Raw genomic sequence first — 288,358 nt, 5'->3', positions numbered from 1 at the left:
GAAGTGAAGAGTGATGTGGTGTAGATGTGGATGTGATAGGGAGCGTTAAGAGAAATACATTGAGATGGTGTGGTCATGTGAAGAGGATGGAAAACGAGAGATTAACGAGGAGAGAGTATATGAGTGAGGTGGAGGGGAGGAGAGGGAGAGGGAGGCCGGGGATGAGGTGGAGGGATGAAGTGGAGAGGTATATGAGAGGGGTGGTGGTGAGCTGGGGGGAGGGCAGTGAAATGGCGGGGGACAGGGCGACGTGGAGGCGATTCGTTTGTGGCCACCTCTTACGAGATTAAGGCGTCTGGCAGAAGATAGACAGATATACTTATGACATTTGTGATGATTATGAAACACTGGTAAGTGAGTATGAACTGGAAAATGTCCTAAAAAATGGGAAGAGCACGTCACCAGGTGAAGATGGTATAATTTATCAGGTACTGACAGAACTAGCTGAGGGTGAAGGGAGCCCCATTCTCGCACTCTACAACATGAGTCTCAGGGAGGAGATTCCCCCTTTCTCATAGACAAAAATTATTTTACCCATCTCCAACCCAAATAATGATAAATACAGGCCTGTCTCTTCAGCAAGATGTGTGTGTAAAGTACTTGAAAGAATAATCTTGAGAAGAGTTCTGTTTAGATTTAAGGACAAGCAGACGTCTCTTAATGGTTTCTCTAAAAAAAGAAGAGGAGAATATCAGTGACATCCTTGCCACGTTGCCAACCTGACCGCAAATTGTGAAACAGGTTCAATGATCTAAAGGCGGCATTTGACTGTGTCAACAGGGAAATCACTCGTGATGAGCTAATAAAACTGGTAATAAATGGAAGAGTATTGACCTGGCTTGAAGGTCACTTCAACAGTAGGTAGTCTAAAGTTTCTTTTTCAGGGATGTGTTAGTGATGAAAGGTTCAATTCAGTGTTGCTCTGGCAAAGGATTCCAGTACAGAAAGACGAGCATATTCTAAGTTATGATTCGGACCAGTAGTGCTAGTTGGGTGCAGACTGTCCTAAATGAGTTCTAGAAAGCCACTGTCAAGTGTGGCTTTATCATCTCTGCTGAAAAGTCAATGGTGGTATTAGTAGTAGTACAGTAGTTTTTCTCTAGGCAGTGTGGCTGAACAGCCCCGAGTCCCTAAGGAAGGCCACGGTCGAGACTGAGCTTTTCCACAAAGCTCTCAAGGAGTGTATGTTGTGTTGTTGCTCAGACGATTTTATGCAATTCCATAATGTACTTAATAGCATAAGGTGCTGTGTTGCATCCTGGACGGGCATCAGCGACGGAGTCATCCAGCCTCTTCTGATAACTCAAGAAGACTGGATGATGCCCACATCTCAGCCTGGCCAGGTGTACCCTGTCCTCACGAGGGAGGTAGGATTCAGAAGGATGGATATCAGAAGGCCATGCATGCAGCTGCGTGTTGTCTCTGAGTGACTGAACGGAGCGGTGAGTAATTTGAGCATGGATATACTTCTGAAAGCTGGTTTGAGTCGGGCGAGGGAGAAGAAATGACAGTGTTTGTGTATGATATCGCGTGGTGGGTGTTGTTTTGATGTTCCTTGGTGTGTGGATGTGCAACCATGCAGTGTAGTGGATAGTGTGGGTTTGTGGAGGCGCAGCAAGAATTTGAGTGCCTTTCAAGTCTAGATGATCCTTGACTTTGAGAACTTTGGTTTCTTGGTGTAGGTGGTCTGTAGCTGTGCAGTCCGTGATTATTTTTAGGTCCTTGTTCTGTATGGTCTGTAGAGTGTTGTAGTGTGTTTCAGTGAGGTTAGAAGCCCAAGCAGGGCTTGCATAATTCATCAGTGAATGTATATATTGTTTGTAACTGTGGTGGTTTCTTTGTTGTGTCTGAATGTTGTATGGGCAAGTGGCCTTAGGGCGTTGAGTCTTGGTGTTAATTTATTTTTAATGTTTGTGATGTATTGTATAAATGGCAGTGATGTATTGTATGTTACACTAAGGATTTTGTGTGTGTGTGTGTGTGTGTGTGTGTGTGTGTGTGTGTGTGTGTGTGTGTGTGTGTGCGTGCGGTAGTGGAGTGTTATTTATGGTGAGGTGTTGCCTTCGTCGTGGGTTCACCCCCCAGAGGCTGTCGGAGCGAAGGAGGAGGACAACATAGGGGCCAATCCACCGCAAACCCCCCCGTCCCCTCACGGGACCCGAGAACCTGGGAATTCTTGGCGTACGTAGTCTGACACACTGTCAAAAGTAGTTGGAAAACCTACCTGATAACAAATACCTGGGGCTGAATACTGCTGGTATAGTTGAGATAGTCAAGAACATCTGAAAATCTCGCGTAGCACCAGTGAGAGCTCTTGCCGCCAATACACATGGAACCAACATTAGAATATTAAAAACATTCTGTGTTGTTTACCTCTGTTCTGTTATTGACTCTGCTTCCCTTTGTCTTGTACCATGCCTTGAGAAACATAGAGAACTTCCAGGGAAAGTGGAGAATGCTGCAGTGAGAATAATTTTAGGATGCCCAGTGAATTGTTAATAAGCACCAAGAGCTCGGATTGCCCACAGTGTATGAGAGACTTCACACAAATAAAACATTGGTGATGCTGTGAACGTGCTGCGAGAAAACAGGAAGTCTCTCCTGCAGATCAAGCTCCGGAATGTTGTGTCAGTGGGTGACTCTGACAATAGGGCACGTCTTTCCAGATGGCTGTACAGTATATGATATGCAGGTACCGAGGACAGCCTGAACAACATCATCTCTCAGTGGATTATACCCAAGTTGAGCCATGTCCCTCACTCAGCATTCATACTGCAAAACTTTCCAAAAAGGAAACAAAATCCACGTATCCTACAACAAGGAGCCTTAGAAATCATGCACACACGCATTGAAATACCTGCGCGTTTGATCCATGTTTTGAATCTGTACAGGCCAACACCAGCCGATCGGGATGTGGTATTGTTGTCGAGGACATAGGTGGCAATACTGTCCCGGAGAAAACTCTTCGATTGCATTACTTGGTTGGTAGTACCGAAGCCTAGATTGCTGCAGCAACTCTTGTCTTGCAAAATGCTCATCCTCTGAACAATAGTCCACCGATAGTTTGCACTTGACAGGCAGTACTCCAAATATTGTGCAACCATAGACCTAAAGAAAAGCAGTGTTGTTTTGTTGCCAAACGATGGCATAATTTGATTTTGGAGAGGGGGGTGGTGGTGTGCAGTTTCTATGGATCCCATCACAGACTGGTGGCAAGGCACATGACTGAGCTGATGCTCTTTCAAAGGAAGTCTGCGACAAGCCTACAACTGAGTATTATATAGGCAGTCCGGAGCAAGTTTTCAAGAAAATTATGGTAAAAGATTCCGGAGAAGAGTTACAGGCCGCTAGGCAAGCACTTCGGTGCAGTAGTCAATCAGTGCGGCATTATGACCGTGTAGCTGTGAATAAAGTACAATATGGAAAGAACAGATCTAATACAAGACTTTGTGATCTGGTAACAACACGTATTCGACTTTAGTATAAGTATCTCAGGGAGGTTGTCGATCCAGAAAGTTTACGTTTCTCACCCGATGCAGTTCAATGTAAAGTTTGTAAATTGCCTGCGAGACACAGTCAGTCATATTATATATTAGAAAGTGTAAAATTAAGGTGTAGAATGGATGCTCAGAGAGAATGTTATTCTGGTAATTACGACATCTTCTGATGCTATGTGGGAATGGGAATAATTGAAGTTGTCAAAGGCGTTCCCTGGATTTTGTTTTCAACTGTAACTTATTTTAGCTATCGTGGATGACAAAATACTCGGGTATCTCCAATATTTAATAACGTTACCATTATCAGGTGCATTATTATAGGCTGCCATTATTAAGTGTATATCTTTTTGCACAGGCCTGTGTTGAGGTCTGTGTAAGTAGATATGCATTTTGGGCATATCACTGCAGGTTTATTTAACTGTAGGATGTTTGTTTGCGAAGACACATATTTTGTATCAAGTGAAACAATCTCATCTGCATACTTGGGCAACCAGTAGAGATAAATGTGATGTTACCAGACATGGCGTAATCAGTTCTCGAATACATCTACCTTTTTTTTTTTTTGTCCGACTCTGGACACAGGCTTCAGAACCTGTTTGCAAGGCCCAGTAGTCCTCCTACATACCATACACCTCCCCATGTCACCACTTTGGCGTTAACACCCACCATCCATGTTGAATACATGCTAGGGCTGTCTCATACAGGACTTGTGTACTGGTATTAGCGGGGGTATTTTTACGACCTGTCGGCGGGTCTTCTGGTAGATCAGGAGTCTGCTTTATGAACTTCAAATCCTTAAACTGTTCCCTGCCCCAGCCGGGATTCGAACCTGGGTCCATTAGGACTGCAGGCCGCCTCTCAACCTATTCATCCACCGCCTCCCCCTAGTTATATCCATATTAGATAAAGTATGGGTTATTTTTTTCTTTATCGTAATACATTTGCTTTCCAACTATTAATGTTACCCATTGTATATGCTAGACTATATTTTTTCTCTTTCCTCGTTAATCGAATTTCAAACATATTATTATAAATATCTTGCATGCATTTATTTGTAAGTTTATCTTATGCTAGCTTATTCAATGACATATATTTTGGTTTATGTTTAGTTACAGTTAAGCTAAATTAAAATATTGTTTAAAGTAAGAGTTGATTAACTGCTATGTAACTACCAGAGTCAGAATTATATAGATTCAGACATACTACATTTTTTGCTATCAGTGTTTCCAGTTGCTGCACCTGTATCGTACTGACGTGTCCAAATATACTAGCGTCGGAGTGAGGCAAAATAAAACAAAATAAAAAAGATAAGTGTATGGAAGAAAGAAAAAAAAAATGAAGGAAGAAGAAAGGCACTGAGCAAATACGGTAGTGTTTTCACCATAAAGCGAAGACTATAATAACAATTTATTGGCCAACTCAGACAATTCAGGGATTACCACATCCACTCCTTTTCGTCATATCAGCCCTGTTCCGTCAGTTCGCGTCCATTCATATCAGTTTAGGTTCATTAAGGTCATTTCAGGCTACTTGGCCGCAGTTACTTTCAGTCACGCTATGTAATGTTACCTCAAGTCCTTCACATGCGTCCGGCTCAGTCAGATCAGTACAGTCAGTCAGGGTCACTCGCCGCCACTTCAGTCCATTTAGGTTCACTCAGGCCACCTTAGAGCCTATCCACCTATCACATCCATCTCGCCTTAGTCATCTCAGATTGATTAGGGCAGTTCCAGTCCAGTTAGGTTCATTCAGGTCCAATTAGGTCCATTCAGGTCCAATTAGGTCCATTCAGGTCCAATTAGGTCCATTCAGGTCCAATTAGGTCCATCCAGGTCCAGTTAGACTCATTCAGGTCCAGTTAGACCCATTCAGGTCCAGTTAGACCCATTCACGTCCAGTTAGGTCCATTCAGGTCCAATTAGGTCCATTCAGGTCCAGTTAGACGCATTGGATGGGTTGGATGGGTCAAGACAGTGGTGGTTTGCAGACCACTGGGTGGGGGGGGAGGGCAAATACTCGTATATGTTGGGAACAGACATTGTATATCTGGTGGTAGTCGAAGCAGTAATTATTCTGTTTTTCAACACATCAGAGAAAAAATCAGTGAGATGGATGGACTGTGACAAATCCAGAGGGCGGCAGATGGGGCTGCCCCCTTTCACTGGCTCTCATTTAAGCCTTTCATGTTAGACTACTGTGCTTTTGTGAGCAAGTTTCTGCTCAAAAATAGGGATTGATGTGGAAGAAGAATATTTCCAGTTAACATTATTATTTAAAGAGCGATTGTCCCTTTTTACTCGTACACGTAAAAATATTTTGTTTCCATTAAATCAAAATATACTGTAATGCCAAAAACATAATTATATTTACTGTAAGAGATACCTGCAGCATACATACCTAGCTACACGGTTTTCCTAAAGATCTCTGATCGGAAAGGAAACACTTTCTCTTGCGCACCTCCTCCTCTTGTTGTAACATCTCCCGTTTGCTAACTTCTGCAATGATCCACCACTGTCGGTGGAAGAGGGTGGGAGTATGGGCAGGGATAGTAAAAGGGTGATGGGGCATGCCTCTGAGAGTACTGTATAAATTATGTTATGAAGATGTGTGTTGTAGACAGGCTAGTCAGGTGTAAGTCATGGGTAAGGGGGCAAAATACTGGATGGGTTGGGCAGTAAAGTGTAAGTGGGATTGATGAGATGATGGGTGGTGAGGCAGGGTGGGACTAATAAACTAAGTGAAGAATGGTTATTGTGTAAGGGGTAACATTAGTGGTGGGAAGGTGTAAGTCACAGATTCCACTTTTAACATTTATTGTGGGAAACGGGAGAAAAAGGATGGGGCTGGTGATAAGGAGTGGGCAGAAGAGGCTGAAATGGTTGTGGGTGGCACCATAGGTTTGTTAGTAAGGGCATGACAATAGATTATTTCCAAAGGTTCTCCAGGCAGAACAAGAACTGCATCAGCAACAACAATAGCTAGTGATCAGATAGTAGTGTAAATGACTGCAGATTGAAAGGACACAAAGTTGATCCCAGGCTAGGACATGTTATATGGTAAAGCAGTGGACTGCTGACTGAAAGAACAAAGTCGATCCTAGGCTGGGACCGGGGACACATTGAGGATATAATATTTTTTAAACAGTTTCACCAAAATACTGCCTGGAGTTGCTGTACGTGAAGGTATTTGGTGTACAGGATCCTACTGCTCCTCGTCTACTGTCAGATAGGTTCAAAGTTTGAGTTCCTCTCCTAAATAGGCCCCACTTTCGCTCGTTATCGTCCTCTGCGGTAGACACTGCACACTGAAATGTTAACAGATAAGACCATAAGACCCATCGACGTGTTATAAAACGGCCACATTATCACACCAGTTCTGGATGAAACAGCCCTAACGTACTATATTGCACGGTGGGTTTTAATGCCTACCGGTACGTGTTGATATTTGCAGGAATGTTACACATTCTGCTGTGCGTATGACCAGTAAAGTGCACTTTGTGAGTGCGTGACGAGCGAGCGAGCGTTTGTACGTAAGCCTATCATCATATTTTCACATTGGTGTAAACTTTCAACATTTCTGGTGAGGTAGTTGAACAATAACAGAAGAACAATTAAGCTAAAATATTTACTTTCTCGCGTTTTCTCTCTCACACGTTTTCTCTCAGGATGTGCATATAGAGAGGTGCCGTAGCATTTAACACATGCGCAATGATCAGTTCTCTGCTCTCGACTTGCCGTGTTAACAGATTGCGTTGGTAAACGCTTGGCTACTGATCGAATGATAAAACCCAGAATTGGGGCGATTACCCTTGCTGATTTCACTCCCTAAACACAGAAAAAACGTTAATGTAAAATTATGAGAGTAATATCAGATTATTTAATTGTTAGAATTCATGCAAGAAAACATAGTGTTACAACAGGAAATCTTTCTGAATTCGATTGAATCTCTCGGTACATTTCCTTGGAAAGCTGTAATTTCAAGGGACTTCTTTGGTCTCATGAGTCAATATATTGCTAAAATAAAAATTGTCGAATGTATCTACTAGCTGCTGAAAGAATCTTTTCCCTATCTCACATAGTAGGAATGTTATCAGCCTCCAAAAACCATCGTGGTCGGGCAATGTCGTGTCGGGCCACTCATTTCTCAGCTGAACATCACTTCTCAGCGTTTGCTCCCTTCGCACCCTCGTAATAAATGACAGGCTTTAGGAAGACTGCCTTTTCGGTGAGTTGAATCTGATACACACAAAAATGAGCAGCTCTAATATATATGGAGTTTCACGATGCAGGTAATAATAAATTAATCATATGTATGACAAAGTGCAGTAGGCGTGATATGCAAAACCGTTCAAAAATGAGGTGACAGCCTCCTAAGCAGGCGAAAATCCGCCCACAGATCACCGGACACTTAACAGTCTCCATAGAGTATCATTTAACGCTCTTTCCGCTCATATATCTGCTGGCCTCGCTTTGAACTCCTTGAGTACTTCAGCTGAATAATCAGTGCTAAAGAACACATCCCTCTCTTGCATATATATTTATACTAAAAGGATAAATTTCTTCGCCACCTTCACACAATCATGCACTACTACCCTCATAAAAGGATTTCATTGATTTCAACACACTCCCTTCCACACCAGAGACGTCTAACACACTTCATATGCCCTTCCTAATAACTTACCGGAATCCTCCCAGTTCATAAATGCTACATACGACACCTTATTCTTTTTAGTATGAAAGTAACTGTGCACTGGATAAAGCAATGACATGAAGTAATAAAGTTTGGGCGATGTTTGTTGTGCATAAGGTGAGAATTACTGCTGCTGAAACAGGACACATCAGAAGTGTCTGTGGAGTGAGAGGATTATTAAATCTGACAGCGTGACGGTTTGTACAAACCACCAGTTTTTGTTGATTCCGAAGCATGTGCAGGCGATAGAACAAATCCGACCTTTCCGCCAAGCTGTTGGCCATATTCTGTAATGTGGGATGCAGACTGATTACATCTAACAGCTAAAGGTGTTCCATGAATGGCAGTCAAAAACTGAAGTCTTGCTTACAGCTACGTGCTGGTAGTTTTAATAATACGGGCCTGTGAGGTGAATGAATGGGCTCGTATGGGATGCGGTGTCGAGCCAGTAATGGGATATCGAGAAATACACGGAGGTGGTGTGACTATATGAAGCGAACGGAGAACGCAGGATTAGCTAAAGCTCACAGGCTTCCATGGCTCACTCTCAGTTGAACAAAATAGTCTGGCGTTAGATGGCATGAAAGTGAAGTGGTTGGGAGACAGTAAGGCAGAACACGAAGTATGTGGTTGAACATGTGTAAAAATACGTTAGAAATTGTGGAGTGTCGTGGGAGGAGGAATCGTTACTAAGCAAGGACAGAAATGCCTGGAAGCATTTTTGCCGAGGAAATTTCTCTCAGGACACTGCAACAAACATTTTATTTCAATACGGTGATTGCAAAAAAGAGAAGATTTGGTGAAGATAATTAAGTGTATGGTGTAGGCTACATGATTTCGGTAGTGGTAGGGTTAAGATTTTTGGTTTTATTGTTTTCATTCCATAACCGCCAGCCTACCTTATTTGTTATTACCGGTATTATTATTATTATTATTATTATTATTATGGGAGAGTGTGTAAGAAACGGAATCTAAAGGTGAATGTAGGGAAGGGTAAAGTGATGGTCTTTGAGAGAGGTGAAGTCAGTGAATGTACAGCGAGGTTGGATGGTGAGGAATTGGAAAATGTGAGTACGTTTAAGTAATTGGGTAGTGTAATGAGTAAGGATGGAGGTTTGGAGGGTGAAGTGCTGGAAAGGGTACAGCAGGGAAGAAAGGTTGCTGGTTCTTTGAAAGCAGTGATACGAAACAGGGAAGTGAGCATGGAAGTGAAAAAGTTACTACATGACAGTATTGTGATACCAACTCTAACGTATGGAAGTGAAGCTTGGACGTTGTTGGAAGGACACAAGTCAAGAGTGAGAGCAGTGGAAATGAGTTATTTAAGAGGAGCCTGTGGAGTCACATGGAGAGACAGGCTGACGAATGAGGATATAAAGGAGCGTTGTGGTGTGGATGTGGATGTGATAGGAAGCGTTATGAGGAACACACTGAGGTGGTTTGGCCATGTGGAGAGGATGGAGGGTGAAAGACTGACGAAGAGAGTGTATGTGAGTGAGGTGGAGGGGGGAAGAGGGAGGGGGAGGCCGAGGATGAGATGGAGGGATGGGGTGGAGAGGTATGTGAGAGAGGGGTGTGTGAGTTGGGAGCAGGGTAGTGAAATGGCGGGGGACAGGGCGACTTGGAGGCGATTTCTTTGTGGCCACCCCAAACGGGATTGAGGCGTCTGGCAATAGATAGATAGATTATTATTATCTTAAATGTCGGGACCAACTGCCTAGCCCCGTGCTCCTACGCTTCTGATGAGGGGAAAAAAAAAAGTAGTTGTAGTAGTAGCAGTAGCATCATCATCATCAATACTATTATTATTACTTAGATTCGCCATATTAATGTCGACGTTTATTGTTTTAGCATTATTATTTTTCTTTGATTTTCTTTCTTTTTTTTTTTATCTTGATTTTATATACAGTAGGAAGGTACCCTAGGGTAACCCAAGTATTTGTGCCATACATAAATGAGAGTGACCTATTTTTGAAGGTCATATACTCATATTTGGTGCAAGAAATTGCATATCTGAAAATGCAATATTTCAGATACTAATTGAGATACAGTTATTTGGTTGAAAATCCTATAATAAAAAAAGTTTGATGAGAATTTTGGCTGAATATTTTGCCATTTAGAGTATTGGAATGTACAGAATTAAAATCTGCTCAGTGTTTTTTTGTCGCACATTTTAGAGAAAACCACAAAGGCAATAAAAATGTAACTTCACAGAAGAATAGGTGAGGTCCCTCTTTTTATCTGAAAGGAATATGATGACAGTTAAGCATACAGTTAGCCAATTATTGAGACAAATGTAAAATGTACCCATGCAGTCTTCCACACCTTTGTCTGCAGATCTTGTTGATGTTACATGAGAAGTTACTTTAGGTCAATCTAAGTACGTGTTCCAAGTATGAAAGACCTTGAACTATTTTTACAGGTCACAGACTTGTTTATGATGCCAAAATTTCTGCCTTATATACCATTCCTTACTGTGACTACACAAGAAGTAAATAGGTAACTAGTTTTTATTATTATTTATTATTATTATTAATATTCTATTATTATTATTATTATTATTATTATTATTATTATTATTATTATTATTATTATTACTGCTGCTACTACTACTACTACTACTACCATTTTTTTTTTTTTTTAATGCTCACCTCCATCCATTGGTGAATTATATTGTGAAGATCAAAACCAACCTTCCTAATACAGTTCACCATTTGGAGTTGTAATGTGAAGGTTAACACTAACCCTCATATTACAATCCTTTGGCCCCAAGCACGCCAATGGCTGTGGTTACCAACCATCTACTATTACTATTATTATTTTATTTTTTTATATATTGATATTACAGTGTAAATAAAGACATTAAACTATTGGAGTCGCTGGTCTATGTGACTCTCGACCACTGTAGCTTCGTAATCCATACCCGCCAGAGAGACAGGCCTGAGGGCTGATGATCTTGTGCCCCTGAGACATAGCAGAGCAGACCTCACGAGGGAGAATTAGAGTCGACATCTCATCCAGGCCACAACAGAACTCTGCGGTTGACGTTTCTTCTCAGAAAGAACCTCTGCCAGTCTCGAATAGAATCTCACTGCCTTTGGACCCATCCCACCTGATGTCGTGAACACAAGGGGAGTGAATCGTCCGTGGTCCACATGTCGGATCCTTTCTTGATAATTTCTATTTTTTTCCTTGTTCATTCCTCTTGTGTTCAGCTTCGAGAGACAGTTCACGATGACATGCTGCCATGGGATCGAATATTCTGATGAAGAACGCCCTCTGCCCACGTGTCCAGAAACCTTGAGCACTGACATCCACTCTTGCATCATTTGATGTGTTTGCCGTTCTGTGGGTGAAGTGCTCGCCGTCCAGGGGTAGCAGAGCTGGCTCAATCGTGACATCATGGCATATTTCCTGCAGCATTTTGGCAGTGAGGTCGCATACTTCATCGTGTCGGGTGCAAACAAAGCCTCCCTTCTTGCATACCATTGCATGGTTTGCATCAAAGGCAGTGCCACAGGCACAGTGTTGAGGTAGGTTCTCTATTGGCCACCCATATCTCAAGGCTATGGCGTCAATAAATTCTTGTTTGTTGAAGTGGAAGCCTTTTGCCTTGAGAGGCAGGGTTGTGAGCCAGTTCAGTGCCCCAACCTAATGTGCAATTTCAATTCTTCTGCACTGGTCTGGTGTTAGATGTTCGATTATGTGCTGCAGCTGGTCTTTTTGTCTTGCTTCACGCTCCTTGCTTATCTGTATCTTCATGTCTTTCTGCCTTTGGTGGTCTATTTCACTCGTCTCAACCTGGGCGCAGATCTTCTGTGACAAGGATTCGGTGAGCCTGAGTGAATTTCTGTGTTCATAGCTTGCCATGGCTACTGGATTTATAATGCCAAGGCCTCCCATCCTGGGTGGTAGTGCTAGAAGGTCCCTCTCTTCTGGTGTGGGGTTGTGGCCATTGGTTAGAGATGGGAGGAATGAATCCCTGATTGCATCCTCCAGTGGTTGTAGCAGTAACTCGATGTCTAATATGGTCCTCATCACGAAGGTCCACTTGTGCTGTACACCATAGGTAAATGCACTGTATGCTGCATGGGGTTCTGTTTTTACGTGGCTGGATAGTGTATGAATTTCTTCTACCCATGTCTTTACCTTATCACTCACATATTTGTCTTTGAATTCCTTAGTTTCACTCACAGCCCCTAGATGCCTCTGACCTTCCTTGGTCACTAACACGTTTGTGCCTCTTGTGCATCTTGATAGTAAGATGGTTTCACGATCAAGATGGACTTACTTGCATTAGGATAGTAACCTATTTCAGGGCCATGAGATGTTACAAGGTCCCACCATTTCCTCACATCCTCAACCTTGCCAGCACCCGTGAGATCATCTGCATAGGCTACCTGTTTTACATTGGTGGCCTCGTATTTGATCTGTTGTTGCAGCACTGTCATCACCAGGGCGTACATAGCCATGGCTATTACTACTACTACTACTACTACTGCTACTACTACTACTACTACTACTACTACTACTACTACTACTACTACTACTACTACTACTACTACTACTACTACTGCTACTACTACTACTGCTACTACTACTACTACTATTTTGTGACGCAAACGATATCTTTCAGTGATTCACACCTCTCCTACGCCTCTTCCCCCCCATTATATCACGAGTGCCACTTGCTACCCCACACAGGAGACCTAACTAAATGTCATGTCTTGTAGCACTTGACAGCAGCAGAATAGTCAAGATAACCCACACTGTACTACGAAGAAAATAGTTTATTACTGTTACGCCAGGCAATTTTCTTTAACTCGGGAGGGACCCCTTGTAATGAAGAGGATTGAGCCCGAGGAGCACCTCGTGGTAAAGTTAGTACCCATACCAGTGGTGGGAGATGCCACGCCCATTATCACAAACAGAATAATAATTATTCACTCAAACTTCAAAACATTATGAAGATTGGACGATGGAAAAAGGTCATTTCTATCCCTTGATGCTGATGCAAGGTGTCGTACTGAGAGAAGCGGTCTTTCTGTCTGAAAGGACACATACTCCATATCAGGCTTAGGCAGAAAATTGGTCTCCCACAAGACCAGCCGACATGACGTCAAACAACCACTCTAATATCATCACACCGATCATGAGTGAGACAGCTCGATCTTAGGATGTATTCAGTTGGACAGTGGGTATTATCCCGAAAAGGTAACATGCGTAGGTGTGTGGTGCAAAGGACTGCTGCGTCTTAGGGATTTGGCTGTTAAGTATCTGTCAGAGTCAGACATGCAATGAAAAAATGAAAACACTTCTCCTGGTACCATTGTATTAATTCTTAAGCCTGCCTTCTTCGTTTTTCCTCACAAGGCCCTGGGAACGGGTTGTTGACATTAACTTACCAAAGGCAGCGGTCTTATTGACTGGCGTACTCTGGTGAAACGTGCAAGACATTCGCTGGTTATATTCTTATTCGTATGCCAGTGTCTGCGTGCCGTTTGTATCCTGATATTACACAATGAACACGATTTCAGTATGTGGGTTTAACCCCTTTAAATCCTGTGGATTTTTCCTTGTTTTATATTTGCTAATCGAGACAATATTATTCACCTTAAATGTGTTATATTCAGGTGATGTAAAATATAACCTTCAAAAACCACGTCAATACCAGTGTGTTCTGCTAAGCCGAATACAGCCGCATGGGACACCAAAATATTATAAAAATAGCTGATGGGGTTAATCTTCCCTTGTGCCTTTCATTAATACTGATTCCCTTGTGGTTTGTCTACTCCTGAATGTCCTGTACAAAGGAAGCCAAGCATTTTATACAACAGTGTCATTACTAACATCCTAATCCAAAAATAGGGTTGACATGTTATAAGTTGTCCAACATAAATAACTTGGAGGAAATTTTCGTCCTTTTGCAGTTTACTTCGCGTAGTTAAAAGGCAGACTAAAACATTACCAATATTTTACAAGCTTTCCATAGCACCTCTTCGTGACTAGCACCATAACCTAATGGTAACCTCATATTCGCAGTACAGTTCAAAATGGAAAAGGTAATTTTGAACCATGTTAAGGTGGACAGTAAGGCAATATTACCTGCACCCGTCTATTTCTCTGCGTACAGGCTCACTACAGTACAATATGCGTCAGTGTAAAAAGACTGATATCAAGCCAACACACAACATATTCGAGAGAAGAAACAATAAAACTGTGGACGGGAGTTAGGGATACCAAATCCTAAACTTTTTCAAAACTCCCGAGCAAACAGTTTGTGGCGCGACCAAACACACCTCGCCCCCTGGGATAACACTTCTCTCTTCTTAATCTTCTTTTTCACCGCTCTTCCCTCTTCCCGCGTTTCCTCCCTGGCGCGCCGTTCGTTTACTTTCCGCAGTCTTTCACTATACACACTCTCAGGTTCATATCGTCACTGTTCGTTGTATGAAGTATTCTTCTGATGAACATGATGATAATTATAAAAATAACTACTGTAACTTGCTAACAACAAAAACAGCAGCAGCAGCAACAACAACAACAACAACACTAACAGCAGGTGACAAAAACAGCAGCAACAACAATAACAATAATAACGACAATAATGAAACAAAAACATTCGGGGGCCGAATGCTAAACGCCCGCCAGAATATGTTGTTGGTTATGGTACAAGCGACCGTACCCACAAACCAAATTTGAAGACGAGATATTGTGGCAACACACACACACACACACACACACACACACACACACACACACACACACACACACACACACACTATATCGCCTTGTCTTGCTAAAGGCAGGCAATAAAAATTCGCAAAACGCTACGGAATTCAGTCACCGCCTTTCACAAAAAAAACAATCCATACGAGTTTTGAATAAAACAAAAGCATTAGAAGATCGAATGCTAATCGCCCGCCAAAATATGTTGGTTAAGGTGTAAGTTACCGTCAAATCAAATTTGAAAATAAATCGCAAAACTCTACGGATTTCAGTTGCCGCATTTCACAAAAAAGTCCATACATATTAACAAATAAATTGCGGCTGGCATTCGGTCATCTTCGATAAAATCCTCACCAAAAGTAATAGACTTCTGTACATCCATATAGTTACTAATTCCCAAGGGTTTGGTGAAAATTAGTCCACAACTTTTCGAAATATTTTGGCAACACACACACACACACACACACACACACACACACACACACACACACACACACACACACACACACACACACACACAAAAACTGTATCACCTCGCCTTGCTAAAGGCGGACGATAATAATAATAATAATAATAATAATAATAATAATAATAATAATAATAATGTGTTAAGTGAAGATAGTGGTAGGTGGTGGCGACCATCATCCACTTCACTTGATGTAGTGCTGCCTACTTCTTCCTTAGCCTTTATCATTCTTTTTCTGTGCCTGTCCTCCTCTCTTCCTATTTCTCCCATCTTTCCTGTCACTACTTAATGCTTTTCTTTCCGTTACAGGTGGCTTTACATTGAGTGACAAGCCAAATGGTTTCCTGTAAGCCAAGAAACCATTTACAACGCTGGGTGGTAACCATATAACCAAACCATACGTGCTCCCTACGTGTCAAGTGGGTTGGTGGAGGGTTAGTGCCCCTCCCTGTAAAACAAATAACTCAGAGTCAAATGGCCACCCCGTACAGGATTATGGCGTCTGGCAATAGACAGATAGATAGATAGTTAAGTGAAGGCGCGCATCATCCAATCACTCGATGTAGTGCTTTCTTCAGGTGACGCTACACTGAATGACAAACTAAACTGTATCATATATCCCAGATTTAAAAAAAAAAAAAAGTACAACTGTGGGTGGCAGTTATTTAAGGAAATGGACACCCGGTAGTTTTCTGGGATACGGCGGCCCAACCAAGTGTGTGCCATCAAGGTTTACATCCGATGAACAGGGTCATGTAAATGGTCACTCTCGCCTTACGTGTCGGGAATGAGTAACCTAGCCACGGGGCCCTACGCCAATGATGGGACAAAAGAAAAATATTGAATAGTAGACAGATCATCATCATCATCATCATCATCAATTTAACACTACTTCCCAATAATGTTTGAGGTGGGAGGGATCCAGAAATGTCCCGTAACCGGATGGAAGAGAAACTAAGTGAGCCATCAACAGTGAAATAGGTCACACATCCACTGAATAATTCTTTAAGCTCTTGGAATTTTCTGCTTCACTTCACAGGCAGAGTGACGCACGTGAAAATATACTGTACAATGTCTACGGGATGAAGTTTTTTCCGACGACTACGAAGTTTTTTAAAAAAAGGTGCAACCCTGGTCATATGCACCTCTATACAGTACATACCTGATTATCGATCCAGCTTCTACCTTTCACCAGTTCTTTTGCTTCTTCAACCTTCGTGGATCAGTTATTCACACATTCAGTTACCATACGCACCGATCTTCTTGTTTGTCTTCTGCCTCTCCTTTTGCCATCAAACGCATTCAGATATTCACCTTTCGTCACCGAATTCAAATTAATTCTGTTATATGTGGTCATACTATTCAAACTCGTCCTCAACTACCATTTGTTCTATATCTTTCATTACTCCACATCTTTCACGATATAATTATATTTCTTTTCCTGTCCAGCTTAAGTAGCTTACATGCACCCCTCAACTGCCCCATTTTCTGTGCATTCACCCTTCATTGTTGATGATCATGTCATACCTAAATATCAAACCCATACACCTAGGTGGACACTAACACCTTCATGCAGTCCTTTACTCACATCTCTCCCCTATATCATGACCTTCACAACTCCGGCCACTTCACTTCCTTAGGCCACTTTCTGCTTCCTTTTCACCTATGCTCCTTTTTTCCCACTTCACATGGGCATTTGAGTTCTTCCACGAATTCAAGGCTGCCCATTCATTGACACATCACACTGTGAGTCACCTTATCTTTCGACAACCATCGTTTATTCTTGCCAACATGTACTTCCAGATCTCACCACTAACAAACGTTCGTAACACTAAACCAGCCTGCAAAGATCCTGTTCACTATTAGATAGTAACACAACACCGTCTGCATGCACAGAATTGAAAATATTCCTTCTCTCACAATTTATGATGGCGATTTAATAATAATAGTAATAATAATAATAATAATAATAATAATAATAATAATAATAATAACAATAATAATAAGGATAATAAGGATAATATTAATAATAGTCATGATGATGATGATGATGATGATGATGATTTTTTTTTTTTTTTTTATGCGAGGAAGAAGGAACCAAAGGCCATGGCCCGCAGTAACAGTTCCCTCCAAGAGAAAAACAAAATACAATAGAGAGCCAAATTCAAGATCCGATCATTTTGAGATGCCTGGACACACTGCGTTTGAAAGACTGGAGATCATAGGCAGCAGGAAATACAGACAGAGGGAGACAGTTCCAGAGTTGACCTGTTGCATAAATGAAAGACTGGGAGTAACGGTTAACTCTTGCATTAGAGAGTTGGACAGAAAAGGGATGAGAGTTTGCTGCCAGACGGGTGCTACGCGCCCGTCGTAGAGGTGGAGGAATGCAAGCAGACAGTTCAGAGGAGCAGTGACCATTAAAGTAGCGATAGAAAAGAGAAAAAGATGCAACAGTGCGGCGAGAGGACAGAGGTTGAAGGGAGTCAGTAAGAGGAGGAGAGTTAATGAGACGAAAAGCCTTTGACTCCACCCTATTGAGAAGAGCTGTATGTGGGGAGCCTCCCCACACATGAGAGTTGTACTCCACACAGGGGCTGATAAAACCTCTGTATAGAGTCAACAATTGTGCAGGGGTAAAGAAAGAGCGGAGTCGGCTTAGCACACCCAATCTCTTAGAAGCAGATTTTACAAGAGATGTAATATGATCTTTCCAAGATAAGTCCCGAGTAAATGAAACCCCAAGCATGTTCAAGGATGATGCAGGATTAAGCTGAATATTATTAAACATTAATGGGTATACCTGTGGAAGATTTTGTCGGGTTGATAGGTGTAAGAACTGAGTCTTAGATGCATTAAAGACAACCATATTATTTTTACCCCAGTCAGCGATACGAGCCAAGTCAGACATTAGGTGTGCCATTGCCTCATCCCTTGTTTCTTGAAGTAACTGTTGAGATGGGCGTTGCGGGAACCGAATGGAAAGGTGAAGGGTGGAGTCATCAGCGTATGAGTGGATAGGGTTAGATGTACAGCTTAGAAGATCATTGATGAATAAAAGGAAGAGAGTTGGTGATAGGACAGAGCCCTGAGGAACACCACTGTTGATAGATCTAGGAGAAGAACGATGGTCGTCTACAACAGCGGCTATAGAACGACCAGAAAGGAAGCTAGCGATGAAGGCACAGATAGAAGGATAGAAACCATAGGAGGGCAGTTTGGAAATTAAAGATTTATGCCAGACTCGATCGAAAGCCTTTGAGATGTCAAGTGCAATGGCAAAGCTTTCGCCAAAGTCCCGAAAGGAGGATGACCAGGAGTCTGAAAGGTAGGTGAGAAGATCGCCAGTGGAGCGTCCCTGACGGAACCCATACTGACGATCGGAAAGAAGGTTGTGATAGGAAAGATGCCTTAAAATTTTTCTATTAAGAATTGACTCGAAAACTTTTTGAAATACAGGACGTTAAAGCAATTGGACGATAGTTGGAGGGTTGGGAGTGGTCACCCTTCTTTGGGACTGGCTGAATGAGAGCAAACTTCCAGCAAGAAGGAAGGTACAAGTTGACAGACAAAGGCGAAAGAGTTTGCCTAGGCAGGTGTAAGCACAGAAGCACAGTTCTTGAGAACAACAGGAGGGACCCCATCAGGCCCATATGCCTTGTTAGTACTGAGGCCAGTGATGGCAGAAAATACATCAACTGAAGAAATTTTAATATCAGCCATGAGGAAGTCAGAGGGGAGAAGTGATGGAGGAACAGCACCGGAATCGTCTAAGGTGGAATTGGAGGAGAAAGTCTGTGCGAAGAGATCTGCTTTATCAGTAGAAGAAATAGCTACAGAACCATCAGAGTAGAAAAAGAGGAGGGAAGGATGATGAGGTAAAGTTGTTAGAAAGATTTTTGGCAAGGTGCCAGAAGGAGCGGGAAGAATTCGAGTTGGAGAGTTGAGAGCATTTAGTATGGATGAAATTATTTTTAGTAGAGCGAAGAACAGACTTAGCACGATTCCGGGCAGAAACATAAAGATGATGTGATTCAGGTGTGGGTTGGCTCCGGTACCTTTTGTAGGCCCTCTCCTTGTTGCGGACAGCATTAGAACAAGCGTGATTAAACCAAGGCTTTCTTGCGTTAGTCAAAGGATATGAGAAAGGAATGTATGCTTCCATCCCCGAGAGAATAACCTCCGTAATGCGCGAGGCACACTCAGATGGCTCCCGGCCATGGAAGCAATAATCATTCCATGGAAAATCAAAGAAGTACTGCCTGAGGGCCTCCCAGTTCGCGGCTCCAAAGTGCCACAGACGACGTTTCCCTGGAGGGTCCACAGGCCGTACCGGAGTGATAGGACAGGTTAAGGTAATAAGGTTGTGATCGGAGGAGCCCAACGGAGAGAAAAGATTAACAGAGTAAGCAGAAGGATTAGTTGTGAGGAAGAGGTCAAGTATGTTGGAGCTCTCTCCAAGGCGGTCAGGGATACGGGTAGGGTGCTGTACAAGCTGCTCTAGGTCATTAAGGATAGAAAAGATGTAGGCTTGTTCACCAGGTGGATCCGTGAAGAGGAGAGGAGAGCCAAGGTGGTGGTGAACATTACTGAAATCTCCAAGAATGGAGATTTCAGAGAAAGGAGAAATGGACAGAATGTGTTCCATCGTAGAAGTAAGATAGTCGAAGAATTTTTGATAGTCAGTAGAATTAGGGGATAAGTAAACAGCACAGATATATTTAGTCAGAGAATGACAGGAAAGCCGAAGCCAGAGTGTGGAGAATTCAGAAGAATCAAGTTCAGGAACACGAGAGCAAGATAAGTCGTTGCGTATGTATACACAACAGCCACCTTTGGCTTTGAAATGAGTATAGAGAAAGTAGGAGGATACAGAAAAGGGTTTGCTGTCGGTTGCCTCAGACAGCTGAGTCTCCGTCAGAAAAAGAAGGTGAGGTTTAGAGGAGGAGAGGTGGTGATAATAATAATAATAATAATAATAATAATAATAATAATAATAATAATAATAATAAAAATAATAATAATAATGCTAACACTGTAAAATTGTCCAAGGACAATTTTGATAGAGAAAAAACTTCTCACAGCCACAGCTTACTGGCCGCCGTGCTACAAAGGGACCTTGAGATCAAAGTCACTGATCTTGTGCATGTCACCTTAGGTCATTAGAATCTATAGGTCCACCAATTTTGGTGGCCCTAGCTTTAATCATTCATGGAAAATTAGCTCACATCCTGAATAATTGGAAAAGTCCCTTTTTTTTTTTTTTTTCTTACCCCAAGTGATCTCAGTGAACATATTATCAACCGCTTAGAACCATATTCCTTTCCGCACTGAGTCCGCCTGGAGGCTATATTGTAGTGTAATTTCAGCTTAATCTTAGGCAGTTCTCTAGGTAGCATGCCTGGCTTACTTTTCTGTGTTCCGGATAATATCCGGAGATCCAGTTGACGGATTGTCACCATAATTGGCCAAAAAAAAGGTGGACAGCTGTCCTGCTACGTTGACTGAGTTTGAAGGCTCTAAGCCAAAAAGCCTTTGAAATATCAAAATTTTTAAAAAAGTAATAATAATGATGATGATGATGATGATGATGATGATGATGATGATGATGATAATGATAATAATAATAATAATAATAATAATAATAATAATAATAATAATAATAAGTAATAAAATAATAACAATAATAATAATGACAAAAACAAGAAAACATCCCTCAGGGATGTGGGACGTTTTAATAACAACAATTAGAAAGAACAACACTCACCTGACAGTTGGACTAGGGACTAAAAATCTGACTTATGCCCAGTAAGTCTGTCGTTCGACCGATTGTTCTCAGCACTGATTTACCTCAGTGCCTGATCCTTAATCCTTCTACCAAGTTTGGTCCAAATGGGATCATACCTACTTGAGTTGACCTCGTTTCTTGACTTTGAACTTTGACCAATTGTTCTAAAAATCGAATCTCTTCATCCTTGCCTGACATCCAGTCCATCCAAGTTCAGGTTCAGACAATAAAAACTTTGGGCTATTAGATGAAAAAAACATTTACTTCGTCCTATGACCTTGACCTATGACTGATTTCTCTCAGAGTCGAGCCTCTTCATCCTTGCCTTACCATCAACCGTTCCACCAAATCTGATATAAACGGGATCAAAAGTGTTGGAGTTGACCTGATCATGTGATCTTTATCCTACTGGTAAAAAAGGAAAAGTTCAAACCCTGGGAAGACTTTCTATTCCGATGAAAACGGTTTAAGTTATTTTGTTTACACACACACACACACACACACACACACACACACACACACACACACACACACACACACACACACACACACACACACACACACACACACACACACACACACACACACACACACACACACACACACGTCAAGTAAATATGTTGTCGCAGGCTGTATGTAGTTATGATGATATATCATTCTTGACTAGGCTGCTCGCTCCACGCATTTATGCTAAGAATAACGAGTGGCTCGCCTCTGATCATCACTGTGTGAACAACTAACCCAAATACAACCATCAATTCGACTTCTATCACAAGGACCACATTCAATTGGAGCGCTGTATCCCACTAGACCACCAAGCGATAGTTTGTTGGATATATGGTAACTGTTTAAGGCAGAAAGTGGTTTCCTGGATTACAGGAAATCATTTTGTTTGTCATTCAGTAAGTCACTTGAGGGTGGCACTTCACTGAGTGAGAGGGTGGATTGTTAAAATAGTAGAACTAATACTATTATCGCTAATCATAAAAGCATTTCTAGCAGTGCTGTTGAGTATATAATAATAATGTCAAAACAATGATGATGATGATGATGATGATGATGATAATGAGGTCAGGACAGCATTGTTAAAAACCAAGATAATAGTATTTGATTAACAGTAATATGATTATTACATTGATTAATATTCTGATATTGGGTCTGCTGTATTACAAATATAAATGACGTTGTGGCTGAGTGATATAATAACCTTTTGATACAATAACCTGTCCGTTGTTCCCAGGTGGCGGAAGGTGTTCAAAAGGCGCGGAAACCTCCTCTGTCGCCACCTGCCCTCAAGCGACCCAGGAGACACTTAAAGGAGCTGTGGCGGGGCAGGAGAAAGAGGAGGAGGAAGAGGAGGAGAAAAAGAAGAAAACTGAGGGAAAGAATGAACAAAAGGGTAAAAACAGTGGAAAGTCAGGGGCAGAGAGAAACTGGAGCTTCCTCCCTTTCTTCATCGTCTCTTCTTCATCCTTTCATCCAGTCTCATGCCCCTTCTCTTTCTTCCTTTTCTTCCTCCTCCCATACGCTTCCCGTGCTTCAGGTGGTCTCCGAAAAAACACCAGAAGCTCTTAGTCCTTCGTCCAGGATTGAGATGCTCGAAAATGAAAAGTCATTGCTCAGATTCCCAAGCAAACAACCGTCCGGAAAATCGAAATTGTTGCATGAAGTAGCCAGAGGGCGCATCTCAACACATCAACAACCTACAAGCTCCAGCCAGCCAATCACAGCGCTTACTAATGTTTCTGGTGACTCAAGAACGTCTGCATCGCATTCGAAATTATATCTAAACCCTAGTCACCCGCCTAATCGAAAGTCTGAAACGCCAAAAACATCACTCTCATTCTTCAGACGCCTTGAAAGGTCCAGTCCACTATCACGAGGAGCTGCTGGCCCGTTTGAAAGCCCTGGGCAGGTATTCAAAGGCACTAACAGAGGGCTCGGAGGAGGAGTCGGCGGAGAGTCCATCAGCCGGAGACGTAGAATTCGCATCCCACGTAGATCGGTGTTCGTGTCACCTCTGGAGCTACTGAGGGGTGGGGTGTCTCAGTGGCCGCCTTTTAATCCGGATATAAAGGTCAGCATCAAGGTCGTCGAAGGGAACGTTAAGGAGGAGGAGGATGGAGAAGAAGAAGAGGAAGGACATTCATGGTTCAAAAACAACGATAACCACAATCACCAGTACAATCCCCAAGACAACTACAACAACCAAGAAAATCACAGTCGCAACCACAAGCACGGGACTGAAAACCACGGCAACCCAGCCCAGCACGATGACGGGGACGACAGAGATGGGCGTGTGAGTGGGTCGGGAAGGAAGAACTACCACCACATCTACCACAATTACCACCACCACGGCCAGGAAGGTGAACCAATACGTTTGTTTTTACTGTAAGTTTATGGAGGAGAGGGTACGGAAGTGGAGGAGGAGGAGGAGGGGACGTGAAAGTAGTGGAGGAGACTATAAGAGGGAGAGGAGAGGATAACGTGAAGAATGAAAAGGAACAGAGGGTTGAGACGTAAAATGAGATGGAATTAGAGAAGGTAAGTAGTTGATTAAGAAGGTAACGGAGTGACAGAGGAGAGGAAAACGTGAGGAATGTTTAAGGGACAGATAATTCAGAAAGCAAAACTAGGAGGAGGGATGAGAGAGGTGAAGGAATTGGCGAAGGTAATGGAGTGAGAGAGAACAGCGAGGGGAAAGGTTGGACAGGATAAATTAGTTGGAGGAAGCGCTACATGAGATTGAAAGATAACGGAGTGAGAAACTGACAGATATTGTATATATATATATATATATATATATATATATATATATATATATATATATAATAGTCAGCTTCGAAGGAAAAAGATGAAGGGCGAAAGAGATAAATGTGGAAGTAAAGAAAACAGAAGGCATGAGGAGGTGGAGGACGCACGAGATGAGTTGGAGAAAGGAAGCAAATTTAGTACATGTTGAAAGAGAGCTTTTTTTTTTCCCACAATAAAGACGGTGTCCAATAAATCTGTACGCTTACCACAAATATATTTTACAGCCATTACTACAAAGCTTGATTGATAACATCAGACTCACAGGAAAGGGAACTAGGAAACGTGTATTACTGTTTTTTATACAACAGTTTCGCAGTAGTCGGTAAAAATATGGTGTAAAAGAAACGGGGATTCAGAATCTCTGGACTCCGTCCCCGTAGATCCGTCGCTGTCGGAATAAAGCCTGGGTATAAGGAATGACACGAGGCAATAAAAAATGCCAGTACCTGTAGTCTAGCGCTGCCTCAGGCACACTTTTTTTTTTTTTTTTTTACACAGTCCAACAAACTACCCTCATTCTTGTACGCTAACTGCAGTACTATGATTCTGAAGCAGATTATGTTTATGAGGAGCGCCGCAGCACACAGGTCGGCTCCTACTCCTGCATAAGTAATACAGCACTCATGGCCGTCTAGTTAATTCTGCCTCTGCTCCTTATCACCTCTTGTCAGTAACTTCTACCTTCTGTGCCGAAGCTTAACTGTATGAATTTTCTGACATCAACTGCTAATTCCCATATTCTGCATCACTACCATCCGCACTCGCGAAGCGAGAGCGAGTTATTGTTTTTGTTGGCACATGTCTTCTCTCTCTCTCTCTCTCTCTGCGCGCGCGCGTTTGTGTGTGTGTGTGTGTGTGTGTGTGTATTAACAAAATAAATCATACATTTGATCCGACTTTAACCAAACTTGGTGGAAGGATTTAAGGTCAGACGCGGAACTGACCCATTGTTTTAGAAAATAAGTAAAAAAAGCTAAGGTCGCAAGACTCTGTCAACGTTTGACCAGCAGCTTCTGTTCGCGTTAGACAAAACTTGGTGCAAGGGATGGAATCAGGTCTGACGGATGAATGGAGTCAGTTTTTAGATCAGTCGAAGGTTAACTTTCAGCCTGTGTCTGTGTGTGCCCAGAATAACTCAGTTATGATCTGACTTGGACCAGACCTGGTGGAAAGGCTGAAGGTCAACGAAGGAAATGAGATATAATTTTTGAAAACAATAGATCAAAGGACAAGGTAACATTGCAAGATAACTAAAATAGTCTTTATCCAATTTAAACTACAAATTGTGAAAGAGTTCAGAGTAAAGCAAGAATCAAGGAAGTGGAGTTTGGAAACAACCAATTAAAGGTCAAGGCTACAGGGAAAGATCAAAGGTCAAGAACACGTGGGAAGGTCAACTTAAAAAGTTTCTATCCGATTAAGACCAAACATTATGGGAGGGTTCAAGGTATAACAAGGATGAAGTGATTTGGTTTTGAAAGCAATCCGTAAAAAATCAAGGTCACAGAGCAAAGGCAAATGTTTGACCGTGTAACTCAAAAAGTTTTGATTCTACCTGAACCAAATTTAAGGTGAAGGTCAGCCAAAGATGATTTGCTTTTGAAAACAATAGATCAAAGATCAAGGTCACAGGACAAAGTTAAAAGATTTGATCTGATTTTGACCAGAGTCGGTGGGCGCGTTAGATGTCAGGCAGGAGTAAAGTAATTAGATTTTGAGGGCACCGTTTTAAAGATCAAGATCGCTAGACCAATTGGTGGCCGCGGATGCAAGACTCTCTCAGTGCTCCTATTTTTTTTTTTGTTTCCCTGAGAAACAGTTGTGCATCAGGAGCAGATTTTATAATAAAAATGAATTATTATTATTATGTGAACTTCCCACATCCCTGTGGGAGGTTTTCTTATTTCATCAATATTATTATTTTTCTTGGGGAAGATCTCAATCGCTGCCATTCGCATACCGTTTGAGCTACAGCCGTCATTCTTTGCCATACTATAGTACTGGTTGGCCACTTCATGTGACCAAATATCCTCCTGATCCGACTACCGGAACCCGGATAGGATCAGGAACAAAACAAAAACAAAAACAAAATTGACCCTAAAGCTCAAGAATCACTCTGGTTAGAGATGTGTCATTTTTATGGCATATACCTGTAACCTGGTCAGAATGCAGTGCTTAGTATAGTTCAGATCGGATCTTTATTTTCTGAGATCGCCTATGGTCCAATATTTTGGACTACTCCGGAAGGCAGAGAAGTCACCTGATTTTACATGAAAGAATAAAGTTAGTGCCACCAGACTTGGTGGACTTAAAGATCTTGATGACCTAAGATGATATGTAGAAGATCAGTGACCTTGATCTCAAGGTCCCTTTATAGCTCGGCTTCTACTAGGCAGTGACTGTGGGAAGTCTTTCTTTATCAATATTGTCCTTGAAGAGTTTTACGGCGTTCTGATGGTTATTATTATTATCATTATTTTGGTTATTAAACGGCAGGGCACTGCTTAGATTAAAGGATGATAAGTGCACACCGCTAGCGAGTGTGTAGAGTATGAGTACCTGTAGCTGGAGAAGCTGCTAGGAAGGAAAATGTATTACTGTATTTAAAAATTCGATTGGTAATAGTGACTCCTGGTCTCGTCTTCTCTAGTCTTTTATGTTATTACAAACCACTGTACTCAGCTGAGAGTGATTCGTAGGAGCCTGAAAGAGTTATTCACAGACCAACGCCTGTCACCAGCTCGTAAAGAGCCACAAGGGGAACACATTATATGTAGTCACGACCCCATCACTCCATTAAAAGTTTACCCCATTGGGGAGAAATTCATCAACGTACCACTGTACTGGTTGGTAATGGTGGTGGCAACTTCACTTTCTCATATAATACCACGTTATTCGCGCTGTCAGTTATAAAATAATGAGATTGTAAACACGCTGGTAAGCCAGTGGGGTGGTAACACTAATGAATCCGGGCCACCACTTGTACCAGCCATTGGTGCAATAAGTTACTGATGATTCTGACCCCAAGAGGGTTACGTTCTCTGGGATCGTGGCTGTACATCAGTGAAACACTTTCGGCTGACAGGACCAAGTCACGTCACAAATGAGGAAATGAACGGCTTTATACTGGTCTGCCAAGATGCCACATTCAGACATGAGGCCATGATGAATTAATTCTACCATATAATTAACAAGGAAATGAATCCGCATGACTGGCCCATGAGGCAGCAGAAGTGTCTGGGTGTGAGACAGTTGGATGGAATAGCCCAGTGTAAGTCACTACCGGAGCGGCGGTGCAAAGAATCGATGGTGTTGGAGATCTTGATGTATCGAGGGAGACTCTTAAGAGACAGGAACAACTGTGGACATTTGTATGCAGTGCATGAAATCACAAAATGATCATCCAGGTCCTAGAGTACTGTACAGCGCGCGCGCGCGCGCACGCGCGCGCGCACACGCACACACACACACACACACACACACACACACACACACACACACACACACACACACACACACACACACACACACACACACACTTTACACCGCTCGCTGGCGCAGTGGTAACGTTCTCGCTTGCCATCTGGTAGACGGGAGTTCGCGCCTCGCTCAGGCTGCGAAAAGTTTCACTGACGAAGTGGGTGGTTACTGTCCCCCTAGAGCAAGGGGACGGGTGTGTGGGTGTGTGAAGGTCACAGCCTTGCCCTTAGATCGGACTATATGAGCTCTCAGCTCCCTTCCAGGAGGGTAAAAGCTGACGATCACGACCATCAAGTGATCCTGACCGATCCGGTGAATTACACACACACACACACACACACACACACATACACACACACACACACTCTTTCTCTCTCTCTGGTGGAAAAAACATCGCCGTAATGTATGTATTAATTACATGCAAGATTAGTAATATATATGTATATATATATATATATATATATATATATATATGTGTGTGTGTGTGTGTGTGTGTGTGTGTGTGTGTGTGTGTGTGTGTGTGTGTGTGTGTGTGTGTGTGTGTGTGTGTGTGTGTGTGTGTGTGTGTGTGTGTGTGTGTATAAATCCATCCATCCATCCATCACCCAATCCTACGTTGCCCCAAGAGGAGCACAGGAGCCCGGGGCTAGGTGAGTTGGTCCTGACATTTAAGATGGGAGTGACCAGCCTCACTCATCCCTGAGTGGCATTACTTGAGCAATAACCCCAACCATCCTGTGGATATAAACCTGCAACGGCTCAATCCGACTGGAGCGCCGCAATCACCCACTAAACCACCAGGCGCCGTATACGTATATATATATATATATATATATATATATATATATATATATATATATATATATATATATATATATATATATATATAGCGTGTCTGGAAATTGTTCCACTTAAAATACAGACAAGATACGTAAAATCCATCCTAAACAAATTACCAACCAACAATGCTCCACGGCCAGAAAGAATTCCTCCAGTTGTTTTGGAAAAGTGTTCCCCAGAACTTGCCTCTGTTCTAGTTAAATTATTCAGACTATCCACACGTACTTCTTCATTCCCTAATTCATGGAAAGAAGCCAATATCCACCCTATTGCAAAGAAAGGACGTTTCTCTAACCCCCCGATTACAGACCAATAGCTGTCACATCTTCTCTTGGTAAAGTTTTTGAAATTCTAATTAATAAGCACATAGTTAAACACCTTGAATCCAGGAACTTAATTAGTGATAGACAATATGGTTTTCGCCACGAAAGATCCACCGTTGACATACTCAGTCACCTGACTCATACCATCCATCAATCAACTGACCAACTTGGAGAAACTCATGCAGTAGCCCTTGATATTTTTAAAGCTTTCAACAGAGTGTGGCACTGTTCCCTGCTGTCCAAACTCCCTTGCTATGGACTAACGTCATTGGTTCCTCTGCTTTCCTCATATCTCAGCGACAGAAAAATAAGAGTAAAAGTAGATGATGTATATTCCAATTTCCACTCAGTTAATGCTGGCATGCCACAGGGATCAGTTCTGGCACCAACCCTGTTCCTGGTTCATATTATTGATCCCTTATCTGTCACCCACAGTCCCATCCATTCATGTGCAGATGACTCAACACTTCATAGTTCATTCACACTCAAACACCCATTACAAAGTCTAGTATCTTTAATTCTCTACTCAGTACAGCCATCTCCATAAATCAACACTTATCTACAGTCAATGAATGGGGATAAAACAACATTGTCTCATTTAATGCTAGTAAAACCAAATTTATACAATTTACTAATAGACAGATATTGCCAGATTCGTATATTACTTTCAGTGCTACTAATATTCCCATCGCCAAAAGTATTGAAATTCTCGGTGTCTCATTTAACAATGCCCTCAGCTGTATCTCTCATGTCAGATCACTTGCTAAAACCACCTCAAAGAAACTTGTATTATTGTACAGAGTCCGTAACTTCTTCACTGACTAGCAGTTAGCTGTAAGTCATGTGCGCTCTCACCTTGAATACTGCCCACCCGTGTGGAATGGATGTGGAGAGGTTGCACTAAAATAACTAGACAAAATTCAGAACAAAGCTGTTGGAATTATTAATAACCCTGCTATTATAAATAAACTATTTCCTCTACAAGTAAGAAGGAATGTTGCCTCTCTACAGATACTTTTATGGCAAATGCTCAGACGAAGCTGCGTCCATTGTGCCACATCTCCATGCCTTTCCTCGTGCTACACGGGCGCCTGGTAGCGCTCATGACTGGAATGTCACAGCCATATTGCAGAACTTCTTCCTATCAGAATTCTTTTATTCCCCGACTTGCATCTCTCTGGAACTCGCTTCCCCGGAGTTGTTTCCCCTCAGACTTCAACGTACAGCTGTTCAAGTCCAACTGTTACAGATATTTTATGAACGAAGGACGCCAGTAATCTGGTGTATGGATTATTTTATTTTATTCATTTGTTTTTTCCTTCCTCTGTTCTGTTATATATATATATATATATATATATATATATATATATATATATATATATATATATATATATACACACGGAGCCTCTGTGGTTCAGTGGTAAAGTGTGCGTTTTCGTACACTGAAGAACGAGGGTTCGCACCCCGCCAGGGTAATAAACTTTGGGAGAGTTCTTCTGACCACGTACTGTACTGGCGGACATCAGGGGTGCCGTGGTTGAACCAGTGTCGCATACTAAAAGTATGCTTGCACCCTGTCGGCTTGCGAGGGCCGATTACACTTGGTTCACAGACTACACACACATCCAAAGCCACTGCAACACTACAATACACTTACAAGTACTTCTCAACCTACATACAATCTCTACCAGACAGCCTAAGCCACTTGGTAGAGATACATTGGCTGTATCGTCCCCGCTTTGTTTGGGAGAGGCCGGTCCCGCAGTGGACGCTCAAACGGCTGATGAGATGAGATGAAGATGATATATTATATAGATATAGTTGTGTGTTATATGTGTATAGGCTCTACCCATTATTCTGGTATCTTTAAATATTATATAGTGTCATATCATTTCTGTCCAGTTCACTCGTTCTGAAGAAAGAAACAATAAATCCTCAACGCTCATTCCGTCTTTCTTCCTACAGTGATGGATTGTAATCTCCTACAAAACACATCTTGATATTGGCTTTCTTTTCTAAATATCCTAAAAGCAGGCTCCTTCACGAAGAAGAAATTACAGATGAAGAGAAACTGACAAGAACGGCACGTTAGACAGAAAGGGCTGAGAGGGATGAAAAGACAGTGGGAGGGGGTAGGGAGAGGGGGAGGGAGGGAGGATAAGGTAGTGGTAAAGAAGAGGGGTGAGGAGGAGTATGGGCGTGGTGGAGGTGAAGGGAAGAAGCAGGGGCCGGGAGAGGTTAGGGGGGACGTATGATGATATTTCTCTCTTAACTGTCACAGGAGAAAAAATCAACCAGAATCCGACATCCACCCCAGCCACAACCACCACAACCACCACCACAGTGAAGGCTGCAGCAGAAACGGGAGACGGGGTGAAACTAAAGGGAGAAGAGGCAGAAGCTGAGAGGGGGAGAGGAACATACACGGAGAGGAAAAGGAAGAGGAAGAAAAAGAAGAGGAAGAGGAAGAGGAAAAGGAAGAAACAGCAAAGGATGAAGGGAGGAGAGGAGGGCTTGGTGGGCGAGCTGGCTGACTCACTGGAGGAGATGCTAAACAGCCACAACCACGACCAGACGAGTAGGTACCATTCCCCCCCCCCTCTCTCTCTCTCACTGCCGGGTCCTGCATGTGACAGGCCTGGCCTACTAACGCTAAAGGGGTTCTCAACATGGGGTTGGTGAGCCCCCAAGGGTTCGAAGAAGGGTTTTCCAGGGGGTACTTGGATGGCATACGAAAATATATTAAAATATACTGAGAGAGAGAGAGAGAGAGAGAGAGAGAGAGAGAGAGAGAGAGAGAGACAGAGAGACAGAGACAGACAGACAGACAGACAGACAGACAGACAGAGACAGAGACAGAGACAGAGAGACTCCGTATGTTATAGATGCGTGCAGGATGGGGTTGGTTCTCGTTCAAACAGCAGCCCTGAGTGAGGCTGGGAGTACTGTCTCATTACAGTCAGCTGGCTGCAACTGATGCACTTATTTGTTGCCACACTGTCTCCAGTTAATTTGGTTTACGTAAGTGTTTAGTATGTTGGTATTTTTGACAACACGATGATATGTATGCTTGTGATTTTTTTTACAATGTGATAATAATTATTATCATTATTTAGTGATGTTACAGCATTTTGGAAACTCGTGTTTATGGCTAGTCGTAGCCTATTTGTGGCTACTCGGCAGCAAATGTTAGATTTTATTGGTGTTAACGAAGGTATGCATTCTATGAGTGCTTTCTAGTTACTATTTGTTCTTTTGACACTGGCGATAATGTGACTGTCTGAAGTTGTTTCTAATGTGTGATTGACGATCATGGTGAAAATATAACTGTTTAATTGTGTTTTTATCGTTTGATGTTTTGTTATTATGATTGCCTGAAATTATTTTTGCTGTGTGTTGAATGTCTGAAGTTGTTGGTAATTAGTGATCTTATGACGGTGTTGATAATATGACTTCCTGATGATGTTTTGACTGATTGATCCTGTGATACTGTAAAAGCCTGATGGTGTTTCTGCTGTGTAATCTTGCGATGGTGATGGTACTATGAGTACCTGATGGTGTATTTATTGGGTAATCATATGATGGTAGCGATATTATAACTGCCTTTCAGTGTCATTGAATTTATATATGGCTCTCGTTATAATGATATTTTTTATTACAGTTCCAGATACCGTTATGGCCTCATCAGCTAAGAAACGCCAGTATGACGAAAGCCACGTTCAGTATACTGTAGATTCACTGTTACCGCCAAACACGGGTGTGAATTTCCACAGTGTGTTATACTGTATACCACAAAGTTTTATAACTGGAGTGCACAAAGCCACACTTTCTCAGGCGACATTCGAATAGCTGTCATTGGAGTCTGAAAAGGAAGAATGCTGCCTTCTTCAAGCAAAAGGAGGAAGGACTGTAGCGAGCACGCTTTGAACGTTCGGGGCAGTTCAGTCAACAAAATGAATCTGGATTACGTGCACTGTATATGGTATCACTGAGAAATGAAAAAAAAAATCACAACATTGCAGAGAAGTTAATCGTCCCCTGCTATAAAGATTTAGTTCGCTGTGTTACTGGATGTTACGCTGAGCACAAATTCACATCACTACCCCTTTTCAATTGATACTGTTCATCGACGAATATTAGGTATGTCTGAAGATATCAAACAACAAGTAATTGTTGAAATAAAAGGGGTCTTTAGCCAAATTTGCAGTCCAACTGTATGAGTCGACTGATGTAGCTGCTTGTGCCCAACCCCTGGTGTTTGTAAGATAAATCAGTGATAGAGATTTCAAGGAGGATTTCTTGTTCTGTCTTTCTTTGGAGTCGAGTACAAGAGGGGGTGACATTTTCCATAAAGTCTCAAATGTTTATAGAGGCTGAAGATTTTTATTGGAGTATTATGTGTGTGCACAACTGACGGTGTATCAGCAATGCTTGGCCATCAATCAGGGTTTCGAGGAAAGGTGCATAAGGCGAATCTTGAACAAGACATCTTCATTGTATGCTTCATAGATATGCTCTGGCATCTAATACTCTCCCACCAGAGTTAAGATTAGTACTGGATGATGTTGTGCACATGGTACATACCATCAGGTCATATCACTCGGCCACCCCCTCACGGGATTATGGCGCCTGGCTGTAGACAGTTTCTGCGATCGTCTGTAATTATAATATAGGCGAGACAGTATTGTAAGTAAATACTGACTGTGTAAAGAGGTTTTAACATTAAACGATATTCAGGTTAATGCCAACTGATGTATCATTCACTAGATGTACTCATACCAGCCAAAAGATTAAAAACTCTCTCCTTCCAAAGAGGGACTCAACATCAACTTTTTATTTAATATAGCATAAAATTTAATAAAGTAGATGTGCAATTCTTCCTGTGCATTAAGGTAAAACGTGGAAACTGCGTACCCAGTTCTGGAATATGTATGCCGAGTTCGTTGAAAGTCAAGTGCTCGGTTTCCCCTGCTACTGATCTTTACCTCGCTCGGATGGGGTCCGACGAGGTAGGGTTCTTGGTCTAGTTTCTTTGTTTGTTGGCAACATTACGGAAAAATGGCAGAATGAAATTACCTGAAACTTTCAGGATATGTGGGCACTGGTCCCCAAATAAACTGATTACATTGTGGAGGTAACCTAGTGATCCTGAAAGGACAAAATTAAGGTCACGGATTTTCAGAGGGCAATAATTTGAAAACGGATGAAGATAGATATATTTATTATTATGAATATACACGAACTCGTAATATGTGCTTTCATTTAGCACCAAGACCTTTGACTTCGAATGGCCTCGAAAGGTCATACTTGAGGTCGTGGATATTCAGGGGGCCATAACTCGAAACTGGCTGAAGATAGATATTTACTATTATCAACATATAGGAAATCCCATATGGGTTTTTAATTGGTACCCTGATCTTTGACTGTAAGTGACCTTGAAAGGTCAAACTCAAGGTCACGGATGTTCAGGGGGCTATATCTCGAAACTCATTGAAGACAGAGATATTTACTATTACCAGGATATAGGCGGTCGCATATGGGCTTTCATTTGGCAGCATGAACTTTGACCTTGAGTGACCTTGAAAGGTCAAATGCAAGATCACGGATTTTCAGAAAGCTTAACTTGAAACATTGTGCCATTACCTTAGATTTAATTGTGGACTGACACTAAATGACAGACACGAGTCAGTATTTAACAGCAATAAAATAACTTGTTGGGCGAGATTTGTTGTGCCTGGCACCACTTGTTTTTATTTTTAGGCAGGTAGGCTGATCCCCCACGAATCACTGGGGAGTATCACGCTCCCAAATATCGCATTACGGATTAGAGTCCACTGCACAACATATACTATGATATCAAAGCCATATATGACCTCCCTATCTGATTTCTGAGAATTTTTTATTTAGTGAGGTGGGGGTGGCTGATTCCTTAATAAGAATGGTTGGAGCTTGTATATAATGGGAGACCTTCCCAGTAACCAGACAACCTTACCTGAGAAATTTCATTAAAATCCATCAAATAGCCTAGGAGTATAAATGCGTGTGTGCACACACACACACACACACACGCAGACGTGCGACATCGGCGCTCCGTACCGAACCAACACGGCCAGTGGCATTACCTAAATTAGTATCTTTGTATGAGTCAAGCTCTGTACCAGGTTAGACTAAATGATTTTTCATTATTAAAAGGAAAAAAATAATAAGTTTAAACAAGACTTGTTCAAACAGAAAAGAGAACCAAGACGAAAAAATGCGCTGAGTCAGCTGAGGTTAGTTTAGACTACAGCAACACGGGGAAAGTGTACATACTCTGTAAGTACATACTCTGTTCTTTTAGTATTGCAAAATGGATACATACTTTAGTAAAGCAAATTTGGAAAAGAAAAGGGATAAAAGTAAAAAGCAAAATGATGATTTCTACCAAGAACTGGTTGAAGTGGAGACTCACAATAGACTGGTTGAACGTGTACACAAACTAGAAATGGCTTTCAAAAATGAAATTGATGAAATAAAGAAGCAGATGCACTTGCAAAAGGAAGAAATAGAAAAACTAGGAAGGGAGGCCAACAAGAAAGACACAACCATCAGTGAACTAACAGTGGAATTGAGTACACTTAGGAAGAAAATGAGTGAAATGGCAAGTACAGTAGTCAATCACGAGAGTGTTATGGAAGAGTTCAAAAATGACACAGAGACAATTAGGCAAGTAAGCAGTCTTATAGACCAGAGCAGTGATATTGAGGAGAAGATAACACAGGTGAATGAAGCTGTGCAAAGCTACAAAAATGATGTGGAAACCACGTATGCTGAAATGGTGAAAGTAAAGAAAGACTTAGAAACAAGGGTGGAGGAAAAAAAGCATTAAAAAGGAAGTGAAAAGAATAATCCAAAACAATCCAAAGTTAGTCAGAGATTCAGTAGATATAAACAAATCTATAGTAATCACTGGTATTGAAGAGGAAGAAGTAAAAAACAAGATCACAAGAGACAAAAAGGAGATGGCAAATGTAATGAGCTTACTGAAAGAAGTATCAGAGGAAATCTGTAGTAAAGACATAGAGGAACACAAAAGGTTAGGGAAATAAGAGAAAAGCAAGACAAGACCTCTAAAGGTGACTTTCCAGAGTGTAAACACTGTGGAAGAGATACTAAAAAATGCAAAGAATCTTATGGAAAAAGAGGAGTTCAAAAATGTATGGATAAAAAGATGCCTAACACAAGAGGAACAGGAATTACTGAAAGAGAATAGGGAGGAAGCAAAAACAAAAAATGAGGGAAGATCAGAAGAGGAGAAGAAGAAATTTTTTTACAAAGTAATAGGATTGCAGGTACGAAAGTGGTACACAAACAGGATGGAATAAAAAGGAGGAAGGTAGTAGAACCATGTCATGAAAAGTATATAAACAAGATGATAAAGTTGATGTACTCAAATGTGGATGGAATGGTATTTAAATTACTAGAGATGAACGATTATGTCAGAGAAAATGAACCACAAATAGTATGCCTAACTGAAACAAAATTAACACCAAGGATATCCAATGACATACTAAACTTAGAGGAATACAATATATGGAGAAGAGACAGAAATTTAAAAAAAGGAGGAGGAATTATAATATTAACTAAGAAAAATCTAAAAGTCAATGAAATAAAACTAGATATACCATCACAAGTAGAACTGATTGCAGTAGAGATCAACACATCTGAAGGTAAAGTAATTGTAGCCAATTTGTACATGCCACCCAGATCAAACACATGGGAAAGAGATGAATATGAGGACCTGGCAGAGAGTACAGTTCAGAGTTTAAGATCATTACTACATAAAATGGAAGAGAAATCGGAAAGAATTATACTAACTGGGGATTTTAATACAAATATAAATTGGAATACTCTAGATATAATTAGCCGCCAAGAAAGCTGTTGGGACCAAAAGCTCCTGGATCTCGTGCGAGAGTTTTTCCTAACCCAACATGTGAGGGAAACCACCAGAAAAAGAGGACTTGATGTGCCTTCAGTGCTAGATCTAATATTTACTAGGCAAGAAAATGATATTGACAGTTTAATATATCACCCTCCACTCGGCAAAAGCGATCACGCAGTACTAAATTATAATTTCAGGATAGCATATGACATAGTAAACAGCAATGACAGTTACAAAAAGAGCCTAAACTATAAAAAGGGAAATTATCAAGACCTAAAGAAGTATTTCTTAGAAGTTGATTGGGAAAATGAGCTTAGAGGACAAGATTTAAATGCTGTATATAAAAAATTCTGTGAATATTATGAAATAGGAGTCCAGAAGTACATCCCACAGCACAAAGAAGCAGATAAGAAAATACAGAAATGGTTCAATACAGAATGTAAAAAATCAAAAGAAAGAAGAGATTTGTTGTGGAATAGATACAGATGACACAATAGTGAAAGGGCGTATAATAATTACAAACAGGCAAGAAACGATTATACAAGAATAAGGAGGGAAGCCCAAAAACAGTTTGAGGAGGATATAATAAATAAAAGTAGTGATCAACCAAAGCTGTTTTACAGCTATATCAGAAGCAAAACCAAAGTAAAAGATATAATACAATCCATTACGGACGAGGGAATCACTTATACAAAAGAGAAAGATATTTGTGAAGCACTAAATAAGAATTTCCAATTAGTTTTTACAGAAGAAAAAAATTTTGAGTGGGACTACCAGATATACAAATAGCAGAAAAAGTAATACAGGAAGAGTTAAGTAAATTATACTGAGGAAAAGTAAGTGGTCCTAATGAAATTTCTTGTTGGGTACTATGAGAATGTGCAAAGGAGTTAAGTAAACCATTATTTTTAATTTTCAAGAAATCCTTGAGTCAAGGTAAACTACCTGATATTTGGGAAAAAAAAAAGCAAATATTGTCCCCTTATTCAAGAAAGGAAATAGACAAAATCCACTCAACTACCGACCAGTATCACTGACCAGTGTTGTAAGCAAGGTACTAGAAAAGCTTATAAGAAAAGCTTGGGTAAATCATCTAGAAGAACACAGTATGATAACGGAAAGACAGTTTGGTTTCAGAAAAGGAAAATCATGTGTTACTAATCTGTTGAGCTACTATGACAGAGTAACAAACACAATACAGGAAAGGGAAGGATGGATGGGCAGTATCTATTTAGATTTCAAGAAAGCTTTTGACACAGTACCACACCAAAGACTTTTATGGAAACTGTACCATCAAGGAGGAATTCGAGGCAAACTGTTTTGTTGGATGCAAGACTTTCTCATAAAAAGAGAAATGAGGACAGTACTAAGAGGAAACTACTCATCATGGAAAGAAGTGACTAGTGGAGTACCACAGGGTTCAGTGCTGGCACCAATCATGTTTTTAATGTATATAAATGATATAAACAGGAACACTGGAAATGATAGCTATCTGAATATGTTTGCTGATGATGCAAAAATACAAAGGAGAATTACTAACACAGACTCTTGTAAAGAGCTACAAGAAGAATTAAATAAACTTCATGAATGGAGTAGTACATGACAATTGGAATTCAATGTGGACAAGTGTCATGTAATCAAGTTTGGTAAAAGTGGAAAAAGACCTGATTGGGATTATAAGTTAGGAAATAAAACCCTATACACATCAGAAAGAGAGAAAGACCTAGGTGTGATTAACAATAACAGTATCTCCGGCTGACCACATCAGCGAGAAGGTACGGAACATGTATACACTGCTTGCAAATACGAGAATAGCATTCACATACATAAATGAAGACACGCTAAGAAGGATAATAACATCATTCATTAGACCAACCCTGGAATATGCATCAGTAATCTGGAGTCCTCATCTCAAAAAGCACATAGACAAGATTGAAAAAGTTCAAAGGGCCGCTACAAGATGGATACCAAGCTTAAGGGACCTAAGCTACGAAGAAAGACTAAATAAACTGAATCTACCAACACTACAGGAGAGAAGGAAAAGAGGTGACATGATAATGCTATATAAGTGCATATCAGGGAAGAAGAAAATAGACAAAAATGATTACTTAACATATGGAGAAGCATCAGCAAGAGGACACTGCAAAAAACTGCATAAGAAGAGAGGTGATAAAGACGTAAGGAAATTCAGTTTCCCAAACAGAGCAATTGATCAATGGAATGCACTACCGAATGAAAGTGTGTGCCAAAACAATTCACAATTTTAAGGATATGTATGATAAATATGGTTGAAGACACGGGACAGTACGAGCTTGACTCATTCCTGTAAAGATACAATTAGGTAAGGTAAGAACACACACACACACACACACACACACACACAGGCTGTCTCGCGTAACGGAATATGCCGATGTGCCGAAAATTCTACCATCCTGTTTCCCCGGACTGTTAATGCTGAATTGAAAAAATGATTACACTGATAAAAGAAAATTGAACAGGACATTTACACTGACGTGTCAGTAGGGAAATAATGACAACGAATCGTTACAGGGACTGAAATACCAAAACCTTTAACAACTGCCTGACTGTCGTCACATAATTTCTGCCCTTACGGGAAAGCTTGTATCATACTGATTTTAAACGTCAGTATCATTTTTCTGGATGATGTTTGTTTTCAAATAACTGTTTTTCTCATTCTTAAACTGCGAGTTCTGGCTAAACAGTTCTGTGCACCGAAACTTGGCTCAGTAGTATTCAGCTTCACAGCTTAGTCGACACACAAGTTCGAATCAATAAACAGGAAACCCAACTCTCCGGAGTCTCCACCCACTGACATCCTTAATTCACCCTTCCCCACCACATTCACCACTCACCACCCTCCCATTTGCTAACCCCGCTCCTTTCTTAGCAACGATTGAGACGTCATCCCTTGACTGAAAAAATTGCATACTAAGTCCGAGGACATTATTCCTAGAATGTACATTGAGCAACAGCAGTCGTGTCGCGGTTTTGTCCGAAGATTAAATGTAACTCGTGAAACATTATGAACCGTCCGTATGACAGACGGCGGAATGTATCAGACGCTTAGCCCGTTAGCTTATGTTTTCACCAAATTTCACGACACGATTATTATTGCTTACTGTACAATCAAAGACAAAAGTCGTGTCCTGAAATCTGACAAAAACATCTGCTGAAAGGCAAAAGTTTGAGTGCGTTCTGCTTTGTGTCGTCCGGAAGGTTGGTAGCACTGACATCAGTTGCCATTTGCTCCAGGTGACGAGCTTGTGGATGCGAGCATATTTTTCATACCTAAGTGAAATGAATACAGGCAGTTATGTTTTTCCCTGAAATGCGTGATGGACAGCATAGTGCCCCCGGAAACTCACTGACACCCCCACCCAGACCCCACGGAGTAGCCGCAGCCGAACCACAGGATGCCGTGCGACAACGCCATAAGTCAACCTGGGCCGTGCGCCCCTAGAGCACCCAGCCGTCGCACTGTCGCCCTAGCAGGAAGATGACACTACCTTCGGGGAGTGGGACCGCCAGACCAGATCGGGGTGGAGCTGCCTATCCAGCTCCAAACAGCGCCCCTCAGGAGTGTGCCTGTAGCCACTCCAGCCTTCGTCAGACGGCCGATTGCCGCTCCGAAGGTGCTGCCCCCGAGTCGGCCTATTGCCGCTCCTCCCTCTGGCAGAAGGAGACAGACTGTGGCCGCTCCTGCCTTTGTCAGATGACCGATTGCCGCTCCGAAGGTGCTGCCCCCAAGTCGGCCTATAGCCATTCCTCACTCCGGCAGAAGGAGATGGCCTGTGGCCGCTCCCACCTTCGTCAGATGGCCGGTTGCCGCTCCGAAGGTGCTTGCCGCTCCGAAGGTGTCCAGAGGCGTGCTGACTCCCCCACTCAGGCCACGGCCAGTAGCCGGGCCTTGGCGCCTCCTAGTTGCTCCCTTGGGCAGCCACGGCCGATTGCCGGGCCCCACGACCAGACAGAGGTGTCTGCAGTGTCATCGCCCCAGCATGAGATGAGAGCCCGGACCTCCAGCATCGGAGAACCCCAGCAAGGCCTTACGGCTTCCCCTGGCCTCCACTCCCTACGCCTGGCCCTAGAGAAGACCCACCTGATGGACCCTAGTTCAGGTCGGTGCCGCAGCCCCTTCCTGATGGTGCCCCTTGACTCTGGGGACCGCAGCCCTCAGTCACTCCAGACCCTCCCCAGGACGCCCGGGTGTGATCTCTCCACGCCCCCAAGACGGCGTAAGACCTCCACCTCCGGCCGAGACCTGAGCCAGAGATTCCTCGACCTGTTTGGCCCCAGTCCTGAGGGCCACACTCCTGAACCTAGCCCAGAGACTACGGGCCCCTTCGCCACCTGCAGTCCTGGACGAGAGAGGACGCCCCTGCGAGTCATCCCGTGCCCTCTCAGTACACCCTCCCTTGGCGGTGCCCCTATTCTGGCAGAGTTGCCACCGGCGTGTCTCCCTGCAGGCTCCACTATATGAGTGAAACATGTTAAGTGTGGTGTTGCCCCAGAATTAGCTAAGTGACTAATGCTAAGTGTGACGTTGCCCCAGAATTAATGTAACAGTGATACAGTGACTTAATGTATGTTGAATATCGGGGTGAGTGAAATCACGGGTGGATGAATCAGGAGGAGTGCAGAAACTAAGTTCTGGTGAATCAGACTCACGAGTGATGCCCTTGCAGAAAACCAGTAAGACTACTACCCCGAGAAATCCTCTGTATTAAATTACACCAATGTCCTTTGTTACAGGAAACAGTAGAGAAAAGTGTTAACAATATTCTCCTGCTTGTATTACCGTAAACACAGTGAATTCCCAGTGTCCTCCACCCTCTCTTTAAGAATCTCCTCCCAGCAGCTAGTGTGAACGTAGATGAGGAATAGAATCAATTGTCAAAACCCCTTTGCTATCAAAAAATACTAAGTTTGAATTAATAATACTTACTCCCTCCCAGTATTACTATAACTCTGTTCTGACCCGCCGCGAGTCACTCCCCTTGCCCCCCCCTCCCATGTGAGACCCACTCCCCGCGCTCCCACGCGCACTTGTATTCCCTGTACACCTGTGCACTAGAATTACTGCTTTGGCGTCAGTATCTGTTAAGCCAGTATCCTGCGAGATACTAATATCCTAGTTAAGGTTTTATTTCTCTACCACATACTGTGTTGTAATATCTGCTGTTTTTTCCTGTGTCTGACTGTGGTAATATACGTGTAAAGGTTATTGCCTGGAGTTTTTGTGTCCTACCTCTCTTTATTGCACTAAGCCCCAGTCCCGAAAGAGGACCCTGCTACACGTTAGGTGTTCTAGGACCGAGATGTCGGACTTTTTTTACCTAGGATTACACTGATGGCCAGCGGTGGTTCTTGACTGGGCATAGAAGAGAGGTAGTGAAGGAATATTTGGCAAAATGGCAACTAAACCGCATGTACAGTTACCCATGTTTGACCCCGACCAGTACGATATACACATGTATCTGGCAATAATCAAACCCTTACTGGATATTGGCTTTGATAATGACCAACAGAAAATTGCAGTCACACTCCCACTATTGGGCAAAGCGGCGGCAAACATAGCACCGAAAATCGTCCCGGAGCTCACCTGGCAGAACTTTACAAAGTTCATTGTTCAAGCCATCACCCCATCATTAGGGAGAGTAGTGGCTCTATCCCAATTGGATAGTTGTTCATTTGACGGGGATTTAGATAATACCCTGATATGGGCAAGATGCCTAGTTACTGCTGCCTACCCGGAGGCAGATGAGGAAACCTGGGATCAGCACACGTTTAACACTCTGCTCAGAGTGCTTCCAAGTGTTGTCAGACAACACTTCACTATCCATGACACAACTGGAGACATGGATAGAGATGTCCAGCTCATACGGCGCCTCCTGACCGTCTGCCCTACTCCCCAGTAAATTAACGTGGTAAAGAAATTTCCCATTCAACCCCCGGCTCCTCCAACCATGCCACATCCGCCCTTGCCTCACACCAGCCCTACCCCAGCGCCCAGTCCGCCTAGGGCACACCCCTCCCGCCAGCATCCCGCCCCGTGGGAAAATCAGAATCTGATCCTAGTGAATCCGTGGGAATTCACAGCCTGCAGTTCCCGCTGTCCCCTACATGACATACGGGACCAGCTTAAAGCTGCCTGCCGCAGAACCACAGCCCCGGGTTCATATAAGGTGTCCTCTTTAGAAGGTGAGGCCACAGAAGATGAACTGGCACCCATGGACGAGCCCCATCCAGGAGAACAGGAGCAGGAACAGGAGAATGGAAGCCCCAGACAGCTGGATTTTTAGGCCAGCCCCCGCACCAACCCACGGTGGCGGGGGCCATTACCCCTAAGTATCGCCCCACAGTGTACCACAAGATGAAATTAAATGGCATGAAGGCCAGATTGCTAGTCAATACGGGAGCAGCCAGGTCCTGCCTTTACAGCCACTATTTCTCCCACCGCAAATCGACCTTTGGCCCACTCCACCCCACTGTCATTCACCTTGTGGACGCGGGGGATGGCCCCCTGCCCATCCGTGGGGAGACTCGGTCCCTACGGGCCGACACCCACCAGCTGGTGTCCACCCAACATCAATTCATTATTTTCTACTCCTCCTGCTGGAGCTACGACGGGTATTTAGGACTAGACTTACTCCAAAAACTTGGAGCTACAATTGACTGCCGCTACTGACAGCTCCAGTTCCATCCCGCACCTCATCCTACCCAGGCCGTTTGCACCTGTATGCCATGGCCCCGGCCGGAAGATTTGCCACCTCCCCCCCTCCCGTGCTCCCCTCCTCCTCCCCTCCCTCCGCCCCCTCTCCTCCTCCTCCAGTGTCCCCCCTCGCCACTCCTCTTCCTTCCTTCCCCGCCACCGTCTCCGCCGCTGTTACATTCCCTCCCACCATGAGGCCTGGGTGCCCCTTAACTGGGCCTCTGGTCCCTCTGTTTTGTTCTCCCCCCTCCTCCCGCTGGGATCCCTTTCTGCCTGCCTTTTATTTCCCACCTTTCTCCCTCCACACCATACCGCCGTTCGCATAGCCAACCTCGCCCCTTCCCCCCATACCCTCCCCAAAGGGCTCGTTACACTGGTTAAAAAAAAAAAATCTGAGGCAAGCATGTGAATAGGTGTTTTTGACTAATTTTGATATGCTTAATTCAAATTTCTAATCAGTTTTGCTCTGTCACCTCTAGTTTTTTTGCTTTCGCATATCCTTTTTTTTTTCTTAATATAATGCATACATTTATAATATAATGAGTTTATTTCATATATTAAAATGGCATATTACAGAACGACACAAAACAGACACAGAACACTGACAGAACTAAATATTACCATTACTTGGATATAAGCATATATACACACCATAGTACTACAGACAGTCAGAAGTGAGTTTTTTTTGGACAATCTGGTATACGAAGTACTTTGCCTCCGGGATGTTGCGCAGGAGCATCCAGCAGAAGTTCCCCATAATGCTGGGGTTCCACTTGCTTTGGTAGTTGGTCTCCATCATAGTAATATCTTGGTGGAACCTCTCCCCATGTTCGTCACTTACTGCTCTGAGGTTCTGGAGGAAGAAAGTGGAGTGGAGAAAGTGAATCTTGAGAGACATTCGGCACCCCATATCCTGATAAGCCTGCAACAACTTCTCAAAACGCTCTTGGTAATCTAGTGCCCGTGTGTTACCAAGGATGCCATTGCAGACCACCTTAAAAGCTTCCCATGCTCTCAATTCCTTCAAGGTGAACTTCCCCTCGAATACCTCATCCTTCAGCACCTCCCGGATCTGAGGTCCGATGAAGATGCCCTCCTTGAGCTTAGCAGAACTGAGAGCTGGGAACAGAGTGCACAGGTGTTGGAAGGCAGTGCCATCCTTGTCCATGGCCTTCACGAAATTCTTCATAAGGCCAAGCTTGATATGAAGAGGGGGAAGAAGCATCTTGTTCATGTCCACCAGAGGATTTTCTTGGGCACTGTGTTTCCCAGGCACGAAAGTGCTCCTAGAACCCCAGTCCTTCTGCGTGTAGTGCTTGACATGTTTGAGCTTGTTGTGGTGCGTGTTTTAACCCGCGGCGTCCCGTGGACGTGATTCAACGTCCACACGTTTTGTCACTGCCTATCCCGTTCACGTACTTAAACACGAATCAATTGCAAGGTCCCTAATTTGCACAATTTTCAATTTTCGCGAGTGATTTTTGGTATGTATACACGGGACACCTTCCTCTACAAGATGCCAGGCAGGGACAATGCCTTACCCAGCATGACCTCCCCACCCCCTGCACGCCATTGTCTCAGCAATTCACCTGTTACCAGTGACCTGGCCAGTAAAGCCATGTCATGCCACGGTACGAAATTCAGGGCCAGATTGATTCTCCAATCGATGACAATGTGGAGGACAAACTTTACATAGCATTATAGTTAGAAACAGTCAGAAATGATGATCAGGTAATGTCACCAAAAAAGGTCAGGTATGTTGATGTGTTTCATGAGTGAAACAATGCTTATATTGCCTATATTACTGTGTGAAAACCAATATTCTCTAGTACTACATATATATTCGTACCAAATAAATAAATAAATACCGTTTATGAGTGGTGTGGAATTGTTACACTCTCATAGAACTCGTTTTCTTTGGAGCCAGCCTCATAGAAAACACAGTTAGGTGAGGAGGTACTGGTACCTGAATCGAGTATTTTAAACCCCAGGTGAACGATTTCTCTGATTTTTCGATGTTTCCCACCAAAAACGGAGGTTTGAGCCAAAAAAATTTTTTTTCCAAAAATGGTCTGGACTGGGGGGAGTCAGTGGTGGAAAAGTGGTCGGGATGGGGCGTTTTTTTTTTTTTTATGCGAGGAAGAAGGAACCAAAGGCCATGAGCCCGCAGTAACAGTTCCCTCCAAGAGAAAAACAAAATACAATATAGAGCCAAATTCAATATCCAATCATTTTGAGATGCCTGGACACACTGCGTTTGAAAGACTGGAGAGCATAGGCAGCAGGAAATACCGACAGAGGGAGACAGTTCCAGAGCTGACCTGTTGCATAAATGAAAGACTGGGAGTAACGGTTAACTCTTGCATTAGAGAGTTGGACAGAAAAAGGATGAGAGTTTGCTGCCAGACGGGTGCTTTCTGCAGCGCCCGTCGTAGAGGTGGAGGAATGCAAGCAGACAGTTCAGAGGAGCAGTGACCATTAAAGTAGCGATAGAAAAGAGATAAAGATGCAACAGTGCGGCGAAGAGACAGAGGTTGAAGGGAGTCAGTAAGAGGAGGAGAGTTAATGAGACGAAAAGCCTTTGACTCCACCCTATTGAGAAGAGCTGTATGTGGGGAGCCTCCCCACACATGAGAGTTGTACTCCTCACATGGGCAGATAAAACCCCTGTATAGAGTCAACAATTGTGCAGGGGTAAAGAAAGAGCAGAGTCGGCTTAGCACACCCAATCTCTTGGAAGCAGATTTTACAAGAGATGTAATATGATCTTTCCAAGGTAAGTCCCGAGTAAATGAAACCCCAAGCATGTTCAAGGATGATGCAGGATTAAGCTGAATATTAAACATTAGTGGGTATACCTGTGGAAGATTTTGTCGGGTTGATAGGTGTAAGAACTGAGTCTTAGATGCATTAAAGACAACCATATTATTTTTACCCCAATCAGAGATACGAGCCAAATCAGACATTAGGTGTGCCAAGAAAATAGGACGGTAAATGGATTTTTGCCGAATATTTTGGGTCTAGGCCTATATGTATACATGTACATACATGTATACATGTATATCTCAAAAACTAGAGGTGATGAGTGAAAACAGATTTCGAATCTGAAATCAGCACCTCAAAACTAGGTTAGAACACCTAATTTCATGTTGCCTCAAATTTTTTGTAAACCAGTGTTATCGGGGAGCTGGAGGAGGCCGAGCCCTGTGCCCCATCTTAATCCCACTTCCCTGCCCCCCTACCCACCATTCCCAACCATCTCTCCGTCCAGCAGTGAGACACCCTACGTCACCTCCTCCTGGATTTTCAGGACCTGTTTGCGACAGGACAAGCAGACATAGGGCACACCACGTACCTGTCACATGAAATTTACACGAAAGGCCCACCCATTAGACAGCCTTCCCGACGGAAGAACCCCCGACAAAGTGAGGAAGAGGACCGCCAGGTATGTGAAATGATAGGGGCCGGCGTCATTTCCCCCTCCACCAGCCCTTGGTCCTCCCCCGTCGTTCTAGTAAAGAAGAAAGACAGCACGATGCAATTTTGCATCAATTACCACTGCGTGACCGACGTCACCATCAAAGATGCCACTCCCTTCCCACGAATTGACAATTCCTTAGATTCCCTTTATGGGGCATCTTGGTTTTCCACCTTCGACCTACAGTCTGGGTACTGGCAGGTCCCTGTACATCCAGAACACCGAGGCAAGACTACCTGTTCCACGAGCAACGGCAAACATTACGAATTCAATGTCCTGTCGTTCGGCCTCAGCAACGCCCCTGCCACTTTCTCCACGCTAATGGAATCTGTCCTGAGTGGCCTCACTTAGGAGATATGTCTGGCCTATTTGGACGAAGTCATCGTTTTTAGCCAGAACTGGGCTGACCACTTGCAGCACCTCTGCCGAATCTTCACTAGGATTCGCCAGGCAGGCCTCAAGCTCCATCCCTCTAAGTGTGTCCTGGCTGCCAGGACTGTCTCGTTCCTGGGGCACGTTATCTCCCAGGCAGGAATCTCCCCGGACCCTGACAAGCTCCACGCCATAGCGGACATACCGCCACCACAGGATGTCCACGGCGTCCGTGCCTTCCTAGGACTCATGTCCTACTATCATCGCTTCATGAAGGGGTTCGCACAAATTGCAAAGCCTCTTCACGACCTGACCAGGAAGGAGGAGCCGTTCATCTGGACTGAAGAAAGGCGAGCTGCCTTCCAACCGCTAAAAGACAAGCTCGTCTCTGCCCCCATCGTGGCTTTTCCCGATTATGCCCTCCCTTTTCACCTCTACACCGATGTTTCCCTCACTGCCATAGGCGCTGTACTAGCCCAGGTACAAGCCGGTCGGGAGCACATCATCGCCTGCACCAGTTGCACCTTGAATCCAGCCGAGAAGAATTATGCCGCGACCAAGTGAGAATGCCTCGGCATAATTTGGGCCCTGCAACATTTTAGGGCTTACCTTTCCGGGACCCAGGTCACGATTATCACCGACCACCAGTCATTCCAGTGGTTACGCCAGTCTGACTCACATAATGCCCAACTCGTCAGGTGGCGCGAAACCCTGGAGGAATTTCAGTATGAAATCTCCTACAGGCCCGGAAAGCTCCACACCAATGCAGATGCCCTCTCCCGCCTCCCCATCCACGCAGTACAGCCAGATCCGGACCTCCTACAACTATGGCACCGCAAGGAATGGCCCCCCTGGATTCCTGCCCACCTGTTCACCAAACTATGCCGACAGGGTGACCACCTCCTAACCCCCTCCGGGCATGTCCTCCTGACTCCCGATACGGCATGTGACACCATGCGCCACCTTCATGCCCATAACGGCATTCACCTGGGCACCGAGAAATTATTACAAATGTTCAACGACACCTACTAGGCACCAAACCTCTCCACCCTCGTCAAGGAAATCATTCAAACTTGCCGCGCCTGTGCACTGGGAAAAGATGTCACCCAGACCGCCGGACCCTTGGGCAACATCACCGCCCACAAGCCCTGGCAACTCCTGGCGATAGATGTAGTAGGCCCTCTCCCTCCCAAATCTGGATATAAATATGTGATCACCTTTGTGGACACATATTCGAAATTTGTAGTAGCCTGTCCAGCGAAAGAGCATCATGCTGTCACTGTCGCTGATGCCCTTCTCCGACACGTGTTCCCTTATTTTGGCATCCCTCAAGCCATCCATTCTGATAATGCCCCTGATTTCTCCGGGAAAATCTGAGAGGAACTCGCCAGAACCTTTGGGTATAAAATCTCCCACTCTTCTCCTTACTGGCCACAGGGGAACGCAGTATGTGAACGTAACCATTGTACTCTTATGAATCAATTACGCACATGCATCGAGGCTATGAAAAACGATGACTGGCCGGCTCATGTGAAGATCGTTCAGTGGGGCATGAATTCCTGCCCCCAAGAAGATGGGGTTTCCCCACATGAAAGGATGTTTGGCGAAGCCCCCCTTCTATTACCATTGCTCCAACACCTGCAACCACCCTCCTTCGCTCCCACTACAGACCTGTTGCACCTTCTGAAGGGCTGACTGCACCACCTACAAAAAACTCTAGACCTTGGCCCCAACACAGCCTCCAACCCCTTCAGCCCGGGCGACACCGTCGTCATCGCCCAACTTCCTACCCACCCCAAACTCGCCCCCCGCTTCACAGGGCCCCACACAATCACCCACGTCCCCAACCCTTACCAGGTTGTTGTAGATTATCACGGCACCCCGCACACCCTCTGAAACCGCCACGTGCGCCCTTTCCGCACGCCCGCCTCTGCCACCCCGACCCCACACACCAACCTCCCCCTGCTCCCGCGCTGCCCTCCACTTCCACATACAAGTGCTACATTTCCTCCTCGCCCTCCCCCTTCACCCCCCCTACTGCCTCAGCCTCCCCGGTCGCCACCACCCCCCACACCTCACCTGACATCTCACCCGCCATACCAACCCCTCCTCACTCTCCCTCACCCCTTCCCTCCGCCGCCCCACCCTCACCCCTTCCCTCCGCCACCCCACCCTCACCGCCCAACCCCACGTGTCCCGCGCACGCCGCCACACCTTCACCACAACCCACTACCACTGCCCTCCGCCCACTGCCCTTGCGTACGCCCACTTCGACAGCCTCACCCCCCACCGTGCCCCCCACTCGCACAGCAGCCCATACTACCCAACCCCGTCCACCCCGCATGCCCACTTCCTCACCCACTCCCACCCTCAGAACCACCACCACCAGCTCAGGCCGCCTCTCACGCCCACCCGCCTGATACACCCTTTCTCCTACACCACCCGCCTCCCCACAACTTCACACTGCCATGATACACCAAGGCCAAATCCCCTCCACCTACACTCCCCAGAGACTAGACGCTGCATTACCATGGCACAAAATCCAACCCCGACCCTCAGTGTCCAGCATACAGCACCCTACCACACCAGCAGCAACACCGAGCAAGATGAAAGTGCGACGGGCCATATGGGTGCCTATGCTTGGCAGGAACCGCCGGCTTCATGGACCACACCACCTGCTGACCCTCCTCCGTTCCGCCCTCACCACATCCACGCTCTTCCTCACCTGCGACACGGAGCAGGAAGAAAACCATTACACTGCTGCCTGGGAGACCCTACTACAACACCTCCAGCCTGTGTACGCCACCCACGACACTCACGTATACCACCTCCAGCCACGGAGACGTGACTTTTTCCAGAGGAAGAGTGGTGAAATGCGTGATGTACAGCATAGTGCCCCTGGAAACTCACCGACACCCCCACCCGGACCCCACGGAGTAGCCGCAGCCAAACCACGGGATGCCGTGCGACAACGGCATAAGTCAGCCCGGGTCGTGCACCCCTATAGCACCCAGCCATCGCACCGTCGCCCTAGCAGAAAGATGACACTACCTTCGGGGAGTGGGACTGCCAGATCAGACTGGGGTGGAACTGCCTATCCAGGTCCAAACAGTGCCCCGCAGGAGTGTGCCTGTAGCCGCTCTCGTCTTCGTCAGACGGTCGATTGCCGCTCCGAAGGTGCTGCCCCCGAGTCGGCCTATTGCCGTTCCTCCCTCCGCCAGAAGGAGACGGCCTGTGGCCCCTCCCGCCTTCGTCAGACAGCCGGTTGCAGCTCCAGAGGTGCTTGCCGCTCTGAAGGTGTCCAGAGGCATGCTGATTCCCTCACTCAGGCCACGGCCAGTAGCCGAGCCTTGGCGCCTCATAGTTGCACCCTTGGGCAGCCACGGCCAATTGCTGGGCCCAACGGCCAGAGAGAGGTGTCGGCAGTGTCATCGCCCCAGCATGAGATGAGAGCCCGGACCTCCAGCATCGGAGAACCCCAGCAAGGCCTTATGGCTTCCCCTGGCCTCCGCTCCCTACGCCTGGCCCTGGAGAAGACCCACCTGACGGATCCTAGTTCAGGTCAGTGCCGCAGCCCCTCCCTGATGGCGCCCCTCGACTCTGGGGACCGCAGCCCTCAGTCTCTCCAGACCCTCCCCAGGACGCCCAGGCGTGATCTCTCCACGCCCCCAAGACGGTGTAAGACCTCCACCTCCGGCCGAGACCTGAGCCAGAGATTCCTGGACCTGTTTGGCCCCAGTCCTGAGGGCCACACTCATGAACCTAGCCCGGAGACTACGGATCCCTTCGCCACCTGCAGTCCTGGACGAGAGTGGACGCCCCTGCGAGTCATCCCGTGCCCTCTCGGCATGCCCTCCCTTGGCGGTGCCCTTATTCAGGCAGAGTTGCCGCCGGTGTGTCTCCCTGCCGCCCCCACTATATGAGTGAAACATGTTAAGCGTGGTGTTGCCCCAGAATTAGCTAAGTGACTTATGCTAAGTGTGACGTTGCCCCAGAATTAGTGCAACAGTGATACAGTGACTTAATGTATATTGAATATCTGGGCAAGTGAAATCACGGGTGGATGAGTAAGGACGAGTGCAGAAGCTAAGTTCTGGTGAATCAGACTCACGAGTGAAGCCCTTGCAGAAAACCAGTAAGACTACTACCTCGAGAAATCCTCTATAGTAAATTACACCAATGTCCTTTGTACAGGAAACAGTAGAGAAAAGTGTTAATAATATTCTCCCGCTTGTACTACCGTAAACACAGTGAATTCCCAGTGTCCTCCACCCTCTCTTTAAGAATCTCCTCCCAGCAGCTAGTGTGAACGTAGACGAGGAATAGAATCAATTCTCAAAACCCCTTTGCTATCAAAAAATACTAAGTTTGAATTAATCATACTTACTCCCTCCTAATATTACTATAACTCTGTTCTGACCCGCCGCGAGTCACTCCCCTCCCCCCCCCGTGTGATACCCCACTCCCCGTGCTCCCACGCGCACCTGTACTCCCTGTACACCTGTGCACTAGAATTACTGCGTTGGTGTAAGTATCTGTTAAGCCAGTATCCTGCGAGATACTAATATCCTAGTTAAGGTTTTATTTCTCTACCATATACTGTGTTGTAATATCTGCTGTTTTGTCCTGTGTCTGACTGTGGTAATATACGTGTAAAGGTTATTGCCTGGAGTTTTTGTGTCCTGCCTCTCTTTATTGCACTAAGCCCCGGTCTCGAAAGAGGACCCCACTACACGTTAGGTGTTCTAGGATCGAGAAGTCGGACCTTTTTCACCTAACATTACATTCCCACTGCTAATTTTGCTTGATATATATGTGAACAGTTTCGTATCTGTTCTTTAATTGACATGTTGGGAACAATGCAATTTAATTAGCTGAAGATGTGTCCGGATTTTGGTTCTACTTCGTTATTAATTTAGCTTCTGTTTAGCTTAAGTTGGTAATTATAGGCTGTGATTTCCATTATCAGCCATCAAACAACGTTGTTACATATGAAGATAGGGTTAGTGGACAAGGATAATAGAATGTTTTGTTATGAGTGGCGAATTGAATCCCACAGGCTTTGAGTTCTAAGAGCGCCACACGTGTGCTCAAACAAGTGTTGGCAACATGTAAGCAACACAGTAACGAACACGCTGCACACATATTGGAAACAGCAGCGTCCAGATCATGTTGGCAATATCATGATGAAGTCTCAGCTGCCTGGTATGGACACACTTATCCCATCGCCTCTGCTGCCAATGTTCGAAGCTGCACTGAAACATGTTTGCATACATCTGTCCAAATACTGTAGGAAAGATGTTCCCGAACATGTTGACTGCCGTGTTGCCACCATATGTTCGAGAGCAAGTGTGGACGCGCACTAATACATAACCCTGGAGACCCAAGTCTATGTACAACTGTCCGTGTGCTTCATTCTATGCTCAGTTGGTCTCCTACAGTATAAGCGCTGTTTGCAGGTGCTAAGTTCCATCTTTATTATTTCCTGGTCATATATTGATGTGGAATCACTAGGGCGACCTGAACGATGACCGCTGACCGTTGTAACATCTTTTCTAAAGCGCCTAATCCACCTTTCTACAGTTCTGCTTACACCAAATGTTTAGGCGCATTTTATTGGGGTCAAATGGGATTGGATTAGGATCGAGGCGGATTACTGATCCAGAAGGGCTACACCAAAACAGTCCAGCAGTTTCGGATCGGCTTGTCCTGTTGCCATGGCGACACCCCAGTGCCCCACCTGATTGTAAACAAAACGATGGCGGCTGAAAGTTCAGGCTGGGATGATTTGGTCAGCAGTAATTCTGCTCTCATTGTCAGCAATACGATCTCATTTCTGATAAAACCAGACACAGTTGAGCCCCTCATACCCACCTTAGTAACTGGGAATAGTATTATATCAGTATATTATTAAAAAAGCAAGTAAATACGGCACTTACAATGTACGAGCTGACTCCATTTTTGTTTTCGTGTGACGTCACAATCTAGGATCGCCCGGCTCATTTTCTCTCCAGTCCAGGACCAGGACTGTGCCTCCCCAAAACAGGACCAGCTGTCAGGATAGACTTTCGATCCGGGATCGATCCGGGATTAAACTTTCCCTCGTCAAAACGTGCCTTTTGAACCATCTGTTCGGGATTATTTCCTCCTTAATAAAGGTATATCATGTCCTCTCTCATCTTCCCAGAAGTTGGTCGCATGTTGTTTTGTCCTGTCTATACCAAGGTAGGTACTAGGTCTTCCTGACGTTTTGTAATATGTTACGGCCAAGCAGTCATCGCCTGAACAAATATGGTTCACATTTCCTCTCTTGAAAGCAGCAATTCACGCAAATGGATGGTAAGGCTTCCGAATTTCTTGGGTTCGTTTATATTGTCATCTCATCAGCAGCAGATATGATGCTTGAGGAAAGTCAGGCAAGCCAACCACGAATATGTAGCTGTGGTAGAGCTTTCATAATTTTTAACATGTTGCACTTTATCTTAGGACAAAACCGGGACACGACTTTTGTCCTTCACTGTACATGTACATCCCACACCAACACACAGCAACCCTTTTTCCCAAACACCACAGAACACTTAAGAGTATCCCTACATCTCAAACAAGCTCCTCCAAAACCCAAGCCTCCATCACTTTCAAAACCCAAAATCGCCCTACAAAGAACAAGCATACATACTCGTGTACCACTGTGGAAGCGTAAGTCTCATTACACTAACACACACCGAGTCTGAAAACCAGTCTTCTTCGCATAGGTAGTCCATTCCACTTGACCACAGCATAAATTATTTCCCTTCATTTCAGAAGAGACACGTAACATTATCGAGAAAATAGATATCTCTACATGCGTAGGGCCAGATGGCATCAACAATTTACACCTGAAAATTTAGGACCACAACGGATCCAGACCCTCACAAACATCAGCAACTGTTCTACGCACATTGTACCATTCCCAGCATTTGGCAACATGGAATAATTATAATTGTCAAACCAAATAAGGACCTAACACCGTTTTTCATACAAACCCATTGCACTACCTCGGATGTCATCCAAGATAACTGAACACTTAACCCGCTGCATCCCGGAGACGTGAATTCACGTCCTCACATGATGTGCACTCATATCCTGGAGACGTGAATTAATGCAGCAACATTGCAAGGTCCCTAACTTGCACAATTTTCAATTTTCGCGAGTCATTTCGGAAGGTGTCCCGTATACACGGGACACCTTCCTCTATTCCTCTACAAGATGCCAAGCAGGGACAATGCCTTACACCGCATAACCTCTCCCCCCCCTGCACACCATTGTCTTGGCAATTCACCTGTTACCAGTGACCTGGCCAATAAAGACATTCAGGGCCAGAGTGATTCCCCAATCGATGACAATGTGGAGGACAAAGTTTACATAGCATTAGAGGAAGAAACAGTCAGAAATGATGATCAGGTAATGTGGGAAAAAAAGGTCATGAATGGTGATGAGTTAGTGAGTGAAACAATGCTTATAATGCCTATATTACTGTTTGAAAACCAATATACTCTTGTACTACATATAAATTCGTACCAAGTAAATAAATAAATACTGTTTATGAGTGGATAAAATAGTTACCCTCCCATGGAACTTGTTTTCTTTGGTGCCAGCCTGTTAGAAAACCCAGTCAGGTAAGGAGGTACTCGTACCTAGATCGAGTATTTTAAACCTCAGGTGGGCGATTTCTCTACGAATTTTCGATGTTTCTCACCAAAAGCGGATGTTTGAGCCAAAAAAAAAAGGTCCAAAAATGTTGGGACTGGGGCGTACCACTGCCCAAAAAACGTCGGGATGGTGCGGGTTAATCTTTAACAGTCACACCTCATGTCCCGTTGCTGCATCACAACATAGCTTTAGATCACTACTTTCCACTTACATCTTACCAACCAACCGTACGCTATATGCATCTGACGACATCAACTCCTAGGAACCCGCACAAAGCGTACGTCTTACAACAAGAGAGAATAAAATCCTGTGATTCCATCCCTGGTACAAACTATTGACCAAAATCTACAACACAAACATTGAGAACAACACCAAACATTGGCTTGCCAAATGCTTATCTGGTAGCCAAGCATATGTTACACTCAAGGGGAAGTCATCACGAACACGAAACTTCCCCAACGGAGTACCACAGAACTCCTCATTCATTCCCACTTTTCAAATTCTACATGTATGACATCCCTACCAGCCACCATTATTCGGGGTTTAGACATTAAAAATTGCGATTTTTAAAAATAAGATTAGAAAAAATTGGCATTTTTAAAATTCAAATAAGACTTTAAAATTAAGCTATAATTAGAGAAGAGAGAAAAGAAATACTTCAGCTAATAAACCCCACCGGCTGATATGGCTCTGAGAAGAATTGGCATTAACTAGAAGCATGAGTAAAGTCATAGTAACTACTGAAATTGCTACTGTATATCTGATTTAGTGAGGTAATTTGTGGCCCCAAGCTTAGCCTATGTGAACGAGAATCCGGTGGTCTGTGGGTTCAAGTACCCTTTCTCTTGCAATCCGCCATCCTTCTTTGAGAGATATGGAACGAGTTGAGAGACGCCTGTACCTAGGTCTATACCACGTTGACCCATATGCATGTGGGTGGAGCCCATATATTACATTCTTGGCCCTGAATCAAAGAAAACGTGCCGGTACAGGGCTCACGAAAACGTAAATGCTGGCACGCATTATAGTGCAACATGTGGACGTAGGTGTACACCGTGGGTGGATGTAGTGCAACATGTGGACGTAGGTGTACACAGTGGGTGGATGTAATGCAACATGTGGACGTAGGTGTACACCGTGGGTGGATGCAGTGCAACATGTGGACGTAGGTGTACACCATGGGTGGATGTAATGCAACATGTGGACGTAGGTGTACACCGTGGGTGGATGTAGTGCAACATGTGGATGTAGGTGTACACCGTGGGTGGCTGTAGTGCAACATGTGGATGTAGGTGTACACCGTGGGTGGATGCAGTGCAACATGTGGACGAGGTGTACACCGTGGGTGGACGTAGTGCAACATGTGGACGTAGGTGTACACCATGGGTGGATGTAGTGCAACATGCGGACGTAGGTGTACACCGTGGGTGGATGTAGTGCAACATGCGGACATAAGTGAGCACCGTAGGTGGATAATTTACTTTAACCGTCACTCTTCTTTTTATAAAACTTTATTACCAACTCTAATTTTCTTTGATAACGGTACACTTTATAAGGTAATTCAGCTTTAGCCTCGGAAATTATTCCACATTTAAGCTGGTTGCTTATACTGAAAGCAATTTTCATATATAAATATACGTGTTAAAAGAAGAACTGTAGATTTACCACGCTCCACAGTGTTGCATTAACCAATGAAAGCAGCCTTGATTCAAACGTTTCTTGGTTTCAGCTATCAGTGCTGAGTGAACAGGGTATACATAGTATCATTCAGTGAGTGGCAGTGGGAGACTGTTGTTGTTTGTTGGGGTTTAATGGCCATCACCCACTATGAGGGGCATTAGCCCAAATAAAACAAGTCACAACAACTGGAGAAACCAAAAAACTACCAGGAGGCAAGGATGCTGGTCTAAGGAGCCAAGTGATCAGGAAGCATAAAATAAAAAGCTCGAAGATCGGCACGCTGTATCGTTTCCCCCTTGACAATCAAGCTGGATGGTCACCCAGGTTGTCTGCCCAGAGAAGATCATAAAAGTTCTTATAGGACGAGTTTCTGAAATGGTACGACCGGGTGTGGATCCTAAGGGTCAGGAGGCATTGGTAAACATGCACACATACTCGACTGTTGCAAGACTTGAGTGCAGGGGGAGATGGGCTGCCCTCCACAGCTAGAGGAGGGGAGGACCCAGCAACATCCACCTCGGCCAAGGAGTCAGTCGACGCATCCTTGGCCATTGAAACAGAGTCGGAAGAAAAGTCCTGCCCCTCCTCTTGTGCTGGTGATCGGTGGTGGTCGTCAGGATTAAGAATCTGAACCGTGGTCTGGTCAGGAGTCAGGTTGGTGATATGGTGGCAGTTGAGCCGATTCAATGGGGTATCAAGTCGCAGACACTTCCATGGTGTCTGTCGGGGGGGTAACAAGCTGTGGCTGTCGGGCCCGATGCTGTCGATGACAGGAGACAAATTGTACATCACGGGTGAGGCACTTAGGGATGACAAGGCAAGGGAGTCCATTCTCCTCAAAGATCTTGGGGAGAAGAATGCACAACACCTTCGCCACCGCGACGCACACCTCAGTGATGGAGCTAACCTCCCCATGACTACCAGGGACCCTGGCTTGGTATCGCCGGGCAGGACAGCACTGTTGAGCATGGACAGAACCCTACAGGGCCACCCCCAAGGCCCAGCTACATCCCGTGCCTCAGGTCCCTTAGGAGTCCCGAAGATGGACAACTTCACCAGTTTGCCATCATTGAGAGAACATTGGAGGTGCCGTGGGTTGGGTGCAGCTATAGCCTAGCGGTGCACGAATACATCAGCGCCAGTGTCCCGGTGCTACATGAATCCGCACCCTGCCCTTAAGATGAACTAAACCACGGTTCCTCGAATCAGCAACGTTGACATGGTAACTGGGAAAAGCCCCCCCTCATTGGGTCGTAGGCAAGAGGCCATGTAGAGACGTCTGACCCCTGTGACTGCTGGGCGTGAACCAGTGGGAGACAGATGGGAGGGATGTGTTCACTCACCCAAGGCCTCGAATCAACTGAGGTTCAGGTCCGTGTGACGTCACAAGTTGCCCTGCGTGGTCAAGACTTAGGTCAGTTGTGTATACTTTTAAACAGACAGTGAAGCCACGCATAGTTATGTTGGTGATGCTGTGTGAAGGCGTCCTTCTCCAGCACCAGTACAGCAATGATGCTGAGTAATGAATTTGAGTACAAAAATTAAGTCATCAGAGGCATGCACGAAAAAAGAGCCATGGAAAAGTAAATTTTCCCAGGAAATCTGTCTACTTGATATCAATGAATGTCAAGCTTTGGGATAGGTCCATTGCAATTGTACAGGTCATATCTAAATGTCTCAAAAGGCAGCAACAGGTAATGAACTGCTCATATGTGTTGTGACTTAATCTCTTTGTATGTTGTTAATAATTTTTTTTTTTTAATGGCTAGTGAAGCAGTACATAAAATAGAGTAAAATGTCTATTTTTTATATTATTTGTCTTTGGGGAAAAAAACTGATTATAATTAATGTATTTTTTTCTCTGATTATATTCGATTAAAGACATTTAAAATCGTTTGCTTTTAACCATGCCAACCAGAAACATTTCCTCATATGCAGATGACATCATAATCACACACCACATAATAGGCACAGCATACACACTGCAATAGGACTCCCTTAACCCTTTAACTGCAGACATTGTTTTGACCCGACTGGCCCCCCCCCCCCCGCGGGGGTTCCAGCCAAAATGTAAACAAACTTTAAACCTTTATAACTCTGCACAGAATAAATCTAGAGCAAAAAATAAGGTACCATTAGAAAGTACTAACCTTCGGTTTTGCAATGATGTAGGTTTCATGATTTCATTAACTATCACTGGATGGGCAGTGCCATTAGAAGTGAGCGATCTAAAATCACTATTTTTCGCTCACACACCATTACCAAATGCCAACCTCATTCTGATAATAATACTATAAACATATATGAACACTGCACATACGATAAACACCCACTCTGTGTTCACTGAGGCAGGTAAAAGGCACTGTAATTGCCCGTACTTCACTGCCACATCAGCAGTGTTGTCACTCACAAAGCTGGACAGATACTGATGCGTGTTTGGTCAGGGGTGGGGTAGGGGGCCCAGGGGGTGGGAGGAGGGAGGTGGGGGTTGGCTGGAGTGAAAGAACTTAATAGCTACTCTCCCTTGAAACAATTGGCGCGTGGAAAAAATGCGCGGTATTCAAAATATTCACAAACATTCCAGAATGACACCCGTGGTTTGGTCCAGTTTTTGCAATGTCATTCTGGAATGACACCCACGATTAAAGGGTTAACACGCATTAGGCATGGGTCGAGGACAACAACATGATGATCACTGCACACTTCAGCAAAATCCACAGCTAAACTCATCACCAGTAAAAATCATGAGCATAGGTACTCCTGATACCACTTGTGAAAAATGTTTAATAGTTCTGGTAAACAAATTGGGGCCCTCTTTCTGGGCACCAAAATGTGGAAAATATTTAATGTATACAAGTCGGTATCCCTGCTGGGGCACCGCTATGTAAGAAATTTCTGGCATTTCCTAATAACTCGTAGGTCGTTACTCATCCCTATAGTTGTCCTTAAATATTTCAAACAAGTCTCATAGGGTTAGGTGAATCGTAACTACCTTAACTCACCTACAGCAATGATTTCTCTTCTATTTCTTAGCTAATCCCCCTTGAATTGGCCAATTCGTAAAGGTTACTTAGCTAGTAAAGAGGGAGTGTTCAATAACCGATGACAATGGGGCTGCTTAGCTGAAGTTGCTTGAGCAATCAAGCGTCCTTTAGGTGTTTGTGTACAACCGTGCTAGCTTGACTATGACTAGGAACAGTGTGTTAACTCCACAAGGTCTGGGAACAGAGTGCTTGAACGTGGCAGGCCCCAGTTCCTCATAGAAGTGTGGGTTGCCAACTACTAATTAATTACAGTACTAAATACAGTTAGATTACATCTTGGTATGTACAGGGCGAATCTAACAAATTAATCTTAGTTTTAATTAAACTAAAGTTAAACCAAATATTCCCTTTAACTGTGTAAATATCTTAATTCCACATCTGCTTTTACACAAAAATCTTTCCATCCTCACCACGTCATCTAACGCGCAGACGCAGTTTAGGTTAGTGGAAAATTCCATATAATTACACGTATTTGCAATATATAGTTGTCCACGAGGGTTAAACGCAGTAGCATTTAATTTATCAATAACAAGAATTATTAAAGAGAACGTACTTTCTGGGTTATAAAAACCGCTTGAACTATTAACAACGGTCTCTAGTTTTCCTCTGCCTTTAACCAAGGGCAACTATGATAAAAGTAGAGAGCGCAACTGTTCTGGGGGAAAATATTTCCCACACCACTCTTAACAATGTACCAGTGCTGCACCAATGTACCAGTGCTGCACACATCCTTCACTAAAGCCTTTGGAGCGATATATAACACTGGATTCATCTTCAAGGACAACATCCTTGACATCAAGAGACAGCGCTCCCCCTGAGTTAATGCATTCAGGGCAATTGTGGAGAGCAGACTGTGGGACCAGTCGAACAAGGCGGTACTCTCAAGGTGGATTGAAAGCTGCTGACAGGTAAGCTGGAGCTGCCATTTCGTCAGCCCTTGGGATTAGCTTCTGACCATCCCCTTTTGCTGAACTTTTTCATTGTTTCAGTAACACAGGGTAGGCAAGCTTGCTCTCCAATAAAAGTTCCTCTAACTGTCAACACCAAAGTACATGCACATTACACACTACACTTCCTATCCAAAATTTAAGAAAAATGGCACCTCAACACCAAGCCTCGGAGTCCCCACGGGGAGGGACCATAAAAGCCCCCCATCATCCCCACACTCCAAGTAACAACCAAGCGAGATGCCTAGAACCACTGTCTGACTCACTTCACATTCATTTCTGCAACATTCGTAGCCTCTCTAACTTTCTGTTGAACATCACCTCTCCTCCTCTATACCTCGTCTCCTCTTCCTCATTGAGACTCAACTGTCTGAGGTGACTGATTGCAAACCCTTTATTGTACTGTACCCTCCTACTTTCTCTAAGCTCACTTCAAAGCCAAAGGTGGTTGTTGTGTACATGTATGCAACAACATATATCACTCTCATGCTCCTGAACTTGAATCTTCTGAATTCTCTACTCTCTGGCTTCGGCTATCCTGTCATTCTCAGACTAAATACATCTGTGCTGTGTACTTATCCCCTAATTCTACTGACTATGAAAAATCCTTCGATTATCTTAATTCTAAGATGGAATACATCCCATCAATTCTTGTTTATCTGAAATCTCTATTCTAGGAGATTTCAGTGTTCACCACCACCTTTGGCTCTCCTATCACTGATCCACCTGGTGAACAAGCCTACATCTTTTCTATCCTTAATGATCTATAGCAGCCTTAGAAAGATTTCTATCATGCATGACCTCGTCCTTACAATTAAGTTTTCTGCTTATGCTGTTAATAATTTCTCTCCATTGAGATACTCTGATCACAACCTAATCACCTTAACCTGTGCTATCGCTCCAGTAAGACTTGTGGATCCTCCCAAGAAGTGGCGGTTGTGGCACTTTGGAGCTGCTGACTGGGAGGCCCATTTGATTTTCCTTGAAATTATTATTGCTTCCATGGCCAACAGCCATCTGAGTGTGTCGTGTGCATACGGAGGTTATTCTATCATGCATTGAAGCATACATTCCTTTCTCTTATCCTCTGACTAATGCATGAAAACCTTGGTTTAATCATGCTTGTTCTAATGTTGTCAACAACAAGGAGAGGGTTTACAAAAGGTACTGGAGCCAACTCATTCCTGAACCTCATCTGTTTTATATTTCTGCCTGGAATCGTGCTAAGTCTGTTCTTTGCTCTGATAAAAATATATTCATTTGTACTTGTTATGCAGCGTGTTCTGAGTTCCGACTTCTCGGTCACAGACACGGTGCGGTTCTGGGTTCTTTGTTCCTGGCCGGGTCAGTAGAGGCAAGGAAGGAAAACGCAAACACCGCTGGTCAAAAGGCACACTTATATATTATCAAAAGACAAATACACACACGTTTTATAAGCAAAACTGAGGAACATACAGTGACTCAAAATAGTGTTTACAACAATCTCTTTCCACCTAGTTCAGCAAGTCTGACCTTTACATGGAGTTATACCTTCCCTGATATAGAGTGATGTCCACACAGTGCCACAGACAATATCTCACAGATGTGCCAAATACATTATGTTCAGTATACACAGACAATATAGTGTGATATACCCAATATGACATATGCGTGACATGGGTGATAATATATATTCAGGCCCTGAAGCCTAGGTGTTTGCGTGATAGACGGATTCCTAACTAGTGAAATACATCCGCGTGACATAGCCAATACCCTAGCTAACCTTTTACCATGTACGCGTTACATAGGACGAGAGTATATAATACCTTGCACTGGTCAAGGGAGGAGGGGGAGGGGGTAATAGTGAGTCTAGGGAGTGTCTATTCACGTGGGGGCAGGGACTGGGGACCTGGGGGGGGGGGAGAGTGCACTGTGGAGGGTTACACTGATGTATAGTGTCCTGTGGGGCAACACTGGGGGAGGGTTGTCACCGTCGGGGAACTGACCTGTGTATGGGCGTCGAACACTCCGTCTGCAAGATCACAAGTAGTAGAATTCACAATGGCACACTGGGGGGTAGAGGAACACCGAGTCTTCCGGGGGAGAGAGGGGATAGAGCACTGGGGCAGGGTTGATCATCACTGGGAGAGAGGCACCACGGTACAGGAGGAGTCACAGAGGCTGATTCACTGGGAGGGAGGGGTCACCAACACTGGGTAGGGCACAACCATAGGGTCTAGTACTCACGATTCTGGCGGAGTGGAGGGCGCAGACCACGGGGTGGGAGACGGGGCTCTCCGGGCTAGAGCCAAAGAGGGCCAGGAGGCGCGCTGTTGGTGCTGGCCCTTAGTCGTCGTCGGGGTCCTAGGAGTGGACCTGGGGCAGCCCGGGGTTGGGGCCAGGCGTGGGGAGGGTGGTGCCCGGGCTGTGCTGTTGCCTCGTCCCACAGAGGCAGCTGTCAGGGAGGGTCTGCGGCCACCGTTGCTGAGGGAGTCTCGGCTACTGCAGCAGGCATTGGGGGAGGCCTGCTGACTCCGGGAGCTGTGGTCTTGCCGTTGGGAGGAGGCCGGCAGGGGCAAGCTGCGGCCACTCGTCCTGGAGGAGTCCGACAACACCTAGGGCTGCAGGGACAGGACACCGGCCCTTGGGGACATCACGCCCGCTCTGGTCTCTGGTGAGGTACCTGGAAAGGAGCAGAAACCTCCCTCTCGTATAGAGGGGCGGGGAGAGGGGCACCTTACTCTGCCACCGGAGTGGTGGACAGGGCAAGAGGTATCTTCCTCTACAGGAGCCTGGGGACGGGCGGAGGGAGAGTGGCCTTGGGCCGACTCTCCTATTTGGCAGGGCGGGGATGCCCTGCTGGAACTCCGGTTCGGGCTAGACGGGGGAGGTCCAGGGGACTTTTCCTCCATCAGCCAGCCCCGTTGGGCACTGCCTGGGCTCCTACAGGGGACAGGAGGGCAAGAGGAGTCGGGGGAGGCTCCAATTCTTCCCACTTGTCATAAACCTTTCCTACAGTTTTACCTCAACATCCTTCCCTCCTCTTTTCAACGCTGATGGCTCTGTAGCTGTTTTTTCTACTGATAATGCAGAACTCTTCACTCAGGCTTTCTCCTCCAATTCCACCTTTGTCTTTCAACTTGTACCTTTCCTTCTTGATAGAAGTTTGCCCTCATTTAGCCTATCCTAAAGACAGGTTTCCATTCTCAGCCCTTTAACTATCTCCTAGTTGCTTTAACATCCTGTATTTCACAAGTTTTTTAACCTATTCTTAAAAAATAAAAAATAAACAAAACACTTTTCCTATCGCAACCTTCTTTCCGATCGTCAGTACGGGTTCCGCCAGGGATGCTCCACTGACAATCTTCTCACCCTACCTTTCAGACTCCTGGTCATCCTCCTTTCAAGACGTTGACGAAAGCTTTGCCATTGCACTTGACATCTAAAGTGTTTTTGATCGAGTCTGGCATAAATCTTTAATTTCCAAATTGTCCTTTCACAGTTTCTATCTTCTATCTGTGCCTTCATCTCTAGTTTCCTTTCTTGTTCTATAGCTGCTGTTGTAGACGACCACCGCCCTTCTAGAGCTATCACCAGTGGTGTTCCTCAGAGCTCTGTCCTGTCACCAGCTCTCTTCCTTTTATTAATCAATGATCTTCTAAGCTGTACTCGTCTAACCCTGTCTTCTCATATGCTGATGATTCCACCCTTCACCTTTTTACTCACTTTTCGACCCATCCATCTCAGCAATTACTGTGACAGACGAGGGATGAGGCTATGGCACACCTAATGTCTAGCTTGGCTCATATTTGTGATTGGGATAATAGTAATCTTGTTGGTTTTAATGAATCAGAAACTCAGTTCTTACAACTTTCAACCTGACAAAATCTTCCACAGGAATATCTTCTGATTTTTAACAATGTCCAACTCAATATTGCATCATCTTTGAACATACTTGGGGTTTCATCCTCTTGGGATTTATCTTGAAAAGATAATTTTACCTCTCTTGTAGAATCCGCTTCCCAAAGATTAGGTTTGCTAGGCCAACTACGTGCCTTCTTTACCCCTGCACAGTTATCGAATTTGTACAGAGGTTTTATTTGCTCCTGTGTGGAGTACAACTCTCATGTGTGGAGAGGCTCCCCACATACAGCTCTTCTCAACAAGATGGAGTCAAAGGCTATTCGTCTCATTAACTCTCCTCCTCTAACTGGCTCCTTTCAACCTCTGTCTCTGTCACACTGTTGCATCTTTATCTCTTTTCTATCGCAACTTCAATGGTCACTGCTCCTCTGACCTGTCTGCTTGCATCCCTACACCACTACGGTGGTGGCAAAAGCACCCATTTAGCAAAAAACTCGTATCCCTTTTCTGTTCCGCTCTCTAATGCTTGAGTTAACCGTTACTGCCAGTGCTTCATGTATGCAACACGTTCACTCTGGAACTGTCTTCCTCTGTCTGTATTTCCTATTGCCTATGACCTCCAGCCTTTCAAATGCAATGTGTTCCGGCATTACGAAATGAAAAGATCTTGAATTGGGCTTTCAGTTATCTTGTTTTTGTTTCTTCTTGGAGAAAACAATCTTGCGGGCCTCTGTCCTTTGGTTCCTACTTCCTTTCATTAAAAAAAATATATATATATACAGAGATAGACGTTTGACAATAAAAGGAAACACTCTCCCTACTCTGCTAACAATGCATTAAATCACTGTGCCTCCCTGGAATGGGCCCCATCTTGTCTAAACACCCACTACATAACCTTGTAGACCATATAGAACATCGCTGTCTGCATCATCAGTGGCCGCACCAATACCATTTCCACACCTCACATACATTTTGAAACCAAAGCCCACCCTTTTAGAGAATATCTTGATAATATGAGAGACGCAGTTCTACGCAGCAGCCTGCACTAACACATAACACCCCTGTCATTATATGACAGAACCAAACAACACAGCTAGACATATAAAACAATCATCACACAAATATTACCAGACCCTCTTCAGCAACATCCCACTTTCAAACACTCCAGCACTAGCAGTTAAACAACTTTTACATACTCACTTCATGCTCAGGGCACCTCGATCAGAGCACTATACTGCAAGCATCCCCTCCCCTCCCAACATCCACCTATCAGAAGATTTCTTAAAGACAGCTGACCAAGTTCACCTAGCTAGGCTTAAATCTGGTCATCACCCAGTCCTCCTCAGTAAAAGTAGTAATTGTTGTTGCTCCCTAGGCAGTCGGCCGAACAGCCCCGAGTCGCTAAGGAAGGCCATGGCCGAGACTGGGTTTTCCCACAGAGCTCTCAAGGAGTGTATGTTGTGTTGTTGGCGTAGGTGATTGTGTGCAATGCAGTCTTCCATAACACGCTTAATATTATGGGGTGCTGTGTTACATTTTGGACAGGCATCAGTGACGAAGTCATCCAGCCTCTTCTGGTAACTTAAGAGGGCTGGATGATGCCCACACCTCAGCCTGGCCAGGTGGACCCTGCCCTGAGGAGGGAGATAGGATTCAGAAGGGTGGATATCAGGAGGCCGTGCATGCAGCTGTGTGTTGTTTTTAAGTGACTGAATGGAGCGGCGAGTGATCTGAGTATGGATACGCTTCTGGAAGCTGGTCTGAGGTGGGCGAGGGGGAAGAGATGACAGTATTTGTGCATGATATCGTGTGTTGGGTGTTGTTTTGATGTTCCTTGGTGTGTGTGGATGTGCCGCCATGTAATGTAGTGGATGTTGTGGGTTTGTGGAGGCTGCAGCGAGAAAATGGGTGCCTCTCATCCCTAGATGATCCTTGACTTTGAGGACTTTGGTTTCATGATGTAGGTAGTCTGTGGGTGTAGCAGCTGTGCAGCCTGTGATTATTTTTGGGGCCTTGTTCTGTATGGTCTGTAGAGTGTTGTAGTGTGTTTTAGCGAGGTTAGGAGCCCAAGCAGGGCTTGCATAATTCATCACTGAACGTATATATTGTTTGTATACCGTGGTGTGGTTTCTTTGTTGTGTCCAAATGTTGTATGGACAAGTGACCTCAAGGCATTGAGACTTGGTGTTATTTCATTTTTAATGTTTGTGATGTGTTGTTTAAATGACATTGATGTGTTGTACTGTAAGTTACACCAAGGATGTTGTGTGTGTGTGTGTGTGTGTGTGTGTGTGTGTGTGTGTGTGTGTGTGTGTGTGTGTGTTAGGGGAGTGTTGTTTATGGTGAGATGTGGAATGTGACTGTGTTCTGCTGTCCAGTTTGTGAGAAAGGTCGCTGTAGATTTGGCTGGGGCTATTTTAGGCCTGCTTGTGGTGAACCATTCGTGCAGTGTGTTGAGGTAAGGTTGGAGGATGTGTGCAGCTGTGTTTTCGTTTTGGTGTGTACATGTAAGTGTTATGTCATCTGCAAAGGAAGCTATGTGTATCTGTGGTGTGTGGGATGTGGGTATGTCGTACATGTATAGGTTAAAGAGTGTAGTGGACAAAACAGACCCTTGGGGGACGCCATTTGTGAAGTTTCTAATGTTCGAAGACTGACCAGCAAATGTTACATGTGCACGTCTGCCTGCTAAGTAGTTTGCCAGCCATCTTTTTGTGTTATTGTGCATGTTTATGTTGAATATTTTGTTTGTGGTGGGGGATGGCATCAAAAACTTTGCTAAAGTCTAGTGTGACTAGGAGTGTTCTGTGTGGTAGCCTAGCTTAATTCTTGCCATCAAAAACTCTCTGTGTAAGGTCTGTAAGAAGAGTGTTTGTGGAGTGTAGTGACCTAAAGCCATGTTGTGATGGGGCTAGGGGGGTGTGAGGTGTAGCTTGTTGTAGTACCAGTCGTTCAGTGACTTTAGAGGGGGTGCAGAGGAGCGTGATGGGGCGGTGTGAGGAAGGTAATGTGGGGTCTATGTTGGGTTTAGGGATAATGATGATAATGCCATGCTTCCTGAAGTTGGGTATTATGTTATGTGAGTAGCTGTAGTTTGATATGTTGGTGAGTGTTTGTATGCCTTGTGGTCCAAGGTGTTTAAGGTGAATGTTGCTTATGTTGTCTGGTCCACAGGGAGATGAGTGCTTAAGATTGCTAATGATATGCTTTGTCTGGTTGTAAGTGAAAGGTGCGTAGTCTGGGTCTGTGGGGAAATGTCTCTTACGTCGGATGATACGTCGATCGTCGCGATGGGGATTTGGATGGCTGACATGTGAAAAGTGATTGATGAGAGTGTTTGCTTGTCTGTCTGAAGGTATGGTGTCTACTGTTGTGATGGCAGCATGTGATTGTGTAGTGTTTCTGTTGGAGAGTGTGATGCTGTTTAGTGTTTTGTAGAGTTTGCTGGTGTTTGTTTTGTGATCAAGTGTTTGGAGATAATTATTCCAGTTTAGCGTTTGCTGTTCTAATATTTTATTGTTTATTTGAGTGTTGAGTTCTTGTATTTGTTGTACAGTGTCTTGAGTATGAGGTGTTGGGGAGTGTTGTAGTGTGTCCCGTTGATTGATAAGACCTTGAAATTCTGGTGTGAAGTTGGGGTTGTGTCTCTTTCTGTTGCCTCTAGGGATGTGTCTTTTGTCTGCATTTTGTATAACTGTATTGAAAGTGTGCACAGCGGTGTTGATGTTTGTGACTGATGCACTGTTTAATGTTTCGAAATGTTCTGTTTCAGTTGTGAAGGCCTCCCGGCTGGCCCTCTTATAATTAGTGTATGTGTACCAGCTGGGGTTATTCTGGTTTTGGTAGTGATGACGATTGGGAGATGATCAGATCCAAGGGTTTTGACCACTCTCCACGATGTTGTGGGGACGAGGTTTGGGAAGCAAAATGTGATGTCTGGAGATGATGGGAGGAAGAGGGATTGGTGTGGGATATGGGTATGTTGATGGAAATTGTTGAGGATGAAAAGATTATCTGTTTGGGACTCTGTTTGGGACTGTACTGTAGTACCAGCCCTCTGTCTCTGCCAGGGTTGTTGGCATGCCAGGCCGACGCCTTGGCGTTGAAAACACCTCCCAGGATTATGTTGGGGATGTTAATGACGTGATGTATTTGTGGAGAGTAACTGTGTGGTACTGTGGGGGACGATTTGGGGGGAAATGTATGTGTTAGCGATTGTTATATGTGATTTGTTACCAGTGCGTATTTTAACTGACTGTATTTCTGTTGTGGTGTCATGTGGGGGTAGAAGTGACTTTGTGTGTGCTCTGGTATCTGAAAAGTTGATGGATTTGTGTACCAGGGTGATGAGTCCAATGCTGTCGCCGTCGGCCCAGTCTTGTCGAATGGTGATGAAATTATGAAATGTAGGTGTTTTTTGTGTTCTGTGTAGTTTTGTTTCTTGTAAGATGGCAGTGTCTATGTTATGTTGTTTGATGAATTGTGTGAATTCTTGATTTTTGGTGTTTATGCCATCTATGTTTAATTGAGGGATGTTTATGTTGTGTGTGCGATGTGTGTTGGCTGCTGCAGCATGGGGGGGGAGGTGGTAGTGTGGGTGGAGGGGAAGGGGTAGGAGAAGGTTGTGATGGAGGTACGGGTTGGGGTGGATTAGGATGGGGTGGAATGGGAGGGGTTGGAGCATTGGATGGTGTGGGAAGGATCGGAGGGTTTGGCTGAGGAGGTGTGGAGGAAGTAGGAGTAGGGTTGGTGGGGGGGAGCAGGTCCAGGTGTTTTCAGTTATTACCTTCAATTAAGGTTGGATGAAGTCACAGATGACACGTGTCCCGCTTATAAAATAGACGCACACAACCTAACCCACATGATGGAGCATTGCACAGCACATGCCACACTAAGACACGGACACAACGTCACCGGTGTACGGAACCTATGGGACAACTCAATAGGGTCAGTTACTTGCCTGCGGTTAACGGGTCTGCTACTCCAGCCATGACCGGAGTTGAGCAACGACAGTAACTGCCACCCCTGTAACTGCTACCACCTCACTTACCACCTCCAGCTATAAATGTAATGCATAATTACCTATACATTCATGATAATAATAATAATAATAATAATAATAATAATAATATTAATAATAATAATAATTATAATAATTATAATTATAACAGTAATAATGTTAATAATATGGTGATAAAGATGATGATGATGATGATGATGATGATCACCATCATCATCATCAAACCACAACACTGTTGGTTGTTAGTGCTTTGTTCCAGACCATCGTATTTACGAATTTTATCCTTCGTTCTTGTATGTTGCTGGTTTGTCTCTGCCTCTAATCCCATTCCTGGGTGGCAGATCTGTTACCCGTCTGCTGTAATACGTCCCTTTCCGCTATGCTTATTCTAAGGACTTTTTAGAGTCGATATTTCTTATTTAAGTTAAAACAGGAATAACAAAATAATTACATACCGTACTTTTCTTTTTATGGGAAGACGATTTACTCATCATGACGTTAACTTGGTTCACCAAGAACCCACTCCACTTCTTCACACGATTTTCGTCGGTATAGTCTGAAATTGTCTAAGCTGTTTGTCTTGACGACAGAAAAATTTTCTTCAGTTTATGATGTATCTTTCAGAATTGGGAGCATTGGTGCAGTAGTGGCAGCACATTCACTCTGCAAGCTTTAGGACCGGGGTACGATTCCTAGGTCGGTGGCATTGTTAGACAGTTCTCCTGAGTTACTATGTTCCTGTTCACTTGGCAGCGAGTAGGTATCTGGATGCAAATCGATTGCGTGTGTCGTATACTGGAGGAGGAAACTACAGACTCCTAATGCAGATTAGCATGCGACATCATGTCTTTCAAGTGCACCACATATCTTTCTGACGTAAACTATCGTGGGAAGGTTTCCTGGCTGCAACTCTCCGCGTAGTCCTACGGTGTACTTTAAATGATAACATTCTTCACCATCTTATTCAAATTGTTCTCCAACCCTTTTAGAATTATTATTTATATACAGCATGCAAAGAGCATACAGCATGTCATATTCATGCCTGCCACAGGTGCGGACGAGTGTGAGGTTTGGGCGGAGTGTGGGGTTGAAAGGACTCTACAGGAACTGGCCGCCCTCCATGTCCTCCCGTCCTGCCCCTGCCACCACCCACCCTCCCTTCCATACCGCCCTTCCCTCCCAGACCCACTCCGCCAGGCACACTACAGGTGAGAAATTAGGATAAAAAACAGGCTCTGAAGTGAAAGCTATTGCTTTCTCTTAATGTAAAACAGAGAGAGAGAGAGAGAGAGAGAGAGAGAGAAACTCGAAGCCCTCACATAATCGCCCTTCCTAATATGGGCAGACAAACGATCTAATGAAAATATGAGTCTGTACCATTCACTGTACAAGGGAAGGACGGGAGGAAGGAGGAGTTGCAAGGAGAGTGGAAAGGTACAAGAGGATGAGAAAAAAGCAGAATATAAGAGAGAAGTGGAGGAACGATTGGGTAAGTATGGATTGGAGCAGATGGGGGACGTGGAAGGTGTGTCCAAGATATTCGCAGAAGAAATATGTGCAGCATGTGGTGTGGTGTGTGGGGTGAAGAGAAGATGAAAAAGGGTGAAAGGAACAGCATGGTGGAATGAAGAGGTGAGACAGGCTGTGACACAAAAGAAGAAAGCATACAATGAATGGATGGGAAATAGGGGCGTGGAAGAAGTTGAGAGGCGGAAGATAGAATTATACGTAGAAAGGAAGAGAGAGGTGAAAAGACCAGTAAGAGAGAGTAAGAAGAGAGTGGATGAGGAATTTGGAAGGAATTTGAGTGTAAAGTGGAGGGACTGTAAGAAAATGTTCTGGAAAGAGGCGAAGAGAGTAAGACAGAGTGGCAGTGAAGTTAGTAGGGGAGTGAAAAATAAAAATGGTAGATTAATAGTGGAGAAGGGAGAAGAAGTGAACAGATGGAGAGAACACTTTAAGGAATTGTTGAACATAAAGAATGGAAGTAATGCGAATATAAGTGGCTGGGGAATGGCTAGGAGAAGGAGGGAGGTGAGAAGACAGGAAGAAATCAATAGGATAGAAGTTGTGGAAGCAATGAAGAAAGTAAAATTGGGGAAAGCCCCAGGAATTGATGGAGAGTGTGGTGAAATGCTGAAGCATGGGGGAGGGATAGTAGTAGAATGGAAGTGGAAGATGTGCAGATTGGCCTGGGAGGAAGGCAGAGTCCCAGATGAATGGAAGTCAGGTGTAATTATTCCCTTGTACAAAGGAAAAGGGGAAAAAGTGTATGGTAATCATAGGGGCATTTGTCTTCTTAGTGTAATAGGTAAAGTGTATGGTAGGATACTTATTGACAGAGCTAGGGAAATAACAAAGGAATTAGTTGGAGAAGAACAGGGAGGCTTTAGGAAAGGAAGAGGTTGTGTAGATCAAATATTCATTCTTAGATCTTTAGTGGAAAAGTTTCTAGAGAAGGGAAAGAAGTTGTATGCGGCCTTCATAGATTTGGAGAAAGCATATGACAGGGTGGATAGACAAGGATTGTGGAAAGTGTTAAGAGTATATGGAGTAGATGGGAAGTTGTTAAATGCTGTGAAGAGTATGTATGAGGGTGCTAAGGCTGCAGTGCGTGTGGATGGTGAACTGAGTGAATTTTTCTCTCTGAAGGTTGGATTGAAACAGGGATGTGTCATGTCTCCATGGTTGTTCAATCTGTACATGGATGGGGTAATAAAAGAGGTACAAGGTAGGGTAGTGGATGTTGGAGTGGCCCTGGTGAGAGAGGATAGTGTTTGGAAACTCCCTGTACTGTTGTTTGCAGATGATACTGTGTTGTTGAGTGAAGACGAAGGAGAGCTGCAAGGTTTGGTGGATGAGTTTGTGAGAGTGTGTAAGAAACGGAATCTAAAGGTGAATGTAGGGAAGAGTAAAGTGATGGTCTTTGAGAGAGGTGAAGTCAGTGAATGTACAGTGAGGTTGGATGGTGAGGAAATGGAAAATGTGACTGCGTTTAAGTCTTGCGGAGTGTGATGAGTAAGGATGGAAGTTTGGAGGGTGAAGTGCTTGAAAGGGTACAACAAGGAAGAAAGGTTGCTGGTTCCTTGAAAGCAGTGATAAGAAACAGGGAAGTGCCCATGGAAGTGAAAAGTTACTACATGACAATATTGTAATACCAACTCTAACGTATGGAAATGAAGCTTGGACGTTGCTGGAAGGACACAAGTCAAGAGTGAGAGCAGTGGAAATGAGTTATTTAAGAGGAGCCTATAGAGTCACATGGAGAGAGGCTGACAAATGAGGATATAAAGAAGCATTGTGGTGTGGATGTGGATGTGATAGGAAGCGTTAGGAGGAACACACTGAGGTGGTTTGGCCATATGGAGAGGATGGAGGGTGAGAGGGTGACAAGGAGGGTGTATGTTAGTGAGGTGGAGAGGCGGCCGAGGATGAGATGGAGGGATGGATTGGAGAGGAATATGAGAGAGGGGGGTGTGAGTTGGGAGCAGGGCAGTGAAATGGCGGGGGACAGGGTGACGTGGAGGCGATTTGTTTGTGGCCACCCCGTACGGGATTAAGGCGTCTGGCAATAGATAGATAGATAGACCATTCAAGATGCTTGTACACATAGCACTTAAAAGAGTGGATGTTGTGAATAGGATGAGAGATGGACTGAGGCAGGCTGTTCCATAAATGCCCAGCTGTAGAAATATGAGACTTAGAATACCAGTTGATATTTGGGTTTGAGAGCTGGGCACTGTGAAGGACACTCCAGCAGACCTGACATAATTATGATTGTAGGAGTTAAACACCATCAACCCGAGGAAGCCTTTTTCATATTATTCTTGTTACATACAGACGAGTTGATTTGGCAAAAAAAAAAAAAAAAGGGTCGTGGAGAGATTACTTCTTTCCACCCGAGGACGTAATATTGATTTTCTTCTGACTACCAAACAAATATATGTGATGTGACTGTTGAGGCGAAGGATATTAATGAAGGTTGTATGTCACTCTTCCAGCTTGAGGTCTCCCTTAAGCTAAATATATGCGTCTAGAGGCGTCAGGACTAGATGAGTAATACGTCTTCGGAGTGAAGTAGTCCATCTAATCCCTCCAGTTAGAATAGTCTCTTTTATGCCGAATAAAATCGTGGAGAGAGCAAAGTTAAAATAAGGTAGACGTGCAGTTTCTTCCTGTGCATTCAGACAAAACAGGGAAGCTGCATACCCTGCCCTACGATATGTATGCCGACTTCACTGAAATCCATGTGCTCACTTTCTGATCGTTTTTATTTTGGAGAAGGGGGTCGACCCCCCCAAATAATCACTGAGAGTCACGCTTCCCAAATATTGCATTATGGTTGAGAGTCCATTGTACAATATGTGCTAAGATATCAAAGCCATATTTGACCTCCTTTTCACTCTTTCTGCGAAATTTTAATTTGATGAGAGTGACTGATTCCCACAAAAAATCATGGTTGGAAAATTGTATATAGCGGAAGACCTTTCCAGTAACCAGACGAACTAAACTGGGAAGTTTCATTTATATCCATCAAATAGCCTAGGAGGAGTTAAAGCACACACACACACACACACACACACACACACACACACACACACACACACACACACACACACACACACACAGTGGTAGCGTTCTTGCATGCCATCTGGCAGACGGGAGTTCGCGCCTCGCTCAGGTTGCGAAAAGTTTCACTGACGAAGTGGGTTGTTACTGTCCCCCTTGAGCAAGGGGACGGGTGTGTGCGTGTGTGAAGGTCACAGCCTTGCCCTTAGATCGGACTATATGAGCTCTCAGCTCCCTTCCGGGAGGGTAAAAGCTGACGATCGCGACCATCAAGTGATCCTGACCGACCCGGTGAATTACACACACACACACACACACACACACACACACACACAATTAATCTGGTGCAAATGTAAGGGCGAGGTTCCGTAAATGATACCAACCTGCTTCCTCGCAGGCCTGAAATATGACATCTTCGAGTGAAGAGGTAAAGAAGGGTATGACTTGTGAGGAATCAGGGTTATACAGGGTCGTCCATACATACGCATCTCAGTTCTCGTGTTGCTGTGATGGCTCAGCAATGCCAGTGTCTGCCTTGCATTATTTTGCGCTTCCCATATCCTTTTTCGTTCTGTACTGTGTCTGGCTCCTTATATCCAGTAATTGCTTAGATGAATGGTATTTTTTTTTTTTTTATGCAACCTAAATGTCTGCGCTCTTCGTACCAGCTAACTAAGCTGTCCCGGCAACACGCAAGGGAGGAGGGTGAAATTTACGGACAACCCTGCATATCCCTGTGGCAGTGGCGGATGCAGGCAGAGGGGAGGGAGGGTCCAAGGGAGCCATCCTCTTCTTTGATTATTTATTTATTTTTTTTTTCTGTACCAGCATACAGAATTATTAGCTGGAAAACAAAAGTAAGCCTACATGGTTGACATTTTCTTATCATATGAAATTGACCCTATTGTTGAAGCTTTGTACCTGTGGTACATAGTTGTTAAATTCAACTTTGTTAATGAATATACTATTATAGTCAGTGAGATAAAAAAGAAAAAGGTTTGTTCCCCTTTTTATCAAACACCTGATCCGCCCTTGTGATTCGGTAGCTCTCTCATGGTTGCGTCAAATCCACTATTTCGTTTTGGATGACTCAAGTCGATTTTTTTTTTATGGGTGAATCATAGGAGCCAACACAACTGGGAATGTGGACGAGGCAGAAAGATGTACAGTCAGGGGAAGCTCAGCATTACCCACCTCTCGAAGCACTTGTGTGAGACGGATGAATGTGAAGCGGTAGCCAGACATCATATGTCTGGTAACTGTGAGTGTGAAGGAGGGGGAGGTGGGGGATTAGGGGCACTGGAGGGTTTGGTGATAGGCTGGGAATCACGTGTGTGTGTGCAATGTATGACTTGAACGATGTGTCTGAGTTAATTTAGTAAGGATAGATGACAATATGATGCTAGCATTTTAATGAAAAATTACGTCAGTGTCTGTAGAGTTAATGTCAGGAAAGTTATGAAAGTATACTGTATTTGGACAGAGGTTTCAAAGATTTCATTCCCTCTCGACTGTAGCATGAGACTTTCCCAGGAGATATTCCAAACGATATAATACAGTATATTAATATTTTGTGTTGACTCAGAAACAAAGCCACTATATTCTTTATCTATCTATCTACTATATATATATATATATATATATATATATATATATATATATATATATATATATATATATATATATATATATATATATATATATACCGGTATAGATAGATAGGTATATAGATATATAGATAGACAGATAGATATAGATATGGATATATATAGATACAGATATATAGGTAGATAGATAGACAGATAGATATACACTCGTGTGTGTATATATATATATATATATATATATATATATATATATATATATATATATATATATATATATATTACGGAACAGAGAGAGATAATGAACACTTCAAGTGCGAATACTAAATCACTACTGTCCCGCAACGTTCCAGGTTCAAAACAAAAGAGTTAGGTAAAATTACAAGTTAAAATTTAATGCTCAAACTAACAACTAAACATTCAGGACTCATAAGGATAATGTAATAGCAAAAAACAGGTTAAATATATGGTTAACTGCAATAGCCTCAATTAACATGAAATTAGCAAGAGTAAATTTGTCTAAGTCAGCCCTGATAAAATGAGAAAACCAGATAATACTCAGTTAATGCAATATATATTATTACAGATACAAAATATTAATAATGGCTGACACCAAAAACTCCACATGAATCATAAAAACCTCACCAGGCCTACGAACCAACACCTTATGCTATACAGTACAAGAAAAAGGTAATAACACTTATTCTCAAATTACATAGCTGCTAGATGGTTGGAGACTTCCTGAGCACTCACAAAAATAATAACAACTGTACAGGGGAGGACAGAGATGTGAACAAAATGAGGAGTAGATCTAAGTGGCAATTAATGCAGAGACTGAGCTCATTATATAGGGGCCGGCAGAGCTTGATACAACTTGTAAGAAGGACGCGCAAATGAAGGCACAGAGGACAAAGAGTTGACACTCCTGCTCTGAACAACAGAAAGAACGACTTACTCTACTACAAGGGGGAGAACGGGGGAGTGAGGCAGAACACGCAAGTCCGGTTACTATGGAAGCCACGAGGCGAATCGTGATCAAACATGCAGCATACTGTACGTTAGAATTATACAAAGAATGATGAAATCATAGGCTATGTAACACCTCCCCACAAAAAAAAAAAAAAAAATTTACAAAGGAAATTTCTTGTTACTCTAAAACAATCTGTCTAAAGTCTAGATAAGCAATCTGCAATAACATTTTCTTTCCCCTTGACATGTTGTATGTCTAATGAATACTCCTGAAGAGGTAGACTCCATCTTGTCAACCTCTGATTTTTATCTTTAAACTTACTAAGGAATTTCAGTGGGTTGTGATCGGTATAAATGACTATGGGGTCAAAACCAGAACACAAATAAAATGAAAAATGCTGTAAACCCAACATCAAGGCCAAAAGCTCTTTCTCAATAGTGGAGTAGTTCTTTTGAGGTGGAGTGAACTTCTTACTGTAATAAGATACAGGGTGTTCAATACCCTGATCATCCTCTTGCAGCAAAACAGCCCCAGCTCCTGTATCACTTGCATCAACAGCCATCTTAAAAGGCTTAGCAAAATTTGGAGTAGCGAGCACTGGCTGACTTAATAGGATAGCTTTAAGTTTGCTGAAAGAGGATTCACAGTTGTCGGTCCAGACAAATTTAACTCCCTTTTTCAGTAGGTCTGTAAGTGGTGATACAAGAATTGAAAAGTTAAGAACAAATCTCCTGTAATAACCTTCCATTCCCAAAAATCTTTGTAGCTCTTTCCTACTTTTAGGTCTGGGAAGATCACTTATAACCTGAACCTTAGCTCCTGGTGGTGCAACGTGTCCATCACCAATTACGTACCCAAGGTACTGAACTTTAGCTTGACCAAACTCACACTTTGATAAATTAGCTACAAGATTAGCCTGAACCAAACGCTCAAGAAATTTACTGACATGGCATAGGGGATCTTTCCAGTTGTCACTGAAGATTAATACATCATCAATATAAACAACACACCCTGCCAAACCCTCTGTTACAACATTCATGAGCTTCTGAAATGTGGCTGGTGCATTCTTCATACCATATGACATTACAGAACATGCAAAAGTCTTTCCTAGTGTTACAAAACATGAGATCTCCCTAGCACGTTCAGTAATAGGTACTTGCCAGTATCCCTTTAACAAATCAAACTTACTTATGTACCTAGCCTTTCCGATCTTGTCTATGCAATCTTCCACGTGAGGGAGAGGGTAAGTGTCTGTTTTGGTTATCTGATTAACACGTCTGTAGTCGATGCAAAGCCGCTGTGACCCACCTGGCTTAGGGACTAGAGTGACAGGAGAACTACACTCGCTCTGACAGGGCTCAATCATCTTGTGGTCCAACAGGTAGCCAAGCTCCTTCTGGATGAGAGGAACTTTCACTGGGTTCACACGGTAAGGAGGCAGTTTAATTGGCTTTGCGTCTCCAACATCGACATCATGCATCAACACAGTGGTTCTTCCTGGAGTGGCACGGAACACTTGCGGGTACTCCTGCAGTAATGCCGAAAACTCCTGCAGTTCCTCGGGAGCTAGATGAGAAAGCTTAGTCTGGAGATCATTCATGATATCAGGATTCTTCCCCAAACTATCACTCAGGCTCATGCTGCATGGGAGAACTTCACTTGCAGACTCGGGTGGAACAGATACAGTGCAGACTGAGTTATTTTCGTCCTGCCTGTGATATAACTTTAGCATGTTGATGTGACAAAGTTGCTTGTTCTTTCTACGATCTGGTGTGGCGATGACATAGTTGACATCACTGAGTTTCATCTCCACGAAATAAGGACCACTAAACTTGGCTTGAAGAGGTTGCCCATGCACCGGTAGCAGAATCAAAACCTGATCTCCTGGCTGAAAGTGGCATAACCTGGACTTCTTATCATACCAAGTCTTCATCTTCTCCTGAGCAGCCCCTAAATTCTCTTTCGCCAGCTGTAAAGCAGTGGACAGCCGTTCTTTGAACTTCATCACATACTCCAGCAGGTTGACGTCATCTTCCTCCGACAGCCAGTCTTCCTTGAGTAGCTTAAGGGGTCCTCTTACTTCATGGCCAAACAGTAGTTCAAAGGGTGAGAAGCCCAGTGATTCATTTGGAGACTCTCTTGCGGCAAATACAACAAATGGAAGACCTTTATCCCAGTCTTTCTGATGTTCCAAACAGTATTTCCTGAGCATCAATTTGAGTGTTTGATGATATCTCTTCAACGCTCCTTGGGTCTGGGGATGGTAAGCTGAAGACGTGATCTGGGTGATGCCCAACTCTTTCAGCGACTGCTTGAAAACACTGACATGAAATTACTTCCCCGGTCTGACTGTACCTCCTTGGGCAGACCAAACTTGGTGAAGAACCCTAGCATTTCCTTAACCACGTTCTTTGCTGAGATATTTCTAAGTGGAATGGCTTCAGGATAACGAGTAGCCATATCAATCAGGGTCAACCCTTTAAGAAAATCCTGAAGAAGTCTTAGGAAAAGGGCCCACAATATCCACCAACACACGGGTGAATGGCGCCTCAAAAGGAGGAATGGGAACTAGAGGTGCAACCTTTTCAGTCTGATTACACTTCCCCACAACATGACAGGTGTGACAAGACTTACAATACCAGGAAACATCTCTGAAGATACCTGGCCAGTAGAAGTGTTTCAAAATGCGTGCCACAGTCTTCCTCACTCCAAGATGTCCTGCCAAACAGGAATCATGAGCCACTCTAATGATATCCTGCCTACAAACACGAGGGATGACAACTTGATGTACAACCTCCCATTCACAGTCAGCTGATGCTGTTGGGGGTCTCCACTTCCTCATAAGTACTCCTAACTTTATATAATAACAAGTAGAAGCACCAGCTGACTCCTCCTCGCTGCAAGCAGAGTTAGCTAGACCTTTCAATTCAGGGTCAGCAACCTGCAACTCAACCAACTCTTGACGAGACAACTTATCAACACTACGGGGTACTGCCTCATCTGGTGAGTGGTCCAAATTAGCAAGAAAAGTGTCAGCTAGGATAACATCATCATCATCATTATCCTCTAAGTCACCAGTAACTTTAGACTTAGCCCTAGTGACAGCACATGCAGAGAACACATCAAGGACATTACAATCCTGGGTCGCAGTCACTGGTTCACTAGACAACTGAGGAGCTGGACACACTTGACTTCCACCAATATCATTTCAAAGTAAGAAAGTTACACCTGACATTGGGAGTGTCTCAACCAACCCAACCATAGCGGAACCATTAACAAAACCAGACTCTAAATTCACTCTGCACAGAGGGACAGAGAAGTACTTATTCCCTACACCTTGTATGATTACAGTTTCATCAGAGGAATTAATATTAGAGCCTAGAACACTGGTCAGCATAAGGGATTGGTAAGCACCTGTATCACGATATATTTTAACTGATTTCCTGTCATTATTGTCCAGAGGACTGACAAAACCATCAGACAGGAAAGTAGCACATGAACTCTTGAGAGTGTCACCCACGTTACTGCTCAAAAGAGGAGCTCCATCATGAGAATTTAATTTACCCCTCAAAGCAGGTTCAGTTAACTCAGTTAAACAATTCTGGGAACTCTCAAGGGTGGACACTAGACCAATTGACTGAATATTTAAAGACTCTTTTTTGTTCACATCACGCTGTCTCCTGAAACATTTCTCCGTAGTATGACCAAGCGTACTACAATAAGTACATTTACTTTTCTGAAATCTAGAGGTGGAGCTGGTATTTACTTCCTGAGAAACATCATCTTTATTCTCTTTCCTCTTACCTGTACTCTGAGTAGAGGCAACGTACTTACTCTCAGCTTTCCTTTTTTCTTTAGAGTATCTCTTATGAGTGAGAACATATTCATCCGCTAAAACTGCAGTATCAGACAAATTATCTATTCTTTTCTCATCAAGATATAGGCTTACATCATTATTAATACACCTTTTGAAGTCCTCCAGCAAAATCATCTGCTGAAATTTATCAAAATCAGAATTTACATTCTTAGAATTTAACCACTGCTCTAACAGATCTTCTTTGATTTTTGCATACTCAACATGGGATTGCTTATCTTGCTTATAAGTTGTCCTAAATTTTACTCTATAGGCTTCAGGAACAAGCTCATAGGCCTTAAGAATCAAGCTCTTAACTACATCATAATTATCAGATTGATCCTGAGGCAAAGATGCATAAGTTACTTGAGCTTTGCCGGTGAGAACAGTTTGAAGGAGTACTGGCCAATACTTTTTGGGCCAATTAAAACCTGTAGCTACCCTCTCAAACAACTGAAAATACTTTGTTAAATCAGATTCATTAAAAGGAGGGACAAGTTTAACATTTTTAGCCACATCAAAATCATCAGAGCTAGATGATCCAGTTCCACCTTGTTTCATGCGATACTCATGGTCTGCCTGAATCCTATCTAGTTCAATTTGTGCCTGTGCCTCCTGAATACGAGCCTGAGATTCAGCCTCCTTAGCACGAGCCTCCTGCAGGGCTAGCTGTAACTTAGCTATTTCAATCTGTGTTTGCTCATCTGGAGGAGTTACATTAAACAAGCTTTTATTAATCATGTCAACAATTTGATCTTTAGACTGATGAAAGCGAACAGCAATTCCCAATTGTTGAGCAACAAGCTTAAGTTCATTCTTTGTTCTGTTTTCTACATCACACACTGTTTGCACATTTGACAAAAAATCTTTGGCTTCATCAAGAGTAGTAATAGTAGACATCATGAATAAATCACAGTCACAAAATATCAAGCAATATCCTTATGATAATATCCTGAATATCCTGATAAGAGGTCGCCAAATTTATGTTACGGAACAGAGAAAGATAATGAACACTTCAAGTGAGAATACTAAATCACTACTGTCCCGCAACGTTCCAGGTTCAAAACAAAAGAGTTAGGTAAAATTACAAGTTAAAGTTTAATGCTCAAACTAACAACTAAACATTCAGGACTCATAAGGATAATGTAATGGCAAAAAACAGGTTAAATATATGGTTAACTGCAATAGCCTCTATTAACACGAAATTAGCAAGAGTAAATTTATCTAAGTCAGCCCTGATAAAATGAGAAAACCGGATAATGCTCAGTTAATGCAAGATATATTATTACAGATACAAAATATTATTAATAATGGCTGACACCAAAAACTCCACATGAATCACAAAAACCTTACTAGGCCTACGAACCAACACCTTATGCTATATAGTACAAGAAAAAAGTAATAACACTTATACTCAAATTACACAGCAGCTAGATGGTTGGAGACTTCCTGAGCACTCACAAAAATAATAACAGCTGTACAGGGGAGGACAGAGATGTGAACAAAATGAGGAGTAGATCAAAGAGGCAATTAATGCAGAGACTGAGCTCATTATATAGGGGCCGGCAGAGCTTGATACAACTTGTAAGAAGGATGCACAAATGAAGGCACAGAGGACAAAGAGTTGACACTCCTGCTCTGAACAACAGAAAGAACGACTTACTCTACTACAAGGGGGAGAAGGGGGGAGTGAGGCAGAACACGCAAGTTCGGTCACTATGGAAGCCACGAGGCGAATCGTGATCAAACATGCAGCATACTGTACATTAGAATTATACAAAGGATGATGAAATCATAGGCTATGTAACAATATATATGTATATATATATATATATATATATATATATATATATATATATATATATATATATATATATATATATATATATATATATATATATGTATATATTGCCAGACGCCTCAATCCCGTTCGGGGTGGCCACAAATAAATCGCCTCCACGTCGCTCTATCCCCCGCCATTTCACTGCCCTGCTCCCAACTCACACCCCCCTCTCTCATATACCTCTCCACCTCATCCCTCCATCTCATCCTCGGCCTCCCCCTTCCTCTCCCCATCTCCACCTCACTAACATACACTCTCTTCGTCAGTCTCTCACCCTCCATCCTCTCCAAATGGCCAAACCACCTCAGTGTATTCCTCCTAACGCTTCCTATTACATCCACATCCACACCACAACGTTCCTTTATCTCCTCATTTGTCAGCCTGTCTCTCCATGTGACTCCACAGGCTCCTCTTAAATAACTCATTTCCACTGCTCTCACTCTTGACTTGTGCCCTTCCAACAACTTCCAAGCTTCACTTCCATACGTTAGAGTTGGTATCACAGTACTGTCATGTAGTAACTTTTTCACTTCCATGCTCACTTCCCTGTTTCATATCACTGCTTTCAAGGAACCAGCAACCTTTCTTCCCTGCTGTACCCTTTCAAGCACTTCACCCTCCAAACCTCCATCCTTACTCATCATACTTCCCAAGTACTTAAACATACTCACATTTTCCAATTCCTCACCATCCAACCTCGCTGTACATTCACTGACTTCACCTCTCTCAAAGACCATCACTTTACTCTTCCCTACATTCACCTTTAGATTCCGTTTCTTACACACTCTCCCAAACTCATCCACCAAGCCTTGCAGCTCCCTTTCGTCTTCACTCAACAACACAGTATCATCTGCAAACAACAGAACAGGGAGTTTCCAAACACTACCCTCTCTCACTAGGACCACTCCAACATCCACTACCCTACCTTGTACCTCTTTTATTACCTCATCCATGTACAGACTGAACAACCATGGAGACATGACACATCCCTGTTTCAGCCCAACCTTCAAAGAGAAAAATTCACTCAGTTCACCATCCGCACGCACTGCAGCCTTAGCACCATCATACATATCCTTCACAGCATTCAACAACTTCCCATCTACTCCATATATTCTTAAAACTTTCCACAATCCTTGTCTCTCTCTCTCTCTCTCTCTCTCTCTCTCTCTGTATATATATATATATATATATATATATATATATATATATATATATATATATATATATATATTGTATATATCTACAGTATATATATCTATATATCTATCTATCTATATTTATCTATCTATATACCTCTGTGGTACAGTGGTAAAGTGTGCGTTTCGTACACGGGTGAACCAGGGTTCGCGCCCCGCCAGGGAAATAAACTTTGGGAGTGTTCACCCGGTCACGTACTGCTTTGGCGGACACAAGGAGTTTCGTGGTTGAACCAGTGTCGCTTACTATAAAATATGCTTGCAACCAGTCGGCTTGCGCGGGCCGATTACACCTGGTTCACATACTACACACACATCCAAAGCCATTCCAACACTACAATTACACTCACAGGCACTTCTCACCCTACAAACAATCTCTACCAGACAGCCTAAGCCACTTGGTAGAGATACATTGGCTGTATTGTCCCGACTTCGGTCGGGATAGGCCGGTCCTGCAGTAGATACTCAAACGGCTGTTAATGATATATATATATATATATATATATATATATATATATATATATATATATGTATGTGTGTGTGTAAATTCTTATAAATATCTTTTTCATTATTTATCCTCTGTCATCCCACTGTAAACATCCGCCTGCAAACATTTCCAATGTTATTTTGGTATTCATCTCGAACTTAGAGTCTAGGGCAGTGTGCAATAATAATACAAGAGAACAATATATAATGAACGATTAACAGAGTCCGATTTTCTTTAGCCAGAATGACATGGGAAATCCTAACGATAAGGTCATTCTCTGTAACCATCATTCCTATCGAACATTACAAAACGAAGGCAAAGAAGCATGCCTTTGACAGTAAGCATGTATTATATATGTATTAATGTAAACAGACTCAGAGAACAGTGCGATACCATACAAACAACATACCGCTTTTGCACTTTGAGAATAAATCGGACGCATTGTCACTGGCTATTGATACTGTGGCATAAGCAACTCTCCAAACCCTCCCTCCCCCGGCCACCCTCCCTCCCACTCACAGTTACCAGACATGTGGGGTCTGGCTGCTGCTTCGCGACTATTCGTCGACCACCAATGCTCTGGACAGTGGGTAATACGGAACTTTCCCTGACTGTACGTGTTTTCGATGGCACGGTAGACATCGTAGCGCATCTTCCTAAGCGATGTATTTTGCTTGCTACACACACCTTACTGCTCTGTTGTATGTTACTGGTGAAGACAATTTCGATATTAGAAAGATATAAATAGCACACAGGAGGATATTAATGTGTAATATGCAAAGTAAATCGCATAGGAAGAAATCCAATGTAGTCACCCGTGTCTTCACATGATGATATGTGAAGGAATGTAGGCTGCACCCGAATTAAAAAGAAGTGTGACATTGCCTTGATATCCCACGCCATTAACAGGAATGCTAAAATCCCTGCTTTACAGGGTAGGTGGAGCTATGAGGAAAGGGCAAGGGTAAGAGGTGGCGAGGCTGAGGCTACGTTAGTTGGCCAGTGGGGGTGGGGAGCAATGGCCTGGTTTGACTGTGTGTGTGTGTGTGTGTGTGTGTGTGTGTGTGTGTGTGTGTGTGTGTGTGTGTGTGTGTGTGTGTGTGTTGCTGGAGAAGGATGCCTTCATGAGGTGGCACCGCCGTAACCCAGCTGGTCTGTCGTCCAGTAATACCAACGTTTCTTAGCTCCCTCCCGGTTCCTTGAAAGGGAGAAAACTGACTGTCGGGGATCAGCAACGTCAACTTGTAGTCTCCCGGATTCACGAGTCACATGAGCCTTAAATCACAACAATAACTTCTACTACTACTGCTGCTGCTGCCGCTGATACAACAACAATAACAACAATAAAAATTACTACTACTGTTACTGCAACTCATACTACTACTACTATTACTACTGCTGCTGCTGCTGTTAGGAATAGTAACTGTACAGGAGTAGCAGTTGTAGTAACAGTAGTAGTAGTAGTAGCAGTAGTAGTTGGCTTATCATTGCAGCAGCACCAGCAGCAGCAGCAGCAACAACAACAACAACAACAACAACAACAACAGCAGCAGTAGTAGTAGTAGTAGTAGTAGTCGTAGTAGTAGTAGTAAACTTGTCATAGTAGTAGTAGTAGTAGACTTGTCATAGTAGTAGTAGTAGTAGTTGTAGAAGAGAGAGTAGTAGTAGTTGTCACGGGGTTTTTGAAAAGTATGTAATATTAAAGAATATTTATTCAATAATACTGTGAACAGGACAATGAATTGTCTTGTGAAAATCAAGCAATGATTACTTTATGCCGGCTTACTTCACCGATTCTCTAAGGACGAGAATTTATAAACTTTGTCAACAGTACACAGCAGAGACTAATTACTCACAAACGCTGTTTATTAGTACTGCTGGCCTCTGGAGAAAGTGACTCCACCCCTGACAGTCAATAACTAATGCTATTAATGACAACAAGTTCTTGCTGATGCATTAACTCCTGGTTGCACAACGGATTTTAGGTTTAATACAAAAGGACTGGCCAAAGTACCAGATATGAATAGGAAAGCGTTTATGCAAACTAGGAGCTATAAGTGAAATTAGCTCGTGGAGAAATAAAACACGAATTTACATTACATTAAGCTCAAGAAAAAGAACTGTTAAATTTATTGATTACAAAGAAATAAATTTACGTTACATGTTTCAAAATGAATCCAAAATAAGATCGCACTCACTTGCTCACTCAAAAGCTAACTCTTAAACCTAGGAAAAACGAAAAGAAATACTGGTCAGAAAAGTGGACAAAGCAGATGACTAGACGTCGTTGCCGAGGAAGGATGCTGCACATGCTAAGCCTCTTGCCAATCACGCTAGGTGGGAACAAAACGGCGGTGGTGGGAACTAGGCGTCATTGCTGAGGAAGGACGCTGCCACACACACTACCTGCTTCCACGGCGCTCAAATCTTGGCTGATTCAAATTGTGGGAGAGAGGTGAGTGTCGTGGCTGCACTTGCTAACGGCCAACGAGTGTGAGCGATACACACCCGCAATATCACTCAGGCGGAGGTTAATGTCGCGCACAAGGACAATCACTTATGAAATAGTGAAAAATGTCCTGAAAAACACTCCCGATCGGGTGAATACGTGGCGGTTAAACTGAGTGATAAATACTGGGATTCCACTAGAATTCGCGGATTCCCACCAAAGTTAATGTCACGAGTTTATTCAAATGCTTAATCGCGCCAACTTGTGACATTACGCCCCATCAAAAGTGAAATTTTTTTCTCAGGAAAAAAATTTCAATATACATACAAATAAATCCTAACTCAGTCGCACAAGATTCACACTGTGGTGTGTGTGTGCTATCCTGCTACAGGAGAAAGTCACAGTCGCCAGTGAACAAAAAAACCTCGTATTTACATTAATAGAAGCAAGTTTGGGGGAAAAACTTCGTGACAACGGTGAAAAATCCTGTACCCAGGTCAAACTGAGTGAAAAATTCACTACATTTACATTAACAACTAATTGTTATGTAGCGTGATGTATATAATACCCGGTGTAGGTGTGACAGTTGTGGTGTAACTGTACCTACGTGTAAAATCATGTAATACAAATTTATAGTAAATAATGATGACGAGGCAGAAGAGAAAGGGCGGTAGCATGCGACAGGGACAACCAGCTGATCTGCATGACAATGCTGCACCCACCAGCTGCACCTGCAAACGGAATCAAGGTGGAGCATCAAAAGTGTCATTTCTCTCTCTCTGCCTAGCAATCAGTACTTATGTCATTATTAACCAGGAAACGTAGTCTTAGGATTCACAAATCTCTCAGGACCCTTGTAATTTACTGGTTAAGCTAATTTATTAACCAGGAAACATGTCAGTTCTTGAATTGCTCAAATCTCTTAGAACGGGCAGTTTACTGGTTAACCTAACATTATTGACCAGGAAACGTGTCAGTTCTTGAATTGCTCAAATCTCTTAGAACGGGCAGTTTACTGGTTAACCTAACTCTACACTTACGATTAATGACAGGAAGCTGAGAATCGCTACGCAATCTCAGGCAGGTCACGTTTTAACACCCACCGTGGGTGTGAACACTCGTGTGGATATTGTGCATTCTCTGGGAATCTTCTGAGAGGCCCACAGCTTGAGACGTTCCACAAGGTAATTCATACACAGCCTCGGACTGTCTCTGCAGGGTTCTCGAACTTCCCCCTTAACTTATGGTACATAAGTATGTACAGGTCCTGGACGTAACGTGTCCTGTGGGACCAATGGGCGAGACATCAGGTCTGCACCCACATCACCACTGCCCTCTCTTTCAACTGCATCAGAGATTATGGGTGTGGATTGCAATGGCACAGGAAGGACATGTCCCTGATTCGTGGTACGTGGACACACATTGCAGAAATGCACAAAACTATCTATGTCTTGTCCCATCCCTGACCAGAAAAAGTCAGCACAGATATGGCCCTGGGTTTTCCTATTGCCCAGGTGACCTCCTGATGCTGAACAATGACCCCATTCTAACACTGCTTGGCAGTACTTGGCGGGAACGACAAACTGCAGTTGAACCTCGCCCTTGGGTGTTCGTGACTCACGGCAGAGCCATCCTTGTTTATGAAGAAACTTGGCTTGACCTCCCCGTGTATACTTTTTCACTCTACCCTTTTGTTTCTTTTGCACGGCAGCAAGTGTCGGGTCAGAATGTTGTTCTTGGACAACAACTTGGCTACACATCAGATCTTGCGGTGATTCAATGGTCACTGGGGTGACACAGTTTGGAGCCTCAGCCATGGCTCGTGTTACTGCAGCTGAAGTCTGAGTAGCATCATCTATGGTGTAACTATGCTTGGCGCCTGGAATATTGCCTATGATAAGATCACATAAAGGTTCTGGCATGACAACTGCGAGTGTTGTACCAGTGTAAAATTGAGATGCCACCTGGATACGTGCCTCAGGAAACAGTCTCACTGACCCATCAATAAGTCTAACTTGGATCTGCTTACCCGTGCACTTGTTGGGCCGAACTAAACTTTGCTTGACAGAGCAACCTGAGGAACCATTATCTCTCAGGACATTTACAGAAACACCTCCCACAAACCCTGGCTGAACAAGAAAGGCAGTGTTACTGGTGGGAGGGTCTGAGGAGGTGGCAGCCAGTCATTGGTGAGACTGCAGAACAAACGATGCAGCAAATGTGGCACCCTGAGAACTTGATACCTGAGGGGTCCTGCTCACCATCTGAAGAGCTGGAGCATTGACCACCTGTGGAGGAGGGTTCACTGTTGCTGGGGAACTAGTGAACTGCGGGGAAGTACCTGTACTGATGGGGTTGGCACCATTGTACGCTTGTTGTGGCATAAGGGCTGCATTTGCATCCTGCCTCCGATACACTAAAGTCAATTGTCCTGACTGAGGGTTACGTGGTTTGTCCTTGCCCTGCTGCTGCTTAAAATACCGATACTGCTGCTGGTTAGAGTTCTGCTTATCGTACCGCTTCCACTCAGGTTTCTGAGTGTTTAGCCCCTGGTCCTTCTTCTGCAGTTTTGGACCTTGGCCATTATTCTGAAAACGGCCTTGTTGCTGAGGTTCAGTCTGAGACGGTTTCCCAGATTTATCAGCTTTCCTATTCCAGGTATACTGCTTACGAGTTTGGTACCCATATGCAGTGAAGAATGCATCAGCTTTCTTCACCATTTGGTTGGCATCTCTTACCTGGCAGATCTTAAGCTGAGCCATAAGTTCAGTAGGCCACGACTTTTCTAGCTGCGTGTGCAGCATAAGGTCAATTATCCCCTCATGCGTGGGAGGAGTTTCATCTTTCTCCATCCACTCATCTAAGTAAGCAGTAAGCCAGTCAAGAAACTGAATGGCAGTCTCTTTTTCCTGTAAACGCGCCCTCATGAACTGACTCTTGGCGTCGTCAACTGTGAGACCGTACGCTTTGACAAGTGCGGCCTTCATCATCTCATACGTGAGATTGTCTCCACAAATTCTGTGGAGAATATCGAGGGCAGGGCCCCTCAAACAGGCTAAGAAACTGAATCCGCTTAGCTGCATCATCCAGCTGGTAAAGTTGAGCCATGTCTTCAAAACGAGCTATGTATGGCTCGATTCACTCGCCTTCTTTGTATGGGGGAAGCTTGATGTGTGGGGTCGCCATAATATGTGCAGGGATAGCACTCGTGGAGCTTGGGCCAGCTGCACCAGATGTGTCTGAAGCCAGGGAATCTCGCTTGAGCTTCAACATTTCAAATTCATGTTTTTCGCATGCTTCTCGCTCGGCACATTCGTGTTCTCATTCTCTTTCGCGTTTTTGTAGCTCGTATTGACGTTCTCTCCCGCATTCTTTGCGCTGTTCTCGCTCATGTTCTAACTCGAGTTCGCGTTGTGTTTGCTCGTGTTAGCGCTGTTCTCACTCGTGTTCGTGTTGAATTCTACGCTCTTCACGAGCATCACTCTCGCGTTGCTGCTCGTGACTAAGCCGAGAGAGGACATAATTCTTTACTTCTGTGGGGTCTGTAAGCCCCATATCTTTGGCTTCCTGTACATAGACGCTGGTAGACATGATTCTAACTCCTAAGTAAACTAGCGACTCGGTACTGACTGCACGTTTGCAAAGAAAGATGCCAATAGTCAAGAATAAAGAATATAGGCACAGGTTAGTGGTGACCAGTTTTATCTAATTAAACTGGTAAAGAAAGATAATTAAACAAACAACTCACTGTGAAAACTATTACATAAATTAATAGAACTGAATCAATAATCACCAGTAAGATAGTGCCTATAGACTTTAATGATAAATACCTAAGTATGAGTGAGTGAGTATTATCTCGTGAAGAACTTTAGAGGTAGGAGTTAATATCCTGCTGAAGTCGCCAAATGTCACGGGGTTTTTGAAAAGTATGTAATATTAAAGAATATTTATTCAGTAATACTAAGAACAGGACAATGAATTGTCTTGTGAAAATCAAGCAATGATTACTTTATTCCGGCTTACTTCGCCGATTCTCTAAGGACGAGAATTTATAAACTTTCTCAACAGTACACAGCAGAGACTAATTACTCACAAATGCTGTTTATTAGTACTGTTGGCCTCTGGAGAAAGTGACTCCACCCCTGACAATCAATAAGTAATGATATTAATGATAAGTTCTTGCTGATGCATTAACTCCTGGTCGCACAACGGATTTTAAGCTTAATACAAAAGGACTGGCCTAAGTACCAGTTATGAATAGCAAAGAATTTATGCAAACTAGGAGCTATAAGTGAAATAAGCTCATGGGGAAATAAAACACGAATTTACGTTACATTAAGCTCAAGAAAATGAACTGTTAAATTTATTGATTACAAAGAAATAAATTTATGTTACATGTTTCAAAATGAATCCAAAATAAGGAGATCCCACTCACTCGCTCACTCAAAAGCTAACTCTTAAACCTAGGAAAAATGAAAAGAAATACTGGTCAGAAAAGTGGACAAAGCAGATGACTGGGCGTCGTTGCTGAGGAAGGACACTGCACACGCTAAGCCTCTCGCCAATCACACTAGGTGGGAACAAAATGGCGGTGGCGGGAACTAGGCATCGTTGCTAAGGAAGGACGCTGCCACACACACTACGTGCTTCCACGGCGCTCAAATCTTGACTGATTCAAATTGTGGGAGAGAGGCAAGTGTCGTAGCCGCACTTGCTAACAGCCAATGAGTGTGAGCGATACACACCTGCAATATCACTCAGGCGGAGGTTAATGTCGCGCACAAGGACGATCACTTATGAAATAGTGAAAAATGTCCTGAAAAACACTCCCGATCGGGTGAATACGTGGCGGTTAATCTGAGTGATAAATACTGGGATTCAACTAGAATTTGCGGTTTCCCACCAAAGTTAATGTCACGAGTTTATTCAAATACTTAATTGCGCCAACTCGTGACAGTAGTAGTAGTTGTTGTGATAGCAACAGTAGTAGTATGTTTATATTTATTAGCTGTTATGTAACTGTGTGTGGGATAGTAATAATACTGTGCCACTACTACTACTACTGCTACTGCTAGTAATAACAAGCAGTGCCAAGGCACTACAAACCCATCCCGGGCAGTGCTGACGTATAAACACAACAGGATATCTAGTGAAAGATGTCACATACCAAATTTCGAGTAAATTCGGTGAAAATTGACGATGTTATGCCCATTTGAGATTTTAGGACCAACTCCTCTACCGCTAACTGAGAGGTGACCCCCCTGATGTAATCAGGCATGTTATAGGATGCAGAATTGGAAGACGCATCTTTAGGTTTTGGTTTCATGTCGATATAACGAATCTGAAAGGCGTTCTGGCAAAAAATAATAATAAAATAACATTTTGGGGGGCCTACAGCCTGGGCTTTTTCCCAATTTGGCTCAAAATTTAATCAGGTGATCAGAAGGTCATAGCCCACTACCCTTGTAACTTTAGTCAAAATTGCACCCATAGCTTTTGCGTAAAAATGTTAACAGACAGACAGACAGATAAACAAATGGACAAACAAACCAAGTGAAAACAACACCCGTCCCAGAGCCCCTCCGGGGCGGGGATGGGTAATAATAACTAGAAAACATAAATTGCCATTAACAATTTCAATAACTCACCACACAACAAGATCATAAAAACAAACAACAGGCATAGGCTAAGGAGTTCTATTACTTTCCTAAGATTATGGCAATTGCTGGACATGGTGATTTCAATGCCCTTCATATAGTGAGCACTTCAAAGTGAAGAGCTGGAGTAGGGCACCCCCCTTAAGAGTGTCAAACATGTTGGGTGAAGGTGAAAGCAACAAATATGGAGGAGCCCAAACTCCTTTCCAGTGACCCCTAGGTGGTCTCAGAAACTACTGGCCCAAATGGGCCAATAGTCATTTCAGACCGGCTCCCCAACCTTGGCTATGTCCCATATATATTTAAAGTCTGTACCTTTCGTGGTTTCTGAGAATCCGCGAATAGACTACTGTATTTTTATAGGTTTTTTATTTAACTAGATAACAAGTACTGGGAAATAGATGATACTGGGTCATATGAAGCCACCAGCTGGGGTACTCAGATGCTCAAGTATGATGGCTGTAACTTTGAAACTGAGCGAATAGGAGCAATTTATTTCTTTATAAGAAAGAATAATAATAATAAGTGGGAAACAGAAATTGCCACTAGCAATTTCAATATCTCATCACATGACAAGGTCAACCATCTTTTGCATGTGACATCAGTACATAAAAAATAAGAAAATTTTGAATGTTGACCTTGGCTGTGACCTTAAGTTTTGCATCAAGGTCATTCATACCTGGTAACCATGCATAGCATATCAAGTTCTATAAATATACCAAGTTTGGTGACTGAAGCTCAATTTTTTTTTTTTTTTTTTTTTATTGTGAACTCAATGACCCCAAACTACTTTCCATTGACCCCTAGGCGATCTCAGAACTACTGGCCCAAATGGACCCATAGTCATTTCAGATATCCTTCCTGACACTAGCAATGTCCCACAAAAATTTCAAGTCTGTACCTTTAGTGGTTTCTGAGAATCCGTTAATAGACTCTTTTTATAGGTTTTTAGATGTAACTTGAAAACTAGTACTGGGAACTGAATGATACTAGGTCATACGAAGCCGCCAGCTGGGGGACTCAGATGGCCAAGTATGATGACTGTAGCTTTGAAACTGCGAATACGAGCAATTTACTTCTTAAGAAGGAATGGTGATGATGATGATGATGATGATGATGATGATGATGATAATAATAATAATAATAATAATAATAATAATAATAATGACAGAAACAACATAACACACCACTGGTGTGGTGGGTCATAACTGGAAAATGGAAACTGCCATTAGCAATTTCAGTAACTCAGCACATGAAAAGGTCATCCAGTTTCTTCTTCAGTTAGACTGCAGGGGTTGATTTATTCCCCATGTCCAAACATTGTACTTATTGCTGAACCTGGTGATTTCAACGCCCTCCATATAGTGAGCACTTTGAAGTGAAGGGCTGATGTAGTAGGGCCCCCTTGGAAGAATGTCCCTGGGCGATCTTAGATACTACTGATCCAAATGGGCCCATGGCCATTTCAGACCTGCTCCCGAACCTTGGCTATGTCCCACAAATATTTCAAGTCTGTACTTTTAGTGGTTTCTGAGATTCCATGAATAGACTATTTTTATAGGATTTTGGATGTAACTGGAAATCCAGTACTGGGAACTGGTTCGACTGCAGGGGACAATTTATTCCCCAATGTCCCAATATTTTAGCTGTCACTGGACCTGGTGATTTCCAACGTCCTTCATACAGTGAGCACTTCAAAGTGAACAGCTGGTATAGTAGTGGCCCCCTAGAGGAGTGTCCTTGGGCAATCTCAGAAACCACTGGCCTAAATGGGCCAATAGCCATTTCAGACCTGCTCCCCAGCTTTCACTATGTTCCACAAAAATTTCAAGTCTGTACCTTTAGTGGATTCTGAGAATCCATGAATAGACTTCTTATAGGTTTTTGGATGTAACTGGAAACCCAGTGCTGGGAAGTGGGTGATACTGGGTCAAATGAAGCCGCCAGCTGGTGGATTCAGATGCCTGAGCAAGATGGCTGTAGCTTTGAAATTGAGCAAATACGGGCAATTTACTTCTTCATAAGGAAGAATAATAATAATTAGGAAATGGAAATTTTAGTGGTAGGTGGGGGCGCCCATCATGCACCCACTGAGTGTAGTGGTACCCTGTTTTTAGGGTAGCTCTGCGCTGAGTGCCAAGCCAAAGGCTTTCCTGTAAACCAGGAAAGCATTTGCAATGCTAGGTGGTAACCTTATAACCAACCGACATGTGTCCCCTACGTGACGGCAAGTGGGTTGGTGGAGGGTTAGTGCCCCTCTCCGGAACTAACTAACCGAACAAGAGGCCTCGGACCAGGACTGACCAAAAGATGACGACTAAGGACCGAACAAAGAACATGATACGGATGGCGACCCGGAATATAAGGAGTGCAAATGATGAGGTGAAAGAGAGAGAAAAAGATTATCCAGGTGCTTGAGGGTGCGAAAGTGGATGTATGTGGAATAACTGAAACTAAATGGTAAGAGAGAGTGTGAGAGAATGGGAGTATGGGTGGGGTACATGTGCAGGAGCAAGTGAGAATGAGAGTGCAAAAGAAGGAGTGTGTATTGTTGTGAGTTACAGACGGAAGGTAAATATAAGAGAGTATGGATCATTTGGCTCAAAGATTGTGTGGATAAAACTGAAATTTGGACTACAAATGTGGGTGACTGTGTGCGTGTATGCACCAACACAAGATCGTGCAAGCAGTGAGAGAAGAGTTCTGGACAAATGTAGAAGTGTGCATGGAAAAGTTTGAAAGGAATGAGAGTGTTTTACATTGGTGATATGAATGGTAAGGTAAGGAATGTGAAGGTTGATGGAATAGTTGGTGAGTGGGGTGTGCCTGCTGAGATACAGTAGATGAGAATGGCAGTGCTTTAGTGGACATTTCTGCCAGGAGGGGGATGGTAATAGCCAGTACCCTCTTGAGGCACAAACTGATCCACAGGTATACATGGCGAGTGATGAGAATGGTGGGTGGTGAACTGAATGAGGGGAAGGCAATGATTAAGTATGCTTGTGTGGATGAAAGGTTGCGAAGGCGTGTAATGGATGCAAGAGTATATAAAGGTTGAGGGAGTGGACTTTCTGACCACCACTTGGTGGTGATCAGAATCAAGATCCATGTAAAATGGAGAAATAGAAGAACGAAAGAAAGGGAGGGAGTAGATGTAAGGAGAGTGGAAAGGTTACAAGAGGATGAGAAAAAGGCAGAATATAAGAGAGAAGTGGAGGAATGATTGGGTAAATATGCATTGGAGCAGATGGAGGACGTGGAAGGTGTGTACAAAATATTCGCAGAAGAAATATGTGCAGCATATGAGGTGGTGTGTGGGGTGAAGAGAAGATGAAAAAGGGTGAAAGGAAAAGCATGGTGGAATGAAGAGGTGAGACAGGCTGTGGCACAAAGAAAGATAGCATATAATGAATGGATGGGAAATAGGGGCGTGGAAAAAGTTGAGAGACGGAAGAGAGTATTATGTAGAGAAAGGAAGAAAGAGGTTAAAAGATTAGTATGAGAGAGTAAGAAGACAGTGGATGAGAAATTTGGAAGGAATTTCAGTGTAAAGTGGAGGGACTGTAAGAAAATGTTCTGGAAAGAGGTAAAGAGAGTTAGACAGAGTGTCAATGAAGTTAGTAGGGGAGTGAAAGATAAAAATGGTAGATTACTAGTAGAGAAGGGAGAAAAATTGAGCAGATGGAGAGAACACTGTAAGGAATTGCTGAACAGAAAGAATGAATGTAATGCGAGTATAAGTGACTGGAGAATGGCTAGGAGAAGGAGGGAGGTGAGCTGAAAGGAAGAAATCAGTAGGATGGAAGTTGTGGAAGCTATGAAGAAAGTCAAAATGAGGAAAGCCCCAGGTATTGATGGAGCGTGTGGTGAAATGCTGAAGCATGGAGGAGAGATAGTAGTAGAATGCATGTGAAAGATGTACAGATTCGCCTGGGAGGAAGGTAGAGTCCCGAATGATTGGAAGTCAGGTGTAATTATTCCCTTGTACAAAGGAAAAGGGGAAAAAGCAATGTGTGGTAATCACAGGGGCATTTGTCTTCTTAGTGTAATAGGAAAAGTGTATGGTAGGATACTTATTGACAGAGTCAGGAAAATAACAGAGGAATTAGTTAAAGAAGAATAGGGAGGTTTCAGGAAGGGAAGAGATTGTGCAGATCAGATTTTCTTTCTCAGATCTTTAGTGGAAAAGTTTCTAGTGAAGGGAAAGGAGTTGTATGCAGCCTTCATGGATCTGGAGAAAGCATATGACAGGGTGGATAGACATGGATTGTGGAAAGTATTAAGAATATATGGAGTAGATGGGAAGTTGTTGAATGCTGTGAAGAGTATGTATGATGGTGCTAAGGCTGCAGTGCGTGTGGATAGTGAACTGAGTTAATTTTTCTATTTGAAGGTTGGGTTGAAATAGGTATGTGTCGTGTCTCCATGGTTGTTAAATCTGTACATGGATGGGGTTATAAGAGATACAAGGTAGGGCAATGGATGTTGGAGTGGCCCTAATGAGAGAGGGCAGCTTTGGAAACTCCCTGTAATGTTGTTTGCAGATGATACTGTGTTGTTAAGTGAAGACGAAGGGAAGCTGCAAGGCTTGGTGGATGAGTTTGGGAGAGTGTGTAAGAAACAGAATCTAAAGGTGAATGTAGGGAAGAGTAAAGTTATGGTCTTTGAAAGAAGTGAAGTCACTGAATATACAGTGAGGTTGGATGAGGAGGAAATGGAAGCTGTGAGTGCATTTAAGTACTTGGGCAGTGTGATGAGTAGGGATGGAAATTTGGAGGGTGAAGTGCTTGAAAGGGTGCAGCAGGAAAGAAAGGTTGCTGGTTCCTTGAAAACAGTGATATCAAACAGGGAAGTGAGCATGGGAGTGAAAAAGTTATTACATGACAGTACTGTGATACCAACTCTAACGTATGGAAGTGAAGCTTGGACCTTGTTGAAGGGACAGAAGGCAAGAGTGAGAGCAGTGGAAATGAGTTATTTAAGAGGTGCATGTGGAGTCACATGAAGAGACAGACTGACAAATGAGGAAGTGAAGGAACATTGTGGTGTGGATGTGATAAGGAGCGTTAGGAGAATCACACTGAGGTGGTTTGGCCATGTGGAGAGGATGGAGAGTGGGAGACTGACGAGGGGAGTATATGTGAGTGAGGTGGAAGGGGAGAGAGGGAGGGGGAGGCCAAGGATGAGATGGATGGATGGAGTGGAGAGGTATATTGGAGAGGGGGGGGGGTGAGCTGAGAGCAGGGCAGTGAAACGGCAGGGGACAGGGCGACATGGAGGCGATTTGTTTGTGGCCACCCCGTATGGGATTAAGGAGTCTGGCAATAGACAGATAGATAGATAGAAATTGTTACTAGCAATTTCAATACCTCACCACATGACATGATCATAAAAACAAACAACAGGCCTAAGGAATACTACTGACTTCCTAACACTGTAGCTGTCACTGGACCTACTGATTTCAATAGCCTCCATATAGTGCGCATATTGAGGTGAAGCAAATTTTGAATTTTGACCTTGGCTTTGACTTTGAGTTTTGAGTCAAAATTATTCATACCTGGTAGCCATGCATAGCATATCAAGTTCTATAGATGTTCCAAGTTTGGTGATTGTACCTCAATTCTATCTTGGTTTTTAAAATTGTGCACCCAGTGACCCCACACAACTTTCCATTGACTCCTGGGTGATCTCAGAAACTACTGGCTCAAATGGGCCCATAGCCATTACAGACCTGCTCCCTAAGCTTGGCTATGTCCCATAAAAATTTCAAGTTTGTACTTTTAGCGGTTTCTGAGAATCCACGAACAGGCTATTCTTATAGGTTTTGGATGTAACTGGAAAACAAGTATATACTGGGAACTGGATGATCCTGGGTCACATGAAGCCACTAGCTGGGGGACTAAGGCGACCTAGTATGATGGCCGTAGCTATGTAATTGAGCAAATACGAACATTTACTTCTTTATAAGAAATAATAATAATAATAATAATAATAATAATAATAATAATAATAATAAAAATAATAATAATAACAAGAAGCGGTGCCAAGGCACAGCAAATCTGTCCTCGTCAGTCATTTTAGTGCTGATGTATGAACACAACAGGATATCTAGTCAAAGATGTCACATACCATATTTGGAGTAAATCGGGTGAAAATTTACGATTTTATGCCCATTTCAAATTTTAGGCCCGACCCACCTGATACTGACCCCCCTACTGCTAACTGGGGGGTGACCCCCCTGGTGTACTGAGGCATGTTATAAGATGCAGATTTGAAAGATGCACATTTAATCTCTAGTTTCATGTTAATATGAGGAACTGGAAAGGAGTTAAGATGAAAAAGATTTTTTTTTTTCTTTTACATTTTTGGGCCTTGGGCCTTGGCCCAATTTGACCCAAAACTCAGTCAGGAGATCAGAAGGTCATAGCCAATCATCCCTGTAATTTTAGTCAAAATCGTACCAGTAATTTTTGCATAAAATTGTTAACAGACAGAGAAACAAACAAGCAGACAAACCCAGTGAAAATAAAACCCGTCTCCCAGGCCCGGGTAAAAATGATGATGATGATGATGATGATAATAATAATAATAATAATAATAATAATAATAATAACAACAATAATAATAATAATAATAATAATAATAATAAAACGGACAATGATATTAGCAATTCCAACACCTCGCCACATGACAAGGTCATCCGTCTTGTGCATGTGACCTCAGTACATAAAAAACATACAAATTTTTACCTTTGACCTTGGCTGTGACCTTAAGTTTAGGATCAAGGTCATTCATACTTGGTAGCCATGCATAGCATATCAAGTTCTGTAAATGTACCAAGTTTGGTGATTGCAGCTCAATTCTATCTTGGTTTTTTAAATTGTGCACTCAATGACCCCAAACTACTTTCCATTGACCCCTGGGTGATCTCAGAAACTACTGACCCAAATGGGCCAATAGTCATTTCCGACCCACTCCCCGACCTTGGCTATGTCCCACAAAAATATCAAGTCTGTATTTAGCTAAAATGCCCGCCGCCGAACCACCCACCCCGCCACCCCCCACCCCACCACCGGCCCGCTACCACACCACCACCCCAGGAGGACACAACGGTGGGGCTAGTGACCCAGGTCAAGAGGGTCACCGGGACACTACTGTCCTGAGTCCCTTTTCCCCGCAACTGCCCCAACACCATGTGACCAGAGAAAGTCAACTACCTTGCAGGCGGGACAACCATCATCAGAATTGGGGTGGGACTGAACTAGATTCAGTCCCAGGTAACACCGTATTGACGGCTATTGTTACACCCTCTAGGGCATGAGGCCCAAGGCTATGGCCTAAAAGAGTGTACAGCTCCGGACAGATGAAACGGCTACACCCCATCCACCAGCGACTTGGTTTGGGTCTCAGTGGTTCTGGTAACAGTTGCAGGTGGAGGGAGGGGGGATGTGGGAGGGTGAGGAGGGGAGAAATGTGGGCGGAGTTATATAGGGGGTAGTGTGGGAGGGTGAAGAAGCAGCACAGTCTGGCTGGTGGGAGGGGGAGACGAATGGTTGGGTAGCGGAGACGAGAGTCTGCTGGAGGGTAAGACAGGTGAGTGTGATTAGATGAAAAGAAATTACAAAAAATGAAATATTATAATATCTGCTGCATATATTGCATTTTATCTACTAAATGAAAACACTGTCTATTATTCACCACCGTATTTGGGTATCCTACTCATTATTATTATCATTTGGATATTAGGCAATAAATAAAGATATTGGACGGTCTTTCGGACCAGAACCAAGTTTTTCATAACTTTTTTCTTCCAGCTATTTCCGTATTCCTATTATCACTCGTGCTTGAAGTCCCCCTTTTTATCACTTTCTCCTACGCCCTAAATTTTTTTTAGGCATAAGGCAGTTTAACTTTCTCTTTAAATAACCATATTTGTCAACAAATATTCCTTTCATTAATCTATTTAATTACCTGTTTTCTTTCAATTTGCATTTGTCTAATAATGGGTGTTACACCTTAATTGGCGCCGCTATTTGACGTTTCCTTTGAATAAATTTGGTCTAAATTTACGCATATATTGCAGTCTCTCTCAAGTAGGCTGGCAACCTCACACATCCTTCCCCTGTTTTCTCCTTCTCTCGCTACCCGTTCCTCTCTCCTTTCCTTTTGTAGTACTGTTTATCTATTCTTTCTCATATTTTTAACCTCATTCCTTCTTACAATCTTTTAGTGCCATAGGAATTTCTCCCTTATCACCTACAGTCCTACTACATGAAAGTGGAAAAACTGCCATCGGGAAAAGAATAACTGGAAATTTATGGCGAAGGTTACGATATTAGTTATTTAGAATGAAAGTGTTGGCAGATACGCATTCTTGACGTGGATTATCGCAGCCACAGCATTTCGCCTTCATAAAACAGAAGGACTATAGGTTTCATGCATTACCTCCTTACGTCCAGCATTACTGTGCAGAACGCCATGTATAACACATTAAGGACCACAAGGACAGTACTGGTAGTCATCGTGATTCTCATGAATCTCTCCATAGGCTATTGAAAACAGTGCTTTATGCTCAACTTCAGAATTATGTTCTCATCATGGCAATGATAGGCAAAGATAATAAAAACAATATATACAACCAAATTATCATTTATTATACAACAAAGCTCAAACTGCCTCCGTGCTGCAGTCTCAACGGTGTAACCAGCTCACACAATCACATGTAACCTGAAGAAATTAAATACATGATCCTCTGTTCATGGCAGGAAGCCTAACGACTTCGCATAGTGTCACGTGGCACAAGTTTGTCCTCTAACTACTATTTTATTTGTTTCTATAGGTAAACAGAAAGTCATTTTTTTTTTTTTACTGTTTCTAAAGAATAACCAGACATGACAATTAATTCACATGTCAATATGCCACTGTCTCAGTTGACGGAGAGGATCTACCTGATTCGGTTAGAATCATTCATCTCAGTATATACTGACAAAACATGGAACTGGTGGTCTGCCCTGAGTAACGGTGTTTATTCCAGTCAATAGAAAATACAAGTGAACCACAGTCGTTTCTCGTTGATGTATAAATATCCATGGGTTTGTGGTGTATTAGTCATTATGGCGTTATTCTCACCCCGGTACTCCATGTCTGAGTTTCAGGAAGTGGGTGAAGAGGTGGCCAGTTACGAGGATACTATCTGTTTGATAAATTTGAGCTCTAAGCATCCTCCATACTATGCCACGAACCGGATCCCTCATAAGAAACACCAAGGTCACCTTCTTCCTGGCATACAGTCTAGAGTATTCATCGAGCTTCAATTTACGAAGAAGAAACACTTCTGATACAGTCTGTGGTATAAATTAGTTCGCTTTACAAATACCCTTCCGTCACAGCAAGATTTACTCTGTCAGGACAGATTATCATTACTATATCATACTTATCACGTAATATAGACGATAAGGATATCTCTCTACCCATTTATCAATTTATATCAGTTATATCATCTACCGAAATGTTCCGAGACGCAATAACGGCGACATGCAGATCTATAAAAATTATTGTCAATAAACGGGGTCTCGAATTATTACTGTCCATTAGAATTTACTTCAGGCAGAGAAAATTTTCCTTTCATCTCGTTTCCTTGCGACAATTATCACCGTCGTCATCCCTGTTATTCCCTTAAGCGCTACGACATGGCATCTTCCATATATATATATATATATATATATATATATATATATATATATATATATGATCAGGTATTTAATTTTTTCAGGTAGCACGGAGGCAGTTTGAGCTTTGTTGTATAATAAATGATAATTTGGTTGTATATATTGTTTTTATTATCTTTGCCTATCATTGCCATGATGAGAACATAATTCTGAAGTTGAGCATAAAGCACTGTTTTCAATAGCCTATGGAGAGATTCATGAGAATCACGATGACTACCAGTACTGTCCTTGTGGTCCTTAATGTGTTATACATGGCGTTCTGCACAGTAATGCTGGACGTAAGGAGGTAATGCATGAAACCTATAGTCCTTCTGTTTTATGAAGGCGAAATGCTGTGGCTGCGATAATCACGTCAAGAATGCGTATCTGCCAACATTTTCATTCTAAATAACTAATATCGTAACCTTCGCCATAAATTTCCAGTTATTCTTTTCCCGATGGCAGTTTTTTCCACTTTCATGTAGTAGGACTGTAGGTGATAAGGGAGAAATTCCTATGGCACTAAAAGTTTGTAAGAAGGAATGAGGTTAAAAATATGAGAAAGAATAGATAAACAGTACTACAAAAGGAAAGGAGGGAACGGGTAGCGAGAGAAGGAGAAAACAGGGGGAAGGATGTGTGAGGTTGCCAGCCTACTTGAGAGAGACTGCAATATATGCGTAAATTTAGACCAAATTTATTCAAAACGTCAAATAGCGGCGCCAATTAAGGTGTTACACCCATTATTAGACAAATGCAAATTGAAAGAAAACAGGTAATTAAATAGATTAATGAAAGGAATATTTGTTGACAAATATGGTTATTTAAAGAGAAAGTTAAACTGCCTTATGCCTAAAAAAAATTTAGGGCGTAGGAGAAAGTGATAAAAAGGGGGACTTCAAGCACGAGTGATAATAGGAATACGGAAATAGCTGAAGAAAAAAGTTATGAAAAACTTGGTTCTGGTCCGAAAGACCGTCCAATATCTTTATTTATTGCCTAATATCCAAATGATAATAATAATGAGTAGGATACCCAAATACGGTGGTGAATAATAGACAGTGTTTTCATTTAGTAGATAAAATGCAATATATGCAGCAGATATTATAATATTTCATTTTTTGTAATTTCTTTTCATCTAATCACACTCACCTGTCTTACCCTCCAGCAGACTCTCGTCTCCGCTACCCAACCATTCGTCTCCCCCTCCCACCAGCCAGACTGTGCTGCTTCTTCACCCTCCCACACTACCCCCTATATAACTCCGCCCACATTTCTCCCCTCCTCACCCTCCCACATCCCCCCCTCCCTCCACCTGCAACTGTTACCAGAACCACTGAGACCCAAACCAAGTCGCTGGTGGATGGGGTGTAGCCGTTTCATCTGTCCGGAGCTGTACCAGGGTAGAGGGACCCAAGGCTACGGCCTTAGTACATCCCGGAGAGAGAGTTGTCCCAGTGCATCCCTCTCAAGCTGTTCTCTCCTACGGGAGCAACACCACGCCGACGGTCCCTATACGTGGCGGGGAAGGAGTGTCCCTGTACACCCTTCAGTTGCTTCTCGTCGGAAAGATCAGCTCCCGGCTACGGTCAAAGTACGTACCAGGGTAAAGAGCCCCTGCTATCGTACGTGCAGCTTTTCCCTACTACGGGAGCAACACCGCGCCGACGGTCCCTATACGTGGCGGGGAAGGAGCGGCCCTGTACGCCCTTCGGTTGCTCCCTGTAAGGCGGGTAGGCGTCCAGCTCCGTCTGAGGCATGTACCAGGGTAGAGAAGCCCCTGAAGATAGCCTCAGTACGTACCGGAGAGAGTGTGGCCTCTGTGCTCCCTACTCCTGCTTTTCCCATACTACGGGAGCAACACTGCGCCGATGGTCCCTATACGTGGCGGGGAGGGAGTGGCCCTGTACACCCTTCAGTTGCTTCTCGTCGGGAAGATCAGCTCCCGGCTACGGCCAAAGTACGTACCAGGGTAAAGAGCCCCTGTTATCGTATGTGCAGCTTTTCCCTACTACGGGAGCAACACCGCGCCGACGGTCCCTATACATGGCGGGGAGGGAACGGCCCTGTACGCCCTTCGGTTGCTCCTTGTAAGGCGAGTAGGCGTCCAGCTCCGGCCGAGGCACGTACCGGGGTAGAGAAGCCCCTGAAGATAGCCTCAGTACGTACCGGGGAGAGTGTGGCCTCTGTGCCCCCTACTCCTGCTTTTCCCATACTACGGGAGCAACACCGCGCTGATGGTCCCTATACGTGGCGGGGAAGGAGCGGCCCTGTACGCCCTTCAGTTGCTCCTCGTACGACGGGTAGGCTCACGGCCACAGCCAAAGTACGTACCAGGGTAAGGCGACCCAAGGCTCCGGCCTCAGGACGTACCGGAGAGGACACGGGCTACGTGAGTCCTTCTCCAGCCTCTTCCCCCTGTGGGAGCCCTTCGTCACCACCCGGGAATATTGCCCCGGAGGTGTCGCTAGAGTGGTGGCAAGGCCCGATATCGGACCTACCTCCTACGCCTGGGAGATCCTTGTTCCTGCCCGAGTCCCGACGGAGAAGTTGCCGCAGCCCAGCCCTGTCGGCGCCTCTCCCCATAGGCGCCCGCAGTCCCAGGACCCCCAGGCCAGACCCACCGGCTCCCGATGAAGGCGACCCAGGCTCCCTCACCCCACGGAGCCTGAGACGACAGGACCGATTCCTCCAGCTGTTCGGCCCCAGTCCTGAGGGCCACCTCTCAGGTCGAGGCCCCCAGACAGGAGGGCCTCCCTGCATCTCACCGACGAGTGTGACCCGGGCAGTGACTCCCCTGCGGGTAATCCCTTGCCCTCTGCAGGCCGGGTCCCCCTAGGGTTCTCCCCTCACGCCCCTGTCACGGAGTGAACATTACCCAGGAGATACAGGTAAATAGTGACGCCCCTTGTGCCGAGAACAAACCAGGTGAAATAACAGTGAACAGTGACCGAGTGAAGACCAGTGTAAAACCAGTAACAGTTACCACTAGTCCAAAAGAACTCAGTGCCTGGCAGGACAGAGAATGAACCTTAGTGTAATTATATGAGTCCCCCCAATAAAAGAACTTTCTGTGAATGGATAGAGACAAAGGTGCGCAGGTAGATTAAAAGCCTGTGTGTAAGTGTCGCCGTGACTAAGTGACTGCGTCAAGTGTCGCGATTCGCACCCTGTCTTATTTATAGTAGTATTTCCCCTACGGACTTCCAATCTTGCTTATTCCCTTTGTTGTCGACTCAGTGTATATCCTGCCTAAAAGTGACATACGGATAATAACATATATAATTCAAGACATCCATGTATGTGCATTGTATTGTGTGCTAAGCGTGACTGTATCTTGTGGTGCTGAAGATTAACTCTGTGTCCCTGTCCCTTGTATCTCAAATATCACTCTGTGTTTTATTGTAACGGTTAGAATTAAGGCAATAGATGTGTTAAGGTATACTGCCTGGTTTTTATGTCCTGTTCCTTTGTGGGTGCTTTACTTCCGGTCCGGAAAGAGGACCCCGCTTCAGTCGCTAGTGTTTTTTAGGACGAGAAGTCGCCTTAAAAACACCAGCATAACATTAGCAGTTCCTGACATTCTGCAAATAGACTGTTTTTTAAAGGTTTTTGGATGTAACTGGAAAACCAATACTGGAAACTGGATGATACTGGATCATATTAAGTTACCAGCTGTGGGAACCAGATGGCCGAGTATGATGGCCAGAGCTTTGAAACTGAGCGAATACCAGCAGTTTTACTTCTTTGCAAGAAATAAGAAGAAGAAAGAAGAAGAAGAAGAAAAAAGAAGAAGAAGAAGAAAAAAAAAAGAAGAAGAAGAAGAAGAAAAAGAAGAAGAAGATTACTCACCATTGGTGTGGTGTTATAATAATAATAATAATAGATAACAAGAAAACAGAAATTGCCATTAGCAGATTCAATAACTCACCACACGACAAACTAGCACTGGACCTTGTGATTTCAATGGTCTTCATATTGTGAGCACTTCAAGGTATATAAGCAAATTTTGAATGTTGACTTTGGCTGTGACCTTAAGTTTTGGGTCGAGGTCATTCATACTTGGTAAACATGCATAGCATATCAAGTTCTATAAATGTACCAAGTTTGGTGACTGTACCTCAATTCTATCTTTTTTTTTTTTTTTTTTTTTAATTTGCACTCAATGACTCCAAACTACTTTCCATTGACCCCTGGGTGATCTCAGAAACCACTGATCCAAATGGACTCATAGCCATTTCAGATCTGCTCGCTGACGCTGGCTATGTCCCACAAAAATTTCAAGTCTGTACCTTTAGCGGTTTTTGATATTCCGCAAATAGACTATATTTGTAGGTTCTTGGATGTAACTGGAAAACAAGTACTGGGAACTGGATGATACTGGGTCATATGAAACCACCAGCTGGGGCAATCAGGTGGCCAAGTGTGATGGCCGTAGCATTGAAACTGAGCAAATAAGAGCAATTTACTTCTTCGTAATAATAATAATAATAATAATAATAATAATAATAACAATATAACTCACCACTGGTGTGGTGAGTTATCACCATCACCATCATCATCATCATCATCCAGGCCTCCTTTCCCACCCTGCAGCAGGGTGAGGAGCAGCAACGTCCAGACAAGCAAAGTTTTCACACTTCAGTGGACCACACTTCCATTCTCTTATCATTCGAACCTTCAAAATCCTGGCTTCATAATATTATTATTAAAACAATAATCATAATATTGACAAGAACCATATACCACACCACTGGTGTGGCGAGTTAAAAGTAGGCTAATGGCTTATTCTTATCGTGTAGCAACAATAAAGTACCTTTGCCACAACCACTTATGGTGTATAAGGTATGAATAATATAAACAAAATCTGAAGATCCCAAGGGAACTTCTTGTATACCATCAACAAGATCTAAAGACAAAGGTGTCGAGGAATGCATATGTTGATTTAACGTTTGTCTCAATAACTGGCTAACTGTATTCTTAATTACAACCATATTCCTTTCAGAGGATAAGAGGGACCACATCTAGATATCTAGAAAACCACGGCTTTAAATCTTTCGTGGCTTTCTCTATAATGACGAAAAAAAACAAAAAAACAATTGAAGTCGGTACTTCAACTAGGGTAACTGGCAAATTATTAGCCAAAATTATCCAGCAAACATTCTTATCATAGGATTTTCATCCAGACAGCTGTATCTCAATTAGTTTATGAGATATTTCAATTTCAAATATGGAATTTTTGTAATGAAAATGAGTATTTCACCTTCAATAATAGGTCGAAGTCATTTAATTTTGGCTTAAGGACTTGGGTTTCCCTAGGGTACCGTTACGTAAAATATCATCCAGATCTAAGACAAAAAAGTGCAAAAAATAATAATGATACGAAAACAGTAAGCTTCGCCATCTATATGGCGAAGCTTAACTGACGAAAACAAGAAGCTTTACCATTTATATGGCGAAGCTTAGTAACAAATGCTTTATTGAAACTGTAGCCATAGGCTGAAAATGTAGTGATACATGGTTAATGTGACTGGGACTGATGAAAAGTGATGTTAGGGTAATTAATTGTTTTAAATTAGACTACGCTTATCTTCGTCATGGAACGGGGTTACAAGATCATTGTTGGCAGCTTGTTAGCTCGAACTTGCAACAGTCAATGAGAATAAGAGTGAAATAATTTGAAATTGGTGTATGCTGGGTCATAACATTACAGATTATTGATACGATGGCTGGTACTGGGTTGTTTTTGTAACGGTCCGTACTATTTGCCCTTATTGATCTAATCCTGTTGGCATGACGGATAGACTGGTGTAGTGGTAGGAGGCAGGATGGGGGGGGGGGAAGGGAAGAATTCGTTTGCAGCTGCCTACTAAACCTTCACAAGATTTCCTGCTATACAGCATTATAGATAGGCAGGCTATTTTCCGTGGTGTTTATGGTCTCTGCGTACAAGACGTATGCTGTACCCAAGATGATACATTTCTCCTAGTATTCTCTCCAGTTGCTGTTTTTGTGTCATGTTGACGGGCGGGAACCAACTTGGGTAAGCATAGGTGAGCTTGGTGAGTGTGAAGAGGTTATATGTAGCTCCTGTAGTGTACCTAGGGGTCTGTGTCATCACCGCATGTAGTGGCAAATAGGAGGCTGACTGGATGATGTCAGTGACATGCCGTTTCCAGTTTAACTTATTGTCCAGTATAATCCCTAGGAGTTTGGTGGCCTTCACTACTGTACTTGGAGGTGGTAGTATCCAAGTGATTGCCGATGGTGGTGAAGGTGTGATGGATGTATGGAAAAGCATCACCACTGGCTTGTTGCACTTAATATCGATGCTGTTGGCCGTAGTACAAGGTTACAGGTTGTCCACTTGTTGTAAGTGGTTGTTGTCAGGACTTGTGCTGTCCACCACAACGCCCACAATGGAGTCATCCACATACTTCCATCGTTGTTGTATATCAGTCAAGGCTTTGTTAATGAGGATTAGGAAGAACTATGGTCCCAACCTTGTCCCCTGAGATGCTCCATTGTAATGTGAGCTGAAGCCCAGTCAAAAACAAATCTTTTACGCAACAGATTAGGGAGGGGGGTTATGGCACTGGGTCTTAACTGATCGAATGAATGGGGTTTGGGGAGCCTGGGGACTGGCGCTGCATATGCTGTCTTCCAATCTACTGACATTTATACTGGCTTACAGAAGCATTGATTATGGTGCAAAGGGGTTTTGTTAAGTTAGGGAGCAAATTCACAATACAATTTGGTGGGAGGGCAATGGGACTGGTGGGGTGTTTAAGCTTAATGCTTAAGAGTTTATGGGTGACCTCGCGTTCATGTACTCAACCCACTCACCCGCCACCAGCCACAGAAAATGGATGTGTTGTCTCAGTTTTCTTTCTAGAAAGCTCGTTTGGACTTAGCTGCTGTCACTGAAGAACATTTTTCATCAGCGAACCAATTTTTTACGGGACTTTACCTAAGAGCGATCGACTGGCACACAGTAATGGACTTTAACTCCACTATAGAAGAATTTTTGCCGTTTTACCAACTTTTGGTGGGACTTATTTTTGGAGCACATTATCCACATTGTGATAACTCTGGACTGTCTTCAACATAGACTTTCTGCTGTTTTATCAACTTTTGGAAGAACTTAGTCTCAGAGCACTCTGCTAGCATTTGGACTGTCTTCAGAATAGAAGATTATTCGAGGCTTAAGGCGATCGTCTTCATTTTTGACGAAAAAATCTGAAATTTTGTAATATTCTGAGAAAATTCCAAGAAATTTTGGCATCTTTCCTCTGTCTCTGTGAGAAGTGATATCATCTTCAGAAATGTATAAATGCTTTGAAATTGCGTTTTTGTACACCCATATCAGGGCCATACTTTCTGGGGGGGAGGCTAGGGGGGTTACAGCCCCCCAATGTGAAAATTTGTCAAAACTTCAACTAAAATTAATGGCTTATAAGACGGAGCTTGAAAATAAAAAAGGAAGAAAAACTTAGAGTAGTTTTGTTGAAAATTCAAACAATCCTACGCGTGTTTGGTAAAATATTTCAAACTTTGATCCAAACTGATCATAAATTAAATCATAATAGTACTTCGATTTTCATTATTTTATCTTTTTCGAAAGAAAAAAGATAGGGTTGTATATTTCTACCTGAATCTTGCCACAGGCATGTAGGAACAATCTTGGCAAGGGTGCAGCATAGTGCAACAAAAATGTATCATGGCCAATTTATTAAACTTAGTCTCTTTTTGAGCTGAAAGCTCAAGTTGGCAGAAAGTGAAATCATTTACTTAAATACCCATCTCCATCACTAAACATACATGCCTCATTCATTAAACATCAACTATTAGGTAGAATAAAACTGAAAAATATCGAATGGTCTGCTGACTTAAGGGTCTCGGTTTAGAGTTTGTATTACGGAGACATATACATTTTGTCTAGCCCCCCCAAAAAATCTGTTGAAAATGACGGGCCTGCGTATCAAGCGCTCAGGTGCAACTTCAGCACTCCTTCATGCATCATGATATAGCTTTGTGCAGAATTTACTTAGAAATATATATATATATATATATATATATATATATATATATCATCCAATGCTACATTGCCCCATGAGGAGCGTAGCAGCCTGGGGCTAAGCAGCTGGTCCTGACATTTAAGATGAGGGTGACCAGCCTCACTCATCCCTGAGTGGCATTACATGAGCAATCAACCCCAATCACCCCTTGGATATAAACCTTCACCGGCTCAATCCGATTGGAGCGCAATAATTACTCACTAAACCACCAGGCGCCAAAATTTGGTTATATGGTTACCACCCAGCGTAGTAAATGGTTTCCTGGTGTACAGGAAACCACTTGGCTTGTCACTCAGTGTAGAGTCACCCACAGGCAGAAGGAAGAGGAAAGAGTGAAGGAAAGAAAGACAAAGGAGGAAGTGTAAAGTTACCCGTAGGCAGAAGGACAAGAAAAGAATGAAGTAAAGGAAGACGGAAGAGGATGGAAGGAATGGAGAGAGGAGAGGAAAGGGCAGACACCTGACAGCAGCACTACATTGAGTGAGTGGATGGTGAGCGCCCCCACCTACCACATAATATATATATATATATATATATATATATATATATATATATATATAGATATATATATATATATATATATATATATATATATAATATATATATATATATATATATATATATATATATATATATATATATATATATATATATATATATATATATATATATATATATATATATATATATATATATACTTCTTTCGACATCTGGCATCTTTTTTAGTGCCAGTTGTATACCAGAAGTATGAGAGAGAAAGGATGTGTTGTCAATGCTCCATGACCTGAACACTTTGACGGTGGTTTTGGGAGAATATATGTTTTTAACATTTGAACTCTATAAGCTGATAAACTAATCAAGCTATAGAAAAAATAAAGGCACCACTGGAAAGCCCAGAAATTTTACTATAAATTCTCTTACTGGAATGCCTGTAGAATATGTTTGGTGCACAGAGCTTGCCAAACATCCAGTAAATTGGTTCAAAAGGAAACTTAGATTTTCATCGAGATAAAGATAAATAACTGGTATTCTTCTGATGCAAATATCATAAAACGTATTAGACAGTCTGTAATGCAACTCTTTACTATTACTTTGCCAAATAGCAAGCCAAATTTTATGGACTACTTTAGGGACCTTTTAATTTCTTATAGATAATTTAGAAATTTTTAACAAAAAAATCTCTAAATAAAAATGAAATGAATCGAATTCGATGAAACTTATGCACAAACAATCCCTCATACAGGTCAATAACTGATGCAAATTGCAGCCTCCCAGCCCTAATCGTTTAGGAGCAAATTGTCGAAAGAGACGACGGCCTTAAGAACTAATGGCTGGACTGACTCTGAACTCTCTGCCTCTGCAAGATTTTCATTTATGATGTATTTAACTCTTGTTTCTCCCACTCTTGTTGTCGATGGTGTTGAGGGTGTTTAGGTTTCAAGTAGAAACGTCTGTGGACGTAGCTGAACCCTGAAGGCAGTGCTATGATGGTACGGGGGATAGCTCCAGGTCAAAGGAAACTGGCAATGGGCTCAGTTCTTTTGGCTGTGGATAGAACTCCCTGTGCTGTGGGTCCTCTGTCTGTTAGTGAGAGAATTCACACCCCCTTTAGAAGGGGGGTTAGGGGTCCTGTTAGTTTCAGGGAAGTAGGTAAGGCAAATAGAACACTTTTAGAGGCACTCCCTATGGGATCCTCTAAAGTTCCCTATTTATAACGCTTCCGTTTTCGGTTTGCGGGAGTTACTGACTTGGGAGTATGGAATGCCACCATGATCAGAGTCAAAATTAAACACATAATTAGCAGGTACAAAAGATACAGGAACAAGTTGGGTGAGCTACAATCTTGATTTTAAAAGAAATGGGTACGTAGCCAAGATAATACCACTGGAGACGGCTATGCAGTACTTTTTTTAAGGTGATGAAGACACGGATAGAATCTTCCAAACGAACCTTGGAGATAACGTAACTGAGAAAGACTTTACGCCAAAAAGACCACCAGAACTAAATGCTGATCTTCAATTTGGATGACTATATTTACCAATACAATGAAGATGAAATTCAGAATGAAATGGAGAAAGAGATGCAAGAAGAGACAAGAGACAGCAACTATATCAAAATTCTCAAGGAATAATACACAAAAAAACAAAACTGCAGCAGACGAAGATGGCACTTAAAGCTAGTGACAGCGGATTATTAGCATTCAGTCTGCGAATCCCTAAACATCAAATCAAACAAGAAGAATGTACCACCTAGACAGAAATGCATCGCAGTGGAAGAGAACAGCACCATTAAATGCCCGACAGTTAATGGCTACAAGAGATGATCAGAATGTGCTTCGTATGAACACAATTGGAAGGACTGCAACAGTTCAGAGCAGTGTGTCGCTTGTGGAGGAGGGCACTGCACGTTGACAATGCGGTGCCCACACAGAAAAAAAAAGAAAATGCTCTGTCTAAAAAAAGAAATAAAAAAGAAACAATAACAAAAACAACTCAGCAGCCAATAAACAGCCGAGTATTACAAAACTGTAATATCCTTAAAATAAGCTCCAGACTTGACACAACAACTACAGCAACAACAAAAATCGTAACAATAATGCTGCATGCCAACTTGCTTATCATCTGCAGACCAGGTACTTATGACAAAGAACCAAATAAACTGTTCAAAGCTAACAATCTGCCTGAAGTAATCATTTCCGAGGATTCACCTTCGAAGGAAATAAAGTGGACACATTACTATCACAGGCGGAAATCACCAGACCAAGTACGGTACAGGATGAAGAGACAGAGACGACTTAAAGAGAGAGAAATGGAAGCAGAACATGAAGCAGACTTTGGAGGAGCAGTAGGAAGAGAAATGGCAAAAACAAGAAAAATAGAGAACCAAAGAACTGAAAGGAATCGGCCTTGAGATTCTAGGAGTAGACATGAGAAAAATAAATTGAAAATTTACCAGTAATGAAGTTAAGAAAAAGGAAAACAAGATATTAAAAATGACATGTAGATATGCAGGAATATCGGGGACAGATGTTTACGGACTGCTGTTTATAAATGGGTTTAACTTAAAAGGACACTGCAGACAAGTAGACAGTGGAACTTGCAGGGAAAACAAAGATGGCTTAATTACTCAAAGGATACCATCATCACCCACAGTAAACAAGAGTCCCTTAGATAAGGAGACAAGATCAGCAGTAATAGTAATGGCTGTAAAGCTTAAAATCACATTTATAATGTATTAAATTGGAGAAATAGGGAAGAAGATTTAAGAGCTTGTTACAGCAATATACGAGTACAACCAGATATTGTAATGGACAGTAATGGGTTTAAAAGTAATGAACAGTTATAGACATATAGTTACAGCTGATCCATGATGACAAGTGGAAATGTTGGGTGAGAGAGAGATACAGGTTAGGGTTTGAATTCTTTACTTTCTCTAACATTTCAGGCTACACCTGGTACAGATATGTGGACAATGTCATAATACTTGTGCCCCGGGGCACCAATATTTTAAATAAACTGAGAATCTTAAACGACGTGAATGATGACATTAAATTCTCAGCAGAGGAAGGGAAAGAAAAAAAAAATCCCATTCTTATATACTATAATATGGAGAGTAGACGAGGGGACTAGTTACTCAGTGCACCGTAAACCAACCAAAAATAACTTTATCCACTCTCTCTCTGCACACAAAGAAAGGATCAATAATTTGGAGTTGTTTAGGATTCTTCCTAAGGGCATATAGAATTTTAAGTAACGAGTTCAGTGAGGATGAGATCAGATTCATAATAGACACATATAGGAAGCTGTGCTATCAGGTAGGCATGGTGTTGAAAATGAAAATAAAAGAAATTGATATAATAAAAAAATAATAATGGAAATGTTCAATCAAACGATGACAGTACAAGATGAGTATTTGTCCCCAGTTCAGCCAAAGCTTCGGCTATCAACAAATACTTTCAGAAAGCAGGCCTTAGGATCGCTGCATCGTAGGACGTAAAATAGGAGAAATAGTCAAAACAGAAAAGTAGTACAAAGAAGAACAGTGTAGTATACAGCATAACGTGCAGTGGGTGCTCTAAACGTACGTAGGGGAAACAGGACGAGGAATGACTACAGGTATAGCAGAACACATAGCAGATGTACAGTACTGTGTCAAAAAGTATCTAATTCCCTGGTGTTGCATATAGATCAGCATGATCATTTGCCCAAGCGGGAAGAAGCTGCACTCATTGAGAAAGATCTGAATAAACAAGCGAGAAAAATGTTGGAAGCAGCACACATTTGTGTACAAATGTAATAAACCATAGGGAACGATTTTTCAGCCTATGCAGGTACAATGCAAGGATAACACTGATGTTGCAATCAGGCGCGGGGTAGGACGATGGAATTTTCTTAGGGGTAGCCAATCAGGCTGCGACACGAGAACAGGGGAGGGAATTTTCGGGGTATAAACGTCTCGGATGTATCACTTCATGTTCAAACTCTGTGAAACTGGGTTGTGTAGCCCGAGACCTTACAGAAAATAAAGAATTCAAGCTCAAACCTTTGCCTCACTCCCACCCAACATGTATGAACACAATGAGTGCAAAATCAACTCGTCAGAAGAACTAATTGACAAGTCGGCGATACACCTAAGAGAGCAGAGAAGATCCAAAATCTATGACTTCATAACTGAAATAGAAACAGAAGCAGGATCATTAATAATGGCTACTATATGCTCGTACCTCCCACCTAGAAGATCGCATGTACCGTTCTGAGATTTTCAGACTGATAAGCAATAATATACCAGGTTATATTTTGGGCGATCTAGATGCCATGCATACTCAATATAATGTTGCTCTCGGGTGCCTGCCCTTTCCACTCTTCCTTCCTTCTTTCCATCCTTCCTCTTCTGTCTTCCATTTCTTCATTCTTTCCTCTTCCTTCTGTCTACGGGTGACTTTACACTGAGTGACAAGTCAGGTGGTTTCCTGTAAACCAGGGAACCATTTCCTACTCTGGGTGGTAACCATATAACCAAATTATGGCGCCTGGTGGTTTAGTGGGCAATTAAGGCGCTCCAATCGGACTGAGCCGGTGCAGGGTATATCCAAGGGATGGTTGTGGGTTATTGCTCACGCAATGCCACTCAGGGATGAGTGAAGCTGGTCACTCTCATCTTAAATGTCAGGACCAACTTGCCTAGTCCTGGGATCCTACGTTCCTCATGGGGCAACACTGGATTGGATGATGATGATGATGATGATGAATGTACCCTTTCATGCACTCCATCCTCCAAACTTCCATCCTTACTCATCACACTACTAAAGTACTTAAATGCACTCACATTTTCCATTTCCTCACCATCCAACCTCACTGTGCATTCAGTGCTTTCATTTCTCTCGAAGACCGTGACTTTACTTTCCATACATTCACCTATTGATTCCGAGTCTTACACACACACACACACACACACACACACACACACACACACACACACACACACACACACACACACACACACACACACACACACACACAAACTCGTTCATCAAGCTTTGCAGTTCCCCTTCGTCTTCACTTAACAATACAGTATTATTTGCAAACAACAGTACAGGAAGTTTCCAGACACTCCCCTTTCTTATTATGGCCGCTCCAACATCCACTGCCTACCTTGTATCTCTTTTATAACTTATCATCCAATACAGACTGAAGACCCATGGAGACATGAGACATCCCTGTTTCAGTCCAACATTAAGACTGAAAATTTCGCTTGATTCAACATCCACACGCACTGCAGTCTTAGCAACCTAATACGTACCCCTCACGGTATTCAACAGCTTCACATTTACTCCATACATTCTTAATATTTTCCACATTCCTTGTATATTGACTCTGCCATATGCTTTCTCCAAATCCATGAAGGCTGCATACAACATCTTTCCCTTTTCTTAAAACTTTGCCACTAAAGACCATCGGATGGATATCTGATCTACACAACCCCTTTCCTTCCTAAAACCTCTCTGTTCTTCTTCGACTAATCCCTTTTTTCCCCTAACTCTGTCAATAAGTATCCTACCATATACTTTTCTTACTACACTAAGTAGACAAATGCCCCTATGAGTACCACACCCTTCTTTTTCCATTTTCCTTTGTGCAGGGAAATAATTATACCCGACTTCCAATTCTCTGGGACTCTACCTTCCTCCCAGAGCAATCTGCACATCTTCCATATCCATTCTACTTCTAGCTCTTCCCCATGCTTCAGCATTTCACCACACACTCCATCAATTCTGGGGCTTTCCTCAGTTTACTTTCTTCATTGCTTCCACTGCTCCAATCCTACTGGTCTCTTCCACCCTTCTCATCTCCTTCCTTCTCCCAGCCAATTATACTCACATTACTTTCATTGTCTGTGTTTAACAATTACTTTAAGTGTTCTGCCCATCTGCCCACTTTTTCCCCCTTCCCCACCAGTGATACACCATTTTTATCTTTTACTCCCCTATTGCCTTCTTTATCACCCTGTCTGACTCTCTCTTTACTTCCTTCTAGAACATATTCTTACAGTCCCATCTCTTTACATTCAATTTCCTTCCAAATTCCTCATCCACTCTCCTACATTCCCATACTAATCTCTTCACTTCTCTCTTCTCTCTGTTCCATTTCTCAACTCTCTTCATGCTCCTGTTTCCCATCCACATACCATATGCTTTTTTCTTTTGTGTGACAACTTGCCTCACCTTTTCATTCCACCGTGCTATTCCTTGCACCCCCTTTCATCTTTGCTTCACCCTACACACGACCTTACATGCTGCACAGGTTTCTTCTGTGAATATCTTGCACACATCTTTCACCTCCCTCATCTGCTCCAAATCATATTTACCCAATCGCACCTCCACTTCTTTCTTATATTCTGCCTTTTTTTTTTTTTCATCCTCTTGCAATCTTTCTACCCTCTTCGCATGGACTACTTCCTCCTGCCTTTCTCTCCTATTCATCCATCGCATTTGCACCTTGACTTTCGCCACCATCAAGTGGTGGTCAGAAACTACACTCCCCCACCCTCTGTATACTCTCGTATCCAATACATACCTTCTACCTCTCTCAACCACACACACACAATGAATCATTGCCTGTTTTCAGTTCACTACCCACCCTTCTCATCACTCACCATGTTTACCTGTGGAGCATTTTGTGCCTAAAAAGGATATTGGATATCACCAACCCTCCTCCCGCACAAATATCCACTAGAGCACTACCATTCTCATCCACTTCTGCAGGCACACCCCATTCACCAACAACTCCATCCAGCTTCACATTCCTTACTTTGCCATTAATATCTCCACTCATTTACACTATCTCGCTCCTGTCAAGCTTTTCCATGTATGCTTCGATGTCTGCCCAGAGCCCTTCTTTCACCCTGCTCGCATGGTCTTCCTTAGGCACATATACACACACAATCGCCCATGCTTGTATTCCTGCTTTCATTTTTTTTTATGTGTCAGACTCTGGGCATAGGCTTCACAATGTGCTCCCAAGGCCCAGTAGTCCTCCTACATACCATATACCTCTACATGTCACCACTTCGGCGCTAACACCCACCGTCCATATTGAATACATGCTAGGGCTGTCTCACACAGGACTGGTGTATTGGTATTAGTGGGGGTATTTTTACGACATGTCGGCGGGTCTTCTGGTACATCAGTAAAGTCTGATATAATGAAATTCAAATCCTTAAACTGTTCCATGCCCCAGCGGGGAACTGAACCTGGGTCTGCTAGGACTGCAGGCCACCTCTCTACCGACTGAGCCACCGCCTCCCCCAATCTCACCCACACAAGCCTTGAACCAACTGATCCATACCCTATTATATTCTCCTTCCATCTCTTGCACACAACATTTAATGTACACTCTCCTTTGCTTTCTCATTCTTACCTGTTCCTGCACATTCGAGTATACCCAATACCTACTCCCACTCTCTTACACTTTTCTCTCACCATTTGGTCTCAGTCAGTTTACATATGTCTACTTTTGCATCCTCAAGCACCTGCACAACCTCTCTTTCACCTCAACATTCACACCCTTCACATTCCACACTGAAATCTGCACCATATCCTTTGTACAACAGTTTCAGATAGACCAACAAATAGTCTTATTGTTACGTCCACACCCCACACTGCCACAGGCTCCAACAGCAGTAGTTCAGTATAGGAAGGACGTTGCCCTAGGGTCAGCCTGTCAGTGCGCAACAACAGATCAAATGAGGGATCGTATGTTAACACAAGCTTCTCGTGTTCATTTTCTTTACTTTCCAGATACAGTAATTACACTGCCAGCTTCACAATTCCAGAGTTACACTAACTTCACAAGGTCGCAAGTACAACAAAAACCGGCTGAAACTGCTCTATTCTCTCTCCTATCCATTTGGAACACTGTATGATACTTGAATGATCTACCACATTCCCGTAGCAGCAACAGTTTCCAAATCCGAGACATTTAGAATATTCCAGAGTTTTCTTACATTATGTAGCACTCTAAATTCTTCAGCATACAAACTGAAATTATATTACTTAATTTAACAATCAGTAACCTAAATAAAAATTATAAAGAAAAAAGAGAATAAAAATTAATACATTACTTTACAAAACACCTACTCTCACAGCAGCAGGCTATCTGGCAACTCTGATTTGTAACCGAAACTGTGAGAACCAACAGGAACTTTCTAGTACAGCACCATTAACACCCTTGCTTCTTAACACTACCCACTCCTGTCCTTTTGTCGTCCCGACAAAACTACACAATATTAAAAAGCATAATCCTTATTCCAAACAAAACATTTAATTATACACAAAATAGTCCTTCAACTTCTCTGCTTTTCTCTTACGCTGCTTCTGACAACGTCCCTGCTCATCCACACAGTCCACTCCTCCTGGAATGATTTGGTCCTCTTCCTGATCCACTTCTTCCCTAGAGAAACTGTCGCCATCTTCTTTTGCTTCAGCTCCTTGGTCCTCCTCAACATCATCAGCTGCAGGTGATCACAATTCCTCTGAGACATCCCAGCTGTACTGTCCTGGCTGATGGTTCTGCCTAATACTATTCATGTGTACCACCTTTGGGGGAGACTTCCTACCTCCCCGAATCTGGTACGTTACGTCTGGCATGCGGTCCATCACAGTGTAGGGCCCATCCCACAGGCTCTGCAGCTTCAGTGACTGTCCCTTCTTCCTCTAAGAATTATATAGCCAAAGTTTGTCAACAATCTTGAAGCTCGCCTCACTTGCCTTGGCATCATACTTTCACTTCATCACCTCACCTGAAAACTTAAAGCTTCTCAAACTTGGCGATGTATCTCAGCCAGTCTTTCCTGAAGATGCTTTGCATGGCTGGAATTTTCTGTAGGCAGCTCTTCACCAGGTGGTCATCCCATCAACAGATCAACTGGCAATCATAACCCGTGGCCCAGCATTAGTTTTGGAAGGGTGTAGCCGGTAGACTTGTGGGATGCAGACCGATATACCAACAGCAATGCAGGTAATTTCTGGTCCCATTTCACCCGTTCCTCTGCACAATGCTGGGCCAGTATCTTGTCCCAGGGTCCAGTTGAATTTCTTTCCTATTCCTTCTGACTGTGCCCTTAGTAGGGGTCGTCCAGGTCTTCTTGATCCCCAGTAACTTGCAGCACTCACGGAACACAGCAGACTCGAAGTTTCTACCTTGGTCTGAGTGTAGCTCTTGAGGCACCACAAAGCGACAGAACTGGTCAACCAACACCTGAGCAACAGTTGGAGCTTCCTGACTGGGGACAGCATAGGCTTCTGGCCACTTTGTAAAGTAGTTCATGGTGACATATACTCGTATACTGGTTTCCTCTTTCATTGTGTGGCAGAGGTCAAACAATGTCAACCACGACTCTTTCTATCAGTGCACCCACATGGTACAGCTGAAGAGGGGAGCATCCACGTTTCTTGGGTGCCTTCTTAGCACAGCATGCATCACAGGCCCGACACCACTCTTAAACATCCTGATGCATGCGAGTCCAGTAGAACCTCTGTCACAGCCGACTTAGTGTTTTCTTTACTCCCAGGTGCCCACTAGTGATCTGGTTATGAGACTCTTCTAAAACCTCATTTCCACCAGTTGCCAATACTTGCTGAGGCCATCAGGTGTCTCCCACTGATGCTCCAGTAATCCATTGTTCTAACGGAGTAGATCCCTCTGAATCCAGTAGCTCTTAGTTGCAGGGCTGAACTGGGAAACTTCCTCCCAAAATGGTCGCACTGTACTCTATTGCAGCCACTCTAGCACTGGTTGTAAATCTGGATCCTCCTCTGCATCCTCTTCGGGTCTTTTTCAGCTGACACTGGCCCTGTCAATGCAGTATGGCTGCATTTCTAGCTACAGTCTTCTTTTGCACTACACTGCTTGCATCCTGGTTCACAAGGCCGACGACTCAGGCTGTCAGCATTGCCATGGACCTGACCAGGATGGTGCTGCACCTCATAGCTGTGCTGGTCCAGTTTCCTGAGCTAGCATGCCAGTTGTCCTTCCAGATTCTTTAATGTCTTTAGCCACCTGAGTGCTGCGTGGTCCATCCTGATGAAGAAGCAGGACCCATACAAGTAGGGATGGAAGAAATAAAGGCTGTTCATCACTGCCAAGAGCTCCTAATGGGTCACACAGCAGTTCTGCTCTGGTAGGCTGAACTTCTTGCTGTAATACACCACCACATACTCTTTGTCATCCCTCCTCGGTGTTAGGATTCCACCAATACCATGGTCATCAGGGTCACAGCCAAGGATGAATGGCTGACTCTGATTTGGGTATGGCAGCACTTCAGAGTCTGCCAATGCATGCTTGAGTTCACCAAAGGCCTTCTGAGTCACTGCAGTACACAAACTTTTGCCTCTTTCCTAACAACTTGTGCAGAGGTGCAGTTATCATTGCAAAGTCCTTGGCAAAACTCCGGTAATAGGTACTCAAACTCAGGAAACTGTAGCTCCTTCACATAAGTTGGAACTGGCCAGTTTTTCACAGCTGCCACCTTCTCCAGATTAGTATGGATGCGACTTCACATACAGTGCAGACCAAGTAATTCACTTCCTTCTGGAACAAGTAGCATTTCTTGGGGTTCATCTTGAGGTGCACAGCTTGGATGCTGTTAAACACCTCTGACAGCTTCTCAGATTCCCAGTCGAAAGTCCGTCCAAACACAATTACATCATCAAGATAGATGAGAGCTGTCTGCCAGTGCAGGCCTTCCAGTACTCAATCGATGAGATGTTCAAAAGCAGCAGGGGCATTGCACAGGCCAAATGGCATCACATTGAACTGCCACAAACCCCGCCCATATGAAAAGGCTGCTTTCTCCATGTCCTTCTCTGAGTTGGCGGGGGAGGCGGTGGCTCAATCGGTAGAGAGATGGCTTGCAGTCCTTACGGACCCAGGTTCGAATCCCGGCTGGGGCAGGGAACAGTTTAAGGATTTGAATTTCATTAAATCAGGCTTTACTGATCTACCAGAAGACCCGCCGACATGTCGTAAAAATACCCCCGCTAATACCAATACACCAGTCCTGTATGAGACAGCCCTAGCATGTATTCAATATGGACGGTGGGTGTTAGCGCCGAAGTGGTGACATGTAGAGGTGTATGGTATGTAGGAGGACTGCTGGGCCTTGATAGCAGGCTGTGAAGCCTATGCCCAGAGTCGGACACATAAAAAAAAAAAAAAAAAAAAAAAAAAAAAGTCTTGACCTTGTGATATCCTGCGTTCATATCTAGGGTGGAGAACCACTTGGCACCTGACACAGCATCTAGGGTGTCATCAGTTCATGGCATGGGGTATGCATCCTTCACTGTCACCTCATTCAGGGCTCGATAATCCACACAGCACCTTACTGAGCCATCCTTCTTCCTTACCAGAACAACTGCTGATGCCCAAGGACTGGTGGACTTTTCTGTTACTCCCTGACTTTGAAGGTTCTCCATCACCTCCATTTCTTGCCGTTGAGTTGGCGCCATCCTCCAAGCTGGCTGTTTAATTGGGCGGCGATCCTCGGTGTCAATGCAATGCTCCACCAGACCTGTGCATCCCAGGTCTAGGTCTCCCGTGGAAAAGCCATCAGTAAACTTCACTTGCAGTTGCCTTAACTGCTGCGCTTATAAGTCATCCCGGCACTGGCAACTCCTTGAAAACAGGTCTTGTAAATGGGCTGCAGATTCCCATCTTCTTTTACTGCACCCCTTTTACAGTCCCTTCATTGATACCACTCAGGGTCCACTGCCTGGCACAGTCCCACATTTTCTCCATTGATCTTCTGTTTCTCACAGGAGAAATTGGCTACCACAACTAGAACTCCGCCTGCACCTGTTTTTGCCAAAGTCTTCCCCAATATTACACTAGCCTTCATCTTGCACCATTTATCAGGCTCCACCACCCCTAGACAGCTGTCAAAAGAGCCACTCACCTTGCACTGGAGCAGTAGTTCTGATCTTGGGGGTACCATTGTGGCGCACAGTGCCCTCAGCTCACCGCCAGAACTGCTATGTCTCACTGTCGTGACGGGAACCGACTTTCCTCAAACTTTGAGTCTCAAGGAGCAGAAATTCAGCTCACATCCCATGGACATCAGATAGTCCAGGCCAAGAAGGCAAGGATCCAACATCTCGGCCACATAGACTGGAAGCGTGGCCTCTTGCCCTGACATTTCAATCAGGACATCCAAGGTCTCCTCAGTTCTGTGCAGTGCCTAGATACGTCACACAATAATTGTTCTGATGACTCAGGCATATAGGGATGATGTAACACATCAGGCCTCACGAGAGTCTGCTCCGAGGCAGAATCAATCACCAGGGAACATTTCTTGCCGTCTATTCTTTTGTCTACTCGCACACAGTCAATCGCAGTTCTCTTGCATTTTCTCTATGTTGGGGCTACTTGGGAAAAACCGGCTGGTTGTTGACCCTTGTCATCAGCTTTTACTAATTTACTTGTTTCTTTCTCGTCTTTTGCAGTCTTCCTCTTATCCTCCTTTTTCTTCTTTAGACACTCAGAACTGAAGTGTCCCACCTCATCACAGGTCCAACACCTTTTTGTTGCATTCGTAGACTTCCATATATTATTTTGTTCTTGCTCCTTCTTCCATTTGAAACAATCCTCCTTCTTGTGTCCTGGCTTCCTGCAGAATCAGCAACCTCTTCCAATCTTCTCCTATTCCCTCTTCCATTTGTAGCAGTCCTCTTTCCTATGTCCTGGCCTTTCACAATACCAGCAACTTCCTCCAAATTTCTCCGTTTCACATACTTGCCCCTTTCCCGCCTTGAAGCCTGCTCTATGACCTTCCTGCAAACTGTACATACTGGACCTGATGTAGGACTCAAATTCCAGAGCCCTGGCTAGTGCTTTTTGCATACTTCTGGGTTGTGCCTGCTTCACTTGTACTTTCAACTCGGCACTTCCAAGAGCATCGATGAAATGGTCTCTCAGAAGAGTAGCCAGCTGGTTAGATGCTCCTCCAGGGCAACTCCTTTGAAAGCTTCTCACTCAAACAGTATGCTAGATAAAACACTCACAGTTTTTTCCTGTTATTTATAACATATTAGGCCATGAGTATGAAGTAACCATATTCATTACTGTTATAGGAGTGTCAGAATAATCTTTTGAAATGCGTTCGATTTTCAGATTTCCTCAAAATTGCCAATTTTCATGTCGTCGTTCGACCATGCAGGCAGGTAGCCATCATTTTCATATTTTCACCATGTATTCCTAAACATCTGAAGATGATTGACAAAAATGTGATGTTGTTGTTGACTTACCTTTGGGATTTTTTTTTTTTTTTTTAAATATTGAGCTGTCATACTCTTCATGTACAAATTCAACCAATATACAAATATGATATAGGTGTCAGTTTCAGAATTGCTACATGAGAGGAACATACTACCCTTTCATAAATTAATTCAAAATAGTGAAAATAAACAACATTTTGTTAAGTTATGCAATTTTATTGATTGTCAAAAACATGTTTTCAAAGCATTATCACCACCAGTGGACAAAATAATCGCAGCAAGAACTTTTTCTTTTCAGGACATAAACAATCATTGCAAATAGTACTTAGATCCACAGTGACGTAGTCAATACTTTCATAATAACAAGTCAACATTTCACCAAACAGGTTTTACAGTGTTACAAATTTTTAGTTATACCTTAATTCTATAGTTTATCATTTTGAAGGATTTCATGACATCAGTATCACAAATAACACAATGACTTGTGTGACACATTGCAAAAGCACACTTAACTGGACACGGCAGTTCTCAAGAGTTATTAATTTTGCACAAATTTTGGGAAGAGAGTGTGAATTTTGTTCAAGCCACTACAACTAATTGTGTGTTCTGAGCCCTACTACCCTGAGCACTAGGTGAAATGCTGACTTGTCACTATGAAAGTATTTACCACTGCCATTGAGAATCTGAATTCTATTTACAATGTTTATGTCTTGAAAAGAAGAAGTTCTTGCTGTGATTTTTTATCCATTATTGGTGATAATGTTTTGATAAGCTTTTGACAATCAGTAAAACTGCCTAACTTAAAATGTTTATTTTCACTATTTTGAATTACGGTAATTTATGAAGGGGTAGTATTCTCCTCTTTTTGAAGTAAGACTGTGGCAATTCTGAAACTGAATTACGTAATATCTGTGTTTTGGTTGAATTTGTACGGCAAAAAGAGCTTGATATCTCATTCTGTATTAAAAAAAAAAAAAAAAATCATAACTCCCGAAGGAAACTCAGCAACAACACCACGTTTTTGTCAGATCATCTTCAGATGCGTAAGAATACTTTGTGAAAATAATTATGAACATGATGGTTAACTGCCCACATGTTTAAATGAGGAATGAAAATGGGCAATTTTTAAGAAATTTGAAAACCGAGCACATTTCTAATTATTCTAAAACACCTATAACAGTAATAAATATGGTTACTGCATACACATGCCTAATATGTCATAAATGACAGAAAAGAAAAAAAAACTCTTGAGTGCCTCATCTAGCATACTGTTTGAGTGAGAAGCTCTCAGTGGGGGTTGTCATTTTGTTACGTTTTGATTTTTTGGCCATTTTCAGAGTCTTATTGAAGGAAAAGTGCATAAGATATACCTAATCTGATTACTTTTTTTAATTCTACGGGAAAAGATAGCCCTAGGCCCCTAGCCACAGTGTTTCATAGCTGTACGTGCCATATCAAAGGAGCTATGAATGTCGGAATTTGGACCAAACGGCTTGTTCCGCAAACTGCATAAAATTATTTAAAATTTCAAAGGGCTTTGGTTTTAAAACTATTAGAGGTTCAGACCTAATATTTGGGATTTCTCCATAAGTTCGGTATAGGAGCACCTGTGAATTTTTCCAGGAGAATCTGAGATGGTGACCTGGGAATCTCTGGGTGATTTGATATGGAATGACCCAGTGAAAAAAAAAAAAAAAAAAAAAGAGAGACAACATAACAGATTTTGTTTAAAAAAGAAAAATTTTACACCTACCGTACTTAAAACTTGGTGACCAGGGCAAAAAGTGGGCCTCTCACAGTGTCTGCTCTGTTTGTGTTGAGGAACTAAGACAGCGGACCAAAGGTAAAAAGAAGGCTCTTGCTTTTGGTATTGCGATGATACAGAGGAAGCCCGAAAATCAAAGTAACGATTGCTATTTTAGTTCCTGCAAAATTCAAGGATACAACAAAAAGAATAAAAAAGAAATTGTTTATCCTGATCTTCCATCAGCAATAAGACCTATACCACGTGGACCTGATATGCCGGTCCCTACTCCACCTGATAGTCTTGATTATGTAGAAACACCGTTGTACACAATGAAAATAATGTGTTCAAGTAATGAGCCAGAGCTATTCACTCAACATGTACTTAACCCTGGACAGGCATACCTGGGTGAGATTCACCCGGTGATATTGCAACACTGTATTATACACATGGTTCCTTTATCTCCAGAACATATTCTCTCTCAGTAGCTGCATTGTGTGTTGAGACTCGCTGTTAAGTGGGTGGGTGACGCTCTACACCTAGGTCTTAATGTATTGTTTACCGTGGTCGTGTGATTTTCACCAGGCAATACCTATTGTGTGGGTAGTATTTTTTACCCATGGTTTTCTGATGAAAGAGGATGTAGCAGCCTGTGTTTGGGAGGTTCTGAGGACGCAGGCAAGGAGTATAAAATAAGGTCAAAACAAATTTTTACTCGTGTATATTTAGCTATCAATTCTCGAACGTATTTTTTTTCTCAAAAATGATCTCAGGATTTTTTTTACACTGCTACTTCTCGTTAAATTTTCTTTTACACTTATATCAGTGTGAACAAGAGAGGTTCTTCCACACTCATACGAAGTTTCATGAGTAAATACTGATTAGATTTTTTTTTTCTTCCAGGGCCGGGTGAATAAAACCCAGGTATGCCTGTGGTTTTACTAAAAAAATTATAAGAAAGCCAACTGGGAGGCCTTTGTAACTGAAACAGAACATTCGAAACACTAAACAGTACACCCATAACAAACATCAACACCGCTGTGCACACTTTCAATACAATCATACAAAACGCAGACAAAAGACACATCCGTAGAGGCAACAGAAATAAACACAACCCCAACTTCACACCAGAAATTCAAGGCCTCATCAGACAACGGGACACACTGCGACACTCCCCAACACCCCATACAAAAGACACCATACAACAAATACAAGAACTCAAAACTCAGATAAACAGTAAAATATCAGAACAGCAAACACTAAACTGGAAAAATTACCTCCAAACACTTGACCACAGAACAAACATCAGCAGACTCTACAAAACACTAAACAGCATCACACTTTCCAACAGCAACACCACACAATCACACGCTGCCATCACAACAACAGACACCATACCCTCAAACAAACAACAAGCAAACACTCTCATCAAGCACTTTTCACAAGGCAGCCATCAAACCCCCCATCCGGAAGACCAACGTATCATCAGACGTAAGAGACAGTTCCCCACAGACCCAGCCTACACACCTTTCACTTACAACCAGACGAAGCACATCATTAACAACCTCAAGCACTCATCTGCCTGTGGACCAGACAACATAAGCAACATTCACCTTAAACACCTAGGATAACAAGGCATACAAGCACCCACCAACATATCAAACTACAGCTACTCACACAACATAATACCCAACATCTGGAAGCATGGCAATATCATCACTATCCCTAAACCCAACAAAGACCCCACGTTACCCTTCTCACATCGCCCCATCACACTCCTCTGCACCCCCTCTAAAGTCACTGAACGACTGATACTACAACTAGTCACACCTCACATTCCCCTAGCCCAGTCACAACATGGCTTTAGCCACTACACTCCACAAACACCCTTCTTACAGACCTTACACAGAGAGTTTTCGATGGCATGAATTCAGCTAGGCCACCACACAGAACACTCCTAGTCACACTAGACATTAGCAAAGCTTTTGATGCCATCCCCCACCACAACCTCACAAACAAAATACTCAACACAAACATGCACAATAACACAAAAAGATGGCTGGCAAACTACTTAGCAGGCAGATGTGCACACGTAACATTTGCCGGTCAGTCTTCTAACATCAGAAACTTCACAAACGGCGTCCCCCAAGGATCTGTTTTGTCCCCTACACTCTTTAATCTATACATGCACGACGTACCCACACCCCACACACCACAGATACATATAGCTTCCTATGCAGATGATATAACACTTACATGTACACACCAAAACGCAAACACAGCTGCACACATCATTCAACCTTACCTCAACATACTACACGAATGGTTCACCACAAACAGGCTCAAAATAGCCCCAGCCAAATCTACAGTGACTCATCTCACAAATTGGACAGCAGAACACAGTCACATCCCACACCTCACCATAAACAACACTCCCCTACCACACACACACACACACACACACACACACACACACACACACACACAAAATCCTAGGTGTAACATACAATACATCAGTGTCATTTAAACAACACATCACAAACATCAAAAATAAAATAACACCAAGACTCAATGCTTTGAGGTCACTTGCCCATACAACATTCGGACACAACAAAGAAACCACCACCACAGTATACAAACAATACATACGTACAGTGATGAATTATGCAAGCCCTGCCTGGACTTCTAACCTGACCAAAACACACTACAACACTCTACAGACCATACAGAACAAGGCCCTAAAAATAATCACAGGCTGCACAGCTACTACACCCACAGACCACCTACATCAAGAAACCAAAGTCCTCAAAGTCAAGGATCACCTAGACATGAGAGGCACCCAGTTTCTTGCTGCAGCCTCCACAAACCCACGACATCCACTACAGTACATGGCAGCACATCCACCCACACCAAGGAACATCAAAACAACACCCAGCACACGATACCATACACAAATACTGTCAACTCTTCCCTCTCGCCCACCTCAGACCAGCTTCCAGAAGCATATCCACACTCAGATCACTCGCCGCTCCATTCAGTCACTTAAAGACAACACACAGTTGCATGCACGGCCTCATGACATCCACCCTTCTGAATCCTATCTTCCTCGTGAGGACAGGGTCCACCTGGCCAGGCTGAGATGTGGGCACCATCCAACCCTCTTAAGTTACCAGAAGAGGCTGGATGACTCCATCGCTGATGCCTGTCCAGGATGCAACACAGCACCCCATACTATTAAGCACATTATGGAAGACTGCATTGCACACAATCACCTACGCCAACAACACAAAACACTCTTTGAGAGCTCTGTGGGAAAGCCCGGTCTCAGCCATGGCCTTCCTAAGGGACTCGGTGCTGTTCGGCCAGACTGCCTAGGGAACAACTACTACTACTACAGTACTACTAAAAAAAACCTATGCCTATCCAGGGTTAATGATTTACTATGAGACTTCGGTCTCTCTGTAAGATGCTGCAGAGCTCTTAAGGTCCCTATTAAAAGATACACACTTACTATATTCAGACAAAACCTTCTCTTGGTACCGAAACAGAGAAAAAGTTTTTGCACCATACTTCAGAAAATATTGATCCTTGGTTTATTGCAGTGATGTAAGTGGCGTAGTGCTGAAACTTGGCAGAGATTATAATGCAGAAGAATGAAGACTATTTATAGATTCATCTAAAAGAAGCCTGAAAGGGGTACTTCTTCATAATGGTAATTAATATGCATCAATACCTGTTGCTCATCCTGTGCATTTAAGATAAACGTACCAGATTTTAGCAGATCTCAGGAAAATCAACTACAGTGAACGCCGTTGGTTCTTATGTGGGGGACCTGGAAATTCTGCACACCTTACTGGGTCAGCAGTCAGAGTATACAAAACTCCCATATTTTCTTTGTGAGTGGGACAGTAGAGCCAAGGATATACAGTAGGTGCAGAAGGAATGGCAAAATAGAAAAAAATCTACGGCTTCATGCCAAAACATTATTACATCTAGCTTGGTGAATCCAGATAAAGTGCTTCAACCACCACTTCATATTAAGCTTGGATTAATGAAGCAGTTTGTCAAAGGCCTATCAAAAGATGGAGCATGTTTTACGTGTTTGTGCCAAAAGTTTCTTGGTATGTTTGAAGCTAAATTGAAAGAGGGCATATTTACTGGACCTGGTATTAGAAAACTGATTTCTGACGCAGAATTTGATTGTGCAATGGAACGAGAGGCTTGGGTATCATTCAGAAAAGTAATTTCTAAGCTTTTAGGCAACAATCAGGATCCAGATTACAAATATATTGTGAGAAATTTGTTGGTCAAGTTTAAGGAATTGGGTGGCAACATGAGTCTCAAAGTCCACTTTTTGGATACGCATTTGGAATTTCTTCCCAAAAATCTTGGAGCAGTGAATGAAGAACAGGGTGAAAGATTCTATCAGGATATCATGGATGTGGAAAGGAGGTACCAGGGACGTTGGTGTGTCAGTATAATGGCGAACTACTGCTGGATAATTCATAGGGACGCACCAGAATGTATACAAACGACTGGCCACCAAACGAATTTTTGGAGTGAAAAAAAAAAAAAAAAAAAAAAGTTACAACGACAGTTATACGTGACTCATGGAATATATAATGTTGTTTCCTTTTTGTATATGTTTAAAAATTTACTTTTACTAAATGTGTTCACATTCAGTTAGTTTAGAACAATGTTGTATAAATTGATTGATAATTTCTTTTTATTTTTGTATTAAATGTGATGTGATGGAAACATTCTAAATGTACTTTTTTATTATGTTCATAAGTGCAATAAAAAATAACTACTCAGAATTGAAGCAATTTTTAATGACTGATTTTGCAACCTGTCTGATGGAACTCATCCCTTTCCTCTCCCTCTTTGCTTTCCGTGCAAACTCCTGAGCCACGCTTTTTGCTCACTTTCTGACTTCTCTCGCTGGCAGAAAGAAAGTCATATCTACAGTTTCATACTGAAAAAAAAAAAAAAAAAAAAAAACATTGTTAGTAATTGGGGACCTTTGTAGACTTCACAACAAACATTGACATAGCAAACCGTTCCTTGTATAGTCTACCAAATGTTGGAACTGCTGTCTTTACAGTACAACAACAGGTCTTTCTTTGACTATGGCTTCCTACAGGCAAGGTTAGGATTAAAGAGTGAAAAGAAACTATAGCTCACGTATGTACATGTTTGTGTATGCGTACAGGTGGGTCGTGGTGAGTGATCGTGAACGTATTGATGTGTACCACCGCGGCGCACACACCTGTATCCGCTCCCTGGTCACTGCCTCCTCCCTCGCTGCCCAGACCTGCTGCTATGACAGGTGAGCCAATGCTACCTTACCATCATTTATGTCCCGGACCCTTATTCCCCTCAACTTTGGAGAATTTTTGGCACCATCTTCTTGATAATTTATGCTGCATATGCAGTACAGTGTATATATATATATATATATATATTAATCCCTCCAATATCCGACGTAATAGAGCCAAAGGCATGTCCGGGTAGTGATCCTGTCCGGATATTGGGCCCCAGCCTCCTGGACTTCTACTTATGGACCCTAACTCAGAAAAACACCTATACAACTCCCTCTGGACATGCACTGCACCTATTTAAGACCCAAATCACACCAATAAGGGACATAAAACACTGAGATAAATGCAAAAGAACCATAAAATGAGGTTTTAGAGGTGAGTTTATACAATATTAAATATTCTGGGTACTTACAAGTCCCTGGCTCCTGGACTGGTTTGAACTGCCCGTTTGCAGTCCACAGTTAATCCTCTGCGCTCTAAATTCTAATTTCTTAACACTGCACAACACTGTAAATTCCCGTGTGTTCTAGTGGCGAGGTATCGCAGTTTATTCACTGTTTATTCACAAAAAGCAAGCACCAGTGGCTTGCACTGCTATAAGCATCTGCTCTCGATCGGAGTTTGGCCGTGACTGATGATGATGGTGGGGTAACAGAGTTGCCAGATCGCAACGGCCACATTACCAATCTCCTCAACTTTCATTACCAAATTTAACTTTTCATCACCAAATTCGTAAAGCTAGCATTTATTCTTCACAAGGACTGACCAAACGTTGACGACCCAGGACCGGACAAAGGACTTGGTAATGTGTACATGGAATGTAAGAGGAGCGAATGATGAGGTGAAAGAGAGAGAGATTGTCCAGGTGCTTGAGGATGCGAAAGTGGATGTATGTGGAATAACTGAAACAAAATGGAGAGGAGAAAGTGTGAGAGAATGGGAGTATGGATGGGGTATATGTGCAGGAGTAGATGAGAATGAGAGGGCAAAGGAAGGAGTGTGTATAGTTGTGAGTAAAAGATGGAAGAAGAGCATAAGACAGTATGGATCAGTTGGGTCAAGGATTGTGTGGGTAAAGTTGAAAGTTGGAATACAAATGTGGGCGATTGTGTGTGTGTATGCGCCAACGCAAGATCGTGCTAGAAGAGTGAGAGAAGAGTTCTGGACAAATGTGGAAGTGTGCATGGAAAAGTTTGGAAGGAATGAGAGAGTGTTTTTGATCGGTGATATGAATGGTAAAGTTGGTAATGTGAAGGTGGATGGAATAGTTGGTGAGTGGGGTGTGCCTGCTGAGATAGATGAGAATGGGAGTGCGTAGTGGACATCTGTGCTGGGAGGGGGTTATAATAGCCAATACCCTCTTCAGGCATAAAATGATCCACAGGTATACATGGCGAGTGATGAGAAGGGTGGGTGGTGAACTGAATGAAAGGAAGGCAATGATTGATTATGTGTGTGTGGATGAAAGGATGCGAAGATGTATATTGGATGCAAGAGTTTATAGAGGTTGGGGGAGTGGCCTTTCTGACCACTACTTGGTGGTGGCCAGAATTAGGATGCAAGTAAGATGGAGGAATAGAAGAAGGGAAAGACGAGAGGAAGGAGTAGTTGCAAGGAGAGTGGAAAGGTTACAAGAGGATGAGAAAAAGGCAGAGTATAAGAGAGAAGTGGAGGAACGATTGGGCAAATATGAATTGGAGCAGATGGGAGACGTGGAAGGTGTGTGTAAGATATTTACAGAAGAAATATGTGCAGCATGTGATGTGGTGTGTGGAAGGAAGAGAAGACGGAGGGGGTGCAAGGAACAGCGTGGTGGACTGAAGAGGTGAAACAGGCTGTGGCACAAAAGAAGAAAGCATACAATGAATGGATGAGAAATAGGGGCGTGGAAGAAGTTGAGAGGCAGAAGAGAGAGTTATATGTGGAAAGGAAGAGAGAGGTGAAAAGATTAGTAAGAGAGAGTAAGAAGAGAGTGGATCAGGAATTTGGAAGGAATTTGAGTGTAAAGTGGAGGGACTGTAAGAAAATGTTCTGGAGAGAAGTGAAAAGAGTAAGACAGGGTGGAAGTGAAGTTAGCAGGGGAGTGAAAGATAAACATGGTAGATTACTAGTGGAGAAGGGAGAAAAAGTGAGCAGATGGAGAGAACACTTTAAGGAATTGTTGAACGTAGAGGATGGAAGTAATGCGAGTATAAGTGGCTGGGGAATGGCTGGGAGAAGGAGGGAGGTGAGAAGACAGGTAGAAATCAGTAGGATAGAGGTTGTGGAAGCAATGAAGAAAGTTAAATCGGGAAAGCCCCAGGAATTGATGGAGTGTGTGGTGAGATGCTGAAGCATGGGGGAGAGATAGTAGTAGAATGGATGTGGAAGATGTGCAGATTGGCCTGGGAGGAAGGTAGAGTCCCGGAGGATTGGAAGTCAGGTATAATTATTCCCTTGTACAAAGGAAAAGGGGAAAAAGAAGTGTGTGGTAATCATAGGGGCATTTGTCTTCTTAGTATAATAGGAAAAGTGTATGGTAGGATACTTATAGACAGAGTTAGAGAAAGAACAGAGAAATTAGTTGGAGAAGAACAGGGAGGCTTTAGGAAGGGAAGAGGTTGTGTAGATCAGATATTCATTCTTAGATCTTTAGTGGAAAAGTTTCTAGAGAAGGGAAAGAAGTTGTATGCGGCTTTCATGGATTTGGAGAAAGCATAAGACAGGGTGGATAGACAAGGATTGTGGAAAGTGTTAAGAATATATGGAGTAGATGGGAAGTTGTTGAATGCTGTGAAGAGTATGTATGATGGTGCTAAGGCTGCAGTGCGTGTGGATGGTGAACTAAGTGAATTTTTCTCTTTGAAAGTTGGTTTGAAACAGGGATGTGTCATGTCTCCATGGTTGTTCAATCTGTACATGGATGGGGTAATAAAAGAGGTACAAGGTAGGGTAGTGGATGTTGGAGTGGCCCTGGTGAGAGAGGATAGTGTTTGGAAACTCCCTGTACTGTTGTTTGCAGATGATACTGTGTTGTTGAGTGAAGATGAAGGGGAGCTGCAAGGCTTGGTGGATGAGTTTGAGAGAGTGTGTAAGAAACGGAACCTAAAGGTGAATGTAGGGAAGAGTAAAGTGATGGTCTTTGAGAGAGGTGAAGTCAGTGAATGTATAGCGAGGTTGGATGGTGAGGAATTGGAAAATGTGAGTACGTTTAAGTATTTGGGTAGTGTGATGAGTAAGGATGGAGGTTTGGAGGGTGAAGTGCTTGAAAGGGTACAGCAGGGAAGAAAGGTTGCTGGTTCCTTGAAAGCAGTGATAAGAAACAGGGAAGTGAGCATGGAAGTAAAAAAGTTACTACATGACAGTATTGTGATACCAACTCTAACGTACGGAAGTGAAGCTTGGACGTTGTTGGAAGGACACAAGTCAAGAGTGAGAGCAGTGGAAATGAGTTATTTAAGAGGAGCTTGTGGAGTCACGTGGAGAGACAGGCTGACGAATGAGGATATAAAGGAGCGTTGTGGTGTTGATGTGGATGTGATAGGAAGCGTTGTGAGGAACACACTGAGATGGTTTGGCCATGTGGAGAGGATGGAGGGTGAAAGACTGACGAAGAGAGTGTATGTGAGCGAGGTGGAGGGTGGAAGAGGGAGGGGGAGACCGAGGATGAGATGGAGGGATGGGGTGGAGAGGTATATGAGAGAGGGGGGTGTGAGTTGGGAGCAGGGTAGTGAAATGGCGGGGGACAGGGCGACTTGGAGGCGATTTGTTTGTGGCCACCCCAAACGGGATTGAGGCGTCTGGCAATAGATAGATAGATAGATAGAAATACATGTAATCACTCTCCTTATAATTAACACCATGTTGATTATTTTCACACTATGTAGGTTAGCAGATTAATCAGAGAGAGCAAACAATCCACCATCTCCATCATGTGTATCCTCATACATGTGAAAAATCCATTTGGTAATGCATTATTCTGATTCATTACCAAACGGATTTTTCATTACCAAATTGGCCCACACTTGGTAATGAAGAATACCAAATGGCAACCCTGACAGGGGAGGGGGGAGGGGAGGAAGGAAGGGGTGAAGGGACCATGGTATAACAGCTATTTGGTGCCACGAGGCAATTTCAAATTACGGGAGGGAAAAAAGTCAGATTATTTTTTATTTTTTTGCGGTTTTTGGCCCATTTTGGGAATATTGGATCCCGGGACGATTATGTCCGGTTAATGGGGATGTTCGGATATTGGGCATTCGGATATTAGAGGGATTACTATATATATATATATATATATATATATATATATATATATATATATATATAAGTGTGTGGTAATCATAGGGGCATTTGTCTTCTTAGTGTAATAGGAAAAGTTTATGGTAGGACACTTATTTACAGAGTTAGGGAAGTAACAGAGGAATTAGTTGGAGAAGAACAGGGAGGCTTTAGGAAAGGAAGAGGCTGTGTAGATCAGGTATTCATTCTTAGATCTTTAGTGGAAAAGTTTCTCGAGAAGGGAAAGAAGTTGTATGCGGCCTTCATGGATTTGGAGAAAGCATATGACAGGGTGGATAGACATGGGTTGTGGAAAGTATTAAGAATATATGGAGTGGATGGGAAGTTATTGAATGCTGTGAAGAATATGTATGATGGTGCTAAGGCTGCAGTGCGTGTGGATTGTGAACTGAGTGAATTTTTCTCTTTGAAGGTTGGGTTGAAACAGGGATGTGCCATGTCAATCTGTGCATGGATGGGGTAATAAAAGAGATACAAAGTAGGGCAGTGGATGTTGGAGTGGCCCTAATGAGAGAGGGCAGTGTTTGGAAACTCCATGTACTGTTGTTTGCAGATGATACTGTGTTGTTAAGTGAAGACGAAGGGGAGCTGCAAGGCCTGGTGGATGAGTTTGGGGGAGTGTGTATGAAACAGAATCTAAAGGTGAATGAAGGGAAGAGTAATGTGATGGTCTTTGAGAGAGGTGAAGTCAGTTAATGTACAGTGAGGCTGGATGGTGAGGAAATGGTAAATGTAAGTACGTTTAAGTACTTTGGGAGTGTGATGAGTAAGGATGGAAGTTTGGAGGGTGAAGTGCTTGAAAGGGTACAACAAGGAAGAAAGGTTGCTGGTTCCTTGAAAGCAGTGATAAGAAACAGGGAAGTGAGCATGGAAGTGAAAAGTTACTACATGACAGTATTGTGATAGTTACCAACTCTAATGTATGGAAGGGAAGCTTGGACGTTGTTGGAAGGACACAAGTCAAGAGTGAGAGCAGTGGAAATGAGTTATTTAAGAGGAGCCTGTGGAGTCACATGGAGAGAGAGGCTGACAAATGAGGATTTAAAGGATAATTAAAGTGTGGATGTGGATGTGATAGGAAGCGTTAGGAGGAACACATTGAGGTGGTTTGGCCATGTGGAGAGGATAAAGGGTGAGAGACTGACGAGGAAAGTGTATGTGAGTGAAGTGGAGGGGGAGAGAGAGAGGGGGAGGCCAAGGATGAGATGGAGGGATGGAATGGAGAGGTATATGAGAGAGGGGTGTGTGAGTTGGAAGCAGGGCAGTGAAATGGCGGGGGACAGGGCGACGTGGTGCAGGCGATTTGTTTGTGGCTACTCTATTCAGGATTAAGGCGTCTGGCAATATATATATATATATATATATATATATATATATATATATATATATAAACTTGGGAATACTGACACTGCAAGTAATGGAGGTATTGTAATGGGGTGTATAAAAGCCCACGTTGCCTAGAGGCAAAGTGGGGCTCCTCTCTTTAGCTTAGTGGTAATGTGTATGCCTATGAAGTGCAAGGGCCTGAGATTGAATCTCGGTCAGACCAGTGTGATAATTTGTTAAGTTTTAGTTCGGTCATTACAGTATGTAGTGATGATACTTTTTTTTTTTTTTTTTTTTATATATAGCAAGGAACTGCAGTGCACTAGTTTTATTGGGTAGTGAAACAGTAGCGATGATACATTTCTGACAAGTCTGTGTCTGATGCGCACTAGAGACCCTATAGAGAGACTATGGTCAGACTCAAATATGAAGCCCGTTTGGGTGGGGCCCGCGCGGGGATTTCCCTCTCTACAGCTCTGCCAAACCTCCTCACTCTCTCTCTCTCTCTCTCTCTCTCTCTCAGTTGATTGAGAAAGTTTTTATATATTTATAAGCTTTGTTTTCTTCTATATTGTTTCGACCTTTTTCCACACCATCACTGAGGTAAAATTCTTGGCGCATTTTTTTTATCGAGTTTTCCCCAGTAGGCATAAGTCCTCTCTCTGACCTTTCTTCTAAAAAATACTTGTTCACATTGTAAATAAGTTCTTTCTCCCGACTGTGGAGCACACGAGAGCGAGTCGGAGTAGCTGCCATCGTGGGTGGGGATCAGACAGGAAGTGACCGGTCACCTGTAGTCTGAGGTGGGTGTCCTTGACCTCTGGCAACGTCGGAAAGCGACGTTGTCACGTGGTGTGGAAAATATACAAATCATTGCTATTATCCTAAAAAGCGACTTATGCATAGCACTACATATCCTTATTTAATATATTTAATAAGTACGGAATATTTAATATACAATTTCAAATAGTAAATAGCTGACATATGACAGAGAGAGAGATAGGTACTGGGGTTGATGCGGCAAAGCTGTAGAGAGGGAAATCCCCTCTCGGGCCCCACCCAAACGGACTTCATATTTGAGTCTGACCATAGACACTCAATATTTTCAGCAGCTCGCTGATTGGTCGGCCAATGTGGCGAAATATTTGTGCAAACTCTTCACAGCCCCAGTGCTGACTGACTGATCTACTAGATTCATCTAAAAATACATCTCATCACCTGCTGTGATACATGATTGGTTGATGAATTAAATGTCTCTGTAATTGTAGTATATTTTGTTAATTTGAGCTGCTAAAGATTTCCGTTTTAATCTTTATCTTTACATATGGATTTTACTTCGAAGTACAGGTAAACAGCGAGATAATCGCCGACTTATAATGCTGACCAATCAATATCCTGTTGATAACTGCAAAATGGGTGGTGCCGTGACCTTTTACTGATACTTTTTTGCCTTTGTTGATGGTTTGATTGTGCTGCATTTGGGTGCAGTAACACTCACGGACCGTCTATGCGAGTTTTCCGACTCCCTTGAAATCCACCAAGAAGGAAATTGTGGGATATTAAGGTGAAGGGAGCAAACTAGTCTGTGGGTGAGTGTCATCGGCTCTGCTATGCAAGTTTTATTTATATTACATGTATTTGGCCCACATCCACATAGGGAGGTGAGTCTAGATAATATCTCAATGGAAACCACTTTATCACAATTACGGATATCAAGAAGAAGAACAGCCGTTAAATTTAACCAAAACTCCATCAAACTTAAAAACTACGGGGAAAATAAGTAAACACAGGTGGTGTTAATCGATCAAGTAACATCTGGCAATTCGTCCCAGATATTTATATGCTTCGAAATTAGCCTAGTTGATACATGGAGGAAAATTTCATTTTTATACAGCTTTACTTATTAAAAAAGCACCATTTGTGCAGATACACCATAACAGGTGTTCAAAAACATGCCATAAAATATGAAAAGCAGTTAAGTGGCCTGCTGTTATCCAGGAGTGACACTGATCTTTATACAGTTTTGAGGGATGGCCAGCAAGCATCCATTCGCTGCATCAACATGCTGGCTGTCCAGTCTCCCTTTCAGTAGGGTCTCTAATGCACGCTAACGCCAGTGGACCATCGGTATAGTTGCCATCTGGTATTATTCTTAACCAAATTCTGCCAAGAGTGGTAATGAAAAATCTTTTTGATAATGAAGGAACATGATTTTGCATTAGCCTTGAATCTGCTAATGAATATGTAAGTGTTTGTACTGTGCACAGTATATTTTCATTTGAGGTACTCCAGCATATTTTCTGTGGATACTATCAACAATTACAATAAGCAGTAAGTTGGCTTCTGATAGAAATATATGCACACACACACACACACACACACACACACACACACACACACACACACACACACAACCCCTACATGCGGGGGGTTTTCCGATGTTGCACACTCCTCCCTACAGGGGATATCCATGACGGAGAAAAAATACCCTTATTTCAAACCCTAATATCGGTCAAACTATAACAGCTAGAAAAAAAAATTAAAGATACATAATCACCAACTCTTCCTCTTTCAAATGAAGTATCCCCACGTCTTCAGGTGGTCCCGTCGATGAGTAAGGATAAGTTAAAGTTCAATGGGTGGCGGGAAGATGCTTGCGACTATACACGTCAACTGGAGTTGCTCCGCACCCAAAATCGTGATGGCTATACAGTACACGTCAGCTGGTGGTTAGGGGTTAAAGCTGTCCTTCTACTACAGAAGACGACGCCTACTATATCCACAATATTGGTGTGTTTCTCTTTGTCAGTGATGCCAATGTGTGTGACTGTACAGACTAATCCTGGATCCATAAACTTTGCCACACAGTCAGCACATCAAGTCCGAGTTTGCTGGGAGAACTCTTTTGGTTGTGCCTCCATTGTCCATGCCCTTCTCTGGCCATGCTCTGGGCTTCTTTGAGATGAATGGTTCCCTCACTGCAGAGGACTCGCCATTGTTTTCTCTCCAAAGAATCAGTTTCAAAATCTTTTGTTATGATGTATTTCTTCAGAGTTGTCCTTATATGATCTTTAGATGTCTTCTTCTGTCCCCATGGGTTTCAGCATCCCAAAGGGAGTTACCCATACAGAACCTAGTGGGGAAGGTGGTGCTCAGGCATGTGGGACACATGTCCAACCCATCTCACCTGCATTTTAGCTAGCATCTTCTGTGCTGGTTGACTTTGCTGCCAGAGATTTTTTTAGTGAGGGACTTTATCCTCACATGCGAGTCCTGGGATGCGCTGTAAGCATTGGATGTGAAACATCTCAAGCTGTTTGAAGTGAAACTGGTAGGTAGTCCAGGATTCAGCACCATATAAGAGAGTGGACAGCCATATATACTGATACCTTCGTCTTGATTCTCAAGTTAGTATTTTCAAACACTCTGAATCTGAGACGTCCAAAAGAGGCTGAAGCATGGTTGATTCATGCAAGGACTTCTGCATCAATGTTATGTTTATATGTGAGAGCATTTCCAAGGTAGGCAAAATTCTCCACCAGTTTTACATTTTCGCGATTTATCAGAAATGCAAGAGGCTCAGCACTGGTCGTTTGTCTGAAATATTATTTTTGTTTTATTGCCATTTATTTGGAGCCCCATTACATGGTATATGTTGGAGACGATGGTGAGATTTTGTTGTAGGGGTCCTGCGGTACGTGCAAGGACACCATAGGCATCAGTGTATTCGAGCTCTAGGAAATGACCTGTTTCAGTCATTGATTGTGCTTGAAGACTTCTGTGATTTTTTTTTTTATTTGTCTGATTCTGGGCAAAGGTCAGGGCCTATATCTCTGGGGCAGTAGCCTATCCCAAGGCCCAGCAGTCCTCCTACACCTCCACATGTCACCAAAGTTACCGTCTAGACGAAACTACATTTTTTGTCTGTCATCAGGGTTCATTTGTTAGTGACTTAAAAAGGTGACTGCCGTTAGATAGATGTTGAAAATGACAGGAATCAGGACACATTCTTGTTTTACTCCCACGTCCACGGTGAAAGGTTTGGATTTGCCCCCAGTATTGACACATGAGCATTCATGTTGTCATGCAGTTTCTTCAGGAAGGTAAGAAATTGGTTTGGAACTCCAAATTTAGAAGGTGCATTTCATAAAGGTTCTCTGTTGATGGTGTCAAATGCTTTTGCAAGATCAGTGAATGCAATGTTTAAGTCACGCTTCTGCTCGTCGTATTTCTTTTGTATCTGCTGGGCAACAAAGATCTTTTCACAGGTGCTTCGTTCTTTCTAAAAGACACATTGTGTTTTAGGAACTGTCGACTCAGTCAGTTGTTTTGTTAGTCTGGATAACCTTATCTTGACTAGTACATTGCTAGCATTCATGGGGAGGGAGAGGGTAGACTATAGCACCAGTCGAGCAGAGCAGTACTCCCAAGGTGGATGGAAAGCTGATGACAGGGAGAGCTGGAGCTCCCGTTTCATCAGCCCTTGGGACTAGTTCCTGACCATACCCCTTCGCTGAACGTTTTCAGTGTCTTAGTAACACAGAGGATAAGCCAGCATGCTCTCCAATACAAGTTTCTCTAACTATCAGCACCAAACTGCATGCACAGTACACACCACACTTCCTTTTCCAAAATTTGTTTGTGGCCACCCCAAACGGGATTGAGGCGTCTGGCAATAGATCGATAGATAAAAAACAAATCATGGCTTCACAACACAGCCTCGGAGTCCCCGGGGGGGGGACCATAGATGCCCCCACCATACACCCCTCTCTCAGTGGCGACTCCAGCTGCCTGGAACCACTGTCTGACTCACTTCTTCATTTCTGCAACATTCGCAGCCTTTCCTCTAACTTTCGCTCTGTTGAGCACCACCTCTCCTCCTCTAAATTTCACCTTCTTTTCGTAACTGAGACTCAGCTGTCTGAGGCAACTGACAGCAAACCCTTTTCTGTATCCTTCTACATTCTCTGTACTCATTTAAAAGCCAAAGGTGGCTGTTGTGTATATATATGCAACGGCTTATCTTGCTCTCATGTTCCTGAACTCGATTCTTCTGAATTCTTTACACTCTGGCTTTGCCTTTCCTGTCATTCTCTGACTAAATATATCTGCGCTGTTTGCTTCTCCCCTAATTCTACTATCAAAAATTCTTCGATTATCTTACTTCTACGATGGAACACATTCTATCCAGTTCTCTTTTCTCTGAAATCTCCACTCTAGGAGATTTCAATGTTCACCTACACCTTGGGCTCTCCTCTCCTTTCACTGATCCACCTTGTGAACAAGCCTACATCTTTTCTATCCTTAACGACCTAGGGCAGTTTACAGCACTCTACCCGTATCCCTGACTGCCTTGAAGAGAGCTTCAACATACTTGACCTCTTCCTTACAACTAATCCTTATGCTTACACTGTTAATCTTTCCTCTCCGTTGGGCTCCTCCGATCACACCCTTATTACCTTAACCTGTCCTGTCACTCTGGTATGGCCTGTGGACCCTCCAACGAAATATCGACTGTGGCACTATGGAGCTGCAGATTGGGAGGCTCTCAGGTAGTACTTCTTTTATTTCCCCTGGAATGATTTTTGCTTCCATGGCCAGGAGCCATTTGAGTGTGCCTTGTGCATTACGGAAGTTATTCTCTCGGGCATGGAAGCATATATTCCCTTCTCATATCCTTTGACTAATGCAAGAAAACCTTGGTTTAATCACGCTTGTTCTAATGCTGTCCACAACAAGGAGAGGGCCTATAAAAGGTACCAGAGCCAACCCACCCCTGAATCACATCTTTTTTACATTTCTGCCCAGAATCGTTATAGGTCTGTTCTTCACTCTGCTAAAAATAATTTCATCAGTACTAAATGCTCTCAACTCTCCAACCTGAATTCTTCCTGCTCACTCTGGGACCTTCTCAAAAACCTTTCTAACAACTTTACCTCATCATCCTTCCCTCCTCTTTTCTACTTTGATGATTCTGTAGCTACTTCTACTGATAAAGCAGATCTTTTTGCTCAGGCTTTCTCCTCCAGTTCCACCTTAGACGATTCCGGTGCTATTCCTCCATCACTCTCCCCCTTTGATTTCCTTATGTCTGACATTAAAATATCTTCAGCTGATGTATTTTCTGCCATCACAGGCATCAATACTAACAAGGCATATGGGCCTGATGGACTCCCTCCTGTTGTCCTCAGGAACTGTGCATCTGTGCTTACACCCTGCCTAGGTAAACTCTTTCGCCTTTGTCTTTCAACTTGTACCTTTCCTTCTTGCTGGAAGTTTGCTCTCATTCAGCAAGTCCCAAAGAAGGGTGGCCATTCCCAGCCCTCTAACTACCGTCCAATTGCTTTAACATCCTGTGTCTCAAAAGTTTTAGAGTCAATTCTTATTAGAAAATTTTTAAAGCATCTTTCCTATCACAACCTTCTTTCTGATCGTCAGTATGGGTTCCGTCATGGATGCTTCACTGGCGATCTTCTCACCTACCTTTCAGACTCCTGGTCATCCTCCTTTCGGGACTTTGGCGAAAGCTTTGCCATTGCACTTGACATCTCAAAGGCTTTCGATCGAGTCTGGTATAAATCTTTAATTTCCAAACAGTCCTCTTACGGTTTCTATCCTATCTGTACCTTCATCTATAGCTTCCTATCTGGTCATTCTATAGCCACTGTTGTAGACGGTCATCGTTCTTCTAGATCTATCAACAGTGGTGTTCCTCAGGGCTCTGTGTTATCATCAACTCTCCTCCTTTTATTCAGCAATGACCTTCTAAGCTGTACATCTAACCCTATCCACCCATATGCTTATGACTCCACCCTTCACCTTTCCATTCGGTTCCCGCAACGTCCATCTCAGCAGTTACTTCAACAAACAAGGGATGAGGCTATGGCAAACCTAATGTCTGACTTGGCTCGTATCTCTGACTGGGGACTGGGGTAAAAATAATGTTGTAGTTTTTAATGCATCAAAGACTCAGTTCTTACACCTATCAACTCGACAAAATATTCCACAGGTGTACCCACTAATGTTTAATAAAATTCAGCATAATCCTGCATCATCCTTGAACTTGCTTGGGGTTTTATTCACTAGAGACCTATCTTGGAAAGATCATATTACATCTCTTGTAAAATTGGCCTCCAAGAAATTAGGTGTGCTAAGCCGACTCCGTTCCTTCTTTACCCTTGCTCAATTGTTGTCCCTATGTAATGGTGCCAGTAGCCTGTAGAGGTCATTTATAAGTTCTGAGTAAGACTTTTCCCTTCACTCATTTGTCCTCTAAAATAAACACAATAATATTTGCATGTACTTTAATATTAAGGCTCCATGAATTCAATTGGCGTGAGATTGGATTCAAACTGCCCGCCGTGTTTAACTCAAATACCCGCGAACCTGACGTCACTGCTCTTCCGGGGTGACGTAACATTCCGCTTTCCCCTCGATTTCCTAAAATCCTAGTAAAACTGAATTATTATAGGCAGACGAGTGCATGATGACAATCGTATTCAATAACCCTTCCTCTCATATTAAATTCATACTATCAAATTAGCTAAGAGAAAAGTTGGTAAATGGAAATTTTCCCTCATCTCATCCCTGTAGCGGGTTCCTCTCTCGTGGCCTCACCTTTGTCTATAACACGAAGAGGAACGGAGATGGTCACGAATCCCTCTCGCACTCATACTTCCATGGATCTGTAGGTTATTTTGCCCTCCTAAAGAGGGCACTGGTGCTGGGGGAAAATAATGGCCACGTAGAGAGATGTGTTGGTGGAGACACCGTAACTCATAGTTACCTCGCTACACTACCTCTGAGCTCTACCTCATGTACCCCACTCACTCATGTCTTGAGTATTCCTAGTATTATTCGGTAGTGGTGGTCCTAAGTAGGCAGAAGAATGTGTGTACTTTATACGATTATAACCTAGAGTTAATTTTAAGTTAATTAGGTGTTATATTACCCATTGATCTGATGCATGCATCAACGGGAGTTAAGGGGAAGACGGGTCGTGCTTTTCCTTGGTATCCAGGTGGCAGTTGGTATGAAAGGGAAAACGACCCGTCGTCGTTCATCACTCTTACCCCGTTACATAGATACAAGGGTTTTATCCACCCCTGTGTAGAGTACACCTTCCGTGTGTAGGGAGGCTCCCCACATACAGCTGTTCTCAATAGGGTGGAGTCAAAGGCTTTTCGTCTCATTAACTCTCCTCCTCATACTGGCTCCCTTCAATCTCTGTCTCTTCGCCGCACTGTTGCATCTTTATCTCTTTTCTATCGCAACTTCAATGGTCACTGCTCCTCTGAACTATCTGCTTGCATTCCCCCACCTCTACGACGGATGCGTAGCACCCGTCTAGCAACAAACTCTCATCCCTTTTCTCTCCAACTCTCTAATGCAAGAGTTAACCGTTACTCCCAGTCCTTCCTTTATGCAACAGGTCATCTCTGGAACTGTCTCCCTCTGTATTTCCTGCTGGCTATGATCTCCAGTCTTTCAAATGCAGTGTGTCCAGGGATCTCGAAATGACCGGATCTTGAATTTGGCTCTCTCTTGTATTTTGATTTTCTCTTGGAAGGAACAGTTATTGGGGGCTCGTGGCCTTTGGTTCCTTCTTCCTAGCATAAAAAGAAAAAACATTCTGCTTTTGTCACAAGTTGAATGGTCTTCTTTCTTCTTGTAGATGGTACAATACCAGAAGTAAGTCCTTCAGATGGAATTCGTTGTCGGTTCAGTATAGTCAGTTTGAGATCATGGAGGTGCTGGTGGAGTAACAGGCCACCATCTTTCATCAGTTCAGATGGAATGCCATCAGGGTCAGGGCTTTTGTTATTCTTTTAAAAATCGCATTTACTGAACAGTGAGGAGCTTTTGGGATAGTATCAAGGATACTGTGCTCCACCTGGTTTCTTCGATTAAGTAAGATATTAAAGTGTTATGCCCATCTTTCTAGGATTGCTTGCTTGTCTTTCAGGAGCTCTCATTTGGTTGATCGAACAGGGTACGTTGTGTTTGGTTGGCCCCTGATTGGTTTTTATACACTTATAAAATCCACGTTGGTCATTAATATCAGCCAGTCTTAGTCCATTTGCTTGCTCAGTCTACCATTTGTTCTCCATGACAAGCAGTTTTCTCTGGGTTTCACTACTAAGGTCTGGAATTCAGTTTCTAGGGTTAAGGAGCAAGACTGAGCCAACCAGTTGCTAGGTGCTCAATTCTCATTGGAAGGAGGTCATGTATACCCTCAGGATTTTCATCAGACCAGTCTTTATGGCGGCGAGAGGAGAAGCCTAGTAATTCTTCTGCAGTGCTTTGAAGCAATGTCTTAATGTTCAGCCTCTCTGCATATAGGCTTGTTGCACTGTTGTTTGGATCAAGTAGTGGGCACTGAGGGGCCTTGTCTGTAACAGCGCTGCGGAAGGTGTTACAAGATGCTGCATCCTTTAAAATGCTGCAATTTAGTTTCTTTTAGGACGAGCTATGGCACATTTGTGGGCGTATGACTAGTTGCAGTTGGCGATTATAAGTTTTTTGTTTTTTTGAGCACTTAGCACATCTCATAGCTTGGGTTATAAGATCTTCTTTTCGATCTCACTGCCTTACAATGACACAGTTAATTAGGTGACAATGTCTAGATCGTGGGTGCATCCATGTGGCCTTATGTTTATTATTAAGTTGAAAAGTGGTGTTGGTGATAACCAGACTGTGTTCTGAGCATAAGGAAAGCGTTCTAAGGCTATTGCTGTTCATGTTACCAACACCACGGCAGCCTATAATGCTTTGCCAGAGATGATTGTCTTTTGTTACTCTGGCATTAAAATCGCCAAGCAGGATGAGTTTGTCATTATGCGGATTGTGCGAATGGTGGCATCCAAAGAGTCATAAAAGGAATCTTTGACGGTGGCCTCAGAATCGTGTTGGGGCATAGGCACTGATGAATGTTGTCTAGTTGCTTTTAGAGATTAGTATGCGCCAAGATGTCAGCCTCTCTGATATACCCACAGGTGTTTCTTGGAAATTCTGTAGAAGGTTGGTTCGGACTGCAAAGCCAATACCATGGTTTGTTCTTACATTGTCCGGGCATCCCCTCCAGAAGTAGGTATACGAGTATCTTTCTCCTGCTTCCATTAGGTTGTCCTCTCCTGAGAGGCGAGTCTCAGACAAGGCAGCAATGTCAGTTTCATTGCGGGAACAAGGATTAAATGAGAACATTGTAAAACTGCTCGAAAACATATACAAAGAGAGAACTGTATCAGTTAAGTTACATAAAGACTTGGAGAGAATTAAGCTTGAAGATATGCGTCAGGGAGTTAAAGCTTCACCAGTATTATTTACAGCATGCCTTGAAAGCATTTTCCGAAATCTAGAATGGGAGAACAGAGGAGTAAACATGGCTAGTAAAACTAATATTTTAAGATTTTTAGATGACATTGTCCTAATCTCAGAAATAGCAGAGTCATTGTAAGACATGTTAAATGACTTTCGGAGTAGGGCTAAAGATGAAATGGAGAAAACTAAAGTGATGTTTCATGCAAATACCCCAAAGAGCGACATCAAAATAAACGAAGAAATTCTTGAAGATGTTGAGGAGTACAATTACTTGAGGCAAATACAAAAACTAACGAATAACCATGCAAACGAATTTAAAAAAATAAAAAAAGACTCATTACAGCTGGATGGAAAGCTTTTGGAACACATAGGAACATTATAAAAAGAAGCTTGCCAGTATGTATGAAACGAAAACTATATAACAAAAGTATAATCCCATTATCTTTGAGGGACAGGAAGATATCAACTTGCGTGAGGGAGTACACTAAAGTCAGTTATATTAGTGAGATTATAAAGGAACAGAATGGAGGTGAGCAGTTCATGTAGCTTGAATAAAGGATAACCGATGGAGCAAGGGGCTGACTGACTGGACTCCAGAAGACTGCAAGCATAGCAGAAAAAGGCCAGACTGGAGATGGAGAGATAAGATAGAGGAGCTAGCAGGCAAAACCTGGTGGATATTGGTTCAGTCAAGGAATTTGTGGAGGATGTTGGGAGAAGGCTTTGTCCAGCAGTATACCGTACGTGCAAAGGCCGATGATATATATATATATATATATATATATATATATATATATATATATATATATATATATATATATATATATATATATATATATATATATATATATGTGTGTGTGTGTGTGTGTGTGTGTGTGTGTGTGTATCTAAATGGGCTAAAATACAAGACCGTATCAATGTGCCACATGCAGAAACCAGCTGCTAAGTAAGAGGCTGGGGAACCTCCGTAGCCGATGAGAATGCGACCCTTGATCTCACAATGCCATGAATTGTTCAGATGGAAGTATTAACCACATACTGAGTTATGAAAAATAAATGATTCCTTTTCCATTCATAAGTGAGAAGGGTCCAGAGAGAATCAAAACTGTTCTGTCTTCTGAACCAGCAAATGTATCATCGGTAGGATTGGGATGGTGTTTTCTATCTGGAGATGTGAGGAACATTTTAGTATGTTATGCCGTAGGACAGGGGTGGGGAACCTTTCTCCTATTAAGGGCCATTAGGATATTTTTAACATCATTCGTGGGCCATACAAAATTACCAACTTAAAATCAACTGTAGCCCAGTACATATTATATATATATATCTATCTATATCTATATCTATCTATCTATCTATCTATATATATATATATATATATATATAGATAGATATAGATAGATAGATAGATAGATATAGATATAGATAGATAGATAGATAGATAGATATAGATATAGATAGATAGATAGATACTGTATATAGATAGACATAGATAGGTAGATATAATTTCATTCATGAGTTTATGAAATTGCATTTATGAGTTGCCTCGCGGGCCTGATCAAATGGTCTTGCTGGCATTATACGGCCCGGAGGCCGGACATTCCCCACCCCTGCCGTAGGATTAGGTTTACTGTTTATATCTGGCGATGTGAGGAACATTCTTGAGATTTCGTCATGTCAGTTTTTCTTTGTCTTTCTTTAGGAATTAGTTCTTGTCATTATTATTATTGTCTGTAGTTAATTTAAGTTCATTATTGTGTGAGAAAATGCTAGTTCTCTTCTAGACTGAAGAATATGCATTATTGCATAAGAAAATGTGAGTTATGTCGTAGGCACTAGAATATTCTGTGCTGCACTAGTGGGTGGAGTCGGGGGGGAGGGGGGTTTAAAGGACGGTTCCACTTCTGGGACAATTTAGTTTAGTGAGTCAGTGAGTAACGGACAGTGGCAGAGCTAGTTTGTGTGCGGCAGCCTGTCAGAAAGCGGTGACAGACTGTCAGTGAACAGTGAGTCAGTGAGTCAGTGGCAGATTGACAGTGACAAAGAGTCAGTGGCAGTTAGTGAGCCAGACAGCGGGAATTAGTCAGTGAAGGATGGAGTAGTCAGTCAGTCAGTGAGTTACAGGCTTACAACCAGTCAGTGAATGGATAATGAGCAAGTAGTAATCAGTGAAGGACGGAGGCAGCGTGAAAGAGAAAAGTCACAGTGTTTTGCAGGTCCACTTCAGCTGTGCCTAGAAAAAATAAAGCCCAGAAGTGCTCAGCAGTCTTTGATTAAAATCCTGGCCTGTCTATGGATCAACAAAGCCCCAAGGTGTATTTATGTGGGTATAAGTCTTCTCTTACTATCAAGTTCATGTCGCAACTAAAAAAAAGTTTTACAGGAAAGGCAAAAGAAAGAGGATGTTGAATGCTGCCATATCTCTTTTTCTTCCAGCAAAAATAAATTGGAGTCGGTAGAAGAAAGATCTCATAAGTTGTTTTGTGAATTAGATCACGCGGCTCAGTACACGTATTTTTACTGTCATCACAACTCACCACACTTACTCACATGCATTGTTGTAGCTGTGGATATATTGCACTCAAATATAGGATGGTCTCTACACTGTACCCCTCTTGCCAATTTTCGTGTGTTGCGGGTACGGCTCAGTCAACGTTTACGAATGTCTGGCCTGAATAAAGGAAAGAGTAATTATTGGTAAACTCAAAACAGCAAAGGTAATCTGTCATTGGCTGTGCCATTTTTATCACCCATGAACATCCCACACCGGCAGAGTCAGCCGCTCCTGCAACATACAGCTGCCAAAGAGACGCAGTACATGGACCACCATGCATACACCAGATTCAAAGTGATAAGTTTTATGACATATACAAATCACTGAGAGAAGGAAAGGGCAGGTGCAGTAAACACTTATGTATTATACATTATGCTACACTCTTATACATTTCCCTGCACTTTCACTATCACAATATCCGCATCTTTCACTTGCACTGCTTGTTTTTTAAACAGCTTATTTCAGCTCATATGTTGAGGATATGCAGTATAATACTAAAAGTTATGTTTTCACTATAATACTCCTATGAGTAAATGAACACTTTCTAAATGCTCCATCTTTATGTGTCAAAAACTAGCAGATGATGCTAATCACCTAAATCATATTTAACACAAAATAAATATTTTACAATTTGTGAAATAACTGAATAAGTCATGAATTATTCCACAAAAATATCACGAATGAGAATTACTATTTTGATAGGCTGATATGCTTGAACAGGCATACGATCATCTCCCTCAACTCGCCTAGTTTTGTTTCCCTATCCTAATGTAGGACAAGGAGAGCAGAGAATTTTGCCTTTTTTTTCTGCAAAGAGAAATCTTAGTTACAAAAAGAAAATCATCATGAGTTATATTGTGGTTTTACAGGAAGGACAAGGAAAGAGTGCTGAAAATTATCATCTCTCTTTCTCTCAGGAATTGTGACAACAACGCAACCATTTTACGGGGGTGCGGGGAAGGAGGTGGAGTAGAGATGGTGTCTCAAGAGAAATCGTTGCCTAGCAACCCGAGCGTTGTTAAAGAAAACGGTTTTAGAACAACTATCCTATCGTTACAAAGGCCGTTTTGGGTTACCTGTGGCACTGTTACAATGTAGGTGTTCATGGATACGTTGAAAATGACACGTAGTGAGGCCAGGCGGTTAATCAAAGGCAGATGACGATTCTGGGTTTTATTTCTTCTAAGCACAGGAGATACCCTCGCAAAATACTGACTTTTCTCTCCCACATTACCTCAGTCCTTTGCTCATCAGTCATCACTACCCGTTCCCTGACAGACTAACTCACTAACTGTGTCTGACTACTCCATTCTTCACGGATTACTCTCAGTGCTTGACTCACTGACTGTCATTGATACACTGACGAAAAACTGAACTCCCACACATAAAACTGTCTGCCACTCTTGTCTAACTCACTGGCACCCACTGTCACACTGCCCATTCCTCACTAAAACTGAACTGTCTTGGGTCTGGAATGGTCTTTAAATAACCCACCAGTGCAAGCCCAGAACACTCTAGAACCTAGAAGAGAACCCACATTTTGTGATGAAGTAATGCACATAAATTAAAAAAGTACAATAACAATAATGACAAGAAGTAATTCCATAGAAAAGCTAGAAAGAAAAATAATACAGACATGCCGAAATCTGCAGAATGTTCCTCACATCTCCAGATATAATCACTGGCCTAATACTACAGCATAACACTTAATTTCTAAAATGTTCCTGACACCTCCAGATATAAAATAATACCATAATCCCACCAGCACAACACTGCCTATCCCTCAAAGCTGTGTCGTCCTCTACACAACCACCTAATCTTACTTATATACAAGTATACACACCATAAACCTCCAGGCTATAGTGGGTCATTGCCATCATTTCTGCTGTCTAAGTCGTTTGGCGTGACAGCCAGCTCTGTCAACTCCATCACTTTCCTGGACCCTCCATTCATCTCTGGTGTCCGGCAGGTCCTCAGCTCCACTCCAAGTGCACTTCCCAGGTCTAGGTCTCCTGTGGAAAATACATCAGCGTGCCCCACCAGGAACTTCTTCAGCTGCTCCATCTGTGGCATCTCCAGACACTGGGTACACCTGCAAAGTGGTCGGATAGTTCTTCCTGCGGCTTAACCGTACTCCTCTTGCATGCAGTGCTCAGTGGCTCCTGAACAGCTTCTTGGCACAACCCCACAACTGTGCCCCGATGTATCTTAATAGGACGAACTGAAAGTTGGCTCTGACAACGGGTACTTCTTCTGCCACAGAGTCAATTAAAGTCCTGCACAACATCACTCCCTATTCAGTCATGCCATGACTCCTGTGCTTCACCAATCCCAGGGCAATGTGCAGCATGTCATTGATCTTTCAGGACAGCATCATCTCTGACTCGGGGTATAAATCTAGTCTATTTGGTCATCACTAGTAGACTCCATGCTCCACAGCCCTTAGCAGAACACCCCTTCCTAGCTGCACTTGCACCAAATGAAAGTCAAGGAGGCAGTGGTGGGACACCAGGTAATCCAAGTCCAGAATGCTGGAGTCCTCGATGTCGGCAACATACACGCCCAGGGTCTCGTTCTTCCCTCCCAGCCGTATCCATCCATTGGTTCCCTAAGCTCAGCGACTCCTCACAGCTGCTGCAAAGTTTCTGGAAGCTGCCGATGAGTCACCACATCCAGCTGCACCAAAGTCTTCTTTTAATCCTGCGTCAGCAACCACTGGGCATGCCACCCCTTCAGGCTCACCATCCTCCTTATAACTGGCTGCAGTAGCTTTCTTGCACAAGGTCACATGTGCAGCACTCATGGCATACACTGGCTGCTGCCCCATTGCACCAGCCATCCTTAGTTTTTCTTTCGAGGGGCCTGCTCCACTTTCTCTTGTTGGGTCTTCCATTTACAGTCCCATTTCAGGTGTCCCTGTTGTCCACAAGCCCAACATTCAGCCGTCTTGCTGATTCTGCTGCTGTCTTCATTATGTTGATCTATCTTCCTCTTGTAGCAGTCTTCCTTTCGGTGCCCAGTCTTATAACGGTAGAAGCACGTTCCATTAAACATACCCACGCTTTTCACTGAGCCCTTACAGTATGTGCCTTGAAACCAGTGCTTAATTAAGATTGGAAGCTTGAGTAGCGGACTTTAAGTAGGACTCAGACTCAAGGACACTGGCCTGGGTTTCCTGAAGTCTCTCTGGTTTGGCTGCTTCACTTGAACCTTGAGCTGGAGACTGTCCAGGACATCGATGAACTGGTCCCGAACCAGCGCCATCAGGGAAGTCAGAAGTGGCTCCTGGGTAAGCCTTATGACCCAAAGTCTCTAAGTTCTGGCACAGTTCCTGTAGAGGCCACCCTTCACCGTGGGTGCGAGTCCGGAATCTGGACGTGAAGACCTCCTCCTGGTGTTTTATCCCATACTTCTGCTCCAAAACCTGTGCCAGCTTGTGGTAATCACCCTGACTTACTTTGTCCAGCTGCACAAAGACCTCCACAGCAGAACCGTCAAGGGTGATGGCCGGCTGAACTGCACACTACCGGTCATCCCACCCATTCTGACTGACCAAGAGCTCAAACTGGGGGCAATAAGCAGCCCAAGACACCTTGCCATCAAAATTCTGTGGCTTTCTCTTCATTTGCGCATGCATGATGCCATGCACGATCCTACTGTGATTCACAAGGAGATATTCAAGGGCCTTGGAATTCAGTACCTCACTACCCCCTGCACAACTGTCATTGGCTCCTAAAGGGTGTGCTATAGGGGCTGACTCTCAGCCAAACATTGTTCAGTGAGATTGACCCTAGTACAAACTTCGTTTATTTCACGTCTCATTCAATCCTCCACGATACAGGAAACCTCTTTCCTCATATCTCTTACCTGGTCACTTATTCTCTCTACCTCACTGAATACCACATCTTGTTGTTGCTTCATTTTCCTTGTCACATCCTGTAGCTTCACATACCACTTCTCACGATCCTCCTGAAACTCCTTATTCTAAATTCAAGGCTCGGCCTCTCTCTTCAGATTCCTCACATAACTCGTGAAGCTTACGTCTCTGCCCACTTAGCTGTTCCTCTAGTCTTGCATAGTGTTGTGCTTGGGCTTCTTTTTGTTCTTCAAGATATATATTTTTTGTTTTTGCTGTGCTCTTAACACTGCAAGAATATCTTTCTTTTGTTCTTCGTTTGTTCTTGCCGTGTCCTCAGCACTGTAAGTATATCTTCCAGAGAAATGTCTGCCTTTTTTGCGGTCTGTCCCCGCGCCTCCTTCTCTTCAGATGTATCCCCACACCTGACACCAATTGTTACAACCAAGGGGTTCGTCAGTAAGTTGAAAATGACACGTAGGCAGACCAAGTAGTTAATCAAAGGCAGATAAACAATTCTGGGTTTTATTCTTCCTAAGCACAGCTGAAGTACACCATCAAAACACTGACTTTGCTCTCCCACATTAACTCTGTCCTTCACTCACTACTACTTGTTTACTGGCTGAATAACTCTCATTTACTGACTCTGTCTGACTTCTTTGTCCTACACTGATTACTCTCACTGATTGACTCCCTAATTTTGTCACTGGTTAACTGACAAAAAACTGAGCTGCACACAACTCACTCCATCTGTCACTCGACTAATTCGCTGGACACACTGTCAGACTGCCCATTCCTCACTACAACTGACCTGTCTTGGGTGCGGAATGGTCCTTAAATAACCTCCCAGCAGCACAGGCCCAGAACACTCTAAAGCCTAGAAGAGAACTCACATTTTCTGATGCAATAATGCACATAAATTAACAACGTATAATAACAATAATGACAAGAACTAATTCCTAAGTGAAGAAAGAAAAATAAAAGAGACATGCTGAAATCTCCAGAATGTGCCTTACATCTCTAGCTATAAACATTGACCTAATGCATAATACTTAATTTTTAGAAAGTTCCTTATGTCTCCAGATATAAAACACAACCTTAATCCTACCAGCACAACAGGATTTTTGCATTTACTGTGAGCCTTTAGGTTTCACAAAGTCACCTGCTGTTGAGTGGGACTACATTGTTCTGTTGTACAGCAGGTCTATCTGTTCTACCTACAAATCAAAATTTGAGTTACGAGAGGTGGTTGATAAGTTACCTTTTGAATCATGGTCTTGGTACTGATGAATATGACAAACCTGACAGGCGTGCACATACCCACTGCTGTCCGTTTATATCCCTGTCCCACCACCCTCAGGTTCTGGATTCACAAGGAAACATACCACCAAGTCCCTTTGGTGACTTTTTTTTTTCTTTTTTTCGGAGGAAGGACACGAGATGGAAAGTTTGAAAACCCGCTATCCTTGTTCTTCTAGCAAAAAAAAAAAAAAAAGCCACAGTTATGGCATGGTATTTATTAATTAATTTATTTATTTTTGATAAACAGGCTGACTTTTACAGTCCTGCTCCCATCCATTCCTTGTCCTTCCTGCGAAAACAAATCCAAGATATGTGAGGAAAATTAACATAAGTTTGCTTATGAGTCTCAGCCCCGGTAGTGATGGATGTGGTGTAACTCAGGGAGTCTTGCACGCAAGCACTGCCCATCAGTTACAAAATACAAGGAAGTCATCGTTCAAGCCAAGGCTCCGTCCCTATATATCGCAGCTTATCGATAATGTTGGTATTGAAAAGTACTTGCCAGAAAATTTTACCTTGATATATTGAGGATTGAATATCAAAAAGAATATAAAAAATTGAGGTTGGGATTCTCGAGGACAAAGCCAATAGTCTTGGGCTACGATGAGAGTTTTCCATCCATTCGTGCTCTGCAGACCGCAGTTATGAACTGATTCAGATGACTGAGGTGTCACATGAATCCTCTTCAGCTGATGATATGCCTTCATTTTAATGGCTGACATGCTCAGGTCAACCCCGAGGTCACAGCAACAAAAAAGTCTAGGCCAATCGCCTGGAAATGCCCCTGTGACGTCATATGTACATAACAACCAGTTAGCCAGCTAGCAAGCAACTGTCACCAGCCTCCTAGCGCTGTCTCACCCACCCTCCAAACCCAAATATTATATATTCTATCTATCTATCTATATAACACACACACACACACACACACACACACACACACACACACACACACACACACACACAATAGGGTGTTTCAATAATAGGGTAAAAATTTCAACTTTATTTTTTTCATGCAAGTACATCACGCCCTTGTTACACATCTCAATGATCATTCAAGCCAATTTTGGAGAAAATAGAAGCATATTTTGAGGTCGCTCAAAACGATGACTTATCTCAATGTAGTGGGAAAGAAATATTTGATATTTTTTTTGTCACTGAAATTATAAAGTACCAAGCAAAAACTAATACACTACGAATCCACGTTCGCCAGCTCCTTCGTCATCTTCTTTGGAACCGATCCTGCATGCTCGTGAGCCACCTTGAGCAAGAACTGTTTCGTTGTGATCGACGAGTTGAGGTGTGTCATTAAGGCAGTGCCACGCTCAGCAGCGTCATTGGCCACCTTCAAGGACTTCACTCGTTTCCGTGCCAATTGGTAGTTTCCATCATCCTCCCACTCTTCTGGATCTTCGTTCAAGAACGTTGGCTCCAAGGCAGAATTCATCTGACACTTGATCAGACTGGCCGATTTTTTGGAAACCAAGTCCGCCAAGGGCTTATTCAACTGGACTCTTTTTGCCCTCGAACCATTTCAAGCCTTTGCTGCAACTCTTCCTTGTCAAGTTCTTCACCAGGTCCCGCTTCACTGAAACTTCCAGACGCTCATCAAAGACGGCAAGACCCACAAGCTCCTCTGTCAGATACAACAAGTGATGTCTTGACGCCTCTTCAGCTTAATTGGCAACTTTCTGATCGAGTAGCTTTCCAAAACAGAAAAAAAAAGAAGAAAAAAAAAAGGAAATCATTTCGAGGTGCCCAGTGAGGTATCATCGCTTCATTCCATGCTTCAACATAAATCAAGATGAAGAGTGCAATCTGGCGCATGCCTCGTGCCTCTCTCTGCGTCATTGTTGGGAATGGGCAGCGGAACATCACACTCATAATCGCATAAATCCCTTTTGCCATCCATCGCGCCTGATGCATAGCTCCTGGTGGGCTGAAAGTTGACTGGTCAAGTTGACCCTCTAAGAAGATGTATTGTACGGCAGCTGGAGTAGTTACTTGTAGTCTTCATGAGGATGATTTCTGTTCTCGAAGGTTGATTTCAAGAATGTCAGCATGTACTTCTTCCATTCCTGAAAGGCAATGTTGATGGCGAGGAGTTCCACAAAATCTTCATCGGTATCCACAGTCATGTACAAGGACTGATTGATAAGGGGCCAGTGTGTCTGGAACCACTTGAATAATCCTATATCTGGTCCAAAGGAAGATCCGTGGCAAACTTCGAAGACGGTTTTCAGGATGACTTCATGAACATGACGTCTGCAAGCCAGCCGCACAACTGATGTCACAAAATTGATCTGAGTTCTTGCTCAGATAGCGTGCAAGCACCCCGATGTATTCCAGTATTTGCTGCAGTAGTACCAATGCTCAACGCAACAATCTTGTCTTGAAGATTGGCCTCCTGAACCTCTTTGAGCACAACACGAGCGAGTTCTTTTCCAGTTCCATTCATTGCTAGAAGGTGTTCAGTGTCTTCCCCGGAAACCAGTACAGCGATCCGGTATTGCAAACTGTTGCCTTGACAGATATTTGGAAGAAGCCTTTCATTCCAGTGAAGTGTCAGTGGGATATCCTTTGTCCTGACTGATGTAGAGATTCCAACTGCTATCTCTTCTCTGTTCTTGCATCAACTCTATAGACTATAGCAGGCGAAACCACAAACTTCCTGAGATTATGACCAAGGCTTTGGGCAGCAGCAGTATATGAACTTGTTTCCTGGCAAACCGAAAGATTGTCTCGGTCCCAGGCAGCAGTCAAGCTCTTGTCCCAGACAGCTTTCCGATTCATGCTTGTTGCTACATGACAGCCGGGAGATTTGGCTGGAGTCGGACCGACAAAGTCATCATCGTCTGTAGAGGTCGCTGACGTAGAGTTGGATTCCTCCAAAATGGCTGTCTCCTCCAACCTTCTCCTTTCCTTGAAGTCTTTGTTTTCTCGCTGCAAGGCGTCTGAATAGCGTTTCCTCTTTCTCTTCTTGACCTTGGCCATTACAACGTCGATACCAGCCATTGAGGATGAGGCTATGTCCTCGCGCTGGCTAATCAGAAATCGTTTATCTTCATCTGGAATGTTCATGCTCAATGCCTTCGAGTGTGCGCTGAAGAAATCCCGCTTCATCTTCTCACTGTCTCTGACCTTATTCTTCTTCACCTTCACATACTCCTCATACAGTTTCTGGGCTTCTTGATTTGCCAAAAGTTCATCAAATTGTTGAAGGCTGCCTGTTTTCCAGATATCCCACATCTTCAAGGTGGTTTCTTTTGCAGATTTGGATATTGTGTTTTTCTCTTCCACATGATGGAACATGAACACTTTTAGTACTCGTTCCACAGAGGGTAACCGGCTCCCAGTTACATACGGTTGTGGATTTCCGATCAACCACACCGATGATGCACTGCTGGTTACCATGCTCCCTCTGTGAAAACAAAATAAGAAAAGATAGTAATCAAAGAGGGAAAATAAATTGCAGCAAGTTAGTTTCAGAAGATCTTGAACTAAAAAAACACAAAACCTTTCTGTTAGAGTGCACAGTGATATCACATTAGAAAAATAGTGAATTTTTCAAGATATTAAGAAAAGTTGCACTTTTGAGCAAATCCTAATATACCGCAGTTTCAGTGAAACTTAGCCAAGTGTTTTCCCCTAAAGTAAAATTAAGGCGATGAGAACTTGTTCATGTGTTCGAAAATTATATTTTTGAAACGGCTTATGATGTTTCCCTCCAAATTTCAACTCATAACTGTTCAAGTCTAACTGTTACAGATATATTATGAACGGAGGACACCAGTAATGGTGTACGGATTATTTTTTTTTACTCATTTGTTTTTCCTTCCTCCGTTCTGTTATTTATTATATATATATATATATATATATATATATATATATATATATATATATATATATATATATATATATATATATATATATATATATATATATATATATATATATATATATATGAGCAACGTTGGGTCTGGTTAGTACTTGGATGGGTGACCGCCTGGGAACACCAGATGCTGTTGGCATAACGTTCTCCCTACGTGTCAAGTGGGGTTGGTGGAGGATTAGTGCCCCTCCCTGTAAAACAATTAACTCTAAGCCTTGGCCACCCCGTTTGGGATACATGGCGTCTGGCAATGAATGAATGATGAATATCATCCATCCATCATCCAATTCTACGTTGCCCCATGAGGAGCGTAGGAGCCCGGGGCTAGGCAGTTGGTCCTGACATTTAAGATGAGAGTGACCAACCTCACTCATCCCTGAGTGGCATTACGTGAGCAGTAAACCCCAACCATTCCTTGGATATAAACCTTCACCGGCTCAATCTGATTGGAGCACAATAATTACCCACTAAACCACCAGGCGCCAAAATTTGGTTATATGGTTACCATCCTGCGTAGTAAGTAGTTTCCTGGTGTACAGGAAACCATTTGGCTTGTCACTCAGTGTGGAGTCACCCACAGGGAGAAGGAAGAGGGAAGAATGAAGGAATGAAAGACATATATATAAGTATATATATATATATATATATATATATATATATATATATATATATATATATATATATATATATATATATATATATATATGTAGTTGTGTGTGTGTGTGTGTGTGTGTGTGTGTGTGTGTGTGTGTGTGTGTGTGTGTGTGTGTGTGTGTGTGTGTGTGTAGGTAGGTAGGTAGGTAGGTATGTACACTTGTATGCTGTATTTGCAATTAATGTCTGTATAATGAGATATACAGAATAATAACCTGCATTATCCACAATAAACTTTTAAACAAAAAGTGCCAGAAAGTCTTAGTTTACAAGAATGTGCCCCTGAGAGGCAAAGTGTGAGAAAGCGAGGTGTGGGATGCAATACTATGGTTAAGGTGTAATGTGGTGTCCCTTCCCCCAGCGATCGACGCCTACTGACGCGTGGCAGTGGCTCGGCCAGCCCTGCCCTGGTAAGCCCTCAAGTGGACCCCGAACTGCACTGGAGGGTGGACGTCCTCCCATGGCTTGCCTGCAGGGGCAACTTCCTCAGGTAGGCATCCCTGCTTAACATGCAGTGGTGGGGGGGGGGATGGGGAGAAGGAAACAAATGGAGGGAAAGAATGAAAAAGGTTGTATCGATTAGTTATCTGCTCGTCCAGTATCGAGAGAAAAATAACCCACAATTTTTATAGGCTATTCTTTATATATTATTATTATTCGTAGTAGTAGTAGTAGTATTAATATTATTAATATTATCATCATCATCATCATCATCATCATTATTATTATTATTATTATTAGCATCATTATCATTTTATTATTATTATTATTATTATTATTAACATCATTATTATTATTATTAGTACTAGTAGTAGTAGTAGTATTACTATTGCTTTGGCAATAATAATAAAGTAGATGTGTAATTTCTTCCCGTGCATTCAAAGAAAACATGGAACTGCGCCTCTACGATATGTATACTTATTTTTTTTTTTTAATCCGTGTACTCACTTTCCCCTATTTCTGATCGCTTTTATTTTTCGGAAAGGCTCTGACCCCCTCTAAGAATCACTGGGGGGTGGGAGTCACACTCCCCAAATATTGCATTACGGATGGGAGTCCATCGTTCATCGTGTACTAAGGTATCACACCATATTTGCCCTCCTTTCACTATTTTTGGGAATTTTTAAATTGGTGGGGGGAACTGACCCCCCTAAAAATCAAGGCTGCAAAGTTGTGTATAGTGGAAGGTCTTCCCAGTAACCAGCAGAGCTCACCTGAGAAGTTGCATTCAAGTCCATCAAATACCCTAGGAGGTGTAAAAGCACCCCGCCCCCCCCCACACACAAGCGGACTCTCATTCAGCGGTATAGGGTGAGATGCCGAAAATTATACCACCTGCTTCCCAGGACTGATAAAATAACAACAACAACAACAGTATGTTTAGTATTTGAATACTTTTTTATGAAGCAATATATTTAGTTTCCCATTATATTTAATGTAGTTTGTGCCCATCTCTGGTGTGTGTGGGGGGGGGGGGACATTGGGCTTACAGCGTACACCACTTTACCCCTGTATCTTTGGAACAGAGTTGCTTCTCTCTCTCTCTCTCTCTCTCTCTCTCTCTATTGCCTTACGTTCGTCCAGTTCACCTCCCATCCTTTTTACCACTGGCTGTGTACAGCACATGAGTAGGTAGAGGCGGCATATGGGATTAACCAAGGGTAGGTCAGAGTGAGGCCAACAGACCTGACTCGACCAACATGGCGGCGACCTCTTTGACAGCTGTCTGACTTGGTTCCGCTGACCAGGCGGGAGTGTTTTCTTAGTTGCAAACAGAAAAAAATATGTTTTATCTTTATTTATCTATTTATCTATTTTTGCGTACAAACCTACAAACTATAATTAACTCTAAAGATACTCACCAGTGAAATGTAATGGATGGGTCAGATTTCTTATCTCCTCTTTCATTACACCCAAATGCGGCACAGGTGGTGGGCATTTTTGGAGACTTAGGTTATTTGATGGTGTGATACAACTTAGGACAGAACGTCTCACACCCACAGCTGAACTACAACTAAAACCAGAGGTAGAATGAAGTCTACTTTGTTTCTGGCATTCTCCCTGAGGAATACCAGGTGGACACACAGCTGGAGGTATTAAAGGCTTAATAATCTCATGGCCACACCCACGGAGGTATGATTAGGACTCTTACCTCTATGGGCACAGCCATAGAGGTAGGAGTGCACAGCAATCTTCTTCAAGTCAGGTAGGTGTTGCCGTGACCTCTTGACTTGACCAATATGGCCGTTTGACAGTTCTCTGGCTTCACCGGAGCCTTCTCACGCCGACTCTACCCTATTCCTACCTCTATGGTCCTACCCATATGACCCGGGAAGGCTGGTCATTCCCAGGGGACAAGTGGACACTCCTCACCTCTCTCTCTCTCTCTCTCTCTCTCTCTCCCTGTACATATAGGGTATATATATATATATATATATATATATATATATATATATATATATATATATATATATATATATATATATATATATGGTCTTTCTTCTCTCCCTCCTCCCTCCCCCATCTACCATCTCTCTCTCTCTGTCTCTCTCTCTCTCAATCATTCTAAACACTTGCTTCCATCCTTTCTTCTCCCTCTCCTCCCTCCCCCATCTACCATCTCTGTCTCTGTCTGTCTTATTTATATATATATATATATATATATATATATATATATATATATATATATATATATATGTGTGTGTGTGTGTGTGTGTGTGTGTGTGTGTGTGTGTGTGTGTGTGTGTGTGTGTGTGTGTCTGTGTTCTTACCTAATTGTTCTTACCTAATTGTATCTTTACAGGAATGAGTCAAGCTCGTATTGTCCCGTGTCTTAGACCATATTTATCGTACATATCCTTGAATTTGTGAATTGTTTTGGCACACACTATTTCATTCTGTAGTGCATTCCATTGATCAATTGCTCTGTTTGGGAAACTGAATTTCCTTACGTCTTTATCACCTCTCTTCTTATGCAGTTTTTTGCAGTGTCCTCTTGCTGATGCTTCTCTCCATATGTTAAGTAATCATTTATGTCTATTTTCTCCTTTCCTGATATGCACTTATATAGCATTATCATGTCACCTCTTTTCCTTCTCTCCTGTAGTGTTGGTAGATTCAGTTTATTTAGTCTTTCTTCGTAGCTTAGGTCCCTTAAGCTTGGTATCCATCTTGTAGCGGTCCTTTGAACTTTTTCAATCTTGTCTATATGCTTTTTGAGATGAGGACTCCAGACTATTGATGCATATTCCAGGGTTGGTCTAATGAATGATGTTATTATCCTTCTTAGCATGTCTTCATTTATGTATGTGAATGCTATTCTCATATTTGCAAGCAGTGTATACATGTTCCGTACCTTCTCGCTGATGTGGTCAGCCGGAAATAGTCTGTTATTGATAATCACACCTAGGTCTTTCTCTCTTTCTGATGTGTATAGGGTTTTATTTCCTAACTTATAATCCCAATCAGGTCTTTTTCCACTTTTACCAAACTTGATTACATGACACTTGTCCACATTGAATTCCATTTGCCATGTACTACTCCATTCATGAAGTTTATTTAATTCTTCTTGTAGCTCCCTACAAGAGTCTGTGCTAGTAATTCTCCTTTGTATTTTTGCATCATCTGCAAACATATTCAGATAGCTGTCATTTCCAGTGTTACTGTTTATATCATTTACGTACACTAGAAACATGATTGGTGCCAGCACCGAACCCTGTGGTACTCCACTAGTCACTTCTTTCCATGATGAGTAGTTTCCTCTTAGTACTGTCCTCATTTCTCTTTTTATGAGAAAGTCTTGCATCCAACAAAACAGTTTGCCTCGAATTCCTCCTTGATGGTACAGCTTCCATAAAAGTCTTTGGTGTGGTACTGTGTCAAAAGCTTTCTTGAAATCTAAATAGATACTGTCCACCCATCCTTCCCTTTCCTGTATTGTGTTTGTTACTCTGTCATAATAGTTCAACAGATTAGTAACACATGATTTTCCTTTTCTGAAGCCAAACTGTCTTTCTGTTATCATACTGTGTTCTTCTAGATGATTTACCCAAGCTTTTCTTATAAGTTTTTCTAATACCTTGCTTACAACACTGGTCAGTGATACTGGTCGGTAGTTGAGAGGATTTTGTCTATTTCCTTTCTTGAATAAGGGGACTATATTTGCTTTTTTCCAAATATCAGGTAGTTTCCCTTGACTCAAGGATTTCTTGAAAATTAAAAATAATGGTTTACTTAACTCCTTTGCACATTCTCGTAACACCCAACATGAAATTTCATCAGGACCACTTGCTTTTCCTCTGTCTAATCTACTTAACTCCTCCTGTATTACTTTTTCTGCTATTTGTATATCTGGTAGTATGTGTGGACATGCGTGTTCCACATATTCCCTCTCAAAATTTTTTCTTCTGTAAAAACTAATTGGAAATTCTTATTTAGTGCTTCACAAATATCTTTCTCTTGTGTATAAGTGATTCCCTCGTCCGTGATGGATTGTATTATATCTTTTACTTTGGTTTTGCTTCTGATATAGCTGTAAAACAGTTTTGGTTGATCACTACTTTTATTTATTATATCCTCCTCAAACTGTTTTTGGGCTTCCCTCCTTATTCTTGTATAGTCGTTTCTTGCCTGTTTGTAATTATTATACGCCCTTTCACTATTGTGTCTTCTGTATCTATTCCACAACAAATCTCTTCTTTCTTTTGATTTTTTACATTCTGTATTGAACCATTTCTGTATTTTCTTATCTGCTTCTTTGTGCTGTGGGATGTACTTCTGGACTCCTATTTCATAAAATTCACAAAATTTTTTATATACAGCATTTAAATCTTGTCCTCTCAGCTCATTTTCCCAGTCAACTTCTAAGAAATACTTCTTTAGGTCTTGATAATTTCCCTTTTTATAGTTTAGTCTCTTTTTGTAACTGTCATTGCTGTTTACTATGTCATATGCTATCCTGAAGTTATAATTTAGTACTGCATGATCGCTTTTGCCAAGTGGAGGGTGATATATTAAACTGTCAATGTCATTTTCTTGCCTAGTAAATATTAGATCTAGCACTGAAGGTACATCAAGTCCTCTTTTTCTAGTGGTTTCCCTCACATGTTGCGTTAAGAAAAACTCTTGTACGAGATCCAGGAGCTTTTGGTCCCAACAGCTTTCTTGGCTATTTATATCTAGAGTATTCCAATTTATATTTGTATTGAAATCCCCAGTTAGTATAATTCTTTCCGATTTCTCTTCCATTTTATGTAGCAAGGATCTTATACTCTGAATTGTACTCTTTGCCAGGTCCTCATATTCGTCTCTTTCCCATGTGTTTGATCTGGGTGGCATATACAAATTGGCTACAATTACTTTACCTTCAGATGTGTTGATCTCTACTGCAATCAGTTCTACTTGTGATGGTATATCTAGGTTTATTTCCTTGACTTTTAGATTTTTCTTAGTTAATATTATAATTCCTCCTCCTTTTTTTAAGTTTCTGTCTCTTCTCCATATATTGTATTCCTCTAAGTTTAGTATGTCATTGGATATCCTTGGTGTTAATTTTGTCTCAGTTAGGCATATTATTTGTGGTTCATTTTCTCTGACATAATCATTCATCTCTAGTAATTTAGATACCATTCCATCCACATTTGAGTACATCAATTTTATCATCTTGTTTATATACTTGTCATGACATGGTTCTACTAACTTCCTCCTTTTTCTTCCATCCTGTTTGTGTACCACTTTCGTACCTGCAACCCTATTACTTTGTAAAAAAATTTCTTCTTCTCCTCTTCTGATCTTCCCTCATTTTTTGTTTTTGCTTCCTCCCTTTTCTCTTTCAGTAATTCCAGTTCCTCTTGTGTTAGGCATCTTTTTATCCATACATTTTTGAACTCCTCTTTTTCCATAAGATTCTTTGCATTTTTTAGTATCTCTTCCACAGTGTTTACACTCTGGAAAGTCACCTTTAGAGGTCTTGTCTTGCTTTTCTCGTATTTCCCTAACCTTTTGTGTTCCTCTATGTCTTTACTACAGATTTCCTCTGCTACTTCTTTCAGTAAGCTCATTACATTTGCCATCTCCTTTTTGTCTTTAGTGATTTTGTTTTTAATTTCTTCCTCTTCTATACCAGTGATTACTATTGATTTATTTATTTCTACTGAATCTCTGACTAACTTTGGATTGTTTTGGATTATTCTTTTCACTTCCTTTTTAATGTTTTTTTCCTCCACCCTTGTTTCTAAGTCTTTCTTTACTTTCACCATTTCAGCATACGTGGTTTCTACATCATTTTTGTAGCTTTGCACAGCTTCATTCACCTGTGTTATCTTCTCCTCAATATCACTGCTCTGGTCCATAAGACTGCTTGCTTGTCTAATTGTCTCTGTGTCATTTTTTAACTCTTCCATAACACTCTCGTGATTAACTACTGTACGTCCCATTTCACTCACTTTCTTCCTAAGGGTATTCAATTCCACTGTTAGTTCACTGATGGTTGTGTCTTTCTTATTGGCCTCCCTTCCCAGTTTTTCTATCTCTTCCTTTTGCAAGTGCATTTGCTTCTTTATTTCATCCATTTCATTTTTGAAAGCCATTTCTAGTTTGTGTACACGTTCAACCAGTCTATTGTGAGTCTCCACTTCAACCAGTTCTTGGTAGAAATCATCATTTTGCTTTTTACTTTTATCCCTTTTCTTTTCCAAATTTGTTTTACTGAAGTATGTATCCATTTTGTAATACTAAATGAGGAGTATGCACTTACACTTTCCGCGTGTTGTTGTAGTATAAACAAACCCGGCTGACTCAACGCATCGTGGTTCTTTGTTGTTTGAACCGGTCTTATTTAAACTTATTATTTCTTTTCCTTTCAATAATGAAAAATCATTTAGTCTAACCTGGTACAGAGCTTGACTCATTCAAAGATACTTATTTAGGTAATGCCCCCGGCCGTGTTGAGCTGGTATGGAGAGCCGGTAAAAGACGTCTTCCTCCGACGATGCCGTGTGTGTGTGTGTGTGTGTGCAATTATTATCATAACGAATGGCATGCTGTGAATTGGAAAGTAAAGATGAGGAGAACTGGCGAAAATGGTGGCAGAAGGGAGTAGGCAAGTATGATGGTGGACGTTAATTGGCCCGCAGGGAAATAATGACAGTTCCACATGCTGACGTCTCGAGAGGATTTCCTGCAGTTGTTCCCTCTAAATATGTTCCAGTGTTTTAATTTGTAATGCTTATATCACAGTAAAGGCATACTTTGCACTGACATTATTATTCACTGCTACAGATTATTGAGAGAGAGAGAGAGAGAGAGAGAGAGAGAGAGAGAGAGAGAGAGAGAGAGAGAGATGGGGGGACAAGTGGTCACTCCTCACCTCTCTCTCTCGTATGCAGATCCAAAATCAGGAGGAGTCGCCTCGCATGGGCCAACCAGCGTACTACAGTTGTTTTCTTTAAATATATTCCTAAGTTTTATTTTGCAATACTTATATCACAATAATAAAGGCATACTTTGCACTGACATTACTATTCACTCCTAAAGAATCTTGAAAAACAGAGAGAGAGAGAGAGAGAGAGCAGCTGCGTATACGAAGAATGAAGACGAGCTTCTCATGTGTGTGTGTGTGTGTGTAATTCACCGGGTCGGTCAGGATCACTTTGATGGTCGTGATCATCAGCTTTTACCCTCCGGGAAGGGAGCTGAGAGCTCATATAGTCCGATCTAAGGGCAAGGCTGTGACCTTCACACACGCACACACCCGTCCCCTTGCTCCAGGGGGACAGTAACCACCCACTTCGTCAGTGAAACGTTTCGCAACCTGAGCGAGGCGCGAACTCCCGTCCACCAGTTGGCAAGCGAGAGCGTTACCACTGCACCAGCGAGCGGTGTGCGTGTGTGTGTGTGTGTGTGATAGCAGAGTAGCCGTGGGGAAGAGGGAGGGATGGGTTGTGATAAAAAAAAGTAGGGAGTTGCTTGTGTCAAGGATGCACACACACACACACACACACACACACACACACACACACACACACACACACACACACACACACACACACACACACACACACACACACACACACACACACACACATCAATAGTAATCACTGGTATAGAAGAGGAAGAGGTTAAAAACAAGATCACTTGAGACAAAAAGGAGATCGCAAATGTAATGAGCTTACTGAAAGAAGTATCAGAGGAAATCTGTAGTAAAGACATAGAGGAACACAAAAGGTTAGGGAAATACGAGAAAAGCAAGACAAGACCTCTAAAGGTGACTTTCCAGAGTGTAAACACTGTGGAAGAGATACTAAAAAATGCAAAGAATCTTATGGAAAAAGAGGAGTTCAAAAATGTATGGATAAAAAGATGCCTAACACAAGAGGAACTGGAATTACTGAAAGAGAAAAGGGAGGAAGCAAAAACAAAAAATGAGGGAAGATCAGAAGAGGAGAAGAAGAAATTTTTTTACAAAGTAATAGGATTGCAGGTACGAAAGTGGTACACAAACAGGATGGAAGAAAAAGGAGGAAGGTAGTAGAACCATGTCATGACAAGTATATAAACAAGATGATAAAGTTGATGTACTCAAATGTGGATGGAATGGTATCTATTATGTCAGAGAAAATGAGCCACAAATAATATGCCTAACTGAGACAAAATTAACACCAAGGATATCCAATGACATACTAAACTTAGAGGAATACAATATATGGAGAAGAGACAGAAATTTAAAAAAAGGAGGAGGAATTATAATATTAACTAAGAAAAATCTAAAAGTCAAGGAAATAAACCTAGATATACCATCACAAATAGAACTGATTGCAGTAGAGATCGACACATCTGAAGGTAAAGTAATTGTAGCCAATTTGTACATGCCACCCAGATCATACACATGGGAAAGAGACGAATATGAGGACCTGGCAAAGAGTACAATTCAGAGTATAAGATCCTTGCTACATAAAATGGAAGAGAAATCGGAAAGAATTATACTAACTGGGGACTTCAATACAAATATAAATTGGAATACTCTACTGTAGATATAAATAGCCAAGAAAGCTGTTGGGACCAAAAGCTCCTGGATCTCGTACAAGAGTTTTTCTTAACGCAACATGTGAGGGAAACCACCAGAAAAAGAGGACTTGAGGTACCTTCAGTGCTAGATCTAATATTTACTAGGCAAGAAAATGACATTGACAGTTCAATATATCACCCTCCACTCGGCAAAAGCGATCATGCAGTACTAAATTATAACTTCAGGATAGCATATGACATAGTAAACAGCAATGACAGTTACAAAAAGAGGCTAAACTATAAAAAGGGAAATTATCAAGACCTAAAGAAGTATTTCTTAGAAGTTGATTGGGAAAATGAGCTTAGAGGACAAGATTTAAATGCTGTATATAAAAATTTTTGTGAATTTTATGAAATAAGAGTCCAGAAGTACATCCCATAGCACAAAGAAGCAGATAAGAAAATACAGAAATGGTTCAATACAGAATGTAAAAAATCAAAAGAAAGAAGAGATTTGTTGTGGAATAGATACAGAAGACACAATAGTGAAAGGGCGTATAATAATTACAAACAGGCAAGAAACGACTATACAAGAATAAGGAGGGAAGCCCAAAAACATTTTGAGGAGGATATAATAAATAAAAGTAGTGATCAACCAAAGCTGTTTTACAGCTATATCAGAAGCAAAACCAAAGTAAAAGATATAATACAATCCATTACGGACGAGGGAATCACTTATACACAAGAGAAAGATATTTGTGAAGCACTAAATAAGAATTTCCAATTAGTTTTTACAGAAGAAAAAAATTTTGAGAGGGACTATGTGGAACACGCATGTCCACACATACTACCAGATATACAAATAGCAGAAAAAGTAATACAGGAGGAGCTAAGTAGATTAGACAGAGGAAAAGCAAGTGGTCCTGATGAAATTTCATGTTGGGTATTACGAGAATGTGCAAAGGAGTTAAGTAAATCATTATTTTTAATTTTCAAGAAATCCTTGAGTCAAGGGAAACTACCTGATATTTGGAAAAAAGCAAATATAGTCCCCTTATTCAAGAAAGGAAATAGACAAAATCCTCTCAACTACCGACCAGTATCACTGACCAGTGTTGTGAGCAAGGTATTAGAAAAACTTATAAGAAAAGCTTGGGTAAATCATCTAGAAGAACACAGTATGATAACAGAAAGACAGTTTGGTTTCAGAAAAGGAAAATCGTGTGTTACTAATCTGTTGAGCTACTATGACAGAGTAACAAACACAATACAGGAAAGGGAAGGATGGGTGGACAGTATCTATTTAGATTTCAAGTAAGCTTTTGACACAGTACCACACCAAAGAGTTATGGAAACTGTACCATCAAGGAGGAATTCGAGGCAAACTGTTTTGTTGGATGCAAGACTTTCTCATAAAAAGAGAAATGAGGACAGTACTAAGAGGAAACTACTCATCATGGAAAGAAGTGACTAGTGGAGTACCACAGGGTTCGATGCTGGCACCAATCATTTTTTTTAGTGTATATAAATGATATAAACAGTAACACTGCAAATGAGAGCTATCTGAATATGTTTGCAGATGATGCAAAAATACAAAGGAGAATTACTAGCACAGACTCTTGTAGGGAGCTACAAGAAGAATTAAATAAACTTCATGAATGGAGTAGTACATGGCAAATGGAATTCAGTGTGGACAAGTGTCATGTAATCAAGTTTGGTAAAAGTGGAAAAAGACCTGATTGGGATTATAAGTTAGGAAATAAAACCCTATACACATCAGAAAGAGAGAAAGACCTAGGTGTGATTATCAATAACAGACTATCTCCAGCTGACCACATCAGCGAGAAGGTACGGAACATGTACAGTATACACTGCTTGCAAATATGAGAATAGCATTCACATACATAAATGAAGACATGCTAAGAAGGATAATAACATCATTCATTAGACCAACCCTGGAATACGCATCAGTAGTCTGGAGTCCTCATTTCAAAAAGCATATAGACAAGATTGAAAAAGTTCAAAGGGCCGCTACAAGATGGATACCAAGCTTAAAGGACCTAAGCTATGAAGAAAGACTAAATAAACTGAATCTACCAACACTACAGGAAAGAAGGAAAAGAGGTGACATGATAATGCTATATAAGTGCATATCAGGGAAGGAGAAAATAGACAAAAATGATTACTTAACATATGGAGAAGCATCAGCAAGAGGACACTGCAAAAAACTGCATAAGAAGAGAGGTGATAAAGACGTAAGGAAATTCAGTTTCCCAAACAGAGCAATTGATCAATGGAATGCACTACCGAATGAAATAGTGTGTGCCAAAACAATTCACAAATTTAAGGATATGTACGATAAATATGGTTTAAGACACGGGACAGTACGAGCTTGACTCATTCCTGTAAAGATACAATTAGGTAAGAACACACACGGTTCAAGGTCGGCGGATTAGCGAACTGGTATGTATGAGGGCAGGGAAGGGGGTATGGGGAGTGTAGCCTGGTAGGTGCTATGAAGAGAGGGTAAACGGGATGGGGGGTGGGGGGGATGGGGGAAAGGAGTCGTGAACGAAGAGTGACGGACAAGCCGGGGAAAAGAGAAAATATGACATTTGCCTTGCCTCACGTGTCCAGGTTTCTCTGTCCATGACTGTACTGTGTATTGCGGCGATGATATATCTGTTTTTCAGTTTATATACTGTATAGCAGGTATTAAGAGCAATGATTACTATTCAGAGATTATTGTGGAGAGGTGCTGGACGTGATGATGTGAACACTTATTTAATTACGAGTATGTATCAATAAGTAGATGCCATTTTTTATTCGATTTAAGGGATTTTCCAAACTGATATTATTTTGTGTGTGTACCTAACTGGTGAGTATATTGGAAATAAATTCTGTAATGTGTGGTAGGTGGGGCTGGCTGCCATCCACTCACCTCACATAGCACTGCCTTTGGTGGCTTTACTCTGAGTGACAGGTCAAATGGTTTCCTGTAATACACGAAATAATTTTCTACGCTGGGTGCAGCCTAGTTAAGGTACTCCAACCAGATGTGGCCTATAAGGGTTTACATCCGAGAGGTATATAGGCTAAATTACTCTCACGATGCCACTCAGGGAGGGGCGACTGGCCACCCTCGCTTTAAATGTCGGGACTAAGCAGCTTAGCCCAGGGCACCTACACCCCTAATGGGCGAAAAAGGAGTGGTTGATGGATGAATGGATAGATTCACCATGTAAATTGAACCTGCCATCTAATGAATTCAAAGTCTATAAAAGCCCCATCTTCAGACTTTCTCCTAAGGTCCCCAAATTTCTTGAGCCGCCGCTGCCCCAGGGAGCTGTGGGGAGGTGGATGGAGGAGTATTAGCTGCACGGATCCTGTAAGACTGCAGTTGTAGCTTGTACTCGTATCTGTTAACTGTTGTGCTTTGACATTTTTGCAACCTTTGAACGGTTTCATTTAGCCTAGGAGAAGCTTCTTGTCCTCTGAAAGTTAAAGCCGACATCCAGTAACCTTCAAAATGTAATAAGTCTGAGCCGTTAAGGTCTGGACACCGTTGCACGATTTTATTTAACCTCGGAATGGCTTTCCGTCCTCAAAAGAATATACACAATCCACGTATTTCTTTTCAGGTCCTCCTTCAGACTCTTATGTTTAGATCAACATTCATTTCCTTACTTGTAGTTACACCCAGGATTAAAAAAGAAAAAAGTGAATACGAAATAGTTAAATCCCTCATCACTGTGACAGTCTGTTAGGCCTTACTGTTCACAGATAAGGACGTATATAAGCACTTTCAAAAATGAATCAAAACAAGAAGTAAAAATCTGGATTTACGAGCTTCGCGGCTGTGAGCTGGTAGATGGAGGGTGGTAGGTTAAATATTCTTCCAACAAAATTCCTCCTGCAGAAACCCTTAGCAGTAATGGATTAATTTCTTTGTCATCCCTTCTTGCTATAGATTTCTGAAATGTTTTCCTCTAGGGAAACAGTAGATATCTTAAGAAAAATTGTGTCTAACCTGTGTCCCTATTAGCGACGTTGAAGATGTAGCTACTGTGATCAGTTTGGATTCTGTGTGTACATCTACAAGTGAATGCCCGCAAAAATTTGCTGGAGTCTCACGCCTCACGATTTCCAGCAAGTTCGTGCCGTCGTGTCGCTCGCTATTGCCAAGAATTTTTTTCGTATTTTTCTGACACTCCCGTGCATCACTCCGACTCAGTGCAAGAAGAATTAGGTCGATATCTATTACAATTCTCGTGAAAGAAACGGACAGACTCACAGACAGACAGACACACATACACAGTTTGACTATTATTTAGATATATGTATGTATCTTTTTTTTTTTTTTTTCATTAATGTCTGATCCGATCTGAATAAAAATTGGCAGCTACAATGTGTGTGGGTCTAGGAAGAAGTGATCCGATTTAAGTAGAGAGCGATCAAAAGTCTGGCACGGCTTTGCTGTTCTCTCTGGGCATCCTCACTCGTTCATATTATTTGGCTTTTCTTATGAAATTCAGTGGTACCAGTTTCATATCTATAGAAGATCCTACAATACCTATTAACTGATTTCTTCTGCATCTTGTTTTGGAATCATTTTCATTACTGTTGCGATTTCAAGTAGATAATAATCATTTGTCAAGGAGAAAGATTACTTGAATGTTGTTTTGTTGGACAACCACTGATATTTTGTTTGTTCTCGTGGTTGGTTAGTGTCTAGTTTAACGCAACTTCATTGTGCAAGGATTTTGTTGAAAGTTTTGTTCACATTACTCAAAAGACGGTAATTTTCTTAGTCACTGATTTCACTTACACTGTTAAGTTGCACGACACTGAACCTCGTATTGCTTATAGTTGTCGAAAGAAAAGAGATTAGATCAAGAAAGTATATTGGATGAAACAGAAAACAGTGACTGAGTGTAGGTGTATGGTGTAGGTTGCATGTTGTTAGTGCTCGGTTCAGTGTTATTTTGCTGCTTTATTACCCTAGCAGATTAGATGTGGATGTGGATGTGGATATGGATGTGTGTGTGTGTGTGTGTGTGTGTGTGTGTGTGTGTGTGTGTGTGTGTGTGTGTGTGTGTGTGTGTGTACTCTTCTTCACCACATTCTGCCTTCCTCCAGGTACCAGGAGGTGAGGCCTCCCAACAACGAACGTGGCTGTCCAACCAACCCTGATGACGCCACATACCGCCGTCAGCTCTACGTCGCTACTGACTACTGAGGGACAACAGGAGCACAGGAGGCAGGAAGGGATGGGGTACAGGGAAGATGGGAGGAGGGTTGGGGGGTAGCACTAATAGAGGTTGGGACAGAAGGGAATGTAGGACCGGAGGATAGGAGTGAGAGACGGTTCGAAGAACACGTAAATACAAAATCGCAGAAAAAAAAATCAGAGAGAGAGAGAGAGAGAGAGAGAGAGAGAGAGTTCATCGATAGTGCCATGAGGACATATTTTAAATTTCTTTTTTATCCTCCAAATAACTGCACCACTCATCTGTTGTACGAGTACTTTTCTTTTCACTTACTATACTTTTTCGCTGTAACCTCCCCTTCCACTAAACCCGTAACTGAAAAAAAAAACAAAAAAAACATGAAAGGTAGGTAAGAAGCATATAATGTATAACATAGCTCTTTCGAATCTATTATTTTTCCAGAATATGTTGTGTAAAATAAGTTAACACATTTAACATTAATAAATACTAAATCTGTGCCAAAAGCTGCGCTTGTCATTGCTAACATCGTGACAGCGTAACCACTTCTATGAGGAGCTAGAACCACCCATGTGAAGGTGGAGAACCAACTTTATGGGGATCTAAAACTATCCCTGTGAGGATCGAGAACCACCTACATGAGGATCTTGAACATCATGTGATTAGCTTTATCACTCTGTGGACCTACCATCACCTCTGTGAGGATAAGGAACCACCCTATGAGGATGTAGAGCCAGACACCTGGTGAGACACTCATCTGTAGGAGTAACTTAATTCTTTGTGAAATATGCCAATTCATGCGTACGTGTCATGCGAGTGTCAACAGTACTGTACATGTGATTATCTGCATACGGTTTGCGTTTGTAAATATCAGTGAGTTTGCGTGTAAATCTGGTTTATGTATATTATGCTCAGCTTGTGTATTTACATCATTTATGAATACATCTATCAGCTTACTTGTGTCTTGTAGTATGTGACTGTGCATATGTGTATTCATTGTTACTTGTCCAGTCATTATATTCATACGCATAGGTTAATGTTTTGCAAAATGTTGTATTCTGAAGTCCAAATTCCAGCATTGTTTTACTGAAAGAACAAGTTTACACTTTGCCAACAAACTGGTTTTATTTCTCACTAAGGAATCTTTTAATGCAGAACCTGCGATTTGAAAAATATCACTATACCGTTAGCGTTTGCCTGATTCTCTTTTGCCCCGCCCCCTTGGCCACGCCCACTCACCCGTCGGCCCGAGTAGGAATTCTGAGCCAGTCTTGCCGTGCCAATGTCGGGTATACATGTCAGGCGCTCTCGTTAATCGAAGCAACAAAACTTTTACTTAATCCCTTAACTGCACTGATATCTTTTTCATTTAACTAGGAAATGTTTTGTAGTAAAGGATGTTGGAAAAAAGTACCAAGGAACGTCATCGGTCTGAAACGTTTGTAAAGTAACGAAGGTTCCCTCTGTGAAAATAAAAAGGTACACATTCTACAAAGAACTTAGTGTTTTGACATTTCTCCTTAAATTTGGTATCCACACACACACACAAAACCCTTTTCCCTCTATAAGATTTCACTGACTTCACGTGTATAAAATGAAATTTCTCATTTCGAAGCGAAGCCAGTGACATTTCGTTTTCCTACTTCTAAAATCAGACCTCTGATATTAAGGAAATTAATGAAGGAAATAAATAGGGAAAATTACAATATGGTTATGATACTGTGTTAACTTACCAGACATGACAAATAGGTGACTTAATATGTTTAACAGTAATAGCGGCACAGCTGCGATGTGTTATTGCCAAGCTCCGAACTTCCTTGGTGGCAAAACTCAGCTGCAGTCGCGGGAAGAGGCGGGTTGGTTCTTTTCAAACTGATTTTGATTCAGTTAGCAAATTTTCGTGCTTCGTTTGTCATAAATAAATGAATTCAAAGTAAAAGTAAATAATACGATACTATTTCGTTGTAAGGCTCATTATTCTATCAGTAAGAAGAATAATTATCTCAGCCAATCAGCAACGAGTAGAGCTGGAAGAGGGCGGGGCATCAGTAGAGGGCGGGGCACAAGAGAAACTGGCCAACGCGACCGGTACTGTCAGTGCATCTCAGACGCTGGCTAAATCGAGGTAACTTGTTAATTTGCCCGCAGTATTCAACATGCGAGTTCCAGGAGTACTGAGCACTTTCCCCACTCCACTGATGATACTGAATCCAGGGTCCGGATTTACTAACTTAACATCCTTGTCACGGTACAACGCAAAACCCAACTTATGGATGACCGTAGAAACCCTCCACCGTGGATTTTCCTCTGCGTTTGAAGCAGCTCTTGGGACACTGAATCTTTGCTGGTGACCTTCCTAAGCACTGAAGGGAATTTTACCATCCGTTTGGGAGGAACCCATCAAACGATGTGGAAGTGAGCAGAACACATTTTAGGAGTCAGCACAGGGAAGACCGCACGGAGGAAAATCAACGGCATGCTTTGCAGTACTGTATTATATTTGGTGTGGCAATCTCGTAACTCCCTGACATGCACGAGAAAACAGGGAGAGAGCTGAACAAGTACTGGACTCGTATAACTTAACCAAATCTAACCTAGCCTGTTTTATCTATACTAGTCTAACCTTACCTAATATAAACTAATATCCTATGTCATCCAGGAAATTCCACCGACCTTCATGTTTCTCCTAACAATATCTTCTCGTATATTTCTCTCTACAGCTATTAAGTCAGATTGGGTTAGGTTGGGCTAGTAAGATGTGTTCAGTTTTCCCTCCCTCCTCGCGCATACATATTGATGAAATGGTAACCTTGAATATGAAGTACCTTTGAGACCGTAACACCATATGTATTTGTTTTTTGTATTTTTACCATGTCCTGCCTGGAACTCGATCCTCGACTTTCCAGCTTGCCGCCCATTTCACTATCCTCTGAGTCACAGCCGAGGGGCTAAAGGTTAAATTCAACATTTCCTTAGCTGCATACAAACTCTCCTCACTTGGTGTTTTACATACATGTACGGCAGGTATTCGTTCAATAAATACCGTATACTATATGGCACCACCGACGACATTAGGGCAGAACAGGAAGAAGTCCAGGAGAGCAATTTGGGAGGTAATCTATTTCTTACTTCCAAGTAGTAGATAGCGAAGAATGAATGTCACCATCCGACCATCAGGGTAGAGGCAGAACAAGGCAAGGATGTTAAAATATCAATGTTACAAATTTCACCCAAAGCCATCAGGGAGGACAGCATCAACTGAGTGCCAGATATGGAAACCTCGATGACACGAAGACAGTCATGGAGTGACAATGTGAAAAACAACACTTCAGTTCTCACCTCCACAGTAAAAACTGAAAAGAACTAAAATAGGTACCCTAAAAAGAACTAGCATCATTGCCAAGTGGTGGAGATCAGTGATATGAGAGGCCACACCAGGCCTCATCATATACATCAGTCTGAGTGCTCCCGTAGGAAGGCAGCAGCTCAGTGTACTGAAAAGCAAGTTAACCCTCTGGCCCTGACGCAGACACTACCCTCCTCTTCTGGAAATGTGAACATTAGAATCTGGTGCGTCAGCATACACCATATATATATTTATATATATACTCGCATGCACCAAAATTCTGTTTTTTCCCCTCATGCACACCAGACGCTGCTTATCATGACTATGCCAACCCAGCCAGCCAGTGCATAAGCGGTGATGAGTGCCATCTGCGTGGTACAGCTAAAATCTACCCAGGAATAACGGTGAATAAGCAGCTGCAGGGCTATGGAAAGTGCTACCCTGATGTAGCAAATAATGCAGGGGAAAAGCTGCCTGAAGCAGAAGAATAAAGAATAATATATACACGTATATACTGTAATTTAAAAGCGATGGACGCTGACCAACATGCCATATAACTACGTCCGAATTCTGTCGCAGAGAAAAGGGTAGCAATGCATGAGAAGGGTTAAAATGGATTATTGCGTACCATACACTGAGACCCGGATAGCCATATTACATCACTATCTCCAAAACTCTAAAAGGATTCGATTTTAAGGCACGTAATACTGTAAAATGTCTATATTAGTGTAAAGATGCAAATAACGTGATAGATCATGTAGTGGAGAATATCACGGCACTAGGAAGAGGCACTAAAAAGGCAGAGGATAGAGACAACCGATACAGTTTGTGTCTCAAAAAGACTGCGGGAGAAGCTCAGATTTGGTTTCATCTATGGAGTGGGACTGCCATGCATTTTAACTTTCATGTAGGCCTGCTTTATAAACACTAAAGTATTCCGAATGTTGTCTTGAAATTAGCCAGCAATTAAAACATGTCCTATATGTAAAAATGGCGTCATTAAACTCTCCTTTTCTACATGTACAGTAGGTACTAATAATGGAAGTAGAATCTACGAGAGAAAACGATGTAGCTTTATGCTGTACTGTATTTTGGATGCTTCAGTCAATGCAACGCACAACTGTGTTCGTTTGTTACACTATATCTTCATATTGGTGTATGTGTACAGTTCTTGATATACCATACTATCCTTCTGTGTTTAGACAAAATGAAGTAACTAGTGTAGCTCATTAAATATTTCGTAACTAGAGGGGTATATAACCTATGACATGTGAAGTAAATAAATACAAAAGTAATTGTGTTTCCATTCACTCCCATTATGTATGCACTAAGTTAATGACTGCAAAAAAACTGACCAATAGATTATGCAGAATACTGGTAAAACTATTAAGTCCATCCAGAAGGAACCCTAGGGCGCCAACAGAGGTACGAGTATTATGGGTCACAGACACAACGTGGAAACTACAGGTAGTAATCAACAGTCTCACGGTCTAATGGTCGTCATACAACTATGAGGAGCATGGCACAGACTGAAAATGAGCCCATTCTGTCTGTTTTGGTTGTGATGCAGTGGCAAGTGTCTGTGCAAGAAAACTACCGTGAGGTAGGGTGGCAGGAGGTGAGGTTGATTCTTAAATGCAGGGGTCGGAGCACCTTGCTGGAACGAAGACAGGTTTGCCGTATACAACATGATGGAAGAATGGAGACGGTGATTTTTTTTTTTTTTTTAATGCAAGGAAGAAGGAACCAAAGGCCAGGAGCCCGTAAACCGTTCCTTCCAAGAAAAAAAACAAAAACAATACAAAAGAGAGCCAAATTCAAGATTCGTTCATTTCGAGATGCCTGGACACACTGCGTTTGAAAGACTGGAGATCATAGGAAATAGGAAATACAGACAGAGGGAGACAGTTCCAGAGTTGGCCTGTTGCATAAATGAAGGACTGTGAGTAACGGTTAACTCTTGCATTAGAGAGTTGGACAGAAAAGGGATGAGAGTTTGCTGCTAGACGGGTGCTACGCGCCCGTCGTAGAGGTGGAGGGATGCAAGCAGACAGTTCAGAGGAGCGTGACCAGTGAAGTAGCGATAGAAAAGAGATAAAGATGCAACAGTGCGGCGAAGAGACAGAGCCAGTAAGAGGAGGAGGGTTAATGAGACGACAAGCCTTTGACTCCACCCTATTGAGAAGAGTTGTATGTGGGGAGCCTCCTCACACATGAGAGTTGTACTCGACACAGGAGCGAATAAAACCCGTGTGTGTCAACAACCGTGCGGGGACAAAGAAGGTACAGAGTCGGCCTAACGCACTTAATCTCTTGGAAGCAGATTTTACAAGAGATGTGATATGATCTTCTCAAGATAAGTCCCAAGACAATGAAACCCCAACTATGTTTAAGGACGATGCAGGACTGAGCTGGATATTATTAAACATTAGTGGGTACTGCTGTGGTAGATTTTGTTGGGTTGATAGGTGTAAGAACTGAGTCTTTGATGCATTAAAAACAACAAGATTATTTTTACCCCAGTCAGAGATACGAGCCAAGTCAAACATCAGGTGTGCCATAGCCTCATCCTTTGTTTGCTGAAGTAACTGCTGAGATGGACGTTGTGGGAACCGGATGGAAAGGTGAAGGGTGGAGTCATCAGCGTATGAGTGGATAGGGTTAGTACAGCTTAGAAAGTCATTGATGAATAAAATGAAGAGAGTTGGTGATAGGACAGAGCCCTGAGGAACATCATTGTTGATAGATCTAGAAGAACGATGGCCGTCTACAACAGTAGCTATAGAATGACGAAAAAGGAAGCTACAGGTGAAGACACAGAGAGAAGGATAGAAGCCGTAAAAGGGCAGTTTGGAAATTAAAGATTTATGCCAGACTCGATCGAAAGCCTTTGAGATGTCAAGTGCATTGGCAAAGCTTTCGCCAAAGTCCCGAAAGGAGGATGACCAGGAGTCTGAAATGTAGGTGAGATGATCCCCAGTGGAGCATCCCTGACGTAACCCGTACAGACGATCAGAAAGAAGGTTATGATATCAAAAATGCTTCAAAATTTTACTGTTAAGAATAGACTCGAAAACTTTTGAGACACAGGATGTTAGAGCAATTGGGCGATAGAGGGTTGGGAATGGTCACCCTTCTTTGGGACTGGTTGAATGAGAGCAAACTTCCAGCAAGAAGGAAAGGTACAAGTTGACAGACAAAGGCGAAAGAGTTTACCTAGGCAGTTCTTAAGGACAACAGGAGGGGCCCCAACAGGCTCATATGTCTTGTTAGTATTGAGGCCAGTGATGGCAGTAAATACATCAGCTGCAGAAATTTTAATGTTAGCCATGAGGAAGTCAGAGGGGGGAGGTGATGGAGGAACAGCACCGGAATCGTCTAAGGTGGAATTGGAGGAGAAAGTCTGAGCGACGAGGTCTGCTTTATCAGTAGAAGAAATAGGTACAGAGCAGCCAGAGTAGAAAAGAAGAGGGAAGGATGATGAGGTAAAGTTGTTAGAAAGGTTTTTGGCAAGGTTCCGGAGGGAGCGGGAAGAATTCAAGTTGGGGAGTTGAGAGCATTTAGTAAGGATGAAATTATTTTTAGCAGAGCGAAGAACAGACTTAGCACGATTCCGGGCAGAAATATAAGAAAGATGTGATTCAGGGGTGGGTTGGCTCTGGTACCTTTTATAGGCCTTCTTCTTGTGGACAGCATTAGAACGATCGTGATTAAACCAAGGCTTTCTTGCATTAGTCAATTCACGAAACAATGACAAAGTGGAACACATGTGGAGCACCTCCACTCCGGTAAAAGCACACACAGACACTGAAAGGGAAAAACAAGAGATATAACTCACAGTAAACAGTTGCGATGCGAGGTGACGTCAGAACAAGGAGAAGTTTAGGCTTAAAGACAATGAGACACAGATAAGGAAATGAGGTGAGACCAGAAATTAAAGAATATGCTTAACAATATAAGCTCAGTTGGAGTAAATTCGGCACTAAAGCAAACTGACATTTGTTCAATACTATTATAACTGAACAAATTATTGTATAATGATCATAGTATGGGTGATGAGGCACGAACTAGGTGTGGGAACCTGAATCAGGTAAGCTTTACTCGTTTATTTCTATCAGCATCCTGCTAAATTTGTTCTTCCTCTTGCTAAAAACAACTTCATCAATTCTAAGTCTCTACAATTGAACATTCCAGTACAAATTCGTCCAATTCGTTTTGGTGCCCTGCAAAATCCTCGCAAACACTTCAATGTCTTCACTTCATTTTTTCCACCCAGAGAGCTGTGTAACTGTTTACTTCATTGATAAAGCCGAATTCCTTGCTCAGACTCTTGTTTCGAAATCTACTTTGGATAATTTTGATGAGTTTCCCCCACCTCGTTCCCCTTCTGATTTTAACATACCTATTATTAAAATTTCTTCAGAAGATGTACTCCTTCTCTGACCTCAATAATAACAAGGTGTATGGGCAAGATGGATATATCCTGTTCAAGAAATGTACTTCCGTGATGACACCCTACTTAGGCAAACTCCTTCGCGTCTGTCAACCGTAGAGACTGACTCAAATTATTTTAAATGTAATTAGATACTAAATGCACTACTTTACATAAAAGTACTTATGACCAAATACATTACAGATCTTGAAAATAGAATTAAATGTTAAATGCACTACGTGAAAACGAATTTAAATACATTCCAAATATATTTTCAAATACTTATTGTAATTTTTTTCCCTCTTATACTTTAATAATATTGAGGTCACTATTTCCACTATTTGACCGAGTGATAATAGTGAAAGTGGAGTTCTTGGTGAACGTAAAAAGAGGCTTGTCTGGAGAAGCCTGGGAGTAACAAGAGGCTAGTTAAGATTTGAGATATAAATGAACAGATGTTGGATAAAGGAGTGCTCTCTCTGAAGTGGATGGGAATGGTAATGCCCTAGTAGATGTTTGTGCAGGGAAGGGTTTGGCATCAATCAACAGATTTTTCAAGAATAAAATGATTTACAAGTGTGCTGTACACAGCCAGTGGTAAAAAGGATGGGAGGTGAATTGGACGAACGTAAGGCAATAGAGAGAGAGAGAGAGAGAGAGAGAGAGAGAGAGAGAGAGAGAGAGAGAGAGAGAGAGAGAGAGAGAGAGAGAGAGATAGAGAGAGAGAGAGAGAGAGAGAGAGAGAGAGAGAGAGAGAGAGAGAGAGAGAGAGAGAGAGAGAGAGAGAGAGAGAGAGAGAGAAGCAACTCTGTTCCAAAGATACAGGGGTAAAGTGGTGTATGCTGTAAGCCCAATGTCCCACGCCTCACACACACACACACACACACACACACACACACACACAGACACACTCACACACCAGAGATGGGCACAAACTACATTGAATATAATGGGAAACTAAATATATTGCTTCATAAAAAAGTATTCAAATACTAAACATACTGTGCATCTTGGAAATGTGTTTAAAAATGTACTATATACATTACGTACACATTCTAGCATTTCCCGCGTTTCATTCCTATTCCATATCTGAAATACACTCTCGTTACTCTCAGGCTTCTCCTGTTTTGTCCTGTTTGGCCCGCCGCCCTTTCACAGTCGTCCTCTGCCTGCCAGACACGCAGTTTTTCTCCATTTTCCAGTCATCTTCCATGCTTCATTGTTGTCCAGCCTCTTTATGGTGACCATTCAGGAGCAGAATACAACTTCAATCTGATTTTGTAGGCTCTGGTTCCCACCAGCAGGGCTAGCCTTTCCTCAACATTTGTTCCTGCATTTAGTCCACACTAATAACTGTAGCTTTCCGCGTCATGCTATCTGTTAATAAATTAAGAGCTAAGCTTTGTAAGGTAAAGTTCTTGATGCATAAGACTCATTAATTCAAAATGAGTGGTTGCGGTTTGTGAAATATGATTTCGGACTCACCTCCGGCTCTGCCTGGCTGGCTGCGTGTCATTTAGATCTGACCATCCTCAGGGAAGGTGATTGTTGCTCACTGTGCAGAGGTGCACTCAGAGCTTGTGCTTCGTGCTCTCTCTTTTTCTTGACAGCTTGCTGGAGGTGTTGGCTATCAAGGTTTCTCAATAGCTCAGGCTGGGTGTCAGTCTTGCTTTGCTACAGTTCATCCCAGGACATCACCCATGGGGAGTTCCTCCACTACTTCCACCACCTGATAGCCCTGCCCTTTATCATGGGCGACTTCAGTACCCACCATGATCACTGAGATCTAAAACTGATTCCCCTAATAGCCTACCGTTGGTTCATCCTTTTTTGGCACATCTGGACATTTCCTAATTTAGTCTCGTCTTCCCTCCAAGTCTTTGCAGGTACTATGATAGACAATGTGAGAGAGTCTCAGTCCTGGACTGTTGTCTTGGTGATGTTGCTTTTCAGTGCCCCAGGGTCGAGGTGAGCCTGTATATGGATACTGATTCCCTATCAGAGTTTTAGAGTCTTCCAGATTTGTCTCCAATACTCTTTGGAGAGTGTCGTCCCTGCTGGGGTTCTTAAGGTGATAGGTGGTCTGTATTAAGCACCAAGTTGTCTGACTGATTGTTCTGCCACTGGGATACCCACGGTATCTCTGCCCATACATTTTCTAGCCTCTTGGTCTGGCAGAGCTACCGAGAGGCTCGCCATTGAATACAGTGCTCGGGTGTTCCCTGGTGGTCTGAAGTTGGTGTTTTTAGTCAGGGCTCGTCATCAGGACTGGGTCAGGGCTGATCTAAGGGAGGGAGGGGGGCACATGACCCCCTGATGTTCACTCAAAACATAGTGATAACCACACTCAGCCCCTCTTGTCTTATCCTTCTCCCCTCCCTCTCCCTCTATTTCCTCCTTACCCACTCGCCACTCTCCGTTTAGCTCACAACCACAACAAAACAAAAGTTTAGTCAACATTAAATGTTATGACCCATGTGGTGAGGCGGCACCAAAAGAAGATGGTGGACTGCCTCAGAAGGGCAACTTCAGCCTGCAGCTCACCAAGTTCAAGTATCAGATGAACCTTGGGCAACAACTACTACTGTACTACTACTGCCTTAGGGTTCGTATGTACATTAGATCCCTGGGTCGTATTCTTTGTGACTTCAGGGATTTTGCAACATGTCTTCCTTAGTGGCTTAAACTTAACATTGCTCCCCAGTATTCTGTTGTATGTTACGAATGCAAAGTACTGTATATATACTCGTATATCAATGCGATACTCTAACATACTAGAGAATGTTAACGTAAAATAGACCGTTAAGGAAGAGGTGATACAAATTCTCCCATACCACCCAGAAAATTGTTGTTGTTGTTGGTGTGACTCAGTTTCATCTCAAATGTGAATCCACTGGACCACAGGCTGACGTTGCTCTTCTCCTCCAGCCCACCACTCTTCTTCCGGGGGATAGGGTAGATGAGGGAAGTTTGTATAACCGGGCAGGGGAACCAGTTATATTGGTGCTGCCACATAAAGGTGTCCCTCTCTCGCACTGCCATCTAAAATGAAGGTAAAGGTAAAGGTGGGGACAGATGCCACGAGGCTCTTAGCCGCAATGCTCATCTGCGTAGCTTAGGCCATTTAGCTTGTGGCAAATTTTTCACCCAGTATCCTGAGATACAAGGCCATTTCACCACCCAGGTTACTGCAGTTATCTCCTCTGGGTGTTACCCCAGGCACTCATTTTACCTGCCAGCCCACAAAAGGTGGAATGTGAATGGACACCTGGGTCACCCTCACCAGGATTTGAAACTTGACGTTAACGGGCCTTCCCATTATAAAACATGATGTACTTATTATGCGTCCACACCCATGATGCTTGAACTCGTATGGGAGGGATGGAGGGACCTGTATTTTGGCTATTTTAACTATGCTCCTCTTACTCAAATATGGGCTAAAAATGCCATCTCTCCACCATGAATGCTGAGTTGTAAGGATACATTAGTTCCAGAATATGATATCATGAAATGCTATGGAAAGGATGTAGATCCGTAATACTGCCTTTTTTGCCCTTGAGCTGTGTGAATTACGATGCAAAAAAACGAAAATCTGGGACGTCAGTCGTCAGATTAAAAAGAGCACAGGTGTAAAAGTGTTATCTTTCCATCTTGAATGTTGTGTTATAACACGAGACATACAATAAAGTATGGTGTCAATCCCGAAGAATTATTACTGAAAGTGTATAGAGCAATGGTATTGCTAGATTATGCTACTGCTCCATCTTGCGCCATGAGCTGTCATTGAGCTGTAACACTAGATTAAGACTAGAATATGTAGCTAGTCCCGAAGCAGTACAATGGAAAGAATGTAGAGCAGTAGTAGTCTTACTCTGACACCGAGCAGTAATAAGACGGCGCTAAAAAAAAATAGTGCTAGTCACGAAGAAGTAATATGGAAAGTATGCAAAGCAATAGTACTATATTCTTATTCTTCCTCTGACCTGCAACAAAAGGTTAACACGAGAATATGGTACTAGTCACGAAGTGCTGTGGAAAGGACGAAGGTCCATAGTACTGTATAATGCCACAACGAACTGCAAAAGATGTAAATCTCCGCCTAGTGCATGAACTAATAGATTCCCGAAAATCAGTAGGATCAGTCTATACTAATTACGGATTATATACTCGTATTTAAAGCACGGTTAAAGGTGGCCTATAGTTTGATCACCTAACTTGACACAGATTCTCGTCTTTTAGTAGCTTATTTCACGTTGCTCAGTGGTAGAAGAAGTCTATGGTATGGCTCTACATCCTTTCCATAATACTTCTTTGTGAGTAACTTATTTTAGTGTAAATTAATTGTAAGTCAGCATTCAGCAATGAGGGATGGGAATTTTACTCCTAGTTAAAGTAAACGGAGTATACTTATTGAGATATACTGATATGACGTCTATAAGCTGTGATACCTGGAGAGGTATGAGTGGGAAGGGAGGATTTGCATACCTATCCAGACTCCTTAACACCAGAAGGGGTGACCACAAATGAGTCGTCTCCATGTCACCCTCTCCCGCCATCAAGCTGCCCTCTCTCCGCCTTACACATAACTCATTCATATATCTCCACCCCATCCCTCCAGGTTATCCTCGGTTCAGAACCTAAACCTTGAAAATCAGTTGGGATGGTTTTTATCATACATCTATTGTGTGAGAAAATTTGCATGTACAGTCGGGAAACAAAGAAGCTGGACACAACTGGGGGCCTCTGGTAACAACTCCTATAGTAAACACGTTGGTGGTAGTGGAAATGCATGAATGGAAGGGTAACGTTTGTATCAAAGCGTGTGATTGGTCGGTGCATCGCCGTCTGTCATTGCCATGTAGTCAAATATTGAAGAGGGTTTTGAGTATGAATACGCTGTGTTTTAGATATAAAAGATATTCACCCTGCGTCATAGGACATATAATATCTTAATTATTATACACAATAGGCACTTGATTAGCTGTATTAATTAATGTCACTCATATTTAGGGCACTGTGCAGCTGAAAGCATTTGTGGAGTCAAGAGCATGTCTTGAGTGTAGGTTCAATACGAGACCGAAACCTCAGATCCTTGAATCAATCATAATTATTAAGTGAAACATAATTTATTAGCGTGTTCATTTGAATGTTTTATTAACGAATATGTCATTGAAGTACGACGTTGGTGCTGATAATCTTTATGACTTTATTACCTGCTGAGTCAGTAAAAACGTTCCTCACCAAGACCTCGATCTTGTTCCTTCCACGAACGTGGACAGAGCTTCATTGAGCACCATCCCTTCCCGTGCTGGGGGTGGGAGGAACGGGGCACACACGCACTATTTATTAGTTTCTTCATTCAACTGCTAATGAAAAAAATACTATGCAGTTACTAAACAGATGTTTGCTCCATCCATGATAACTAGAGACTGCCCCCTGATAAGACAGATAGCCTAAGCTCTGACACTCAAAACATTCCTCTTAGGTGATGTCCGTCACACGTTTTCCCTTTCGAGTTGAGTTGGTGAGTTGGCAGGGTGACGTATAGCCTTTTCAACGGCACTTCTGTTGCGATTGTTTTGCCCTACAACCTCTCCACCGAACGAGCCTCACACGAGCATCCCTTCCAAGCGAGCCTCACACGAGCATTTTCCTCCCACATTCTCTTCCCTCATCTAATCCAACCTTTCACATTACCAACATGTCAAAATGATTCCTAACATCCAGTTCAGTCACAGAATTTGCATGTTAAATAACGATCTGTTATCCCACAGTTTAAATCAAGGTGATTCTAATGAACTCTTTTTGGGGCGGGTGCATTTTCAAGTTAGTGCAAATGTCCACACTCATAGGGTACTTGTTACCAGGAGTTATACACACTATAGTAATTCATTCAGAAGACCTGATGAATATGTTAGTGTTTTATACTGGCTAACACTACACGATTCTAGTTCATTTACAGGGCATCCTTGCATATTTATGGTTAACTCTTTCGCTGCGAGTTTTCTTCCTGTGATGTGTCAGGGTAAATCACTAAAGTCACGTGCAGTAAAGCCCTAAGCACTAAATGAAAGGTGACGTAAGTCTGAGAATGTTACTGAAATTACAATAATTTCACTTAGCACACACAATATCTTTCCAGATAAAACGTAAATTTTTGATGCATTAAGCTGAGTAAAAGTGCCACACACGGATTACAGTATATTCTTTTTCACCTTAGGCGATTTCACTCGTATGCCATACAAATATCTTACATTCGAAGCATCTTCTTCATAATGTATTTTTAAGTATATAATTGAAATATCAAATGGTTTAATATACTACTATGCTTAACAGTAGACGATTTTTCTGACACCTAGGAACAATCCGCCTTCATTAAGGACTAATCACAGAATAAAGGTGATAAGGATAAGATTCCCAACGGACGAGTATTTTCAATTATACAGGAATGTGGTACAGTATTATAGATGGCATGTTATTTAGGAATAGCTTTTTATCTTCAAACCTTTATTAACAGCAAAGTGCTTGAAACATCTATGTCACTTAGTGTTGCGACAAACATAATCTTGGAAACCTACGTATCGTTTGACCATCGCCTGGTGGTATGCCTACAATCGCTCCACGCACTTCGGCGGGACCAACTGTCAAAATGAACTCGACTAAGATTGCTCAACGCGGACACATTGTGGATATGACAGACTCTGGCTGACACCTTCAGAAGTGTCATGGGATCTAGGGATATCTCGCACAACAGTGTATAAGTGGTAAAGAAGTTTGGATGAGGAAGAACGTCTTGATGATCGACAAAAGTCAGGACACCCGAAGAAGCTACACAAGCTGAGGATTAAAGCTATACAGTACGTGGAGCAGCAGCAGCAGGCCCCTTCACGAATACTGTTGCCACCAAGGGACAGCTGGGATTCGACATAACTTCAAGGACATTCAAGAAAAGGCTACATGAATCTGGTATGCACCAACGGACGCCCACTATCAAAGAAAAACTCAGAGACACAGGGAACACCGACTTCGTTTTGCCCAACGGTATGCTGACGAGAGACTGAATTTCTGGGAACACCGACTTCGTTTTGCCCAACGGTATGCTGACGAGAGACTGAATTTCTGGGGGCATGTCATTTGGAGCGATGAGAAGTCCTTCTGTTCAACATCACATGGGAAACTTTATTGTTTGCGCAGAAAGGGTGGCTGAGATTGAGGCGGATGAAGGTTGCAAGGAAAAAATGTGTTGGAAGAGTTGAATGATTCTTTGATCACGAAGGAGGAAGTGCAGAAGGCAGTAAAGGAGATGAAAAAGGGGAAAGCTGCAGGTATGGATGGGTGTGCTGTGGAATGCCTGAAGGGTGGTGGAGCAACTAATGATGACTGATTAGTAAGATTGTTGAATGTGTGCTTTGTGAAAGGTATGGTGACAATTGACTGGGCAAGTGCTTGTGTGGTTCCGTTGTATAAAGGTAAGGGTGATAAGTATGACTGTACTAGCTTTAGGGGTATAAGTCTGTTGAGTGTTATAAGGAAGGTGTATGGAAGAGTGTTAATTAAGAGAGTGAGAGAGGGTACAGAGGGAGTGATTGGTGATGAGCAGTGTGGCTTTAGGAGAGGGATGGGATGCGTGGATCAGGTGTTTGCTGTGGGACAAGTGTGTGAAAAGTATTTAGCAAAAGGTAAAGATGTGTTTTGGGCATTCATGGATTTAGAGAAAGCGTATGATAGAATTGATAGGGAGGCTTTGTGGACTGTTTTAAGATTGTATGGACTTGATGGTAGGTTACCAAAAAGGGTGAAAAGTTTTTATGTAAATAGCAGCATGTGTAAGAGTGGGAAATACTGAGTGATTGGTTTACCGTGAGAGTGGGGCTGCGGCAGGGATGTGTGATGTCACCTTGGTTGTTTAATATTTATATGGATGGTGTTGTAAGGGAGGTGAGTGCAAGAGTTTTAGGTGGAGGTCTGAGTCTGGTGAATGTTCATGGTAGAGAGCGGAATCTGAAGCAGCTGCTGTTTGCAAATGATACTGCATTGGTGACTGATTCAGAGGAGAGACTGAGACAGTTGGTAGAGGAGTTTGGAAGAGTGTGTGAAAGGAGGAAATTGAAAGTTTTTTTTTTTTTTTTTTTTTAATGTGTCCGACTCTGGGCATAGGCTTCACAGCCTGCTATCAAGGCCCAGCAGTCCTCCTACATACCATACACCTCTACATGTCACCACTTCGGCGCTAACACCCACCGTCCATATTGAATACATGCTAGGGCTGTCTCATACAGGACTGGTGTATTGGTATTAGCGGGGGTATTTTTACGACATGTCGGCGGGTCTTCTGGTAGATTAGTAAAGCCTGATTTAATGAAATTCAAATCCTTAAACTGTTCCCTGCCCCAGCCGGGATTCGAACCTGGGTCCGTCAGGACTGCAGGCCACCTCTCTACCGACTGAGCCACCGCCTCCCCCAAATGAGAATAAGAGTAAAATGATGAAATATACGAGGTCAGTAGATGGTAGGAGGATGAATATATTTTTGAATGGTGAGTTGCTTGAGGAGGTAGAGTGTTTTAAGTATTTAGGGTCACATGTTGCTGTGGGTGGATGAATAGATGCAGAAGTGAAGTTTAGAATGAATGAAGTAGGAAAGGTACTGGGAGGAATGAAAAAAGTGTTTAGATGTCGTTAGCTTAGAATGGATGTAAAGAGAAGGCTGTATAAGGGTGTTGTGGTATCGACTGTGTTATATGGGGCTGAAACATGGAATATGGGTGTAGCAGAGAGGAAAAGTTTGAATGTAATGAAGATGAGGTGTCTGAAGAGTATGTGTGGAGTGATGCGTATGGATCGAGTGAGAAATGATGAAGTGCGAAGGAAAACTGGAGTTGTTCGGAAAATGGCTGATCTAGTTCAGCAGAGGGTGTTGCGATGGTTTGGGCGTATGGGGAGAATGGATAATGAGCGATTGGTGAAAAACATAACTAGGTCTGATGTGAGAGTTGTAAGGCTGAGAGGGAGACCACGAATAGGATGGATGGACAGCGTGAAGAGAGCGTTGGATGCGAGAGAGATGTCTGTTGAGCACGGAAGAGTGGCTGTGTGTGACAGAAATAAATGGAAAGAAATTGTGAAGGAATAAATGATGACACAGCCCTGAGGGGATATTCTCCTGCATTTGGTCTGATCAGCTAATTATGTCAGGTGCGGGTAAGGGGATGGGTCTATTATGAAGTGGCAGGGGTAAACCAGCTCTGCTGTCGGGACCTGCTGCGGATGTCACTGATTACACTGCGCAGTTGACCTCGTGCGGTGTGGTGCGGTGAGGATCTGTCCCTTCTCCCCTTTGGGGCTAAGGTGCGAATGTGTTTGAGTGGATGAGTAAATTGCGAGTGTGTCGTCCTGTCTCGGCTACCTCCCTTTCCTTGGGGGAAGCAGCCTAGGTATATAGATAGATAGATAGAAATAATGAAAGGTAAGACTGTATGAATAAGATATCTAATGCTGAGACTGCTGTTATGTGGTTTGTCATTCAGCTATTCCTTTGTCTTCGTCTTCAAGAACATCATTAAATAATGTTCTTGTTGATGAAGACACTGATTAAATTCTGATCAGTGTCTGTGGTCATCAAAAATAGTATTTTGCTCTGTAAAACACACACACACACACACACACACACACACACACACACACACACACACACACACACACACACACACACACACACACACACACACACACACACACACACAGCCCTTATCTTTCCATCCGTGCTCATACCCTTCTCTGTATCTCTTAACTATAGAACAAGTTAATGTTATAACATGTAGTGTACCGTGATTGTAAAAAAAATAAGTGTCTCTCCTACTGATTGTCCATCCGTTTATTACTTTTCATCTTTTATATCATAACTGTATACAGAAGAGCAGAATAGCCCATTAACATAAAACTCATGAACCAGGGCCTGGAACGATCACGTCACTGCCAACATATGGGGCTGGATCTACCTGCACAGGGTAGGTGAGCTGGTTGACATCGAGGGTCGTCTAATGACAGACAAATACATAGAAATACTTGAAGAAATAATGCTTCCTTCAGTACAGACCTACTGTACGCTCTACGCTACCTAGAGAGGATAATCTTTACGCAGGACAGCTGTCCCATACACACGACTAGGAACGTCAGATGATGGTTTCAAGATCAGAGAAATGTTGAACTCCTCGACTGGCCAAGCAAAGCATGCGATCTCAGTCCAACTGGAAACATATGAGCAAATAATGTTGGTGTGTGGAAGCCAGCACAGGAACGAACATCATGTGAACAAGTGCTGCACGCCCATAGAGAATGGAAAGTCCTGAGGAGGAACCTGGACTGATGTTCAAGCACGTGGCTTCTGCTCCGAAATGGCTGCGGGATGTATTTGAGAAGGGCGGAGGCTGGACTGGCCACTGCATAGAGGAAGGAAATGTGAGCTTGTAAGCATGGCAAGGTTTGCGTGCGTGTTTGAATGTTTGTATGTATGAGTGTGCTTAGTTACGACTGAAGGAAAATTAACCATGTTATGATATTTTTAACTGGAACCTTTTTGTCATATTCGGAACAGTACAATTTACAGGTGATTAAACTTCCCCTTTACCATACTGATGAATCCAAATGAAGACCAACAAGTGAACTGTAGCTACATGATGGATTAAAGCAGGTCATAAGACTATAATCCGAGATATATCGCACCCTAACAAATCGGAAACCAATGTTGTAATAACAGCGGTAGAGCACAATTCCAAAGTTCGTGCAGAGGACAGATGCCTCGGCACCATAACTGTGTGGGTCATTTAAAAATTTGTTGCTTACATGTTATCCGCATAATTCCTTGCAAACCGCTGCTCGACATTTATCACATTATCAATCCAACTAGTGTAGTAAGGCAATAATTCCTAATAATTACTCGTAAGTATCCTTTTTATGCTTCTACTGCGCCTGTTCTGTCCTCGGATGCAAGGTGAACGCACACCCCTCCAGTCTGTTTGATGAGTGGAACAGACTTGCTAGCTTCAAATTACCTCATCCTGTTATGGTATGAAAAGAATGTGATCTCTCATGAGTGAAGTATAAATGTTGTAGGACCCATAGACGTCATTTTCATGAACACAAGTAACAGAATAAAACATGAGGCAATGGGGTGATGTTGATATTACTTCGATTTAAAGAAAAAAAAAATAGTTACAAGAAAATAAGCTAAACAGAGAAGTCATGTGTAATACTTTAGCTCGTTACTGTATCATTGGAAATACTCGTTTGTTGGTAACCTTATTTTATCACTTTTATTCTTTGGGTAGTCCTTAATGAAGGCAGATTGTTCCAAGGTATCAGCAGAACTCAATACATCGCAGATTTATTTTTATTTGGAAAGACTCTGTGTGTGCTCAAGCTTACGTCACCTTTCATTTAGTGCTTAGGGCTTTACTGCACGTGACTTGTAATTACCAGCCGAGATAGCGAAGCTGGCACTGTTTTCAATTTGTCTGTCTGTCTGTCTGTGTATCTTTTAGCATGATAACTTCGCAATCGCTCAAGATACCATCACATAATATTACAGGTGTGAAATAGGGACGAAAATCTCAAACGAGTTCCAAATTGGTGAATGTAGATCAAGGTCTGTGGATCTGTTAGCATGATAGCTTTGCACCCCCCTCAAGATATCATTAAAAAAAAAAAAAATACAGGTATGTAGTAGGGATGAAAATCTACGAGTTCGATTAAAATGCGTGGCTTACAACGTAGTGCCCGAGATGGAAGCAGGGGAGGAATACCATAGTGCCCCCGACAACGAGGCGAGTGGTATACAGCCCAGTGTGCCCGGGAACGTACCGACACCCCCACCCGGACCCCACGGAGTAGCCGCCACCAGTCGAAGGGATACACAGCAACGACATATGTCAGCCCGGGCCGTGCGCCACTATGTCACCCAGCCGTCGCTCCATCACCATCGTAGGAGAAAGACATTACCTTCAGGGAGTGGGATTGCTGAATCAGCTAGGGATGGAATTGTTCTCAGAACTCCAGACAGCGCCCCTCAGGAGACGGCCTACTGCCGCTCCGAAGGTGCCCCTACAGAGACGGCCAACTGCCGCTCCGAAGGTGCCCCTACAGAGACGGCCTACTGCCGCTCCAAAGGTGCCCCTACAGAGACGGCTTACTGCCGCTCCGAAGGTGCCCCTACAGAGACGGCCTACTGCCACTCCGAAGGTGCCCCTACAGAGACGGCCTACTGCCGCTCCGAAGGTGCCCCTACAGAGACGGCCTACTGCCGCTCCGAAGGTGCCCCTACAGAGACGGCCTACTGCCGCTCCCGCCCTCGCCAGACGGCCTACTGCCGCTCCGAAGGTGCTGCTCCAGAGACGGCCTACTGCCGCTCCCCTCTCCGGCCGAAGGAGATGGCCTACTGCCGCTCCCGCCTTCGTCAGATGGCCAATTGCTGCTCCGAAGGTGGTGCCCTCGAGACAGCCTACTGCCGCTCCTCCCTCCGGCAGAAGGAGACGGCCTATTGCCGCTCCCGCCTTCGTCAGATGGCCAATTGCCGCTCCGAAGACGTTGCCCCTGAGTCGGCCTACTGCCGCTCCTCTCTCCTGCAGAAGGAAACGGCCTACTGCCACTCCCGCCTTCGCCAGACGGCCCACTGCCGCTCCGAAGGTGCTGCCCCTGAGATGGCCAATTGCCACTCCTCCCTCCTGAAGCAGGAGACGGCCTACTGCCACTCCCGCCTTCGTCAGACGACCTACTGCCGCTCCAAAGGTGTACAGTGGTGCACTAACTCCCCCACTCAGACCACGGCCAATTGCCGGGCCCTGACACTTGATAGTCCTGCCCCTGGGCAGCCACGGCCAATTGCCGGGCCCTGACACTTGATAGTCCTGCTCCTGGGCAGCCACGGCCAATTGCCGGGCCCCACGGACGAAAAGAGGCAGGGAGTGAGTCCTCACCCCGGCAGGAGACAAGAGTCCGGACCTCCTGTACCAGAGTAGCCCAGTCAGGCCTCACAGCCTCCCCTGGCCTCTGCTCCCTACGCCTGGCTCTGGAGCAGACTCACCTGACGGACCCAAGTGTAAGCCAGTGCCGCAATCCTTCCCTTTTGGCGCCCCTAGACTCTGGAGACCGCAGTCCTCAGTCTCTCCCGACCCTCCCCAGGACGCCCGGGCGTGATCTCCCTACACCCCCATGACGACGCAAGACTCCCACCTCCGGCCGAGACTTACACCAGAGGATTCTGGAGCTATTCGGCCCCAGTCCTGAGGGCCACACCCCTGAGCCCAGCCCGGAGACCGCGGGCCCCTTCGCCACCTGTAGCCCGGGACGCGAGAGGACGCCCCTACGAGTTGTTCTGTGCCCCCTCGGCATGCCTCCCCTTGGCGGTGCCCCTAGCCTGGCAGAATTGACGCGGGTGTGTTCCTCCCCTGCCCCCACGATGAGTGACTCAGAATAAGTGTGGTGATGCCCCAGAAATAGTGAAAGTGATTTAGGTTAAGTGTGACTTTGCCGAACCTAGTGTAATACCATCCAGTGACTTAACATGGTGAATATCGTGACAAGTAAGATCACAGTGAAGGAGTAAAGGACGAGCGTATAAACCAAGATCTGATGAACTAGACTTACGAGTGATGCCCTTTGTATAAAACTAGTAAGACTGTGCCTCCTGGAAATTCCTCTGTAATAAGACACCCCTACTACTGTAGGCTCTCAGGAAATAATACGAGAAAGTGTTAGTAATATTCCTCCACTCACGTTACCTGTAAATTCTCTATGGCACTTCCCCGTCCCAGTATCTAGTGTGACTGTAAACCAGAAATAGAATCAATTGCCAAAGTCCCTTTGCTATTGGAAAAAATTTAATTCAAATTGTTAATACTTACCCATCACCAGTATTACCATAACTCTGTTCTGGCCTGTCGCAAGTCACTCCCCTCGCCCCCCCTTCCTCCCCCTCTGTGAGACTCACTCCCCGCGCCTCCCGCGCCTATATTCACTGTATCCTGAATACACTAGAGTTAATTGTGTTGGCATTAGTATCAGTTAAGCCAGTATCCTGCGAGATACGCATATCCTAGATAAGGTTTTATTTCTTTGCTACATATTGTGTTGTAATATCTGCTGACTTGTCCTGTGTCTGACTGTGGTAATATACGTGTAAAGGTTATTGCCTGAAGTTTTTGTGTCCTGCTTCTCTTTATTGCACTAAGCTCTGGTCTCGAAAGAGGAGCCCGCTACACGTTGGGTGTTCTAGGAACGAGAAGTCGAGCCTATTTTCACCTAGCATTACACTGGTGGCCAGCGGTGGTTCTTGACCCGGGCGTAGAAGAGAGGTAGTGAGAAATATTTGGCAACATGGCAACTAAACTGCACATACAATTACCCAGGTTTGCCCCTGACCAGTACGATATACACACATATCTGACGATGATTAAACCCTTACTGGATATTGGCTTTGAGAATGACCAGCAGAAAATTGCAGTCACACTCCCACTATTGGGCAAAGCGGCGGCGAACACAGCACCAAAAATCGTCCCGGAGCTCACCTGGCAGAACTTTATGGAGTTCGTTGTTCAGGCCATCACCCCATCATTAGGGAAAGTGGTGGCACTATCCCAACTGGATAGTCTAAAATTTGACGGGAATCTAAATGATACCCTAACTCTGGCAAGACGCCGAGTCACCACTGCCTACCTGGAGGCAGATGAAGAAACCTGGGAACAACTCACGTTTCATACACTCCTCAGGATTGTCCCCGGTTTTATTAAAGAACATTTCATAATACACAAACCGACGGGAGGCCTGGATAAAGATATCAGTTTAATGAGGCGCATTCTAGCCGTCCATGCCACCCCTCAACGCATCGGCGAAATAAATCAATTCCCATTGACCTCATCACCGTCAACCCGTGGGAATTTTCTCCGTGCTGCCACGGATGCCCGATCCACGACATCTGTGAGCAGCTAGAAGCTGCCCAGCGCAGCCAAATGACACGAGGGCGCTTACAAACCTCCCCACCATTCGCAAATTCCCCTAAGCCTCAGGGGAAGAAAATACAAAAAAGGAAACACAAAAAGCGCCCCCCCACCGCCCCCGCATCCCACCGTAATGGCGAGGGCCACCTCACATCTCCCTCAGTCTACGACAGAGGGGAACGTTATCTTTCCTTTTCCTCCCCTCTCACTCTCTCTTCTGTTCTACCTTCCCCTATTCCTGCCCCTATTTCTAACCTTCCCACCCCACACACCACTATACCCCCTCAACACAAAACCTGCCTCCCTCTTCACAGGCCTCCTAGGACCCTTCCCTAATCTTTCCCTAACCTACTTCCTAAAACCACCTCCCCCTGTATACTGCCTTCCACCCCGCACCACCCATCACCATCACTTCACCACCGCTCGCTTTCCTTGCCCACATGGTCAACTCATTCACCTTCCCTATCACACCCTCCTCCTCATCCCCACCCACCTTTTTTTCCTCGCTCACCTCCCCTACCCCACCTTCAACCTCACCATCCCCATGGACCACCACCTTGTCCCCAATAACCTCACCAGATGCCTCGCCGCCCACCACACCCCGCACCCCGCCACCCATCACTCTCTCACGAGCTCAGCCCCCTGCTACCACCTGCACCGCCCCATCCCTGAACATTCAGACAACCTCGCAAGGCCGCATCTCCCCACCACCACCGGCTCCCTCTCCCCCTACACCTCACCCCACCTTTCCTCGCCTCCGACAACACACACCACCTGCCACATCCCACTCCACAGCCCCTGCCAAGCCACCACGGTTCCAGCACCGCACACTGTCTGCCATCACCCCCACTCCTGCACCATCCCCTAGCCTCGCACCCACCGCCCATCCCACACCACTAGCACAGAACCCTGCTACCACCCAAACCACCCCACCACCAAACACCGGGATGACGCCACAAGATCGCACTCCCTCCTCGCCACCTACACTCCAAGCCACCTCTCCTGCCACCTCACCAACGCTACCGACCCCACACCCCCAACCTCTCCCTGCTCCCACACCGCCTGTCACTTCCACATACGAGTGCTATGTTTCCTCCTCGCCATCCCCCTCCACCCCCCCTACCACCTCAGCCTCCCCCGCCGCCACCACCCCCCGCACCTCACCTGACATCTCACCCGCCACACCAACCTCCCCTCGATCACCCTCACCCCTTCCCTCCGCAGCCTCACCCTTTCTACCCGAGCCCTCGTGCCCTGCCCACCCCGCCACCCCTACAGGACAACCCACTACCACCGCCCTCTCCCCTCCACACCTACGCACGCCCACTCCGACGAACTCATCCTCCACCACGCCCCCAACACGCACAACAGCCCGTGCTAACCAACCCTGCCCACCCCGCACGCCCACTTCCCCACCCACACCCACCCTCAGAACCACCACCACCCCCTCCGGGCGACTCTCACGCCCACCCGCCCGATACATCCATACCCTTACACCTCCTGCCTCCCCCCAACTTCACACCATTATGATACATCAGGCCCAAATCCCCTCCACCTGTACTCCCCAGGGACTCAACGCCGCATTACCACGGCACAAAACCCGGCCCTTACCCTTGGTGTCCAGCATTCACCTTCTGACATCACCGACAGCCACACCAAACAAGATGAGAGTAAGACGGGCCGTATGAGCGCCTACCCTTGGCAGGAACCAAAGACTCCGCGGACCACACCACCTGCTAACCCTCCTCCAATCCACCAACACCACCTCCACACTCTTCCTCACCTGCGACGCGGAGCAGGAGGAAAACCCCTACACCACTGCCTGGCAAGCCATGTTGCAACACCTCCAGCCTGCGTACGCCACCCACGACACACAAGCATACCACCTCCAGCCACGGGGACGTGACTTTTCACAGGGGGAGAGTGGTAAAATGCGTGGCTTACAACATAGTGCCCCCGAGATGGAAGCAGGGGAGGAATACCATAGTGCCCCCGACAACGAGGCGAGTGATATACAGCCCAGTGTGCCCGGGAATGTACCGACACCCCCACCCAGACCCCATGGAGTACCCACCACCAGTCGAAGGGATACACAGCAACAACAACATATGTCAGCCCGGGCCGTGCGCCCCTATGTAACCCAGCCGTCGCGCCATCACCATCGTAGGAGAAAGACACTACCTTCAGGGAGTGGGATTGCTGAATCAGCTAGGGGTGGAGTTGCTATCAGAACTCCAGACAGCACCTCTCAGGAGACGGCCTACTGTCGCTCCCGCCCTCGCCAGACGGCCTACTGCCGCTCCGAAGGTGCCCCTACAGAGACAGCCTACTGCCGCTCCTCCCTCCTGCAGAAGGAGACGGCCTACTGCCACTCCCGCCCTCGCCAGACAGCCTACTGCTGCTCCAAAGGTGCTGCCCCAGAGACAGCCTACTGCCGCTCCCCTCTCTGGCCGAAGGAGACGGCCTACTGCTGCTCCTGCCTGTTCAGATGGCCAATTGCCGCTCCGAAGGTGGTGCCCTCGAGACGGCCTACTGCCGCTCCTCCCTCCGGCAGGAGATGGCCTACTGCTGCTCCCGCCTTCATCAGACGGCCAATTGCCGCTCCGAAGACGTTGCCCCTGAGACGGCCTACTGCCGCTCCTCCCTCCTGCAGAAGGAGATGGCCTACTGCTGCTCCCGCCTTCACCTGATGGCCCACTGCCGCTCCGAAGGTGCTGCCCCTGAGACGGCCAATTGCCGCTCCTCCCTCCTGAAGCAAGAGACGGCCTACTGCCGCTCCCGCCTTCGTCAGACAGTCTACTGCCGCTCCGAAGGTGTACAGAGGTGCGCTGACTCCCCCACTCAGACCACGGCCAATTGCCGGGCCCTGACACTTGATAGTCCTGCCCCTGGGCAGCCAAGGCCAACTGCCGGGCCCCACGGACGAAAGGAGGCAGGGAGTGAGTCCTCACCCCGGCAGGGGACAAGAGTCCGGACCTCCTGTACCAGAGCAGCCCAGTCAGGCCTCACAGCCTCCCCTGGCCTCCGCTCCCTACGCCTGGCTCTGGAGCAGACTCACTTGACGGACCCCAGTGTAAGCCAGTGCCGCAGTCCCTCCCTGTCGGCGCCCCTAGACTCTGAAGACCCCAGTCCTCAGTCTCTCCCGACCCTCCTCAGGACGCCCGGGCGTGATCTCCCTACGCCCCCACGACGACGCAAGACTCCCACCTCCGGCCGAGACTTACACCAGAGGTTTCTGGAGCTATTCGGCCCCAGTCCTGAGGGCCACACCCCTGAGCCCAGCCCGGAGACCGCGGGCCCCTTCGCCACCTGTAGCCCGGGACGCGAAAGGACGCCCCTACAAGTTGTCCCGTGCCCCCTCGGCACGCCTCCCCTTGGCGGTGCCCCTAGCCTGGCAGAATTGACGCCGGCGTGTTCCTCCCCCGCCCCCACGATGAGTGACTCATAATAAGTGTGGTGATGCCCCAGAAATAGTGAAAGTGATTTAGGTTAAGTGTGACTTTGCCGAACCTAGTGTAAAACCATCCAGTGACTTAACATAGTGAATATCGGGACAAGTAAGATCACAGTGAAGGAGTAAAGGACGAGCGTATAAACCAAGATCTGATGAACTAGACTTACGAGTGACGCCCTTTGTATAAAACTAGTAAGACTGTGCCTCCTGGAAATTCCTCTGTAATAAGACACCCCTACTACTGTAGGCTCTAGGGAAATAATACGAGAAAGTGTTAGTAATATTCCTCCACTCACGTTACCCGTAAATTCTCTATGGCACTTCCCCGTCCCAGTATCTAGTGTGACTGTAAACCAGAAATAGAATCAATTGCCAAAGTCCCTTTGCTATTGGAAAAAATTTAATTCAAATTGTTAATACTTACCCATCACCAGTATTACCATACCTCTGTTCTGGCCCGTCGTAAGTTACTCCCCTTGCCCCCCCCTTCCCCCCCTCTGTGAGACTCACTCCCCGCTCCGCGCGCGCGCCTATATTCACTGTACCCTGAATACACTAGACTTAATTGTGTTGGCATTAGTATCAGTTAAGCCAGTATCCTGCGAGATACGCATATCCTAGATAAGGTTTTATTTCTTTGCTACATATTGTAATATCTGCTGACTTGTCCTGTGTCTGACTGTGGTAATATACGTGTAAAGGTTATTGCCCGAAGTTTTTGTGTCCTGCCTCTATTGCACTAAGCTCCGGTCTCGAAAGAGGACCCCGCTACACGTTAGGTGTTCTAGGAACGAGAAGTCGACCCTATTTTCACCTAGCATTACATCGATATTGGTGGAAGCAGGTCAAGGTTCAGGTTATATTCCGAGCCCGGCTCGCGGGTGGTGTGTTTCCCTCCTAAGGAAGGTCTCTTGTTTAGCACCAGACGCATCACAGGAAGAAAACTCGCAGCGAAAGAGTTAACCATAAATATGCATGGATGCCCTGTAAATGAACTAGAATCGTGTAGTGTTAGCCAGTATAAAACGCTAACATATTCATCAGGTCTTCTGAATGAATTATTATAGTGTGTATAACTCCTGGTAACAAGTACCCTATGAGTGTGGACATTTGCACTAACTTGAAAATGCACCCGCCCCAAAAAGAGTTCATTAGAATCACCTTGATTTAAACTGTGGGATAACAGATCGTTATTTAACATGCAAATTCTGTGACTGAACTGGATGTTAGGAATCATTTTGACATGTTGGTAATGTGAAAGGTTGGATTAGATGAGGGAAGAGAATGTGGGAGGAAAATTGCTCGTGTGAGGCTCGCTTGGAAGGGATGCTCGTGTGAGGCTCGTTCGGTGGAGAGGTTGTAGGGCAAAACAATCGCAACAGAAGTGCCGTTGAAAAGGCTAGGCTATACGTCACCCTGCCAACTCACCAACTCAACTCGAAAGGGAAAACGTGTGACGGACATCACCTAAGAGGAATGTTTTGAGTGTCAGAGCTTAGGCTATCTGTCTTATCAGGGGGCAGTCTCTAGTTATCATGGATGGAGCAAACATCTGTTTAGTAACTGCATAGTATTTTTTTCATTAGCAGTTGAATGAAGAAACTAATAAATAATGAGTGTGTGCCCCGTTCCTCCCACCCCAAGCACGGTAAGGGATGGTGCTCAATGAAGCTCTGTCCACGTTCATGGGAGGAACAAGATCGAGGTCTTGGGGAGGAACGTTTTTACTGACTCAGCAGGTAACAAAGTCATAAAGATTATCAGCACCAACGTCGTACTTCAATGACATATTCGTTAATAAAACATTCAAATGAACACGCTAATAAATTATATTTCACATAATAATTAAGATTTATTCAAGGATCTGAGGCTTCGGTCTCGTATTGAACCTACACTCAAGACATGCTCTTGACTCCACAAATGCTTTCAGCTGCACAGTGCCCTAAATATGAGTGACATTTATTAATACAGCTAATCAAGTGCCTATTGTGTATAATAATTAAGATACTAAAATGCAGTATAATGCCACGGAGGGCGACCTAACACCCCCAGAAGAAGCTCACCGAGGAGCATATCCAGCTCGCCTGGACTCCGGGCGACAAGGACATAAGTCCGCCCCGGCCGCGCGCCCCTATGACTCAGAGCTCGCCCGCCGCCACCATAACAGGAATACGAGACTACCTTCAGGGCGAGCTGACCACCAACAACCACGGGGTGGAGCTGTTACTCCAGCTCCAGTCAGCACCCCTGAGGCGGCCAGTAGCCGCTCAACCCTCCTACAGGAGACGGCCTGCAGCCACTCCTGCTTTCGTCAGGAGATGGCCAGAAGCCGCTCTGAAGTTGCCCCTAATGAGATGGCCTGTAGCCGCTAGACCCTCCTACAGGAGACGGCCTGCAGCCGCTCCCGCTTTCGTCAGGAGACGGCTGGTAGCCGCTCTGAGGGTGCCCCTAACGAGACGGCCTGTAGCAGCTCGACTCTCCTACAGGAGACGACCTGCAGCCACTCTGGAGGCAAACAGGAGACGGCCTGTAGCTGCTCCCACCTTCATCAGGAGACAGCCGGTAGCCGCTCTGAAGGTGCCCGAGTCAGCCTGTAGCTGCTCCCTCTCCCAGGCCACGCCCAGTAGCTGGGCCTTGGTGACGGCCAGTAGCCGGGCCCTAAGGCAGGAGACGGCCTGTAGCCACTCCTCCATCAGGAGCTGACTCCTGTTCCCCAACCCATGACTCAGAGGGAGTCCCCAGCCTGGAGGAGTACTGGAGAGGCCCTGTGACTTCCCCCGGCCTCTTCTCCCTGCAACCGGCTCTGGAGAGGACCCACCTGACAGACCCCGATGTAGGCTGGTGCTGCAGCCCCTTCTTGACGGCGCCGCCGAGCACTGGGGACCGCAGCCCTCGGGAACCCCAGACCGTCCCCAGGACCCCCGGGCGGGATCTCCCCACACCCGGATGCCGGAGATCTTTGTCCTCCGTCAGGCGCCTGTACAAGAAGTTCAGGCAGTTGTTCAGTCCCAGCCCTGCGGGTTGTACTCCTGCCCCCAGCCCTGAAAGCATGGGGCCCTTCACCACCCGCAGCCCCGGACGAGAAAGGACGCCCTGCGCATGATCCCATGGCCACTGGATCCAGAGGCCCCCAGTGGAACCCAGCCCTGTCAGTAGTGAGGCTGTGACACCTCCACCACCCTTATACCTGACTGCCTCGATGCCCAGATCAGAAGAAGTGACAGTGATAGCACTGTGTCTGTGACTCAGTGACATGAAGGAACAGCAGTGAACTAACCACATAACGGAAGTCAGTAAGAAAGGCACCAGAGATAATATCGAAGTGGTGGAGTCAGTAAAAGTGACAGAGCAACCGTGAACACGGCCACGCAGTGAGATACGGGTCTATTATAGTGAATATGCTACCATCTGATAACACCTCCTAATACTAAAACCATACACAGACTTCAGTGCTAAAGTAACTCTTACCAACAGTGAAACAGTACCAGCTACTCCATGAATATATAAAACTTAGACTTCCTGTAACTAATAATATGTAAACCTCTGCCCCAAGTGCTATTTATTTTGACCCGAGCAGTATCCTGTGCGATACTGATAAACCATATCTAGACGTGAGAGCTGTAATTGTCCAGTGTATCTGTATCAGTGACATCTACCCGTTCCACTGTACAATTTAGTAATACACGTGTAAGGTTGTTGCCTTGAGTTTTTGTGTCCTGCCTCTCTCCTATTGTCTAAGCTCCGATCTAGAAAGAGAGCCCAGCTACACACTAGGCGTTTAAGGGACGGGAAGCCGACCCTTAAAACACCTAGCATTACAGACGTGTTTTTCGTGAATGTTGAGTGCATTAGGGGTTAGTCTTGAGCCCCTTGTCGTATATCATGGTGCTTGAAGCCCTCTCATGTGACTACAGAAAAGGACTCCTGTGAGAGATGTTGTATGCCTATAATTTGGTGTTGATTGCAGAGGATGAAAAGAAGAGGGTGGAAAGATTTAGGAAATGGAGAGGTGGAATGGGGCACAGGGGCTTGAGAGTAAATGCGGATAAAACAAAGGTGATAGTACATAGGATTGATGGCAGTATTGTCAAAGAAGAGCGAGAGTTGCCATGTGCAGCTTGCTGTGAGGGCGTTGAAAGTAATTCCATCTTGTGCAGTGTTTGTGATAAGTGGGTGCATAAGATATGTAATGGTATTAGAGGTAGACTGTGAAGTATGCTGGTTTCAGATGTGCAGTGAGCTGGGGAGACCATGTGGAGATCTTCATGCATGGAAGGATTGATCTTGGTGAGTCTCTTGAGTGTGTGGAAGAGTTTTGTTATTTGGAAGACACATTATGCACTGGAGGTGGCTAGAGGAGCGCTGTGGCTTAAGTGAGGAGTGGTTAGAAGAAATTCAAGGAGTTGTTGCCTCTCCTGACATTGAGAGGGCTCTCCCTCTGTGCTAACGAATCTTTATGCACCATGTGTTAGAAATTTAATGTTATGTGATAGTGTTACCTGGGCAGTAAAGGAAGAAGATATTCACAGGCTCTAACATACAGAAATGACAATGATTAGGCGGGTGCGCAGTGCGTCCTTGAATGTGAGGGGGGGGGGGGCAAGGTATACTATGGAAGAGTTTATAGATATAATGGGACTAGAGTGTACTGGTGCTGTGATGAGAAGAGGTAGATTGAGATGGTTTGGGCACATGCAGAGGATGAGGGATGACATTTGGGTACAGAAAGTGAGAAGTGTTAAATCAGAGGTAGGGTTGTGAAAGGCAGACCAAAAAAGACCTTGGACAAGGTCATTGAGTGTGACCTCAGGGATAAGGGACTGAATAAGGATGCTGCCAGAGACTGAGCAGCATGGAAAGCCACAATTAGGTGACCAAGGCTGATGCATGCACGCATGTTGGGGACTTTATAAACGATATGAACTCCCCACTTCCTCCTTTCTACAATGGCAGTGAGGTACTTAGCATCTTTAGCAACTCAAGTCTCACCATTCATTCACCAGCACACCACAGTGTCACCTCTCTCTCCACAACCATCCTGACAGTTATTTTTAAGACAGTTATGTCTGCACAACACAGGTACTGTACACAACCAACACATTTGTCTTCTAATAAACTCTGACATGAACATCTACAATCTCTTACTGATACTGATTTCTAGGGCACTATAGGATAGTTAGACCACTTATGTTATTTATGAACCCTTTATAATAAATTAAATTGTGCCTTCACAGTATTCTTTTTCCTGATGAAACTTCTAATATTTGGCATATTTCAACACAAGATAAAAGGGGAACAAAATAAGAGGGAGATATGATAACGAAAAAAGATAGTGAATGGCTAAGGGAGATCATTACATTCACAGACTGCCAGACAAAACTATACAGTCACATAATCATTCAGGACCATCTGTACAACTGATTCTTTGCAACTAGTACTTAGGAAAGTAAGAACTACCCTTATAAATGTGTTAATCTAGGCCACGTGGTTCTACTCCAACTTTTGCTCTTTTCAGTCAATTTACAACATAGTAACTTCATTCTTCACCACCTTTCGCATAACAGTACTTACAACAGGAGCAAAAAAATGCAGCTACAATAGGCACAACAGAGCTTTGGTGAGAGACAAGTCTAGTTAGTAACTTATGGGCATATCAGAGTAGATGAATCATGAAATTTTTACATTATTCTCTCATGAAATTTTTACATTATTCTCCCATTATCTCAGAAACATACTTGGAGCCACCAGTACACAGATAATGTACGGGGAGAAATTTACTGTTCTGTCATATATATTCTGCTCAGTGGTCAGAAGGCAGTGTCAGAATACTGGTGGTGAGCCTGCTCACAAACAGTCCACTCAAAATACTGATGCAAACAAGTGAAATGGTTATGTGATTAGATATTATATTATCTCAAAATGGTGAAAAGATACACAGAGTACTGGTGTATGCACTAAGATTATCACATCAGGAATGAATGTTAATATTATATACAAAGGACTTATTAGTGAAGTGTAGGCCAACAACTGCATTATCTTGATCTCTCTCTCTCTATTGCCAGATGCTTAATCCCATTAGGGGTGGCCAGAGACAAATTGCCTCCATGTCACCCTGTCCCCTGCCATTTCACCGCCCTGCTCCCAGTTCACACCCCCTTGGCCTCCCCCTCCCTCCTCCACCTCACTCATATACACTCTACTCGCTAGTCTCCCCTTTTCCAACCCTTCCACATGGCCAAACCACCTCAATCAAGTTCTAACGCTTTCCAGCACATCCACATCCACACCACAGCACTCCTTCACTTCCACATTTGTCAGTCCGTCTCTCCATGCAACTCCACATGCTCCTCTCAAATAACTCATTTCCACTGCTCTCATTCTTGACTTGTGTCCTACCAACAAGGTCCAAGCTTCACTTCCATATGTTAGAGTTGGTATCACAGTAGTCATGCAGCGACTTTTTTACTTCCATGCTCACGTCCCTGTTCCTTATCATCGCTTTCAAAGAACCAGCAACTTTTCTTCCTTGTTGTACCCTTTCATACACTTCACCCTTTAAACTTTCATCCTTACTCATCACGCTACCCAGGTACAGTGAGCCCTTATGTTTCGCGTGATTTGGGTTAGCGAATTTACCTTTCGCAGGAAAGCCCAAAATTTCCAAGAACTTATGTCTCACGCTAAAGAATTCACCTTTCGTGTCAATAAATGGGGTTCTGGTGGGCAAGGCGATTGTCAGCTGTTTTCCGCCATGTTGTCTGCACAGTTCCTACCAGCTGTGAGGCCGTGTGTGTGGTGCTCTGGTAGTGATTGCAGCCATGGTCACTTTTTATTTTGCTTTTCCCTTTGTTCAGTTATTGTTCTCATATAGTCTACCTGCATTGTATTATGGCTTCCTCTTCATTCATTGGAGGACTAGGTAACAGTGGTGACGGTGAAATACTGGGAAGTTCAAAGGATGGAGGCCAGAAGTGAAAAGAACGTCGTGAGTATAGAGTCGGTGTGAAGAAAAAGTATTCAGTACAGGATAAGATAAAGATTTTTCTGGCTGGTGATCCATTTATTTAATGTTTCTTAACATTTTTATCATATTCATATGGTTGTCAGTTATTTTGGTATCCTGTTTTATGAGAATTATATTTCAAGAGTGAAAAAAAAAAGAGTGACTTTGGGAGGGGCTCTAGAACCAATTAGATTTTTTACCAATGAATTAATACTTTTTGGTTTGTGAATTCTGGTTTCGCGCCAACCTCATGGTACCAATTAGACGTGAAACTTAAGGGCTCACTGTACTTAACACTTTCCTGGGCCTGCCTTGCGTAACTACCCGATTCCTGGGCTAGGGATAAGGTTGCAACGAAATGAAGCTGTGTTGCCTATGTTCACTAAATTGCTGTGTCACGTATTTAAGCCATGAAAAAATTGCTCCAACAAATGACGCACCAACGCATCATCAGCCGGGAATCGGCTGGCCAACAAATTACGAGTTGGTATGTCCTCATCATTCCACCTCACCATACATCCAGTGACTTCACTTCTCTGAATGACCATAACCTTACTCTCACCTACTTTCACCTTTAGATTCTGTTTCTTACACACTCTCCCACACTCATTCACCAAGCCTTGTAGTTCCCCTTCGTCTTCCCTTGACAATACAGTAGCATCTGCAAACAACAGTACAGAGAATTTCCAAATACTGCCCTCTCTCAACAGGGTTGCTCCAATATCCACTGCCCTACCTTGTATCTCTTTTATAACACCATCCACATACAGATGGAACAACCATGGAGACATGACACATCCCAGTTTCAATCCAACATTCAAACAGAAAAATTCACTCAGTTTGCTATCCACACACACTGCAGCCTTAGCTCCCTCATACACACTCTCCACAGCATTCAACAACCTCCCATTACTCTATATATTCTTAATATTTTCCACAGTCCTTGTCAATCCACCCTGTCACATGATTTTCATGAAGGCCAAATACAACTTCATTCCCTTCTCTAGAGACTCTTCCACTAAAGGCCTAATGATGAATATCTGATCTACACAACCTCTTCCCTTCCTAAAATCTCCTTGTTCTTCACCAACTAATTTCTTGATGTGGGAAACAATTATTATACAGTTTACTAAGATCATTTGTTGTACAATGCCCTTGCAAGATTTTACACTCATAACTCATGGACCTACACACCACAGAAATCAAGTGTAAACGACAGATGAATGAAACCCAATGTGAAAATGCATAGCCTTGCAGCATGATTATACACAAGGTAATCTATATCTAAAGGAAATCTGAAATTAGTAACGTTTCTTCCAAAATACATTTTTAATCAATGAATCCAAGTTAAGACTGCAATTATAATTACCATACTTTCTAGGAAAGTACTATGCACTTCTTAGGGCTGATGTCCCACTCCAATATGCATTACAAAATAATCCTTATAACCGTATTTAAACTAAGACTTTTTCCAGATTGTTCTTCATCATTACCAGGATCTGTTGTGCCCTGTGTATCTAATTCTCCATGCAAGAACTGTTACTAAAGACAAGAGACTGAGGAGCTGTAAACTCTCCCTCTGTCCATGTACCAGTGTACTGTATATAAACCCCACACTCCAGCACTATGATTCTAAATGATGCTGTAAAACTGTCTCATGAGCAAAAGTTTGCCAACATTTCCCTGCTGGCTGTGGCAATGGAAGGTGTTACAGGAAATATTTTTGAGAGAATAAGATTACAAACAATAAAAAAGAGTATTTTCATGGAGGAATGAGACATATAGAAGGCAGGACACAATACTAGCAGGGGCTTGCTGATGAACTTTTGCTCAGATTTGTACTGCACCTCTTTAGCACATGAGGAGGGGTGACTGTACATGGGTCTCCTCCCCCCCTTCCCCCCCTCAACAGAAATGAAAAAGCCTTGCTCTAGGTCAAAGGTTTTTGAACTTTTACAAACTGGGACTCAATCATTTGTAAATTTTTCAATGACTAACCACTGCTTTAAACATTTTTCCTTTCCCTTCCATGTTCATTTGTAATATGTGAATAAAAGCTATCCATCACCACAATACAGTGACACATCATGCTGACATACTTCATGCATTTATACATCCTCTTATTATTCGAAACTGGTCTTCTATCCGGACAACCACACAACACAATGCAGCAAAATAACCATTCTATTGTTTCCTTAGCATACAGATTACACTTGGTCACTAATAAACTCAATACAGGCCTAATTACCAGTAGGTAATACATGAAAAGGAAACAGATAAATATTAATTAACCCTTTCAATAACATTAATACATGATGGTATACTATTCAGCTGAGAGAAACCTTAGTAATAAATATGTAAAATATGACTTACCCAGTAATTCAATTGCTGATGTGGCTCTCACTGTTACATACTTATATGGGTGACCAATTAAAACTGAATTTTCCATGTTCTTCTTCAATTAGTGCTAATTACAGCAAAAGTATGGTACATATTGACATGGAAATAATTTAAACCGATATTTCAACATGCCCTCTTACAAATCATACCCATATTTCTGGCGCTTGATTAATACTGTATGTATGTATGAATTATACATACTGTATTATAGGTAATCAATGGTAACTGATCTACTAGTTCAAGAGATAAAAGCCTGTAACTGAAGGACCAACCAGGTATATACATGAGGGAATATTTTGGAGTATACAAAAAAAAACTGCAGATCAAAATAAAACACTTGCACACACACACACACACACACACACGTGTAACTCAATATGCACAGGTACTTAACTACATCTTATATGAAGTTGCTGAGGCATGAACATGTGTGGCATCGGTCCCTAGTCTCACCTGCATTAAGAAACTCAGAGCTCTGTGGCTAGGATGAGGAGTGGTTGGAAGAAGTTCAGGGAGCTGTTGCCTCTCCTGAGATTGAGAGGGCTCTCCCTACATGCTATAGGATCATTGTATGCAGCATATGTTAAAAGTGTAATGTTGTATGGTAGTGAGACCTGGGCAGTAAAGGAAGAGGATATTCACAGGCTCAAACGTACAGAAATGACAATGATTAGGTGGATGTGCAATGCGTCCCTGAGTGAAAGGCCTGGGGGGGGTTAGGTTTATGATGGAAGAGTTGAGAGGTAGGATGAGACTGGAGTGTATTGGTGTTGTGATAAGGAGAGGTAGACTGAGGTGGTTTGGGCATGTGAAGAGGATGGGGGATGAACTGGGTGCAGAAAGTGAGAAGCATTAATATTAGAGGTGGGGCTGTGAGGGGTAGACCAAAAAAAAGACCTGGGACGAGGTCATTAAGTGTGACCTCAGGGTTAAGGGACTGAACAGGAAGGCTGCAACAGATCGAGCAGCATGAAGAGCCGCCATTAGGTGACCAAGGCTAACGCATACAAGCATGTTGGAGCCATCAAAAACGAAAAAAAACGAAGAACATCTGTAGAATGTCTGCAGATCATCATGAAAAGCGATCATCATTGTGGCTGCATGTCCTTAGTCTAGGCTGCCAGATAGCAGACTTATAGAGTGGTGCCACCAACCTGAGCACATCTGTGTGTGTGTGTGTGTGTGTGTGTGTGTGTGTGTGTGTGTGTGTGTGTGTGTGTGTGTGTGTGTGTGTGTGTGTGTGTGTGTGTGTGTGTGTGTGTGTGCACACACACGCGTGCATGAGCAGTTTCATAAAGTGGACCCTGATAGAGTGGAAGTTTGTGATCACTCAAGCCTGGATCGATCGATCCTTTTTTCAGGATTACACAAGATACCGAATAATTGGTAGAGGAGCCTTTGGGAAAACTGCAGACACTAGCTTCGGCTCGATTGTGACGTATATCGATGCAAACCAATAAGAACTAAGGCCTGAGTAGGGAGGAGGGAGGATCTGGCTCCCTACCCATGGTGGGGGGGGGGAGTGATTCCCCCACCGCCCTCTTGCCACCTACCTCAACCCCAATATCGTTGTTCCCCCTCCCCCTCCCTTGCCTCTGACTGCCTCCTGCTCCCTCCCTCCCCCTTCCCCACCATCCTCCATCACGCCACCATGGTTCCCCCCCCTTTCCCCTCCTCCCTGGGGAGGGTTATATCCTCCCTTACCCACTCTCCACACCCCTGTACTCCCTCTCTGCCTGTCCTCTTTGTCTTGTGGTGTCTTGTCTCCCACCTCTATACTCCCATACCACCCCTCCAGTCCTCTCCCCTGGGGAGGAAAGGTGTTGGGAGTGAGTGAGGAACACCAACATAATTATTGTGCATGCTATTGTACTTCATCATCATCATCATCTGGACCTCCTTTCTCACCCTAGTGCAAGGTGAGGAGTAGCAATGTCCAGACAGCCCAAATTTGCCCAATCCAATGGGCCACGCTTCCATTCACACATCATTCAAGCCTCCGGAATCCTGGCTCTATGGGATACGCCAAAAACATTCACCACGTTCTGTAGCTTCACATAAACGTATCCAATTGAGTCAATCCGGATGCTGCCACATTAAAAAGGGCTGTCAAATCCCTGATCATGACTTCTCACAATATTCATCTAGCCAGCTTGATCTCTTGTCAGTTCCATAGTCTCACAAACTTCCAAACCTCTCTTCCTCACACACTCAACCACCATATCTCTCCACCTTCTCCTTGGCCTACCTCGCCTCCTCCCGCCTTCAAATTTGCTCATGTATACCTGTTTCACCACTCTATTGGTATCCATTCTCTCCACATGACCATACCATCTCAGTACAATCTCTTTGATTCTGGTGTCCACTGACTTCCTCACTCCACATCTTCCACGAATCATATTATTTCGTATCCTATCCACCCTCTGTAGTCCACATACATTCCTAAGCAGTCCTAGCATGCTACTGTAAAAAAAAAAAAAATTCTGAAGGGGGGTAGGCGGGTGGGGTGGAAGAGAGGGGGGGTGAAGGGAGTGGGTGAAGAAGGTCATGGGAGGGGAGGAATGAGGGAGGGATGGGGTGGGAGCGCATAGAAAACTGGAGTTGCCCCGCCTGGAAAGGTAACTTTTTTCAACTTTGATGGGTTATAGGTCATGAACCACTTGGTCTACAATGCTCTGGTTTGTGGCATAAGGTGTGTAAATTCAGGCTGTAAACCTTGGGCATAAAACTTTTTACATCGGTAAAAGCTGAAAAATTGGCCCCATATACAGATTTTCACAGTGATACGGTCAATTGAATAGCATATCCTAGGGGTTATGGATAGAATGCTTCTCTTTGCCATATATATTACTAGATAATAGCCAGATATGATCCTAAGTGTCCTAGTTTTCACCAGGGATTTAAATTATCTCTCTAGGCACCAAAAACTTGTATAACCTATAAAAATGCTAGAAAATATGAAATCCATTTGTAAGCAAACAACAAAGTACCTACACATAAGGCACACAAAAATTTTATGGTATTACACAATACTGGTGGGCATGGTCTGAGAGAGGGAGGTGCTGATGGTACCAAAACATTAGGGCCCAGAATGGAAACCAGGGGTTAATTAGAGTCCCCGCAAACTCCTGAAAGTTGCCAGTGTTCGCCGGATCACTAAATAGCATGGGGTCATTACCCACTCAGAGCTGGTGTACCTTCCTTTTAAAAAATTCCTGTCGGGATTATTACTCATGCATAAAGCATTATGCCAGTATCATAGTCATCTTAGCTATTTTACTGATGCTCTAAATGAGATTTATGCTGAAAAGTTCTTCACTGAGTTTACTAAAAACCATGAAAGCCTATTGTGTGTGTTTGCATTCACCACATTTTTACCAAGTGTTATGAATCTCAGTTATTGGAAAAATTTATCATACAGTTTCCAAAGATCGTAATCTTTCACTTGGCAAATCCCGACATGATTCTATCCATTATACACTTAATAAGAGTAAAAACTGTATGGCCGAAATCCTACGGGGCCAAGATCAGCGACCCAAATTTTTAAAGGCATAGTATTCCTCCTGCTATGAGAAAACGTCTCAGTTCTGCTACAGTCATTTTTCCACATGTATCTTAGCTGCACATTGGACCATGGCACTATATTTTCCGGAATCATCAGCTGATTTTAAAATGCGCAGGCGTCAGGTGTGGTGTATACACATCATCACCGCCGTCCTGGGCTCCTGGCGGCGGGCACACAAACTACGCCACGCTACCCATGAGAAAGCGCCTCCATATGAGCTCAGTGGGTTCATACAATCTTCGATTGTTTAAGTACCATATATCCTTCATTTGTTATGTAAGATACAATTTCTTTATACTCATTTACAGTTTTTCCTTAAAGATGTACATTCACCACCTAAAAACATGACAGTGATCATTACTCAGACAATATAATAATCGCATGTAGACTGTCCCTACACTGAGATGGGCACAACCTTCCAAATCTATTATATTTTGATACAGAAGCCATTTTTTCTCCAGAATTATATGTAGATAAATCAATAAATATCCTATTTTCAGTAACACGAAAATTGTATAGCAGAGGGTAATTCAAGTTGACCCCACTTTTGCATTTTACATTAAGTCATCTGGTGAGCAGTGGCAACTTTTTCCAGTTTGTGGGGGCTCCATTTAAGAAGCAGTAAATATTTTTCAGTGCTATAACACAATAAATAAGCTTTACTTGAAAATTTGTCTTTTTTGTGCACACTGAACTGATTACTACATACTGTATCATACAATGTAGTCAAAAATCAATTCTGGTCTGTCTGGTTCAGCAGACCCATCAACTGCAGGCAACCAATTGCCCCTACAGGGCTGGCCCATGCAATGAATCATTGTTCCCTTGTGGTAGACAGTCCCTCACTGTGGCAAGGCGATGGGAAGAGTGTGTAAGTTTAGGTCCTGGATGGATGTTGTATTTGTTTCTCTCCACCTACTTCACAGGGACACTATAGCAGACTCCACAGCTACCTGTTACTTGGTTATAAGGACCAACCAGTGTTGGTAATGGTTTCTTGGGTAACAGGAAACCATTAAGCTTGTCACTCAGTGTAGAGTCACTTGACAAAGAAGTAGGCAGCACCTACCACTACTGAATAACAGGTAATGATTAACAACAGAATTTGTCATTTTGGGGAGGTGGGTGACGGGATAATAATGCCAGCATGGCTGATGGGTCAGGAGCACCTGGGCCACAAGATGTTTCTTCCGACCCTGCCGGTGGGTCAGGAAATCAGCGGAAGTCAAAACAAATAAACATTTCAAACAAATTATCTCCTTACCAGTAATCATACTTATCACACAGGCTCAGCTTGATCATAACACAAGGCACAAGGATATCAAGCAAAAATATTAATGAACATTATTCAGTATCATCCTTGAATTAACAAATCCGACTCCATGTATTACAAAACAGCTGTCAGCTAACATGACTGAGCCATGCAGTGTATCATACATAACTTCACTGGATGCTGCTAAAATAATAATGTACTGCGATGAGCCAGAAACTGGTGACTCTTTGTTATACAGTAATTACTGCGTGTGTGTCTCCCTTCTGGCAGCTCTCCGGCTACAGCGTGGGCACTGGGCCTGATGACGTGCACACTCACTGTGATAAACACCATGACACTCGCCACACTGTAATATACAATCAAATACATTAGAAAAACCACACACAACAGTGTAAGGTAATAATGTGCAGTTAAGTAAATATTTTTTTTTTTTACCCATCTCTTACACAGTAAACTCTTAATTATCTGGCATAATTCAGCCAAGCCCTATGCTGAATAACGTGAAATGCCGAATACTGCATAGTATCCCCATCGGCTCAATATTTGGCATCAAGCCAGATATTGCATTACTATCAGTCTTGACCCTCTATCCTAAAAACTTTCCCATAAGTAATGATTAAAATTAAGCAAAAAAATACATTAAAGTAATGGTACAATACAGTAATACAGTGCCGGCTGGCTACCATTTACAAGCCAGTCGATACACCTCGACACTGGATATTGCATAGAATGATCAGTTACATCCCGTTTCAGCACCAGATATTGCATAATTTTCCAGATACTGCTTTCGAATCAGCAATGTCGGATATTGTGTTGGGCCGGATATTGCAATGACAGATTATTGAGAGTTTACTGTACATTATTACTGCCAAGTCAGCAAGTTCAAAATATGTGACATTCACTTTTAAACAATTTGCAACGGCTGACTTAACAGACTTGTTCGTTTGCCCACCGCAATAAAAGGCTAAGAATTAAAAATCCTGAGCATCAAATTTCTTCACACTGAGACTCTACTTTGCTTTATTTGTCAGCCGTTGTAACCAAGATCTGTGTTGTCATACTCTTATCTGAATGTGGTAAAATTAAGAGAAAATAGTGGTATAACACTAACCATCAGAGAAAGTACCTGTAACAACCTTTACTCATTGTGATACATGGCTGGGTACCCACAGACAAAATTTGTGTACGTTTGTGTTTCCGGAAGTGAATTCTAATGTTCTAAAGTGTATTCTAGAACACTGACTGGTTGCAAAGTGCAGGAGATGAGCATGAAGTGTACAGGAATATATTGCTATCCATGTGAAAGAACAATGCTGACAAGGATGTGGGGTAAGATGTACCATATACTGTATATATATAGTCAACTGGCACATATCGTGGGTTTGTTAGTCGTGGTTTTCTAATTCATCGTACTTTTCCAGCCAAATTGTGATTGCTTCACACGTCACAGTAACCAATTTAACCAATTTGATAGCTATGGTTGCTGTCCCAAGTAACTCATTTCCAAGAAGTTTTCCAGGTGGCAGCGTTGTTTACTCTAGCTGCGTCCAGAAGCCAGTCATATTCAAGCATGAGCCAATCACAGCATTTCCCACCCACTCCTAGCAGCAAGTGGGTGTGCTAATCCATCCTGTTGTTCCTCCTACTATCACACTCACCTTGTGCTGAGAGGCCATAGTGTGCCTCAAGCCTTGGAACCCCTCCCCCTCACCCTTCCCTGTCCACTTAAGCATTGTCATCAGTCAGAGTCATGTAAGAACCTTACGATATTGTTCATTCCCATTAAATACATGCACTACACACTGTTTTGAAAGGGTTTTAGTGTTTGATGGTGACTGTTCTGGTGTAAGTATGGTGGTAGGGGGCAACTTTGCCATGAGGTTAAACTCACAAGCAATTTTCCCCATAAGTTATGATATTTATAATTCGCAGAATTTCTAAGTCATGGTAAGTATTAAGACTAAAATAACCACAAAGTAACCAAGTTGACTGAATATACATACATATATACAGAGGGCTCGCCTACTGCACGAGCTCAGAGTGCGCGAATTGCATTGTGAAAGAGTGACCAAAAATAGTAACCAAAACCTTGAATGCGCGAGTTTACCTCACAAAACGCGAGGTACAGGCAAGGAATGGCTCAAAAACGCCATTTTCCATTAGTATGCGACTCCTCCCTCGCACAACGCGTCCATCATCACATATCGTGATGTTGATATTCAGAAATTCACAGGCATTCTGCTGCGTAGCCTGGGGTAGGAGGCAGAGCCCTGTGCCAGGCAGAGTCAAGCTGAGCAGCCTAGTGTGATGGAGGGCAGGACAGAGCTGTGTATGTCAAGAATAAGCAAGATCCTTGCTGCCGTAGATAAGCTCAAGGAAGAGGTGAAGGAACAGGAAGTCAGCAACCAACGAACGGATGAGGTTCTCGGTGGTATCGACAAACTCTTTCGTTTCTATACAGACAGGCACAGGCAAGAAATAAACAGGAGAAGACACACTCGTACCAAGTTACACACAGCGGGCTCAAGTTAGTGAAAGTGAGGAACCAGCGACATCGTCTGATCCTGTTCCTGTTGATGATGAAGAGGATGCAATGTCAGATGTGTCAGCATTGGACTTCAAGGGGTTTATGGCCGAAGTGAGTGACTCAGAGGCTCCTGGGGAAGGTGCTCAGGAGGAGTCTGTGGAGGGAAGTGTTGGTGCGGTGGGGGGTGCGGCGCTGTAAGTGTTGCCGCGCCTCAGAACCCCTGTTATTTAAGTCCATCAGGCCTGTTGTCTACTGTTGTTAAGGTGACTGCCCATATTTTTGTTCTATCTATCTATCTATTGCCAGACGCCTCAATCCCGTTTGGGGTGGCCACAAACAAATCGCCTCCAAGTCGCCCTGTCCCCCGCCATTTCACTGCCCTGCTCCCAACTCACACCCCCCTCTCTCATATTTTTGTTACTGTAGCTATATCTGTACTACAATGTCTGAAAAATTTAACCTTTATTATGTCTCTAAGGGCCAAAAAAGGTCCAGGTATGAGGGGGTACTGCCCATATGTTATTTTTCCCATAAGATATTGTATTCTCACTGAGTGAGTTCACACTGCACAAGGACCAAGCCCGCCCAATCTCTCGGACACTGTGCAAGCTCACTGTATGTGTATATATACATATATATATATATATATATATATATATATATATATATATATATATACAGTAGAGTCTCTTTTATCCGAAATTCTTTTAACCGTAATATGCCATTAACCGTAAGTTTTACTAAAACATTCTCATTTTGATTAACCGCAAAAATCTGAAATCTATCCGAAAATTCAAACATGGCGGGCTTGTTTCGTGCCACTAGTGTTAGTTTACAGTTGCCCCGCTAGTCAGTAGAGCGAACTGTCCACTACCTCACCTGCATCCACCACCTAGGAAGATTTGGATGATGTGGGAGATGATGTGAATGATGTGGGAAAAAAAAAAAAAAAAAAAAAAAAAAAAAAATAGAATTAAGACTTTATTTGTTCGAATTGCTTACAGTGAATTACGTAATTGTTTTGGTAAAGGTTTATTTAGGTTTATACGAGTGAAGATTTAAGTTGACAGTTTCTACTACAGTTACAAAAGTGCTGTTACATACGTGGTTACTACAGTGTATTAAGTGTTTTGGTGATGGTTGAGTGGCTTTTGGGGTGCTGGTGGTGGTGGTGGGCTAGACGTCGCCAGAAATGGGTGATGGGCGAGTACAATACTGTTCCCTTGTATCCTGCATATTATTACAGTACTGTATCTGTTATCCGAAAAAATCGATAACACGATACTTTGAAAGTCCCATGATTTTCGGATAAAAGAGACTCCACTGTATATATATATACTGTACACTCAATCCTCGTGAATCGCAGCAATTTGGGTCTGGACCACTGCTGCGATTTACAAATTCTGCGGTTTATAAATAATAACTCTTATGTGAAAGATTAAGTTGGGTCTGGACTTTGGCCAACCACCCCCCACAGCACCCTACCTACACCTATCTAGGCACCATCAAACACAAACATACAAATTTAGGAATATTCAGTGCATGTATTAAATAGAAATAAGCCATGTTAAGGGATCTCACCTTAATCCTATGATGATATTGCTTAAGTGAATGGAGTGGAGTGGTGTTGGGAAGAACTTAGAACCTCTCAGCATGAGGTGGGGGTGCTCTCTCATGCTGTCCTCCCTTCTCCAGCTCCTCTGCCTCCCTCAGGAAGCCCTCAAAGTCTGCCTCAGAGATGACAGATGCTACGTCATCCACGTCCTCAGTGCGTGAAGGGCCAGGCTGTGGTTCAGGTTCAGCTTCTGCCCTTACCTGGGCAAAATAGTGGGTGATGAGTTCCTGATGTTTCTCATTAACTCTGCGATTATGCAATTCCTTGTAAAAATGCACAGCTTTTTCTAGGTAACCAATACTCTCACTACACCTTTCGTCATCACGTTCAATGGATTTCACAATCTCCTTGGCCAAGTCTACGTAAACAAGCAAATCACTGAGCTCCTTCGTAGAAGGCTCGCCACATTCCTGCTCATTCACTTCAGTTAGTTTGCCTTTCCAAGTGCTCATCGTCTTGTATAACAGCTTCCACGACAGCCTCAGCATCATCAACCTTCTCAGTAATCACGTCCATTATGTCACTAGCTGACACTTCACCACCGCCTGGCAGATTCCGAGCCAGTTGAACAACAGCCTGTACGTTGTCCTCTACACTCTGAGTTGGCGCGTTGTCACTCGTGAGGTTAGGAAGGAGAACGCATCAGGCACGTGCAATCGTTGCAACATTAAGCTTGCCCCAAGCCTCTAGTAGTGCATCGACAGAGTCCTTGATGTTAAATTTCCTCCAGAACTGGTACACAGACAACACCTCCCGACTTTCTCCGGGGTCAGGCTCAACATCACCCACCTCTGTCTCACTGTCGCTGCTGTCTGCCATGATCTCTCTCAGCAGCTGCCGCTCCGGTGCATTGTCGATGACAGCTGAGGTAAACTGGTGATAAAATAGCTGGGTGTAAAACAGCTTTGTATTCATTATTATCTCCTGGTCAAGTGGCTGGAGAAGAGAGGTGGTGTTGGGTTGGAGGAACATAACTTTGACGCTGGGGTGACGTGAGGTTAGGGCTTGTGGGTGAGCGGGAACATTGTCCATGAGCAGCAACACTGAACGGCACTTTAACAGGCTTGCAATGAGCCTTCGCATCCTCAACAAATCTGTCAAACCAGTCTACGACAAAGCTTGTAGTAGCCCATGCCTTAGCCTGCTGACGCCAATACACCCCTGACTGATCCATGTCTTCGAGGTTGCAGAAGGCGCGGGGTTTTCTTGTCTTATTAGTTACAAAAGGCTTCATCTTGAATGTTCCCTTGGCATTGGTACAAAAAATGACTGTGTAGCGCCCCTTGTCGAGCTTCCTTCCCCGGGCCTTTCAGTGTTGACGTGGGATGTATGTGGTGCTAGGCAGCTTTTTACACTGGAGTCCAGTCTCGTCCATGTTGAAGACAGTTTCTGCTGTATAACCCCCCTCCTCCATAACTGCCTGGAGGACAGTTGGAAAGTCCTCTGCCATGGCCACGTCAGCAGACGCTCTCTCTCCAGTCGTGGCACGTTCTTAAGGTGCTTCCTTGTCAAAAAGTAAGCCAACCACCCATGGCTAGCATGGAAGAGCTTAAGGGGGGTTGATACGGAGCCGTTGACTTGTCAGTTTGTGAAAACTCTCAGCCTTCTCCCTGATGACTGAGCCGTCGACCGGAATATTCTTCCTTTCCTGCCTCAGGACGAACATCTCCAGACATCTTTCTGTCCAAATTACTGCCTCGTCTCTGCATCGTACCCAGCCATCAATGAGCCCTGTCCCGCAAGCTTTGACGCACTTCTTCACTATCTCCCTGTTTTTGTTGATCGTCCTTATGGTCGACTCGTTCTTCCCAAATTCTTTCACCAGCCTTGAAAACTTCTCTCCCTTCTCAACACGACAAATGAGCTCCAAATGTTGACTGTACGACAACAGCGGCTGCTTCTTGATGCCATACTGCTTAGAGCACTTCATCGGTGGTTAAGGAGGGGCCATGGAAGTTAAGAGGAGGGGGGGGAAAGTGCACAAAAAAAGGCAGGTAGCTCTCATACTCCACGGCGATGGTCTGTAATGTGCGGACTGGGGGGAAGAAGAACAACAACAAGGCGGAATTAGTATGCACACATGCCACTAGGGACGGGTGGTGATTGGTTGTTGGGTCGCAATTTTCAAATTGAATTCCGCGGTTTACGATTCTCCTCGGAAAAGGCCCACTTTGGTGCCTAGGTCCGCGATTTTCGTGACTTAACAACGATTTAAGGGTGCCGGCAGTCTGACAGCCACTTACCCGTGATTTACGAATCCGTAATTTATAAACACGCAATATACGATGACTGAGTATATATATGTATATGTATATATATATATATATATATACAGGCATACCCCAGTTTAACGATCTAATTGGTTAGGTAAAACTCCATCATTAGGCGGGGTATCGTATATCGGGGTACTTTTAACATGTACTTCAGTGTGGATCACTTACTAGCCTTGGGTCTCTCCCCAAACCAAGTCCAAAACTCACCCAGATGAGCCCAAAAACAGGTTTAAAGGCAATCAAAATGGCCTAACAGCTGTCAAGGAAGCTAACCTAAGCCTAACACCTGAACCAACAAATATAATCTGAATATCGTCAAATATAAGTCTGGAAAAAATCAAGCTTAGTAAACTGTACCCCCAAATTGACAATGTTTACCCCACCTGTGGCTAAAACACATTAATTGAAGTGTAAAAGCAGTTTATAAAACAACCTAAACACACAATTTTAGTCTAAAATATCATCAAAATCGGTAAGAAAAATCAAAACCCACTGTTAAACCGGGGTTTGGTGCAATATCTACCCCCATTGTTAAGCTGGGGTATCGCATCTAGGGGTATCGTATATCGAGGTATTACTGTATATATATATATATATACAGTATATATATATATATATATATATATATATAAGGCGCTGAGTTCATTACCGGGCTAAGCGCCAAAAGTAGAAAATGCCAGAAAATGCGTTTAAAGTCTGGCAACTTCAAAACTTTGATATCTCGGTAATTGCTTGTGTTATTTTGATGTGTGTGTTTTTTTAAAAATGTAGCTTATGGTATTTTCTTTATTGCAATAACCTCTGTTTTCCTCTATCTGTCATTAATCATGATGATATCGTGTGAAGAAGTAAAATTTTGTCCCCCACTGCTGGACCAATTGGCCAAGGAAATATTTTTATCCTACTGATAACTACAGAAATACTGTACATCACAAGATGTCAATAATATATTATTGTCGCAGGAGTGTCATACTGTGGATAAAATCAAAGTTCTATGACGTAAGTATTATTATTTTCACAATAATAGCAGCTGAATGGATGGAAACTTTGTGCGTGTTTTTCTCGGAGTTTTTAACCACCAATAAACACGAACCACATCACAAACATCAAGAAAAACATAATAAATTATTATATTGCTGATAATAATATAAAAGCAAGACAGTATTCCATGTATGAGGACATTATTAGAAAACTCCTGTAACCTGAAAAAAAAAAAAAAACTGCCATGAGTACCAATAACTTCACAAACACAATGGCAATCATAATCTATCTATCTAATAGTAATAATGGTTAAAAAATATTATAATAATAATAAAGAGAAAGCAGCAAGTTACTATGCACTACAGCTGCTGGTAAGAGTAGTGTCAGGTGTCAGCTTATTGGCTAGCTGCAGTGCAACAGCTTATTGGCTAGCTGCAGTGCAACCCGACTATCTGATTGGCCAGCTTCAAGGGGGGTAAGAAAAGGGGCTGGGATATAGCCTGGTAATGCTCTCACATTCGCTTCAACACCACGGGGAGTCGACATAAGGAACATAGGAAAGGCTGAACTCATAGGAAAAGCGACCATACAGCTGGCAGAATTCTGGACCCATTTGCCCGCCTTGAGCACTAGAGCACCAGACCAGTTTTTTTGCTGCGTAGCGCAACGGCGCAACACATGTCTACTTAACCAGGATTTTGATCCCTTTGTAGGTTGTTTCTTAGCACTTTTTTACTTCCAACTTATAGAGGGATGGTTTAGCTACTTGTTGGTGCGTGTAGGTGCTTGGTGGCCATTTTGGCGCTTAGCCCGGTAATGAACTCAGTGCATCATATATATATATATATATATATATATATATATACAGAAATCCCTCCACCATCCAATGTAATAGACCAAAGGCATGTCTGGAAAGTGGGTCCGTCTGGATAGTGGGCCCCTGCCTCCTGGACTGGTACTTGTAGACCCTAACCCGGCCTAACTCAGAAAACATAACTCTCCACATAACTCTCTACCGGACATGCATAGCACCTATTTAAGACCCTGTTCACACAAGGGACAGAAAGTATGAAATAAATGAAAAGAAACCAGAGAATGAGGAATTAGAAGTGAGTATGGAAAATTTTTTGGCAGTGTACAGGGTACTTACAAAACGTTCGTGGCCGTTCGTTATGAAGGTTAACCCGCCTCCTCTAAGGCTCTGGCAGTGGTGAAAATGCTCCTGAAGCACGTACAGTAATCCAGTGTTGTGCTGCACTTTATCCTTTGCACTATGAGTTATAATTGTTTAACACTGCACATTCAGTTCTTGATTGCATCATGCCAGTTTCAACCGCCATTTTACTCTCTGTACTTAATCTTTGCACTCTGAATTTTAATTTCATAACACTGCACAACACTGTACATTCCCATGTGGTCTAGTGGTGAGGTATTCAGTTTATTCACTGTTTATTCACAAAAATGAGCACATGCAGCATCCATTGAATGAGTGTCTAGTCAGGACGGTAGTTAGGTGTTAACTGGGGAGGGATGGGGGACCCAGAGAGGCAAGCAGCAAGCATAGAAACAGGTTTTTAGTGCTGCGCGCCAATTTCAAAGTACGGTTGAAAAAATTGTCGATCCCCCCCCCCCCCCGTTTCTTGGCCATTTTTGGGTTTAAAAGGCCCGAGCCCAAAATGTCCGGTAAGTGAGGAGTCCGGATAGTGGGTGTTCGGATAGTACTGGGATTACTGTATATATCTATCTATCTATCTATTGCCAGATGCCTCAATCCCGTTTGGGGTGGCCACAAACAAATCGCCTCCAAGTCGCCCAGTCCCCCGCCATTTCACTGCCCTCCTCCCAACTCACACCCCCCTCTCTCATATACCTCTCCACCCCATCCCTCCATCTCATCCTCGGCCTCCCCCTCCCTCTTCCCCCCTCCACCTCACTCACATACACTCTCTTCGTCAGTCTTTCACTGTATATATACAGTATATATATATATATATATCTATCTATCTATCTATCTATTGCCAGACGCCTCAATCCCGTTTGGGGTGGCCATAAACAAATCGCCTCCACGTCACCCTGTCCCCCGCCATTTCACTGCCCTGCTCCCAACTCACACCCCCCTCTCTCATATACCTCTCTGCCCCATCCCTCCATCTCATCCTCGGCCTCCCCCTCCCTCTTCCCCCCTCCACCTCACTCACATACACTCTCTTCATCAGTCTCTCACCTTCCATCCTCTCCACATGGCCAAACCACCTCAGTGTGTTCCTCATAACACTTCCTATCACATCCACATCCACAACACAACGCTCCTTTATATCCTCATTCGTCAGCCTGTCTCTCCATGTGACTCCACAGGCTCCTCTTAAATAACTCATTTCCACTGCTCTTACTCTTGACTTGTGTCCTTCCAACAACATGCAAGCTTCACTTCCATACGTTAGAGTTGGTATCACAATACTGTCATGTAGGAACTTTTTCACTTCCATGCTCACTTCCCTGTTTCTTATCACTGTTTTCAAAGAACCAGCAATCCTTCTTCCCTGCTGTACCCTTTCAAGCACTTCACCCTCCAAATCTCCATCCTTACTCATCATACTCCCCAAGTACTTAAACGTACTCACATTTTCCAATTCCTCACCATCCAACCTTGCTGTACATTCACTGACTTCACCTCTCTCAAAGACCATCACTTTACTCTTCCCTACATTCACCTTTAGATTCCGTTTCTTACACACTCTCACAAACTCATCCACCAAGCCTTGCAGCTCCCCTTCGTCTTCACTTAACAACACAGTATCATCTGCAAACAACAGAACAGGTAGTTTCCAAACACTATCCTCTCTCACCAGGGCCACTCCAACATCCACTACCCTACCTTGTACCTCTTTTATTACTGCATCCATGTACAGATTGAACAACCATGGAGACATGACACATCCCTGTTTCAACCCAACTTTCAAAGAGAAAAATTCACTTAGTTCACCATCCACACGCACTGCAGCCTTCGCACCATCGTACATACTCTTCACAGCATTCAACAGCTTCCCATCTACTCCATATATTCTAAATACTTTCCACAATCCCTGTCTATCCACCCTGTCATATGCTTTCTCCAAATCCATGAAAGCCGCATACAACTTCCTTTCCCTTCTCTAGAAACTTTTCCACTAAAGATCTAAAAATGAATATCTGATCTATACAACCTCTACCCTTCCTAAAGCCTCCCTGTTCTTCTCCAACTAACTCCTCCGTTCTTTCTCTAACTCTGTCAATAAGTATCCTACCATACACTTTTCCTATTATACTAAGAAGACAAATGCCCCTATGATTACCACACACTTCTTTTTCCCCTTTTCCTTTGTACAAGGGAATACTTATACCTGACTTCCAATCCTCCGGGACTCTACCTTCCTCCCAGGCCAATCTGCGCACCTTCCACATCCATTCTACTGCTATACAGTAAAAGTCCAATTCTTCGGCATCCAATTCCCCGGCAAATCTGACATTTCGGCAGTTTTGAGAAATAGTCCCATTTACGAAAATCTCTGATCGTTTGGGAGATTTTCCGATTTTTTTGGTCAGTCTTGAAATTCTCCATGAGGCTTGCCAGCTAGCTACCCGCCTTAGTGAGTGAGATAGTGGAAGTGATGGAACGAGTCTACCACTACCATGAAGCTCAGAGGCTAGCTCTTTTTCCCATAGCATAAAGAGAGGACAATCATGTAGTGAGTCTAGCATGGGAAAGAGACTCCAATCAACCCCTTCTATTGTACATATGTAAATAAGGAACCTACTATAAGTTTAGGTAAGTGCATGTGAACTTGTAGGCCTACTGTACCATTACATTTATATACAGTATGTTCACTAATTTCTTTATTTTTCATATTCATGTATAGTACTGTATTCATTACAGTATTGTACAGTATCAAACAGTATACAGTACTCTCTCCAAACACATTTGTGATGATATGAGTAGTGATGATAGTGTTCACCGAAACATATAAGGTACTGAGTGGGTAGGGTTTTTGATAATTCGGCAATTTTGATTTTTCGGCACTTGCCTGGTCCCATAGATGCCGAAAAATCGGACTTCTACTGTATATATATACTGTATATACAGTCGGTGCAATGGAAGTCTGGACCCTCTAATTCATACCATATATTTGGTAGGGTCCAAGAAATATTGTTGAAAAATTCCTATAGTCTGTGGATTTTTTTCTGGTGGCTTCTAGCAACTTTATAGGCTTACCACCACATGCTGTGAGATTATTAGCTCAGTGCCTGCCTGACTTTGGATGGGAAAGCACTTCAGATTTTCTTGTCCTGCCTGGCACTTGTTAATTTTAAAGCTCTCGTTTTCACACCCTCCTCTGCCTTAGTGAATCATTGGAGATGGGTCCCAGGCCATTAACTGATGTAGAAAAAGCCTGATTTTTAACTATGAGAGAGGAAAATGTAAAAGTTAAGGATACTTGTATTCGAACTGGGCGAGGAAAATCTACCATTATGGCACTCCTTGCTGCTGCCCGCCACCTGCCAAAAAACACAATTCCCCAACATAAAGACAGGCTAGGACCTAAAAGGAAGACATCACCAACTACAGACAGGTTATTGAAGCAAGCTGTGATAAAAGACCCACGTCTGACTCCTAGACAACTGAAAGATATGTACCCAGAATTGCTGAAAGATGTGTCTGAAAGAACCATACAGCATCGACTTCAGAAAGACTTCAAGATCCCCAGCCGTACTGCTGCACTGAAGCCTCTCCTTAACTTTTACATTTTCCTCTCTCATAGTTAAAATTTGGGCTTTTCCTACATCAGTTAGTGGCTTGGGACCCATCTCCAATGATTCACTAATGCAGAGAAGGGTGTGAAAACGAGAGCTTTGAAATTAACAAGGGCCAGGCAGGACAAGAAAATCTGACGTGCTCTCCCACCCAAAGTCAGGCAGGCACTGAGCTAATAATCTCACAGCATGTGGTGGTAAGCCTGTAAAGTTGCAAGAAGCCACCAAAAAAAAATCCACTGACTACAGGAATTTCCCTACAATATTTCTTGGACCCTACCAAATATATGGTGCGAATTAGAGGGTCCAGACTTCCATTGCGCCGACTGTATATATATATATATATATATATATGTATGTATACAGTTATCCCTCAACATCTGCGGGGGTTAGGTAACAGAGACACCCGTGAATGTAAAAAATCCGCGGATATATGCTGCCCCCCATTTAAAAGCACCTCTGGACCCCCTATTTCCTTATATATCTATCTATCTATCTACCTATTGCCAGACACCTGAATCCCGTTTGGGGTGGCCACAAACAAATCACCTCCAAGTCACCCTGTTTCCCGCCATTTCACTACCCTGCTCCCAACTCACACCCCCCTCTCTCATATACCTCTCCACCCCATCCCTCCATCTCATCCTCAGCCTCCCCCTCCCTCTTCCCCCCTCCACCTCACTCACATACACTCTCTTCGTCAGTCTTTCACCCTCCATCCTCTCCACATGGCCAAACCACCTCAGTGTGTTCCTCATAACGCTTCCTATCACATCCCCATCCACACCACAACGCCCCTTTATATCCTCATTCGTCAGCCTGTCTCTCCATGTGACTCCACAGGCTCCTCTTAAATAACTCATTTCCACTGCTCTCACTCTTGACTCGTGTCCTTCCAACAACGTCCAAGCTTCACTTCCGTACGTTAGAGTTGGTATCACAATACTGTACTGTCATGTAGTAACTTTTTCACTTCCATGCTCACTTCCCTGTTTCTTATCACTGCTTTCAAAGAACCAGCAACCTTTCTTCCCTGCTGTACCCTTTCATGCACTTCACCCTCCAAACCTCCATCCTTACTCATCACACTAGCACGATCTTGCGTTGGCGCATACACACACACACACAGAGTCAATTGAGGCAGACGTGCGACATCGGAGCTACGTACCGAACCAACACGGCCAGTGGCATTACCTAAATTAGTATCTTTGTATGAGTCAAACTCTGTACCAGGTTAGACTAAATGATTTTTCATTATTAAAAGAAAAAAAAATAATAGGTTTAAACACGACTTGTTCAAACAGAAAAGAGAACCAAGACGAAAGAATGTGCTCAGTCATCTGAGGTTTGTTTAGACTACAGCTGCATGAGGAATGTAAGTACATACTCTGTACTTTTAGTATTGAAAAATGGATACATACTTTAGTAATGCAAATTTGGAAAAGAAAAGGGATAAAGGTAGAAAGCAAAATGATGATTTCTACCAAGAACTGGTTGAAGTGGAGACTCACAATAGACTGGTTGAACGTGTACACAAACTAGAAATGGCTTTCAAAAATGAAATTGATGAAATAAAGAAGCAGATGCACTTACAAAAGGAAGAAATAGAAAAACTAGGAAGGGGAGCCAACAAGAAAGACACAACCATCTGTGAACTAACAGTGGAACTGAGTACACTTAGGAAGAAAATGAGTGAAATGGCAAGTACAGTAGTCAATCACGAGAGTGTTATGGAAGAGTTCAAAAATGACAAAGAGACAATTAGGCAAGTAAGCAATCTTATAGACCAGAGCAGTGATACTGAGGAGAAGATAACACAGGTGAATGAAGCTGTGCAAAGCTACAAAAATGATGTGGAAACCACGTATGCTGAAATGGTGAAAGTAAAGAAAGACTTAGAAACAAGGGTGGAGGAAAAAAGCATTAAACAGGAAGTGAAAAGAATAATCCAAAACAATCCAAAGTTAGTCAGAGATTCAGTAGATATAAACAAATCTATAGTAATCACTGGTATAGAAGAGGAAGAAGTAAAAAACAAGATCACAAGAGACAAAACGGAGATGGCAAATGTAATGAACTTACTGAAAGAAGTATCAGAGGAAATCTGTAGTAAAGACATAGAGGAACACAAAAGGTTAGGGAAATATGAGAAAAGCAGGACAAGACCTCTAAAGGTGACTTTCCAGAGTGTAAACACTGTGGAAGAGATACTAAAAAATGCAAAGAATCTTATGGAAAAAGAGGAGTTCAAAAACATATGGATAAAAAGATGCCTAACACAAGAGGAACTGGAATTACAGAAAGAGAAAAGGGAGGAAGCAAAAACAAAAAATGAGGGAAGATAAGAAGAGGAAAAGAAGAATTTTTTTTTACAAAGTACAGTAATAGGATTGCAGGTACGAAAGTGGTACACAAACAGGATGGAATAAAAAGGAGGAAGGTAGTAAAACCATGTCATGACAAGTATATAAACAAGATGATAAAGTTGATGTACTCAAATGTGGATGGAATGGTATCTAAATTACTAGAGATGAATGATTATGTCAGAGAAAATGAACCACAAATAATATGCCTAACTGAAACAAAATTAACACCACGGATATCCAATGACACACTAAACTTAGAGGAATACAATATATGGAGAAGAGACAGAAATTTAAAAAAAGGAGGAGGAATTATAATATCAACTAAGAAAAATCTAAAAGTCAATGAAATAAAACTAGATATACCATTACAAGTAGAACTGATTGCAGTAGAGATCAAAACATCTGAAGGGAAAGTAATTGTAGCCAATTTGTACATGCCACCCAGATCAAACACATGGGAAAGAGATGAATATGAGGACCTGGCAGAGAGTACAATTCAGAGTTTAAGATCATTACTACATAAAATGGAAGAGAAATCGGAAAGAATTATACTAACTGGGGATTTTCATACAAATATAAATTGGAATACTCTAGATATAATTAGCCAAGAAAGCTGTTGGGACCAAAAGCTCCTGGATCTCGTGCAGGAGTTTTTCCTAACGCAACATGTGAGGGAAACCACCAGAAAAAGAGGACTTGATGTACCTTCAGTGCTAGATCTAATATTTACTAGGCAAGAAAATGATACTGACAGTTTAATATATCACCCTCCACTCAGCAAAAGCGATCATGCAGTACTAAATTATAACTTCAGGATAGCATATGACATAGTTAACAGCAATGACAGTTACAAAAAGAGCCTAAACTATAAAAAGGGAAATTATCAAGACCTAAAGAAGTATTTCTTAGAAGTTGATTGGGAAAATGAGCTTAGAGGACAAGATTTAAATGCTGTATATAAAAAACTCTGTAAATTTTATGAAATAGGAGTTCAGAAGTACATCCCACAGCACAAAGAAGCAGATAAGAAAATACAGAAATGGTTCAATACAGAATGTAAAAAATCAAAAGAAAGAAGAGATTTGTTGTGGAATAGATACAGAAGACACAATAGTGAAAGGGCGTATAATAATTACAAACAGGCAAGAAACAATTATACAAGAATAAGGAGGGAAGCCCAAAAACAGTTTGAGGAGGATATAATAAATAAAAGTAGTGATCAACCAAAGCTGTTTTACAGCTACATCAGAAGCAAAACCAAAGTAAAAGATATAATACAATCCATTACGGACGAGGGAATCACTTATACACAAGAGAAAGATATTTGTGAAGCACTAAATAAGAATTTCCAATTAGTTTTTACAGAAGAAAAAAATTTTGAGAGGGACTATGTGGAACATGCATGTCCACACATACTACCAGAAATACAAATAGCAGAAAAAGTAATACAGGAGGAGTTAAGTAGATTAGACAGAGGAAAAGCAAGTGGTCCTGATGAAATTTCATGTTGGGTACTACGAGAATGTGCAGAGGAGTTAAGTAAACCATTATTTTTAATTTTCAAGAAATCCTTGAGTCAAGGGAAACTACCTGATATTTGGAAGAAAGCAAATGTTGTCCCCTTATTCAAGAAAGGAAATAGACAAAATCCACTCAACTACCGACCAGTATCACTGACCAGTGTTGTAAGCAAGGTATTAGAAAAGCTTATAAGAAAAGCTTGGGTAAATCATCTAGAAGAGCACAGTATGATAAGAGAAAGACAGTTTGGTTTCAGAAAAGGAAAATCATATGTTACTAATCTGTTGAGCTACTATGACAGAGTAACAAACACAATACAGGAAAGGGAAGGATGGGTGGACAGTATCTATTTAGATTTCAAGAAAGCTTTTGACACAGTACCACACCAAAGACTTTTATGGAAACTGTACCATCATGGAGGAATTCGAGGCAAACTGTTTTGTTGGATGCAAGACTTTCTCATAAAAAGAGAAATGAGAACAGTATTAAGAGGAAACTACTCATCATGGAAAGAAGTGATTAGTGGAGTACCACAGGGTTCAGTGCTGGCACCAATCATGTTTTTAGTGTATATAAATGATATAAACAGTAACACTGGAAATGAGAGCTATCTGAATATGTTTGCATATGATGCAAAAATACAAAGGAAAATTACTAACACAGGCTCTTGTAAAGAGCTACAAGAAGAATTAAATAAACTTCATGAATGGAGTAATACATGGTAAATGGAATTCAATGTGGACAAGTGTCATGTAATCAAGTTTGGTAAAAGTGGAAAAAGACCTGATTGGGATTATAAGTTAGGAAATAAAACCCTATACACATCAGAAAGAGAGAAAGACCTAGGTTTGATTATCAATAACAGACTATCTCCGGCTGACCACATCAGCGAGAAGGTACGGAACATGTATACACTGCTTGCAAATATGAGAACAGCATTCACATACATAAATGAAGATATGCTAAGAAGGATAATAACATCATTCATTAGACCAACCCTGGAATATGCATCAGTAGTCTGGAGTCCTCATCTCAAAAAACACATAGACAAGATTGAAAAAGTTCAAAGGGCCGCTACAAGATGGATACCAAGCTTAAGGGACCTAAGTTACGAAGAAAGACAAAATAAACTGAATCTACCAACACTACAGGAGAGAAGGAAAAGAGGTGACATGATTATGCTATATAAGTGCATATCAGGGAAGGAGACAATAGACATAAATGATTACTTAACATATGGAGAAGCATCAGCAAGAGGACACTGCAAAAAACTACATAAGGAGAGGTGATAAAGATGTAAGGAAATTCAGTTTCCCAAACAGAGCAATTGATCAATGGAATGCACTACCGAATGAAATAGTGTGTGCCAAAACAATTTACAAATTTAAGGATATGTACGATAAATATGGTTTAAGACACAGGACAGTACGAGCTTGACTCATTCCTGTAAAGATACAATTAGGTAAGAACAATTAGGTAAGAACACACAATCGCCCACATTTGTATTCCAACTTTCAACTTTACCCACAGAATCCTTGACCCAACTGATCCATACTGTCTTATGCTCTTCTTCCATCTTTTAATCACAACTATACATTCTCCTTCCTTTGCCCTCTGATTCTCACCTACTCCTGCACATATACCCCATCCATACTCCCATTCTCTCACACTTTCTCCTCACCATTTTGTTTCAGTTATTCCACACACATCCACTTTCGCACCCTCAAGCACCTGGACAATCTCTCTCTCTTTCACCTCATCATTCGCTCCCCTTACATTCCACGTTCCGATAACCATGTCCTTCGTCCAGTCCTTCGTCGTCATCGTGTGGTCAGTCCTTGTCCGAGGCTTATTGTTTGTTTTTTTAGTTAGTTGTTTTCCGGGGAGGGGCACTAACCCTCCGCCAACCCTTGTAGTCGCCTTTTACAACAAGCAGGGATACTGGGGGAGTATTCTTGAAAAAAAAAAAACCTACCCCCATGCCAATAAAATTTATAATTCACTCCTGCATCCCAATTTGGATCCAACTCAAAATTTAATCAACTCCTCCTTGACCCAGCAACTACCTATATACCAGATATCACTCAAATTCAGTAACAATTTTATTCTTTATATTTTGTACAAAACAGACACAGGTGAATACCTAACCTCAATCGAACTTTGCTGGCAGAGGTAAAAACACTTTAGCACACTAAACAACAAACCCATCTTCAAAGCTACAGGACCCTTTACAAAATTTAGCATTATAATTATTGCACATAAACACAACATTCCATAAAACAACAAAAGACTACAACTCAAACCTTACACAGGAGAATGCTCACTTTAAAAAACAATGCGATTCCTTTAAACAAAGCTCCTCTCTCTCACACACACATGACACCACCACAAAGGTCCAGAAATTAAACAATGATGCTGACAATAAAATTAGCACAAACAAAACAGAAAACTGGAAAACCTTTGTAGAAACACTCACCTGCTCCACACACCCCTCTCAGCTCTATAAAACATGTGACAGTGCAGTCAACCATCTCAAATTTGAACTCCTTGGGTAAACATTCACTGTGCTTTACAATCATTCAAATTTTAGAAAAGCGGACTCTAGTATGAATGCAAATAAGGGATGCTGTTTTGCTTCAATCCCAAATGCAATCAGTTTTCCCTATGGGAAGATTCCATAGGGGCAGTTGCTTATTTGCAGACAAGGGGTCTGCTGGGACAGGCAGTCCAGGGATGAGCAAAAACACCACCACCAACACTTACACCTTAAAAGTACTGTTTACTTACAGTGTATGTATTACCAAGCTGAAATGGATATATAATATCCTTATCAGTGCAAAGTTCACAGATGAATCCTCTGGGTGAGCAAACTTCACATGACAAAACATGTTCACGACCAAAGGTAACGGCCTGCCTCAGTTGTGGCACTAGTCTTCCTTCAGCTACAAGCCTTAAGTCCTGTAAAATCAAGAAACCATCATTACTAGATATGAGAATGCTCGAAGTATTCATATAGAATAATTCAATTATAATGAACTTCAGAACTCAGTCAAAAAATACTGAATTGTATCTTTTACAAAGGCTTCAACATGTGTGTCAGGGAAAGCATGTGAAGACTGCCCGGCATGAAAGGACTGATCTTGCTGGTGAGTCTCTCAAGTGTGTGGAAGAGTTTTGCTACTTGGGAGACATGTTATGTGCTGGAGGTGGGGCTGGTGTTAGCTCTGTGGCTAGAATGAGAAGTGGTTGGAAGAAGGTCAGGGAGCTCTTGCCTCTCCTGACATTAACAGGACTCTCCTTCCATGCTATGGGATCTTTGTATGTGGCATGTGTTAGGAGTGTAATGCTGAATGGTAATGAGACTTGGGCAGCAATGTAAGAGGATATTCGTAGGCTCAAACAAACAGAAATGACAATGCTTAGGTGGATGTGCAGTGCCTCCTTGAATGCGAGGCCATGGGGGGCTAGGTTTATGATGGTAGAGTTGAGAGGAAGGATAGGACTGGAATGTATTGGTGTTGTGATGAGGAGGGGTAGATTCAGATTGTTTGGGCATATGGAGAGGATGGGAAATAACAACTGGGTACAGCAAGTGAGAAGTGTGAATGCCGAGGGTAGGGCTGAATAAGGCAGACCAAAAAAGACCTGGGACATGGTCATACACCGCGACCTCTGGGATAAGGGACTGAACTGGGAGGCTGCCACAGATCGAGCGGTATGGAAAGCTGCAATTAGGAGGCAAAGGCAGACAAATGCAAACATGTAAGTGCTATTATAAATGAAAAGAAATGAACATTAAAAACTATGTTGGAAAATATGAAAATAGCAAAACAGACTATGAATTAACTTAAGTCTTATAACAACGAGTAAAAGAAAGCTATGTCACAGCCTGGCAGCCTAGCTGGTACTGTATATCAATACAGTAAATCGTTCATAACTCGAAATACATGGGGTTCTAGAGTATTTCAACTTACCAAATTTTCTGACTAAACAGAAATGATTGCAAAAAAAATATGCTATCCCCCATAACAGTTGCAAATTATATGTGATTACTTATTTATTAACACTTATAAATCAACTGAATGAACAATAAACACAATTAGGTGCATGTCACAGTTTAAGCTAGGAGAGGAGGTTGCATAGGTGGAGGGGGTACATAATTGTATATAAGTTTTGCACTTACATCACTTTACAATCAAATACACTAAAATTAACACTTGGAATATCTATCTATCTATCTATTGCCAGACGCCTCAATCCCATTCGGGGTGGCCACAAACAAATCGCCTCCATGTCACCCTGTCCCCCACAATTTCACTGCCCTGCTCCCAACTCACACCCCCCTGTCTCATATACCTCTCCACCCCATCCCTCCATCTCATCCTCGGCATCCCCTTCCCTCTCCCCCCCTCCACCTCACTCACATATATTCACTTCGTCAGTCTTTCACCCTCCATCCTCTCCACATGGCCAAACCACCTCAGTGTATTCCTCCTAACGCTTCCTATCAAATCCACATCCACACCACAACACTCCTTTATATCCTCATTTGTCAGCCTGTCTCTCCATGTGACTCCACAGGCCCCTCTTAAATAACTCATTTTCACTGCTCTCAGTCTTGACTTGTGCCCTTCCAACAACATCCAAGCTTCACTTCCATATGTTAGAGTTGGTATCACAATACTGTCATGTAGGAACTTTTTCATTTCCTTGCTCACTTCCCTATTTCTTATCAATGCTTTCAAGGAACCAGCAACCTTTCTTCCCTGCTGTACCCTTTCAAGCACTTCATCCTCCAAACCTCCATCCTTACTCATCACACTCCCCAAGTACTTAAATGTACTCACATTTTCCAATTCCTCACCATCCAACCTCGCTGTACATTCACTGACTTCACATCTCTCAAAGACCATCACTTTACTCTTCCCTACATTCACCTTTAGATTCCATTTCTTACACACTCTCCCAAACTCATCCACCAAGCCTTGCAGCTCTCCTTCGTCTTCACTCAACAACACAGTATCGTCTGCAAACAACAGTACAGGGAGTTTCCAAACACTACCCTCTCTCACCAGGGCCACTCCAACATCCACTACCCTACCTTATACCTCTTTTATTACTGCATCCATGTACAGATTGAACAACCATGGAGACATGACACATCCCTGTTTCAACCCAACTTTCAAAGAGAAAAATTCACTTAGTTCACCATCCACACGCACTGCAGCCTTAGCACCATCATACATACTCTTCACAGCATTCAACAACTTCCATTTACTCCATATATTCTTAATACTTTCCACAATCCTTGTCTATCCACCCTGTCATATGCTTTCTCCAAATCCATGAAAGCCACATACAACTTCTTTCCCTTCTCTAGAAACTTTTCCACTAATGATCTAAGAATGAATATCTGATCTACACAAACTCCTCCCTTCCTAAAACCTCCTTGTTTTTCTCCAACTAATTTCTCTGTTATTTCCCTAACTCTGTCAATTAGTATCCTACCATACACTTTCCTATTATACTAAGAAGACAAATGCCCCTATGATTACCACACACTTCTTTTTCCCCTTTTCCTTTGTACAAGGGAATAATTATACCTGACTTCCAATCCTTCGGAACTCTACATTCCTCCCAGGCCAATCTGCGCCCCTTCCAGATCCATTCTACTACTATCTCTCCCCCATGCTTCAACATTTCACCACACACTCCATCAATTCCTAGGGCTTTCCCCAATTTAACTTTCTTCATTGCTTCCACAACTTCTGTCCTACTGATTTCTTCCTGTCTTCTCACGTCCCTCCTTCTCCCAGCCATTCCCCAGCCACTTATACTCGCATCACTTCCATCCTCTATGTTCAACAATTCCTTAAAGTGTTCTTTCCATCTGCTCACTTTTTCTCCCTTCTCCACTAGTAATCTACCATTTTTATCTTTCACTCCCCTGCTAACTTCACTTCCACCCTGTATTACTCTCATTACCTCTTTCCAGAACATTTTCTTACAGTCCCTCCACTTTACACTCAAATTACTTCCTAATTCCTAATCCACTCTCTTCTTACTCTCTCTTACTAATCTTTTCACCTCTCTCTTTCTTTCTACATATAACTCTCTCTTCCGCCTCTTAACTTCTTCCATGCCCCTATTTCTCATCCATTCATTGTATGCTTTCTTCTTTTGTGCCACAGCCTGTCTCACCTCTTCATTCCACCACGCTGTTCCTTGCACCCCCCTCCGTCTTCTCTTCCTCCCACACACCACATCACATGCTGCACATATTTCTTCTGTGAATATCCTGCACACACCTTCCATGTCCCCCATCTGCTCCAATTCATATTTGCCCAATCGTTCCTCCACTTCTCTCTTATATTCTGCCTTTTTCTCATCCTCTTGTTACCTTTCCACTCTCCTTGCAAATACTCCTTCTTCCCGTCTTTCCATTCTTCTATATATATGGAATATAATAAACTAAAATGTAGCATTTGGAAAATAATAAACTAAAATGTAGCATTTGGAATGTAAGAAACTAAGATATAACCTTTTGAATAAACACTTAGCCACACCTCGGTCAGAGTTCGACTTATCGGAAATTTTGCCTTCTGCAGGGTCGACTTATTGAGGTTTTACTGCATACCATATAACAGAAAATATGAATATCACATATCTGGTGGCAACATTTATTAGTAATATCAACATATGATGAAAAATTATTCCGGCAATATTCATAAAGCGTACAAAATGAAAGCTATGTATCTTCCTGACAGCCAAATATTTTGCATAAATTAAATATTTTTTGCTAAGAACCTTGAGCAGTCATTGTCTTTTGTTGTAATGAGGGTTGTTAATTAATTATTCCTCCTTTTTAATGCAAATTTACTCTACAAAATCATTAAGTTACAAGTCCACAACACTCAAGAATACATATGCCCACCAAGAGAGTGCTTGGACTTAAGAGCATCGGCTCAATTGAAGTTTCTGCAATTATTATTTTTTTTTAATTCTTTTATTTATTTATTTTTTGCGGCTGTCTCATGTCTAACTTATGACTGGCTCAAGCCCCAAGTCTGGCTCAAGCCTCATTCTTACGTTCAGCCCTTAGTGCTTACTTTAAGCTAAGAATGTAAGACTATGGTATGGTATGCAAATGAAAAGTCAAGAGTACATGCAATAGAAATGGGCCGTTGAGGAATGTGTGTTGATTGCATAGAGTGGACAGGATAAGGAGTAAATCTGATTCACGAAAGATCTTGTGTAGGAAAGTCTGCAGACACTATTGTTAAAGAGGGTGTGCTTACATGGTATAGTTATGTGGAGAGAATGGACATGTAGGGTGGTGAAAATGATATATCTGAGTGAGTCTGAAGGTGGGAGGAGGCATGGCATGCCACCAAGAAAGAAAGGTATATGAGTGAGTGTGTGAAAGCAAGGTTGAGAGTGATGAGTCTAGGGAGCTGACAGACCACCAAGCTGGTTGGAAGAATTTTGTACAGTCAAGTGTATGACAGTGGTGTGGCACCTCTGTTCTCTTCCAGTGAAGTAATAATTATTGGACTGCCTCCAGATGATAGGTGGCAAGAAGAGAGAGAGAGAGAGAGAGAGAGAGAGAGAGAGAGAGAGAGAGAGAGTACACTACATATATACAGTACAGTATATATGAGGTGCTACCCAAAAGTTCCGGTAATCTGAAAAGCAGGAGCCAACTGTTTGCAGTTTTGCCTTTTGCTGCTAGGAGGAGTCAGCAGCACCCTTTGTACATCACTGTAATCCCAGCCATGTCTGTGAGTGGGCATGTTGTTGAGCTACACTTATTGTTGTAACGTGGTGTGTAGGTGGTCTGACGGTTTTGCAATGGCAGACCAATGGCACAGCAATGTCAAGTCGATGTTGATTGTTTTCTTCGATATCCAAGGGACTGTTCACAAGGAATTTGTCCCACCCGGTCAATCTGTCAGCGGAAAGTTTTACTGTGAAGTTTTGCAGCATCTGAGGGAGAACATCTGCCATAAACATCCAGAACAGTAGCAGAACAGGGACTGGGTCCTGCATCATGACAACGCCCCCGCCCACACATCAATAGTTGTCCGGCAGTTCCTGGCTGCCACTAACACGGTAGTCATTTCCCACTCACCCTATTCGCCTGAATTTGCCCCCTGCGAATTATTCCTGTTTCCCAAGCTGAAGTTACGAGTGAAAGGGCATCGATTTGACTCGACTGAGGAGACTGAGACGGAATCGCAGGAGGTGCTCAAGACCATCACACCTGAAGCCTTCCAGGGATGCATGTACTCGTGGAAAAAATGCTGGGACCACTGTATACATGTCCAAGGGGACTAATTCGAAGGCGACAGTGAGAACTAGGAGGTAAGGTAACTTATATTCCTACAATATTTAAATTACTGAAACTTTTAGGTAGCACCACAAATATATATAATTATATACTGTATCCCTACGTGTCAAGTGGGGTTGGTGGAGGATTAGTGCCCCTCCCTGTAAAACAATTAACTCTAAGCCCTTGACCACCCCGTCTGGGATACATGGCGTCTGGCAATGAATGAATGAATATATACACACACACATATATACCCATCTTTCCTGTCACTTATTATTGTTTTTCTTTCCTTTACAGGTGGCTTTACATTGAGTGCCAAGTCAAATGGTTTCCTATAAGCCAAGAAACCATTTACAACGCTGGGAGGTAACCATATAACCAAACCATACGTGCTCCCTATGCGGCAACTAGTGGGTTGATGGAGGGTTAGTGCCCCTCCCCATAAAACAAATAACTCAAAGTCAAATGGCCACCCCTTACAGGACTATGGCGTCTGGCAAAAGATAAATAGCTATATTTGTTATATATATATACATACAGTACCCTCGCATCCAACACGGTAATATTGTCATGCATGGGTCACGTGTTGGACCAAAAACGTGTTGGACTAACAACAGAGCTTATGGGGAAAAATGAATTATGTCTGCAACCCTAGGAAAAGTCACCCTAAATACCTACCATATACCTATACATATATTGCTACTATTGTAATTATAATAAATGGTACTGTGCTATGAATGATAACTAACCTTTTAGGATAGTGTTGGTGGGCTTGCTGGGAATGGAAGGTGGTATCCAAGGCTGTAGGTAGTCCTACTGGGTCCCCGGAGGATGGCTGCTGGCGTCACTAGCGGGTAATGGCTGTTGCTCCTCCTCAACCTCCCTCATAAATCCTTCGAAATCACACCCAGAATCACTATCTTCGTCCACAGCCATGGAAGGTCCTGCTTCTGCCTGTCCTAGCACTCTGTAATCCTTGGCAAAGGGCATGCTTCTCACACTGTTGCCAGAGCCCCGTCTCGTGACTGTGGAAAGTGATCGCTGTCGCTGACTCGGTACGGAATAAGGAGAAGCAACTTTGTTTATAAACTGGTACACACGCCGATGAGAAGAGTTTCAAAACGATTGATATTTATTCTAAAATATTAATATGTATTCAGTGTCAGGCTAAATGTTCAATGCTGTAGTACAATACATTCTCTGTCGAGTCGCCTGGGTTTTGGTCACACTGTTTTGCCCGTCGTATCCTCGGCAGGAACCCATCCAGATGAATTCCAAATGCCCATGGTATCGTCGGCAATTTTACCATGTTACCGTTCTGATTTACCATCGTATCCTCAGCAAACCTGGTATGAAGTGCCGTGTGATAGCCTTCGGCTGCCAGGATCTTGTCTAAGTTTTTTATTATGGTCCTCACGTTGGCTTCATTCATGTCGTAGGCCTTGGCAATGTCAACTTTCCTCTCCCCTTTCTTCTTCCTCTCGATGCTTTCTAGCTTGGTGGCCTGAGGGAGGTGCCGATGCTTCTTGGGGTTCTCAGAAGGCTCCCTAGGCATCGTGAGCAGGGTAAAATGCAGTAACAAGGGCAGAAAATGCAGTAAGAAAAAAGCACCTTCCAATGCGAATTATGCGACTGAGTGACGCTGTGGCGAGAGAAATTTAAACAAAACATCACGTGACAGCAGAAGCGTTTTTAATTGGGCGGCATCACGATCACGTCACGATAGCGGGCGGGGAAGGCTACTTGATCAGAAGTTTTCATTGGCTATCATCATCATGGGAATGTCCAGTATGACTGTGTTGGACCGGGGATGATCATGCTAGAGGTGAACTCTGCGGATTTCGCCCACTTCTCGGAGCTCTGTGCGTGTTATGCTAACACACTCGTGTTGCAGTAATTAAATCGTATTAAATAATACTAATTATTTGCTCTCCATGCTGGACGTGAATCGTGCTGGACTAACGCGTGTTGGACGCGAGGGTACTGTATATATATATATATATATATATATATATATATATATATATATATGTTCGCTGTATATGAAAAAAAAGAGTGCTATACTGCATCAAAGCAAAACAATGTATACACATTTTGTGCAGCGCTTGATTTGTAAATGTAGGGAGCCCCCAAAGGCAACACAGCTTCATTTAACTGGTAACTCACCCCCTGCCCAGGAACAGGGTAGAAAAGTTACTCAAGGCTGGCCTGGTAAGGTGTTGAACTACCCCTGTGCTGTATTGTGTACTGTACTGTTGACAAGTGCTAACCCCCCAGTGCTGTTTCTCCCCATTGATGCCAACACATGGTGAGTACATTCAATAGTACACTATGCACAGTACTGCATTACTGTACTGTATCATTGCTGTACTGTTTTTAAATGCTTAGTTTTCATCTTTTCCTCATCGTAAAGTTTTTAGGATGGAGGGTTGAGACGGATAGAATCACATTATCCGGCTCAAAGTAGAATGTTGAGCCGGATATGCAATATCCGGCATTTCATGTTATTCTGCATAGGACTTGGCTGAATTACAATGGATAATTGAGTTTACTGTATATATCTTAATTACTCCTGAAGGAATCCTGTTGCCTGTGACAAACAGAATACAACTGTATACCTTTTTCACTTTAACTTGGCCAAAAACTGCTATCTCACCATCCAGATTGTTGACTTGTAGCAGTGTATCAGCACTAACACATGATGAAGTGGAAAGGATGTAGAGCCATAGCATCATCTTTTTCAGCACTGAGCTACAGGAGATAAACTACAAAAGGATGATACTCTGGCCAAGTTAAGGTAAAGAACCTTAGTGAAAGGGAGAATACAAAAGGAGTATTAGGAAAGGAACACTAATGCTGAAAAGGTGTAAATGCAGAATTAACATATTCTCTCCCTTTCAGAATTACTCACAGCCACAGAGTAGACATGAACATGTTCATACAGATGTTCACTTGGCCACAACATTTTCCGTAGTTTTTCTCCAGCACCAGAACGGCAGGTGAAGAGATATGCACGCACATACAGCAGCTGAGTTCGTAACAACTGTAAGTAGCACAGCTCTATTAAAATCATTAAAACTGCGACTGTTACATCAGAAACATATAAAGAGTAAAAAGTGACATCATATACTATTATGATGTATATATCATATACTGTTATGTGACAGAGTGACTTGGAGGCGTTTTGTCTGCGGCCACCCTTTGCGGGATTAGGGCGTCGGGCTATAGATAGATAGATAGATATACTATTATTCAACAAATACTGTATTCTCTTTAATTTTGTATTCACTAGTTCTGACTTAGATAATTTAACAAGTTTATGTTATGCAATACTGTAATACAAAAGCTGGTGGTTGGGTGAAGAAGCTAAAATGACACCCACCTGGCTCACTGGCCATCCCAGTACAGCTAACTGCCCAGTGCTCAGCCCTGATTGTAATTTAGGGGTATTCTGGTACAATACAGGTACACAGATGACAAAATGCACACCACACACACCTCCAAGACACCCCAAATATGCTGCAAACATACACCTCAGTGCTCTGCCCTACCCCTGTATCATATAAATGGCTATTCCAGCATGACACACGTATGTGGTCCGCACTCCGAGCACATATCAGACACATCACCAATACTTCCCACCCCTCAACAGAATATACAGTACAATCCCAATTATCCATTCTCCTGACAAGTGGAATTATCAGACGACCAGGAAAATTCATGGACTGGCAAATATATAAATAAAAATATAACTGCGTGCCACTTTGAACGCCCGTCCCTGCTCCACAGGATAGTCACGTGTCATGAGAAGCTGGGTGAAATCAGGTGATGTGAAGTGATGGCCTTCCTGGTCATGATCGTTTCCTAGTTAATCCTCTTCTCAGCCCTCCTCCGTCCATATTCCCCTTCCTCTAATTTAGTAACCCTCCATATCTACACAAATCACCAGTCAGGTTACCACCGTCAGTCAGTAAATAAGGACTTTTGCTGTTGTGGTGTCATGTTGCGATACTGATTTACACTGCATGATGCCTAAAGTGCGAACTAATCTTAAGCACACTGTGCTCACTCTGAAAGAGAAGCTGGAGAAATGCAAGTCTTGAAAATGATGACCATTTAAAGACACTGATAACAAAATTTAACATATGAAATTCCATGATTTATGATGTCAAGTCCCTGGGACCCAAGCTCAAGGAATTTTTTGTGAAAAGCAAGACAAATAAATCCATTGAAAAAATGCATACTCTTCACTGGCCGAAAATGTGTGGTACTGGTATGGTTTTTTACTAAACGAACTGACTCTACTCATGAGCTTCCAGTATCTTACAGTACATTGGAAACTCCATTCTGTTAAATTCTATTCATTATTCTATTCATAAAAACACAGAAAAATACTCTTAAGAAATAAATCTTGAGCATTTATTGTGAACTGATGATTTGGAAAGGAGTGTTATGCAGTAAAATTATCATGACTCCCTTGCTCACAGTTGTGTACAGTATATGACCGTGGCCCACCCATTTATTTCTCACCCAACCACCACCACCCACCCCTAACTTGCCACTCTGCTGTCTTGTAGGTAACATTATAAATTCGTACAAATTGAAAGCACAGTAATTCTGTCAAACAAAACAAATGCTTCATTTCTTTCGGCTAGATATTTAACCTTTCTGACAATGCGAATGCATTCTAAGATTGTCATATTAGAACACATTAGCAATGGCAAAAAAGATAAAATCTAGCTGATAGAAATGAAGTATTTGCTTTGTTTGACAAAATTATTATGCTTGCAATTTGTACGTATTTATATTACCTGCAAAACAGCTGAGTGGAGAGTGAGAGGTGGTGTGACAGCAGTCAGGTGAGGAATAAGTGGGTGGGTCATGGTCATATACAACCGTGAGCAAGAAGTCGTGATAATTCTCCTGTACAACACTTCTTTCCAAATCATAAGTTCACCAACAAATGTTTATTTTAGTTCATTTTTCTGTGTTTGAGGAATAGAGTATCTATCTATCTATCTATTGCCAGACGCTTCAATCCCGTTTGGGGTGGCCACAAACAAATCGCCCTGTTCCCCGCCATTTCACTGCCCTGCTCCCAACTCACCCCCCCCCCTCTCTCATATACCTCTCCACCCCATCCCTCCATCTCATCCTCGGCCTCCCCCTCCCTCTTCCCCCCTCCAGCTCAATCACATACACTCTCTTCGTCAGTCTTTCACCGTCCATCCTCTCCACATGGCCAAACTATCTCAGTGTGTTCATCATAACGCTTCCTATCACATCCACATCCACACCACAATGCTCCTTTATATCCTCATTCGTCAGCCTGTCTCTCCATGTGACTCCACAGGCTCCTCTTAAATAACTCATTTCCACTGCTCTCACTCTTGACTTGTGTCCTTCCAACAACGTCCAAGCTTCACTTCCATACGTTAGAGTTGGTATCACAATACTGTCATGTAGTAACTTTTTCACTTCCATGCTCACTTCCCTGTTTCTTATCACTGCTTTCAAAGAACTAGCAACCTTTCTTCCCTGCTGTACCCTTTCACGCACTTCACCCTCCAAACCTCCATCCTTACTCATCACACTACCCAAGTACTTAAACGTACTCACATTTTCCAATTCCTCACCATCCAACCTCGCTGTACATTCACTGACTTCACCTCTCTCAAAGACCATCACTTTACTCTTCCCTACATTCACCTTTAGATTCCATTTCTTACACACTCTCCCAAACTCATCCACCAAGCCTTGCAGCTCCCCTTCGTCTTCACTCAACAACACAGTATCATCTGCAAACAACAGTACAGGGAGTTTCCAAACACTATCCTCTCTCACCAGGGCCACTCCAACATCCACTACCCTACCTTGTACCTCTTTTATTACCCCATCCACGTACAGATTGAACAACCATGAAGACATGACACATCCCTGTTTCAACCTAACTTTGAAAGAGAAAAATTCACTTAGTTCACCATCCACACGCACTGCAGCCTTCGCACCATTGTACATACTCTTCACAGCATTCAACAACTTCCCATCTACTCCATATATTCTTAACACTTTCCACAATCCTTGTCTATCCACCCTGTCATATGCTTTCTCCAAATCCATGAAGGCCGCATACAACTTCCTTTCCCTTCTCTAGAAACTTTTCCACTAAAGATCTAAGAATGAATATCTGATCTACACAACCTATTCCCTTCCTACAGCCTCCCTGTTCTTCTCCAACTAATTTCTCTGTTCTTTCTCTAACTCTGTCAATAAGTATTCTACCATACACTTTTCCTATTATACTAAGAAGACAAATGCCCCTATGATTACCACACACTTCTTTTTCCCCTTTCCTTTGTACAAGGGAATAATTATACCTGACTTCCAATCCTCCGGGACTCTACCTTCCTCCCAGGCCAATCTGCACATCTTCCACATCCATTCTACTACTATCTCTCCCCCATGCTTCAGCATTTCACCACACACTCCATCAATTCCTGGGGCTTTCCCCGATTATACTTTCTTCATTGCTTCCACAACTTCTATCCTACTGATTTCTTCCTGTCTTCTCACCTCCCTCCTTCTCCCAGCCATTCCCCAGCCAACAACTAATATTTAACAAAATGGACTTACCATGTGCATTCTGCACTACTGCAAGACACTGCAATCATGTGAACGTCTATGGGGTGCACTAAGAGGTTGTTCTAAAGGAAAAATGTGTGGTCCTGGATAGGAGTGGTATGTATACTGCAATGATACAGCCTAAGTATAAGAGTAAACATCAGAGATACAGGAAAAACAGGTAACCGGGAAGGTAAATTCCCCAAGTTTCCTGGTTAATTGGGATTATACTGTATATCAGGCATATAAGTGAATTATTCCATTATATTAATAGCCAAATCATCTTGCTCCTGATCTTCAGCTTCAGATCATGATCATCATGATTACATTTTCCACTTGAAAATGGGATGAGGTAAGATTTAAACCCAGAGGAAGAGGAGAAAATGAAAGTGGGAGATTTATCAACAACATAGCCAATGAAATGGGCCACAAAGCATCCAGTCCTATTAAATACTGGAATCCTGGCTCCACTGCACAAGTCTTACCATCATCACATTTTTTTCTTTCTTTCCTGATGCATTTCATACAGAACTGCCAGGCAGTCTATCCACTGACTCTCCAGGTTAACATAGAGTGTCAAACTCCTGTTATGTGCTTCTCTGTATTTATTTCATCTAAACAACTTACTCTCCAGATAAAAATATAATGTCAAACCCTTATATGCATCTCTGTAATTACTTAATCCAAACAACTTATCATCCATTTAAAAGGGGGTGACAAACCCTCGTCAAATGCTTCCCTGTAGGTCAATCTATATATCCAACGTCTGACCTCATGATTCCGTAAGGGGTAGCCACAAACAAACTGCCTCCTTGTCACCGTGTCCCCTGCCATTTCACTGCCTTCCCCCCAGCTCACACACCCCTCTCACATACCTCTCCACTCCATCCCTCCATCTCGTCCTCGGTCTCCTCCCTCTTCCCCCTTCCACCTCACTCGCATACACTCTCCTCGTTAGTCTCTCGCTCCCCACATGGCCACACCACCTTAATGTATTTCTCCTAATGCTTTCTATCACATCCACATCCACACCACAAAGCTTTCACTTCCTCATTTGTCAGTCTGTCTCACCACATAACTCCACATGCTCCCCTCAGATAACTCATTTTCACTGCTCTCACTCTTGACTTGTGTCCTTCCAACAAGGTCCAAACTTCGTTTCCATATGTTATAGTAGGTATTACAGAACTATCATGATTAACTTTTTTATTTTCATGCTCACTTCCCCATTACTTATCACTGATTTCAATGAACCAGCAATCTTTCTTCCCTGCTGTACCCTTTCAAGCACTTCACCCTCTAAACTTCCATCCTTACTCATCACAGTACCTAAGTTCTTAAATGCACTCACATTATCCATTTCCTCACCATCCAAACTCACTGGTTGCATTTCTCTCGAAGACCATAACTTTACTCTTCCCTACATTCACCTTTAGATTCCATTTCTTACACACACTGCCAAACTCATTCACCAAGCCTTGCAGTTCCTCTCTGTCTTCACACATAAATACAGAATCATTGGCAAACAACAGAAAAGGAAGTTTCCAGATGCATGCCCTCTCTCATTAGGGCTACTCAAACATCCACTGCCCTAGTTTGTATCTCTTTTGTAATTCCATCCATATACAAATTCAACCATGAAGACATGACACACCCGTTTCAATCCAACATTCAGATAGAAAAATTCACTCAGTTCACCATCCACACACACTGAGCCTTAGCGCCCTCATACACACTCGTCACGGCATTCAACAGCTTCCCATTTACTCAATACATTCTTAATATTTTCCACATGCCTTGTCTATCCACTCTGTCATGTGCTACCTCCAAATTCATGAAGACCACATGTAATTTCCTTGCCTTCTCTTGAAACTTTTCCACTAAAGAGCTCAGGATGAATATCCTACAGTATTTATACAACCTCTTCCCTTCCCAAAACCTCCCTGCTTTTCTCCAACTAATTCCTCCATTATTTCCCTCACTCTGTCAATAAGTATCCTACCGTACACTTTTCCTATTACACTAAGACGACAAATGCCCCTATGATTACCACACACTTCTTTTACCCCTTTTCTTTTCTACAAGGGAATGATTATATCTGACTTCCATTCCTCTGGGACTCTACCTTTGTCCCAGGCCAAGCTCCACATCTTCCATTGTCCATTCTACTACTATCTCTCCACCGTGTTTCAGCATTTCACCACACACCCTATTAATTCCTGGGACTTCTTATTTTGACTTTCTTCACTGCTTCCACTACTTCCATCCTACTGATCTCTTCCTCTCTTCTCATCTCTCTCCTCCCAACCTTTCCCCAGGCACTTATACTTGCATTGCTTTCATTCTCTATGTTTAACAATTTCTTAAAGTGTTCCCTCCAACTACTCACTTTTTCTCCCTTCTCCATTAGCAATCAACCATTTTTATCTTTCACTCCCCTACTACCTCCTTTATCATCCTGTCTAACTCTCTTTACCCCCTTCCAGAGCATTTTCTTACATTCCCTCCACTTTACACTAAAATTCCTTCCAAATTCCCCAACCACTCTTTTCTTACTCACTCTTACTAATCTTTTCACATCCCTCTGCTTCTCTATACAGTACATAACTGTTTATTCCACCTCTTAACTTGCTCCATGTCTCTGCTTCCCATCCACTCACTACATACTGTCTTCTTTTGCACCACAGCTTGTCTCACTTCTTCACTCCATCACGCTGTTCCTTTCATCCCCCTTTCATCTTCTCTTCACCCCACATACCATCTCACATGTTGCATACATTTATTCTGTGAATATCTTGCACACACCTTCCACCTCCCTTTTCTCCTCCAAATCATATTTACCCAACTGCTCCTCCATTTCTCTCTTATAGTCTGCCTTTTTTTTTCATCCTCTTGTAACCTTTCTACCCTCTTTGTGGGGACTATTTCCTGCTGGCTTTCTTTCCCTCTATTTATCCATTGCATTTGCATCTTGATTTTCACCACCACCAAGTGGTCATCAGAAAGTCCACTCCTCCAACCTCTGTACGCTCTTGCATTCAGTACATACCTTCTCATTCACTTATCCATATACACATAATCAATCACTGCCTTCTGCTTCTTTAGTTCACAAACCACCCATCTCATCACTTGCCATGTATACCTGTGGATTATTTTGCATGGCTGTACCTAAAGAGGGTACTGGCTATCACCAACCCTTTCCCTGCACAAATGTCCGACATGGCACTACCATTCTCATCCACTTCTGCAGGCACACCCCACTCACCAACTACTGGATCCACCTCCACATTCCCTACTTCTCCATTCATATCTCCAATCAAAAACACTTCTCACTCCTTAATGTTTTCATGCATGCTTCCACATTTGCCCAGAACTCTTCCATCACTCTGCTCGCACAGTCCTCTGTTGGCGCACATAAACAAACACACAGTCGCCTACACTTGTATTCCTGCTTTCAATCTTACCCATGCAATACTGGAACCAACTGATCCATACCCTCTTATATTCTTCCATCACTTGCAAACAATACATATACCCTCCTTTGCCCTCTCCTTCTCACCTACTCCCCCACATGTACCCAGTCCATACTCCCACTCTCTTACACTCTCACCTCTCCATTAGGTCTCAGTCAATCTACAAATGTCCACTTTTGCATCCTCAAGCACCTGGACATTCTCTCTCTCTCTCTCTCTCTTTCATCTCATCATTCGCACCTCTCACATTCCACACAGGCATCTGCACCATGTCCTTTCTACGGTCCTTGGTTGTCAACTGTCAGTCACTCCTGGTCCGAGGCATTTTGTTTGTCTTTTTAGCTAGTTTAGTTAGTTGTACTTCATTCAAATAACTTGATATCTCACTAATTCCCTTGCCTCAACAATTTCCATACCTCATTTCTCCTCCACTAAGCAATCATATCCATCCACCTTCTTCTTAGACGACTATCAATCCTTCCACCTTCAAACTCAAACACATATGGGCATTTCATAACCTTATTTACACAGCCAGAATCTACAACAACAACAATACAGCATATCTAACCTGCATTTCTGCCAGATCTTCCACATGACAATACAGCTTTGGGTTGACAGTTCTCAGGTTAATGAGAGGACGGTTGAAGATGGCAGACAACCACTGAGCACTTGAGGAGCACACAGGATAAAGACTGAAGTCCCAGTTGTGAATAATGCGGGCTGGTATCAAGGCTCCTTCATCCACATGACACTCATAGCAATAGTACTTAGAATCATAACTACAGACTCTGAAATGAAACACAATAAAATAAACTCTTGTTATAATATGTACTTTATTACATTCTTGAATGGATAATTTGTAACTTTGCAAACATGACAGTGGTACTGAAAAGTATCATTAATTAATGGATCCTTCTTGTCTACAGCTGCTCAAATGGATGTGTCAAATATTGTAATAAACTGGTCAGAATCTGATCATGTTAAGCTACTGTACAGCAGACCCTCAATTTACATGTCTTCTGTGGTGGTACATGGTGATGACCATTATCCATTCATTTAATATAATGCTCTCTACTTTTGCCATCATCTTCATCATTCTTTTTCTGTGTCTGCTCTCCTTTTTTCACACTTCTCCCATCCCTCCTGTCACTTTTTATTATTTTCCTTTCTACTTCAGCTGTAAAGCCTAAAGGAGACCCAGTTTTTATCTATTTTCATTGTATGTGTGTAAAGAAAACTGTGAGTGGAGTGGCTAAGAGAAAAAAAAGCAATTGGTGCTATGAAGGCCATGATATGAACAAAACAACTGAGTAAAAAGGCTTCAAAAGATCTGCATGAAGCTGTGTTAGTGCCCACATTCACCTCATTAGTCAATGTTTAGTATGACAGATGGTCAAGGTTTGGCCCACCAAACTTCAAAATATGCCACAGCTACACCAATTACTGGACTGATTCTATGCAGGCTACCAAAATATTTATGCATGAACTTTTTCATGTGATACTCATAAAATTTACAGTATTTATGATGAATATTCCTAGTAGCTGCATATTTGCCTAAGTCTATCTAACTATCTATTGCCAGATGCCTTAATCCCTTATACAGGGTGGCCACAAACAAATTGCCTCCACGTCACCCTGTCCCCCACCATTTCATGGCCCTGCTCCCAATTCACACACCCCTCTCTCATATACCTCTCCATTCTATCCCTCCATCTCATCCTTGGCCTTCCCCTCCCTCTCTCCCCCTCCACCTCACTCACATACTCACTCCTCATCAGTCTCTCACTCTGCATCCTCTCCATATAGCCAAACCACCTCGGTGTGTTTTTCCTAATGCTTCCTATCACATCCACATCCACACCACAATGCTCATTCACATCCTCATTTGTCAGTCTCTCTCTCCATGTTACTCCACAGGCTCCTCTCATATAACTCATTTCCACTGCTCTCACTCTGGACTTGTGTCCCTCCAACGTCCCACCATCAAAATAAAGAAAATATCCAAGCTCTTTATGGCTAAAATACAACAAATATTGACCTGAAAATTTGCATTCCCCATACTTCACCACATCCACTTCAACATTATACCCCCAAAACTGGTCTTTGGAAAAAATAATAATACTGTATATTCATATTTTTAATCAGACATTAGTGGTAGGTGGGGGCGCCCACCATCCACTCACTCGATGTAGTGCTGCTCTCGGGTGTCTGTCCTTTCCTTTCCTCCTTCCTTCTTTCTTTCCTTCCTCTTCTGTCGTTCTTTACTTCATTCTTTCCTCGTCCTTCTGCCTCCAGGTGACTTTACACTCCCTCTTCTATCTTTCCTTCACTCTTTCCTCTTCCTTCTGCCTATGGGTGACTCTACACTGAGTGACAAGCCAAATGGTTTCCTGTACACCAAGAAACCATTTACCACACTGGGTGGTAACCATATAACCAACTTATGGCACCTGGTGGTTTAGTGAGTAGTGACGGCACTCCAGTTGGATTGGCCTGGTGAAGGTTTATATCCATGGGGTGGTTGGGGTGTACTGCTCACATAATGCCACTCAGGGATGAGTGATGCTGGTCACTCTCACCTTAAACGTCAGGACCAACTAGCCTTGCCCCGGGCTCCTACGCTCCTCATGGGGCAAAATAGGATTGGATGATGGATGGATGGATGAAAACACTGCAGCCACACAGCTAAATTCTATCTATCTATCTATTGCCAGATGCCTTAATCCCATGCGGGGTGGGCACAAACAAATCACCTCCATGTTGCCCTGTCCGTCGCCATTTCACTGCCCGGCTCCCGACTCACACTCCCCTCTCTCATATACCTCTCCATCCCATCCCTCCATCTCATCCATGGCCTCCCCCTCCCTCTCCCCCCCTCCACCTCACTCTCTTTGTCAGTCTCTCACCCTCAATCCTCTCCACATGGCCAAACCACCTCAGTGTGTTCCTCTTAACGCTTCCTATCACATCCACATCCACACCACAATGCTCCTTTATATCCTTATTTGTCAGCCTGTCTCTCCATGTGACTCCACAGGCTCCTCTTAAATAACTCATTTCCACTGCTCTCACTCTTGACTTGTGTCCTTCCAACAATGTCCAAGCTTCACTTCCATACGTCAGAGTTGGTATCAAAATACTGTCATGTAGTAACTTTATCACTTCCATGCCCACTTCCCTGTTTCTTATCACTGCTTTCAGGGAACCAGCAACCTTTCTTCCTTGTTGTACCCTTTCAAGCACTTCACCCTCCAAACTTCCATCCTCACTCATCACCCTCCCCAAGTACTTAAACGTACTCACATTTTCCATTTCCTCACCATCCAACCTCACTGTACATTCTCTAACTTCACCTAATACTCTACGTACATTCACCTTTAAATTCCATTTCTTACACACTCTCCCAAACAGCTAAATTATGGCATATAATAACCTTAAAACTGACACACTTTATCATATCCTCTATCATTTGAAAAGAGAAAGAAACAAATATGAATTATTATTATTATTATTTATTTATTTACAGGTTATCCCTTAATTCACGCGAAATTTTTCACGCGATTTCGGTTATCCACGAATTTTTCGTACAATAATTAAAACAAAATTATAGTATTCAAATAAGTAATTTCAATATACAAGAGAAATAAATAAAATATAAAAAATGCCTACCTGCTGCCTGTGTGCACACATATATTTGTGTGTGTGTGTGTATATGTGTGTGGGAGCCTGGGAGGTCGGTCTACCATGCACCACACAGTCAGTTTGAATCCAACGGTCGAACCATGCATGACTTGCAAATCGTTATTTGTGGCTTATTTTTCTGCCTTCCAGTAATTGCTTGCCTTGTCTGTCAACATGGGGCATAAGCGTAGTGCTAGTGATGCATGTGGTAACACACCAAAACTGACTTGTAAAGTGATGTTGCTGACAGAGAAAGTTAAAGTGTTGGACAAACTTCAGGGAGGAATGTCGGCGACAATTCTCCGTCAGGACGATTCCCCGTCATTTATTTACATACCAATTTATTTAGCAAGTACAGTACACTAGTTTTTTACTTATATGAGTTATAAAATCCCCCTGAAAATTAGTTATTAAAGTATTAATTAATCAATAATAAGTATATTAATAGAATGACGGGGAATTGTCCATGTTTTGACGGCGAATTGACTTGATGGTGAATTGTCTCAGAACCGTATGTTTGGGGTGAGTCAACTGTTCATACAATAAAGAAGGAGAACGTAGCATACGGGAGACAGTGAGGGCTAGTGCACCAGACTGCTAAAGTGTCTCCACCTACGCCTGTGAATTGTCTTGTAACCGCATGTTTGGGGTGAATGAGTCAACTGTTCATACAATAAAGAAGGCAGAATGTAGCATACGGGAGGCAGTGAGGGCTAGTGCACCAGACTGCTGAAGTGTCTCCACCTACGCCTGTGCTTGTCAGGTTTCAGTTTTAAATTTCTTACATTTTTGTTGTTTTTAATACTTTATGCTAGTTTATAAGGTGTATGTAGTGCATAAACAGTATTATTCAGATGTAATATACATATAGACATGCGTAATTATGTGCACACAAGGGCAGAACATATACGCAAATTTACCACATACGCGAATGGTCTGGGAACCTAACCCTCGCGTGAATTAAGGGCTTACCTGTATTTTATTTTTCATAGGATTGCACTTTGGATTTCCAATCTGTCACAGTTTAAGGTCTAACATATGGCTTTGAGACTGTGGTATGGCATCAGTCTTAAACATGAAGAAAAAAAAATGTACACATGACTGATCAGGGACATGTGTGAATTACTGTATGTTGGAAGCCATACGAAGCTCAGAGATAAACTGAAAGATGTGGAGTATGAATGTCTAAAGATTAAAGGGTGCAAAACAGTGCGTCTAAATGGTATCGTTATTTAACAAATATGGATCCATCTTAACCTGGAAGGCTTGGGGCATACGGTAAGAGGACCCAAAGACTGACTACCACAGTCCAGATCATTTAGGCCCTAGGAGATCATGACACGAAAACCTCTGAACACCTCTTGGATTCAAACTATGGCCAGCATATCTAAAATGGTGCTTTCGTTTCTTACTTTTTTTTTTCGTTTTTAAAGGCTCCAACATGCTTGCATGTGTCGGCCTTGGTCACCTAATGGCGGCTCTCCATGCTGCATGATCCATTGCAGCCTCCCTGTTCAGTCCCTTAACCCTAAGGTCACACTTAATGACCTCGTCCCACGTCTTCCTCGGTCTACCCCTCATAACCCCACCCCCAATATTAACACTTCTCACCTTCCTCACCCAACTATCATCCCCCATCCTCTCCACATGTCCAAACCACCTCAATCTACCTCTCCTCATCACAACACCAATACACTCCAGTCCCATCCTACCTCTCAACTCTTCCATTGTAAACCCAGCCCCTCCAGGCCTTGGACGCAGGGACGCACTGCACATCCACCTAATCATTGTCATTTCTGTACGTCTGAGCCGGCGAATGTCTTCCTCCTTCACTGCCCAGGTCTCACTGCAATACAGCATTACACTCCTAACACACGCTGCATACAAAGACCCCTTAGCACGTAGGGAGAGCCCCCTCAATGTCAGGAGAGGCAAGAGCTCCCTGAACTTCTTCCAACCACTTCTCACCCTAGCCACAGAGCTAGCTCCAGCCCCACCTCCAGCACACAACATGTCTCCTAAATAACAAAACTCTTCCACACACTCAAGAGATTCACCAGCAAGTTCAATTCTTTCACGTCTGACGATCTCCACCTGCTCACCCCCGGCACGCCGTACACATAAAATCAGCATTATCTCGCAGTCTACCTCTGATACCACTACATCTCTTATGCACCCATTTATCACACACACCGCACAAGATGGAATTACTTCCCACGCCCTTGTGGCAAACTGCACATGGCCACTCTCCCTCGTCTTTGACAGTACCGCCACCAACCCTAGATATCATCACTTTTGTTTTATCTGCATTTACCCTTAAACCCTTTTGCCCCATACCATCTCTCCACTTCCTAAACCTTTCCTCCGCCTCCCTTTCATTCTCTGCAATCAACACCAAATCATCAGCATACAACAACTCCCACGGGAGTCCGTTTCCTAAAGTCACGTGAAAGGGCTTCAAGTACCATGATAAACAACATGGGACTCAAGACTGACCCCTGATGCACACCAACATTCACGGAAAACTCATCACTCAAATCTCCATTCACTCTCACCTGGGTGTGAGCACCCACATACATGGCCATAACCACCCTAACCAGCCACTCCTCCAAGCCAAGCTTTCTCATTGCCCACTTCACCACCTCTCTAGGGACTCTGTCAAAGGCCTTTTCCAAATCAACAAAAACAAAATAAAGATCCCTTCTCCTACCAATATATTTTTCCTGAAGCTGTCGAACAATGAATATGGCATCAGTGGTCCCCCTACCTGGCATAAACCCAAACTGCATCTCATCAATATTCACTCTTTCTCTAATCATACCTTCTAAAACTCTCTCCATTACCTTCATTATCTGATCTAAAAGCTTTATACCTCTATAATTCCCTCTTTCCAGGGCATCACCCTTCCCTTTATACACATTTACAATTACACTCTTCAGCCAATCATCTGGGACAACACACTCATAAATAATCCTATTTATCAGGTCAGTGACTAAACTCACCCCTATATCGCCTGAGGCCTTCAACATTTCGGCAGTCAACCCAGACACACCTGCTGCCTTCCCCACCCTCATCCTGCCTATTGCCTCACTCACAGTAGCAGTATCAATCAAAGGCCAAGGGCCAGACACTGGATCTGCTGGCTCCAAACCTTCCCTGTCCCAGTCAAACTCCTCATTCAACAACCGGTTATAATGCTCTCTCCATGCATCTTTAATATCCTCACTGTTCACCACTACCCTTCCTTCATCATTCTTCACACACTGCTCACCTATGATATCCCGATTATCCCTCTTCACCTGACCTGCCACCCTAAATATATTTTTCCTTTCCCCATGATTGAGGTTATCAAGTAATTGTCTCTGTGACTCAGACTTTGCCCTGTATACCTCTCTCCTAGCCCTACGCTTGGCAGCCAAATATTCCTCTTTGCTACCACCCTTCTTCCATTCCCGGAAAAGCCTTCTTTTCTCCTTAATTGCAGCTTCTACACCCTCATCCCACCACCAAGTTACTTTTATGTCTTGGTGGTCCTCTTGTCCAGCCGCATGTTACATTAGTAACTCTCAAGAAATTGTTCTTGAGGGCTCTGTACTGTTCATTAACGCCTCTGTCTACAGCTCCCTGTTCAGCCACCACTCTCCTCAACTCGCTATAGAAGGCATCCCTTACTACTTGGTTTTTCAGCTTCCATATTTTCCTCCTAGGTACATAAGTCCTCTTTTTCATCATTTGTTCTTTAAGCATCATATCACAAATCAATAGTTTGTGCTGCTGCACACACTCCTCACTTCCTATAACTTTAACATCCCTCACTAACCTCCTATCGGCCCTCCTAACCAGAAAATAATCTATCTGACTGCTATTTCCCCCAGACTCATACGTAATTAACCTACTGTCTCTTTTCCTAAAATATGTGTTGCACACAATCATGTCCGTTGCCTCCCCAAACTCGAGTATCCTTTCCCCTTCTGCATTCCTTAGACCATATGCACATCCCCCATGCACTCCTTCATAACCTTGGGCTGCTTCACCTACATGACCATTTAAGTCCCCTCCCAAAATCACTATCTCATCATCCCGCATATCACCCACTACACGTATTAAATCATCCCAAAATCTATCTTTCTCTGATTCATCCAATCCAAAAATAAAAACTTTTAGGTTTCGTCCTGGCCTTCAGGGTCTGGTTCACCATGATTCACTCATTCAGCTACATCAAAACATATATTACATGAGGTATCTGGCTATGTAAAAGTATGTCTTCCATAGTAAGGAGTACTATCACACTCAGCTATACACAATCTCTCTCTCTCTCTACTGTGTATATATATATATATATATATATATATATATATATATATATATACAGTAAAATCTCAAATTTGGACAGTTTAGAATTCGATGAATCAAATTTCCATGCATTTTGGAGTGGTCTGCCTACCTTACTTTTCGATGCAAATTCGTGAATTTTGATGCTTTCAGGGCCAGACTCCAACCAAAACAACCAAATATAATATGTTTGATGCAAATCAATATGCTAGAAGTGAAGGAAAGTTAAAAGAAAAAATATGAACCTAACCTAATACTGTATGTAACATGTGCTCTCAGGGCCAGACTCCAACCAAAACAAGCAAAGATAATATTTTTGATGTGAACCAAAATGCTAGAAGTGAGGGAAAATTATAAGAAAAAGTGCGAGCCTAACCATGTGTGGTTGTATGTATTTTCTTTGTGTTTTTGTCGCAACTTACCTGTTTCAAAATGGCAAGCAAGAGTGGCTCTTTGGGCAGCAGTGGTAATGTACAAGAGCAGCCTGGCACCTCTAAATCTTTGCATCCAAAGGAGAAATGGCAATACAGGAAAGGGCAGAAATACACCAAGTATACACTTGCTGACAGTATGGCAATACAATGCAGAACTGCAGTTACTTAACCACAATTATAGTACATAAAGTTTACAGAGGGTGTGGGCAAAAAATCATGTATTTTAGGTAGTAAGGTTTAGGATTGTGGTAGGTGGTGGCGACCATCATTCACTCACTTGATGTAGTGCTGCCTACTTCTTCATTAGCCTTTATCATTGTTTTTCTGTGCCTACCCTCCTCTCTTCCTATTTCTCCCATCTTTCCTGTCACTTCTTATTGCTTTTCTTTCTTTTACAGGTGGCTTTACATTGAGTGACAAGCCAAATGGTTTCCTGTAAGTCAAGAAACCATTTACAACACTGGGTGGTAACCATATAACCAAACCATACGTGCTCCCAACATGTCAACAAGTGGGTTGGTGAAGGGTTAGTGCCCCTCCCCGTAAAACAGATAACTCAAAGTCACGTGGCCACCCCTTATGGGATTATGGCGTCTGGCAATAGATAGATAGACAGATAGGTTTGGAGGCCCCGAACCCAAACTAATTTTTCCCATAAGAAGTTCAATTTAAATTTCGATGATCTGAATTTCACTGTGATTTTTAGGTACATATGTCCATCGAAATTTGAAATTTCACTGTATGTATGTATATACTGTGTGTGTATATATATACTGTATATATATATATATATATATATGTATGTATGTATGTATGTATACAGGCAGACCTTGAGATATGATACCCCTAGATGCGATACGCCGGCTTAGCAATGGGGGTAGAAATACCACCCTATCCCTTCTAACGAAGGCCAAACCCCAGTTTAACGATGGGTTTTGATTTTTCTTACCAATTTTGATGATATTTTAGACTAAAATTGTGTTTAGGTTGATTTATAAACTGCTTTTTGACTTCAGTTAGTGTTTTAGCCACAGGTGGGGTGAACATTGTCATTTTGGGGTACAGTTTACTAAGCTTGATTTTTTCCAGATTTCCAATTGACGATATTCAGATCATATTTGTTGGTTTAGGTGAGTTATTTACAGGTGTTGGGCTTAGCTTAGCTTCCTCGACTGCTGTTAGGTGGTAGGTGGTGGCGACCATCATCCACTCACTTGATGTAGTGCTGCCTACATCTTCCTTAGCCTTTATCATTCTTTATCTCTGCTTGCCCTCCTCTCTTCCTGTTTCTCCCATCTTTCCTGTCACTTCTTATTGCTTTTCTTTCCTTTACAAGTGGTTTTACATTGAGTGACAAGCCAAATGGTTTCCTGTAAGCTAAGAAACCATTTACAACGCTGGGTGGTAACCACATAACCAAACCATATGTGCTCCCTACGTGTCAACAAGTGGGTTGGTGGAGGGTTAGTGCCCCTCCCCATAAAACAAATAAAGTCAAATGGCTACCCCTTACGGGATTATGGCATCTGGCAATAGATAGATAGAATTAGACAAACAGCTGTTAGGCTATTCTGATTGCCTTTAAACCTGTTTTTGGGCTCTTCTGGGTGGGTTTTGGACCTGGTTTGGGGGGAAACCCAACGCTAGTAAACGGTCCACATTGAAATATGTTAAAAGTACCCCGATATACGATACCTCGCATAACGATGGGGTTTTACCTAAACAATTAGATTGTTAAACCAGGATATTCCTGTATATATATATATATATATATATATATATATATATATATATATATATATATATATATATATATACAGTAATCCCTCCAATATCCGGATCAATAAAGCCATAGGCAGGTCCGGATAGTGGTCCTGTCCGGATATTGGGCCCCAGCTTATGGACTTGTACTTATGGACCCTAACTCTGAAAAACACCTATACAACTCCCTCTGCACATGCATTGCACCTATTTAAGACCCAAATCACACCAATAAGGGACATAAAAGACTGAAATAAATGCAAAAGAACCATAAAATGAGGTTTTAGAGGTGAGTTTATACAATATTAAACATTCTGGGTACTTACAAGTCCCTTGCTCCTGGACTGGTTTGAACTGCCAGTTTGCAGTCCACAGTTAATCCTCTGCACTGTAAATTCTAATTTGTTAACACTGCACAACACTGTAAATTCCTCTGTGTTCTAGTGGCAAGGTATTGCAGTTTATTCACTGTTTATTCACAAAAAACAAGCACATGTGGCTTGCACTGTTATGAGTATCTGCTCTCCATCGGAGTTAAGCTGTGACTGTTGATGTTGGTGGGGTAACAGAGTTGCCAGATCGCAACAGCCACATTACCAATCTCCTCAACTTTCATTGTCAAATATAACTTTTCATTACCAAATTCGTATAGCTAGCATATATTCTTCACTAATTATATATACAAGTGGAAATACATGTAATCACTCTCCTTATAACCAACACCATGTTGATTATTTTCACACTATGTAGGGTAGCAGATTAATCAGAGAGAGCAAACAATCCACCATCTCCATCCTGTGTATCCTCATACATGTGAAAAATCCATTTGGTAATGCATTATTCTAATGCATTACCAAACGAATTTTTCATTACCAAATTGGCCCACACTTGGTAATGAAAAATACCAAATGGCAACCTGACAGGGGAGGGGGGAAGGGGAGGAAGGAAGGGGTGAAGGGACCATGGTGTAACAGCTGTTCGGCGCCAGGCGGGAATTTCAAATTATGGGAGGGAAAAAATTCAGATTTTTTTTTAATTTTTTGCGGTTTTTGGCCCATTTTGGGAATATTGGATCCCAGAAGGATAATGTCCGGTTAGTGGGGATGTTCGGATATTGGGCGTTCGGATATTAGAGGGATTACTGTATATATATATATATATATATATATATATATATATATATATATATATACACACTCAAACCTCGATTTAAGGGATTTTGGGTTTCAGGGACTTTATATTCTATCTGACAAATGGACAAGACCATTTAAAAGTGATATGTAATGTCTAGGTTATACACATTAATATGTTTCTTTATATAGTACCTGTAAAATAATATTCATAATCATATAAATAAGTATGAAAAGTGAAACAATCACTGCATTTCATAATAAGATTGTCTTTATACAGTATGTGGTAAAACAAAGGACATTTTCAAGTAAGGGACAAGTTGATTCCCCATTTAGTCCCTTAAACCGAGGTTTGAGAATATACACACACATATATATATATATATATATATATATATATATATATATACATACAGGTAAGCCCATAATTCACGCAAGGGTTACATTCCCAGACCATTCGTGTATATGTTCTGCCCTTGTGTGCACATAATTACGCATGTCTACTAAGTATATTACATCTGAATAATACTGTTTATGCACTACATACACCGTATAAACTAGCATAAAGTATGAAAAACAACAAAAATGTAAGAAATTTAACACTGAAACCTGACAAGCACAGGCGTAGATGGACACACTGCAGCAGTCTGGTGCACAAGCCCTCACTGCCTCCCATATGCTACATTCTGCCTTCTTTATTGTCCAAACAGTTGACTCATTCACCCTAAACACACAGTTCCAAGCCAGTTCACAGGAGTAGGTGGAAACACTTCAGCACATTCTGGTGCACTAGCCCTCACTGCCTCCCGTATGCTACGTTCTGCCTTCTTAATTGTAAGAACAGTTGACTCACCCCAAAAACACGGTTCCAAGACAATTTACCACGAAGTCAATTCACCATCAAAACATGGACGATTTCCTGTCATTCTATAAATATACTTATTATTGATTAATCAATACTTTAATAACTAATTTTCAGGGTGATTTTATAACTCATATAAGTAAAAAACTAGTGTACTGTACTTGCTAAATAAATTGGTATGTAAATAAATGACGGGGAATCGTCCTGACGGAGAATTGTCGCCGAAATTCCTCCCTTAAGTTTGTCCAACACTTTAACTTTCTCTGTCAGCAACATCACTTTACTAATCCGTTTTGGTGTGTTACCAAACGCATCACTAGCACTACGCTTAGACCCCATGTTGGCAGACAAGACAAGCAATCACTGGAAGGCAGAAAAATAAGCCACAAATAATGATTCGTGAGTCACGCATGGTTTGACCGTCGGATTCAAACTGACTGTGTGGTGCATGGTAGTTTTTGGAAGATCGACCTCCCCCCCCCCCCACACACACACACACATATGTGTGCACACGGGCAGCAGGTAGGCATTTTTATATTCTATTTATTTCTCTTGTATATTAAAATTATTTATTTGAATACTATAATTTTGTTTTAATTATTGTACAAAAAATTCGTGGATAACCGAAATCGCGTGAAAAAAGTTCGCGTGAATTAAGGGCTTACCTGTATATATATATATATATATTGGGTGTGCTAAGCCGACTTCGCTCTTTCTTTATCCCTGCACAATTGTTGACTCTATACAGGGGTTTTATCCGCCCCTGTGTGGAGTACAACTCTCATGTGTGGGGAGGCTCCCCACATACAGCTCTTCTCAATAGAATGGAGTCAAAGACTTTCCGTCTCATTAACTCTCCTCCTCTTACTGACTCCCTTCAACCTCTGTCTCTTCGCTGCACTGTTGCATCTTTATCTCTTTTCTGTCGCTACTTTAATGGTCACTGCTCCTCTGAACTGTCTGCTTGCATTCCTCCACCTCTACGATGGGTGCGTAGCACCCGTCTGGCAGCAAACTCTCATCCCTTTTCTGTCCAACTCTCTAATGCAAGAGTTAACCGTTACTCCCAGTCTTTCATTTATGCAACAGGTCAGCTCTGGAACTGTCTCCCTCTGTCTGTATTTCCTGCTGCCTATGATCTCCAGTCTTTCAAACGCAATGTGTCCAGGCATCTCAAAATGATCGGATCTTGAATTTGGCTCTCTGTTGTATTTTGTTTTTCTCTTGGAGGGAACTGTTACTGCGAGCTCATGGCCTTTGGTTCCTTCTTCCTCACATAATATATATATATATATATATATATATATATATATATACACATAAAATCCCTCTAATATCCGAACGCCCAATATCTGAACATCCCCACTAACCGGACATAATCGTCCTGGGATCCAATATTCCCAAAATGGGCCAAAAACAGCAAAAAATTAGAAAAAAAAAATGCAAAATTAGAAAAAATCTGACTTTTTTCCCTCCTGCAATTTGAAATTCCCGCCTGGCGCCGAACAGCTGTTACACCATGGTCCCTTCACCCCTTCCTTCCTCACCCTCCCCCCTCCCCTGTCAGGGTTGCCATTTGGTATTTTTCATTACCAAGTATGGGGCAATTTGGTAATGAAAAATTTGTTTGGTAATGAATCAGAATAATGCATTACCAAATGGATTTTTCACATGTATGAGGATACACAGGATGGAGATGGTGGATTGTTTGCTCTCTCTGATTAATCTGCTACCCTACATAGTGTGAAAATAATCAACATGGTGTTAATTATAAGGAGAGTGATTACATGTATTTCCACTTGTATATATAATTAGTGAAGAATAAATGCTAGCTTTACGAATTTGGTAATGAAAAGTTAAATTTGGTAATGAAAGTTGAGGAGATTGGTAATGTGGCCGTTGCGATCTGGCAACTCATTTACCCCGCCATCATCAACAGTCACAGTCTAATTCTGATCGAGAGCAGATGCTCATAGCAGTGCAAGCCACAGGTGGTTGTTTTTTGTGAATAAACAGTGAATAAACTGCAATACCTCGCCACTAGAACACCAGGAATTTACAGTGTTGTGCAGTGTTAACAAATTAGAATTTACAGTGCAGAGGATTAACTGTGGACTGCAAACTGGTGGTTCAAACCAGTCCAGGAGCAAGGGACTTGTAAGTACCCAGAATGTTTAATATTGTATAAACTCACCTCTAAAACCTCATTTTATGGTTCTTTTGCATTTATTGCAGTCTTTTATGTCCCTTATTGGTGTGATTTGGGTCTTAAATAGGTGCAATGCATGTCCAGAGGGAGTTGCATAGGTGTTTTTCTGAGTTAGGGTCCACAAGTACAAGTCCATAAGCTGGGACCCAATATCCGGACAGGACCACTATCCGGACCTGCCTATGGCTCTATTATGTCGGATATTGGAGGGATTACTGTATGTATATATATATATATATATATATATATATATATATATATATATATAGTACAAGTCCCATTATTCGGCATCTATGGGACCAGGATGATGCCAAGAAATTAGATTTGCCGAATAATCAAAAACCTACCCACACAGTACCTTAAATATATTGGTGAACACTCATCACCACTTATGGTACGGTATTACAACTATATTTGGAGAGAGTACTGTATACTGTACAATACTGCAATCAATACAGTACTATACCTGAATGTGAAATATATATATATATATATATATATATATATATATATATATATATACACAAGGGTAATGACACAGTAGGCCTACAAGTCAGATACCACTTCCTGGATGGCCGAAATGATACGGAATATTACCTACCAGCTCAGTACATCACTTGTATTGGTGAACTCATCACTACTTATATTATTACAAATATGTTTGGAGTGAGGACTGTATACAATACTTTTTCAGAACAAAATAAAATAGTCGAAAAATTGCATAAAATAAAGGGATCTGAATTGGTAAGGTCTTTCTGATGAAAGTTATAACTTACATTTAGCACTCACTCTTTCGTTCGTTTTTTTGTTTACATGTGAAAGGAGAGTACTGGTCGAAACAGTAAGGTATTCCATGAACCCGTTAATAACCTCTGACATTGAACAACCCTTTACAGTACCGATGTCGAGTTAGTGAGCTATGGAAAAACTGTGAACAATTATGGGAATGGAACGAAGGTCACTGGTATGTTTACACGACTCTAAGCTACGATTCCAAGCAGTCAGGGGGTCAGGTAATCTCAGATGTTTTCGCCCATTTGGTAAATGCACCGTAACTTTATCAATTCTCCAGTCAACCATAGCGAATCATAGCATGGGTTTTGGAAGCTAAATAACACATTTCTAGGTGCGCCACACGATTATCTTCACATCTTATAAGAAAACGGAAGAAATTAAATCCCTCTCTGAGTACGTAAAGTTCTTCCATTCTTCTGAAATCAATTTATTTTTCTTAAAGATGGGAAGATAATCGTCTGGCTCACCTAGCAATGTGTTATTAAGCTTCCTAAACCCATGCTATGATTCGCTATGAGTCACGGAAAGATTGATAAAGTTACGGTGTATTTACCAAATGGGCGAAAACATCTGAGATTAACCGACCGCCTAACTGCTTGGAATCGTAGCGTAGTCATGTAAACATACTAATGACCTTCGTTCCCTCCCCATAACTGTTCAATTTTCTTTAGAGCTCACACTAGCTTAACATCACTGACATCGGTACTGTAAAAGGTTGTTCAGTGCCGGAGGTTATTAAGGGGTTAATAGGATATATTACTGTTTGCATCAGTGCTCTCTCTTTCACATTAAGCACAAAAACAAACAAAAGAATGAGCACTAAATGTACGTTTAACTTTCATCAGAGAGACCTTAGCAATGCATATTCCTCAAGTTTATTTTTAAGTATTTTTCTGACTTTAGGTTAGGTTAGGTTTGGTTAAATTATTAGGTGCAGTTAAACTCGGTTAGGTTAGGTTCACTTAAACAGGACAGTCCCTTCCACCATTATGCTGAGGAATAAAAATACTAGAGCTGTCACAGCCGTACAGCTAAAAACAACGAGGAAACTGATTTAACAAGCAACATTTATTTACGGGTAATGCATTACAGTGTCAGTGGTTCATGGGCTACTCAATTACCGGTAAGTGTCATTTTCAGGAAGGCATCAAGAAAAAGAATTTGAAGAATTAGCGTGGGGGCTTGGAATGTAACCCTCGCTAATTTGGTGGGGGTGGTTACTGTAGTGTATGATACTGTGCAATATTGTAATCAATACAGTACTATATCTGAATCTGAATAAAAATATAGAAATTGGTGAACATACTGAAGTGTAATGAAACATTAGGCCTACAAGCCACAGATAACACTTCCTAGACTGCCGAGATGATTCCGGACATCTGACGAACAATCAATGATTTTCGTAAATGGGACTATTTCTCAAAACTGCCGAAATGTCGGATCTACCGAACAATCAGCTACCGAATAATAGGACTTTTACTGTATATATATATAAACATACAGGGTGATTCATGAGTTTTTCCGGAAACTCTGGGAAAAGCAAGCTTATGTAATATGCATACAATACTCTATAAGTATAGGTGTTTAATGCAATGGTTTACAAGTGGGGAAATTTTCAAATCTGACAGACATGTGAACGAAAGGTGGCCGAACTGGTGGGGCGATCTTGCTGTGTTGCCAAGTTATTCAATTTTCTTTTAAATTCTACATGTTGTTCTCATTCTGAATTAAACTATTCTTTCATTAATCATCAGGTAAGTATCGCAGTGTGTCAGTGGACCAGCCGAGTGAAGACGAGAGGCAGTGGTAAGGCTCTGAGGTACTGCACACCTGCCACACCACTACGCACAATTTACCGTTTATGGAACACTAAGTTGGCATGAAATTCTTCTTGTACTGATGCTAGGGCTGCGATGTACCATTCCTTCTATACGTCGTACTTCATCTTGCCTTTCCATGTGTTCAGCTGTGGCTCCAACTCCAGGAAAATAATCTTTGTCCCGGAGATGCTGGTAGATATGGTAGAACACTTTTGCATCTGGGCTCCTTCTGTTTGGATATTTCCATCTGCATTCCCTTGCTGATGCTTCAATGATGCCACTGCAGAACCCATAGATAAAAATCATATCTGCATAATCCACGTTTGTAAAAGTGAATGGCATTGTAGAGAAATGTGGGTGAAACCGTCTCTGGAATAGATCAACCTGCTACACTCACTAGCACTTGGCAGGAACTGACAGTCTGAGCTCCGAGGTACCTAATCTCGTATCGCTGGTTTGCCATGTTTACTCTTTCTATCTATCTATCTATTGCCAGATGCCATAATCCCATAAGGGGTGGCCATTTGACTTTGAGTTATTTGTTTTACAGGGAGGGGCACTAACCCTCCACCAACCCACTTGCTGACATGTAGGGAGCACGTATGGTTTGGTCATAAGGTCACCACCCAGCGTTGTAAATGGTTTCTTGGCTTACAGGAAACCATTTGGCTTGTCACTCAATGTAAAGCCACCTGTAAAGGAATGAAAAGCAATAAGAAGTGACAGGAAAGATGGGAGAAATAGGAAGAGGGGAGGGCAGGCACAGAAAAAGAATGATAAAGGCTAAGGAAGAAGGAGGCAGCATTACATCAAGTGAGTGGATGATGGTCGCCACGACCTTCAATAGTAGATTTATTTTTCACTTTAAAGAGACATACTATTCTATGTAGAACAATTACTTACCTGACGATTAATGAAAGAATAGTTTAATTCAGAATGACAACAACGTGTAAAATTTAAAAGAAAATTGAATAACTTGGCACCACAGCAAGGTCGCCACCAGACCGGGCCGCCTCCTGTTCACATCTGTCAGATTTGAAAATTTCCCCACTTGTGAACTGTTTCATTAACCCCTAGGGTACGCAATTCTCCAGCCTCGACTGCCCCCCAGGACGCAAAAACAGGCCAATTTTTCGACTTCCTCAAAGGTTCAAAGTTTTATGCCCGATTTATAGAGCTTGAATTTACACACCTGAAAACGCAAACCTCACCCTCCTAGACCTAATAGTTACCGAGCTATGGCCTATCAAAGTTTATAATAGTTACCCGTCGCAGCCCCGACGAGAAAGAAAATACGCCGCTCGCACCTGTTTTCTTCGCAACAATACGTACAAAAATCACCAAAATCAATTTTTTTTGGTGTGTATAGATGTTATAAACCATTGTAATGTGTTCAGAAAAAAATAAAATAGTCACAAACCCCCCAAATAAATATGGTAAATAAAAATTATCTTTCCCTCCTCTCCTCTCCTCATACCTCCATTTCCCTCCTCCCCTTCCCTTCCCCTCACCTCCCCTCCCCTCCCCTTTCCTCTTCCCCCTTCCCTCCCCGCCGAGCTGTCAAATCTAGCAAGGGAAAATGGTCATGAACCCCCCAATAAAAATATGATAAATAGTAAAAATTATCCTCCCCTTCTCTCCCCTCTTCAAACCTCCAGTCCCCTCCCTCCCCTTCCCTTCCCTCCCCTCCTCTCCTTCCCTCCCTTCCCCTTGCCTAAACTCCCCTCCCCCCTCCCCTCCCCTCCGAGCTGTCAAATCTAGTTTTCGTTCCGTTTCGTTTCGTTTTGAAGGCTCCAACATGCTTCCTTGCGTCGGCATAAAATAAAATGTCTTTTTCAAGTGGGTTTCGAATAAAGACAGCTAAAATACTGTGGTGTGCATATCTGTATGCATACACCCATAAGTTACAGGTAATGATTCAAAAACACGTGCCATAAAGCATAAAAAATACGCAAAAAATATTCGAGGCCGGGGAGGTGCTAGGGGGTGCGGGTGGGGGGTGGGAGCTGGTAAGGCCAGGAAGGGGTGGATGGGGATGGAGGGATGGGAGGAGATCACCACAAGACACAAAGGAAGGACCAAAGTGGAGTACAGGGACATGGAGGGAGGGTAGGGGGGAAATACCCTCCCCCCAGTTGACTGGGGAGGGGGACGTGGGGGGGGATCCACATGGAAGGGGGGGATTCATGAGGAGGGGGCGGGAGGGGTTGTGGTGGCGGTAAGAACGGTGGGAGGTAGGGTAGTAACAAGGTAGTGGAGTAGAGGGATGTGGCGAGAGGGAGGTGAGGGGTACACCCCCCACCGCCTGGTTATGGGCCTGGGTTCCCCCTCCGGTGTGTCCAACACCTGGTTCTGATTGGTTAGAAGCCATCTATGTCACAGCTGGGGCGGAGCCAGCTGCCTCCAGTTTTTTGTGGATGTTGTACAATCGATGTAGCTCGTTCTCTTAAGAAATTGCGCAAAAAGCCCGATCAATGAGATTAGCACTTCAGGGGTTAAACACCTATACTTATAGAGTATTTTATGCTCAGAATTGCATAAGCTTGAATTTACCAGAGTTTCCGGAAACACTTGTGAATCACCCTGTAGGTAAGTATGTATGTATGTATGTATATATATATATATATATATATACATCCATCCATTGCCAGACGCCATGTATCCCAGACAGGGTGGCCAAGGGCTTAGAGTTACTTGTTTTACAGGGAGGGGCACTAATCCTCCACCAACCCCACTTGACGTATATATATATATATATATATATATATATATATATATATATATATATATATGTATATATATACTGTATATATATAAACATATATACAGTAATCCCTTCATTCATGCGAGGGTTACGTTCCCAGACCCTTCGCGTATGTGGTAAATTCGTGTATACGTTCTGCCCATGTGTGCATGAAATTACGCATGCATATTAAGTGTATTACATCTGAATAATACTGTTTATGCACTACATACACCTAAGAAACTAGCATAAAGTATGAAAAACAACAAAAATGTAACAAATTTAACCCTTACTGAAAGCTGACAAGCACCATCAGGTCAATTCACCGTCAAAACATGGACGAATCCCCGTCAGGACAATTTGCACCCTGGACGAATCCCTGTTATTCTATAAACATACTTATTGTTGATTAATTAATACTTAAATAACTAATTTTCAGGGGGATTTTATAACTCATATAAGTAAAAAACTAGTGTACTTGCTAAATAAACTGGTATGTAAATAAATGACGGGGAATTGTCCTGACGGCGAATTGTAGCCGACGTTCCTATCCTAAGTTTGTCCAACACTTTAACGAATCCTGGCATCATCATTGGTATAGTGACAAATATCAATTTTAGAGGGGACTGAGGTGAGGACCGCCGTAGCGTACGGATGTTTCGGAGATCTGGTCTCTGTGCCTGGAGTGACGTTGCTGTCATAACTTACCATAGAGTGTGTTATACATGGTGGAGTGTTCAGTATCTCTTGTGTGTGTGTGTGTGTGTGTGTGTGTGTGTGTGTGTGTGTGTGTGTGTGTGTGTGTGTGTGTGTGTGTGGTAAATAATGGAGGGGGAGAGTGGAGGAGAAGGAATGGATACCGCTGGGCAGGGCGGGAAAAGACCCCACCATATGTCAACCTCGGGTAAGAAGAAGTCTTTGGGATCGACTGAGAAGGCCAGGAGAACGTTGCCACAGTCCAAGTCTGTTATTGAAGGTGAACAGGCTCCAAAGGATGTTGTGGCAGTGCAGACAAGGGTGACGTATATAGTGCAGACCCAGGACCGATCCAGGGTGTTTTGTCACCCACGGAGGGTGACAGATGCCCTCAACGCATCTCCCTTTGCCAAATACATTGTGGAGGGATCCACCAAACCGCTGGGGGATGGATCATGCCTATCCTTTGCAATTCTTTCAGCCAACTTGACCAAGCTCCAACAACAGCCTGAGGAAATGGTGAACTTGGACCCTTGGGCAGTGGTGTGCAGGCGTGCCAGCTATGAACCCGGAGGTGTAATAAACATGGGCAAAATCGGGCCGATATCCCCAGAACTGGACATCTCAGTGATAGCAGAGAGGCTGCGCCCTGCAGACAACCATGCCTCTCAACTCTTGGAGGTTGCCAGGATTCCTGTTCGCTTTCTGGCCCCCAGTGCTTCCAGCCAGTCGCAGTGGATAAGACTTGTCTATCGTGGTCCCCTTCCCTCCAGGGTCTTCTATGGGTATTTGTCATTCCCGGTTGGTGAGTACACCCGCCCTGTATTACGCTGCCATAATTGTCATCTGTTTGGACATACCCGACTTACATGTAGAAACAAGGTTAGGTGCTCCATGTGTAGTGGTTGTCACCCCTTTAGGGCAGGATCAGAGGAAAGCCAGAAATGCACCAGAGACCCCAGGTGTTTTATTTGTGGGAGTGATGAACACAGGGTGGTGTTCAAGGTCTGCCCCATCTACAGGAAGGCCAGCGATATATACCTGACCATGAGGAAGGCAGGCGCCAGCTCTGCGGAGATCAACAAGTGCCTTCGTGAACTACACACTGCGTCCCATAGCCCCCCAACTCCCCATGGGTCAGGTCAACCAACACATTCCCAGGCTCCCCGCTGTGCCCTTGTTCAGCAAGGTAAGACTTATGCCAACTGTGTATCCTCAAACTGCTATGCGATCCTTGCTGATGATGTTCAGGAGGAGGACCCAGGATCGACTGATGTATGGGGATTCTCCACCCACCCCACATCGGGGGCAGAGGTCTTCATCCATGCCAAAACCACCGCGAATAAGGCACCATCACACCCCCACAATGCTTTTCACAAGTCGCCACACTTCCGGCCCTCAAGCCCAGGGGGTGCCTCAGGAGGATCTGGATGTGGGAGCCCTTGGGAACGATGGTACCTCCTGACATTGCTCCTCTGGCCCTACCCCAGCCTCGCCATTGTTGGGCTGACAGAGACTTCAACCTACCCATCCAGGACACCAACGAAATTTGGAGTCTCTGTCTTCCATTGACGAGGGTGAGGGTCCAGGTTCTGGGAACTCTTTTATAACACTTCTCACTGAGGCACTGGCATTACATCGCCAGGGGGAATCCTTCTCGGAATCTGTTCCTTCCTTAGGCCGTGGCTATTGTCCCTGATACTATCGGCATCAAGGGGGGTACAGGTGGCTTAAGAATCCTGCTGTGGAATTCTCATTCACTGGGCCACAAGACACAGGATTTTAAAATTTTAGTGGCTGAAAGGGGACCAAATGTGGTGGGGGGGGTGTGAGACCTGGCTACAACCCCGCATCCGCCTCACCCTGGGGGGTTTCATAGTTTATAGGTCGGACCGCCCTCAGGGGAGGGGTGGGGGCCTATTACTGGCTGTCCGGGAGACCTCCCAGAGTGTGAGTTTGCCTCTTACCCAATATCCTGGTGGCCTGATGGAAGTCTTGGCAGTTAGGGTGGCTCTAAAATCTGGTTGGGTGTCAGAGCTATTATGTTACAACCCATGTCAGGATGTGTCACGGGAGGAATTAGTACATTACTTTCACCAGCTTCTGGTCCCTGCCTTCATCATGGGGGATTTTAACGCCCATCACCACCTCCGGGATCCATCACTAATCATCAATAATGCATCGGGATCATCTCTTTTTCAGTGGCTCTTAGACTCCTCACGCATCGGCCTCCTCACACCTCCTGGCCTGTACACCCGATATGACCCCCATTCTGGACGACCATCTATCTTGGACCTCTGCCTTGGAGATGCAGCCTTCCAGTGCCCACCTGTAGAGGTGGGTCCCTATATGGGCAGCAACCAGTCTTCTATGATTATCCGGGCCTTTCCACGTTGGAGTCAGGTGAATGTCGCCCCAGATGGAAGCTGGTGGGAGACAAATGGGACACGTTCCAGACAGAACTGGCATCCTGTTTTCCAGGCAGCGTGCAGAGTTTTTCAGCATTCAACTCGCCGTACTGTACACCGAAGAGGAGTTCCATGGTGGTCAGACGAATGTGCGGCTGTAATCAGGGCCTCTCGTCGAGCCTGGCACATAAAACTTAATTTTTGGTGAATACTTTTGTCCAAAATTGCCTTATTAGCATCCCTTCAGACCAACACTGACAAGTCAGTCATAGGTTCTTCTTCAGCCTAACAACATTTTGACTCGTTTCACGTCACTGTGTGTGAAGAGATTAATTCTCAACGTACTGTATGAAAGAAATCGGACAGTTCATATAGGTTTTTCTTCAGCCTAACAACATTTTGACTTGTTTCACATCACTGTGTGTGAAGAGGTTAGTTCTCAAAGTATTGTATGAAAGAAATCGGACAGTTCATAAGCATTACGTGTCAACGTGACATTGTGGACGAAAGTAACTTTTTGTAAAACTGGGGATGTTTGTTTATTTCCTTTCCTGGTACTGTTCTTTTACATAAAAACAAAGAAAGCAATGACTGATCAACAGCAGTGAACAGAGATCCTGAAAGGTGCGTGTGTATTTGAGTTAACCCCTTCGCACAGCATATAGTTTTCAGTAAGTACGTGTGACATAATCAGAGAAAATGCTGTGACGGCACCCTGGATTCAAACACAAAGGAAGACATTCCTATGGATTTTATTTGCCCAAGAAATTGGTTCGTTTTCATTTTCGTTTTTAAAGGCTCCAACATGCTTGCATGTGTCAACCTTGGTCACCTAATGGCAGCTCTCCACAATCCATTGCAGCCTCCCTGTTCAGTCCCTTAACCCTAAGGTCACACTTAATGACCTCGTCCCGTGTCTTTCTCGGTCTACCCCTCATAACCCCACCCTCAATCTTAACACTTCTCACCTTCCTCACCCAATTATCATCCCCCATCCCCTCCACATGTCCAAACCACCTCAATCTACCTCTCCTCATCACAACACCAATACACTCCAGTCCCATCCTACCTTTCAACTCTTCCATCGTAAACCCAGCCCCTCCAGGCCTTGGACGCAGGGACGCACTGCACATCCACCTAATCATTGTTATTTCTGTATGTCTGAGCCAGCGAATATCTTCCTCCTTCACTGCCCAGGTCTCACTACCATACAGCATTACACTCCTAACATATGCTGCATACAAAGACCCCTTAGCATGTAGGGGGAGTCCTCTCAATGTCAGGAGAGGCAAGAGCTCCCTGAACTTCTTCCAACTACTTTTCACCCTAGCCACAGAGCTAGCTCCAGCCCCACCTCCAGCACACAACATGTCTCCCAAAAAACAAAACTCTTCCACACACTCAAGAGATTCACCTGCAAGTTCAATCCTTTCACATCTGACAATCTTCACCTGCTCACCCCGACACGCTGTACACATAAAATCAGCATTATCTCGCAGTCTACCTCTGATGCCACTACATCTCTTATGCACCCATTTATCACACACACCGAACAAGATGGAATTACTTACCACGCCCTTGTGGCAAACTGCACATGGCCACTTTCCCTCATCTTTGACAGTACTGCCACCAACCCTAGATATCATCACTTTTGTTTTATCTGCATTTACCCTTAAACCCTTTTGCCCCATACCATCTCTCCACTTCCTACACCTTTCCTCCGCCTCCCTTTCGTTCTCTGCAATCAGCACCAAATCATCAGCATACAACAACTCCAACAGGAGTCCGTTTCTAAAGTCACGTGAAAGGGCTTCAAGTACCATGATAAACAACATGGGACTCAAGACTGACTCCTGATGCACACCAACATTCACGGAAAACTCATCACTCAAATCTCCATTCACTCTTACCTGGGTGTGAGCACCCACATACATGGCCATAACCACCCTAACCACCCACTCCTCCAAGCCAAGCTTTCTCATTGCCCACTTCACCACCTCTCTAGGGAGTCTGTCAAAGGCCATTTCCAAATCAACAAAAACAAAATACAGATCCCTTCTCCTACCAATATATTTTTCCTGAAGCTGTCAAACAATGAATATGGCATCAGTGGTCCCATTACCTGGCATAAACCCAAACTGCATCTCATCAATATTCACTCTTTCTCTAATCATACCTTCTAAAACTCTCTCCATTACCTTCATTATCTGATCTAAAACCTTTATACCTCTATAATTTCCTCTTTCCAGGGCATCACCCTTCCCTTTATACACATTTACAATTACACTCTTCAGCCAATCATCTGGGACAACACACTCATAAATAGTCCTATTTATCAGGTTAGTGACTAAACTCACCCCTATATCGCCTGAGGCCTTCAACATTTCGGCAGTCAACCCAGACACACCTGCTGTCTTCCCCACCCTCATCCTGCCTATTGCCTCACTCACAGTAGCAGTATCAAACAAAGGCCAAGGACCAGACACTGGATCTGCTGGCTCCAAACCTTCCCTGTCCCAGTCAAACTCCTTATTCAACAACCGGTTATAATGCTCTCTCCATGCATCTTTAATATCCTCAATGTTCACTACTACCCTTCCTTCATCATTCTTCACACACTGCTCACTTATAATATCCCGATTATCCCTCTTCACTTGACCTGCCACCCTAAATATCATATTTTTCCTTTCCTCATGATTTAGGTTATCAAATAATAGTCTCTGTGACTCAGACTTTGCCCTGTATACCTCTCTTCTAGTCCTACGCTTAGCAGCCAAATATTCCTCTTTGCTACCACCCTTCTTCCATTCCCGGAAAAGCCTTCTTTTCTCCTTAACTGCAGCTTCTACACCCTCATCCTACCACCAAGTTACTTTATGTCTTGGTGGTCCTCTTGTCCAACCGCATGTTACATCAGTAACTCTCAAGAAATTGTTCTTGAGGGCTCTGTACTGTTCATTAACGCCTCTGTCTACAGCTCCCTGTTCAGCCACCACTCTCCTCAACTCGCTATAGAAGGCATCCCTTACTACTTGGTTTTTCAGCTTCCATATTTTCCTCCTAGGTAAATAAGTCCTCTTTTTCATCACTTGTTCTTTAAACACCATATCACAAATCAATCGTTTGTGCTGCTGCACACACTCCTCACTTCCCATAACTTTAACCTCCTATCGGCCCTCCTAACCAGAAAATAATCTATCTGACTGCTATTTCCCCCAGACTCATACGTAATTAACCTACTGTCTCTTTTCCTAAAATACGTGTTGCACACAATCATGTCCGTTGCCTCCCTAAACTCGAGTATCCTTTCCCCTTCTGCATTCCTTAGACAATACGCACATCCCCCATGCACTCCTTCATAACCTTGTGCTGCTTCACCTACGTGACCATTTAAGTCCCCTCCCAAAATCACTATCTCATCTTCCCGCATACCACCCACTACACGTGTTAAATCATCCCAAAATCTATCTTTCTCTGATTCATCCAATCCTGCCTGTGGAGCATATGCCGATATAATCGCAGCTATCTTTCTTCCCAACAGAATTTTCACTACCAATATCCTATCGCTTACTCTCAAAACATTCATAACATATTCCACCCATTTCTCCGCAACCATCACACCAACACCTCCATATCTGTCTGTATACAGTAAACCCTTCATAAGTTGAACTTTTAGAAGACGGAACCTTCGGTAAGTCGTACTCAGGCCAGGACCACATATGTTAGTAGGCCAAGATGTGGAAGTAGGGGGAAAAAGGTGGCACCAGGTGGACATGTGGCTGCCAGTCTGCTGCCTGCCTGATTTGACTGGCTCTGAAGTCTCAGATTATCTTGAAGTTATGCAAAAAGTCGGTGAGAAGAATATTAATGAAGATGATGTCATCCAGTGGCTGGAAATTGATGCAGATGATCCTGGGTGTCATCACCAAACAGAAGAAGAAATTGCTGAGTCTGTGGCTGGGACGAAAGATGAAGATGATGACGACAAGGAAGAGAACAGTGATGTTGGATGCAAGGATCTATACAAATTATCCCAAGTTCGTGAAGGAATGGATGTTGTCATATCCTGGCTGGATTATGTTGATGATGCAGAAGCACAAAATTTTTATACGCATGTAAGGGAGTTGCGAGACTTGGTTATTCGTCATCGCAGCAGAAGCAGGTGAAGATTCATGACTTCTTTAAGCCTATGCCAAGGTGTCGGCACATCCCTCCACCTGATTCCAGCAGTGATTCTGCTTCTACAGCTCTTCAGATAGCCAGCACTTCAAGTAGTGTCGGCACAGACACCGAATAGTGTCCGTGTAAGTGTTTATGAAAATTGTAATTTGATTAAATGAAAAAAAAATGTGTGCGTGTGACTTACTGTTCATGATTAAATTTCAGTATTATTATTACTGCATGTATTACATTGCAGTCTATTATAGTGATTACATTTAACTTTAATTCTTAATGCTCTGTGAAATAAATACTGGGTACTGTTTAGAATGTTATGTTAAATTGTGAACTCCACCACCTCCGTCTCCAAGACTAGCTGCCAGTGAGTCTGTACTACCTCTAACAAAAGGTAAATTAAGTGCACTGAATTGCTTTTTTTTGTGTGTGTGTCTCTCTTTATTCATTTATACACTGTATATGCTCCTTTACTTTAGTGTTGAAAAGACAAGTAATAAGTACTGTCTTTGCAATCTGGGGGGTGAAAATTCATCTCCAACACAAGCTGCCGACAGGTCAGTACTGCCTCTATGAATGATTTTCTAAGAATTAGAGGTATATTAAATGCACTGAATTGATTTTTTGTCATAACTTATTTATTTATATATGCTCTTTTTTAGTGCTGAAAGGACAAGTAATAGGCATTGTCTTAGCAATTTTCGGAGATGAAAATTTGTCAAGATGGAAAATTCGGTCATTCAAACCAGGGTAGAGCCTCATATAGTTCGACCTGTGAAGGGTTTACTGTACTATCATTTTTGCTGATGTTTATACCATATGATGAGCTAATAAAATCACACAAAAACTTATAAGTAAAAGTACAGAGAAAGTGCTAAAATGCAGTGAAAATAATGTTGTTCCACAGTGAAAATAACTTCCCAACACTCTACTGCAATATTTTGCCTGCACTATGCAAGAGCTAAGCATATGTCTACATGCAAAATTTTAAGAGCTTTCAAGTGGTGTCTTTGGAATTTTCATATGACCAATAGTTTTCAAGTAAATTGCCAAATACTGCGCAAGTGCACCCCCCCCCCCACGAAAGCCAAGAGAAAGCCGACTATTGGGAGTGTTGGTCTTGAAATAGGCACCCTCCCCTATGATGCAGCAAAGACTGATGCACTTCATGCTAAAACTTAAATTTTAGTTAATATTTTTGTCCAAAATTGTCTGATTGGCATCCCTACAGACCAACACTGACAAGTGTCATAATATGTCATCGGTTTCTCTTCAGCCTAACACCGTTTTAACTCAAAATGCGTCATTGTGCGAGCGAAGGTTAAAACTACTCATGTCAAACAATCTTTATGCAGTCTTGCAGCATATTCCCCCCCCCTCCCCCTCCCCCAGATCTGGCCTTCCAGAATATGGGTACATCTTTCACACTGCAGCATCTTATATACTGCAAAGTATGGTACACTATATGACTGTGTGAGGCAGTGAGGTACTAAAGCTGAAGAAGCTTTGGAAGTGACATAGGATTAAAATGGATGGATGAAGCACTGTTTGCATGTATGAAGATAAAATGATAAGGGCTGCAGTCCTATTTTTTTTTTTTTTTTTTTTTTTTTTTTTTATGCAAGGGTGCAAATTGCACCTTCCAAGAAAAAACAAAAACAAGATAACAGAGAGCCAAATTCAAGATCCATTCATTTCAAGACACCTGGACACACTGTGTTTGAAAGACTGGAGATCACAGGCAGTAGGAAAAAAGACAGAGGGAGACAGTTCCAGAGTTGACTTGTTGAATATATGAAAGACGGAGTAGCAGCTAACTCTTGCATTAGAGAGCTGGACAGAAAAGGGATGAGAGTTTGCTGCTAGACGGATGCTACACGCCCGCCGTAGTGGTGGAGGGATGCAAGCAGACAGTTCAGATGAGCAGCGACCATTTAAGTGGTGATAGAAAAGCGATAAAGAAGTAATGGTGCGGCGAAGTGACAGAGGGTGAAGGGAGACAGTAAGAGGAGTAGAGTTAATGAGATGAAAAGCCACTGACTCCACCCTGTTGAGAAGAGTTGCACATACAAGTCTCATGTGTGGGGAGCCTCCCTACACATGAGGCTTGTACTCTTGGCAGTTGGTGGAATGACTCTATCTCACATGCTTCATAAAAGTAAAATATACAAACACTCAGTGAATGCCAATAACCATAAAACTGTGACAGTTGACTAATCCATTACACCCGTTTGTTGGTAATCTTCTGTAGGTGTGATTCTCGCATGAGAAAATATATGCTGTTTATCACAACATTTCATTTGACAACACTTCAAAAATGCATTTCTAACAACAAAAAATAACTCCTTGCACTGAATTACCTTGGTTTGCCATAGATCATTCCAACATATGCCTTGCATTGGTAGCACTGGTAGAGCTGAGAATCCAGACCCTCCTCATTTGTGAGTCTAGTCAGCAGTGGCAGCAGCCGTTTTGTGTTCTGGGAAATAAAATTGCAAAACAATAATAAGTTTCCAGTTACCTTACTGCTAACTCAAATCAGCAAATATGTATACTACAATCTTGGGGTGCATCATTTTGGGAGGTGAAAATTAATTTTTGCAAATTTCTTAAGTAAGGGGTTTTAAAAATGTGTTTTTGTATGCGAAGAATTAAAATCTGTTATTATTTTTGTGACAGCACAACATTTAACTTGGTAAATCTACATTTGATCAAAAAGCATATAAACTGCCCTTGGAAAAATAATATTGTATATTAATTTTAGCTTCCCAAAATGTCAGGTAATGCTTTAAAAATTTTAGTTACTCTGCAGGAAACATATCCTAGTACACATAAAACATATCCCTGTAATCATAAAAAAACATTAGAAACCAATGACATCATTGAAATAAAATTATTTAAACAAGTTTCATCAAGTCTTGCTTTGATTTGTTCTAGGACATCAACTGCCGACCTGCTTCTTGGCCTCTGATGTCGCCTTCATACTTCTCATGTGTATATGTACACTACCGGTACACCCTGCCTGCTGCCTCTGTGACTTTCATCACACACCTCTCTATAGACTGAGCATGACAGTCACTGTGGATCTTGCATGGGGTTGTCAATGAACTTCTTTATTTCTGAAGTAGTCAGTTTACATGTCAAAGGAGGCTCATATATCCTGTCAGACCAGTCTACCAACTCCAACAGGGAAGAAGCATTGAGGATGATGGAAGGTGTCCTCCTGGGACGTACAGAAAGATTCCCCGGTGTGTTACCATCTCCACTCCTCATGTCGACAATCTTTTGGACACTAGCTCTCCTCTCCTCACTGTCATCTGAGCACAAGGGTGTCTGGGTTATCATTTCACTGAATGCTTACCATGCTGAGTGCTGCATGGTTGGCAACACAGCATCCACTATAGCCTGTTTTTGCAGCCTAACTAGCCACAGTTGAAAAAACAAGTGGCGTGGGCCTTCCACCCAAGAGTATTTTAGTTTGATGTTGAATTAGCAGGGATAGTACACACCAGCGATGTATCCCACTATCAGTCTTAAGTTGTTGGGTGTTTTGCCTTTAAGGCCATTTTGAAACCCATATGCAAAAAAGCCTATTTGCTGTTGTCAACCAACTTAAATGGCTCACTGGACCAATTTCAAGAAGGGCCAGATCTGTGGGAAGTTCTCCTGTCCTTCTATAAGGCCTAAGTGATACTATACCCATATGCTTGATCAGTAAAGAGATCCATTACGACACTGTTACTCTGTGAAATAAGAGGCTCTACAACTGAGAGTTTGGTGAATAAGGGATCAATATCAGGTTCTGTAGCAGTGTCTAGCATCTTGGCAATGTTACCCGTCAACTTGTTAGACAAAGTCTTCCCATCCAGTGCTATGATCAAGTGTCGCAGGGGTAACTCATTAGTGTGGAGGGAACCAATCAGCCAAAGCTTATGGCAAAGCTTGACCTGTACCCAATACATGGAACCACCCTCCCAGCCTGTGTTAACATTTGCAGAATCACCTCCAATGGCCTGCAGGCTTTTATCAATGCCCTTCTTTTTCATGAAATCTACAAGATTACCAGCAATAACTTCTACAGGTTTTTTTCTCTTTGAGCTTTTCTCAGGAGTGAAGTGGTAAGGATATCGTCCACCTGGCTCACTGCACACAGAATAATGCTCTTCTTTGATGATGATGCGGAACTGACGATCTGAAAGAAACTGACAATTTGAATTGTCTCCTTTCAGCATAACCTTAATTGTAACTTGATTGCCATCAAAGAAGCAGCAGTCAATCTCACCCTTCTTACAAAGATCATCAAATTCCTGATCCAGGGATTTCATAATTTTTTCCTGGGCCCTCTTGATTACAAGGCTCTACAAGTCTTTGTCTTTTTCAGTGATCAAGCCAAAATCCATAAAGGCAGCAGTGGTGATGGCAGCTGTGGCATGCAGATCAACATACGATGCTCTGCATAGCAACATTAGATATTTCTGATGTGTTGTACTCTGGCTTTTTCTTGAAAGTGGAAGACATGCATGGTATTTCTAATGTCACTTCATAACTTCCACCTTTTCCATCTTGAGCATCAGCTATTTGTAAACCGATATTTTTATCGTACTTTGTAAACCGATATTTTTATCGTAATTTGTAAACCAATATTTTTATCATAAGTTTTTATCGTAAGTGCTCTGACGAACTTGCTTCAATTGTGCCTCCCTTTCACATTTTCTCCCAAAATACTTGGGCAGCTGGAGGCGCCCATGAACTCACACTCTCTCCTCCTCAATGCAGACCTCTGCTTATCAAAATTCATATATCCCCAGAACTACTACTCTCTGGCATTCACTTCCTGGGAGTTGCTTCCCACAAACATTTAATCCACTTTTATTTAAATCCAGTTATTATAAATATCTTATGAATGGACGAAGCCTTTAGGCACATAGACTTTTCTTTTATTTCCTTTGTTTTTCCTTCCTCCATTCATTATCTTAAAAAAAAAAAAAAAAAAAAAAAAAAAAAAATCATCATCATCATCATCATCATCTGGACCTCCTATCCCACCCTAGGGAAGGGAAAGGAGTGGCAACATCCAGACAGCCCAACTCTGCCCAATCCAATGGGCCAAGCATCCATTCACTCATGATTCTAGCACCCAGAATCTTGGCTCTATCTGATATGCCAAAAAACTTTCAACATATTCTGTAGCTTCACATAAATGTATCTTATAGGGTCAATCCAAATGTTGTCATGTTAAGCCTTGTGCAGATGCAACACTCAAGCCTTTGTTTTTCATCAAGGCCACTGCACCAGCTACTTTCCTTCCTTGTGTCACTCTACTCTCCACTTCTTTTGCACATTTTCCTCTCTTTTCTATCACTGTATCCAGGTATTTGAACTCTCACCAATTCCAGTCTCTCTCCATGCACAGTAACATCACACTGGCAGTCACCTTCTCTCTTTATTATCATCACTTTACTCTTTTCTACATTTACACTCAAGGCATGACGCTCACAGACATCAGCAAAACTCTGCACTAGTCTTGCAAGTAGAACTGCATCACCAGCACACAACAAATTTGAGATATTCCATCCATCACCATTCATTACCAATGCCATCCCTCTCTCCATTACTCGTGCTTTTACTTCTCTCATCACCCCATCCATATATACAGTACAGTATATTGAACAACCACAGGGACATCATACAACCTTGTCGCATGCTCACACTGATCGTGAACCATTCACTTAGATGCCCATTAACCCTTACACATGCTTCACTACCATCATAAAAACTCTTGATGGCACCTAACAGCTACCATCTACATCAGTGGTACTCAAATGGCGGATCGCGGGCCGAATCTGGACCGTGACGAATTTTGGTTCAGAATTGTCCTCGAAAGAAGGAAACACAAATATTTAGCATTTCTGGTTGATTTATGTCCACAAGAAGGCTCAAAGAAATATAATTTCATCGGGTTGCCAGTTATGTTTACCTACAGTAATACCAACCTGCCCACTTGATAGTTACAATGCAGACGAGTAGGCTAACTGATCGACACAGAAGCTGCTAATTTTTCCAGCTACTCTAGGTGCTCATATCGAAGTAACGTAAGTCTGATAATACCAAATAGCATTATCACCGTGATCTCGTCAGCATTAAATACTGGTAACATGAGAACAAGATTCCTAACCATAAGAATCCTGTATTTAGCAAGCTGCACTGCATGTACTTGTGTCCACAGATTGTTGTCATTGGCTTGTTCAGCTGGTGAATTGATAGAAAGATACTGAAAAGTGTTAAGACTGGTAACTGGAGGACGGTATGGTGCTAAAGTGGTGGTGGTTGTGCTGAAGCGACTGCTTATGCTGGGACGGTAGTTGTAATCTGGCCAACAGAAGAATGTTGTCTTGTCTCCACATGAAGGTGGGAGTCTGGAGAATAAACTTTTGTGTCTTGTTTAATCATCTTAACAACAGAAGAGAATATCCAAAGCTGATTTCAATTTTGCTCAGGGTATTAGCTTTCTGCACAGTTTCAGTATATTTTAAAGAACTAATTACTCTGCATCCTAAAATGCATGTACTTTATTCCATTATTAATATTAAATACAAGATTTTACATCTGGACCTTTGCCACATCGGAAGATTGTACAACAGGACCTTCATGGAAGGTAATTGAGGAACCCTGATCTACATCGTACATGCGCAAAATTTTCCACAATCCTTCTCTGTCTACTTAGTCGTATGATTTTTCCAGATCCATGAATGCCATAAACACCTTATAGTCCCTCTCACCAGCCTTCTCCACTATCTGTCTCACTGCAAATATTTAGTCCACACACCCATTTCTTTCCTATATATGTATCCTGATGCTGTCGAACAATGAATATGGCATCAGTGGTCCCCTGCCAGGCATAAACCCAAACTACATCTCATCAATATTCACTCTTTCTCTATTCATACCCTCTAGAAGTCTCTCCATTACATTCACTGTCTGGTCTAAAAGCTTTATGCCTCTACAATTTCCTCTTTCCAGGGCATCATCCTTCCTCTTGTACACATTTACAATTACACTCTTCAGCCAATCATCTGGGACAACACACTCATATATACAGAGATAGCCTGATTTTCCAGGCTATATGGTGTGCAGCAGTGCCCGAAGTGTCTGAAATCACGATTAATCCGGCGGAAACAAAATGCAAGTACTCTTAGACTGATTAATTTACCGGCAAATGTACACTTTTAAGCAGCAGAAAGACCTTACCAATTCAATTCATATTCCTCCAGCTTGTTTATGTATTTTTCTGACTATTTTCAGTTTGGTAAATTATTTTTTCTTGCTGAAAAATGTCCTCCCTGTTATTATTGTTGTTCCTTAAGCTGTACCTACAATTGTTTTCAGCTCAATGGAAGTACTTAAACGTACTCAAAGGTGGATTTGTTTCCCAATTTCCCAAATGGAGGTTGGGTTGTTAAATTTTTAGGTACAGTCAAGCTAGGTTAGGCCAGGCTTAGTTATACTTAGGTCAAAACAGTCCCTTCCGCCATTATGTTAGCAAATCAAACAAGAGTTTTCACAGCAGAACAGCCAAAAACAACGAGGAAACAGATTTAACATGAAAAGTTTACTTACCAACTCTAAAATAATCAGAAAAATATAACTGACTATCAGGAAGAACTGATTTGGTATGGTGCTTTGACTGCTTAATGCAAAGCATATGGTTAGCCCCCAAAATGGCTGAGAGTTCAGAAATTTGTGTGCTCCTGTGGCTGGCCTCTGGACCATTTTTTCGAAGTTCTAAAATCAATTTCTTTTTCTTACAGATGTGAAAAGACTTGTCTGGCACAACTGGTATTTTATTTTTTCTCTAAACCCATCCTGTGATTTGCTATGATTTGCGAAAGAATTAATAAAATTAGGGCGCATGTTGTATCAGCATGCAAACATTGGCAAAAACATTTGGGATGAAGTGAACGCCTGACTGCTTGGGATGGCAGAGTAGGGTCGTGTAAACATACCAGTGACCTTCGTTTCCTTCCCATAAATGTTCACAGTTTTTTACAGCTCGCCCTAACCCAACGTCACTGACACCAGTACAGTAAAATGTCGTTCAAGGCCAGTGACTGTGAAGAGGTTAATGGAATACATTATTGTTTGTATCACTACTCTGTCTTTCACACATACACATAAGAACAAACAAAAGAATGAGCTGTAAATGTACACTTGAATTTAAGAAGCAGAAATAACTGTATGCTCAGTCAGTCCAAAATGTGTTGGGAAGAGTGATATCAAATGAGGAATGTGGAACTGAACGCTAACTTACGAGAAAACATGGGATGAAAGAGTAATTTTTTTCTGATTAGCAAACATTTTTGTTCCATTTTGTCCCCTAAACTTGTGAAATCCAAGCATACAGCCTAAAGATCTTACCAAGTCATATACCAATTCATATTCCTCTAGTTTGTTTTCTATATTTTTCTGACTATTTTGAGATTGGTAAATTACCTTCTCTTGCTGAAAGATTTCCTCCATTATCATCGTCACGTTCCTTAACCCATACCTACAACTGTTATATGCATAAAGGAAAAAACTTACTCAAATTTAGGGCGCAGGTTACAGTTGCATGTAAACACTGGCGAAAACATCTTGGATGAAGTGACGCCTGGCTGCTTGAGATGGTAGAGTAAGGTTATGAAAACATACCAGTAACCTTCGTTCCCTTCCCATAATTGTTCACAGGATTTTATAGCTTGCCCTAACTCAATGTCACTGACACCGATACAGTAATACGTTGTTGAAGGCAGGCAGCTATGAAGGGGTTAATGGAATACATTATTGTTTGTATCAATACTTTACCAGTCAATACCTTACCAATATAATTCATATTCCTCTAGTCTGTTTTCTGTATTTTTCTGTTTTGAAGTTGGTGAATTACCTTCTCTTGCTGAAAGATTTCCTCCCTTATTGTCATCATGTTCTTTAAGCCATAAATATGACTGTTTCCAGCATAAAAGAAGAAACTTACTAAACGTGCTCAAAGGTGGATTTCGTTTTCTGATTTCCCAGCTGGAGCCCAGGTTGGGTTAAGATAAATTATTAGGTAGTTAAGCTAGGAAAAGGTTAGGTTTGGTTACCACTCGCCTCACCAACTCCACCCCACCACCCTTGTGATAGAGTTGTCAGCAGGAGGCATGGGTGGGGGGTAGACTCACGCTCGTTTACCGGTGGCTTGCTTGCTATCAACCGGATGCTTGTTGTTTAAATTGGAGCTATCGTACAGATAAATTTATGCATTACTGTACCACTGAACCATTTGGTCACAGCCCGGATATACCGAAACCTGAATAATCAAGCTTTCACTGTAATCATATTTATCAGATCAGTAACTAACCTCATCTCATCTGCCGTTTGAGTGTCCACTGCAGGACCGGCCTATCTCGACCGAAGTGGGGACGATACAGCCAATGTATCTCTACCATGTGGTTTAGGCTGTCTAGTAGAGACTGTATGTAGGGTGAGAAGTGCTTTGTAACTGTAGTGTTGGAGTGGCTTTGGATGTGTGTGTAGTCTGTGACCCAAGTGTAATCGGCCCACGCAAGCCGGCTGGGTGCAAGCATACTTTATAGCATGCGACACTGGTTCAACCACAGCACCCCTTATGTCCGCCAATGCAGTACATGGCCAGAAGAACATTCCCAAAGTTTATTACCCTAGCAGGGCGCAAACCCTCGTTCTTCAGTGTACGAAAACGCACACTCTACCACTGTACCACAGAGACTCACTCCTGTATATATATATATACAGTAGTCCCTCATTTATCCGGAAGTGCAGTATCCCGATGTGTTCATTATCCAGATGCTGGACCTTGGCTCTAATAAACCATTACCCAAATTTACTTGCTATTATCCTAATGTAAAAGTCTCCGAGAACTTCAGCCAGCCAGCCGACATATTCAAACATTCGGTATCGAGGCCGTTGGGCTCAAACTGTGAGGGGGAAGTAAGCTGTAAGCCACAACCAGAACTAAAATATCCATCTGCCATTGTACTGAATGGTCAAAGTCCCGCATTTGTCCGATCACTCTCAACAAACCTCCAGCACCTGAGTAATACAACTGTTACCGACAAGTGGTGTCAAAACGTCTGTAAGCATCCCCACCGAGTGTCCAAAGTCACATAGCCATTCACATAGCCACAGGGCTAAGTCTTTCCCAACTGTCACTGAGACTGTAACATATACTGCAAGTCACAAGTACACCTTCGGTGACAACAGCCATCCGCCTCTACCAAACGCCCAAAGCCACCCGGTCACCACGAATTGTGTTTCCGCATGGCCACTCGGTGTCTAACAGACTGCAAGCCACGAGTAAATGTACGGTAAAAGCATCCACCCACCTCGCAACAGAAGGGTGAAAATCCTGCCTACAGCCTCGCTTCGGCTCCCCTCCCGTCCCTCCTCCATACCCTCCCAGCTAACCCCTCACTCCCTCAGTCCCTACCCTCCTCTGTGGTGATAACACTGACTCGTGAGTTTTTAACGTTTTTTGCCATTCATTCGACTATTACTGGTCATATCGAAATTCTGCAAAATCCATGCGAAAGCTAATGAATTCTGCATCTAGACATATGCTTAACTCTTGGAAGGTGCTGGCAAAATTTTGCACTAGGATGGTGGGAAGTTATATGAAGATAAGTTTTGCTCCTGAACACTTTATTCTCACTGCATTTCTGTACTTTTACTTATCAGTTTTATGTATTTTTATTAGCCTATCTTATACTACAGTATAAACACCAGTGAAGATGATGGTATACTATACCAATATAACCCATTTCCAGTGGCATATTTGGCTGTGGAATTTTTTTTTTCCAGCCCCAAGAGCAATCAAACGTCACAGATAACTAATTTTCAAACAGTTTTCAGTTTTTTTTTTGTGGATTTTTGTTGTTTATGAATTGTTTTCTTGGTGCTTAGCATTAACATGGATAATCCTATGTGTGTTTTGATGTCTCAATATGGTGGAATGACCAGAAAACAGTGCCAAAATTGGAGGGGTACTGTACATACAGTCTTCTTACTGTCAGAGTCCGAGAGGAGGTGATTATTCATCGAGGTGGCCATGGACTTGCTGTAAGTAGGCAGAATGTTTCATACTGTACTTTTTTTCATACTATACTATACTTTCATGGATTGGAGAAAGCATATGACAGAATGGATAGACAAGGATTGTGGAAAGTGTTAAGAATATATGGAGTAGATGGGAAGTTGTTGAATGCTGTGAAGAGTATGTACGATAGTGCGAAGGCTGCAGTGCGTGTGGATGGTGAACTAAGTGAATTTTCTCTTTGAAAGCTGGGTTGAAACAGGGATGTGTCATGTCTCCATGGTTGTTCAATCTGTACATGGATGTGGTAATAAAAGAGGTACAACGTAGGGTAGTGGATGTTGGAGTGGCCCTGGTGAGAGAGGATAGTGACTGAAAACTCCCTGTACTGTTGTTTGCAGATGATACTGTGTTGTTGAGTGATGACGAAGGGGAGCTGCAAGGCTTGGTGGATGAGATTGGGAGAGTGTGAAAGAAACGGAATTTAAAGGTGAATGTAGGGAAGAGTAAAGTGATGGTCTTTGAGAGAGATGAAGTCAGTGAATGTACAGCGAGGTTGGATGGTGAGGAACTGGAAAATGTGAGTACGTTTAAGTACTTGGGGAGTGTGATGAGTAAGGATGGAGGTTTGGAGGATGAAGTGCTTGAAAGGGTACAGCAGGGAAGACAGGTTGCTAGTTCTTTGAAAGCAGTGATAAGAAACAGGGAAGTGAGCATGGAAGTGAAAAAGTTACTACATGACAGTATTGTGATACCAACTCTAACATACGGAAGTGAAGCTTGGACGTTGTTGGAAGGACACAAGTCAAGAGTGAGAGCAGTGGAAATGAGTTATTTAAGAGGAGCCTGTGGAGTTACATGGAGAGACAGGCTGACGAATGAGGATATAAAGAAGCGTTGTGGTGTTGATGTGGATGTGACAGGAAGCGTTATGAGGAACACACTGAGGTGGTTTGGCCATGTGGAGAGGATGGAGGGTGAAAGACTCACGAAGAGTGTATGTGAGTGAGGTGGAGGGGGGAAGAGGGAGGGGGAGGCCGAGGATGAGATGGAGGGATGGGGTGGAGAGCTATATGAGAGAGGAGGGTGTGAGTTCGGAACAGGGCAGTGAAATGGCAGGGGACAGGGCGACTTGGAGGCGATTTGTTTGTGGCCACCCCAAACGAGATTGAGGCGTCTGGCAATAGACAGATAGATAGATAAGATAGACTTACCTCATTTCACTCTTTAATGTCCTTTACTGGTGTGAATAGGGTGTTCGGAGCTATGCATGTGCAGTAGGAAGTGTTTTTCTAAGTTAGGCTAGGTTAGGGTCCATTAGCACCAGTCTAGGAGCTAGTCACCAGAATGTTTAATATTGTATGAACCTACTTCTAAACCCTCATTTTATGCTTCTTTTGCATTTATTTCAGTCATTTATGTGCCTTATTGGTGTGATTTGGGTCTTAAATAGGTGCTATGCATGTCCAGAGGGAGTTGTATAGGTGTTTCTCCGAGTTAGGGTCCATAAGTACAAGTCCATAAGCTGCGGCCCAATATCCGGACAGGACCACTATCCGGACCTGCCTATGGCCCTATTACGTCGGATATTAGAGTGATTACTTATATATATATATATATATATATATATATTGTTACATAGCCTATGATTTCATCATCCTTTGTGTAATTTTAACGCACAGTATGCTGCATGTTTGATCACGAGCGTGTTCTGCCTCAGTTCCCCCCTTCAACCGTTATAGTAGAGTAAGTCGTCCTTTCTGTTATTCAGTGCGGGATTTTCAGCTCTTCGTCCCCATGGCTTCATTTGCGCGTCCTTCTTACAAGTTGTATCAAGCTCTGCTGGCCCCTATATAATGAGCTCAGTCTCTGCATCATTGCCACTTAGATCTGCTCCTCATTTTGTTCACATCTCTGTCCTCCCCTGTACAGTTATTATTATTGTGAATTTCTCAGGAAATCTCCAAACATCTAGCAGCTGTGTGTAATTTGAGTATAACTGTTGTATTTTTTCTTGTACTGTGTAGCATAAGGTTAGTTCTTAGGCCTAGTGAGGTTTTTTGATTAATGTTGGGTTTTATGTCAGTCATTTTTGATAATAGTTTGTATCTGTAATTATTTATCTTGCATTAACTGAGCATTATCCAGTGTTTTTCATTTCATCAGGGCTGACTTAGATAAATTTACTCATGCTAATTTCGTGTTAATAGAGGCTATTGCAGTTAACCATATATTTAACCTGTTTTTGCCATT

General features: G+C 42.9%; 2 protein-coding genes across 2 annotated transcripts in view; one reads left to right on the top strand and one right to left on the bottom strand.

Moving 5' to 3' along the window:
• Positions 1-69,197: 69,197 nt before the first annotated feature.
• On the top strand, positions 69,198-173,026 carry LOC145403693 (isthmin-like). Its single transcript, XM_080275380.1, has 5 exons — positions 69,198-69,306; positions 70,405-70,561; positions 130,491-130,607; positions 159,146-159,274; positions 172,927-173,026. The coding sequence occupies exons 1-5, from the start codon at positions 69,198-69,200 to the stop codon at positions 173,024-173,026; spliced, it is 612 nt and encodes a 203-aa protein (XP_080131506.1).
• Positions 173,027-213,293: 40,267 nt separating this feature from the next.
• Positions 213,294-288,358, bottom strand: part of Plekhm1 (Pleckstrin homology and RUN domain containing M1) — a 218,215-nt gene continuing 143,150 nt past the window's right edge. The window contains exons 6-10 of the mRNA XM_080275296.1: positions 277,380-277,498; positions 248,544-248,763; positions 240,793-240,924; positions 232,337-232,507; positions 213,294-213,824 (exon numbers count right to left, since the gene is read on the bottom strand). Coding sequence (XP_080131422.1) covers positions 213,720-213,824; positions 232,337-232,507; positions 240,793-240,924; positions 248,544-248,763; positions 277,380-277,498 — 747 coding nt within the window. The 3' untranslated portion in view covers positions 213,294-213,719. The remainder of the gene's footprint in view (positions 213,825-232,336; positions 232,508-240,792; positions 240,925-248,543; positions 248,764-277,379; positions 277,499-288,358) is intronic.

This window comes from Coenobita brevimanus, chromosome 61, assembly GCF_032717465.1.
Source record: "Coenobita brevimanus isolate Jiangsu-jjx chromosome 61, ASM3271746v2, whole genome shotgun sequence".
Classification (NCBI taxonomy): Eukaryota; Metazoa; Arthropoda; class Malacostraca; order Decapoda; family Coenobitidae; genus Coenobita; species Coenobita brevimanus.
This window is presented reverse-complemented; position numbering and strand designations above follow the sequence as displayed.

Coding starts and splice junctions, on each gene's coding strand:
- LOC145403693 (XM_080275380.1), top strand. CDS start 69,198: ATGGAGCATTGCACAGCACATGCCACACTAAGACACGGACACAACGTC. Junction 69,307..70,404: donor TACTTGCCTGCGGTTAACGG/GTCTGCTACTCC, acceptor TGCCTGCCACAG/GTGCGGACGAGTGTGAGGTT. Junction 159,275..172,926: donor TGCAGGGGCAACTTCCTCAG/GTAGGCATCCCT, acceptor GCCTTCCTCCAG/GTACCAGGAGGTGAGGCCTC.